The 213,758-nt window shown below is 45.2% G+C and overlaps 2 protein-coding genes across 5 annotated transcripts; one reads left to right on the forward strand and one right to left on the reverse strand.

Annotated features, from left to right (window-relative positions):
• The first annotated feature begins 67,288 nt into the window (after window positions 1-67,288).
• Window positions 67,289-181,276, forward strand: ABHD2 (abhydrolase domain containing 2, acylglycerol lipase). 3 transcript variants are annotated; one of them, XM_059879000.1, is made up of 13 exons: window positions 67,289-67,374; window positions 74,591-93,965; window positions 94,123-94,226; window positions 99,184-99,383; window positions 138,023-138,198; window positions 141,077-141,244; window positions 156,196-156,379; window positions 164,068-164,178; window positions 165,796-165,888; window positions 169,074-169,184; window positions 171,041-171,110; window positions 172,655-172,739; window positions 174,901-181,276. In XM_059879000.1, exons 4-13 carry the CDS (start codon window positions 99,190-99,192, stop codon window positions 175,095-175,097), a joined length of 1,389 nt encoding a protein of 462 aa, XP_059734983.1. In that variant the 5' UTR covers window positions 67,289-67,374; window positions 74,591-93,965; window positions 94,123-94,226; window positions 99,184-99,189; the 3' UTR covers window positions 175,098-181,276.
• A 4,869-nt stretch (window positions 181,277-186,145) lies between these two features.
• RLBP1 (retinaldehyde binding protein 1) lies at window positions 186,146-201,109 on the reverse strand. 2 transcript variants are annotated; one of them, NM_174451.3, is made up of 8 exons: window positions 201,010-201,109; window positions 198,135-198,228; window positions 197,737-197,865; window positions 195,567-195,771; window positions 193,437-193,615; window positions 188,865-189,023; window positions 187,031-187,141; window positions 186,146-186,712 (listed from the first exon to the last, which is right to left on the reverse strand). In NM_174451.3, exons 2-8 carry the CDS (start codon window positions 198,144-198,146, stop codon window positions 186,554-186,556), a joined length of 954 nt encoding a protein of 317 aa, NP_776876.2. In that variant the 5' UTR covers window positions 198,147-198,228; window positions 201,010-201,109; the 3' UTR covers window positions 186,146-186,553. The 2 variants fall into 2 exon arrangements, with proteins under 2 accessions (NP_776876.2, XP_059734929.1); XM_059878946.1 differs by lacking the exon at window positions 201,010-201,109 and adding an exon at window positions 198,606-198,763 and having other exon boundaries at window positions 186,352-186,712.
• Window positions 201,110-213,758: the final 12,649 nt, after the last annotated feature.

Consider the following 213,758-nt stretch of genomic DNA (forward strand, 5'->3'; position numbering starts at 1 on the left):
CTATTGGCCTTTCCCGCCTCAGTTCAGTTCAGTAGCTCAGTCGTGTTCTATTCTTTGCAACCCCAAGGACTGCAGCACACCAGGCTTCCCTGTCCATCACCAGCTCCTGGAGCTTACTTAAACTTATGTCCATTGAGTTGGTGATGCCATCCAACCATCTCATCCTCTGTCATCCCCTTCTCCTGCCTTCAATCTTTCCCAACATCAGGGTCTTTTCCAATGAGTCAGTTCTTCACATCAGGTGGCCAAAGTATTGGAGCTTCAGCCTCAGGCCTACTCAAGACTGATTTCCTTTAGGATGGACTGGTTGGATCTCCTTGCAGTCCAAGGGACTCTTAAGAGTCTTCTCCAACACCACAGTTCAAAAGCATCAATTCTTCAACGCCTAGCTTTCTTTATGGTCCAACTCTCACATCCATACATGACTACTGGAAAAACCATAGCTTTGAATACAAAGATCTTTGTTGGCAAAGTAATGTCTCTGCTTTTTAATATGCTGTCTAGGTTGGTCATAGCTTTTCTTCCAAGGAGCAAGCGTCTTTTAATTTCAAGGCTGCAGTCACCATCTGCAGTGATATTAGAGCCCCCAAAATAAAATCTCTCACTGTTTCCATTGTTTCTCAGTCTATTTGCCATGAAGTAATGGGACCAGATGCCATGATTTTAGTTTTCTGAATGTTGAGTTTTAAGCCAGCTTTTTCACTCTCCTCTTTCACTTTCATTAAGAGGCTGTTTAATTCTTCACTTTCTGCCATAAGGGTGGTGTCATCTGAGTATCTGAGGCTATTGATATTTCTCCCAGCAATCTTGATTCCAGCTTGTGCTTCACCCAGCCTGGCATTTTGCATGATGTACTCTGCATGTAAGTTAAACAAGCAGGGTGACAATATCCAGCCTTGACATACTCCTTTCCTAATTTAGAACCAAAATTCAAACACTGGAAATAATCTGAGTCTTCTTTCCATCATCAACCAACACCCAGTTGGAAAGCACTAGTCCTGGGAAAGCACCAGGACTTCTGCAAAAACAACTGAACGGCATTCAGATCAACAGGAGCTAAACCTTAGGAAACCACTTGACTTTCATTCAAAATGGTGAGTCATGTGAAAACACTGCTGTTTTCCACTCCACATGATTCTCTGCTGCCTTGCATTAGAAGCACAAAATCTGCTTATTCTGTTCCCAACTTTATCTACTATGATGGCTAATTTTATGTGTCTACTCAGCTAGGGTATAGGTGCTGTTGTTGTTGTTGAGTCACTAAGTTGTGTCTGTCATGGCGGATGCCATGATCTTAGTTTTATGAACGTTGAGTTTTAAGCCAACCCCACGTCCAAGGAGGGCGGCTGCGCAGGCGCAGGAGGGCTGAGAGGAGCTACTTCATGTTCAAGGTCAGGAGGGGCGGCTGTGAGGAGATACCCCTTGTCCAAGGTAAGAGAAACCCAAGTAAGATGGTAGGTGTTGAGAGAGGGCATCAGAGGGCAGACACACTGAAACCATAATCACAGAAAACTAGCCAGTCTGATCACACAGACCACAGCCTTGTCTAACTCAATGAAACTAAGCCATGCCTTGTGGGGCCACCCAAGACAGACGGGTCATGGTGGAGAGGTCTGACATAATGTGGTCCACTGGAGAAGGGAATGGCAAACCACTTCAGTATTCTTGCCTTGAGAACCCCATGAATTGTATGAAAAGGCAAAATGATAGGATACTGAAAGAGGAACTCCCCAGGTCAGTAGGTGCCCAATATGCTACTGGAGATCAGTGGAGAAATAACTCCAGAAAGAATGAAGGGATGGAGCCAAAGCAAAAACAATACCCAGTTGTGGATGTGACTGGTGATAGAAGCAAGGTCTGATGCTGTAAAGAGCAATATTGCATAGGAACCTGGAATGTCAGGTCCATGAATCAAGGCAAATTGGAAGTGGTCAGACAGGAGATGGCAAGAGTGAGCGTCGACATTCTAGGAATCAGCGAACTAAAATGGACTGGAATGGGTGAATTTAACTCAGATGACCATTATATCTTCTACTGTGGGCAGGAATCCCTTAGAAGAACCGGAGTAGCCATCATGGTCAACAAGAGTCCAAAATGCAGTATTTTGATGCAATCTCAAAAACGACAGAATGATCTTTGCTCATTTCCAAGGCAAACCATTCAGTATCATGGTAATCCAAGACTATGCCCCAGCCAGTAACGCTGAAGAAGCTGAAGTTGAACGGTTCTATGAAGACCTACAAGACCTTTTAGAACTAACACCGCAAAAAGATGACCTTTTCATTATAGGGGACTGGAATGTAAAAGTAGGAAGTCAAGAAACACCTGGAGTAACAGGCAAATTTGGGCTTGGAGTACGGAATGAAGCAGGGCAAAGGCTAATAGAGTTTTGCCAAGAAAATGCACTGGTCACAGCAAACACCCTCTTCCAACAACACAAGAGAAGACTCTACACATGGACATCACCAGATGGTCAACACCGAAATCAGATTGATTATATTCTTTGCAGCCAAAGATGGAGAAGCTCTATACAGTCAGCAAAAACAGGACCAGGAGCTGACTGTGGCTCAGATCATGAACTCCTTATTGCCAAATTCAGACTGAAATTGAACAAAGTAGGGAAAACCACTAGACCATTCAGGTATGGCCTAAATCAAATCCCTTATAATTATACAGTGGAAGTGAGAAATAGATTCAAGGGACTAGATCTGATAGACAGAGTGCCTGATGAACTATGGACAGAGGTTCGTGACATTGTACAGGAGACAGGGATCAAGACCATTCCCATGGAAAGGAAATGCAAAAAAGCAAAATGGCTGTCTGAAGAGACCTTACAAATAGCTGTGAAAAGAAGAGAAGTGAAAAGCAAAGGAGAAAAGGAAAGCTATACCCATTTGAATGTAGAGTTCCAAAGAATAGCAAGGAGAGATAAGAAAGCCTTCTTCAGCGATCAACGCAAAGAAACAGAAGAAAACAACAGAATGAGAAAGTCTAGAGATCTCTCCAAGAAAATTAGAGATACCAAGGGAACATTCCATGCAAAGATGGGCTCGATAAAGGACAGAAATGGTATGGACCTAACAGAAGCAGAAGATATTAAGAAGAGGTGACAAGAATACACAGAAGAACTGTACAAAAAGAGCTTCACAACCCAGATAATCACGATGGTGTGATCACTCACCTAGAGCCAGACATCCTGGAATGTGAAGTCAAATGGGCCTTAGAAAGCATCACTACGAACAAAGCTAGTGGAGATGATGGAATTCCAGTTGAGCTATTTCAAATCCTGAAAGATGATGCTGTGAAAGTGCTGCACTCAATATGCCAGCACATTTGGAACACTCAGCAGTGGCCACAGGACTGGAAAAGGTCAGTTTTCATTCCAATCCCAAAGAAAGGCAATGCCAAAGAATGCTCAAACTACCGCACAATTGCACTCATCTCACATGCTAGTAAAGTAATGCTCAAAATTCTCCAAGCCAGGCTTCAGCAATACGTGAACCGTGAACTTCCAGATGTTCAAGCTGATTTTAGAAAAGGCAGAGGAACCAGAGATCAAATTGCCAACATCCGCTGGATCATGGAAAAAGCAAAAGAGTTCCAGAAAAACATCTATTTCTGCTTTATTGACTATGCCAATGCCTTTGACTGTATGGATCACAATAAACTGTGGAAAATTCTGAAAGAGATAGGAATACCAGACCACCTGACCTGCCTCTTGAGAAACCTATATGCAGGTCAGGAAGCAACAGTTAGAACTGGCCATGGAACAACAGACTGGTTCCAAATAGGAAAAGGAGTACGTCAAGGCTGTATATTTTCACCCCTCTTATTTAACTTATATGCAGAGTACATCATGAGAAACACTGGGCTGGAAGAAGCACAAGCTGGAATCAAGAAAGTGAAGAGGAACTAAAAAGCCTCTTCATGAAAGTGAAAGAGGAGAGTGAAAAAGTTGGCTTAAAGCTCAACATTTAGAAAACGAAGATCATGGCATCTGGTCCCATCACTTCATGGGAAATAGATGGGGAAACAGTGGAAATAGTGTCAGACTTTATTTTTGGGGGCTCCAAAATCACTGTAGATGGTGATTGCAGCCATGAAATTAAAAGACGCTTACTCCTTGGAAGGAAAGTTATGACCAACCTAGACAGCATATTCAAAAGCAGAGACATTATTTTGCCAACAAAAGTCCGTCTAGTCAAGCCTACGGTTTTTCCTGTGGTCATGTATGGATGTGAGAGTTGGACTGTGAAGAAAGCTGAGCACCGAAGAATTGATGCTTTTGAACTGTGGTGTTGGAGAAGACTCTTGAGAGTCCCTTGGACTGCAAGGAGATCCAACCAGTCCATCCTAAAGGAGATCAGTCCTGAGTGTTCATTGGAAGGGCTGATGCTAAAGCTGAAACTCCAGTACTTTGGCCACCTCATGTGAAGAGTTGACTCATTGGAAAAGACCCTGATACTGGGAGGGATTGGGGGCAGGAGGAGAAGGGGACAGCAGAGGATGAAATGGCTGAATGGCATCACTGACTTGATGGACATGAGTTTGAGTAAACTCCAGGAGTTGGTGATGGACAGGGAGGCCTGGCATGCTGCGGTTCATGGGGTCGCAAAGAGTTGGACACGACTGAGCGACTGAACTGAACTGATAGGGTATGATGTCTGATATTTAATCAAACATGAATCTACGAGTTGCTGTGAAGCTTCGAGTTGGCAAGAAAGTTCATTTCCATAATATCTTATGGTAAAACCAAAAGAAACTTTTTGGCCAACCCAATATTGACAGATAGGATTAATTATAATCAATTGACTTTTAATAAAGAAGATGATCCTTCATAATGTTCATCAGCCCCATTCAATCAGTTCAATTTTGCTCATAAGAGCAAAATCTGTGGTTTCCTGGGGGAAGAAAAAGTTCTGCACCACAAGTTTCCAGCCTGCCTTAGAAATTTCAGACTTACCAGCCCTTTCATTAAAAGAAATCTCTGTCTCCCCATCCCGTTCTTCTCCAACCAGAGCCAGTTCAGATTTTCCTGTATTCCCAGGTCTGAGCGACCTCACTACCCTCAGGGCTGCTGAGAGGGAGGCCCCTGGTCTCAGGCAGTCCCTGTCACACTAGGGATGTGGGATGCGGGATGTGGGATGCGGCGGGGGTGGGGTGGGGGGGAGGACTGAGAAGAAGGAGAGGCTCCCCCTCCTTAACCTTCCTTATTGTAAAAAGCCCAGCAGGTGGTAAAGTGGGGAACCCTCTTCCCTTTTCTAGAACCTCCTCTCCCATACCTCTCTGTTCCCCTTCCACATTCACCACTCAGCATGTCTGTCACCCTTTGCTGACTTCTCTACCCAGTTAAGGCTATCTGTTAGCATGATTTTATCCTAATTCCAGCAGTATAAAAACAAGTGTATTGGCGCTTCCCTGGTGGCTCAGTGGTAAAGAATTCGCCGGCCAGTGCAAGAGACAAACGTGCTTCCATCCCTGACCTGGGAAGATCCCACATGCCACGGAACAGCTAAGCCTGTGCACCACAACTATTGAACCTGTGCTCCAGAGCTGGGGAACTGCAACTACTAAGCCCAGGTGCCGCCACTACTGAAGCCCGCATACCTGAGAGCCCATGCCCGTCTGCAGCAAGAGAAGCCACTGCAGTGAGAAGCTTATGCACTGCAATTAGAGAGTTGCCCTGCTTGCCATAACTGGAGGAAAGCCCAAGCAGCAATGCAGACCCAGCACAGCCAAAAATAAATAAATAAAATTTAAAAAACAAGTGTATGGATCAAAGGCACATCAGTAGCCTTCCCCTTTCAGGAGCGACGCAGCCTCCAGCCTCTAATCTTTCTTTCCCTCCTACTTCTTGCTCTTCTCACTCCTTCCTCCCCATCTTTTCTCTCATTTCCACAGAAGTGAGGACAGTGGAAACAGTGGGATGGAGAAAGGGAGCTCTGGCAGAGGTGATTGTAAAGAACTGGGGCAGGAACCGAGCCAGACCCCGAGGCATGGAAAGGCAGGTATGGGCGTGGACAGTGGACAGAGGACATAGAGAGAGTTGGCAAAGGACAGTGCAATGTTGTGATTTATGATAAGAATATGTATTCGGTCTTCCCCTTTTTCTCGCACAGGACTCTTAAAACTCCTAGGATTTCCTAAGTAGTAAGAGCCATAAAGATGTATTTTGTTATTCATAACAAGCCCCTTTCAATCACATCAGAGTTCATATTGACAAGGAGACTTTCGGAAAGCGCCCAGGATGGGCTGGTTGGCGAGAAACCAACCCTGCAATCAGAGACAGTGGTTGGAACTTTCAGCCCCACTCCCAACCCCGGCAGAGGGGGGAGGGACTACAGAATGTGTTCAGTCATCCATAGCTAGTGATATGAGCAATTGGTGTCTATGTAATAAAGCCTCCCAAAAAACCCAGAAGGAAAATCCCAGAAGGATGGACCGATGAACAAGAGTGCATCCACATGCCAGGATGGTGGCACACTCTGGACTCCACAGGGTCAGAAACTCCTGTGTTCAGGGCCCTCCTGCACCTCGCCTTGTGTGTCTCTTCATCTGGCTGCTCCTTTGTGTTTTTGTTTAGTCGCTCAGTCGTGTCTAACTCTTTTGTGACCCCATGGACTGTAGTCCACCAGCTCCCCAAGTTCATGAAATGTCCCAGGCAAGAATACTGGAGTGAGTTATCATTTCCTCCTCCAGGGGATCTTCGCAACCCAGAGATTGAACCCACGTCTCTTGGCATCTCCTGCGTTGGCAGGCAGATTCTTTACCACTGCACCACCAGGGAAGTTCCTTTTCCCTTTGTGATAAACCAATAACTAATAAGAAAACTGTTTTCCTGACTTCTTTGAGCTGCTCTAGCAAATGAATCAAACTCGAGGACAGGGTGGTGAGAACCCTCTTATTTATAGCTGGTGGGTCAGAGACACAGGTGACAACCTGAACTTGTGATTGGCAATGAGTGTGTCTGAAAATTCTTTAAGAGCTGGGAATACCAGACCACCTTACCTGCCTCCTGAGAAATCTGTATGCAGGTCAAGAAGCACCAGTTAGAACCAGACATGGAACAACAGACCGGTTCCAAACTGGGAAAGGAGTACATAAAGGCTGTATATTGTCACCCTGCTTGTTTATCTTATATGCAGAGTACGTCATGGAAAATGCCAGGCTGGATGAAGCACAAGCTGGAATCAAGATTGCTGGGAGAAATATCAATAAACTCAGATACTGCCCTTATGGCAGAAAGCAAAGAAGAATTAAAGAACCTCTTGATGAAAGTGAAAGAGGAGAGTGAAAAAGCTGGCTTAAAACTCAACATTCAGAAAACTAAGATTATGGCATCCAGTCCCATCACTTCATGGCAAATAGATGAAGAAACAATGAAAACAGTGAGAGACTTTATTTTGGGGGGCTCCAAAATCACTGCAGATGGTGACTGCAGCCTTGAAATTAAAAGATCCTTGTTGCTTGGAAGAAAAGCTATGACCAACCTAGACAGCATATTAAAAAGTGGAGACATTACTTTGCCAACAAAGCTCTGTGTATTCAAAGCAATGGTTTTTCCAGTAGTCATGTATAGATGTGAGAGTTGGACCATAAAGAAAGCTGAGCGTTGAAGAATTGATGCTTTTGAACTGTGGTGTTGGAGAAGATTCTTGAGAGTCCCTTGGACTGCAAGGAGATCCAACCAGTCCATCCTAAAGGAAATCAGTCCTGAGTATTCATTGGAAGGACTGAGGCTGAAGCTGAAGCTCCAATACTTTGGCCACCTGATGTGAAGAACTGACTCATTGGAAAAGACCCTGATGCTGGGAAAGATTGAAGGCAGGAGAAGGGGATGACAGGGGATGAAATGGTTGGATGGCATCACCAATTCAATGGACATAAGTTTGAGTAAACTCCAGGAGTTGGTGATGGACAGGGAAGCCTGGAGTGCTGCAGTTCATGGGGTCACAAAGAGTCAACTCGACTGAACGACTGAACTGAACTGTGTCTGAAAAGGAGGGGAGCTTAAGCTGTGGATCTGATGTTATCTTCAGGTAGATGGTGTCAGAATTGAGTTAACTGTGGGACATCTGGCTGGGTCACAGAATTGTTTCATGTAGGAACCCCTCCCAATACATAAACACACACAGGGTGACCACAAGGGTCAGGAGTGGAGAATTGAGTGTAGAGGAAACACACAGGAGTGTGTGTTTTTCTTTCCAGGTTGGAAGAAAGTGATTTTCATTAGGATTTTAAGTTATCTGTGAAATACTGTGTGGGCTGAGCAGGTAGAAGGAAATTTGGGTCTAAACACCTGAGACTTGTGGATTAATGAATTATGGTTTGGACAGGGCTCAAAATATAGGAGAGAGGTTAGGTTGTGGGAGTAGGTATGATCACTTGGAGAGGAAGAGGTGAGTGACAGAGACACTCTGGCTGGTCCCTGGGGGAAATTCCAGCACTTGAAGGACTAGCAGATAAAGAATTTCTTTAAAAAAGAAAAAAATAATAAGGGACAGGAGAGCCAACCATCTGAAAGTTCCAGAGAAACAGGAGAAAGAAAGGAAAGAAACGGGATGGAAATAATAGAAAAATATATCCACAAATTGAAGAAAGGCATAACTCTTTCAGATTGAAAAGACTCATGTGTCAAGCAAGATAAACAAAGGAACAACAGAAAATCCCAACAAAACTCCTAGATGATATTAGAGCATTCTAAGGATAATGAAAAAAAAAAAAATTTTAAGTTTCCAGAGAGGGAAAAACAGGTCACCTGCAAAAGAATGAATATCCAACTAGCCACAGACGTCTCAGCAATATTGGATTCTAGAAGATTGAAACAATGCCTTCCAAATCCTCAGGGAATGTGGTTTTGATTCTGTACTTGTATGCCCAGCCAAAAGATCAAATAACCATTTTCTTCAGATATGGGACTTAGAACACTGACTTTCAGTACTTCCCTGGCTGTCTGTGGTTAGGACTCTGAGCTTCCAATGCAGGGGGCGCAGGTTCAATCCCTGGTCAGGGAACTAAGATCTCATTTGTCCTGCAGCCCACCCCCCCACCCCCCAAAAAAAGAACATTGACTTCTGTGTGCCTTTTCCGGGAAAAAAAAAAAAAAAAAAAATTCAAGGACAAACTCTAGCAAAATGAATTCAGGAAAAAGAAATGAACAATGGGACAGGGGAAAAAATCCCAGAATGATAGTTGTCCACAGATCTGTGAATTAGTGCCTCAATTAGAGTTAGAAGTCAAAGAGTTACATGAAGAATGCTTTCAAGGAGAAAGTAGATTTCAACCAACAGGGAGTGTTTATGAAAGAGGATAATCTTTGCTCTTTGTCAATAAAAAAAAAAAAATAGGGGAAGCAATTTCAATTAAAAAGAAAAAGGCAGAGAAGCAATTTTAAAAAATTCTAGGGAAAGCAAAAAATGGTATAAAAAAGTCAGGATTTATATATAAAATGCTTGGGAGGAAGACATTTCCCGATACCTTTCTAGGTCCTTCTGGCTGGTCTAATAACTAAATTGACATGAGACAGATCAACAGAAGGAAATCAAATTTTAATCTTGGGTGTATGGGAGTTCATAGCAGTTTTTAAGTCTTTTAGATGAAGAAACTATAAATTTGTGAAGAACTGACAAGACAAAGAAACTTCAGCTTAGGTACTAATTAGTGAAGAAACTATGCAGAGTTTGTTTACACAGGCCCTCTGGGCTCCAAACTCCTTATCTCCGGCAGTAAGGATGTCTAGTGTGGGAGGGTACCTTTCCTGCGGGAGGTTTATTTCCTGCTTTCAGGGGGATAGAGAGGAGGGTCAGAGTGTCCTTGCACCTGCTGTTTCTCAAGGAACTTTAGTTCAATCAGTATGACAGAGTGGCATGTATTGGGGCAATCTGCTCTGAACCACATTATAAACTATTCGTTTCATTTAAAATTGAGGTATAGGGGCTTCACTGGTGGTCCAGTGGTTAAGAGTTCACCTTCCAAGGTAGGGGATGTGGGTTTGATCCCTGGTTGGGGAGCAAAGATCCCACATGCTTCACGGCCCAAAAGCCAAAAACATAAAACAGAAACAATATTGGAAAACATAGGCCACATTAAAAATAAATCTTAAAACATAAAATAAGATTGAGGTATAATACACATATGGAAAAGTGCATGCATGCCTGCTCAGTCTCATCCAACTCCTTTGACTCTATGGACCCAGGGGTTGAACCCGCATTTCCTGTGTTGCAGGCTGATTATCACAGAGCCAGCAGGGTTTCCCAGGTGGCTCAGTGGTAAAGAGCCTGCCTGTCAATTCAAGAGACATGGGTTTGATCCCTGGGTGGGGAAGATCCCCTGGAGGAGGAAATGGCAACCCACTGCAGTATTCTTGCCAGAAAAATGTCATGGACAGAGGAGCCCGGCAGGGCTACAGTCCAAAGGGTTGCAAAGAATCAGATGTGATTGAGCGACTGAGCACGCATAAACACAAGCCCATTTGACTTGGATTCTTAGAACGTCTCCTTCAAGCAGCACAAAGAACAAAGAATTACATTTATTTCTTCATGGATCCAATCACAATTTTTTTGTCCTAATACTGTAATTGATATTTATTGAGATATTGGCTTCCTAGCACTACAGTAACAAAATACCACAATCTTGATGGCTTAAGGGCTTCCCAGGAGGCACTAGTGGTAAAGAACCCGCCTGTCAATGCTGGAGATGTAAGCGATGCGGGTTTGGAGATGCAGGGTTGATCCCTGGGTCAGGAAGATCCCTTGGAGTAGGAAATAGCTTAGGAAAACAACAGAATTTGTTCTCTCACATATCTGGTATTTGGAAGTCTGAAGTCAAGGTGTCAGCAAGTCTGAGCTCCCTCCGAAGGCGCTAGAGGAGATCTTTCCTTGTGTTTTTCAGCTTCTGGTGCCTCCAGATACCCCTGGCTTGTAGCTGCATTGCTCCATTCTCTGTGTCCATGGGTCACATCGGTTCCCCTGAACCTCGGTGACTTCTCCTCTGAGCGTCTCTTCTAAGGACACCTGTCTTTGGAAATAGATATTCCAGATGACCTCCTCCTCTCAAGATCCTTAACTTAATTGCATCTGTGAAGTCCTTTTTTTCCTGGGTAATGTCACATTCACAGATTTGGGACATGGACCTATTTGGGGAGGGGAGGTTCAGGTGTCACTATTTAGCCCACTACAACTGGTTTTCAATTTTTAAAGCCAACACCTAGATGAGTGCTGCCATTAGAAATATAAATGTGAACAACATGTGTCATTTTAAATATTCTAGTAGCCATATCGGGCTTCCCTGGTGGCTCAGACAGTAAAGAATCTGCCTGCAATGCAGGAGACCTGGATTCAATCCCAGGGTTGGGAAGATCCCCTGGAAGAGGGCATGGCAACCCACTCCAGTATTCTTGCGGCATGGCAACCCACTCCAGTATTCTTGCCTGGAGAATCCCCATGGACAGAGGAGCCTGGTGGGCTACAGTCCATGGGGTCGCAAAGAGTCAGACATGACTGAGTGACTGAGCACTAGCACATTAGTATTCATATGTAAAAAGTAAAGTCATTTGTAAAAAAAAAAAGTAGAAAGAAATGAGTGATATTATGGACTGAATGTTTGTGTCTCCCAAACTCATATGTTAAAGCTCTACCCCTCAGTGTGGCTGTATTTAGAGACAGGGCTTCTAAGGAAGTAATTAAGGTTAAAAGAAATCATAAAGGTGGGGCCCTAGTTTGATAGGATTGGTGTCCTTAGAGGATGAGACACCAGTGCACTGTCACGAATATAAATTGGTGCAGTCACTATGGAAAATAATACGGAGGTTCCTCAAAAAACTTAAAGTAAAACTACCTTATAAACCATCAATCCCACTTCTAGGTATTTATCAAAGGAAATGAAATCACTATCTCAAAGAGACATCTGCACTTCCAAGTTCACTGGAGCACTATTCACAATAGCCAAGACATGGAGACAACCTAAGTGTCTATCAACAGATGAATGAAAAAGAAAAACATGGTTTATATATACACAATGGAAGATTATTAGACCATGAAGAAGAAGGAAATCTTGCGATTTGCAGCAACATGGAGGAAAGTTAAGGGCACGAAGCTAAGTGAAATAAGCCAGATAGAGAAAGACAAATTCTCTATGAGCTCACTTCCATGTGGACTCTAAAAAAAGCTGAACTCGGCAAGTAGATCAGTGGTTGCCAGCAGGTGGAGGCGGGGGAAATGAGTGACGGTGGTCAAAAGGTTCCAACTTCCAGGGACTTCCCTTGTGGTCCAGTAGTTAAGAATCTGCCTTCCAATTTGGAGAAGATGGGTTCAATCTCTGGTCGGGGAAGATCTCACCTGTCTCGGGGCAACTAAACCTGTGCACCACAGATACTGTGCCCTAGAGCCCATGCTCTGCAACGAGAGACGCACCACAGTGAGACGCCCGCCCACTGCAACAAGGGAGCAGCCTTCACCCACTGAAACTAGAGAAAGTTAGTGATGTAGCACAGCCAAAAATAAAATAAACAAATAAATCTTTTTTTTAATGGCAATACTTCCTAATTAATGTAGAGGTTCAATTCAATCCCTATCTAAATTCCAGCTGCCTTTTTGCAGAAGTTGACAAGCTGATCTTAAAATTCATAGGGAAATACAAGAGATCCAGAATAGCTAAAACAATCTTAAAAAAAAAACTTAGAGGACCCACCTCCCAATTTTAAAACTTACTACAAAGTTACATTCATTAAGACTTATTTGGTTCTGCAATAAGGATAGACATAAATCAAGGGACTAGAACTGAAAATCTAGATGTCACCCCACATATTTAAGGGCAATTGATTTTCAACAAGGGTGTTAAGACCTTTCAATTGGTGAGGACTTCTCCAGTGGTCCAGTGGCTAAAACTCCACAGTCCCAATGCTGAGGGTTTGAGTTCAATTCTTGGTCAAGGAACTAGATCCCACATGCTTCAACGAAGAGTTCACATGCTTCCCGTATGCCACAAGTAAAAAAGATGCCGAGTGTCGCAACGAAGACCCAGTGAAACCAAATAAATAGTTTTTAAAAGAGAAAAGAAAAATAAATGTATAGACATAGAAAGTAGATTAGTAGTTCCCAGGAGCTGAGGATAGAGAGACGCTAAGAGTGATTGCTCATGGTTACAGGGTTTCTTTTGGGGATGATGAAAAGATTCCAGAATCAGATAGTGGTGATTACTGCAAAACTCTGCGAGTACATTAAAAGCTATTCAATTGTACATTCTAAAGGGGTGAATTTTCTGGTATGTGGAAGAAGAGAAAGAGAGAAAAGAAGAGAGTAAGCTAGGAAGAAAAGGAGGAAGGAGGGAAGGGGAGGATGGAAGGAGGGAGGGAGGGAAGGAAGCTCAAGATTTAACTAGACCCTTTATTTTCTCAACGAAACAATCATTCATTCCATAGACCTTACCTATTTTTTAAATTCAAGTATACTTGATTTAATTGAAGAGTCTCTGGTGGCTCAGATGGTAAAGAATCTGCCTGCAATGCAGGAGCCCCGGGATTAGATTCCTGGGTCAGGAAGATCCCCTGGAGGAGGAAATGGCAAACCACTTCAGTATTCTTGCCTGGGAAATCCCATGGTCAGAGAAGCCTGATGGGCTACAGTTCATGGGGTCACAGAGTCAGACACAACTGAGTGACTAACACTTTAACACTTTCATACTTGATTTACAATATTGTGTTAGTTTCAGGTCAGCTAAGTGATTCAATTATATATATATATTCTTTTTCAGATGCTTTTCCATTATAGGTTATTACAAGATACTGAATATAGTTTCCTATGTCACACAGTAGGACTTTGTTGTTTATCTACTTTATAAATAGTCAGTTAATACCAAACTCCTCATTTATTCCTCCCTCCCCATTTTCCCCTTTGGTAACCATACGTTTGTTTTCTGTGTCGGAATTTACTTCTGCTTTGTAAATAAGTTCATTTGTATCCTTTTTTTAGATTCCACGTATAAGTGACAACTTATATGTTTTTGACAAATGTTTTACTTAGTATGATAATCTCTCAGTTCATCCATGTTGCTGAAAATGCCAATATATCATTCTTTTTTATGGCTGAGTAACATTCCACTGTATATACCACATCTTCTTTATGCATTTATCTCTGGATGGACATTTAGGTTGTTCCATATCTCAGCTATTTTCAATGGTGCTGCTATGAACATTACTGTGCATGCACCTTTTCAAATTAGAGTTTTCCTCTTTTCCAGATAAATGTCCAGGAGTGGGATTGCCTGGGTTATACGGTAAATCTATTTTCAGTTTTTTTTTTTTAAGGAAACTCCACAGTGGCTACATCAATTTACACTCCCACTGACAGTGTAGGAAGTTTCCCTTTTCTCCACACTCTCTCTAGAATTTGTTACTTGGAGACCTTTTTTTTTTTTTTTTTTAAATCGTTCCATGTGGCTTGTGCGATCTTAATTCCCCAACCAGGCATTGAACCTATGCCCTTGACAGTGAAAGTACAGGGTCCTAATCACTGGACCACCAGGGAGTTCCCATTTGGAAACTTTTTGACTGGTATGAGGTGATAACCTCATTGTAGTTCTGATTTGCCTTTCTCTGATAATCAGTGATGCTGAGCATCTTTCTCGTGTGCTTTTTGGCCGTCTATCTGTCTTCTTTGAAGAAATGTCTATTTAGATCTCTGTCCATTTTTTGATTGGGTTGTTTGAGTTTTTTTGATATTGAGCTATATGAGCTGTTTGTTTGGAAACTAAGCCCTTGTTGATCACACTGTTTGCCAATATTTTCTCCCAGTCCATAGGCTGTCTTTTTTGTTTTGTTTATGCTTTCCTTTACTGTACAAATGCTTATATGTTTAATTACTTTGTCTATTATATGCAGAGCACTTAATAGATGCTTCTTGACCCAGCAGAGGCTCTGTAGCTGCTCATTCAGGAAGTAGGCAATGGGTTCTGCTGACTTAGAAGGGGTGTGGGATTGAGGATTTTAAAAGGGAGAAAGTTTTCTTTGACCTTTCAAAACACAGAGGAATACCCTTGGTGTGTTAACTATCCTGGTTTATCTGTTGACCATTCTGGGCCATAGTCTGTTGCCCAAAAGGCTTTTTAAGGGTCAGGAATCCTATTTTTGGCTTCTGCAGCTGAGTTGCCTTGCCAGTGACAACATCAGGGCAGCAACACAAAAAGATATACTTCCGGTTCCTGGGTAAAATGTCTCTATAGTCTTGGCAAGTAAGTTCTTTTTTTTGCTAGTTTCCCAATAAATGACTCATTTTCCTGGAGGCACTCTATGGGCACTTCTTGGACACCCACTCCCCTGGAAAAACTGAGGTTGCTCTTGACCTGAAGCAGGTCTCCTAATGCTGCCTTCAGGCAAGACAACAAGGCTATTGTGGGTAAAAATAGCTGCCTTCTGGATCCTTCCCCACTTAGCTCATCCCCTCACTGCCTAGGGATTCCTTGGTAGCTCAGCTGGTAAAGAATCCACCTGCAATGCAGAAGACCCCAGTTTGATTTCTGGGCCAGGAAGATCCACTGGAGAAGGGATAGGCTACCCACTCCAGCATTCTTGGGCTTCCCTAGTGGCTCAGCTGGTAAAGAATCCACCTGCAATGTGGGAGATCTCCGTTCAATCCCTGGGTTGGGAAAATCCCCTGGAGGAGGGAATGGCTACCCACTCCAGTTATTTGACCTGGAGAATTCCATGGACTGTATGGGATCACAAAGAGTCAGACACGACTAAGTGATTTACACTTTCACTTTTCACTGCCTAAGAACTCACCTCCAGTGCCTTAGTGACCTGGAATGCACACAGATTTGGCTTAAGAATTGATGCTTTCGAACTTTGGTGCTGGAGAAGACTCTTGAGAGTCCCTTGAACAGCAAGAAAATCAAACAAGTCAATCTTAAAGGAAATCAACCCCGAATATTCATTGGAAGGACTGATGCTGAAGCTGAAACTCCAACACCTTGGCCACCTGATGTGGACAGCCGACTCACTGGAAAAGAAACCTGATGCTGGGAAAGATTGAAGGCAGAAGGAGAAGAGGATGACAGAGGATGAGGTGGCTGGATGGCATCACCAGTTCAATGGACATGAACTTGGGCAAACTCAGAGAGATGGTGAGGGACAAGGAAGCCTGGTGTGCTGCAGTCCATCAGGTTGCAAAGAGTGGGATACGACTTGGCTACTGAACAACAACAAGAACTGGAAAACTGGCTAGGACAAAGACGGCCAGTTTAAAATTGTAACGAAGCTGAGAGACATCCCTAAGGCTGCAGGACCGTAAGTACAGAGGCGGAACTTCCCTGGCCTTTCTTGGAAGCAGAAGCCGTGAAATGCCCAAAGCACAGTACTGGTTGGTGCAGTTCTTTTCCCACTCATTCACCGCTGGCCACGTGCCTTGATCTCTACCTGTTGAAGAGTCCCCACCTCTGGTCTTTGGGATGCAATAAAGAGAAGAGAAGAGAAGTTCATCCACTCAGTCTTGTCTGACTCTTTGTAACCCCATAGACTGCAGCATGCCAGGCTTCCCTGTCCTTCACTATCTCCCGGAGTTTGCTCAAACTTATGTCCATTGAGTCGGTGATGCCATCCAACCATCTCGTCCTCTGTTGTCCCCTTCTCCTCCTGTCTTCAATCTTTCCCAGCATCAGGGTCTTTTCCAATGAGTCAGTTCTTTACATCAGGTGGCCAACATATTGGAGTTTCAGCTTCAGCATCAGTGAAGGGAAGGTGATGCAAATTTGATATGTCCTGCTCCTCTGCGCCCTCTAGTGGCTAACTGGGCCCACTGCTTTCTCGCCCCACACCCCCAACCATGCCAGGGGAGACTTGGATTCCAGGGACTCTTTTGCAAGTCAGAACACTTGCCTGATGGTATCACACGCTCACATATCCACCCCTACCTCCTCACATGCTTATGACAGCAAATGTGCTTCTCAAATGTTTTTGAGAAGTTGCAGTTACATAAGTAGATTAAGTATGTTACTTGTCTGCTAACAGCATATTTGCTTGTGTACATGTGTGCTGCGTATGCACCCAGCCCCCTTGCTATAATTTCAGGAGCCTCTCAGGATGGAGCCACTAATCAAAGCCAGGCCTTTCTGGCCCTTGAGTTAAAAACAGATTGTGGCTGTAGCCACTGCTGTCCATATTTAGGCTCTTACTTCCCAGGGCTCTGTTCCAGAAGCTGCCTCCTCTTTAGCCAGGGCTGACTGAAATTCCCTGGGGAGGGGGAGGTCCTGGGAGGAGTCACGTGGACTCTCAGCTTTCAGGCAGAAGGGTCTCTCTTGCCGTGTGACCTTGTCATCTGTGTGACTTGCTGTGTGTCAGTGGTGCCGGAAGGCACAGTGAGTTTGAGAATGGCTCAGGGCACGAGATTAGTGGGCTCATCTCCTGATGCAGTTGTTACCACCATCACAATCCCCAGTGTTCTGTGAGTTCTTACTGTGTGCAGGGGCTCCTCAGGTGGCTCAGTGGTAAAGAATCCACCTGCCAATGCAGGAGACACAGGAGACTAGGGTTTGATCCCTGGGTTGAGAAGATTCCCCTGGAATAGCATGGCAATCCACTCCAGTATTCTTGCCTGGAAAATTCCATGGACAGAGGAGCCTGGTGGGCTACAGTCCATGGGGTCACAAAGAGTCGGATACAACTGAGCAACTGAGCATGCACACACGAGCTATGTGCAGAGCACCTTTCAGTAACTTATAAAAAGTAGAAAACAGGGACTTCCCTGGTGGTCCAGTGGTTAAGAATCTGCCTTCCAAAGCAAAGGGTGCGGGCTCCATCCTTGGTTGGGGAGTTAAGATCCCACGTGCTTCAGGGCCAAAAAAACAAAACAAAAAACAGAAGCAATGTTGTAACAAATTTCAATAAAGATTTAAAAAATTATCCACATTAAAAAAAAAAAAAACTTAGAAGAAAAAAGTAGAAAACAGTGTCTCCATCCTCCAAAAGCCATAGTACTATGGGAAAGGGAGGGGATGACATTAATCCATAGGAGAAAATAACTAAAAATTCTGTGTAATTCCATCAAAACCAGTTGAGTACTTGTATAAGGAGTTGAAGAAGGCATTTTAAAGGTGCCTAAAACAGCTTAGCTAGAATCTTGTGAGGACCACGTGGATAAGGAATGGGAGATACTAAAATGCAAGGGTCAATGATACAAGATAGGGTAAGGTCATGCCTATACTGACTAGGATCCATTCTGCTGGAAGTGTCAGTTATATAAACTCACGCAAGCCAAAAAAGGAAAAAGATTATTAGTCCATTGGAAAAGACCCTGATGCTGGGAAAGACTGAGGCCAAGAGCAGAAGGAGGTGACAGAGGATGGATGGTTGGATGGCATCATCGACTCAGTGGACATGAGTTTGAGCAAACTCTGGGAGATAGTGAAGAACAGGGAAGCCTGGCGTGCTGGCTTCCATCAGGCTCCTATGTCCCTGGAATTCTCCAGGCAACACTACTAACGTGGGTGGCCATTCCTTTCTCCAGGGGAATCTTCCTAACCCAGGGATTGAACCCAGGCTTCCTGCATAGCAGGAGATTCTTTACCATCTGAGCCACCAGGGAAGACCAATAGAATATATGCCAATAGAAGGGCAAACTGAGGTGGAAAAAGTATAGACAGGTTGCTCAAGATCACACAACTATAGTGGAATTCTATTGGTTTGCCCAAAAGGTTCATTCGGATTTTTCTGTAACATCTTCCGGGAAAACTCAAATGAACTTTTCGGCCAACCCTACATATTAGTTTGATGTAGGGGATGTGTAAGAAGAGTTAAAACCTGATATTAAGTTTAAAGTCAAGCAAACATTTTTCAAACGATGATAGAATGTCATAAGGAGAGAATACAGGGGAAAATAAAACACAGAATGAGGTGAGGCTTATTTTTAAAAAAAGAAAGTTTTGAAAATCCTCTAACATCAACAAGGGCTACTTTGGTTATGTTCCAAGGCCCCACCAATGTTTGTAATCTTTGAGGAATTTTTAAGAATGGGCGAGGCTCCACCCAATTGGAAATAGGCAAACGTTCTAATTTTCTAATTTTCCAAAAGAAGAACAGGCAGAGTCTAAGTACTGCAGGCTGATGAAGTGGACAAAGCTCCAGTGTGGGCTTGTGAGGACGGGGATATGCCAGACGGACCTTGTTTCCATTTTTGAGAAAGTTCTCCCTGAAAGGTTACTTAGGGAGAATACTCTAGACTCCAAGACGCCTGATATTTTAAATCTAAAAAGAATCTCTGTGTGTGCTAAGTCACTTCAGTTGTGTACAGCTCTTTGCAACCCCATGGACTGTAGCCCCTCAGGCTCATCTGTCCATGGGATTCTCCAGGCAAGAATACTGGAGTGGGTTGCCATTCCCTTCTCCAAGGGATCTTCCTAGCCCAGGGATTGAACCCACATCTCTTATGTCTCCTACATTGGCAGGCAGATTCTTTATCCACTGAGCCACCTGGGAAGCCCACTTAGTTGAATAACATACTCCATAACCAGCAATTCTTCTTCTAGGTAAATTTCCCAAAGAAATTCTCTTATTATTCTCTAAGTAAGGCTGTTCATGTTTGCATCATAATAGCAAAGAGCTAAAGTCAATCTAGGTGCACACCTCTGGGAGATGTGGCACAAGCATTCATCAGCAGGCATGAATTAGAGGCATATTTAACAATATGGATGCATAGTAAAAACAGAGTGCTGAGTGAAAAAAAGAGAAATAGAATAAAGCCTATAGCACAATAGCATCTATGTAAATTAAAAGCAGATGCCCATAAAACATGATATGTTTTGCAAGAACACACACAAATAAAAGAACACACATCACATTAGAATCTTATTAATGGGGTGGAAGGAAAGGGAAGTGGTGGGGGGAGTGAAGAGGGAAGATAAAAGCAAATGTCATAGATTCCTCTAAACCTCACTCATAGCCTGTGCTCCTCTACGCCCAAGCACAGGGGAGGATTGCACTTCTCTGCCCATCCCCTCCAGAGCTGGGCAACGTCGTGCGATTAGCTGTGTCCCAGGAGTTGTGAGTGGAAATGATATATGCCAATTCTAGGGTGGAGCATTTCATTTCTGGTGGGAGGCCATCCAGCACTCTGTTTTTCCACTGCAGATTCTCAGGAACACACACGTTAAGAAGAAACATCCATCAACTTGGACCCCAGAGTGGAGATAAGGACCTGACTCCCTCCCCTGCCCCTTCTCTACCAACCTGCTTGGGACAGTTACTTTTAGTGAGAATTTTTTAAAAATTATTTATTTACTATTATTTGGCTGTGCTAGGTCTTCACTGCTGTGTGTGGGCTTTCCCTATTTGTGGCGAGCGGGGGCTACTTTCTAGTCCCAGTGCCTGGGCTTCTCATTGCAGTGGCTTCTCTTGTTGTGGCTCCCGGGCTCTAGAGCACAGGCTTGGTAGTTGTGGGGCATGGGCTTCGTTGCCCTGTGGCATGTGGAGTCTTCCTGGACCAGAGATCAAATCCACATCCCCCTGCATTGGCAGGCAGGTTCTTAACCGCTGGACCACCAAGGAAGTCCCAGAAATAAACTTTTGCTGTTGTGATCCACACAGTTAAAGGCTTTCATGTAATCAGTGAAGCAGAAGTGTATATTTTTCTGGATTGGAAAAGACTCTGATGCTGGGAAAGATTGAAGGCAAAAGGAGAAGAGGGCAGCAGAGGATGAGATGGTTGGATGACACCACCGACTCAATGGACATGAATTTGAGCAAACTCTGGGAGATAGTGAAGGACAGGGAAGCTTGGCATGCTGTAGTCCATGGTGCCAGGAGCCACCACGGGAGATCCCACCCATGACAAAGGTCATGCAGAGAGAACCTGACAGGCAAAGGCGGATCAGGCCTCAAGGGACCCCCTGAATCTGCTCGAACATCTACCCCAAAACCAGAATCTGTCTGTCTTACTATTTTGTGCCTTTCACCAACTCTTCTGACATTAACAGGGGGCTATCCCCGACCACCTTTCTCTGGAAAAAGTCAACCTAGGGCTTTAGTTAACAAGTCTCCTGGGCATAAAAGGAATATTTCTATTTTAACCCCTCTATTGACATTCTAACTTGCCTGACAGGTTTATCCAAACTCTTACAATTAACACACATGATTGTTCACAACTCCCCAGCCTTAAAAGACATGGGAAGCCAAAACATTCTAAAAGTCCTAATGAACATAGAGTCCTTAAGGGATGAAAAATTATTAGAATAGACAGTACTGGTAAAGGGTTTCATTGTTGAGCAAAGTGCCCATATCCCTTATCCACTGTGCACCTGGGAGTGCATTAGTTAACATAATTAAAATGTAAGAAAAACCAACAGTAGCCTTGGAATTAACCACATCAGACCTTTGAGCTAATTGGTTCTTTTTTTTGTTGTAACTCACTACCCCTTTGCTCCATGAGAATGTAACTCTGTTTAACACTTTCTGAGGCTGACATAGATTAAAAATATAAAGAAGAAACACTTCAAGGGAAAATAAGTTTTCTGGTTGAGCAGCCCTTATCAAAAAAGGGTCATAAAATGTCCACAGGCCTCCAAGGCCAAAAGATATTATACCCAACATTGTTTATGGAAAAGGTATGCAAAAAAAATCCCGGTTTTGATAAAGACAAAACAGATGTAATGTTTGGACTGACTCTGTATGACTTTACATCTCTCATTTCCTTCTATGTACAAGTCAAGGTATAAAAGTTCCTTTTAAAAATAAAGTTAGGGGCCTCACTCACCGAAGCTTGGTCTCCCCGTGTCATTCTTTTTTTCCTTTTCCCTCCTTTTCTCTCTCTGTTCTTCTTTCAAGATGACTCCTTGGAACACCAGAGCTTTATTGGCTTTCTGTGTTAATCAAGGAAGATCAAGCCTCTTTCTCTTCTCTCTATTTTTTCTCCTTTATTCTCTTATCGTTCGACCCTGGACTATCAGGTTTCAATCCATTATAAGACCCGTGTTATCTCTCTCTCGCCGATGCCATCTTTCCTGAGGGTACCCTAGGATCCTGCTGGGGCTGGACCCCGACACTATGGGGTGGCAAAGAGTTGGACACAACTTAGCGACTGAACAACAACAACAAAACCTTTGTTGCTTTAAGCTTCTGGTATTGGAGGTGTTGTTACTACAGCACGGTCTTGGTCTGATTAGCACAGGGACTAATCCATTAAATAAAACAAAAGGGTCCTATTTGGGACCATCGGTCTGGAGAGGGGTCTCCCAGGGACCAGCGATAGCAAGCAGAATGACTAACTCAGACGTGCGCACCTGAGCTTTTCCTGCCTGCCCCACCCAAATGAGATGGAGGAAGAAGGCAAGGCCTAAGATCACACCGCCTTGAGTTAAGGCATAACAACAACCCTCAAAAGGAACAAGAGTGAACACTCTCCCTGCCTGGGTTTCAACAAGGCTTTCACAAGGTTCCCTGGGCTGTTTCCAGGGCAGGACGGAGAGTTACAGGCTGAGGAAGTATGGCCATTGGCTTTCCCACTGATAGAAATCCATCGTCTCCTACAAGGGCCGATGAGTGTGTCAGGCAAGTGTCTACTCCTCAGTTCTGTCTCGTCACAACAAAGATGTGGAGTGACGGACATTAAAGCCCTCGGCATGTCACAGCCCTCGGGTCTTGGACAGACCGTGTTATAGCTCTCTGGTCTTGAACCAACCGTGTTACAGCTCTTAGACAAATCAGTGTTACAGCTCCATGTTACAGCTCTATTTTATTTAGGTAATAGCAGGAAAATCCATCCTTGAGGCGTGAGGGCATGTCGACCCAAAGACGCGAAGAGAAGAGCGCCCCAGTGCGTGGGAGAGAGAGAGAGAGCTTTGGCTCCTCTTTTTACTTGTTTTTCTCTCCCTGGGCCTGTCCTATGTAAATTGGGCCAGCCAGAAGTGCTGTTTGTTCTACCTGAGGTCCTCACTCCGGTCCTCGGACCTTCCTTTGTTCTATCTTCGAGGGCTTTTCCCTTCCTTGTCTTTTAGCCATCCCCATTTTGGACTCCTTTTCCCTATTCTAACTTCCTAACAAGTGTATCCCCGTCATCCTGAAGCTTCTTGTTGCAAAGCCGGGACCTCAGTCCCACCCAGTTCAACCTTTTATCAACGACTTAGATGAAGATACAGAAAGCAGACTGGGAGAGACAGCTAATATGAAGAATGGCATCATGATTCAAAACAACAGGCTAGGGACTTCCCTGGTGGTCCAGTGGTGAAGACGTCATGCTCCCGACACAGGGTGCCTGGGTTCGAACCCTGGTCAGGGAACTAGATCCCACGTGCTGCAACTAAGAGTTCAAACACCACACTAAAGATTCTGAAAGCAGCAATGAAGACACCAAGCACCGCAACTAAGACCCGGCACAGCCAAATAGATTAATAAATATTTTTTTAAACAAACAAAAGAACAGGTTAGCTAGACCAAATGGTAGATATGAGGTCCTCAGACTAGCATCATCAGCATCACTTGGGAACTTGTTACAAACTCAGATTCTTGGTTGATCAGCTCTGTTGATGGAGCCCAGATATCTCTGTTTTAATAAGCCCTGCAGGCGGCTGTGATGTACATTAGCATTTGAAAACCAAAGTTTTAGGAAAATGGGCTGACACCAACAGTGTCCTAGTTAACAAAGATAAATGTAAACCTTCTCCCTCACTCCATGTATCCCCACACAATCAAACAGAAAAAAAAAAAAAAAAATGTGGATAAGGGACTTAGAAGTTTGAGAGGTTTTGTTCTCTCCTGTTTGTTTTTTACTATAACCTCAAAATGAACTATTGGTATGTGAGAGGGAGCCTTCCAAAAAACCAACTCGATCTTAGGTTACATTACAAACAATGTTGACCACTACTCAGGAGCCCAAAGGTGACTCTGAGACTTGGGTCTTGGGTCCTGGAATCACAAAGCAAATTTTGTTAAGACTGGAGCCAAGTTTGGACTTCCCTGGTTGCCCAGTGGTAAAGAATTCTGCCTGCCAGTGAAGGGGACACAGTTTCAACCCCTGATCCAGGAAGATTCCACATGCCATGGAGCAACTAAGCCTGTGGACCACAATTACTGAGCCCACTTGCTGCTGTGACTGATGCCTCCACACCCTACAGCCCAAGATCTGCAAAAGAGAAGCCACCACAATGAGAAGCCCACACATCGCAGCTAGAGAGTAGCTTCCACTTGCTGCAGCTAGAGAAAATCCTGTTCGCAGCAATGGAGACCCAGCACAGCCAATAAATAAATAAATAAAAATTTAAAAAAGGTTGGAGCCGGGGACTTCGCTGGTGGCCCAGTGGTTAAGACTCCCTTCTCCCAGTGCAAGGGACACAGGTTTGATACTTGGTCAGGGAACTAAGATCCCATAAGCTGCACATGACAGCCAAAAACTAAAAAAATAAATAAATAAATAAAGGTTGGAGTGAAGTTTATCAGTGAAAATATAAATAAGTATATATATATGTGTGTGTATATATGTATCTATATAATATGAAATGTTATAAATTTGCAAGACTCAAAATTCAAGAGATGCAAGTGGGTATACAATGCAAAGTATCCCTCCCTTTCATTCTCCATTCTTCCAGTTCCTTTACCAGAAGCAACCAATTTTATTATATTTCTTTGACTTTTAAAATACATATTTTCCCCATGTTTTAACATCTTTGAAATCAGGCTGTATCTTACAATACCTGTGAGCCAGGTGGCTCTCGTCACGTGGATGCCGACACATGTGCAAACTTAGCTATGGCTTTTGTAAGTTACCACTTCAACAGATTTGCGTATGTGTGCTGAGTTTAATTGATATTTAAAATGTCTTCAGAAGGATTATAGCTGCTCACTCGTGTCCGACTCTTTGCAACCACAGGGACTGTAGTCCACCAGGCTCCTCTGTCCATGGACTTCTTCAGGCAAGAACACTGGAGTGGGTTGCCATTCCTTTCTCCAGGGGATCTTCCCAACCCAGGGATCGAACCTGGGTAACTCTCATTGCAGGTAGATTCTTTACCAGCTTATCCACCAGAAAAGTATGATTCCACATTGAAATGAAAGGTCACTCTGGATGCAGAAAGTCACAGAAACAATGGTGAGGTGCAAAATTGCTATTAGTGAAGCCGATGTATGCTTTGTAGGAGAAATGATCACAAGTTCCTATATTGTTGCAGAGCAGCCCCAGAGCGCTTTTCTGTGGCACTGCTTCTCCCACTGCAAAGGGTACCTGAAGCCCCTGGGATCTGGATAAAGTGCAGATTCTGATTGACCAAGCCTGGCATGGGTCCAAGATGCAACCTTTCTAACAAGTCCCCTGGTGATGTTGATGCTCTGGTCCACACTTGGTCCACTTTGAAGACCTAAGAAAGGAAGATACCCAACATAGGTGACAAGCTGCGGCATATGGAGACTCACGCGAGAGCCTTGCCAGACAACACGGGTCAAGGCAGAGGAAGTTGCCAGGTCTCCCAACATAGAAAGAATTTCAAAGCAGTGAAGGGCTGATGTGACCAACCACGTGTCATGCAGGACTATTGCCATGGCATCATGCCAAATAGTTCACTGATACTGTATTTTTAAATAGGTCATTTTTGAAGCAGTTTTAGATTCACAACAAAATTGTGATAGAGTGCAGAGTTTCCCTTAATCCTTTGTCCCCACACAAGTAAGGCTTTCCCACTATCAACATTCAGTGTCCTACATGCGTTACAATCCATGAACCTACATTGACACAATATTATTATCCTAGGTCTGTTGCAGGAAGGGGGACCCCTTCCAGGGCCCCAAACTGGGCTCTTATCTAACACTTGGAAATGAATTGTGTGAGGAGACACATCTGCTGACAAAGCAAGAGATTTTATTGGGAAAGGGCACCCGGGTGGAGAGCAGGAGGGTAAGGGAACCCAGGAGAACTGCTCTGTCACATGGCTCGCAGTCTCAGGTTTTATGGTGATGGGATTAGTTTCCGGGTTGTCCTTAGCCAATCATTCTGACTCAGAGTCCTTCCTGGTGGTGCCTTGTTCAGCCAAGATGGATGCCAGAGAGAAGGATTCTGGGAGGTGGTCGGACAGGTGGTGTCTCCTTTTGACCTTTCCCGAACTCTTCTGGTTGGTGGAGGCTTATTAGTTCCGTGTTCCTTACCAGGCCCTCCTGTGGTAAAACAACTCAAGCAAACGGTTACTATGGTGCCTGGCCAGGGTGGGCGGTTTCAATCAGTGTGCTTCCCCTAACAGGTCTATAGTTTCTTTTGCATTCCAGTCCCCCATAATGAAAAGAACATCTTTGGGGGGTGTTAGTTCTAGAAGATCTTATGGGTCTTCGTAGACTCATTCAACTTCAGTTTCTTCGGCATTCGTGCTTGGGGCATAGACTTGGATTACTGTGATGTTGAATGGTTTGCCTTGGAAATGAACCAAGATCATATCACTGACTCAATGGACATGAATTTGAGCAAACTCGGGGAGATAATGAAAGACTGGGAAGCCTGGTGTGCTACAGTTCGTGGGGTCACAGAGAGTCAGCACGACTTGGCGACTGAACAACAAGTCTAGAGTTTACGTTAGGGTTCGCTCTTGGTGTTACACATCCCATTGGTTTTAACAAACATACGGTGACTTATATCCACCAGTAGAGTATCATACAGAATAGTGTCAGTCTTCTAAAAGCCCTCTGTGCTCCACTTATCGCTTAGTCCCCTGAGCCCCTGGAAAGTACTGATCTATTTACTGCCACTTCCAGGGTGTCATATAGTTGGAACCGCACAATATGTAGTCTTTAAGACTGGCTTCTTTCTCTTGCATTTAATATGCATTTAAGTTTGTAATATGCCTTTAAGCTTCCTCCACGTCTTTTCATGGCTTGATAGTGAGAGGGTAACAGGCAGGAAGGCTAGGGGTCCTCAAACAAACAGAGTGAAGAAGGAATTCATATGGCCTGGACTCCATCTTAGGCCTGTTCATGCTGATCCTGCTCGGCCACCTTTCCAATGGACTCTAAACTCTGTGTTTAGTGCCTATGAAAACAACAAAAGAAGGATAAGACCCCCTCCAGACTGGGGAACCTTGAAGATCGTATCTAGGTTACTCATTGCCTAAGAGAAAACATACACTAATCACCCCTTCCTCCAGACACATTTTTTCTGTGTCTATCGGAGTGTAACCTCGGGTTTATTGATTATTGGCTAATTGTTTGACTGTTTGAACACATGAGCACATAGCACATGAATGGTGGGGTTATTGGGATTGTATTTTCCTTGGTTTATGTAGGTCTCGAGGAATTTGGGGTGGTGGGTTCAGACACGTCCACATGGGGTATACAAGATTTTCACAAATGCTGGTCGGGGGTCCTTGGCTAAGAGGAGACTCTTCATTGGGCCTGCCGGTGTAATAAACTGCGCTCCACTATCTGCATCGTCCTTCTGAGTGAGTTTGTTTCCTGGAACGCGTGGCTACAACACGAGGAAATAGGCTGAAAGTGTCAGACATTTTTTTAAATCTCTCTCTTAAGCGGCTGCCGCTGCTGCTGCTGCTGCTGCTGCTGCTAAGTCGCTTCAGTCGTGTCCGACTCTGTGCGACCCGAGACGGCAGCCCACCAGGCTCCCCCATCCCTGGGATTCTCCAGGCAAGAACACTGGAGTGGGTTGCCATTTCCTTCTCCAATGCATGAAAGTGAAAAGTGAAAGTGAAGTCGCTCAGTCATGTCTGACTATTAGCGACCCCATGGACTGCAGCCCACCAGGCTCCTCCGCCCGCCCATGGGATTTTCCAGGCAAGAGTACTGGAGTGGGGTGCCATTGCCTTCTCTGCTCTTAAGCGGCAGGAGGAAACAAACTACAAGCATCAGGTTTTTCCCCTTCTCTATACAAAATTAAAAGGAGGTTTCTTTTTAAATTCTGTGTTGCCATGACGACACCTGTTTCCACCTGAACTTAACTTTTCTCAAACCTTGAGTCAACCAATGCGGTTTTTCTTATGGAAATGTTTTCCTTAAGCTATGTTAAAGAACTATGTATTTACCTTAGACTCTGTTTTTCTTCAAGTTGGTTCCCCTAAGACTCAGAACTTGGTTATTATCTCAGCTTGTTGAGATAATGGCTCAACAGGCCAGTGTGTTTTACTCGTGGAAATGTTCTCTTAAGCGATGTTAATGAGACTATGTATTTGCTTGGAAATCTGCCTTTCTTCAAGATTCATGTCAATCACTTTATGGCCTGGGATGACTCATCTTATGCCAATGTTATCTCAAAATGCATGTTGTGGGTGAGGGGCCTGGTGCCACTCTCTGAGTTTTGAGACATTTCCTTTCTCTAATTAGCAGCCTACTAATAGGTGTATAATTTCTTGCTGAAAACTAGCAAGGGGACACTCTTTCTGCCCTTTCTGTTGTCTATGTCAGAGGCTTTCTCTATCTCTTTTATAGTTTAACAGAACTTTATCACACAAAATCTCTGAGTGATCGAGCCTCGTCACTGGCTCGGGATCGAATTCCTCTCCTCCGGAGGCCAAGAATCCCAGTATCATTTCACGGCTCATAGCAACAACCTTTCAATAGCTCATTTCTTTCTTTTTTTTAACTTTTTATTTTATATTGGAGTATAGTTGACTACGGAGAAGGCAATGGCACCCCACTCCAGTACTCTTGCCTGGAAAATCCCATGGATGGAGGAGCCTGGTAGGCTGGAGTCCATGGGGTCGCTAAGAGTCAGACATGACTGAGCGACTTCGCTTTCACTTTTCACTTTGATGCATTGGAGAAGGAAATGGCAACCCACTGCAGTATTCTTGCCTGGAGAATCTCAGGGACGGGGGAGCCTGGTGGCTGCCATCTATGGGGTCACACAGAGTCGGACGCGACTGAAGCGACTTAGCATAGTATAGCATAGCATAGTTGACTAACAATGTTGTAATAGTTTAGGGTATATGGCAAAGTGATTCAGTTATACATATACATGTATCTATTCTTTTTCAAATTCTTTTCCCATTTAGGTTGTTACATAACAGTTAGCAGCATTCCTTGTGTTGTATGGTAGGTCCCTGTTGGTTATTCACTTTAAATATAGCAGTGTGCAATGTTATGTGACGGCCTCAATGCGAAGGGAGTTTTAAGGAGAATGGACAGCTGAGTCCCTTCGCTGTTCACCCAAAACTATCACAACATTGTTAATCAGCTATACCCCACTATAAAATTAAAAGTTTTAAATAAATAAACAAATATAGCAGTGTGTACATGTCAATCCCAAACTCCCTAACTATGGCATATAAGCAGAATCTAAAAAGAAATAGTACAAATGAACTTGCAGATCAGAAACAAACTCACAGAATTAGAGAACGAACTTATGGTTACCAACGGGGAAGGGATAGTCAGCTCATTTCTTTCTAGCACTGAATATTTTTCCACTATTTGGATGTATCACAATTTATTTATCCACTCGCCTACTGTAAAACATCTTAGTTGCTTCCAAGTTTGGGAAATTATGAATAAAACTACTATAAACATCTGTGTATAGGTTTTTGTGTGGATATAAATGTTCAGCTCATTTGAGTAAATACCAAGGAGCATTGCCATGTCACAGGGTAAGAGTGTGTTTGATTTTATGAGAAGCCCCCAAACAGTTTTCCCATTCCCACCGGCAGTGAACGAGAGTTCCTTTTGCCTCATATCTTCACAGCATTTGGTGTTGTCAGTGTTCCAGGTCTCAGCCATTCTCCTAGGCATGTAATGATTTTTCACTGTTGTTTAATTTGCATTTCACTAATGACATGTGAGTGGAGAAGGAAATGGCGGCCCCCTCCAGTATTCTTGCCTGGGGAATTCCGTGGACAGAGGAGCCTGGAGGGCTATGGTCCATGGGGTCGCAAGAGTCAGACGTGACTTGGTGACTAAACCACCACCAGTGACGTATAACGTGGAGCATCTTTTCATGTACTTATTTGCCTTACGTGTATGTTATTTAGGGAAGTAGCTTTTCAACTCTTTGGCCCATTTTAAATATCAGCTTATCCATGTTCTTATTGTTGAGATGTAACGGTTCTTTCAATATTGCAAATAACAGTCCTTTAGCAGAAATGTCTTTTGTAAAAATGTTCTCCTAGTTTGTGCCTCTTCTCATCTTGACAGTTCTTTCACAGAGCTTAAGGTTTTAAGTTTAATGATTTCTTTCATGAATTGTCGCTTTGATGTTATATCTAAAAGATCGCTGCCATATCCAAGATCATCTAGATTTTCTTCCATGGCATTTTCTAGGAGTTTTATAAGCTTGCATTTTGCATTTAGCTCTATGATCCACTTTGAGTTAATTTTTGTGAAAGATCTAAGATCTGTGTCCAGATTCTTCTTTTTTTTTTTTTTTTGCGCATGTGGTGTCCAGTTGTTCCAGAACCATTTGGAACAACTGGGAATCCATTTATGGGAATCTATTTCTGGGTTCTCTATTCTATTCTATTCCATTGATCTATTTTTCTCTCCTTTCACCTGTATCGCACTGTCTTGATTACCACAGCTTGCAAATAATTCGTGAAGTTCGGTAGTGTCAGCCCTCCAACTTTGTTCTTCTTCCAAATAAGGCATTAACTGTGCTGTTTCTTTTGCATCTCCAGTTAGCAGTCTTTTTCATTTCTTTCCTGAAGACGAAACAATGGAGCATCTTGAAACTGATGTTACTTTAGGTTTGATAGACTATGATAGCTTTTTTTGATAAAATTATTTATTTTTAATTGGAGGATAATTGCTTTATAATAATGTGTTAGTTCCTGCCGTACATCGAGATGATTCAGCCATTGGTATACATATGCTTGTATGTATACCCTCTTGAACCTCTCTCCCAACTTCAACCCCATCCCGCCCATCTAGGTTGTCACAGAGCACCAGGTTTGGGCTCCCTGGGTCATGCAGCAAATTCCCACTGGCTGTCTGTTTTACATATGTTTCCATGCTCCTCTTTCAATTCATCCCTCCTTCTCCTCCCCTACTGTGTCCACAAATTGGCTCTCTGTGTCTGCGTCTCCATTGCTCCCTGCAAATAGGTTCATCAGTACCATCCTTCCAGATTCCATATGTATGTGTTGGTACACAATGCTTGCTTTTCTCTTCCTGACTTACTTCACTCTGTGTAATAGGCTCTAGGTTTATCCACCTCACTAGAACTGACTCACATGCATTCCTTTTATCGATGAGTAATATTCTATTGTGAAATAGATGGGGAAACAGTGGAAACAGTGGAAACAGTGGAAACAGTGTCACACTTTATTTTTTGGGGCTCCAAAATCACTTCAGATGGTGACTGCAGCCATGAAATTAAAAGACGCTTACTCCTTGGAAGGAAAGTTATGACCAACCTAGATAGCATATTCAAAAGCAGAGACATTACTTTGCCAACAAAAGTCTGTCTAGTCAAGGCTGTGGTTTTTCCAGTGGTCATGTATGGATGTGAGGGTTGGACTGTGAAGAAGGCTGAGCACCGAAGAATTGATGCTTTTGAACTGTGGTGTTGGAGAAGACTCTTGAGAGTCCCTTGGACTGCAAGGAGATCCAACCAGTCCATTCTGAAGGAGATCAGTCCTGGGTGTTCTTTGGAAGGAATGATGCTAAAGCTGAAACTCCAGTACTTTGGCCACCTCATGTGAAGAGCTGACTCATTGGAAAAGACTCTGATGCTGGGAGGGATTCGGGGCAGGAGGAGAGGGGGACGACAGAGGATGAGATGGCTGGATGGCATCACTGACTCGATGGACGTGAGTCTGAGTGAACTCTGGGAGTTGGTGATGGACAGGGAGGCTTGGCGTGTTTCAATTCATGGGGTCGCAAAGAGTTGGACACAACTGAGCGACTGAACTGAACTGAATATTCTATTGTATATATGTCCAATAACTTCTTTATCCACTCGTCTATCAATGGGCATCTATGTTGCTTCCATGTCCTAGCTATTATAAACAGTGCTGCAATAAACACTTGGGTACATGTATCTTTTTTCATTATGAATATTTCCAAAAGTATCTTGTGCGTATAAAAGCAAATACACAAATGTTTTATTTTTCCCTCAAGTCCATTTTCAACGTCTATATTGCGGGACAAATTTTAAGTCTTTAAAAGAAAATGAGAGTATAAATGTGAATGTCTGCCCCATGATGGGCACCCATGGGAATTTTTTCAAGTCTTATTTGGCTTTTTTTTTTTTGCATTTATTTCACACTTACTGTGTGCAAGACTCTGAAAAAAGAATTCTTGGCCCCATTAAGCTTACAAAGTAACAGCAAAGACACAAAAGACTGTGGTTTGAAACATTCTCTCCTATAAGTTTATACCAAATGCAGCTAAGGTATAAAGAGCAGTGATTAATCCTCCCTAGGAATGAGACTCAGAGCAGACCTCACAGAGTGAGGGCTGTTTGACTGGGGTCTTAATACATGAGTGGAGTAAAGCAAGCAGGAAAGGACATTACCAACAAAGGGAGTGGAGGGAGCGGTGTGCTCAAAGTATCAGAAGGCAAATGCTAGAGAACATGCCTTGAGGGCTTCCCTGGTGGTGCAGTAGTTAAGAATCTGCCTGCCCCTGCTCCACAAGAGAAGCCACCACATCTAGAGAGGAGCCCCTGCTTGCTGCAACTAGAGAAAGCCTGCACAGCAATGCAACCCCATGGACAGTAGCCTGCACCAGGCTCCTCCGTCCATGGGATTTTCTAGGCAAGAGTACTGGAGTGGATTGCCATTTCCTTCTCCAAACAAAGACCCAGCGCAGCCATAAATAAATAAATCTTTAAAAATAGATAAATAAAGAACATTCCACAAGCTTAGAAAGGTGAGGCCAACTCTGGAGTTGGTAGAAGAAAAGAATACTAGGGAATGAGGTTGGAAAAACAAGGTAGGTGAGTCTATAAATCTTTTTTTTTTTTTTTTTAATTTTTGGCTTTGCCGGGTCTTAGCTGCAGCATGTGGGATCTTCAGTCTTTGTTGCAGCTTGCAGGATCTTTAGTTGTGGCATGTGGGATCTAGTTCCCTGACCAGGGATTGAACCCAGGCCCCCTGCATTGGGAATGTGGAGGCTTAGCCACTGGACCACCAGGGAAGTCCCCATAAACTGTTATTCTAAGTGTTCGGATTTATCCTGTGAACAGTGAGATGTGGTGAAGAGGTTTTTAAGTGGGAGAGTGAGGTGTTCAGGTCTAAACTTTAGAAAGATCCCTCTGGCTGCAGCATGAACAGGTGATTAGGAAGAGAAGGAGCAGAGGGCCTGGTGAGGAAGTTACTGGAAAACGCCAATTCAGACGGTTAAGGAAAGTGGCAGAGACTGGTGACTGTCTCCCCAAATCCATCTTCCTCTTCTTAAAGAAGAATATTTTTTATGGAATATCTCTTTGTTGAAAGCTAAGTGTCACAAAGTGGTTTAGGTTTCTTATGAATACATTCTTTTTTTTTTAACTTATAGTCCAGAGGAGTATATTTTGAATAGATTTATCGGGGTTGGCCAAAAAGTTCATTCAGATTTTTCTATAAGATCTTATGGAAAAGCCTAAATGAACTTTTTTGGCCAACCCAATATTTATACATTCAGAAGAAATGCATATTGGTATAGTTATTGAAAACAATAAAGACATTATTCTTTTAAATGGGCAAATTAAAAAATTCAATAAATTCAGCACATGGGCTTTTGGTGACCCTTTCTACTTCCAGCGTCAGCAGCTCTTTGAAGGATTTTGAAAGTGAAGGAAGGAGACAGGGCAGTATCCTAGGGAAAAGCAGGGCTGAGGAAGCTGTTTGGAAATAGCAGCTGTGATGCAAGTGGTGTGTTGGCTGAAAAGGGGTGATTAAATGAGGGGAGAGCAAAGGCTGAGCTGAGAGAGGCTACCGGCCAGAGCAATGTTTCAGCCTGGAAGAGACGGTGTCACAGGCACAAAGGGGGAAGATTTGGAAAAAAAGTGGAGGCTGACTGCCACTTTGGCGGCTCCCAATAAGCCATACTTTCTAGTATTTGCCTGTGTATAGCACCCCCTGGAGCTTCCCTAGTGGCTCAGCTGGTAAAAAATTTGCCTGCCAACGCAGGAGACTCATTGCAGGAGTTCAGTCTCTGGGTCAAGAACATCCCGTGGAGAAGGAAATGGCAACCCACGCCAGTACTCTTGCCTGGGAAATCCAGTGGACAGATGACCCTGGTGGACGACAGTCCCCAGGGTCGCAAAGAGTCAGACACGACTTAGCAACTAAACCACCACCATAGCACCTCCTACCCTGAAAATTTGTAACAAATTTGTGTGATGGGGCATTAGCAAAAAGATGCTAGCAGAGGCTGAAAAAGTACCTGAACACCTGGCCTGTCCTTTTGGAGGTTCTCCCACTCAGAACCCAGCTGGCATGCTGCGGGAAGCTCCACTTAGCTGTGTGGGGAGGCTATGAAGAGGTGGTCCCCTGGGCTGACAGCTCCAGGTGGGGCCCATCCAACAGCCGACATCAACTTCCAACCAAGTGAGTCCAGCCTCCTCCAGCCTCAGTCAAGCGGCCCCAGATGATGGCATGCAGACCAGAGAAGAGCTGTCCCTGCCAACACCTCCCCATGTTACAGAATCTTGAGCAAATGTGAGTTTTGTGGTTTTAAGCCAACAAAGTTTTGGGGTGTTTTGCAAGGGAATAGAAAAGATTGCTTTTCTTCTGAATTTTGGCTTAAATTCTGCTTTCTTATAGTTTGTTTATTACATACTTTATGATGGGACTTCCCTGTTGGCTCAGATTGTAAAGAATCCACCTGCAAAGAGGAGGTGGCCCGGGTTCCATCCCTGGGTCAGGAATATCCCCTGGAAAAGGGAATGGCTATCTACCCCAGTATTCTTGTTTGGGAAATCCCATGGCCAGAGGAACCTGAAGGGCTACAGTCCATGGAGTCTCAAAGGGTTGGACACGACTGAGCAACTAATACATATCCTTGTGATCATTCTATCTTGGCCCATCAGCATTTGCCGGCACAGAGCCACTAAAGGCATCAAGACTCCTAGAAACTTCTTTGATATCTGATCTATTGCAGTGGCTTTAGTGCATTAGTTAAAAGCCAGATGGACTGAGTTTGAATTCAACATCGGCCATTCATTGGCTGCAAGACCTGGGTAAGCCTGTGCCTCTGTCAGGGCTTACATGTAGATGTCTTAGGAGACGGCTAAGAAGAGAGCTGAACCAAGTGAGACGTGGAGCTGGGGGAATAACTCTTCCCTCAACCTGCTCTGCTGACCGAGGGGAAACTCTTCTCCATCAGCGGGGCCCACCTCCCCTAGGCCCCACACCTGAGCAGCAGAGAAGCCTAGATGGGACAGCAGTCAGATAGTCACAGAATTAGAAACCTTGAATCTCAAAGGGCACAGGTGTCTTCCCCTACTTGGAATCAGAGGCTCAGCTGGAGACTAACAGTGAGGGGGTGGGGCTGGAAGGGGACTAAGGCCTAAGGCCCCTTACGGTGTTTAGTTGGTAGGGGAGCCACCATCATACCATTATCTTCATCATCTCCATCATTACAAACAGGAACATGGCTGATGTCCAATGAGCCATTGCTATATGCTGAGTACTAGTCTAAACGCTTTCTTACTCGTATTAATTCATTAATACATATACAGGTAAATTCACAAGTATTAACTTCTTACACATCTAGTTCATCTGCACAGCCACTTGATGAGGATTTTTATCACCTACACATCGCAGCTAAGGAATCCATGGGCCAGAGGGGGCTTGTAATTTACTGAAGGAGGTGCAGCTGATGAGTAGCACAGCCAGGGTTGGAGCCCTGGCGGTCTGGCTCTTGGGTCTGCTCGAACAGCTCGGCAACAGGACCTAAGATTTCCACCACCTTCTCCATAACCCTGTGGTTTTGCTCTGACTCTATCCCCTCAAACGTCTTTTCACCGGGTCAGTGTTTTAGCTCAAAAATTGAAAAGCTGTTGCTTTTGGAGCAAATACTCAAGGTGCAATGCACTGTCCGTTTCCCCCCACCCTCGCCAGCTCCCCAACCAGGCCACTCCTTTCTCCCCTGCTTCCAGTCACATCTAAGTCACGCTGAATGCCACCTCCTCCACAAAGACTTCCTGCTTACTCCCCTCCTAGAAATCAACCCCTCCTTTCTTATTTTGCTTAGGCTGAAGGGTTTCTTCACTCTTATTCAGGGCTCCCACAATCTGATCCCAGCGTGCTGACCACTGGGATGAAGCCCTGGGTTCTTCTCCACGCCATCAGGGTGGCTGTGGACAAACAGCAGTAGGACTTGGAGTCCCTCTGAAGGTGGCAGTCCACCCTGCCTGAGCTCTTCCTGGTGCCCCAAATCAAGGCATGTTCACTCTTGACAGAAGAGCTGGGGTTAGGGGCAATCAATAAGATCGGGATAAGCGTTTTGATGTATTCATGTAGGATTTTTTTCTTCCTCCTTGTATTGATAATTTTTCCATTCCTTCAAAGAGTGTGGTCTCCCTATCTCTGGGCAGGGCTGCAGCAGTAAACAGAAGTCACCCACAAAATACAAACTCCCTTCCTGGAGTGCTGATTTAAGGCCCCAAGATAGAGAAGATTTCCTGGAGGAGACAAAAATATCTGGGAGGAAGGGGAAGGCAGATGGGCCTGGGAGGACCGGGAGGTCAGGGGTCCTAGGAGCAGCGCAGACAGGACCTGACTCTCTGGAAGACCTGGAAACCTCACATGTGACCCCTGATGGGTTGGCTGAAGAGTGTGTCTTGGTAGAGGGCTAGCTGAGATGGAATTTGCAACTTGAAAGACCAGGGGGCATGGTTGTGGACGTCTCAGCGGTAACCACATGGGCATATATCCAGTGAGAGACAGCTCAGCACAGCCTAAGATGTGAGGACTGAAATCAACCCTGGGGTGGGATAGGGGAGCAAGGAACTCATCTCTAAGAAGAGCTGGAGTTAAGCTCCCCCCAGTTTAGCAGGTTTGGCCACGTGATGCAAAGAGCCAACTTGTTGGAAAAAACCCTGATGTTTGGGAAGATTGAAGGCAGGAGAAGAAGGGGAAAGAGAATGAGATGGTTGGATGGCATCATCGACTCAATGGACGTGAGTTTCAGCAAACTCGGGGAGATAGTGAAGGACAGGGAAGCCTGGCGTGCTGCAGTCCACGGGGTCAGACACGACTTAGCCACTGAACAACAGCAGTTTGGCAAAGTGCTTGATTCATGAAAAACAAAGCTAAACCTTGTGTGCACCTGGGCTTTCAGACTGAGATTTCTCCTCAGCGCACCTGTTCTCACGTTGTGAGTCCCAGAGAGCCAACGTGTTCCTGTTCTCACCGGAGCAGGGGAGCCAGTGCATTCAGTGGGTCCCATCAGCTGGGGGGGTGGGGACAGGAGGGGGCTGGACTTCCCACAGATGCCAGATGACAGTTCCCTTAGGAGCAAATCCTGCCACCTGGCCAATTCCCTCAGCCCTGAGGGAGGCAGGGGCAGCTTGAATAACACCGATGAGTCCAGGAGCTTGGGACAGCAGGCTCCAGGGGCCAGGAAAAGACAGGGAAAGAAACCTGCAGGAAGGTTTTCATAGAAAGGGATTCAATCCATTTAAGAATTACACACTGAGTATCTAGAATGTGTCCAGTCTTGGGCTGGGGGCAGGGGAATAAGTAAAAGAAAGCCTACAAGAAGCATTGTTTCAGAGTCTGGCGAACGGTAGCTGCTTTGCGAATGCTGTCTGCCTCACACTCTTCCTGAAAGGATTGTTGTTATTGTTTAGCCACTAAGTGACCCCAGGGACTGTAGCCCACCAGGCTCCTCTGTCCATGGGGTTTCCCAGGCAAGAATACTGGAGTGGGTTGCCATTTCCTTCTCCAGGGGATCTTCCTGACCCAAGGATTGAACCCACATCTCCTGCATTAGCAGGCAGATTCTTTACCACTGAGCCACCAGACAAGTCATCCCGGAAGGATACAAAGATGAGAAACATACAATTTTGCCCTCAAGGATCTTAAGATCCTGTTAGAGGTCAGGAACCTTGCACACAGTTCCCTAGAGCCCAGGCAAAGCAAGGAAGGCACTGCAGCCCAGGCCCAAAGGTTCTGGGGTTCAAGGGAGAGAGAGAGAGGAAACTGGCTGAGACTTCACAGAAGAGGTACCATTTGAGGGTTGAGTGTGTATAGGGCAGACGGGAGGTGAGGAAGGGGCTGGGGGACAGGACTCATGGGAAGCTACTAGAAAACTAAGCTATGAGAAAACACATTCTGGCAGTCCCTAACCTCCAGAGTGAAAGTTCCTGTACAGATCCGTTGTTTGGAATTTGGAATGCATTTTCCCATGGGAACAAGACCATAAATGGAGGCTAGGTTCCTGGGCCAGAGGATGGAAACAGATTTCCCCCACAATGTTATTCAACTCGATTACTCAGAGCTGGTCCCTAGTTTAGTGTTGAGAGACACAGGAGTGCTGTGGCCTAACTTCCTTTCGGGGCCCCTGAGCCTGCCATAGGCCAGGGACTGTTTGGCAGGGGTTTGGTATGGTTTAGGAGGAGATTAAACCTGAGAAATCATGGGATATCCCTGGCGGTCTTGCAGGTGAGACTCTACGCTTCCAAAGCAGGGGGCCTGGGTTCGATCCCTGGTCTGGGAACTGGATCCCACATGCTGTGACTAAGACCTGGTGCGGCCAAGGTTGAAAAAAAAAAAAAAAAGAAAGAAAGAAAAATATTTAAAAACCTCAAAAATCATAAGGCTAGGTTTTATAATTTTTGTTTTTATTTATTTATTTTGGTTGCACTGGGTCTTCAGTCTTCATTGCTGCTTGGGCTTTTCTCTAGCTGTGGGGTGTGGGGGCTACTCTCACTGACGTATGCAGGCTTCTCATTGCTGTGGTCTCTCCTGTTGTGGAGCACAGGCTTCAGAAGTTGAAGCTTGCTGGCTCAGTCGTTGCAGCTCATGGGCTCATGTGGAATCTTCTGGGATTTGGGATGAAATCTGTGTCCCCTGCCTTGGCCAGATGGACTGTCATGCACTGTATCACCAGGCTAGTTTTAATTATATTTAATAACAAAGCTATCCAGTGACATACACTTATGATTATATATTAAAGGAATAGCCTGTTTGCAGGACATAGAGATGAAGTAAATTCTAAATTAGTATCAAACCAGCTGGCCAGCTAGGTCTTAGAATTTCACCGTGGCTAAAGCAGTTCTGTTTGATGTAAATGCCTCCTAATCCCTAATGCAATATGACTGATGTCATTATAAAAAGGAATTTGGACACAGACACACACAAGGAGAACACAGTGTAAAGATAGAGGCTATGATCGTGGTGATGCCGTAAGCCCAGGAGCTCTAAAGATTGCCAGCAAACCACCAGAAAGCGAGCATGGACAAGATTCTCCCTCACAGCCCTCATGAGAAACCAGTCCCGCTGACACTGATCTCAGATTGATCCCGCATCCAGAACTGTGAGACAATACCTTTCTGTTATTTAAGTTTGTGGCACTTTGACTCAGCAGCCTTAGAAAATGAACACGGCCATTCTGGTTGTCACAGAAAAGTGACATGCAGCCTAATCCCCCCACCGTTGTGACAGCTGACCTGGCCAGGGATCTCTGACAAAGGCTGACCAGTGCGACCTGACCTGGACAGGTGCTAGAGCTGTGCCCAACGGGTGCTCCCCATACTGGCCACCCAGTCAGATCGTTTGTTTGTTTGTTTGTTTTTTCTTTTTCAGCTGTGTTAGGTCTTTTTTTTTTTTTTTTTAAATGTTCTTATTTATCTATTTTTGGTTGTCCGCGTCTTCGTTGCTGTGCTTGGGCTTTTCTCTATGCTCGGGTTTTTCTCTAGTTGCCAGGAGCGGGGGCTACTCGTCAGCTGTGGTGCACAGGCCTCACTGCGGTGGCTTCTCTTGTTGCCAAGCACGGGCTCTAGAGCACAGGCTCAAGAGTTGTGGCGCCAGAGCTTAGTTGTTGCGTGGCATATGGGATCTTCCCAGATCAGTGACTGAACCCGTGTCTCCTGCAGTGGCAGATGGATTCTTTACCACTGAGCCACCAGGGAAGCCGCGTGCTGGGTCCTTGTTGCAGTGCGCATGCGTCTCTAGTTATGGTGCTTGGGCTTAGCTGACCCACAGCACGTGGGATCTTAGTTCCCGCACCAGGGATCAAACCTGCATCTCCTGCAATGGAAAGCAGAGTCCTAACCACTAGTCCACCAAGAAGTCCCAGATCATGTTTCTTAAAGGGTTTATAGAGAGTGCAAGACTCTCAGAGAAGGGGGACACGGAGTGGTAGAGGAGCTGAGACTAGGAGGTCCATAAGCAGAAGCCATGGAAGGAACAGAAGCAGATCCTTCAAGCACAGAGGAGCATGGAGCCAGGCATTGGAAGCAGCAACAGAGGCTGAGACTCCAGGGCAAAGCAGAAGCCAGGGCAAAATGCCTGGACAAAGATGCACTTGAGGGCATCCCTTGGAGCGAGGCCAGCACCTCCACTAGCCTTGAAGGCTGAGCAGAAGCTTACCCCACTTCTCCCACGGAGCCGCCAGAGCCACCACCATCCTGAATAATCTACCAGCCTCCTAGACACCTGGCATCCTCACCTTTCTGGTGAAACCTTAAAATAACCTCACCTTTGCCAGGTCAGACACCTGAGCTGGTCTCTTCTCTGCCTCCCTGCAACCTGAGGGAGCCTAACACATTACTACACATTTTCTTGGGGAAATTTTAGAAACTATAGACAAGGCAAGATAAGAAAATAAAGATCGCTTCTGACCCCACCACTCAGAAATGACCACTGATAATATTTCAGTATTCTTTCTCAAAGTCTTTTATTCTACGCACATATTTTTACAAAATAGGGTAACACAACATAACATGACTTTCTCTAAATAGCTTCAAGCACTTTTCAAAACCAATAGCAATTTGCTGTTATTTGTAAGGAATGTTTCCTCGTGTGGGATGTGTGCTAATCAACCTCCTATTGTTGGAAATTCAGTTTGTTCCCAGTTTTAATGTGCAAACACCTTGATCCTACATTCCTACTTTTAGGAATACATCCCACAAAAGTAAAGCACTGGTTTCTAGGAAGACATTTACAGAGACATTTATTGCCAGATTATTGACAATAACAATAATCACAAGAAACAACCTGGATGTCCACCAACCGGGGGGTGATTGAATAATTTATGGCGCATTTTGCACTATGAAATTTTGGACTGCTATTAGGAACAAGAAGGGTCAATATTATTTGTAAAAAATTGGTCATGGTATATTGTTAAGTGAAAAATACATTGTAGGCCAGTTGTACAAGGTGATTTTTGCTTTTGATTAAAGTGTTGTAAATGGAAGTGGGGAACTCCTATCTGCATTTTTACAAATTTGCATTTGTATTTCCTTAGGGAAAAAAATAGGAAAAAAACTCACCGAACTGTTAATATTGTTCACCTTAGGAGGTGGTGGTAGAGATATTTATTCAGTTACAATAGATAGATATTGATTCTGCAACTTGAATAATGTAGTAGAAAACAGTTTAAGAAGTAACAGTAAAAAGAACACCATGCCCTAGAGCAGAGATTGTGGCAAGGATTTGAATGCTTAATCCCTTTGGAGATGCTTGCAGAAGATAGAATGGGGGAAAGAAAAGAGATGAGAGATCCAGCAGTGTTCCTTATTCCTGCATGACCTTGAGCAAGTCATTCATCTCCCTGGGCCTCAAGTTCCCTGTCTATAAAATGAGGATGATAACAATCAGGGTTGATGTGCGGGCAATGCCAGGAGAGACAGCAAGCAGTCTTTAGTCTTTTTCACACTGTCAATCCGGTTTAACCTATAACTGATACAATTTAAAATAATGCTCAGTGAAAAGGGGAAAAGATCTATTTAACTCCCTCTGAAAGCATATGGGGGCTTCCCAGGTGGCTCAGTGGTAAAGAATTTGCCTACCATCACAGGAGGCACAGAGATACAGGTTCCATCCCTGGGTCAGGAAAATCCCCTAGAGGAGGAAATGGCAACCCAGTCCAGTATTCTTGCCTGGGAAATCGCATGGACAGATTAGAAACTATAGCCCGCATGGCGGGCTACAGTCCACGGGGTTGCAGAGTTGGACACGACTGAGGGACTGAGCAGGCACACAGGAAAGCACGTGAGCTCTGCTTGAGAGGCTGCCCCAGGATAACACTTCTCAGCTACTCAAGGGTTCCTCTCTAAGTGACAGGAGCACTTGGCGGCGTGGTGGGGGTTTCTGGGGGTGAGGAGAAGCAGGCGTTCCAAAGGGGCCATGGGGAGTTAGGGACTGCATTCCTTGGGAGCTTGGAGGACTGACTTCTCACCATTAGTAAACAGCTAAGAATTCTCTGGGGAGCTTCCATGAGGAAACTGATATTTTTGGTAAGAAAATAAAAAATAAAGCCTCTAAAGGAACTGTGGCTGTGGAATCGGGGAGGGCGGGGTGGATCTGGTGCATGACGCTCTCAGAGGCAGGTCCCCTTGGGATCACAGAATGATTCCTGCTGCAGTTCGCACCCTGGCCTCAGGGTGGCACTGTTTCCTCTTCAACAATTCTCATTTCTCCTTGCTCTATCCACTGGGACTTTCCAAGGCAGCCGTAAAAGATGAAGAATAACAAAAGGAAAATTGTCTCAGAGGGCACTGTGTTAGAACTCTAGCTTGCCAGGTCTAGCTAGGTTCCCTTCAGCTCACAGGCCTTGTGAACCAGTGACGCTAGACCTACAACTCCCTATTTTCTTTCCCACTTCCGTTTTCAGGTCTAATATTATACATTGGCACTAATATTGTATCCTTGGCAAGAGGACGAATGGAGGTCTTGGTACCAGTTGGGCAGGAATTCTGGGGTCTGGTTTCCAGAGTCTATTCTGAGAGAGTGTATCAGTTTCCCAGGGCTGCTGTAACAAAGCACCACATGCTGGGTGGCTTCAAATAATAGAAATATATTGTCTCAGTTCTGGAGGCTTGAAGTCCAAAATCAAGGTTATCAGCAGGGCCACACTCCATCCGAAACCTGTACAGGAGAATCCTTCCTGGTCTTTCTCTAGTTGCTGGGGGTTTTAGGAATCCTTGTCTTATATTGTATCACTCCAGGCTCTACTCCATCTTTTCATGGCCTTCTCCCGCCGTGTCTCTGTGTCTCATGTTAACTAATTCAACGGCAACAACTCTATTTCCAAATAAAGTCACAGTCTGAAGTACTGGGGGTTAGGATTTCAACATATCTTTGGGGGAAACTCAGTTCAGCCCATGGGTTTCCCGAGTGACTTAGTGGTAAATAATCCACGTGCCAGTGCAGGAGACAGAGGTTTGATCCCTGGGTTGGAAAGATCCCCTGGAGAAGGAAATGGCAACCCACTCCAGTATCCTTGCCTGGGAAATCCCATGAACAGAGGAGCCTGGTGGGCTTCTCTCTGCCCTCGATAGTATCTCAATAAAACAGTAGCCCCCCCCCCCAAAAAAAAACAGTAGCCCAGCCTTCTTCTGAAGGATGGAAACCTACAGTAATATGGGATAGGAGCTGTCCCTCCAGGAGCACAGAGTGCCCTTCCTCTCTCCAGAGACAGATAATTCTGCCTTAATGCAATTCTTCATCTGCTCTGTCTCCAGATGCTGGGAAAGCAGGCTCCCATAGCAGCCCCGGTGAGAGATAAGGGCTCTTTGCCTGAAATGAAAAATTCATGAAGGAAGACTAGGGATCAGGCACTAGGAGAGCCGCCAAGTTGCTGTGCTCTAGGGACGTGGCAAGAAGCTGGAAAAGCCAAATGGAAATTTTCTTTCCTCTCCAGCACCTCCCTCAGGCTCCCCTTCCGTGTTCAGCGGGGCTCCTTTCGCCCCTGTAGCCACCCACACCTCCGCAGTCTCATTTGAGACTCCAGGCCAGCACCGGCAATGCCCATGTGCCAGGGCATTCAGGAAGAGGGATACTGCTCTGTACCCAGACCGGGCATCCACCACCAGCCTCAGTAAAATGTGTACTATTGCTAGAGCAAGCTGGCACAGTCCTGACCACCTGCCAACCCCAAAACTGGAGAAGCCCCAAACTGGCTATTATTTGCCCCTAGAGGTACCCCTGTCTCCAGATGACTTCCAATTCCAATTCCCTGACCCACAAATCTAACCAAAATTCATAAGATTGATCAGATGATCGTACTTACAACTTGAAGAGGAAACCTTGAATCTGTTGTCACCACGCTGGGCAGGCAATGGTTTATAGAGCTATTAAAGTGGAGACTTCCTGGTGGTGCACTGGCTAAGACTACTCCCAATGCACTGGACCCGGGTTTGATCCCTGGTCAGTGACCTAGATCCCACATGCCACAACCAAGAGTTTGCAAGCTACAACTAAAGATGTGCTGTAACTAAAACCTGGTGAAGCCAAATAAATAGTAAATAAAATAAAAACATTTTAAAAATAGAATAACTGAGTTGACACATTTTTTAAAAAAAGATAGAGTTAAAGGGGAAAACACAGTTTTAAAAAAGAGTTATGGGGGAAAAAACCTTGAACCCTAAGAGTTGAAGAATTTGACTTTAATGAAATGATGGATTGAGAAGTATGACTGGCCAGCCTGTGAGATGCAAGATGGACAGGAGCCACAGACGCCAGTGCAGAGACAGTGAACACTGGGGTGGGGGGTGGGAGCGGGGAGTGGACAACTCCCCAGAAATCAGGTAGGGGGACAGGCTGCCATCACAGGAGGGAATCGGCCACCAGTCTCACTGAGAAACAGGGAGCTTGAGTCTCCTGCTGCAGAGCTGCCATCTTCCTCCTAGTCACTGGTGCTGCAGGAAAATCTCACTCCACCATCCCTGCCCATGCCAGCTGGGCTGTCAGGACCACGCCTTCCTCCACGAGCCTGGGGGGCCTCGCAAGCACCCAGGGCCTTGGCTCCTGATTCCCGGTTCTTTCAGGCCTTTCCCATTCACAGAGGGACCCGGGCTCAGACAGCTGCCTCTCCGTGAATAGCAACCCTTGTGCCTGCTTCCCTGAGTTCCTGAGAACCAGCCCAGGCCTGTCTGCCAACACCAGCTCCCCAGAACAAAGGATGTGTTCTACCCTGTCCTCCATATTCCATCTCCATCAGGCAGAGCACAGATCGGCTTATCTGCGCCCACCCAGCATAAACAGGAGCCCCTTACAAGACATCAGCAGAAAGACAAAGCCCAAGTTAGGTTCTCAGTGGACCACCCTCGTATAATGGGTTGGCCCAAAAGTTAGTTTGGATCTTTTATACGATGTTATGGAAAAGCCCGAACAAACTTTTTGGCCAGCTCAATACTCGGGAACCTAGCCATTCAGACTAGGACACCCAGTCCGAGCGTGATGTAGTTATTTCTTCTCCTGTGTGTGGAAAGTCTTTTGGAGTTTTTTCCTACAGATTATAAAAGTGATTTGTACTCCCATGGAACACATGAAAAGTCTAAGTACAAAGACAAACGGGGAAAAAATGTACCTAGAATCTTACCACCCAGAGGCAAACTATTAATATTTTGGCATATTTCTTTTCTATTTTGGTTCTATGACTTTTTTATTTCACTTGAAATCATACCAAATACATAATTTTGATCCGGTATTTTCCCCATAGCATTAATGATACTCCACAAATTTATTCATGGCTGCATAACTGTCCACAATACACACTGGCTATAATTTGCTTCATTTGATTAATCTTCTGCTCTTAGACATCTAGGCTGCATCTGCTATTTTGCTGACTTAAATTACATGATTCCTATTTCTGCATTAATTTGTGTCCTTTCATTTTGGAATATTTCCTTAAGATAGAGTCTCAGAAATGGAATTGTAAAGTCAAGAGTTTCAAAGGCTACAAAATATTTTCAGAATCTTCTTTCAAAGGGTCAAATGGCTTTTCTGGAAGCCTGTCCATCCCATTAGTTTATGAAAAGGCTGTCTCTGCAAGACTATACTAAGCTCCACCAGGTCCTAAGGCCAAAGCTACATGGGGTGAGGGGGACACGACTGAGCTTGAGGTGAAGGAAGAGTAGACCCAGCCAAGAGGAGCTGGAATAGGCAGAACTAGGAAGGCTGAGGCTCACAGAAAGCACCAAAATTTGAGGAGGCTTTTGAAAAAATACTTTCATTCATTTATTTGTTGTTCTGGGTCTTTGTTGCTGCGTGGGCTTTCTCTAGTTGCGGTCCATGGGCTTCTCATTGTGGTGGCTTCTCTTGTTGCACCGCACAGGCTCTAGGGCACAAGCTCAGTAGTTACGGCGCGTGGGCTTAGCAGTTCCATGGCACATGGAATCTTCCCAGATCAGGGATTGAACCCGTGTCTCCTGCATTGGCAGGTGGATCCTTTACCACTAAGCCACCAGGGAAGCCCCTTGAGGACACTTTTAAGACATGAATTCTGGAGGACACAGCCTCTCTCTTAGAAAGCGAGAAACCTCTGGACTCCATGACTGAAAGGAAAGACAACCAGAATCCTGTGGCCAGGCTAAGATCCGAGAAAAAGGCACAGTGTGTGATGAAGAAGGGGGTTTAGGGTCCCAGAGTTCTTGTTCATTCAAAAATACTAAGGTCAGTCTCTTGGGGATGATGTGCACTAGGGGTTTGTCTGGAGGAAGTTGAGGACTCGATCTTAAAGAAAAGAAATTTAGGAATGGATAAGGGGAGTTGGCTCTAAAGCTGGCAAAGAGAGGATAAGCGTAGTTTCAGATACTCTATTGTGAAATAGGCATGAATATGTCAGAGAGGAAATCTAAAGCTGGCTCATCTCACCTTATTGATTTCTACTGTTGCCTCAATGAGTCACTTTTATTGGAGAATAATTTCCTTTTAATTTTTTATCTTGCTTGTTTGACTCTGTCGTCTCTTTAATCAATCACAATTGCTGCTTCTTTTAAAAAATGTATTGAATTGCAGCTAGTTGATTTACAATGATGTATTAATTTCTGCAGTACAGCAAAGTGATTCAATTATATGCATGTATACATTCATTTTCATATTCTTTTCCATTATGGTTTATCACAAGATACTGTATATAGCTCCCTGTGCTATACAGGAGGACCTGGTTGTGTATCCATCCTATGTATACTAGCTTGTATCTGCTAATTCCAAACTCCCACTCCATCCCTCCCCCACCCCCACTCCCCCTCAGCAGCCAGTCTGTTCTCTGTATCTGTGAGCCTGTTTCTATTTTGTAGATAAGTTCATTTGTGAATGTACAAGTGATATCATACGGTGTTTGCCTTTCTCTTTCTAACTTACTTCTTTCAGTCTCTCCATTGGCATTGTTTCATTCTTTTTATGGCTGAGTCCTATTCCATTGTATATATGCACCACATCTTCTTTATCCCCTCATCTGTCCATGGACATTTAGGTTGCTTCCATGTCTTGGCTATTGTGATTAGTGCTGCATAAGAATGCATTATCTTTTTGAATTATAGTTTTGCCCAGATATATGCCCAGGACTGGGAGTGCTGGATCATACAACAACACTATTTTTAGTTTTTTTAAGAACCTCTATACTGTTTTCCATAGTGGCTGTGCCAATTTACACTCCCACCAACAGTGTAGGAGGATTCCCTTTTCTCCACACCCTTTCCAGTATTTAAATTACAGCCATTCTGATTGGTGTGAGGTGGTACCTCATTGTAGTTTTGATTTTCATTTCTAAAGTAAAAAGCAATATTGAGCATCTTTTCATGTGCCTGTTGGTCATCTGGATATCTTCTTTGGAGAAACTTCTATTTAGATATTCTGCCCATTTTTCAGTTGGGTTGTATGGGGGAGGTCTTTTGTTGTTATTGAGTTGTGTGAGCTCTTAGTATATTTTTGAAAATTAAGCTTTTCTTGTAAGAGCTTAATGATGCAAATACAATGATACAAATGATGCAAATGCAAATTCACATCATTTGCAAATACTTTCTCCCAGCCTGTAGGTTCTTTTTGTTTTGTTCTTGGTTTCCTTTGCCGTACAAAGGCTTGTAAGTTTGACTAGGTCCCTTTTGTCCATTTTTGCTTTTATTTCTATTGCCTTGGGAGACTGACCAAGAAATATTGGTATGATTTATGTCCGAGAATGTTTTACCTATGTTCATCTCTAAGAGTTTTATGGTGTCATGTCTTAAATATATTTAAGTCGTTTTGAGTTTATCTTTGTACATGGTGTGAGGATGTGTTCTAAATTCATCGGTTTACACGTGGCTGTCCAACTTTCCTACCACCACTTGCTGAAGAGATTGTCTTTTCTCTATTGTATATTCTTACCTCTTTTGTTGAAGATTAATTGACCATATTTTCTTTATTTCTGGGCTCTGTATTCTGTTCCAATGGTGCATGCATCTGTTTCTGTGCCAATACCATGCTCTTTTGATTACTATAGCTTTGTAGTATTGTCTGAAATCTGGGAGGGTTATGCCTTCTGCTTTGCCCTTTTCCTCAAGATTGTTTTGGCAACAATTGCCACTTCTTGATAGAACATGGAATTCCTTTCTTTTAAATCAGGTTTATTGTGTTCTGACTACACATACAAAATTTACTCAGAGTAAAAAAACTATAGTATATAGAAAAGCATGAAGTATAAGCAAGAAAATAAAAATCATCTGTAGCCTGAACACCAAAAGATAACCATTGTAGACATATTATATAATTCCTGTCAGATTTTCCCCTATACATTTTCCCTCTCTTTCCCTCTCTCTTTCTCTGTCTTACAAAAACACACACAGAGGTTATTGTATTATATATTAATATATAGCCATTTCTTTTCATGATAAAATAAACATAAAATTTACCATTTTAACCACTTTTAACCACACAGTTCTGTGGCATTAAGCACAGTCACATTGTTGTGCAACTATTACCACCGTTTATCTCTAGAAGTTTTTCATCTTCTCCAACTAAAATTCTGGACACATTAAACATTAACTCCCCAGTCCCCTCCACCACCAACCCCCAGCCTCTGGAACCACCATTCTGCTTTCAGTCTATGAATTTGCCTTCTCTAAATATCTCATGAGAATGGAGTCTTACAGTATTTGTTCTTCTGTGACTGGTTTATTTCACTGAGCAGAGTATCTTCAAAGTTTAGCGTGTGTCGGAATTTCCTTCTTTTTAAGGTTGAATAATGTTCTGTCATATACCAAATCTTGTTGATTCATTCATCTTTCAGTAGACACTTGGCATCTATAGTTTAAGCTTTTGGGTGGCATGTGGGATCTTGATTTCCTGACCAGGGATCAAACCCCTACCCCCTGCCCTGAAGTTCAGAATGTTATCCACTGGACTGCCAAGGAAGTCCTAAGTTAGCTTGCTCATTTAATATATCATGGATATGGATTCATTTCAATAAGGTAAGATTATATTATTATTTTAATGGCTTGTTCATATTTCATTAAGCAGATATTTTATGTTATTTAACTGGACTGCTGACAACGAAACTTGATTCTGTTTCCAAATATGTACTTCATAAACCTCTTAGTGATGAACACTCTTTACAAATTTTTACTGATAAATATATCACACATGAGAGGATATGAGATATATATACATATTTATATAAAGCTTAAAAGATATTAATAAAATGAACTCACTCAGTGCTTAAGAAATAGAGCATTACCAGAACCATAGAAGCCCCCTGGAGGCCCTGCCCAGGGGGGCTTACCAGTCTGTCATCCTCCTAGAGTTACTCCTATCCTGAATTTACATTAATCATTCCCATGCTTTTCTCTATAATTTTATTATGAGTATGCATCCTCCATGCCCAAAAACTAGAACCTAAATATAAGCCTACAGGATTAAAGAAAGAAAAAGAGCACTACAGGCATCTGGATTCCTGGCCTTCCTTTCCGGACCAGGGACCCTGACTTTACTGAGCTCTACGTTCAAGCCTGGAGCTTACTAAAAAGTGTTAGCTGCTCGTGTCCGACTCTTTACGACCTCATAGACAGTAGGCAAGAATACTAGAGTGGGTTGCCATTCCCTTCTCCAGGGGGTCTTCCCAACCCAGAGATTGGACCCGGGTCTCCTGCATTGCAGGCAAGTTCTTTACCAATTGAGCCATTAGGAACTGACCAGCAATTGTTTGATGAATAAATGAATGAACTTGTGAATGAATGATTGAGTGAAAGAACCAGGGTTCAGTGGAACTCTTGCCATAAATATGGAATAAACTTCTACTTCCTTTACCGAGGAATAAGGGAGAATTTCTTTTGCAAAGACTATGAGCCTAGACTTCTTCCCCTGCAGGACTGTTCCTGTCAGGACCCCTCCATGTCATTCTGTGGACCACCTACCATCTAACATGTGCAAACTCACTTAAAAGGGCCTGTGGAGAGATTTTTAAATAGTAGATCACTGAAATGTGTATTTACAATGTGTATTTTTTAAAAACTGTTCTAAGTTATCTGCTGTTACATAACAAACTCAATGCCCCCAAAACAAGCATTATTATGTTTTATGAACTCTGGGTTAGAAAATGAGACAGGATCTAACAGGGGTGGCTTATCTATGCTCCCTGATGTCTGGAGTCTTACCTGGGAAGACGCAAAGGCTGTGGATGTCCCAGTGGTTGGGGGCTGGGGTCATCTGGAGGCATCTTTACCCACGTCTGATTGTGTGATGCTGGTTGTTGTCTGGAACCTCAGCTGGGCTGTCAGCCCAAACACCTACATATGGTCTCTCCACATGGACTAGTGTGGGCTTTCTCAAACTAGCTTGTAGCTGGGATGCAAGAGAAAGTGTTCAAGAAGGCAAAGCACAGGGCATGCTGTTTTTACAATCCAGCCTTAGAAGTTACACAGCCTCAGGACTTCCCTGAGTTGTCCAGTGATTAGGACTCCATGCTTCCACTGCATGGGGCATAGGTTTGGTCACTGGTTGAGGAACTAAGATCCCACACGCCCCACAGGGTATGGCAATAAATAAATAAAAGAAGTTACATGGCCTATTTCTGCCATATCATATTGACTGAGGCAGTCATACAGTTGCCTGGGTTCAAGACAGGGAGAGTAGTGAGTTCTAACAGAGTATTTATTTAAACAGGAATTATCATGTCCATCTTTGGAAAACATAATCTGCCAAGCTTTCCCTTTCTTTTTCTTTAAATTGCCTAATCCACATACAGAAGAGTAAATATAACAAATGAAGAGTCTAGAACTCTCCAATAATGTCCATCTCCCTTACATCAACCCAAGGTCACCACTCATGAATTTGGTGTTAATTATGCTCTTGTTTTCTTTATAATTTTGCCACTCCAGGTTTATTCCTAAGTATTATACTGTTTAGTTTTGCCTGTTTGCAAACTTTATAAAAATGGAACAATACATAATCTTGTTCATTCCCTCTTGTATCAGGCAGGAATGGCCTGGTTATGCCGTGGTAACAAACATCACCTAGATCTCATTGACTTGATACTACAAACATACTACATATACGTCGAAAGTTGGCTGCAACTTTGCTATGGGATCCAGGCTGAAAGAGCAATTCCTACTGGAACATCACTAGCCTAGTGGCAGAAGGAAAAAAGAAAATGGTGGGCCATGAGCAGGCTCTTCAAACTCTTGCTCAGAAGCAACATCTGGCTGTTCTACTCACATTTTATTGGCCAAAGAAAGTCACGTGCCCAAGCCTAAGGTCAATGGGGTTGCAAATACAATCCTTAAGTAGATAGGGACCCCAAAGGGAGTAGCCATAGAGGAGCAACAGACATTTTGGATAATAATACAATCTACCCCAGTATTCCCCTTTGGTCACAAATATTTATTTCCCTGTTTTTTTGCAAAATAAATTCATTCCTCTCACAGGCAACAACCTAAATCCCCATCTAAACAAGGCACCAGACTTTAAGTCAAGGATTTCATGAGTGTTGCTGTTGTGGTTGGCCAAAAAGTTCAAACTCAAATGAACTTTTTGGCCAACCCAATACATCAGGTCTAGATGTAGCTCCAATTGATCAGGAGATCTAGACCATAAAAAAACAAGTTATCAGCCCTCTATACACCCAATGGACAAATGAAGAACAGAGATTGGACAATCCCAGTAACTATTCATTTAGAAAGGAAAGAATGGGCGACATGGTAGTCACTGGTCTATAGAAATCTTGAAATTCTGCTGGGCTGACATGGAACCCTAGGTAGAGGGAATGTTTCTTGATTAGGTCTTAGTCCTGCTCTCAGGGGAAGTGGGGATTCATCAGGCCATTGTCCTTCATAGTTCTTGCCTCTGCCATCTTGGAGGTTCTTCTTAGAGAGGGCATATGCCCTCCTGGAGGTTGTGAGGTTTTTTCGACTTGTTTTCTGTGGTAGACTATATTAATATTCAGAATGGTCATTCCCTCCTCTATGGGTCCCTGGCTACTGGAGGCTTTGTAAATCGTTCACCCCATTGATGACAAACTTGGTCATGTGACCTTTTTTGGCCAGTGGAATGTGAACACCAGTAAATGTGCCACTTTCAGATAGAAGCTTTACCAGGGTGACTGACTATTTTGATTTGCCCAGAACCATTGTGGTTTTGGCACAGGAAGCCCCCCATCTGGGCAAAGTGGGATATTTGATCACTGTAGCTTTACGAATAACTAAACTACCTGGCCAACCACTTCCTTTTTTTCCTTTTTCGTGAAACCACAAATATCCTCACGAGAAGGTTCCCATGAGACTTGATCACAGCATGAAAAGGAGATGCAGCTGACGTCTATGGACACGCAGCACGAACAAGAAAGAAATCTGTGTGGTTGTGAGCTGTGGCTGTGTGACAGCTGTTTCTCACTGCAGCCTCAGGCATATCTTAGCTTAAGCAAACTGAGATAACTAATGATGAGGTTTCTGACATCCAGCCATTCATTCATCCACTTCTTGTTGATGTCCTGGAGGACTCTGTCTCTTCCTCATCTCCCTAAAGTTATGCCAAATTTAGTCTTGAAACTCTGCTACTGTTGTGAGTAGGGTTGCCAAACAAAATACAGAATGCCCAAGTCAATCTGAACTTCAGGTAAACAATAATTTCTAAACAATTTTGACTGAATTTAAATTGATCAAATTTATTAAATTAAATTTTTTTCCTAGCAAATTCACTAAATTAAAATTGTTTACTATTGAAAATAATTTTAATTATATAATACATGCAATATTTGGGACACACTTATACTAAAAGTGTATTTATTCTTTATCTGAAATTCAAGTTGAACTGGGCATTCTATAATTTCATCTGCTAAATCTGGCAAGCTCATTGTGAGGAAAACATCTTCTGAGGTACCTGGGAACAAGGAGTATACTCAGAAAATTTTCTTTTCTGCAGGGAGGCAGCGTTGTAGAGGAGAGTGGTCCTCAAACTTAACTGATCATCACACTTACGGGGAGCTTTAAAAAAAGGAGCTAGGTATGACCTCAGACCTAATGAACTAGAAACTTGGGATACCTAGGGGATTTATACTTTAAAAAAAACAAAGAAACAAAACTCCCTAGTTAATTCTGATTGTCAACCAGGTTTGGGATCTACTGATCTCAAATTTTAAAGCACATACAGGGGCTTCCTTGGTAGTTCAGTAGTTAAGATGCTGACCTCCAGTGCAGGGGATACAGGGTTGATGTTCTATCCCTGATATGGGAAGATTCTACACTCCACAAGTCCGTGGGGCAACTAAGCCCAGGCGCCATAACTACTGAGCCCACATGCTGCAACTACTAAAGCTCGCGTGCCCTAGACCCCAACCAGAGAAGCTATCACACTGAGAAGCCTGAGCAAAGCAGCTAAAGAAAGCCCGTGAGCAGCAACGAAGATCCAAAAATAACTTTAAATAAATAAAAAAATAATAAAGTAAATAAATAAAAATAGAGCACATGCAAAAAAGACAGGAACATGCCAAAAACAGAGACTGGATCAGTGCATCTGGGGTAGGACCTGAGGTCCCACATTTCTAACACATTCCCAGAAAATGCTGATGCTGTGCACGTGTAGGTCACAACTTTGCTTTGAGTAGCAAGGCTTTGGGGGCTTCCCTGGTGGCTCAGTGTTAAAGAACCTGTCTGCCAATGTAGGAGATGTAAGAGATGCGGGTTCGATCCCTGGGTCGGGAAGATTTCGCAGGAGAAGGGCATGGCAACCCACTCCAGTGTTCTCACCTGGAGAATCCCCATGGACAGAGGAGCCCCGCAGGTTATAGTCCATGGGGTTGCAAAGAGTCAGACACAACTGAGCTACTTACCACTCAGGCACAGCAAGCCTTTAGAGCAGTGGTCTCACATTGCATTGTGCTCCAGAGCTATGAGGGGGCTGGCTTTACCAGATTGCTAAGCCCCACCCCGAGAGCTTCTGACTTAGTAGGTTAACAGGTAAGTAGGGCCCCCACTTTCTAGAAGAGTATCAGGGGCCTCACACTGAGAATCGCTGCCCTAGGGGAAACCATTCCTGGCTTTGGAACCAGGCTGACCAGAGTCGAATTCCATCCCAGCAAGTGAACCACCTCCAGCAAATTCCTTACATGGTATTCCACTCTGACTATACATTAGAGTCACTTGAGGAGCTTAAAAAATTTAGATGCCAGTGTCTTATCACAGATCAAATGAAATCAGAGAAGCTGGAATACCTAGAGTCACAGTTTAGGTGATTCTAATGTATAGCCAGAGTGGAGAGTCACTGAGATGCTTTGAGCCAGGCATCCCTAACCTCCAGGATCTAATACCTGGTGATCTGAAACGGAGCTAATGTAATAATAATAGAGTGAACAATAAAGGTGGTGTGCTTGAATCATCCTGAAACCATCCCTCCCACCCCCAGGCCATGGAAAAATTGTTTTCCATGAAACCAGTCGCTGGTGCCAAAAAGACTGGGGATCGCTGCTTTGAGCCATGCTCCTCATCTGAAAATGAAGACTGTGTGGGGATTAAGTGAGATTAAAATGTAAAGGATCTGGTTGAGGGGAGGTACTACAAGCAGTTGCTATTACTTGCTCTTTCTCTGTTGGTGATTTCTTTCTTCCCTTCCACCTTAGAGGAAGGGTTATCTCCAGGCCTGTGCAAGATCCATCTGGTCTGCTTTCCTTCCCCCCTGAAATAAACCTAGTCACCTTTGACTCTTTGCTTCTGTCATTCAGTTGTTCAGTTCAGTAGCTCAGTTGTGTCTGACTCTTTGTGACCCCACGAACCACAGCACGCCAGGCCTCCCTGTCTATCACCAACTCCCGGAGTCCACCCAAACCCATGTCCATTGAGTCGATGATGCCATCCAGCCATCTCATCCTCTGTCGTCCCCTTCTCCTCCTGCCCTCAATCTTTCCCAGTATCAGGGTCCTTTCCAATGAGTCATCTCTTTGCATGAGGTGGCCAAAGTATTGGAGTTTCAGCTTCAACATCAGTCCTTCCAATGAACACCCAGGACTGATCTCCTTTAGGATGGCTTCTGTCACTGACCCCACTCAAAAGCATTTTTTTTTTTTGAAAATTTTTGGCCTCACTGCGCAGCATGGGAGACCTTAGTTTCCCAACCAGGAATCAAACTTGCACCCCTGCATTAGGAGGTGGAGTCTTAAACTCTGGACCCCTAGGGAAGTCCCTCACCAGCATCTTAAGTCTATTTCCCATGGGCTCTTCCCTATGTCTTTTAAAGTCCTCTGAACACCCTCATCACTCAATCTTGCTGCCATCCTGTTTCCTACCCTTTCTCATGAATGTACTTCTCAAGCATGTGGCTACAGCTGGACCAATTCCTAGGTTCTCCTTAACCCCTGGGGAAAAGGAACTCATTCTCTCCGTCCCTGACCCTAAATTTTACCATGCAGACATCCAAAGATTATCAAAAGCATTTGAATGGTCAACCCCAAAGGCCTTTTCTCAGTAATCATTCTCCTTTAATTCAATTGAACAAACATATTTAGCACCTTCTATCATTGGGGTTCAAAGATGAATAAGTCATCATTCTTGCCCTCAAGGTATGACTATAGAAGTAGCTATTAATGTAAATAGGTCAATAGTATTGATGAGATAAGAACTATGATATGAAGTATGAACTGTGAGGATTCTTGACCTCAGCACTCAAACTTAGTTCAGGGCCTTGAACATAAATATTTTTTGAATCAATGAATTAATGATTGAATGAATGCATGAACTCCACAGGAAGGTGAGAGAAGGCTTTATGAATGAAGTGACCTCCGAGCAGTGTCTCAAAGGATGAATAAGGTTTTCCAGGTAGAGAGGGTATAGTTAGGTGTTCCAGCTGGGGTCAAAGGTGTGGGAGCAAGAAATAGCATGGCACATTCCAGATACAGCGATGATGTAACTGGGTGACATGGAGGTATGAAGGGGAATGGGAGGAGGAAAGGCTTGGGATGGAATGTGGTTAGGAGGTGGAGATGCAAAGAGATGCTGGAAAAAACCTCCTGTGCCTCCAGGAAGAGTTTGAATGTTATCAATCAGGTAATGGAAGCCATTCCTGGGTTTTTATTTAACAAGGGAATCAGTTGATTAGGAGTGCATTTTGAAAGACAGCCTGGCAGCCACTTAAGGTACTAGAAGAGGATGAAACACTTGGAAAGAGTATATGGGAGAGAAAAACAGAAGGCTGAGGACAGAACCAGGGCTGAAGAGTCAGACACGGGAAGAAGAGTCCACAATACACACCAAGAGGGAATGTAGGGAAAACAGGGCTGCCTACCACCAGAGTCCCAGGCTACCAAGAAGTCGAGAAAGGGTGTCTGAAAGCTGACTGCAAAACGTGGCAGTGAGTGGGGGTGATAGTGACCTTGTCAGAGCCCGTCCAGTGGAGCAGCAGGGGCAGAGCTAGGACTACAGCAGTGGGCACTGCGAGACCACCCCCTCCTCCCTTGACCTCTGTGACCACGCACCTGCTCTCTCCTCTCTCTCTCTCAATGGAAATACAAACTTAAAAATAAGAAGCCATGGGAATCAATTTCTTTGCCAGGACATTGAATGTTAGTTTTCTTCTTCTTCTTCTTTTTTTAAAGCTTCTTATCTAAAAAATGTTCAGGGACTTCCCTAGTGGTCCAGTGGCTAAGACTCCATGTTCCCAATGCAGGTCGCCTAGGTTCGATCCCCGGGATGCACATGTACCCACTGCTTGCTATATTTAAAATGGGTCACCAACAAGGACCTCCTGTACAGCACAGGGAACTCTGCTCAATGTTATGGCAGCCTGGATGGGAGGGGAGTTTGGGGGAGAATGGGTATATGTATATGTATGGCTGAGTCCCTTCACTGTTCACCTGGAACAATCACAGCATTGTTAACTGGAAATACACCAATACAAAATAATAAGTTTAAAAAAGACAGAGAGACAGGGTTAACATGATCAAGGCGACATGCATGTGCCTGGAGTTTAGGATACCTGGGGTGTGACTTGCGCTGAACTAGGATAACCAAATCCTCAGGCAGAGAAGATGAAGCCATCTACTTCGATGAAATAGTAACCAGCCTCTGTCGTGTCACTGGCCCATTCTATCTCTTCACCTTCTCTCCTATTGATTTTCCACTTGGACTCTGCTCTGGACAAGTCAAATTGCATTCTTCCACTTAGAGGCCTCTGTCCCCATGTCCTCCCCCCTCCCCGGGTGCCATGCCACCCTCACCCTGACCTCAGCCCATAGACCTTCAAGCACCAGTTCGTATCTCTAAGAATCAAAATCAGAAGAAATTGTTCCCTCTGTGGAATAATTGCTCATGATATTGATTACACTTTATCACTTACTACTCAGTCCTTTTTAGTGAGCTCTCCAAGTATTTCCCTTTGGCCTACACAGGACTTGGCTTTCTGGTTCTCTCTCTGTAATACTAAATGTCTTGCTCGGTAAAAATATTTGCTCTGTTATTAAATCCAATATATGGTGAAACAATATAGGGATCTCTGGCAGGATGTAAACAGCTTAAAAATAGCTCAAGAACATGAAATTATGCAGGAAAGGCTTGTAAAGCACTTACTTAATGCACAAGTTTTACTGACTCCTTTGGAGTTAGCAGCATGAACAACTCAATTTTTATTACTGTAATTAAGGATGACGTCAAGAAAAGGAATGCACGGTGACTAAGAAGTCATCTCTGGCCAATCACCTGTATTAATCACTCTGATTATGTATCTGATTATAATGCTGAAACAGCTTTTCATCTGTGTGTGTGTGTGTGTGTGTGTGTGTGTGTGTATTACATAAACATTTACAGCCCTGGGTCCTACGTATGTAAGTACAAGTGTCACCACACTATTTATCATTCAAATTGAGACCATTTGAGAGTGAACAGGGGCCACGGTTGCAGTGAAAAGGAAAAAAGGGGGAATGAGTTTTTCTTTCTTTTCTTTTCCTTTCTGAGAACAAAGAAGATAAAGAGAACAGTGAGCAGGCTTGATCATTCCTGGTTTTCACTTTAACTATTCCTAATCTGTGGTTTGTAACTAAGTTTGCTTTTCTCAAAACTAACCTGACACTATGTAATTTACATCCTGCATTTAACTCAGCATAACTTACATTCTGCATCTATCATCCTTTAACTCTGTGCTAATTGCATCCTGTACCTGGTGCTCACCTTTACCTGGGACCACCTCTTGTAGTTTTTTATCTTTTTGCACTTTTAGCCAGAAAGCCACAGTACAAAAATCCAGAGACAAACAGACCCAATTACCAGGCTACACTGGACTGCCAGACTCAATTCCTGGGCTACCTGATGCCAGATAGGAGTTTTGAAACAAAGCAAGAAAAAAAAAAAAGAATGCAAACCTTCATTACTTTGAGCCTTATCATTTATCTAAAGACCAGAGACCCAGACTATGGAAAGTCCCTCGGTTCCCTTGGGGCAGGGAGCACAGTTCTTGAGACCCTAGCCTGCTGCGTACTCCTCTCCACTGGCTGAGAATTAAGGCCACCTTTCTTTTTCCTCCAAACTCTGTCTCTGTAATTTTTAAATTTGGCTTCAGTGGGCAGAGAAAGCCAAGATTTGGGGGATAACAACACTGTTAAAATTCTACTGGGGCAGCAGGCGTAAAACCAAGACTGTCCTGGACATAAAAGCACCCTGTGATGTGACCACAGACAACTTCACAAGTAAGTTTAAGGAAGCAGCCCAAGTCACAGACAGGGATCTTGTTCAGCCAGCCAGCAGGAAGCTTTACTGATAACAGAAGAGGCTAAACCGTTGAATTTCACCATAGTTTGTCCTCATGGAACTATTGAGTATGGCAACTTAGATCTTCTAAACAAACTTCATCTGTGTTATCAATCAGAAGCTAGCCAGGAGGCCTGGCCCTGGGGCTTTCTAAACACATTGCCCAGACTTTACACAGAGGCAGCACTGGGTATGACAATAAAGTGACAGTGTTGGAGTCCTTAGAGCCTGAGCTATCTCAGGCCTTGAGGCGGAATCTCATGGACACCCAGGTTGCAGCCACAGCTTTCACCTTTCCCTCAGAGGGGTTATGCTGATGAGGTCTAGTCTCAAAAATCTTAACTCATGGTGGGGATGTAAACTGGTGCAACCACTATGGAAATCAGTATCGAAATTCCTCAAAAAACTAAAGATAGAACTACCGTATGATCCAGCAAGGGCTTCCCTGGTGGCTCAGCAGTAAAGAATCCGCCTGGCAATGCAGGAGACATGGGTTCCATCCCTGGGTCAGGAAGATCTCCTCGAGAAGAAAATGGCAACCCATTACAGTATTCTTCCCTGGAGAAACCCATGGACAGAGGAGCCTGGTGGGCTACAGTCCATGGGATCACAACAGTTGGACAAAACTTAGCGACTAAACAGCAGCAACAACAATGATCCAGCAATCACACTCCTGGGCATATATCCAAAGTGAAAGAAAGTGAAGTCACTCAGTCGTGTCTGACTCTTTTCGACCTCATGGACTGTAGCCTACCAGGCTTCTCCATGCATGGAATTTTCCAGGCAAGAGTACTGGAGTGGATTGCCATATCCTTCTCCAAGGGATTTTCCTGACCCAGGGATTGAACCGGGTCTCCTGCATCGCAGGCAGACGCTTTACCATCTAAGTCACCAGGGCATATATCCAAATGAAACTATAATTTGAAAAGATAGATGCACCTCTATGTTCATAGCAGCCCAATAGCCAAGACATAGTTCACAACAGCCCAGACATGGAAACAACCTAAATATCATCAACAGAGAAATGGATAAAGAAGGTGGGGCACATACATACGGAATATCACTCAGCCATGAAAAGAATGAAACAATGCCAGCAACATGGATGAACCTGGAGATTATCATACCAAGCGAAGTAGGTCAGAACGAGAGGGACAGATAGATATCACTTATATGTGCATTCTAAAATATGCCACAAATGAACTTATTTACAAAACAGAAGCAGACTCATAGACAAGAGAACAGACTTGTGGTTGCTAAGGGGGAGGAGGGGAGGAGAAGGTTGGGTTAGGAGTTTGGGATTAGCAGATATAAACTATTATATATAGAATGAATAAACAATAAGGTCCTATTGAGTAGCATGGGGAACTATTTTAGATATCCTGTGATAGGGCTTCCCTGGAGGTCCAGTGGTGAAGAATCTGTCTTGCAATGCAAGGGACACTGGTTCAATCCCTGGTCTTGGAAGATCCCAAATGCCGTGGAGCAGCTAAGCCCATCCAACACAGCTACTGAGCCAGCATTCTAGAGCCCTCGAGCCACAACTAGTGAGCCCACGAGCTGCAGCTACTGACGCCTGTGTGCCTAGAGCCTTCGCTCTGAAATAAGAGGAGCCACTGCAACGAGAAGCCTGCACGCCACAACCGAGAGTAGCTCCTGCTTGCCGTGACTAGCGAAGGACTTCATGCAGCAACAAAGACCCACCACAGCCAAAATAAGTAAATACATAAATCTTTAAAAAAATATCCTGTGATAAACCATAGTGGAAAGAAAGATGAAAACCCCCCTTAACTCAGTCCTCCGAACCTTCTCTGGTAAGGAGAGTCTGAAGGAAAACCTTCTCTTACCATGTGGCAGGTGGTAGATAAAATTAGCAAAAAAAAAAAACCACCCTGCATGTGTTAGGGTGATGGGTAAATGAGAATTTTCTGTACTTTCTGTCCAATTTTGCTGTGAATCCAAAACTATTTTTTATTTTAATTTTATTTATTTGGCTGCACCAGGTCTTAGTTGCAGCATGTGAGATCTTGTTCCCTGACCAGGGATTGAACTTGGGTCTCCTGCATTGGGAGCTCAGAGTCTTAGCCACTGGACCACGAGAGAAGTCCCCAAAACTATTTTTTAAAATAAAGTCTATTCAGGGACTTCCTTTGTGGTCCAGTGGCTAAGATTTGACCTTCCTACTCAGGGAGTGTGGGTTCAATTCCTGGTCAGTGAGCTGGGACCCCACATGCTTGATGGCCAAAAAATCCAACAAACATAAAACAGAAGCAATATTGTAGCAAGTTCAGTAAAGACTTAAAGAAAAATAAAGTCTCAGTTCAGTTCAGTTCAGTTCAAGTCACGTCTGACTCTTTGGGACCCCGTGAACCACAGCACGCCCAGCCTCCCTGTCCATCACCAACTGCCCGAGTCTACCCAAATCCATGTCCATTGAGTCCGGTGATGCCACCCAAACATCTCATCCTCTGTCGTTCCCTTCTCCTTCTGCCCTCAATCTTTCCCAGTATCAGGGTCTTTTACAATGAGTCAGCTCTTCGCATCAGGTGGCCAAAGTATTGGAGTTTCAGCTTCAGCATCAGTCCTTCCAATGAACACCCAGACTGATCTCCTTTAGGATGGACTGGTTGGATCTCCTGGCAGTCCAAGGGACTCTCAAGAGTCTTCTCCAACACCACAGTTCAAAAGCATCAATTCTTCGGCGCTCAGCTTTCTTTATAGTCCAACTCTCACATCCATACATGACTACTGGAAAAACCATAGCCTTGACTAGATGGACCTTTGTTGGCAAAGTAACGTCTTTGCTTTTTAATATGTTGTCTAGGTTAACCATAACTTTCCGTCCAAGGAGTAAGCGTCTTTTAATTTCATGGCTGCAATCACCATCTGCAGTGATTTTGGAACCCCCCAAAATAAAGTCAGCCACTGTTTCCCCATCACTTCATGGATCCTTAATTCTGTGACCACTACTTTTGAAGGACAGAACTTGAAAAATGAGTTAGCACCTAGAGAAATGTTCTTAAGTGAGTTCTTATAATAACTATGGCAGGAACTTCTGTAGCAGTTCAGTGGTTAAGACTCTGGGCTAATAAATAAATAAGGCACACACTTATTAAGAGCTAAATATGTGGCAGGCACTGTTTGATGCACTTTACATCTATTAACTTGTTTGCTCCTCACAGCACCCCATGAAGGAAGCACAAATACCATCATCTGAATTTTATGGAAAAAAAGTGGACACACAGAGGTGCAGAACTTGCCCAAGGTCACAAACTTGGGAAAGGAGGAGCCAGGATTCAAGTCCCAGGGGAATAGATGCCAAATCCCACTGCTCTTGATCATTCACTAAGGATACAGGATAATAAAAACGACAGACTGAGTGAATCACTGACTGCTATAAGAGAATAAATAGAGCTCACTACCTGCCCTGACCTCTGGTGCCTTATATTTCTCTGAAGACCTCAACGATTTGGTCACAAATCCTGCTGAGAGACCCCAGGTGAGTTTAGAGTCAGTTCGCCTTCAGTAAAGTGATGGAGCTTTAGTCATTCTGGAATGTGAGTGGGTGCACACCCTCTCCCTCCTTCCCTTTATGACAAGGCACTCTCATGCTTTCAGAAATGCATCTCATAGCCACGTGCTAACCAATGCAATGGTTACCGAAAACCAAGCCATCCCAAATTCTCAATCCCAGCAGGCTACTAAACTTAAAGGCAAAACTGAGTCCATTCTCTTCCCCTAACTGGCCTCCCACAGAAAAGCTTTATAGAGGGAAATCATTTGATTCAACAGAATATGGCAAGAGCCAAAGCTGGGGAGAGGAAACAGAAACCAGAGACCAATAAGAAAACAGTCCTGTGTGTTGCAAATGGCAATGGATCATTACTTAAACCAGCCAGAGCTGCAAAGGAAAAGATGGTCATGTCCTTTCCCTTGTTCTTCTCTGCCTGGGCTCATTCTGCACCTCCCTTGGAGCTTCGGTGACACAATTGTGCTTTAGAATTCCTGAACTGAATGGACATCCCTTTCTGGAACTCTTGGCTGAAGCTTTGTTCCTGACCTGTGTGGAAAAATCCATTTGCACAATAAGTCTATCTGCAATCTACTCCCAACAGCTGCTATCTGTGGCTCTGAATCAAGCTGGAAAAGTCTTCCCGGATCCTGGGAGCCACTTCATGCCTTTCAGAGCCTAACGAAACATCTCAATCTCCTTCAGCAAACACCAGCAGGGGCAAACCTGTTCCCCCAGCACACGTGCAGACATACGTATGGCCACCAAGCAGTACTATTTAAAGACACAACAACTGGAAAACTGTGGAACAGAACCAAATGCACACACACACATACACACACACGTGCACATACACATGAACACACACACATATCCAACTGGCCACAGGTCTAAAGCTCCTTTCCTGCAAGCACAAACTTTTAAAATTTTTTATTTTATTTTTAATTGGAGGATAATTGCTTTACAATATTGTGTTGGTTTCTGCCATACATTAACATGGGTCAGCCATAGATATACATATGTCCCCTCCCTCTTGAACCTCCCTCCCACCTCCCACCCCATCCCACCCCTCTAGATTTTCACAGAGAACTGGTTTGATCTCCCTGTGTCATATAGCAAATTCCCACTGGCTATCTATTTTACGTATGATGGTGTATATGTTTCCACGCTACTCTCTCCATTCATCCTGCCCTCTCCTCTCCTCCCCACAAGTCTGTCCTCTGTTCTCTACATCTGCGTCTCTATTGCTAACCTGCAAATAAGTTCATCAGTACCATCTTTCTGGATTCCACATATGTGTGTCAATATATGATATTTGTTTTTCTCTTTTGGACTTACTTCACTCTGTATAATAGTCTCTAGCCTATTATAGCCTCTAGTGAGATTCATCCACCTCATTAGAACTGACTCTAATGTGCCCCTTTTTATGGCTGAGTAATAGTCCATTGTAAATATGTACCATGCTATTTCAAATCCTGAAAGATGATGCTGTGAAAGTGCTGCACTCAATATGCCAGCAAATTTGGAAAACTCAGCAGTGGCCACAGGACTGGAAAAGGTCAGTTTTCTTTCCAATCCCAAAGGAAGGCAATGCCAAAGAATGCTCAAACTACCGCACAATTGAACTCATCTCACATGCTAGTAAAGTAATGCTCAAAATTCTCCAAGCCAGGCTTCAGCAATACGTGAACCATGAACTTCCTGATGTTCAAGCTGGTTTTAGAAAAGGCAGAGGAACCAGAGATCAAATTGCCAACATCCACTGGATCATAGAAAAAGCAAAAGAGTTCCAGAAAAACATCTATTTCTGCTTTATTGACTATGCCAAAGCCTTTGACTGTGTGGATCACAATAAACTGTGGAAAATTCTGATAGAGATGGGAATACCAGACCACCTGACCTGTCTCTTGAGAAATCTGTATGCAGGTCAGGAAGCAACAGTTAGAACTGATCATGGAACAACAAATTGGTTCCAAATAGGAAAAGGAGTACGTCAAGGCTGTATATTGTCACCCTGCTTATTTAACTTATATGCAGAGTACATCGTGAGAAACACTGGACTGGAAGAAACACAAGCTGGAATCAAGATTGCTGGGAGAAATATCAATAACCTCAGATGTGCAGATGACACCACCCTTATGGCAGAAAGTGAAGAGGAACTCAAAAGCCTCTTGATGAAGGTGAAAGTGGAGAGTGAAAAAGTTGGCTTAAAGCTCAACATTCAGAAAACCAAGATCATGCCATGTGGTCCCATCACTTCATGGGAAATAGATGGGGAAACAGTGGAAACAGTGTCAGACTTTCTTTTTCTGGGCTCCAAAATCACTGCAGATGGTGACTGCAGCCATGAAAGTAAAAGACGCTTACTCCTTGGAAGGAAAGTTATGACCAACCTAGATAGCCTATTCAGAAGCAGAGACATTACTTTGCCAACAAAGGTTCGTCTAGTCAAGGCTATGGTTTTTCCTGTGGTCATGTATGGATGTGAGAGTTGGACTGTGAAGAAAGCTGAGCACCGAAGAATTGATGCTTTTGAACTGTGGTGTTGGAGAAGACTCTTGAGAGTCCCTTGGACTGCAAGGAGATCCAACCAGTCCATTCTAAAGGAGATCAGCCCTGGGATTTCTTTGGAAGGAATGATGCTAAAGCTGAAACTCCAGTCCTTTGGCCACCTCATGCAAAGAGTTGACTCATTGGAAAAGACTCTGATGCTGGGAGGGATTGGGGCAGGAGGAGAAGGGGACGACAGAGGATGAGATGGCTGGATGGCATCACTGACTTGGACGTGAGTCTGAGTGAACTCCGGGAGTTGGTGATGGACAGGGAGGCCTGGAGTGCTGTGATTCACGGGGTCGCAAAGAGTCAGACACGACTGAGCGACTGAACTGACTGAATTGAAATACGTACCATAGCTTCTTTATCCATTCATCTGTTGATGGACATCCAGGTTGCTGAAGGCACAAACAGTTAACATAAAGAGTTAGAACTATGAGGGGGGGTCCCTCACTATAATCCTTTGAGTTTTTCTTTCCCAAAATGAAAAGAATATAGAGGAATAAATAAATGTTGAGGTTAAAAAATTTTTTTTAGGTAGCATGACAACAGAATGAAAAATAGAGCATCAGTGAAGGATTCTTTCTCTTCCTTCAACCTATATGTGAGTTCTCTCAAAGGCAGACCCAAAGATCTGGGGCTAACTTCAGGCTTGAAGGTTTATTTCTGTTCACATTTTAGGACTTCCACACCTTCAGAATAGGCAAGGGGCTTCAGGAGTTCCTGACAGATTTTATGCTGATTAGCCTTCAAAAGGATGAAACATGAGCCATTGCATGTTTGGATGGGTGAATAGGAAAAAGGAAGCTCCATTTTTCCTTGTCATAATCCTGAAATGTGTTGGAAAAAATTTAACATTGATACAAATACCACTGCCCATCTCTGGGTAAATCACCATTCCCATCTCACCCTGTGCTCTCTTTCTTCCAGCCCTATGGTGCCTTGGTAGGGTGGCCCTGTCTGCCCTAGAATAGTTGCCTTTCAAGTCAGTCAAGTGTTCTAGTCTTGGTAAAAGCACATGCCAATGCAAAAGTAGTTTCAGACTCATAGAATGTTAGAACTGGTCCTAATGCCATAGACCGATGTGTCAGTGAGTGGAGAACTAGTCTTGCCTGAACGCCTGCCTACTCAGTGCCAGGCACTGTTGGTGTTTTGTTGTTGACGTTTAGTCACTAACTCAAGTCCGAATCTCCTGCAACCCCTGGTCAGTAGCCCTCCAGGTTCCTTTGTCCATGGATTTCCCAGGCAAGAATACTGGAGTGGGCTGCCATTTCCTTCTCCAGGGGATCTTCCTGACTCAGGGATTGAATCCGCACCTCCTGTGTTGGCAAGCAAATTCTTTACCACTGAGCCAGCAGGGAAGCCCAGGGGGTTGGGGAGTGGAGAGTTATTAAATCTTCTCATCAACTACTGTTCATCTCAGTTGCCAAAGCAAAAAATCTGGACCTAAGCAGAAAGGTTAAATGACTTGCTCAAGACCATGTAACCTGTACATGCCAACAGAGTTCTAGTTATGATTCCAAAGGCCACATTCTTCCAGTCTGCCTTCAACTGGGCGAGGGTCATCTTAAGGACAGAAAGAACAGTGGGACAATAACTGAGATCCACACTGCCCCACATGTCCCAATCACATTTCCCTAGCTAGAAGAGGCCAGAGACGGCTGCCTCCTCATCCTTTCCTCCCCTTGCGGCTTGGTGACTAACCTGCCTCCTTTCTCGTGGGACACGACCCCAGATTTTGCCCTGGTGTCCTGGACTACAGGTGAGTCCATTGGTCGGCCTGAAGCCTTCAGACCCAGAAGCTGAACTACCTGCGTGCCTTCCTCCTCCCAAACCCAGACGACACTTGACTCTACCCCGCCCGGCAAGCCAGCTTGTGGTCACAATTGCCTCCCTATTTGCACCCTGCCTCAATCAGCATCACACAAGACCTATCTTTTAGCCCTCCTCTCTTTTCCCTGCCCCCTCCGCGCTGGCTTTATCCTATAGTTCCTTGGCCTATGGGCTAAAGACGTCAAAAATAACCAATTGTCTTGGAGTTCTTCGCTAAGGGCTCCGCCTCCGCTCTGAGGAGCAGGTCCGCTGACCAATGGGCTGCCCTCCGGGCGCAAAGAGAGCGCGGAGCTAGCAGAGCAGCCGCTGGGCTGCCCAATGAACAGGCTGGTTTCCGCGGTTAGGGGCGTGGCAGAAGCGGTGGTCAGGGGCGTGGCGGCAGTTGCTTGGGCGGGGCCGGTAGCGGCGGGAGCTGCACTGGCCAGGGGTTCCGGCTGTATTTCCATGACCGCCGGCGGCAGCCGTGGAGCTGCGGGAGCGCGACCGGGGGCGAGCTGGGCCGCTGTAGTCAACCAAGCGCAGGTAAAGCCACGGCCGAGCGAGCTCCGCTTTGCCGCGATCGAGCCCGCGATCAGTTGGGTCAAACCTCTGAGCCTCGAGATCCCTTGTCCTGGCTCGGCCCATCGCGCAGCTGCCTGAGAGCCCCGGATCCTCAGGGAGCCTGTTACCTGGCGCTGCGGGGGTCCCCAGGGCCGGCGGGGAGGGAGGCAGCCTGGATCACATAGGGTGGGATACGCCTTCCTGAAAGCCCTTTGTCCCTTGAAGCTTCAGATACCGAGGTTGGGGACATCCCCGACTGCGGCCTCCCTACCGGCCATTGGTCCATCAGTGCGCACTTGGGGGGTCTGGGGAGGGGGGGGTCTGCCAGGCTTGGTGAGGAGATCTGGCAAAAGCATCTGTAAGGAGAGGGCCGAGGAATCTGATTACAGCCCCGAATATCCGAAGGGTCTCTGCGTTTTGGGGCTCCAGGGGCATACTCAGGACTGATGGGTTCAAGTTGTAAGGAGGCAGCTTTGACCCACTTGGAGGCGCACTTACTGAGCTCGGCTCCTTGCCAGGCACTGTTCTAGGCGCTTCGTGGTCTTTCCCCACAGTGAGAGCTGTCCAGCAGCACAGGCCCTGCTAGTCGGGGCAGCTGGCATCTCGACCTTGGAAGTGACCAGGCAGAGGCCAAGTGACAGCCACCTGCCAGGGATGCTTAGCCAGGACTCGAAAGGGACGACTGTGCCACCGACCTGTAAAGGCCCTTCTTCATGCATAGATGCACTCTGACTTTGAAGGCCTACCTCCAGAAGAATACTGCTGGGGGCTCACTAGTTTGAAAGAGGGTGTTGAATTCATTCCTAATGAACTGGTGGTCTCACTTTCCAGAGTGGATGTTAGCAAAGAGAACAGACCATAGGCAGAAGATAAGGTTTATTTAGACATCACGAAACTCCTTCCTTTGAACTCTCTTAATCTTCCTGATTCCTGTCTGGTCGCTTCACCTCCAGTGTGTCAGTTTCACCTGCATTCCAGTAACCGGATCCAAAGGCAGGCTCCAAGATCGGAGTCCTGAGAGATGCCTGGAGGTGGGAGGGACTGTAGATTTAGTAGAGTTAATGTGATCTGGCCCAGAGCTTTTCGAGGGCCATTTCATTGCAACCACACAAAGCAGCGTCCAGAAGAGAAACCATACAGCCTCCCTTTCACTACCCTCTTTCACTTGCCTGAATGGAGAGGACATAATAATCTTCTGAAGGTCAGGAGATAGAGGAGGAACCTTAATAGCAAGTGTGCTGCCTGTTGTAGGGTGAATTCGCCTTTGACTAACCCAGTCAGAAAGCAGACCGGTCCATACACTGCTGATTGTCAGCATGGACTTGTGGAATTTTAGAGCTGAAGACACCTTAGGTAGAGCTCATCTAATCAGCCTTCCCAATGCACAGGTGAGGGAATGAAAGCCTGGGGAGGTCTCAGGACTGACTGGTCATCACAGAACCATGACTAAAGGTTAATCTGTTGACCTTGGGTCTAGCAAGTGCATGATTTGTATTTCACTCCTAGCTCCTTTTCTCACTCTTCTGAGTTGAAATTCTAGGGGTGGGGTGCAGAGACGTTAAGGGCACAGATTTTGAGGCCAGGGTGCCTGGATTTGAACCCTAGCTTTGCTTTGGACTGGCTATCACCTCGGGCAAGTCACTTAACCTCTCTGTGCCTCTGTTTGTTGCTGTTTACTCCACTCTCTGTGACCCCACGAACCATAGCATGCCAGGCACCTCTGTCCACGGAATTTTCCAGGCAAGAATACTGGAGTGGGTTGTTGCCATTTCCTTTTCCAGGGGATTTTCTCAACCTAGGGATTGAACCCACATCTCCTGCATTGGCAGGTGATCCACCAGGGAAGCCCGTGCCTCTGCTTGTTCACCTCTGAAACAAGAAAAATAATGGTACTTAGATTAGAGGTTGCTTTGAGGTTTTGATGTCAGAAGCAGTTAGAGCAGTGCCTGGCACACAACAAACATTATGGATTTGCTAAATATGGTCTTCTATTGCCTTTTTAATCCTTATTTTCTTTGTACTTACCCCCCAGTATTTTCTATCAGGCTCTGATTTTTTCCCCTGCCTCCACTCGCCCAGTTCATTAAACATATTCCAGATTTCATTGTAGCACAGATGTCTGTGGGGTTTTTCAAGTCACATCACATTTTATTTCTTATTTATTGCTTATTTTTCTGTCTTTTATTGAATCAGGTAATTCATTGTCTCTGTTAGTCCTCTCCTTGCAATTATACTCTTTTTCAGACTCCATATCTTGTTCTCGTTAAAAGAGGGCGAAAAACCCCCCAAAGTGATAAACACCCTGATAATATCAGTTTCCACGGCATTCTTCCAAATATCTATCCCCCCTGCTCGGCCCTTCGTCCCAGTTGTCAGTGTGATGCAGCGTGATTATAAATGGGTGAACATTTTTAGATTAAGATTTCATGAGCCACTGTATTAAGTGCTTTTCGGAAGTTCAGGGATCGTGTGTCAAATGCATTTAAGTAAGTTACTTAGTCATGGGAGGAGGGAGAGCACCAGCAGCGCCTGCCTTCCCTGGCAGAAGCACAAGTGTGTGACTGATTCTTGCTGGTAATCTAGCTCTTTCACTAATTTCACTGCGTTTTTCCTGTTCTTTTCTTGAGCTTGAAATAAACCAGATGGCACGTGCAGTGGAATGGTTCTTTCCCTCTTGTCTTATTTGGGGAAATCCCCTTTCTTTCTCTTTGCTTTCACCTTCACTTCCTTTATCAGCTTCACGGGGCTGATAAATATCTACTCTCAATCTGCCAGCCAATTCCCTTTTCATCGGAAGGTAACCTGTCGTCTTTATTTCTTGCAGGAATCTGGTCACTTTTGGTTTTTCCCTTCTCTGTTTTTACATGTTTTCTAGAATGAACCAAAGATGATCGCTGTTCATTGATTCGCACCTTCCTTACAACTGATTCTGAGTTTGGGTTTTTGTTTGTGTTATTTTGTTTAGGACATTCTAGACCTCAGCCATCTTAGAATAATTGTTGTAGTTTCTTTGTGTATTAATATAGGCCCTTTTCTCTCTTGCTTTCTTTTCTTGTAACTTCTGGGTGGAAGGGCTTCTCATTTGCTGTTGTTTCTTGTGTGTGTGTGTGTGTGTGTGTCTGAGTTTCTGGGTCATGTCCAACTCTGCGACCCCATGGGCTGTAGCCCGCCAGTCTCCTCTGCCCATGGATTCTCCAGCCAAAAATACTGGAGAGGGTTGCCATTCCCTTCTTCCATTTCCACTTTTTTCCTGGGAATCTCTGGCAGGGACCATGGAGAGTATAGTAGTTCCCCACCACCCTTGTCCCAAGCTCCTGTCCACACCTCAAAATAATTTCTTTGGTCCTAGGGAAGACCGTGGTGAAGTCTTATTCTTTTCATGAAACCTGGCTCTTTGAAAAACCCTAGGAGAGAGAGCCTTCTAATACAATGGAATTCATGTGGCAGAATTTCTGCTACAACCTTCTACTTACAACAGAATGATTTTCTTTTTTTTTTTTTGCAGTGTGGGTTTTGAGTACTTTTTGACCAATTTAGGCGTATAGATGACTGGGGCAAGGGGTGTTTCAGCCTTCCTGTATCATCTTAGGCTATACTGTCCCTAGGAACAGAGTGCAGGGAGTTCATGCCACCTCTTCTTGCGCTCTGGCATGAGGTTCATAGTGGCTCTGCATGTTCTAACCTTTTTGGCTGGTGCTTGATGTTTTTTAACCCACAAGCTGCTATTTCTGTACTGATACCCTGCAGGTGCTGACATCTCCCTTCAGGATCATTTTCCTATCTGCATGTTTGTTTTTGTGGTCTTGGTTCCAAGGCATCATGTTTTTGGATTATATGTTTTCTATTTATAAAAGGGGGGTGTGGACAGGCCACTAGACCTATTGTTACCCATGAGGCTGGCGCACTGGACCCAGCTGGGTGCAGAGCATGTGACCCAAGGAACTGTTTTATGATCTTTTGTGGTAGTTAAGTAACAGCCAGGTAAAGAGCTTATTAGAGAATTAGAACTGATACCCTTGGGTTTGCCTGGTTTCTGATTTTCTTTTGTTTTCTTTCAAGCGGAGGTTCATTAAGTTCAACAAACTGAGCATCTGGTGTGTGCCAGGAAGACAGCTGTCCAGATTAACAAGGGTGTTTGGTTTTGCTGCAGAAAGACTATGCTGGGTTTATTATTATTATTTTAGATTTTTCAGTGTTTGTATTGCAAAAAAAAAAAATTTAGTAGGTAACGCATCTACATGATGAAAGAAAATATTCAAAAGTCACAAAAGTGAGGCAGGAACTACATCTCTGCCCGTCCCTGACCGCCGCCACCTGGTTTTATTCCTTAGAGGCACCACTCTTACTGGTTTTTCATCTTCCAGAGGTGTTCCGGGCACAGCCAAGATACTTTATAACATCTATTAGCAAATGCATTATGATTATCTTTCCCTTTTACACAAATGGTAGCAGACGATACATGCCCTTTTCCACTCAGTATTTCTTTGCAGTACAGGAAGAGCTTCAGTATCCTTTTTCACAAAGGTGATCTATTTTAAATATTCGATTCTGTTTCCAAGGCTGCTAAGAACCAGTCTTATTTAGGCAATAGCTTCACATGGAGATCCTAAGGCATTTCTGTGGATGTTGGAGGGCAAATATTTTTCTCCTCTATGTCCTATAGCTCTGAGCCTTGGAGGAGGCTAGGTGAGGGGGAGGGCCTCTCCTGAAGGTCCTCCTATGAAGGGAGAGTGGGACATTGAAAAATGAACGTTGGACCTTAGGCCCTTGGCCTGCGCTCTGGGCAGAAGGTGCTGGAATCACCTGGGAAAGCTTGCTGTGCTTTCTCTGGTCTCCAGGGAAAGCTCTGGGCCTTCCTGATTGGCCTTTCGGCATCTCTACCACGTCTAATCCGTCTCCTACACCCCAGCCCCGGCTCTGTGTTCGCCTTAGGCATAAGAAGGGGAACCCTCCCTTCTTGACACAACGTCCTGTCTGGTCGGCTTTGTTAAGCCCCGGCCCTTCCTTTCCCTCACCCCAGGAAAAACCAGCTCTCACACCTGTGCCTCTGTGAAGCATCCTTCCCAAACAATATTTGGGAATATAATTTTTTTCTCTCCTCAGAAGTCTTTCCCATTCTCCATATCACTTTGTCATCTCCAAGGCCTCTGAGACTCACGTGGCCTTGCTAGGCTCTTGATGATTACTCTAAAGAGAGTTTAGGGGGTCTTTGTGTTTGAATTTTCTCTGGCTGCAATTGTGTTTTTCTAACCACACTGATTTAAACATGGTCTTATGGTCCTCAGTGGCTTCCATCTTGCCTGCTGCTTTATTTTTCCCTTTTCTTTAAAATCTGCCTTAATCTTCATCTTGTTTTTATTTCCCTCCGAATCTAATTTAGAGTCACCTTGACCTTGCTTTGAATCTTCATAATGTCAGTCAGCCAGTCTAACGGAGAATCGTTGCATTCTGATCTTTGCTCCTCCCTAGGCGTCTACATTCTCAATCAGTTGTGCCATAGCTGCTGTGTGATGTAATATGAGAGGGGATGATGTTATCAGTCAGCTTCTGGAGGTAGAATAGTTACAAGCTTTGAAAAACCACCCCATATCTGCATAGTCACGCTAGGCATGTATTTGTGTACTGTTACTTAGTCATATCAGTGACAACAGTTAAAAAAAATCAGGAAGTCCAACACAGGATTGCCGAATTTTGTTTTTCAAATAGGGAAATAAAAAAGCTCTGTTCTCTTCCATCATCACCGTCATTTCTTAAGAAAAGACATTTTAACACCAAAAATGAGGGAGGGTCCACCTCCCAGAATAAAGAGCAGCCTTCTAAACAGAACGTATTTAGATTGATTAAAAAGGTGGAGGGCTTCCCTGGTGGGCTAGTGGATAAGAATCCGCCTGCCAGTGCAGGGATGTGTGTTAGTCACTCAGTCACGTCCAACTCTTTGCGACCCCATGGGCTGTAGCCCACCAGGCTCTTCTGTCCATGGGGTTCTCCCGGCAAGAATACTGAAGTGGATTGCCATTTCCTCTCCAGGGGATCTTCCCGACCCAGGGATAGAACCTGGGTCTCCTGCACTGCAGGCAGATTCTTTACCATCTGAGCCACCAGGAAAGCCAGTACAGGAGACATGGGTTCAATCGCTGGTCCTGGAAAATCCCAGATGTCATGGGGCAGCCAAGCCCATGAGCTACAGTGAGAGAAGCCACCACAGTGAGAAGCCCAAGCACCCCTACAGAGTAGCCTGTGCACAGCAACAAAGACCCAGTGGAGCCAAAAGTTTAAGTACATAAATAATTGTTTGAAACAGTTTTGCTAATGGAAATTGAATCATGGCATTTGAGAGGGTCTGAAGTAGAGGATTCTATTCAAGGAAGGTTCCACTTTTTCAGTTTCCTTAAACAGTGCCAGCTTTTCTTCTGCTGGGAAACAAGGCCATTCACTTAAGCTAACCTAGCTGTGGCATCATTTGGTGCAGTTTTTGCCCAGTTTCTTTTAGGGGATACAGACCACATAATGTCAATATGTGATGGTGCCGTCAGAGTGATGCGAGCTGACTCATGGGAGTCAGGGTACGTTCATGTCTTACATGTGTTCTCTGGTAGTTCACTGGTTAGGGCTCTGCGCTCCCACTGCCAAGGGCCTGAGTTCAATCCCTGGTTGGAGAACTAAGATCCTGCAAGCTGTGGCAAAAAAAAAACTAAACCACAGTAATAAAGTGCCGTGTTGTAGTTCTTAAGGAAGAGGCGTGGGGGAAGCCAGGGTGGGACCTCCACAGCTTGGAATGAGGCCCTTTGATGTGATGTCTTTTGAAGTGTATGTTTACACGTATTAAATTCTTGATGTAATATGTCAGGGGGTGGCTCATATTGTTTCTGAGATGCAATGTGACTTTTCATTTGAGTCCCCATGGCACCCTCTGCTCTCCTCCAGCAGTCAGTACCACGACATTCCTTCTGGGTTACAGATATGTCCCAATCCAAGACCAAGGGTATGTCCTTGATTTTCTTTGAGTTCTCCTTAAATTAAGAACACTCAGACTTTTAGAGTTCATATTAATGATAATTGGCAATATTTTAAAGGTATGCCTGGATCACTGGGATGACCATATTATATTAGGGTCCAGCCAGGCCACCTCAGTGCCTCTTATTATTTTTTTTAAAAATTTTTAAATTTCTATTTTTATTTATTTCTTTGGCTGCACCAGGTCTTAACTGGACTCTTAACCACTGGACCTGGAGAAGGAAATGGCAACCCACCCTAGTAATCTTGCCTGGAGAATCCCATGGGCAGAGGAGCCTGGCAGGCTACAGTCCACGGGGCCACAAGAGTCGGACACGACTTAGCAACTAAACAACCAAACAACCAAAATCAACCACTGGACCACCGGGGAGGTCCCTCAGTGCCATTTGTGTATAAATTTCTGGTAACTTAGAGCCAGGTTAACCTGCTATGAGAAAAACACAGAGACAGACTTAGTGTGGAGAAAAGATGGTGTCAGATGAAGCCAAGTGTGCAAATGAAGGCTGAAACAGGGGTTCCAGCAGAGGAAAGTGGTGTAGTCGAGTGTAGTCAATCTGAATTATACTCTTTAGGTAATTTTATTTGTTTTTCTTTGTACATTCATTTTAGTCTCCATAATTGGAAAAGTGCTAAGGTAAATTTATGCCTGGTTTTATGTTTATATGTTTTAAGAAATAGTATAGGAAATAATAATTGAATAAAAGTAATTCAATGTAAAGACTTCTCTGGCGGTCCAGTGATTAAAACTCTGGGCTCCCAAGACAGAGGGTTCGAGTTCTATCCTTGGTTGAGGAACTAAGATCCCACATGCTACTCAGTGTGTCCAATAAATACATAAATTAGAGCTCCTTTCTTCTGGGGTCCCTGCATTTAAAAAAGAAAACAAAGCAATTTGATGTAAGAATCGAATAAAAGGCAGGACTATTTTTTTTCCCATAGAGGGGGCCACCTGGCCCCTGAGTTTGAAATACCCCAGTGGAAATCTAACCTCAAGACAGAGGTTTCCAGTCACATTTGTGTCATGCATGGCTCCTTTCCACATGTTTTTGTTGAACACTTTAGAAATACCCTTTGAGTCTGTTCCTTGCTTTGTTCACTTAACGAGGGGCAATGCGTTTTAGCAAATCTCCGCATGTATTGTTTGGCATCCTGTTCACTTTTCTCCAATACCCAGCTATGACATTACTGCTCTCAAGAAATTCAGGAAAGCACAGTATTCCCAGGATGACGTGATAGCACTGAAGTGGTTTTTTTTTTTTTGGCCACACCACAGAGCATGTGGGATCTTAGTTCCCCAACCAGGGATCAAACCCTCACCCTTGCCTTCGAAGCTCAGAGTCTTAACCACTGGATCTTCAGGGGAGTCCCTGCTCTGGCGTCTTTCAATAAACATTTACTGAGCCCTCTCTTTGGGGGGCCTCTACCATCCAGGCTCCTCTCTGGGGACTGGACACCCTCTGTCCCACTGTTGGCCCCTTGTTTGGCCCAGAGGTGGATTTCCATGAATGCTTGCTGAGCTTCCAGCCCCTCCCAGCTATAGCTTCCTGTGTGGCCTGGACTGTAGGCTTCAGCTTCTCAGATTCCGAATACCCCAGCTGCAATTCCCGTTTCTATTCTGATCATGTAAATAAAGTGCTCGCTCACTCTTGTCAATGACATTAAAAAATGTGCCCTTCTAAATAGTAAGATGATGGAAAGTGCCAAGGAGATGATAGTCAAGCATACTTTTTTCCCAATTTAGAAAACTCAGTCCCTTTCACTTGGTCTGTCATTAATGTCACCCATCACTCTATTTATTGCCTCTACATAGCTGGATGTTACCCTAAAATTGCGAGAGAAATCTTGACTTTGCCACCAAAGAGCCTGTGAGGGGAATGCATATTTCCGGAAGGCCCTCTTTGATGGGAGAGGATGTGCAGAGCTGCTGTCAGTGGAGCCAAAGGGATCAGGATCCATCCAGCTCTGTGAAAGCTCTCTAAGACAGACAGGTGGCTTGTTTCTCTGTATTCCTAGAGCCCTTCCCAGGCCTGGCCCAGGGGGGGTCTCCAGGCCTCAGCCTCCTCCTCCCTGGCATTAGTAATAACTCACAGAACTGTCATGAGTACCGAGTGAGGTAATGTCTGAGGACGCACTCTGTAAACAATAAATTCCATATAGGTCTCTACTGTCAACACCGGTGCACTTTGTGACTTGTTTGAGGATTAAGCAATGTAATGTATTAATATTTAGCTCACAAGCATTTGATTAACTGTAGAGCTACACAAATAGGAATTTTGTTTTCATCTGGTTCTACTCCTTCCTTTTGAAGAGACAGTGACTTGTTAGTTAGAATTAGCCAGAGAGCACTTACTGGATTTCAGAGTGAGCGTCTTTGACCCCTAATGTGTGAATCATAAACTTTATAAATTCTCTGGGGGAGCTAATAGACAAGCTACAGGTCAGGAATGGGTACGGGAATGTGTAGAATGTCTGTGATCTGCTCATCACCTGCATGAGATGGTTAAATTGGGGTTGCTGGTGATCGCTCACAAGCAAGTTCAGGACCTGGACTAATCAGGCTTGAAGAGACCTACACTTTGGGCTCTGCCCTGGGACCCTCTAGTCCAGTTGGATAAATCAATTTCCTCTTTTGCCACATCTGGTGGACACACCATTGCCAAGTCATCGTGTTTGCATCTAGCGTTTTTGTGGTAACAGCAGGACACTCTATCATCCCCATTTTAATGGGTAAGGAAACTGAGGTGCAAAGAGGTTAAGAAACTTGCCCCAAGTCATACAACCAGTCAGTGGTAGGATTGTGATTCTGGACAAATCGCTCTGCCCCCAAAGCCTGCCACCCTACTGTGAGCAGCCTCACTACCCCACCACCCCTGCACACCTATGGGAGCATCTCCATGAAGCAGAAATCTTTGTAACAAGACTTGTTCTGACCTATTTACACAAACCTGTTCCGAATGTCACAGATGTTTAAGGAAGCATTTTTCCATTTTTCTTAGATATTAAAAATGATCTTGGGGACTTCCCTCGTGGTCCAGTGGTTAAGACCATGCGCTCCTAATGCAGGGGGAGTGGTCAGAGATCCCTGGTCAGAGAACTAAGATCCCACATGCCATAGGGAACAGCCTAAAAAAAGAGATCCCTATTTTTAAAATCCCATTAACTTCTCAGTCTAGGTTAACCTTCGGATTAGTTGTATTCAGATTTAAATTTTCTAGCTCAAATAAGCTTATGCCGACAGTTTTGTTGCATTGGGTGTTTTGGAGTAGGAAGCAGGTGCCGGGAGTCTTCTAATGGTGTTTCAGTATTTATCTGAATGCCAACAATTAATGGGTAGTTTTCTGCTACCTTCTCTTTGGGTATCTTTCCTTTCTTCTGCTACATAGAACAGCCTGTTTATTAATGGCTCAATCCATTAATAAATATTTACAGAGTGCTGCCCCCTCCCTTGCTCCCGTGCTCCACACTCTGAATTGAAACTTGTATAGAATTGTACACTGAGGATTGAATTAGCAGGGCGTGGACCAGAATCCCCAGCAGAGATCAAAGGGACATGAATCATCACTTTTATGTGGCAGTGAGGCTTGCTGATTTTCTAGTCATGAAGAAGTATCTGGAAAACACAAAGGTAGGAAACGGGACGTTTTTGAGGGCCTGGAGGGGATAGTCCTCAACTGAAGACTCCTGAATACTTCAGCAGATTGTCTAAAAACTACTGCAATGTCATGGCAACTTGGGGCGATGTTCACGAGGTGAATGACAATGCTTGTCCAACATCCTACAGGTCGGGTTACACCCAGCCAAACAAGGGCTTCTCATACCTACCGAGGCACATCTGTCCCCCAGTGGGCCAGCCCACTGGGCTCCACCAGGGCACCATCTTCCAAGCTGTTGTCTAGAATTCCCCCTGGAAGTAAAGCCCTGAAGCTTCTTCCACAGTGACCCACTCCCACTGCTCCCAGACCCATTCCTCCTGTCCTACCTGCCAGTTTCCTGGTTGTCCAGGATCTTCAGGCCTTGGCTCCACTCCTGAGCCCAGCTTGAGGTCTGCACCCACCCCTTCTTTCCCTCTTTTCTGTTCCCTCCCTTCCCTAGATGGCTCTCTAGCCATCTGAGTCCCCCTCCTCCTTCTTCTTGCCTCCTTTGAGTTCCTCCAGTATTCATAGTTGGAACTTAGGATTTCATTCTTCATTATATATGGGTTTGCACTGTTTGCTCATTATTTCCTGGACGCCATGTATTGTACTTCTTTCATAGTCCCCATAGGGCTTAGAATGAAGCTGATGCCTTTGGTACCTGTGGGGAGCAGAGTGGAATGTCAGAAGTGGGATGTAGTTTTGCAAATAGCTCCCCCAGTGATATTGACACACTTTGGGTGGTGGGGGTGGGGTGTCTGTCCCCTACTTTTAAAAAGTGAAAATTGGAATTGTTAGTCACTCAGTCGTGTCCAGCTCTTTGCAACCCCACGGACTGTAGCCTGGCAGTCTCCTCTATCCATGGGATTTCTCAGACAAGAATACTGGAGTGGGTTGTCATTCCATTCTCCAGGAGGATCTTCCTGACCCAGGGATTGAAGCCTGGTCTCCTGCGTTGCAGGCAGATTCTTTACCATCTGAGCCACCCAGGAAGCCCCTACTTTTACAAACCACTGCTTTATCCTTGAGGGTGCATCCAACTTACACAAGTAAATCAATTTGGGGAAAATGGGATCATTTTCGCAATAATGGAGAAACATTTCCCTCATTTCCAGTGAAATCTAACTTACCTTCCAGGAAACTAATGTTTGGCATCACATAGGCGCAGGGAAAGCCCAGCAGAGGAAGACCACCTGTAAACTGAGCTCGTGGCTGAGTCTCTGCTCCCTGGGAGGCTCACCTGCCTTCGGTGGAGGTGGAGATGGACTCAGATCAAATGCCTGCCTGAACAGGCAAAATTTAAACAAAAACCGAAGGAGGAAGGCTGCTGGGCGACTAGGAATAACAATGGAGACTTGCCTTCAGGCTTTAAAGAAGGCAGAGAACTCTCATTTGCTTAGTGGGAGGACTGGGAGGAAAGTGCAGAACAACAGTGTGACGTTTGTGTTGGATGGACGAGGAGACAGGAACTTTTGAGAACGTGAACCTCCTTCTGTTTAGCTAAGACCTCAAAATATATCAACCCAGAGAGCTGCCCTTTTCATGTCAGAGCCTCTGAATTTTTATTCTTCTAGATTTTCAGCGTCCTTGGTAGAAAGATCTGACGAAGTCAAGCTCAAGACTGCCTAGGGACCAACTCCCCTGTTCTTCATATGTTGAGAACTCCCTAGCTCTTTCTTTCTTTAAACAATTTTATTTGTTTATTTTTGACTGTGCTGGCCCTTCCTTGCATGGGCTTCTCTTTGTGGTGGCTTCTCTTGTTGCAGAGCACAGGCTCTAGTTGTGGCCCGCAGGTTTAGTTGCTGCTCGGCATATGAGATCTTCCCAGACCAGGGACTGAACCTGTATCCCCTACATTGGCAGGCGGATTCTTATCCACTGTGCCACCACGAAAGTCCTCGAGCTGTTTCTTTACATTTTTATAATCTTGAAATATATAATAAGGCAGATTTCCTGTAAAAAGCTCTAAGCATTTTGCGAACCGTGTCTTGAGTGTATTGGTATTTTATAATTACAAAGCATTTTCTTAACCAACATAATTTCACCAACTTCTTTCCCTCCATAGTGTGTAATGTAATCTCCCCTCCCCTACTTGATAGAAGAAAAAGTGAACTTTCATGAAATGTAAGTAGTTCACTCAAAGTCACTTGGAACAACCTAAACTCAAACCCAAGGCCTATGACTCTAAAATCTATGTTATTTGAACTGAATTTTTAAAAATGGACAGAGGTTCTGAATAGATGTTTTTTCCAAAGAAGATATGCAGATGGCCAACAAACACATGAAAAGACGCTCAACATTGCTAATCATCAGATATACGCAAATCAGAATCCCAATGAGACATCACCTCACACCTGTCAAAATGGCTGTTATCAAAAAGAGAACACATAAATGTTGGTGAGGATGTGGAGAAAGGAGGGTCCTCGCGCACTGTTGGTGGGAGTGTAAACTGGTGCAGCCACTGTGGAAAACAGTTGGAGTTTCCTCAAAAAATTATAAATAGTCCTACCATATGATCCAGCATTTCCATTTCTGGGTATATATCAGAAGAAAACAAAAACACTAATTAGAAAAGATATATGCACACTGATGTTCCTTGCAGCATTATTTACAATCGGATTTCCCTGCTGGCTCAGTGGTAAAGAATCCAGCTGCCAATGCAGGAGACTCAAGTTCAATCTCTGGGTCAAGAAGATCCCGTGGAGAAGGAAATGGCAATCCATTCCAGTATTATTGCCTGGGAAATCCCATGGACAGAGGAGCCTGGCAGGCTACAGTCCATGGGGTCACAAGAGTCAGACACGACTTAGTGACTAAACAACAAAAATATGGATGTAATCTAAGTGCCCACCAATAGATGAATGGATTAAGAAGATATAGTACATATGCACAGTGGAATATTACTCAGCTATAATAAAGAATGAAATCTTGCCGTTTGCAACAACATGGATGGACCCCGAGGGTACTATGCTAAGGAAATAAGTCAGACAAAAACAAAACACTGTATGATTTCACTTATATGTGGAATCTGAAAAACAAAACAGATGAAGAAACAAAACAGAAACAGAGATAAAGAGAACAAACAGGTGGTTGCTTGAAGGGAGGCGGGTGGGGGGAAGAAGGAAATAGGTGAGGGAGATTTAAGAGTACCAACTTCCAGTTGCAAAATAAATGAATCACTGGTGTGAAATGTACAATGTGGGGAACATAGTGAATGACTGTTTAATATCTCATGTGGTGATATATCGTAACTAGATTTAAGGTGATCATTTTTTAAAAGTATGGACAGATTGAATCACTTGGTTGTATAACAGGAAGTGATATAGTGTTACAGGTCAGTTTTACTTCAAGAACATATGGGCAAACTCATGGAAAAAGAGATCAGTTGTGTGCTTACCAGAGGCAGGTGGCAGGAGGAGGGGAAATTGACTGAAGAAGGGCAAAAGATACAAACAAAGGTCCTAAGATTAAAATGCACTAGGGGTGTAATATACAACATGAAATATGAAAGTTGTTCAGAAAGTAAATTCTAAAAGTTCTCATCACAAAGAAAAAGTTTTTTTTTTTTTATATTTCTTAATTTTTGTTTCTGTATGAGGTGATGGAGCTTCACTGAACTTATTGCAATCGTCATTTCACGATGTAAATCAAGTCCTTATGCTGTTCACCTTAAACACATGCAGTGCTGTACGTCCAATACATCTCAATGAAAGAAAGAATAAATGGAAGGGAAAAAAAAATCTTTTGTCATTTGATTATACCACAGGGGCTCTTAGGGTAAACTTCAAAATCCCCAGAGAGGGCAAGTGATCTACTCAGAGCTGCACAGCACAGCCCATGCTCAGATTAGGGACTAGCATCTCATACCACCAGAAGTACATCGTATGGAGACGCTAATGGGATGGGATCCCCTTCCTCTTCTGAGAGCCAGAATCCAGCACATCTGGGTCCTTCCACTTGAGCTGTGACCTGGACGCTGGGGACAAAGCTCTATTTAGCTCTCAGAAACGGCAGAACTGATGGCAGAGGCTGGGTAGGGGCTCCCTGGAGGCCTGTGAAGCCCCAGAAGGGTGAATGTCTCGAGATACCCTGCCCTTCATTTTTAGCCTAAAGGCCTGAGTATGAGTCAGTGCGTCCTATGGGTCTGCATTTAGCTGGTGGATTTGTCTTCCGGGACGTGGGTACTTGTCTCTGGAATCCACATGACCTTTAAGCTTACTGCTCCAAGCCTGCAGGAGATCCTGTGTCTAGTCCCAGAGCCCGAGGTATATGTTAATAAAACAGAAGTAAGTAAAGCATGCCTTACACTGCATACCCTTGCCCCTAGAACCTTCTCTCCCTCTTGGAAGGACAGGGAGTCCAGAACCTTTCCTGCTTTCTAGGCCAAGCCCTGAGGGGAGCTACTGTTCTCACTACTGGCAGAAGGCTGAGCACTAAAGAATTGATGCTTTCGAACTGTGGTGTTGGAGAAGACTCTTGCGAGTCCCTTGGACAGCAAGGAGAGCCAACCAGTCAATCCTAAAGGGAATCAATCCTGAATATTCATTGGAAGGACTGATGCTGAAGCTGAAGCTCCAGTACTTTGGCCAACTAATGCGAAGAAGTGACTCATTGGAAAAGGCCCTGATGCTGGGAAAGATTGAGGGCAGGAGGAGAAGGAGCGACCGAGGGTGAGATGGTTGGATGGCATCACCGACTCAATGGACATGAGTTTGAGCAAACTCCGGGAGATGGTGAAGGACAGTGAAGCCTGGCGTGCTGCAGTCCTGGGAGTCGCAAAGACTGAGTAACTAAACAGCAATGGGCAGAATTCATCATCAGAGGCCAGAGCTGGGAGAGGCCAGGAGCGGATGAGCCCAGCCTGGCCCTGTGGCCATGCGAGTGGGCAGAAGTGTCTCTTCCTAGGGCAGGGGCAAGGGGCTTGACCTGTGGGTTGGTTCTCCTCACAGACCTACTTCCTGCTGCCTGCGTGGTGACAGGCAAGCATCGGGATTATAAAGGGCCACGCATCATGATCATGCTCCTATTACAGCTTCAAAGTGTGTGTCTTAGCCAAGTACTGTGCACCAATCTGGCTCTGGGGCCTTTGGGACAGAATGCTCAGGAATGGGGACTCCCGATTATTTTTATTCTCTCATTAACTGAAGGTGGCTGTAAGTGCTTTGTATTGCAGGTCTGTGTGAAACTTTCTGTTTTAGTGAGTTCCATGGGGTCAATGATTCTTCTTCTTCTTTTTTTTTTTTTTAATAAGTTAGAACCTAGAGTTTCGTTTTTAATAAATATTTATTTATTTGGCTGCATTGGGTCTTAGTTGCAGCATGTGGGATCTCCAGTTGCGGCATATAGGTTTACCTGTTCCATAGCGTGTGGGGTCTTAGCCCCGTGACCAGGGAACGAACCCACATTCCCTGCATTGCAGGGGCATATTCTTAACCACTGGACCAGGGAAGCCCCAGGGTCAGTCACTGTTCAGCCAAGGGCTGTGCCAGGCACTAGGGCTTGCCCTCCCACCCCATCCCTGGTTTCCTCCATCTAGAAGCTTGTTTGCTGGGTGGGACCTTTGCCGTTCCCATCGCACGCCCTGGAAGTTTCTTCTGTTTAAGAAGTCTGGAGATGCCCTTCTCTTCAGTTGTACCTATCTCTTAAAAATTCCAGGGACTTCCCTGGTGGTCCAGTGGTTAAGACTTCACCCTCCAAAGCAGGGGTCGATCCCAGGTCAGGGAGCTAAGATCCTACATGCTTTCTGGCCAAAACATAAAATAAAAACAGTGTTAAAACAAATTCAATAAAGACTTTAAAAATGGTTCACTTCAAAAAAATCTTTAAAAAAATTCCTGTGTACTAGGCAATTGGGTTTGTTGGTTTCTGATAAACTGAGATTTTCTTTTGATATTACAGAGTTTAATTACAGTATGTATTTTTAAAGTGTTTTTTAAATTATTTATTTAGGATGCACTGGCTCTACGTTGCTGTGCATGGGTTTTCTTGAGTTGCAATGTGAGGCTTCTCATTGCAGTGACTTCTCTTGTCACGGTCTCTAGGACTCTTGGGCTCTAGTAGTCACAGCACTCGGGCTTTAGTCGTTATGGCATATGGGCTTAGTTGCCCCATGGCATGAGGGATCTTCCTGGACCAGGGATCGAACCTGTGTCCCTTGCATTGGCAGGCAGATTCTTAACCACTGGACCACCAAAGATGTCCCACAGTGTATGTTTTTAAATACAGTGTTGGAGTTACCAAATCTCTCCATTAAAATGCCAGTCATATTAGAAAACTATTGGATCTCCGTAGAGGAAACCCCTGGCTTAGAACTTTGGGTTTGTCCTCAGGTTTGCATTGAATGGTTTCTTGACTGTACAGAAAACAATTTTCCTGTAATTTTATTAAGTGCTTTACCCATTGTCTTCCAATAGAAAGTACTACTCTTTGAGGAAGACTATTTGCTAATGAGAGAGGCCAGCTCCCTTTCGGTAATTTAGTAAATGCATGTAAAAGGGCTCAAATCAATGTGCCTGCTTAACTGGTGACACAGTCTCCAGCTATTTTTAGTTTAGTGACTTCTTTTGTGAAACCTATGGGTTAGTAGTCACTCCTGATACTTAAGTACAAGGTTCACACTTCCTCTCATAAGATGACTTTGCTCTTACTAGACACTTGTAGGACACCTTCTGAAATTGCAGCAGGATGAATGCATGAGCTTATGACTGTGGAAGAATATGGTTAAACGAAACTGTTATCACTTGGGTGAGTTTTCACAAAAAGGCAATTTCAAGCTCTTCATTTTGAACACAACTGAGAGTGAGGTTAACCTAAATGTATTTAATCATTTGGAAATCCCCTTCTCTTTACCAAATTGAGTGTGACTCAGAGCATTCCCTTCCCCTCATAGGACCTGATTTGTAAGGAACTAGCAATTGGATCTTCCTGCCACCACCCACAGCCCAGCACCATAGCCTGGTCCCAGGACGCCAGAGCTGGTCCCTGGTTTGATCTGCTGAAGGAAAGGGCCTGGGTACTCGATGCTTAGTGTTCAGAAGTCAATCAGTTAATTAATCAATGTGTCTTGGCATATCTGGAAAATACAATTACCCCTGTCATTGCCAGGGTTCTCCATCAATTTGGGGCGTGAGGTGATGGCAGTGGTGAGAGGCAGAATTTCAAAACCAGGTTACCCTGAAGGCTCAGTCCATGGGAGTCTACTTGGGAGGAGGACACACAGGATTGAAACAGCCTGGCTGTGCTGAGAGGTGGTTCTCTGTGCTGCTGGCCAAGGCACTGACCTAGAGAATTGAAATCTCACTGTGAGATCAGAATGGGGCCAAAATCAGCTCAGGTTATCAAGCGTGCACACGTCTGGGTTGACTAGGACATACTTCAGAACCTTCCGTCTCAGCCCCGAGTCACTGAGCACTTAGCAAGTGCAGAGAAACAGCTCCTGAGGGGTGTCCAGGCTTTGTTCCAGCAAATCTGCTCTGGGCTTGTTCCTCCCCTTCTGTGTGACTGTGTGTGGTGTGTACAACAGCCCCAATTTCCTTAGTTAAGTGGCAGATAAAGTAGGGAGAAACTGGCCCTTTTCCTCCTGCTTTCTCCCCAAATATGTCATGTTGCCTCCATTTAGAGTTGACTACTTTTATCTAAGGGCTTCCCAGGTGGCCCAGTGGTAAAGAATCTGCCTGCCAGTGCAGGAGACGAGGTTTGATCCCTGATCCAGGAAGATCCCCTGGAGAAGGAAATGGCAATGCACTCCAGTATTCTTGCCTGGGAAATCCCATGGACAGAGGAGCCTGGCGGGCTCCAGTCCACGGGGTCACAAAGAGTTGGACATGACTTAGCGACTGAACAACTTTTCTCTAAGTTGTCACCAAAAGGTGGACAGATTAGAATGACCTGACCACCATGTGATATGGCCCTTGCCTTCTCCTATACTACTCACAGGGCCTTCTGGAGGAAGCAAGCCTGCCCCAGGCTTACTGTGCTGGCGTGGGGTTTTATTTCAAGGCGTTGAACAGGTTTGCTATGAAAACCGAGCAAGAGTAGATTTACAGGCAGGAAGGAGGTGCAGTTGGAGGAATGGTCTCCGTGGGAAAGGAGGGGTCCCTTGGCAGGAGAGAGGGTGTATGTGTCAGAAGCAGAGGTCCAGGCTGTGGACTGCCAGACCCTTTCAGCATAAACGAAAATGTACCTTGGAACTGTTCATGAACCTTGGTGATGAACATTTACTATCCAGTGATTTATTAAGTGTGTAACATGATTCTGCATTAGAAGAATCGAAAGTGTGTCCTGGGAGTAATCTGAAACTTGTTGGAAGAGCCCAGGCAGTGGATCCACTAGTTATTTCATTGTTGATGAGGCCTCTGTGTCAGTTGGGAAAAGGGCATCTTTTGTGGTACTTGCTACCTGTCAGATTAGTGTTTACTAAGGCAAGATGGAGGAGAGTTTAATGGTGGTGATGGGGTAGCTAATATTTGGGGTTCACTTACTGTATACTGACTTTCCTGGTGGCTCAGTTGGTAAAGAATCCACCTGCCCATGCAGGAGACCCAAATTCAATCCCTGGGTCTGCAAAATCCCCCGGAGAAGGAAATGGCAACTCACTCCGGTATTCTTGCCTGGGAAATGCCATGGACAGAGGAGCCTGGTGGGCTACAGTCCACGGGGTTGCAAAGAGATGGACACTACTGACACTTAACTTACTGTATGTCAGGGACTGATTTAAAATTAACACCTTCGGTTTGCAGACAAGGCCCACAGGAGGTAAGAAATGTGGCCCAAAGACAAACACCAGACCTGGGTGGGGTCAGGGTTTGACACTGGGTCACCTTACTCCAGGGAATGAACCGAAGCATTATCTACTTCAACTAGATTGGATTTGAAAGAGAGAAATCCTTTAAGAGTTTGGTTTCGTTCTCCTTGAGGTGTATTTGACGCAGGACTAATGTCTGTGTTGAAGTTTGCTTGTCAGGTCCTTTGGATGGCAAGGAAAAGGGGGCCCTCTGTTCCCAGCCTGTGATATTTCGTCTCTGGGCTCTCTCACTTCACTTCCCTAGAACAGGAGAGGAAAGGATGGTCCTAACAGCTGAATGTCAGAGGCAATGAGGCCAAGCCAGTGAACACTTGGGCCCAGAGTGCAATTTGTCGTGTGCTATGCAAGTAGCCTGGGAGTATCGTGTTGTTAGCTGATTATGGTTAGTATCAGTTGGAACTTGTCTGGGTGACTTTGGAAAGAGTGTGGCAATGGTTCTCGTCAACCTCTTGAGGACAGGGGTATGGAACAGTTGAGTCATGAGAGGTGCTTTGGATCTGTTCTGTCATAGTTCTGGAGGTTAGATGTCTTAAATCAGGTGTCAGCAAGGTTCTTTTTTAAATGAGTTTTTATTTTTTTAGACCCATGCAGCAAGTGGGATCTTAGTTCCCTGACCAGGAATCGAACCTGTGGCCACTGCATTAGAAGTGTGGAGTCCTAACCACTGGACAACCACTTCCTTGTTGCAAGGTTCTGAGAGCCGGCCGGGTTTTTCTTGAGAGCTCTGAGGGAAATCTGTTCCTTCTGCCCCTCTCCTAGCTTCTGGGGATTGCTAACAATCCTTGGCGTTCTTGGTTCAGAGAGGCATGACCCTCGTCTCTACATCCATCTTCATTCACATGGCCTGTCCTCTGTGTCCAGATGTCTCTCTTCTTTCATGGAAACCAATTGTGGGGTTAAGAGTCACTTGAACCAGTGTGACTGCACTTTAACTTGATCATATCTTCAAAGACCCTATATTCAAATAAGGTCGCATTCATAGTTCCCTGGTGGACGTGGATTTGGGGAAACAGTGTTCACCCGATTATTACCAGCCATTGAGTCTTCTACGTGTGCAGTCTCTGCTTGGTGTTTTTCTCCTTTTCTTCAGTGTAAGTTTTAGGTTTTTAGTAAACATTAGTATTCCAAGGCTGAAACCCCAGTCATGGAGTTGGAATGAATAGGATGGAATTATTGGTGTAAATGGCACAGCTGAAAATATATTACTGTTTGACTTATTTGCAGGAAGAACAGAGGCCCTGAGGGTTGTTAGTTCTTATGAGTTTTATTGTTTAATGGTCCACAAAGTAGACTGGAAAGCAGGGCTATCTCCTGTTACCGAGCACAGAGAGAGTGTTTCCTGTGCTCTGAAGCCAAGGACTGCAACTCTATCCCTCAGAATCTCAGAAATTTTGAGCTGAGAGAGACCGTTGGCATCATCAACTTCTAATCTAGTCCTCTCCTTTTACAAATGAGTTCTTTAGGGCCCAGCAAGGTTAAGTGACCTCTTCAAGGTCACCAGCTAAGAAGGGGCAGAGCAAGCACAAGGACCAGGTCCCAGACATCTCTCCTGGAATCTGTGCCTCCATCTGAAAATAATGCCCTTCGTCACGGGGGAGCAGTGAGAAGCCCAGGCCCTCGCACCGGTGGAGATGGAGGTGCCCAAGCGTGTCTTAGAGACCAAGGACGATACTGAAAGTTCTTTTCCTGTTGAGCCTTTGGCAACACCTCGGATTACTTTTTAAATGTTAAGATGACAGATGGAATTTTAACTATCAGTTACAGCACCAAAATCCCACTCATAAAAAGACCGTGTTACGGGACCTCCCTAACAGTCCAGTGGTTAGGACACCAAGCTTCCACTGCAGGGGGCATGGGTTCCATCCCTGGTCAGGAAACTAAGATCCTAGATGATGTGTGGCCCAGCCAAAAAAAAATAGGAAAAAAAAAAAAGACTGTGGTGGGAGCAGAGAAATGTGGGGGTTGGAATGGAAGAAGCACTGATCAGGTACACCGTAGGTGGGGTGGGGAAGGGAAAATGTCTGCTTTCCACCTAATGCATACTCAGCCCTAGGCTGCCAGAGGTCCATTTTAACTGAATTTCACTTGCCCAGGAAGGGAGAGGAAACACACAAAGGGTACGTCTGTGCTTAGTCGTATCCTACTCTTTGTGAGCCCATGGACTTTAGCCCACCAGGCTCCTCTGTCCATGGGATTTCCCAGGCAAGAATACTGGAGTAGGTTGTCATGTCCTCCTCCAGGGGATCTTCCCAACCCAGAGACTGAACCCGTGTCTCCTGTGTCTCCTGCATTGCGGGCCAGTTCTTTACCCACTGAGCCATCGGGGAAGCTAAGTTTGTTATGGCTGTAACAAGTGCAGAATATTAATTTTTAGTGGCAGGTCGAACTTAGAAAGAAGACCATAAAATAAAATGCAGTAAGAGAAATGCACATGAATATCAAAGAGTCAGTCCACACCTGCCAGTTAATTCCTGGTTTAACGTATATAGTGCGCATGTACGCATGCACACGTGAAGAATCTCCCTCACACAGACTCACACACACACTTCTTCTGAATCCACACTTCACTCATGCCCAGTTCTAATTCTAGCTGCGCCATAAGTCCTTTCCCCACGTTTTTTTTCCCTGGACTACTTATTCTTGTCCCCAAGTTTCTAAAGTCAGTGTAGCGCTAACACAAACTTCTTTTCCCCCCAGCTAAAATGAGAATTCTATTTGATTGTGGTTCTACACAATGCTTAGCACAGTTCCAGGCACACTGTACGTAGGTCATCAGGTCTTTAAGCCCCCTGAAGTTCAAGGAAGGTGGCCCTAGCCATCTACAGTAGAACCACCCTGCTTCTCGGGGCTTCAGCTCAAGGCTCCGCATTTGGACCATAATAATTAGAAACCTCTCATAGGATTGCCTTCAGGAATTAAATCCAATTTTAAACCCTTAGTGTTTTTCAAGGGTTGAGGAAATTAATTCTCTACTGCATTTGCTATTAAAAAATCTTGTAGGAGGACATTGCCTGTCACATTACTCAAGGTCCCCTTATGTAAAGTCTCGAAGAATTTTTTTTTTTTTTTAATAAATTTGTGCCAAAAAAATCCCTCTTTTCTCTGAGTGTCTTCCTGGGAGGTAAGAAGAGTGTAACACATGTTATCTCTGCGTTTTGGAGACTCTCAAGTCTGGCTAGGTTTCCCTTTTCCCCCTGGCAGTCAGAAAGCTCAGATATAGTTTAGACTTAGTCACATGCTTAGTTTTATATATCTTGACGTAGGTATTTTCCTTGTTCAGAGTTTCTTTTCTTTTTAGATTTTGTTCATTGCCATTTTGAAGATATTTTTGGTAATAAAAAAATTGTAGTCATTATGAATTTTGGAAAAGAAAGAAAAGTTTGCCTGTGCTCTAATAATAACCCAGCCAGGGTAACATCCATGAAGATTTAGGGAGATAGTAATTCCTCCTGTGTAATTAGAAATTACAGACTCAGAGAGTCTAGAAATAACAGCGGTTGAAATGTGCAAGGGTTTATTCTCTTGCAGAAAAGAAATCCTGAGATAGGCAGTCTAGGTCTGACACGGTGGCTCCATGGGATCATCATGGACCCCGAGCCTCTGTCTTTCTCCTCTCCTGTCCTCTCAGTGTGGCTCCTAGAGTGACCTCATGGTCCCTTCATGGCCCAAGATGGCTGTTGGAGTTGCAGCCCTCTTGCCTGCATTCCAGGGAGGCAGGGAGGGAAAAGGGCAGAACAGTTAATGCCTTTTTAGGTGTCTCCCCAGAAAGCAGGCCAGCCCCTTCAGAACAGGCCCACATTTAGTCACGTGGACTCTCCTATCTGCAACAGAGGCTGGGATCTGTAGTTGGTTTTTTCTAGCTAGCCATGTTTTCTAGGTTTCTGTTCCGAAGAAAGCAGAGACTTCTTTTGTTCTTTTTTCTTCCGGGCACTCCACAGGGCATATGGGATCTTAGTTCCCTGACCAGGGATCGAACCTGTGTCCCCTGCTTTAGAAGCGTAGAGTCTTAACCACTGGACTGACAGGGAACTCCTGGGACTTCTTACTGGGAAGCACTCAGCAGTTAACTGCATTTCTGAATCTTTCTCTGTGGACGTCTATCCAGTATTCGCTTGAAGCTATCTCAAATAGTTTGTGGAAAGAGTAAAACTGCAGGAGGTTTCCCTGGTGGTCAAATGACTAAGACTCTGTGCTCCTGATGCAGGAGGCTTGGGTTCAATCCCTGATAAGGGAACTAGATCCCACATACTACAACTAAGAGTTCACATGTCCCAACTAAGGGTTCTTTTGCCTTAACTAAAGATCCTACATTAAAAAAAAAAAAATCCCACATGCCACAACTAAAACCCAGCACAGCCAAATAAATCAATAAAAATAAAATACTAAAAAATAAGTAAGAAGTCGATAGATGACTTCTAAAATTAAAAAAAAAGAGTAAAGGTATAAATAAACATCAGTGTAAATATCAATAAATAAGATGTATTGCATCTTGTTATTTGCTACTTTGCCTTTCCATAATTCTTTTGTATTAACCTATCATTTATACATATACTGATTGGAGAAGGAAATGGCAACCCACTCCAGTATTCTTGCCTGGAGAATCCCATGGACGGAGGAGCCTGGTGGGCTACAGTTCATGGGGTCGCAAAGAGTCGGACACGACTGAGCGACTTCACTTTCACTTTCATACATATACTGATAGTGTATATTTTGAATATTCAATCAGCATAGACTTATTCAAGGCTAGTAGGGACCTTGGTCTTCCCTGGTGGCTCAGTGGTAAAGACTCTGCCTGCCAGTGCAAGAAATGAGAGTTCAGTCCCTGGATGAGGAAGATCCCCTGGAGAAGGAAATGGCAACCTACTCCAGTATTCTTGCCTGGAGAATCCCATGGACAAAGGAGCCTGGTGAGGGCTACAGTCCTTAGCATCGCAAAGAACTGGACATGACTCAGCGACTAAACAACAACAACCCTTTCCCCAAGGGTTGCACATTCGGATGCCTATAGCGACCATTCAGGTACCATCAGTGATTAAGGAGGTCAGAGATCATTGCTGAGGACCATATGGGGACGGTGGCCACCTGGAGAGAGCACAATCTGTCTAGAGGGTCAGCCCTGCTCAGCTCCATTCATTGCTGCCATGTGAGAATGCTGGATCAGTTTCCCAAACCTTCGGATTTTTTTTTTCTTCTCAAGAGAAACCAGAGATTCCGATTTTTATCTGCAATCTCCTGGTGTTTATAACTTGGCAGCTAATAAATACAATTAAAAAAAATGCCAACCAAATGCAATGCCATCCCATGGGTTGCCAGTTTAAGATCTCTGATCTGGCACATCCCTTGTTTTTTAGTGGACAGCCAAGCCCTGGAAAGGTCAGGTGGCTTGTGATGTGGCTGGAGACATGCTCCTTAGTACCCTGCCCCTACCCCCCAACAAAGCCTGGTCCTCTGTGTCTAATTTGTCTCAGAATAGGAAAAAATAAAAAAAATTTGAATTTGAGCAAGGCTACTCTGAAGGTTAATTGAATCTCCCCTCCAACTGGCTTTCATTTTCTTTTTAAATCATTTGGGTGTGATGGAATCAGAAAAAAACTGGGCTTGAATCCCAGCTCTACTATGTTACAGCTTCATGATTTTTGCAGGCTCTTGGTGTCTCATTTGTGTTTTCCTCTACCATCCACTTTCTTTCTTGTTTCTCTTTTTCTTACTTTTCCTCTTTTCAAGTAGCACAGCGTGGTGGTTAAAAGCACGTTCTTTGGAGCCTGATATGTATCTTGGTTTCTTTACCTACTACCTGTGTGACCTTGGGCAAGTCACTCAAGTTTTCTATGGCTCAGTTTCCTCATCTGTTGTCGTTGTTCAGTCACTCAGTCGTGTCTGACTCTTTGCAACCTCATGGACTGTAGCATGCCAGGCTTCCCTGTCTTTTACTATCTCCCAGAGTTGGCTCGAACTCATGTCCATTGTGGAGAAGGCAATGGCACCCCACTCCAGTACTCTTGCCTGGAAAACCCCATGGACGAAGGAGCCTGGTAGGCTGCAGTCCACGGGGTCGCTAAGAGTCGGACACGACTGAGCGACTTCACTTTCACTTTTCACTTTCATGCATTGGAGAAGGAAATGGCAACCCACTCCAGTGCTCTTGCCTGGAGAATCCCAGGGACGGGGGAGCTTGGTGGGCTGTCATCTCTGGGGTCGCACAGAGTTGGACATGACTGAAGCGACTTAGCAGCAGCAGCAGCATGTCCACTGAGTTGATGATGCCATCCAACCATCTCCTCTGTTGCCCGCTTCTCCTGCCTTCAATCTTTCCCAGCATCAGGGTCTTTTCCAGTGAGTCAGCTCTTCCCATCAGGTGGCCAAAGTGTTGGAGCTTCAGCTTCAGCATCAGTCCTTCCAATGAATATTCAGGGTTGATTTCCTTTAGGATTGACTGGTTTGATCTCCTTGCAGTCCAAGGGACTCTGAAGAGTCTTCTCATCTGTAAAATGGAATAATAATAGTACCTACCTCAGAGGTACTCTTAAAAGCATTAGGACGCATTTTACATGAAATATAAGGGGAGCTCGGCACCTAGATGGTGCTCTGTAAACACTGCTGTCTCTCCCTCTCCCTGTTTCTCTTTTTGTTTCCTCTGCTGCTTTGGAAGCCATGGGTCTTTAACCCAGAAGGCCCGGCTCTGGTTCCCCATCTCACGGTGAGCGTTTCAGCCCTGGATGGCCCAGCACAGCCAGCCTCCAGCCCGCAGTGTGGCCCAGATCTGGCAGGTGTTATGGCTCCCCACTCGTTACTTTCAGTTCTGTTCCATTTCTGGAACTGCGTTTTTGAGCCCATCTGTGCCCTTTTACTTGTCTCAGCTCCTATTTTTTCTGTCGTTTCCGTATATTTGGAAGAGATGAAACAAGTCAGCTGCCTGCTATCTCGACCTAAACCCAGCTAAATTATTTCATCAGTCACACAGAGATGATCCTTGTCATCGTCGGGTATCTCTGAAAATGATGTTATGAGATAAAGGACAAAAGCAGCTTGAGTTTACATAAGCCAGAGTTGTGAATGCAGCAGATAACTTGTCCTGGAAACCACAGAGCCCGCCAGTCTGGATTCACCAAGATCTCCCCCAGCAGGTCTGGCCAAGAGTGTGTCACATATGTTAATTAAAGAAATAGTTTTTGGGTTTTTTTTCCTAACGATTTTAAACGCAGAAAAACTTAGACTATGCTTATATTTCAATTAAATTGCTTCTTTCTCAACCTGTAAAATGCCACTATCCAATCTTTTCAGCTTTTAGGTTAAATCGAATAAGAGATCTGACCTGACCAGCCCAGCTGTTCAACTCTTCTTCAAGATCTGTTTGTATTTGCAGCAGAGAGGAACTGGTGACGTAGGTATGTATTGGCGAAACTCTTATTTTTGCCTCTTCTCCCTACCTTCCCAACATTCGTAAGTGGTGAGTGAAAGTGGGGGTGGAGGGACTTATTTTATGTTTTTAATTCAATGTGTCTACTCTAGATCAGCCAGAAAACTGGTCAAGCGACCCAGTGCCACCTTCTCCTCTCTTTGCGATTAAGAGGACAAGGAGGATGTCTATTTCAGTTTCATATCACCAGCATCGTGCCAGAAAAACTGGAAATCCTCCTAGATTTTGGTTTCGGCCCCCCACTCACTACACTTAAAAGTCTCTATGAAAATTAAGACAACACTATTTCAATCAACTATACTTCAGTAAATAGCAAGCCATGTCATCTTGGATATTTGTTTCGAGTTGGTTTGACTGGCAGGTGGCAGGGTTCTGGAGATGTGAGGGACAAGGACACAGGTGGGACCACCAGAGCAACTCTGAGTGTGGTGCTGTGTGCTTGTTTAGGTCACAGGCCCCCTGGAGAATCTGATCTTATCTGCAAGCCCTCTTCCCAGAAAACTGTACAAACACGCACACTTTCACACATAATTCCAGGAAGTTCCCAGAAACCCATAGGGGACCTACGGACCCCAAGTTAAAAGAATCCTTGTTTTAAAGGTTTGGGGAACAGCTTTTGAGAGACATGACCCCAGAAGTTAAGTTTTAAGGAAACCGTCAGCTCATAAAAGGTCAAAGGTTGATGTAGCTAAGAAGTATATTCTGAGGTCTAGCCTTGATTCTAAACCAGATAAATTTAAAAAAAGTATTTTCTTGCCCTGATGGTGAGTTAAGGAACCGGGTTCTTTTTTCTTCAGTTGGACTATAGTTGATTTACAGCGTCGTGTTAGTTTCCCGTGTACAGCAAAGTGATTCTGTTATACGTATACATACATTCTTTTTGAGATTGTGTTCTCATATAGGTTGTCACAGAATGTTGAGTCGTGTTCCCTGTGCTATACAGTATGTCCTTGTTGGTTATCTTATATATAATGTGTGTGTGTGTGTGTGTTTATCCCAAGTTCCTCATTTATCCCTCCCCCACTCACATTTCCCGTTTGGTAACCATCAGTTTGTTTGCAATATCTTTAAGTCTGCTTCTGTTTTGTAAATAAGTTTATCTGTTTATTTTTTAAAATTAGATCCCACATATGAGTGATATCATATTTGTGGGATCTTTTGATTGCCTTTCCTCACTCAGTTGGAGCCCCTGCCAGACATGGTCTGCCCTGTATTTGCCACAGATGCCTCGATTTTAGCAAAGGACTTCCAAGACCTCTCTGGCCTGACCGTCGGTCTCAGATGAGTTCGTTTGGTTCTGCCCCAAACACATTTTTGAGAGATCGTTTCGTCCTGCCTCTTTTCTCTGTACCGCTGGCCACTGGGGTTGTCCTGCTGTTTTCAGCAGAGACTACTTAAAACCATTCCAGGGGAAGCTGTTGCCATAGCGACCTTGGCTGCCAGGAGTTACCATTTTCTTCTTTTTGTTAGCTTGTGGTTTCCCTGATTTTGAAGGTAACAGCTGATGTTCTGATTTCCTGCAGTGCAGCGAGGAAAAGACTGGATTTTTGTTATTGTTGTTGATGTCTGTTTTTTTTAAAGTTTAGAGGGATGTATGTGAGTGTGTGTGTGTGTTTTGTGTACAAGATAAAGCTACCTGAAAAGATGAAAAACTAGATATGCGTGTATATTTTCCATACTCCAGTTTTAAATTTTGGTCTAGCAGTTGAATGGTAGTCCACTTTTAGCCCAATTTTGGAGACTAATGACTGTAAGCAGTTGCCTTCAGTGGGGGGAAAAAGTGACCAAGTTCCATTTCACATTGCCCGTGACTCCCAGGTGTAAAGACCTCTGCGAGCTGGGCTTAGTCTGAACTTGACTCCAGCGCCAGGACTGCCTCCAAGGGAGCAGGTGGCTGAATCAGGCTCTTCCTGCTCTGGAAACAAAGGTGGGGCCCACAGGCATGACAGCCACACCTGGTGGCCACAGCAGTCCCATCTCACATCTGTCCAAGGCTGTAAACACGACACCTGATGCCCGGCCAGGGTACCAGGTGCAGGTGAAGTCAGGAAGTCAAGGCTGCCTGGTAACAGAAATCAAAGCTAGTCTCCTGGTCCCCATGTGCCTTTCCAGCTGGACTTCTTTCTCCTGCTCTCATGAGGTTTTATTTATTTCTTTTTTACACTTTTGGTCCTGCCACACTGCATGTGGGATCTTAGTTCCTAGATCAGGGAGGTTGGACCTGCACTGCCTATGTGCAGATCAGATCAGATCAGATCAGTTGCTCAGTCGTGTCCGACTCTTTGCAACCCCATGAATCGCAGCACGCCAGGCCTCCCTGTCCATCACCAACTCCCGGAGTTCACTCAGACTCACGTCCATCGAGTCAGTGATGCCATCCAGCCATCTCATCCTCTGTCGTCCCCTTCTCCTCCTGCCCCCAATCCCTCCCAGCATCAGGGTCTTTTCCAATGAGTCAACTCTGTGCATGAGGTGGCCAAAGGACTGGAGTTTCAGCTTTAGCATCATTCCTTCCAAAGAAATCCCAGGGCTGATCTCCTTTAGGATGGACTGGTTGGACCTCCTTGCAGTCCAAGGGACTCTCAAGAGTCTTCTCCAACACCACAGTTCAAAAGCATCAATTCTTCGGCGCTCAGCCTTCTTCACAGTCCAACTCTCACATCCAGACATGACCATAGGAAAAACCATAGCCTTGACTAGACGAACCTTTGTTGGCAAAGTAATGTCTCTGCTTTTGAATATGCTATCTACATAACTTTCCTTCCAAGGAGTAAGCGTCTTTTACTTTCATGGCTGCAGTCACCATCTGCAGTGATTTTGGAGCCCAGAAAAATAAAGTCTGACACTGTTTCCACTGTTTCCCCATCCATTTCCCATGAAGTGGTGGGACCAGATGCCATGATCTTGGTTTTCTGAATGTTGAGCTTTAAGCCAACTTTTTCACTCTCCACTTTCACTTTCATCAAGAGGCTTTTGAGTTCCTCTTCGCTTTCTGCCATAAGGGTGGTGTCATCTGCATATCTGAGATTATTGATATTTCTCCCGGCAATCTTGATTCCAGCTTGTGTTTCTTCCAGTCCAGCATTTCTCATGATGTACTCTGCATATAAATTAAATAAACAGGGTGACAATATACAGCCTTGACGAACTCCTTTTCCTATTTGGAACCAGTCTGTTGTTCCATGTCCAGTTCTAACTGTTGCTTCCTGACCTGCATACAAATTTCTCAAGAGGCAGATCAGGTGGTCTGGTATTCCCATCTCTTGAAGAATTTTCCACAGTTTATTGTGATCCACACAGCCAAAGGCTTTGGCATAGTCAATAAAGCAGAAATAGATGTCTTTCTGGAACTCTCTTGCTTTTTCCATGATCCAGCGGATATTGGCAATTTGATCTCTGGTTCCTCTGCCTTTTCTAAAACCAGCTTGAACATCAGGAAGTTCACAGTATACATATTGCTGAAGCCTGGCTTGGAGAATTTTGAGCATTACTTTACTAGCATGTGAGATGAGTGCAATTGTGCAGTAGTTTGAGCATTCTTCGGCATTGCCTTTCTTTGGGATTGGAATGAAAACTGACCTTTTCCAGTCCTGTGGCCACTGCTGTTTTCCAAATTTGCTGGCATATTGAGTGCAGCACTTTCACAGCATCATCTTTCAGGATTTGGAATAGCTCAACTGGAATTCTATCACCTCCACTAGCTTTGTTCATAGTGATGCTTTCTAAAGCCCACTTGACTTCACATTCCAGGATGTCTGGCTCTAGGTCAGTGATCACACCATCGTGATTATCTGGGTCATGAAGATCTTTTTTATACACTTCTTCTGTGTATTCTTGCCATCTCTTCTTAATATCTTCTGCTTCTGTTAGGTCCATACCATTTCTGTCCTTTATGGAGCTCATCTTTGCATGAAATGTTCCTTTGGTATCTCTGATTTTCTTGAAGAGATCCCTAGTCTTTCCCATTCTGTTGTTTTCCTCTATTTCTTTGCATTGATCGCTGAAGAAGGCTTTCTTATCTCTTCTTGCTATTCTTTGGAACTCTGCATTCAGATGTTTATATCTTTCCTTTCCTCCTTTGCTTTTCTCTTCTCTTCTTTTCACAGCTATTTGTAAGGCCTCCCCAGACAGCCATTTTGGTTTTTTGCATTTCTTTTCTATGGGAATGGTCTTGATCCCTGTCTCCTGTACAATGTCACAAACCTCATTCCATAGTCCATCAGGCACTCTATCTATCAGATCTAGGCCTATGTTGGAAGGTAGATTCTTAACCATTGGGCCACCAGGAAGTCCTCTCCTGCTCTCAGCAGGACGCTATTCTCCGCATTTTCCAGTTTGCTCATCTTAGAAATAAATGCTCATTTGTTGTTGTTCAGTTGCTAAGTTGTGCCTGACTCTTTGTGACCCCATGGACTGCAGAACCCAGGCTTCCCTATCCTTCACTATCTCCCAGAGTTTGCTCAAACTCATGTCCATTGAGTCTGTGACACCATCCAACCATTTCATCCTCTGTCACCCCCTTCTCCTCCTGCCCTCAATCTTTCCCAGCATCAGGGTCTTTTTCAATGAGTCGGCCAAAGGATTGGAGCTTCAGCTTTAGCATCAGTCCTTCCAGTGAACATTCAGGATTGATTTCCTTTAGGATTGACTGGTTTGATTTCCTTATAGTCCATGGGACTCTCAAGAATCTTCTTCAGCACCACAGTTTGAAAGCCAACACCCAGCCCAATTTATCAGTGCTCAGGATTTTTGTGACCTGGGTTGTTGCCAGTTCATTGGCGGCTGTAAGGGCACCGATAGGAATTAGTCAAGGTGGGTTCTGTGGGCCCTTCTGGATCGTCACCATTCCCACTGGCTTTGTCTCTGTGCGGTGGGCTCTTCCCTCTACATGTGCTTCTAAACCCACCTGTACCCCTGCTCCCCAGATCAAGATGAATGCCATGATGGAGACCTCCGAGCTCCCGGCCGTATTTGACGGGGTGAAGCTGGCCGCGGTGGCTGCCGTGCTGTACGTGATCGTCCGGTGTTTGAACCTGAAGAGCCCCACAGCTCCGCCCGACCTCTACTTCCAGGACTCGGGGCTCTCACGCTTCCTACTCAAGTCTTGTCCTCTCCTGACCAAAGAGTGAGTAGACGTCAAACCCACCTGTACACCTGATTGCTGATCTGTCTGTCATTACACTGTTCAAAGAAGAACCTTTTCACCATGGGTCCTCAAGGCATCTATGTAAAATAGTGTCACTGATGTTAAAATAGCCACCATCTCTGTAGGAGTCTGGCACTTGAATCCTGGCGGGTAGGGGACGGACTCAGATCTTTGTTGCCCAAAGTCATCCCTTCTTCCACAGTGTGGTGTCATCAACCATGTCAAGGACTTTGCAGAAAACTGTTGTTGTTTTTAGGTAGATGCAGAAAACTTGGACAGTATTTTGCATGTGTGTGGACTCAGTTGTTTCCAATTCTGTGCAACCCCATTGGCTGTAGCCCACTAGGGTCCTCTGTGGGATTTTCCAGGCAAGAATGCTGCAGTGTGCTGCCTCTTCTTTCCTCAGGGGATCTTCCCAACCCAGAGATCGAACCCGGGTCTCCTGCATTACAGGCAGATTCTTTACCACCTGAGGCCAGTTCTAAGGTGGAAGTTTTCCTGACCCCAAATAATTAATGAGCAAAAAAAAGCATAGGTTTCTTGGGTACCTGGAAAAATATACATTAGCTAAGAGAATCCACTCTAAGAGAAGGTTTTCATTCTAGTTCAGTTCAGTTCAGTCACTCAGTCGTGTACGACTCTTTGAGACCCCATGAATTGCAGCCCTCCAGGCCTCCCTGTCCATCACCAACTCCCAGAGTCCACCCAAACCCATGTCCATTGAGTCAGTGATGTCATCCAACCATCTCATCCTCTGTCATCCCCTTCTCCTCCTGCTCTCAATCTTTCCCAACATCAGGGTCTTTTCAAATGAGTCAGCTCTTCGCATCAGGTGGCCAAAGTATTGGAGTTTCAGCTTTAGCGTCAGTCCTTCCAGTGAACACCCAGGACTGATCTCCTTTAGGATGGACTGGTTGGATCTCCTTGCAGTCCAAGGGACTCTCAAGAGTCTTCTCCAACACCACAGATCAAAAGCATCAATTCTTCAGCACTCAGCTTTCTTTATAGTCCAACTCTCACATCCATACATGACCACTGGAAAAACCTTAGCCTTGACTGGATGGACCTTTATTGACAAAATAATGTCTGTGCTTTTTATTATGCTGTCTAGGTTGGTCATAACTTTCCTTCCAAGGAGTAAGCGTCTTTTCATTCCAGGTGAACCAGATTTCCCTGCAGAAGCCCCAGCTCTGTGTTCTGGAGGTGACAGGGGTGAGCACAGCTTCTGACAGAAGTAAAACAGTAGTTGTGAAAGAGACAGAATCTGTGTTCCACACCACACATGCTGTTTCCAGGAGACATATTTGACAGGATCTTCATTGAGGCATGTGGAATCTAGTTCCCTGACCAGGAATCAAACCTGGGCCCTCTGTATTGGGAGCACGGAGTCTTAGCCACTGGACCACCAGGGAAGTCCCTGAATGATTCTCTTCGAAGAACAGATGGGCAGCAGAGACACCTGAGAGTCTGGGCTCTTGCTTTGTCCTCTTTGGTTGTCTAGCTCATTTCCACAGCCACGGGTAAAGAGCTGTGGGCTATGGGTATTTTGGGTGTCTGTGTACAGTTTGCTTGTTAGTTATAATGTCGTGACCCTAAAAAGTTGTAATCAAGCTGAAAGAGACTTATAGCTCAGTTATATTGCCTAATACCTGTGAACTGCCATATACAATATAAATCGAGGTGAACTTGGACCCGCCCCTGCTGAGGGGATTCTACGTCATAGTGGCCTCCACAGCTATGATCAAGGGCATGGTGTTTTAGTAAGCAGTGTTTGCCGTGGAAACTCTGCTTTCTGAGGAGTGTGCACAGCGTTGGTGTGTTTTCAAAATCATCCGGCATTTTTCTTCCATGTTTAATTTAGATAATTCACTCATCTGAACTGGCAAGGAACATTTGCATCCCCTACTTTCAGATGGGGTGGGATGCAGCTGGATCCAGTTCCTGGGTCTCTGTTTGTAGAGAGCTTTTGAAAAACCAAGGTTTTAAAAGCCCTACGAGATCATAGGCAGATGAGTACAAAGTTCCAGCCAGCATCAGTTCCTGAGTAATTAGAGGAAGCCCTGGGAAAGCTTCTCCCCTCTAGGCTGTTTGGAAAACATCATGTAAGGTTTCAGTTAGTCAGTCGCTCAGTCTTGTCTGACGCTTTTGCAACCCCATGGACTCTAGCCCACCAGGCTTCTCTGTCCATGAGGCAAGAACACTGGAGTGGGTAGCCATTTTCTACTCCAGGGGATCTTCTCAAGCCAGGGATCAAACCCGAGTCTCTTGAGTCTCCTAGGTTTGATTTCACACTAATTGTTCAAAGCATTTTTTTTTTTTTAAACTGATTTTTGGCAGGGTTTTTCCTAACCTGGTTTCTCAGTTTCCTTTGAAAAACAGCCTGGAGACATACATCCAACAATTTCTCTTTGCTTTTTCTTCTTCCTGTACACTTTCTCGATGAACCTATGTAACTTCAAGGTTGGATTTGTTTTCCTCGCATTTTAAGGATGGGGAGATGAGGAGTAGTAGAGGGGGAGCCTGGACCCAAGTCTGTGACCCCACAGCTGGCTCCTTTCTTGTCCACAGGGAGGGGGAACAGTGACCTTTCTCAGGGTGCAGGCGAGGGACGGGAGGCAGAGAGCAGTAAGGGGCCAGTCCGAGACAAAAGTCTCTAGCTGGGCTAGCCCTGGAGTGGCCTTCTGATTCCTGCATGACCCTCTCGCTATTTTAATCACTGTCGGAAGCCAGTGGCCTTGATGTTTTTTCTCTGTGTGGCCTTTCTGGCAACAGCCTTCCGTGTGTTTGAAGCCAAGCTCAGGAAGCTTATCTGTTAGGGGTAAAAGTGCTTCTCCCGGGACTTTGAAGATTTTTTTTCCCTACAGGAAGCCTGTCTACAGCCTTTACAAACAACTGTCTCGGCTAAAAATTTCACTTAACTGATTTAAAACAAGCTGATGGGGTTATTCAGTAACCCTGACGGAAAGCAGCCAGTTAATTATGACTTACGTGCAAAATCACGGACATAGCCTTTTGATGTTCTGGTGTAGGAAAAAAAAAAAAGTCGGTGAAAGGTGAACAGTGAAAACATGTTAGGAGAACAGGGATTTTTTTCCCCCTCTTTTCAGCATTAAAGTCAGTTTTTAAGTCTGTCTTGAGATCACCTAGCCAAAGATACATCAGAAATGAATTTTTCAATGTCTCGAGAGAAACTTTTCTAAGGTCAGGTGATACGTCTCTTGTTCACTTAGCAACAGGTCAATATTTACCTAGTGATTCAATTTTTTTTCTCAAAACATGTTCGATTTCAGTGAAACAGGCAGACTAAAAAGCTCAAATCAGGATTATGAGAAAATTTAGATGGTGATACAGATCTCCATTTTTTCCTCAAATAAAAAATTTAATGCATGTTCATTGTTTTTTTTTTAAACGGAGAATAAGGTGAAACACAGAAATCATCTGTGAGTCTCCTCCTTGGGGATACACATCACTATGTTGGTCATCACTCCTGCAGGGTTTTTGCTGCTGCAGATCATTTCCTCCAACAAAATCAGGGGCATATGTAGCATTTGGTAACCTGCTTTAACACTTAGCATACCATGGGGACTTCCCTGGCAGTCCACTGGTTAAGAATCTACCCTTCTAACACAGGAGCTGAGGGTTCGATCCCCGGCAGGAGAACTTAGATTCCATAGGCCGCATGGTGTGGCCAAAAAATTTAAAAACAAACAAAAAACAAAACAGTATGCCATGGACATTCATCCACACTGCTACATATCTTCTAACATTTGATTTTTAGCAGCTTCAGAATTCTGTCAACTATTCAAATTTCCTAATGGCTGTTGGCAGCAGTGGTGCAGAGAAAAAGCCTTGATCTGAAATGTGGATTAGGATGCAAACTGAGGTCTTCTTCTAAACAAGGTGGACCCCTGGACCACGTGACAGGCCCTCTGGCCCTTGGTTTCCTCGTGTGTGAAATGAAGCAGTCTTACAAAGCTCCTTCTCATCATGAAGCTATGACCAGAAAGTACTATCCAAGAAAGCATCAATTTTTTTTTTTTTTAATTTATACATGTGGCACACACTACATAGACTTCTAAGGCCGCAGCTTTTTGTTGGGGTGAATGACTCAATGACTAGAAGTCACAGAGGGTGTGAAGAGATGAATATTATAGAGTTCTGCTTTAAATATATCTCTAGTTTTAAGCTGTGAAGAAAAGGCTGAATGTTTCTGATGGTAGTTCTTTAATTGTAATGCATGAGAAAAAACAGGGCCGATTGAGCCCATCATTCTAGCTGTGTTTCCTACCCCTTCTCCCATCCTAACTCAGATTGAAGCATCCCAGTGTGGTTTGGAAAATGAGTTGTGCTATGGACTGAATTGTGTCCCCCCAAAATTCATGTATTGAGGACCTAACTCCTTATATGATGATATTTGGAGGTGGGGTCTCTAGGAGATTATATGGTCTAGATAAGGTCATACGGGTGGGACCTTTATGATAGGATTAGTGCCCTTATAAGAAAAGGAAGAGCATCAGTGCTGTCTGTACCATATACAGACACAGCAAGAATGTGGCCTTCCACAAGCCAGGAAAGGCGCGCTCACCAGGAAGCAGATTGGCTGACACCTTGATCCTGGTCTTTCATCATCTAAAATTGTGAGAAACAATTTCTGTTAGTTAAGCCACGAAGATAAATTAAGTAAAAATAAATGAATAAAATGAAACTGGCCGTTCTCCCGCGGTGCCCTTTCAGCACTATCATCCTCTGAGTCTAGGACCACTGCATCGTCACAAGCACTGAAAGACTTTCTTAGAAGGACCCTGGGTTGGGAGCCCTAGTGACCAGGTAAGGACCAGAACCCAAAGAGAAGGGTTTTCTTGTGTGTCTGCCCACTCCTAACCATTCTCACTCCCTTTGCTCTAGGACAAGGGGACACTGGACCCCTTGGACTTTTGTTTTTTTAAGGACTTTGTTGAGCTGTCATTTACATATAGTAAAATACACAAACCCTAAGTATACAGCTCAGGGCCTTTTGCATATATATTCACCTGTGTAACTGCCACTCCCCTGTGCTTTACAGGAATGTCCCAAGTCACCTCTTGCCTCTGACCCACTTTGCCACTATGCCACTTGAGTTGGGTTCTTTAAGCAGGCCAGCACCCAGAGTGCAACACTGTGACCCTAGCCTATCCCAGCCTCACCACCCATGGCATTTTGCATTGCCCATTAAGTGCCTGCCCCTTAGGCACTCGTCCCTGGCTCCCCCAAATCTCTTCTCTCTCTCCACCAAGAAGCCTCCTCACCCTGCAAGAAAAACTTAACTAGCATAACTTCGCTGGTGGTCCAGTGGCTAAGACTCTGAGCTCCAAATTCAGGGGGCCAAATTCCCTGTTTGGGGAACTAGATCCCACACGCTACAACTAAGAACTAGTGCAACCAAATAAATAGGTTTTTCTTTTTTGAGTATGTCATAAAAAAAGAAAAAACTTAAATAGCTTCTATTCTGAGAAACTTTGCCTGACTACCCTCAGCTCCTCTTCAGTCAGAATGAGCCCCCTCTTCCTTCTTCCTGTCCGAGTTTCCCCAGCATGTAGCTTCTGTGTCCATTTAACATATTTCATCGTTTTCTGCAGGGCTTCCCTGGTGGCTCAGTGGGAAAGAATCTGCCTGCCAATGCAGGAGATGTGAGTTTGATCCCTGGGTAGGGGAAAATCCCCTGGAGAAGGGAATGGCAACCCACTCCAGTATTCTTGCCTGGAGAATCCCACGGACAGAGGAGCCTGGCAGGCTACAGTCCATGGGGTCAAAAAAGAAATGGGCAATGGGTTGGACATGACTTAGTGATAAACAACAACAGTCTTATTCTATGGAGGTTTGTACCTGTCTCTTTTCTTCACCAGTGGAGTATATGTACCCCAAATCAGGATCCATAGTCTTGACCAGACAGAACAGGATTCCAAGCCATTCTAAGTCTTAAGTGTAATGCTCTTCTGCCACTTGTTTTCCATAGACAGGTGTAGTTGAGGGATGTTCCCATTTTGGTTTGGTTTGGTTTCCCACTCCAGCTTAAGCAATCAGTGCTGCTCAGGGGCACTTCAGGGAATCAGGTGTACCTTCAGCTCTGAGCTTAGGGCTTCCCTCGTAGTTCAGTCAGTAAAGAATCTGCCTGCAGTGCAGGAGACCCAGGTTCAATCCCTGGGTTGGGAAGATCCCCAGGAGAAGGAAATGGCAACCCACTCTAGTATCCTAGCCTGGAAAATCCCCTGGACAGAGGAACCTGGTGGGCTGCAGTTCATGGGGTTGCAAAGAGTTGGGCACGACTAAGTGACTAACACTTTCTCAGCTCTGACCAAGTTTTGCTTATTAGGAAGTCACTGTGCTGTCTCTGAAAGAGGATGGATTGGTTGTTTGGTCTTGCTGCTGCTGCTAAGTCGCTTCAGTCACATCCGACTCTGTGCGACCCATAGACGGCAGCCCACCAGGCTCTGCCGTCCCTGGGATTCTCCAGGCAAGAACACTGGAGTGGGTTACCAATTTCCTTCTCCAATGCATGAAAGTGAAAAGTGAAAGTGAAGTCGCTCAGTAAGTGTCCAACTCTTCGTGACCCCATGGACTGCAGCCTACCAGGCTCCTCCGTCCATAGGATTTTCCAGGCAAGAGTACTGGAGTGGGTTGCCATTGCCTTCTCCGTGTTTGGTCTTAAGTCAGGGCAAACCCAGGTATATCCAGAAAGGCAGTTTGCAGCCTCCACCCTCCCCTTGTAGTTCCCATCACCAGCCCTGGTTTAGAAAGTGAAGACAGGAAGCAGGTGCCCTGTCTCTGGAAGCTGTTATTAAAATGCATACATTCCCTGTGAGAAGCCAGGCGTCTACTTTTTCACTCATTAGTGGGCTCGTCAGTGTGGATCGTGGTAGAGCTGAAGATGAAGGCTTTTAAGAGGAATGTGATGGAGCGCTTAGCTAAAAGGCAAGCCTAAAAACAGATGACCGAGGTGTTTTTATTAGATGCAAGAGACATCTGTGAAGCCCTACACAGTCTAGTGAAGGGACACAGTGAGATCAAATCATCAACCATATGCTTGTGGGTCCTTTCTTCCCCAGAGGCAAAAAAGGTAATAGCTTCCTTCTGTAACCCACTGCTGCCTGTATTAATAAGCTCTGGATTTTATTATTCTCCATGGGTTTGAGAGACACCTGAAACTTGGAGTAGAGGATCACACCCATTTCAGCACCAAGCCAAAAATAGTAGCTGACTCATCTCTGCCAATGGTGCCCTTTTTGAGCACTTCCTCTTTGAAGCTGCTTCAGACACTCATCAAACAACAGCAGAAACCCTGTGACCTTTCCATGGATCGTAGTGGGTTCGTCTTCTGTGTTTTGTTTTGTTTTTTTTTTTCTATTTATCTCCTCATTCACGAGAGTAGACTCCAAACAAGAATCCCATGGAAATGTTGTTCTCATCGTAATTAGTCCCTATCTTTAGTTTCCTGCCAGTGGTCATTCATTAGCCTGGGTTAATGAACATCGAAAGATTTACTTCTCTGAGACTCTGTTGTTGGAGGTATTTTCAAAAGATCATTTATTTTAAAACCATTTCATTGTGAAAAAAAAATTTTGAGGGACTTTCCTGGCAGTCCAATAGTTAGGACTCTGTTCTTCCTGCAGGGCATGGGTTGCATCCCTGGTCTAGGAACTGAGATCCCATATGACACGTGGTATGGCCAGAAAACAGAAACAAAAAATGTTATTGGTTTCTACACACCTGTGCTTAATTATTTCTTCTCAGACACAATATCAGTTCCCTTTCTATACAGGCATTCATACTCCCTTTCTATCAGTAATATTCACTTTTCTTTTATTTATCCCAAATAAAAGCCTTTTTCTATATATAAAAATACCATGTTGTTGCTGTTGTTTAGTCGCTAACTCATGTCCAACTCTTTTTCGACCATGTGGACTGTAGCCATCCATGGGATTCTCCAGGCAAGAATTGGAGTGGGTTCCCAACCTAGGGATTGAACCTGCATCTCCTGCATCATCAGATGGATTCTTTACCACTGAACCACGAAGGAAGCCATTCACACATGTATATATATCTGTGTGTGTGTGTGTGTGTATCCTAGTATACCCAGGACATATTAAAAAATTAGAAGTACTCAACAGAAAAGCACTAATTCAGATTGGTCTCATGTTGCAATATATGAAATTATTTTCCAGATCTAAAGAGCAAAGGGCTCAATATGTAAATTCCTACTCCCCTTTCCATTTCCTGCCTTGCCTCCTTTTTATTTTACTGTGTCTTCTTAGTGGCGGTGTCACAGGGGAAGCTAGGACAAGAATCTTGTTTGTGAACAATTGGTGTTTTCTCAGTCTTAAAGGAAACCGTGCAAAAGCAGCCCCACGCGTTCCCTTCCGGTCACACTGCCACCCCTGGGCCCCTCCTGGGTAGAAATTCCGGAGCCAGCACGGCTTATTTATAGTGAGTTAAAGTTGAAAAGAATTTCATTATCTTGGGCTTAAATTCTTAATTCCTTCTTGTTCACAGAGACATTCCAAATCAGATTTAGATCCTTTCCTTCTTGGCTGCACACTCAAGCTTTGTCCTTTTTATAGGATAATCTCCTAATTGCCAGGAGCCTTAATTCTATTGACCTGATTTTACCCATTTAAGAACTGTGCAAATATTTCCTTAGATGCTTGTGGTAAACCATTAACAATTGATAAGTGGATCTGGAGCACTCTAATGGGTTTATTATGTACGCACCAGACCTTCAGAACACATTTGTTGAGAAACTTACATTGCAAGAGAGTCCTTGAAAGATGAAAGACTCAGAAAGCATGAGACTGATGATTGGTGGTTAGCTCCCATGAGGTCACCTTTTCAGGGGCCTTCATCTTAAAATGGCTTGTGTTTTTGATGACAGTGGCCCAAACCCAAACTGTCAAGGTGAGAAAGTTGAATTGCTAAAGCTGGGTTACTGTCCTGTCACTAGGCTGACCAAACATCCCGATTTTCCTGGGGCTTAATAGGGTTCCCAGAGTATGGAACTTTCCCACTAAAACCTGGGAAAGTACCAGATAAACAGGGATGCATCGGTCACTATCTGTTTCTCACTGTCTTCTGGGATCAGATGGTGAGGTTTTTGTAAGTGGGTGCCATTAGGAGTAAGTGTTTAGTTCGCCAGTGGTCAGCTGTAATTTAACCCTTGGATGTTGCCCATCTGTACTGTCTCTGCCCTAGCAGCTCAGTTATCCAAGAGACCAGGAGGAAAGTGCTGCTGCCTCTGAGGCCTCTTGTATTGACTTAAGACGAGAAAACTGTGAGACCGTGGAGAGATTCGTCCGCCTTCCTCTAGCCTTGGGACAGGTTGTAGCCTCTTGTTAGAGATTCTGCTTTCGTGGAGGAATTGCTGAAAGCTCTAAAAGGTTCAGAATCTAGAATATGTGAAACTCTCTTGATTTGGTTCAGATGGGAGGAACATCTATGTGCCATGCACTCCGTAAAGCAGAAGTTTTCAGTTTCTAAGAATGTATTACCAGCCTATTCCCCTGTTGATCATGCTTGAGTTTACCCTTCGGGCCTCTACCATGCCTTCAAAAAGGGAAAAGAAGCATGTGCTACAGCTGATTCTATCCCACGGTGTCAGAGCCAGCACATCTGGATGGGCCGGTGGGCCTCCGCTTTGTGCAGGGCTGGCTGCATTGCCAAGTCACCGTCTCTTTCAACTTTTCCCAGGGCTCCAGGGTCAATCTTTGTCCATCAGTCAGCCTTAATTTTATTTAAACTACTTTAAACCTAATTTCCTTTATAGGATTTGCCTGGGATTAGATCCACTTTTGTGGTTCTTCTCAATATGTAGTTGACTGAAAACAGGTCCAACATCTAGGAGCATGACCAGGCTTCATTTTCTAGAAACTGTAAAATTTCCAAGTGTAGCCAACTTTTGTCAGTTTTTCTTGTTCTGTTGATCCTGTAAATTTACTGCTTACGAATTTTGATCTCAAACTATTTCTTTTCTCTGCCAGCTCCCTGGCATAGCTCCCCTCACTGTGACAGTGCACTCGATACTATGTACGCTTTATTAATAAAGTATAATTAAGACAGCAACTTGATTTTGAACGTGTGTCCTAGGGACTTCCCTGGTGGTCCAGTGGTTAAGACTTCACCTTCCAATGCAAGGGGTGCGGATTTGATCCCTGGTTGGGGAGCTAAGATGCCACATGCCTCGTGGCCCAAAAACCAAAACATAAAACAGAAGCAATATTGTAACAAATTCAATAAAGACTTTTAAAAATCTTAAAAACGTGTTCTAGAGGGTTCAAGTCAGGGATCGAACCAGGGTCGTCTCCTGAATTGCAGGCAGTTTCTTTACTATCTGAGCCACCTCCAGGGACGCCTCCTCTGGAGGGTTAATAAATATGGTTTCTAAACTCTCAACTGCCCTCATCAACATTCAGTGGCATGGAGGGTAAAAAGCTGACTGCCGTTTTACTTCATCTTCGTCCAAAGCGGCATCAAGCGAAGCAACCAATTTTGGAAGCCCAGTCCTCTTCAGCCACCTCGAGGATGCCTTCTGTGCAAATGGAGTCTGTTGGGGGGATGGGGTTTTAGGATCAGAATCTGCTAAATGGTATAATATTAATTCAAGGTAAGCGTCTTCTGAGGTTTTTAAGGAAACTTATTCCTCTGTGAAATTCTGGGAAGTGAAGCTTTTACTCCTACAGAAAACTGTAGTCCTTGACTAATCGATGTTTCAAACGGTTGGATAAGATGCCAACCCTGTCACCACTCCCAGGTCACGGTCTGCCAGACTGAGCGGCGCCATCCCCCAAGGGCCATGTCCTTCTGGGAGCGTGGCCTCTGCCCAAGGTGACTCCCAGTGGTACAGCAGCCCCGTGAGCCTCAGAAATGAGTCAGCCCTCCTGGCAGCTTGTGAACCAGCCTAAATCTCCACCCTGTGCCGTCTCTAATCATAGAGTGAGGACCCAGCCTGTGTGGGTGCAAGTTGGACGGCTTAACTTGTGACGTGGCCAATAAGAGTCTGCAAGCCGGAGCATTTGGGAAACCTCCTCGCCCAGAGGTCAGCAGTTGATCCCTCCCAGGAAGGGAGAGGTCCATGAGAGGTGGCAGGTTGTGTGTTTTCCATCTTTTCCGCTGGGTACTAAAGCCATTGCCAACCAACCCCACTTTCTTGTTGAACTGTGGTACCAAATTCTCCAACACTGGCATTTTCAGCCAGATAGCAAAAGCTTGAACAGTAATTCCTTTTTTTTTTTTTTTTAAGATTTTAAAAACCATTTTATTGATTTATTTATTTTTGGCTGCACTGGGTCTTCATTGCTATGTAGGCTTTCTCTAGTTGTGGAGAGCGGGGGCTACTTTCCAGTTGCGGCGCTCCAGCTTCTCGTTGCAGGGGCTTCTCTTGTTGTGGAGCACGGGCTCTAGGGTGCGTGGGCTTAAGTAGTTGCAGCTCCTGGACTTAGTTGCTCCAAGGCAAGTGAGATCTTAGTTCCCTGACCAGGGATGGACCTTAGCACCCAGCAGTGAAAGAGTCGAGTCTTAATGACTGGACCACCAGGGAATTTTTTAAACTTGAAATCTGCCAAGCCATAACAATGCAGACTTTTCCTTCCTTAGTATTTCCATAAAGGACAATTCTTCTTCTCAGTGGATAAATATATATATATATATATATGTATATATATTTTAAGTTAGTCAATTAATATAGAACAACATGCTCTTCCAGTCTGTTCTCTGTGTGTGCAGCCCATACTCACCCCTTCCCTTACACGCAGAATCCTTCTTCTCGTATTTCTGTCTCCTCTGTATATCAAAATCCTCTTCATCTCTCAAGGCCTCCTCACATTCTAGCTCTTCCAGCATTCTCTAACCTTTACTCTTCTTCTGTCTCTTTGGCTCCTACTTATCAGCAGAACTATAAATGATATCTTTCTCTGTGTGTATCTCTCTTCACCCTCAGCTGTGTTCTGAGAGGCTTAAGGGCAGAAGCTGTCTTAACGTTTTCTGTATTCTCTATGGCCGCTGCTTTGCACAGAGTCAGTGCACTCTGACACTTGTAGGTCGTTTTGGTAGGAACCCAGGTGATTAAGGGTCAGAATGAGTAATTCAGATCAGTGATTAAGGAGTGTAGAGGAAGAGGGAGATGGTGCTGTGTTGGCTTGGATGAAGTCTTGTGGGATCCTGAAAGATGAGTTGGTTTGGAAAAAAGACAGAGCAGTTGGCATGATCATGAGCTAGCGAAATCCATCATTTAAGCAAGTACTTCCGGTAGAAGACTGCCTTTGATCCCCAGGCCATCGCTTTTCACCGACCCACGTTTGTTCCTTGGTCCTGTTGGCCATCCAGCCAGCCTGCCTGCGTAAGGAGATGATGGATGTGCCACCGATTTGGCCTGTTTTCTCACTGTCACTCTTCGCCCTGCCCCCACAGCCTCTCTTCTCCTGTTGCCCATGTTCCAGGATCTTTATTTGGCTAGACTTGGACCATCTGTCTTGCAATTCCCAAACATTTCTTTGATGCTCTTTGTGTAGCATTTGGACCTGCTGCTGTCTCTGCCCTTTGTTCTCTGTGCCCTGGGTTTTGTTTGCTAATGTGCTTTGGCCCCATCACTGGCCTCATCTCCATGGCTGCTTCCTGGCAAGCTCCTTGCTGGATCCCTATGCCGTGATCCAGTGTGAGGAGAGCTGTCTGATTACAGCAGACAGCCCCAGGTCACCAGGGGAGAAAGAGGAGTCTCAGATTCCCAGAAAGGAAGAGTCTGGTCTGGATCCCATGAGCGCTAGTGGAGAGAGCAAAGGGAAGGGTGGGAGGCCTTTCAAGGTAGAATCAATAGGTGCTGGTAGATAGTGGAATAGCCTTGAGTGGTTGAAGGGAAGGGCTGAGTAACAGAAAATGCCATGATTACCGAGCAATTGAGAGAGGAATAGAGCCATTGACAGAAATAAAGGAGTCCAATGGGGAAGCTGCTTTCTCGGGGAAAGTTGTTTAGTTTGGGACAGTCTATGGGACATGCCTGGGCAACGAAATTTAGGTGTGAGCTTAAGGCCAAGTGGTTCAGATGGTTAAGAGTCCACCGCAGTGCTGGAGACGTGGATCCGATCTCTGGGTTGGAAAGATCCCCTGGAGAAGGGAATGGCAACCCACTCCAGTATTCTTGCCTGGAGAATCCCATGGACAGAGAAGCTTGGCGGGCTACACTCCACGGGGTCGTAAAGACTCGGACACTACTAAGCAACTAACACTTTAAGGCCAGGCATGCAAAGTCCAGAGCAGCTATCAACAGGGGAGAGAAAGGCAGATGGGGAGAGAGCTGAGGACTGATGGCCGTGGCAGGTGAGGGTGGGAGGAAGAGCCAGTGAACGAACCAGAGATGGGCAGTTCTTGAGGAGAACCAGGAGCCCTAGGTGTCATAGAAGCCAGAAAAGGAAGACTTTGAAGCAGACCATGTCAGAAGCCACAAAAAGTCAGGAAAAGTGAGGGCTGACCAAAGACCTTGGAGCTTAACCAGAAAGAAGCAGGGATTTTTGAGGATGAATTTTCTTTTTTGGGGTTGGTTTTTTTGTTTGTTTGTTTGTTTTTAATTGGAGTATAGTTGCTTTTGGGTTTCCCTGGTGGCTCAGCAGTAAAGAATCTGCGTGCCAATGCAGGAGATTCAGGTTCAGTTCCTGGGTCAGGAATTGACCTGGAGGAGGAAATGGCCACCCACTCCAGTATGCTTGCCTGGGAAATCCCATGGGTAGAGGAGCCTGGCAGGCTATAGTCCATGGGGTCCCAAAGGAGTCGTACAGGATTTAGCGACTGAACAACATAGGTGCTTTACAATGTTGTGTTAGTTTCTGGTGTACAGCAAAGTGAATCAGCTATACTATACATGTATCTCCTCTGTTTTGGGTTTCCTTCCCATTTAGAACAGACCGCATAGCGCAAGGCTGTTTTCAGTAGGGTCAGAAGTGAAGTCAGTTCATAGAAACTGCAGGAGAAACAACAACAACAAAAATAAGTGTGGCAACCAAAGCTGAGAAAGAAAGGAGGGAAAATAGGAAGCTAAAAAGTGAAAGTCACTCTTTCACTTTTAAGCTTTCACTTTTAGCTTTCAAGTGAAAGCTAAAAAGTGAAAAGAAGTGTCTCCAACTCTTTTCGACCCCATGGACTGCAACCCACCAGGCTCCTCTGTCCATGGGATTCTCCAAACATGAATACTGGAGTGGGTTGGCCATTTCCTGTGCCAGGGGATCTTCCCCATCCAGGTATTGGACCCGGGTCTCCCACATTGCAGGCACATTCTTTACCGTCTGAGCCACTAGATTTATCCTAGGAAGCCAGAGGAGAAAGCCAAATTGAATGAAGGTCTTCCCCAAGATCAGGAAGGTGGGTGCTGTGGTGCCAGGCAGAGGGAGAAGTTAACAGCTATTGCTCATGGAGCTCTGGAGCCCAGCTCTGTGGCAAGACCACCTGGGTTCTCATACCAGCTCTTTCCCCTCCTGGCTGGGCCACTTCCCCTTGCTGAGTCTCTGTTTCCTCATTTGTTAACTAGCACTTGTTTCATAGGTTCAGTATGAGAAATAGCATGTGAAACAGTTTATAGTCTGTTTAGCATGTGTAAGAAGTCAATAAGCATATATTGCTATGGGTGTTATTATTCTCTACCTCTATCCTCCAATTTTTAACTCATAAGTAAGTGCAACTCAACAAGGTAATTGACTTGAGCAAAGTTGCAGAGCTATCAGGAATGAGATTGGACCCTGGTCTCTCTGACAACCTAGTTCTCATTGTTTTCTCTCTGCCATGTGTCATGACTGCCCAGTATTGTGTCCAACACATAGTAGGTGCTCCATAAATATTTACTGAGTGAAAATAAGAATACACAGATCACAAATAAAGGAACAAAATTGTTAATTCCACTGCTATGAATCTAACACAAAGAAATCATTTAAACCCTGGTGGTCCAGTGATTAAGAATCTACCTTTCAATGGATGGGACGTGGGTTCCATCCCTGGCCAGGGAACTAAGATCCCCCGTGCCTCAGGGCAACTGAGCCTACCTGTCCCACCTGCCACAACTAAGACCCCACACAGCCAAATAAATACTTAAAAATAAAATAAAGAGAAATGCTGAGACTTGATTAAAAGTGGCAGATTGAACACATGTTTACCTTCACCTCTTCTCGAATCCCCACTAAAATGACAGTAAAGGAAAAAAAGGCATGAATTTTCAAGAACATAGAGACTAGGAGGGGGAGATAGGGGCAGATGAGTGGAAAGCAGACAGACAAGTGGTGGACACTAACTTAGAGAAGCAGAGAAAGCTGAAGCACAGGCCTGCAGACTGGGAACTCTACAGGAGTCAGGCTGGTTTGAACGCTCAGGAACTAGAGGCACCTCTGAGGTTGGGGTGTGAAATATGTCTAAAACCACAAAGACTGAGGGAGAGTCCCCCAATCTCCTCCTATCCCACACAACCAAGTGAGCACCCTGCCTCTGCCTGTTGGGAGACTGGCCGACTGAGAGCAGGAGTGAGGTGCCAGGTCATAGAGTCTGCCCACAGAAAGTCCCAGCCGTGCCTAGGTTCCCCAAGGAGTTGGGAGGACTGCCCTCTGGGGAAACTGACCTGCCCAAGAGATAAGTCCGAAAGACCTTTATCTGGGGGTCCTCTAACAAAGGAGCTGGAACCCACAGATTGACAGGCCCTGCTTAAGGAAACAGCTGGGCATCAATTTTCCTGCCACAGGAGCAGACACAACCAAGAGTCCCTGGACATTCAAAGAAAACCTTGAACATGAAAGCCAAAGATATAAAGCAAGCAGATGAAAGGCTAGGGAGGAAACACAATGGGAAGGAACCAAAGTAAACTTGAGAAAACCTGTAATGAGCATACTCAGAGGGAAGAGAAAATGTACATCCTTGTGGCAGGAAGAATTGCAACATCAGGGAACAGGAAGAGCTTTGGGAACACAAATGGAGAAGATTGATAAAGGAATTAGAAGATTAAAGGACGATCTCTTCCAGAAGGTAGAATAAGAAGACAAAAGATGGAAAGTGGAAGAGATTAAAGGATCAGTCCAAGAAATCTAATATCCAAATAATAGTAGTTCCAGAAAGAGGCGAGAGAGAGTGGAGGGGAAGAAATTATCAAAGAAGTATCCCAATATCCTATAAGTATGAAGTGAAGTGAAGTGAATTCGCTCAGTTGTGTCTGACTCTTTGCGACCCCATGGATTGTAGCCCACCAGGCTCCCAAAATCCATGGGATTTTCCAGGCATGAATACTGGAGTGGGTTGCCTTTTCCTTCTCCAAGGAATCTTCCTGACCCAGGGATCGAACCCACGTCTCCCACATTGTAGGCAGATGCTTTACCATCTGAACTACCAGGGAAGGACCTAAAAACTCTTATTAATTGAAAGAGCCTCTGAAATTCTAGCTCAGAGAAAAAGACCTAATCAAGGTTCTTTGTAAAATTTTGAAACACTAAAGCAAGATCCCCAAAATTTGCAGAGTAAAGAATTAGATACTTTGGCCACCTGATTCAAAGAGCCGACTCATTGGAAAAGACCCTGATGCTGGGAAAGATTGAGGACAGGAGGAGAAGGGGGCGACAGAGGATGAGATGATTGGCAGGGCAACCTGCCAGGACAGGGCAGCCTGGCATGCTGCAGTCCATGGGGTCACAAAGAGTCAGACATGACTGAGCGACTGAACAACGACAAAAGAAACAGAGTGCACGTAAGGACCAGGCATCAGCATGACACCAGATCTCAGTGGCGGATCAGAAGCTGGAGGACAGGATTGAGGCTTCCAAATCCTGAGGTGTTAATAAAATGGCTTTTAACTTAGACTTCTGTACCTGCCAAACTAAACCTACTGTGAAGGTAAAATTAAGACATTTTCAGGGACTTCCCTGGTGATCCTGTGGCTAAGACCCTGTGCTGCCAAAGCAAAGGGCCCAGGTTCAATCCCTGGTCAGGAAACTAGATCCCACACGCTGCAACTAAGACCCAGCACCGTCAAATAATTTTTTTTTTAAGTCATTTTCAGATATTGTGAGTTGCTCTCAAAAGTTTTTTTTCTTCCCCCCAACTTACTTTTTTGCAAGAAACTAGTAGAAGCTATTGTTGTTCAGTCTCTAAATTGCATCCAACTCTTTTCGACTCCATGGACTACAGATGCCAGCTATCCTGTCCTCCACTGTCTCCTGGAGTTTGCTTAAACTCACGTCCATTGAGTCGGTGATGCCATCCAACCATCTCATCCTCTGTCGCTCCCTTCTCTTCCCAGCATCAGGGTCTTTTCCAATGAGTTGACTCTTCGCATCAGGTGGCCAAAGTATTGGAGCTTCAGCATCAGTCCTTCCAATGAATATTTAGGGTTGATTTCCTTTAGGATTGACTAGTTTAATAGAGGAGAAGGCAATGGCACCCCTCTCCAGTACTCTTGCCTGGAAAATCCCATGGGAGGAGGAGCCTGGTGGGCTGCAGTCCATGGGGTTGCTAAGAGTCAGACATGACTGAGTGACTTCACTTTCACTTTTCACTTTCATGCATTGGAGAAGGAAATGGCAACCCACTCCAGTGTTCTTGCCTGGAGAATCCCAGGGACGGGGGAGCCTGGTGGGCTGCCGTCTATGGGGTCGCACAGAGTCATACACGACTGAAGCGACTTAGCTGCAGCAGCAGCAGGTTAATAGAAGCTGTTAGTAGAAGCTGACCTCCAGCAAAAGAAGGAAGTAAATGAAGGCAGGGTAGCCATGGCATCCATACTGCAGGAAAGAGGCCAAGAGGCCTCACAGGATGGAAGGAAGCGAGGCCCTTTCATAGGGGTGTGGGGGCAGAGAGGTCCTTGAACAGTGTCTCCAGGAGAAAGCAACACTGGTGATGTCTGATATCTTTGTCCGGTGGTCAGAGAACTAGACCCCACATGCTACAGCTAAAGATCCCACATGCCACAATGAAGATCAAAGACCCCCCACCATACTGGAACCAAAACCCAATGCAGCCAAATAAATAAATAGTTTTTTAAAAGGCATCCCCAGTGGAAGCAGAAGCACTACAATGCAGGGTTAAGAACGTGGGGTATCAGGTTAAGAGACATGGAGTTCAAATGCAAGGTCTGCTGCCTACTATGTTTTTGGAACCTGTTTCCTGGACTACAAGGAGAGATCCTGATAATAAATGTTGCTGTGAAGGATAAATTATATTATGTAAATGTGCCCATACAAGGTGCAAGATAAATATTTGCTCCCTAAACTACAGCTAATAAACAGGTTAAAATTGTATGCAGCCATTCAGAACTTAGTATTATAGCTATATGTACAAACAGGGATTAAGTGAAGAAAGCAGAAGATATTAATAAAATTATATAGCTATATATCAAGAGACCAATATTATAATTATATAAATACTCTTCAAACAGATACAGGTAGAAAGGAAATGAAAAAATAGAAATAGTTCTTGTTCTATAAGGGTTGTGAGGATATGGATTTGTTTTTAAACTTTTGGTTTCTTCTAGCTGTTGCAAATTGATATGAAATAAAATGAAGGGACTGTGAGTATACATTTCATTATACATTTCATCCTCCACAGTTTTGAAAGTCGTTTGTAGTTCATTTGCTAATAATAAGGATAAGCAGTGATGCCAGCCACTGTCTTTTGAATCTATCCTTCATGTGTAAAGAGACATGTGCTTTGCTTTAGCAGAACTTTCTAGAATATGCTTATCTGTACAGTTTTGTGATGCTCTCTTGTCATGTGGGCAAGAATGAAGTTTCAGTGCCTAAGTTGCCGTGAGTTTTCACAAGGGTGGAGTTGTTGACTAGCTGAGGAAATATTTTTCTGTTCTCATGTCATAGGAAAGAGCTGCCATTTCATCTGGGCTAAACCACAGCCCTCAACAGTGGCCTCTTTCAGCTTTTTGGAACCGCGTTCCTCTTACAGAAAGCTCCAGGGCAGCTGCATCATTTCCTTCCTTTTACATTTCTGCTCAAGAAGCAGTGTCTGCATTTCCCAGTCGTTCTCTCATCACCCAGGAGCGTCCATGACCTTGTTCTGTCCTTCAGTGTTTCCCTGGCCATCAGTAGGCTCTGAGGTTCATCAGGGTAAATTTATAACAGTCATGCATATCATAAACATCCTTAACTCCTGGGTAGCTTATATTTGTTTTTAAAAGACAGGTTACATGAAGAGACTCCCACAGACATCATCCAGTTACCTTCAACCGATGTTTCCAGTTTCTTGACTGTTTTTCCAGATATATTTTTAAAATTTATTTTTTAATTGGAGCATAGTTGCTTTACAATGTTGTATTATTAATAGTTTCTGCTGTACAACAATGTGGATCAGCTATAAGTATTCATGTATCCCCTCCCTCTTGTGCCTCCTTCCCAACCCCTGATGCCCATGCCTCTCAGTCATCACAGAAAACACCGAGCTGGGTTCCCTGTGCTAGACGGCAGCTTCCCTCTAGCTCTCTGTTTACACATGTGCTGTATACATGTCAGTACTACTTGCTCAATTCATCCAGACATATTTTATGCAAAAACAGTTACACACACACACACTTCTTTTCCTCTTATTGCACAACTAGTAGTATGCTATATACGCTTCTACACTTGGTTTTTCTTCATGAAATACCACCGAGAGCTTCCGTATGAATATAGGAAGAACTTCCTCCATGTATGTCTCAGCTGCTTAGTATTCCATTAGTATTGCCAATCCGATGAGTAAAAAAGTGTTTTCTCACTGTGTGTTTTAATTTGTGTTCCTCCTGTCAAAGAGGCTGTGCATTCTTTTTACATCTAAGAACTATTTTTATTTCCTTTCCTGTTGACCTTCTATTGGTAGCCACTGCCCAATCGTCCAGTGGTCATTGGTTTCTTCAGAATCATCTGAAAAGATGATTTTTATTTTGTTTTTACTTGGGCAAGATTTTTATTTTCAAATTATTGGTGATGCGAATAATGGTTATACCAGTGGTACTTATAACATTAAAAAAATCCTCAAATAGAATACAAAACAGTGGAAACAAGTTCTTAACGCGTGATTGTAGTTACCTTTGGTATAAATTGCTCAATCTAGAAGACAGTTGATTATCATACCTTTTTCAATTATCAAATCTCCTAGACAGCCTCCTGTTTTGAAAAAAAATTTTTTTTCTTCCTTCTCTTTTAGAATGTAGAGTTAAATATTTTCCTTCTGTAGTCTAACCATGCATCCTTTTATTTTTTGGGGGAAGGGACACCTCTGTCTCCTATAATATCACTTAAAATGTATTTTTGAACTTCCTATTAATTTTCTCTGTATTACTTTAGCCCAGAGACCTTTGGGTTGGGTAATGGAACCTAGTTCTGTAATGGATCCTTTATGTATGCTGGAGATTAGCCCTTTGTGGTATGTGTTGCAAATATTTGTTCTCAGTCTGTCATTTGTTTTTGTGACTTTGCCCATGCTGGTATTTGCCTTGCAGATTTTTTTTTTTCTTAATATTTGCATAGTCAAATCTTTGGATCGTTTCTTTTGGCTTCTGGGATTTCTGTTTTCCTTTGAAAGATCTTCTCCATTGTGATGATTTTAAAACCGCCAAACTTTCTTTGGGGTTTCCTGGTGGCTCAGACAATAAGGAATCTGCCTACAATGCAGGGGACCTGAGTTTGATCCCTGGGTCAGGAAGATCCCTTGGAGGAAGGCATGGCAACCCACTCCAGTATTCTTGCCTGGGAAATGCCATGAACAGAGGAACCTGGTGGGCTACAGTCCGTGGGGTTGCAAAGAGTCGGACATGACTGAGCAACTAACCGTTCCTTTTCTTTCACTAATCTTTTTATGGACACCTGTATTCTTTCATTTCCTATTTTAAAATGTCGGATCTCTCTGGAATTTGTCGTGGTATGAAGGGTGACTCCAACTTAATTTTTTTCTACATGGTTACCCTTTGTCCATAGCCACTTATTGAACGGCCATCTTTACCCCATTTATTGAAATGCCACCTTCCTCTCCTACTAAATTTCCTGGATGCATTTAGGCATATTTCCAGTCTGTTCCACTCTGTTGATAATCCTGAATATACATCATTAGCAGATTTGTAGCTTTTAAATACGTTTTGCTGTGGGCAGAGGGGTGGGTACTAGTGCCCTGCCATTATTCCTTTGTTTCATGATTCCCTAGACTATTACAGCTGGTTCTTTTTTTCCATATGAACTTTAGAATGCTTGTTTAATTCCAAATATAAAAACCCTGCTATTTTTACTGTGTGTCTATGACATTTATAGATAATTTAGGGAGAATTGGCATATCTGTGATGCTGAGGTTTGCCATGCAAGCTCATTTGTTCTTGTTTCCTGAGCCCTAAAGAGCTTCATACACTTTCCTTATTATCTCCTTCTCATGTCTGTGAACTTCCTGGGAACAAGAACGGAGCCATATTTTGAGTGTTGTAGGGTAGTAACAATGATATATATATATTGCTGACAAAAAAAAAGCATATTTTTAATTAACTAGTTTAAGAACCTGTCTTCTTCTAATGGCAGTTTGCCATTTTGTGAATTATTTTCTGCATGTCGAGGAAAGGCAAAATACATGCTGTTGTTGAATGCTGACACTTTTAATTCTTACAGTAATCTCTTGATTGAAGTGCTCTTAAAAGGGCACTCCATGTAGATAACCTAGGAATCTCACATTTCGGTATTCCAGTTCCCCCCACACTAGGAATAGTAGCAGATACGATGTGACATTTCAGCTCTTATCGTCCCTCCTGTCTAGCCCTGGCAGATTTTGAGGTGACCTTGGCCTGAGACGTGAACAAAGAGGTTGGACGAAGAACAGACTATTGCTATCTCTGTGCCTGTCCTTCATACAGATGACGGGTGACCGGGGAAGACAGGGACAAAATGAAGGTGTTCCGTGTGCTGCGTGTTACTGTAGGTCCAGTGTGGTCAGCAGAGGCAGCTTTTCCAGAGCTATTTATTCATTTTTCCCTTTTGGCCACGTCGCATGGGTTATGTGATCTTAGTTCCCCCACCAGGGATTGAACCTGGGCCCTCAGTAGTGAAAGTGTGGAGTCCTAACCACTGGATCACCAGGGAATTCCCAGAGGCAGTTTTTTTCAAATCCACGCTTTAGTAATAAGAAAGGTGAGGTGGGGGAACAGTTTAGCATCTTGGGTGCCAGACTCCAGGAGCTGTGATGTAGTCTCCCAGCAGAAATGTGGAAGTGTTAGTTGCTCAGTTGTGTCCAATTCTTTGCGGCCCCATGGACTGTAGCCCGCCAGGCTTCTCTGTCCGTGGGATTCTCCAGGAAAGAATACTGGAATAGGTTGCCATGCCCTCCTCTAGGGGATCTTCCCAACCTAGGGATTGAGCCCAGGTCTCCTGCGTTGCAGGCAGATTCTTTTCCACCAGAGCCACCAGCAAAGTAACTAATATTTGACTGGCTCTTTGCAGGACTAGTTATTTAATAGGTGATATTTGTCGGTGGAACCCCCAAACCTCCTGATAAACTATGAGCCCACTTAGAGCATAGTGTCCAAACCAGGTCGAGATATACATGAGGAGAGAGGGCTGAGCTTCCTCCCTTCTATGTACAGGGAGAGGCTGGTGACCAGAGCTAAATGTGCAGGAAGATAATGGGATCAGAGACATTTAACATGTGAGTACAATTCAGAGGGATTTTAATTGGTTTTCTTTGAACTTTAAAATTGAGTTTATTTTTCCTCAGAGTAAAAAAATGTGTGGTTTCTTTCTAAGTGGTTTCTTGTCACTCATGGGCGTCCCCAGTGGCCCAGTGGTAAAGAATCCATCTGCAACGCAGGAGACTCGGGTTCGATCCCTGGGCTGGGAAGAGTCCCTGGAGAAGGAAATGGCAACCCACTCCACTATTCTCGCCTAGAAAATCCCATGAACAGAGGAACCTGGTGGGCTACGGTCCACGGGGTCACGGAGAGTTGGACACGACGGAGACACTGAGCACACATGCACACCCATTGTCACTGGTGTGCTTCTTCCTGCTAACGTTCCTTCTTCATGGCTTGCACAAGAGACATAATGGTTCAGAGATGTGCCAATGTCCTGTATATATTTAGAAACCAGGCACAGGAACAGAAGTCGACTTCTCTCTTGTTTCCTTCAGCCACTTTTGGTCACTTCAGGCAGAAACAGCCCTCTCTGCACTGGAATTTTTCTGTGCACCATCCTGTAATTCAGGAACAGAGCAACAACCGTTTTAAAAATGTAGCGTGTGACAGCTGTGAAGAGGAATTTGCTTCCAGTGGGGGAAAATGCTGTGTTCCAAGCATACTGCTGATGAGCCTATTAATGGGGCTTGGGGAAGCTGAATGTGCCATTTTGAGATAAAACGCCCAAGATGTTGGTTTCCAAAGCCAGTGATGAGGTCCCTTCCCAGCCTCAGCCTCGCCTCCCCAGCAGGACTGGTGTCACGTGGTGCAGGGTCTCCTCCGCGTCTCGGCCTCCTGCAAAGAAGGGCCCTCCAGGGGGCTGTGTCCTAGCGGAAAAGGATGAGGTCCAGTGTGGGGAGACCACAGAAGACCTGCTGGCTTCGGGCCAGCCAGGCTGGATGCAGAAAGACGGGGGACCCAAGGGCTCTGCGGTAGGAGCAGCTGCAGTTCTGTGTTGAGGGTCTGTGAAAGAGAGGCTCTGGTAGTTCAGGATCCAGGACAAGTGTCTATAGGATGTTCCCCTAAACTCTAAAGGGCTCTGCCCCTTCCCCTCTCTTCTGTGTGGACACAGGCTTGTGCACACACACAGGCGCATACACACAAAGGCCTGACATCAATTTTCTGACATCTGGAGCTGCCACAAATCTTCGCTCCCAGTGTCCTCCCCCACCCCACACACGCCTGCCCCAGTGATCCTTGTCTTGATTAATTTATCCTCACTCAATTAAAGCAGGTAAAAATGATTCCCCAAACCAGACACCTCTCACCTTTCCAGAAGTATCTCCAGCCTTTTGCTCTACCATCCCTCTCCTGGGTCTCACTATCTTTGGGGAGATATTTGGTATGAGTTTATTAACACTCTGGCCCCATCTTGAAATAATCCATGTGAGTATTCAAATTAATTACCCTCCAGATGAATCTCCTGCAGAAAAAAAAAAAAACTTCACTAACGTGACGGAGTTGGTTACAGTTGTGAAAAACATGTAAAATCAAAGAAGTTTCTTATGTTTGTTTAATGTGTACTTAGAACACCAAAGAGAAGTTCCAACAAATTCAATTATCAGATTGGAAAAACGTGATTTAACCTAACATTCTGCCAGTTGATCAGACAGAAAAGAGCGGGCACAAAACTGTTTGTTGTTTTAACTCGTAGTTGAGGGAGTTGAGAAAGCTCAACATTCAGAAAATGAAGATCATGGCATCTGGTCCCATCACTTCATGGGAAATAGATGGGGAAACAGTGGAAACAGTGTCAGACGTTATTTTCGGGGGCTCCAAAATCACTGCAGATGGTGATTGCAGCCATGAAATTAAAAGACGCTTACTCCTTGGAAGGAAAGTTATGACCAACCTAGATAGCATATTAAAAAGCAGAGATATTACTTTGCCAACAAATGTCCGTCTAGTCAAGGCTATGGTTTTTACAGTGGTCATGTATGGATGTGAGAGTTGGACTGTGAAGAAAGCTGAGCACTGAAGAATTGATGCTTTTGAACTGTGGTGTTGGAGAAGACTCTTGAGAGTCCCTTGGACTGCAAGGAGGTCCAACCAGTCCATCCTAAAGGAGATCAGTCCTGGGTGTTCATTGGAGGGACTGATGCTGAGGCTGAAACTCCAATACTTTGGCCACCTCATGTGAAGAGTTGATTCATTGGAAAAGACCCTGATGCTGGGAAGGATTAGGGGCAGGAGGAGAAGGGGACGACAGAGGATGAGATGGCTGGATGGCATCACCAACTCGATGCACATGAGTTTAGGTGAACTCCAGGAGTTGGTGATGGACAGGGAGGCCTGGTGTTCTGTGATTCATGGGGTCTCAAAGAATCGGACACGACTGAGCAACTGAACTGAACTGAACTGAGGGAGTTGATGCGTCTGGAGTATGGCATGGTAAGAACAGCTCTGAAAAGAAAGCGGAGGTCTGTGCTCTAATCCTGACTTCCTGATACCAAGCAGGTCAAGACTCTATTTTTCTCATGTGTAAAGTGGGGGTGATACCATCACTCAGAGATGTTGTAAACACTGCAAGACATGACCAGCCCAGTCCTTGACCAGAGGTTGGATGCTCAGAAACTTGCCCACTCTCTGGGAACCTTAGACTCCCTGTCTTAGCTCAGGCTGCTATAACGTAATACTGTAGACTGGGATGCTTAAACAACAGATAGTTACTTTCCAAAGTTCCAGAGGCTGGAAGGTCTGTGATCAAGGTGCCAGCAGGTTTGTTTCCTGGTTTGTTTCCAGGGCTCTCTTCCTGGCTTGCAGGTGGTCACCTTCTCACTGTGTCCTTGCATGGCAGAGAGAAAGAGGGAGAGACTAGTCTCTCATCCTCTGCTTATAAGGACACCAATCCCATCATAGGGGCTCCACCCTCAGGACTTTATCTAAGCCTAGTTACATCCCAAATATTCCATTTCCAAATACCATCACAGGTGGTAGGAGAGCCAGGTAGGGCTTCAGTATGTGAATGTTGGGGGAGGGGACACAAATATTCAGTCCTTAACACTCCCCATCAGATACTGAGTTAAAGTGGTACTTCTCAGTCATGTGACTCAGTCTCCCCAAACATCCCCCCATCCTGCCTTTCTGACCCCATGGCCCACGCCTCCTCTCTGTGAGTAGTTGTCTGTGTTTCCCTCATGTGCTTCCACCCCCAGGATGTGAGCCTTCTAAGGTCGGGCACTGTGTCTCCCTAATCTCTGAACTGTATTGACTCAACATGTAAGAGCCAAAAAAAAAAAAAGTAGGGCGTGGCCGGCTCAGTTTCGATGACGTCTCTGGTTGGGTCCCAAGTACCAGCCACGTGCTCCTAGAGCCATTTCTGGTCCATGTGCTCACTCTCCAAACAAATCTCCTGATCAGAATAAAGGTCATCTCTCTTCTCAGTGGTCAAATATTTTTGCTGAAATGGAAAATTTGTTTTTCTTTACCTGAGGCTGTGCTCTGAGAGCCTGTTGAGAAGAGTACTCTCTGCAGAGGCTGAGCGAAGGGCCCCAGCACCTGCCCCGACCCCCGGCCGGCATCTCGGCTCAAGGCCAAGGAAGGACATTATCACCACTCAAATGAGAGATTCCCAAGAGAGAAACAGGAGCAGCTGTGAGGCAGTGCTCTGTGGGCCTGATGTGAGGGGAGCTCGTCCCTTGGGAGGCTCTCCCAAGACACCATGACCCCTCCCTTTCTGCCCCTGTCACTGAGGCGTTCCCCAGGATTGGGCTTTGCGGAAGGAGAGCGAAGCTAGGGCAGACTAGAGTCTGTGGAGTGAGCCACTGGGTTGGGAACACAGTCAGGGCTGTGCACTGGATGGGCCTCCAGCCAAGTGCTGTGTTCACAGATGCTGACATTCAGAAGTCACCAACCCTTGAGAAGGTGTCGTTCATTTTACCAAATGACTTTTTTTTTTTTTTTAATTGGAATATAATTGCTTTAAAATGCTGTGCTAGTTTCTGCTGTACAATAAAGTGAATCAGCTTTATGTATACATATAACCCCTTCCCTCCTGAGCTACCTCCCACCTACCCCCATCCCATCCCACCCCTCTAGGTCATCACAGATGACCCTTTAAACCTAAAAAGCAAGTTCTAGGTGAATCCCTGAGGTGACCGTGGATGCCTGGGAGAATCCTGCAGACAGATCTGCTCAGTGTCTGGAACTTAGGCAGGGAGTAAACGAAATTACTGCTTCCCAGGTGGCTCAGTGGTAAAGAATCTGCCTGCAATACAGAGATACAGGTTCTATTGCCAGATCGGGAAGATGCCCTGGAGGAGGAAATGGAAACCCACTTCAGTATTCTTGCCTGGAGAACCCCATGGACAGTGTAGCCCCCTGGCGGGCTGCAGTCCATGGGTTGACAAAGAGTCAGACATGACCTAGCGACTGAGTGTGCTCGAATGGAATTACTACTTTAAAAAAAAAATGTTTTTTGCAATATGTAAATTATTACTCCAATATGCTTTCTAGTCTTCAGTTGGAGCTGTATCATATATATTGGGTTGGCCAAAAAATTCATTCAGGTAGTGAATGTGTTGTGCAGTACAGTTCTTGGTGTATATGAAAAAGTACGTATTTTATTTTTACTTAAAACTGAACGAACTTTTTGGCCAGTCCAATAACTCAACTTGTGTAGATTCAGCTCTTTATGTCAAGAACGACAGACACTTACGAGCGCACACGCGCGCGCGCACACACACACACACACACACACTCTTCCTTTGTGCTGGTCCCGCAGCCGGATTCTTTACTCAGACACACTCAGCCCCCTTGTGTAGGTTGGGAGCCTCATATCCCCACCAGCAGTACCAGGGCCTGTGTGCTTCTGCTGCAAGGGAGAAGCATCGTGCTATGTCCTTGCGTTTAAACATTTGGGATTTCCTGGTTTCACAACATGACCCTAACCACAGGTCATCAGGGCCATCTGTGTTAATGCTGTCCCAGCCATCCGCCCAGCACTGGATGAGAGCTGCTTGGACTTCATGGACAAGCAGTGTGTTCCTGCCTGTAGGGTATTCAGAAGGTGATTTGACTTTAGCTGGTGGTTTGAACTTTTAATTTGAAAATCAGACTATGGGTGAGACATGACCCCACTACACTAACAGAATGACCCTGCGGAGGAGAGAGCAAAGTTAAAACAGAAGGGATCACTTCTGAATGACCCCTTTGCCATGACTGTTGCACTCACCGAAGACCCAGGATGTGATCTGAGGCTTTGTCCTTTCTCCGGGGTGTCAGGGGTGTCAGACAGGGGTGTCAGACAGGGGTGTCCTGTCTCCGGGTGTCTGACTCAATAAGTGGATTTATATCAGGAGTAGCTACCAGGGCTCCCTGTGTTGCTAAGAAGCCCCTGATTGGCCATAGCCTTAAAAACGGACAACTCTGAAATACGCATATGCTAATTTGATGTATTTTTAAAGCTAGAGGCTGCCTGTTGACTAAGATATGTTAAGTTTCATTTGCACTAGTTCTCCATAACTGTAATATTTTTAAAGGATGACTAATAGAATCATAGGAGTATCTGGAATGAAAATATCTCTTTTTCATCATCATGCCTGTTTTGTCATCCAGATAAGCACTGGACACAGTGGTCATCAAGGTCTCAGTTGAAGTCCTGACTCTGCCCTTGATTAGCAGAGTGACCGTGGCTAAACTCTGGGCCTCAGGGTCCCCATGGTTGACAACAGCTGCCCATTGCAAAAACTTGGTATCAAAGGCAAATGAAAACAAGATCGGACTGTGTAGCACAGGGAACTCTATTCAATATCCTATAATAAAGCATAATGGAAAAGAATATGAAAAATAATACATATATATGTGTGTAACTGAATCACTTTGCTATACAGCAGAAACTAACAACATTGTAAATCAACTATACTTTAATTTTTAAAAATTACTTAATTTGGGACTTCCCTGGCAGTCTTATGGTGCTTTCAATGCAAGGGGCATGAGTTTGGTCCCTGGTCAGGGAAGAAAAATCCCACATACCACATGACCAAAAAAAACCCAACTTTTTTTTTTTAATAACAAACATTCCTGTGATAACATAAATAAAAAACAATTAAAATTATTCTTAAGAATAAAATTTTAAAAGGCAAGTGAAATCCTGTACAGAAAAGATTTTGACAAATTGTGAAGTGCTCTAAGTAAATGAAATGTTCTACGTTGAAAGTAGGAAATAAATGTGGTGATGGAACCATAACTAGCACCTCAGATATTCCTGACTACTTTGGAAAAGCCTTGGGGGAGGATCCTTAATGTGCCTGAAGTCATGAAGGGTTTCAGTCCTGGTGATGTTTCTTTGCTCTAGTAAGCTTCCAGACCTTTGTCTTCACAGGTATCTCATTCTCGCAGATAATTAGAGTCTGGTGACTCTTCCCTCCCGCTTCCTTTTTCTCTGTGAAATCACTGGCCCTCCTACTTCCTTAAGATGGTGGAGAAGCAAGACTTCTCCCACGACTCCCACGGATCTCAGTGGCCCCCAAGTGGACCCTGCATTTGGGATCTTGTCTTCACTGCCTCCTTACTTTTCATATCATCTACTTTGTTGGTACTGGTCTTGTCTGGATCGAGCTGGGAAGAAGGACCTCTAGTTGGGTTCTAACTATCTGCGTTCCCGCAGGGAGAAGGCTCAGTAGAGGTTGAACCCAAGGACATTTTAAATGCAAGTATTTTCATCAGATTTACGTTACCATGAAAGAATTTTAGAGAAACTATCTTTGGGAACAAATTCTACTGAACCAATTTGGTTTCATGTTGATTTTTTAGAATATAATACAATTGAATTTTATCTCCATCAGGTTTATTTTCCATTTAACTTTTACTGCAAAGCTTGGATTCAGTTTTTTGTTCATATTGTGTGTTACTGACCATGGCTTCCTCTATAGAAAGCTCTCTTGTGGCTTTTCTTTTCATCAAGACCAATTCTCTAGGTTAAATTTTGCAAGTCTAAATGCTTTTATGAAAATGGATTCTTTTGTCAAAATTTAGACAATGCTAAATTATTGTTGTTGTTTAGTCACTAAGTCATGTCCCACTCTGCGACTCCATGGACTACAGCACATCAGGCTTCTCTGTCCTCCACTGTCTCCCAGAGTTTGCTCAAATTAATGTCCATTGAGTAGGTGATGCTATCTAACCATCTCATCCTCTTTCGCCCCCTCCTACCCTCAGTCTTTCCTAGCATCAGAATCTTTTCCAGTGAGTCAGCTCTTCACATCAGGTGGCCAAAGTATTAGAGTTTCAGCTTCAGCATAATTTAGTATCCAACATAATACTAAATTATACCACATACCATTTTAACTGTTACCAATTTTACTCTGATTTGATTCTTTCTACTGGTAGTAGCCAAATTATGATTAATATTAGAGATAGAGATAGAAGCAGAGATAGAGTGGAAGGAAATAGCCTGGAGTCAAAATGGTAGGGCTTTTCAGTGCCATTAATCATTAGGGAAATGCAAATCAGACCACAGGAGATGCCACTTCATACCCACTAGGGCGGCTGTAATAATTTTTCTCATGGAAAATAACAGGTGTTGGCAAGGATGTGGAGAAATTGGAACCCTTGTGTGCTGTTGATGGAAATGTAAAAGTGTTTCAGCTGCCGTGGAAAACAGTTTGGAGGTTCCTCAGAAAGTTAAGCATGCAATTACCAGATGACCCAGAAATACCACTCCTTGGTATTTCCCCAAAGAATTAGAAACAGGTATTCAGTCAAAAACTGGTACACAAATATTCATATCAGCACTGTTCATGATAGACACAGGTGGAAATAATCCAAGTATACATCAACAGATGAATGGACAAGCGAAGTGTGATATATCCATGCAATGAAATATTATTCAGCCATAAAAAGGAGTGAAGTACTGACACGTTACTACAACATGAATTAGCCTCGAAAACATAATGTAGGTGAAAATTCACAAGACAAAAAATCACATATTGTATGGTTCCATTTATGTGAAATATCCAGACTATACAAATCCATAGAGACAGAAAGCAGATAGATAAGTGGTTGCCAGGGGCAGGGGGAGGGGAGGAAGTGATTATGTAATGGGTGTAGTGTTTCCTTATGGAATGGTGAAATGTTCTGAAACTAGGTAAGGTGATGATCCACAATGTTGTGAATATACTAAATGCCACTGAATTATAGACTTTGAGATGGTTAATCCCATGTTGTATGAATTTTACATCAAAAAGATGAAAGTGAAAGTCGCTCAGTTGTGTCCAACTCTTTGGGACCCCATGGACTATACAGTCCATGGAATTCTCTAGGCCAGAATACTAGAGTGGGTAGCCGTTCCCTTCTCCAGAGGATCTTCCCAACCCAGGGATCGAACCCAGGTCTACTGCACTGCAGGCAGATTCTTTACCAGCTGAATCACAAGGGAAGCCCAAGAATACTGGAGTGGATAGCCTATCCCTTCTCCAACATATCTTCCTGACCCAGGTATTGAACTGGGGTCTCCTGCATTGCAGATGGATTCTTTACCAGCTGAGCTACTAGGGAATCCTGGTAAAAGATAGTGGGGGCAAAATGACGGGTTATGTAACATGTGTTAATTTAAGGTCAGTAAAAATCACTGACCAGGAGTCATAAAAACTCTACTTGATGTCTCCTTTAAAGAAAACAACACAAACTTTATATATATATAATATTTGCTTTTATAAAGACAGGTGTGTGGGGGGAAAAAACACTTGAGCAAGTAGGTTGTCTTTTTCTGAGCTATGCTATGTCATAAGTGAAGCAAATACTTCAAAGTAGATACATTTGAAAATAATGGGAAAATACTGAGTTGGGACCAGGTTTGGGGAATAGGAACAAAAAGAAAGAGGAGACTTTGGGAGCACTAGAAGAAGCATTGTGGTTTGATGGGGGCTGTGGGGTGTCAGGGCACTGAAAAAGCCTCCTTTTTAATGTTATTTATTTGTCTGTGTCTCTAGTTACGGTGTGTGGGCTCCAGAGCAGGCAGGCTCAGTAGTTGTGGCACATGGGCTTATTAGTTGCCCCATGGCATGTGGGATCTTACTTCCCCAACCAGGGATGGAACCTGTGTCCCCTGCATTGGAAAGCAAAATCTTAACCACTCGACCACCAGGGAAGTCCCTGAAAAAAGGCTCTTGAAGCAAAGACAAGTCCAGCTAAAAGCCTTGAAAATGATGTTTGTTACTTTTCTGCCGCCCAGCGTCCATTCCTCCTCTCCAAGGGCACACACATTTCCTTTGGGGGACGTTCTTCTCTCACAATGCACATAAGTAGTAATTCAAGGTGCCCTGCCCACCCACTCTGAAATTCCGTGCTTCTAGACATCTCCCTCCTGGGACATTGACTCTTTGCAGGGAGTGATCCTGCTGACTGTGTAAAGAGCGCATTGCTAGAGCAGCCCCCTGGTTTCTTTCCTGGATCCTGCGCTCTTCAAGCCTGCTCCAGCCTCTCGTCCATTTGGGGAACATCCCAGCATCCCTCTAATATAAGAGGAGTTAAGTTAGTCGGGGCTGGGTTGTTGCTTTAACCAAAGTATCCTGTTTGATACAAACATAAAACGCCAAGAGGTAGCTGCTAATGGGCATTTGTTTCACTGGGAAAGACTTTCTGGGAGTCATGGTGGGGGAATTAATCTCAGACAACATATCCTGAACACCTATTGTGTGCCAAGCCTGGAGCCAACTTGGTAGAGAGGTGCTGGAGAGAATCAAAGGGAATAATAACTAAGTCTAGGTCCTATAGCTATAAAGTGGTTTGATCTATTAATACATCCAAGGGACCCAAGTCCCATAGGGAAGAATCGGTCACCCACAGATTTAGGGCAAAGATGAGCATTAGTCACCTTTTTTTCCAACTGTCTTATAAACAGCCCAGCAACCATCTGTCCTTGCTCATGTGAACTCCATCTGCCCAAAGGTGGTGTGTGTGTGTGTGTGTGTGTGTGTGTGCCTGTCAGGAGGGATGTGGGTGGGAGGGAGGTCTGAATTTTCCCTTGAGGTCTTTTCCTTTGGGCAATTCTGTTAGTATAGCCCGATGTTGATTATAAGCATGTTCAGAAGATAAAGACATCCTGGCCTCTAGATTTTATTGTGGTCTTCCAACTTCTTTCTTAGTAACAGGATTCATTAACCACTGACCACAGCACGACATTGGACAAAATACCATCTAGATAAGTAAAGAAGTAGAAGACATCACTTCTGCTTCCTGGGAGTCAGGAGTAAAACATGCCCAGATGCTAACTCTTGAGAGTAACTTTTAAAAATGTAGACATGAATGCAAATTAGGGTAGTGAAAATTCAGTATTGAAACATGAAGCAAGCTATAAAGTTTTACTATAAGACATAAATACTTGAATAGTGGAGAGCTACACCATGTTTTTCAGTGCGACAAGTCAAATTGTAAAGATGTCAATTCTTCCCAAAGTAGTATGTGTTTGGTGTGTTTGCAATTTAAAAATCCTAAATTTTTCATAGAACAAGCTAATACTATAGTTCATCTGGAAACTAAAATGCCAAAAGTCTGCCAAGAAAATGTTGAGTGAGGTAGGCCTGTACTATCAATTCTCAAAATACTCCATAAAGCTATGTTAATTAAAGGGATACCATATTGGCACAAGAATAGACAAAGAAATCGATGAACCAGAATAGAAAATGCAGAAAGAATTCCAAATATTTCATTGAGAACTTGATGTATATTTAAAATGACAGTCAAAACAGTAGGGAAAGGATGGGCCATTTATAGTGTAAGGACAATTAGCTAACTGTCAGGAAAAAAAATGAGTGAAATCTTCACATCATTTTCAAAAATAAGTAGATTTAAAAGAGTAATACATTTTTAAAAACTATAGGAATAACAGAAAGAAGTGTTGGGAATATACTTATAATTGGGTGTTAGAATAGTTTCCTTCTAAACAAAATGCAAAGCACAAAGGTTTTAACAGAGAAAATTAACAGATTTAACCACAACACATAAAATTTATATAAAGTGAAAGACAAAATTAAAGTATGCAATACAGTACATGGTAGTTAAAAGAAAAAAGGAGATGTTTTCAGGTGTTAAGATCCCAGACTAGGCCTTTCCCACTTCCACACTAGCTCTCCTCCCCCAGCCCCTCCATAAAGGGCGGGGCGGTGGGTGGGGATGGTGGGTCTCAGGCCTTGCCGCTCTCCTTTCTGCCTGTGCTCGTCCCAAACCACGGCTGTGAGAGTCATCTCGTGATGACTGCACTAGGTGCTCAGCACATGCTTGTGAAGTTAATTCACACACACACACACACACATAAATGGGATAGACTGGGAGAAAACCTTTGCAAAATATAATATATATAATGACTTAATGTAGGGATGATAAAAAGGAAAAAAGAAAAGTATAATAGAAAATGGATGAAGGATATAAATAGACAGTTCACAGAAAAGAAATACAAATTGCTAATAAGCATATGAATCAAGGAAATGCAAATTCAAATAAGAAACTTTTGGCCATACCTTTAGGAAACACAAATTGAAGTGAAATATCCATTTTTTGCCTATCAAAGTAGCCAAAATGGGAAAGATTGATAACACCAATTCTTGATGAGAGTGAAGAAGACAGGTACTTTCATACATAATTGGTGGGAATGTAAATTTGTCCCTCTTTTGGGGGAGGCAGTTTGGTGATACAATAACATTTAAAATGCACATAGCTCTTGTGTGTGTGTTTTTTTAATATTTATTTATTTATGGCTTCCATGGATCCTAGTTGTGGCTCTCCGGCTTAGTTGCCCTGTGGCTCGTGGTATCTCTGTTGCCCAACCGAGGATCGAACCCAAGGCCACTGCATTGGAATGTTGATTCTTAGCCACTGGACCACCAGGGAAGTCCCAAGCTCTAGGTTTTACTTCTCATCCTCTCGGCCCCCTCCGTATTTCCCCACATCACTGTGTAGTCAAGGCCCGGCTTCTATATTGGCGTATGCTGTGCTTAGTCGCTTAGTTACATCTGACTCTTTGTGACCCCGTGGACTGTAGCCTGCCAGGCTCCTCTGTCCATGAAATTCTCTAAGCAAGAATGCTGGAGTGGGTTGCCATTCCCTTCTCCCAGGGATCCTCCTGACCCAGGGATAGAACCTGTGTCTCCTGCATTGCAGGTGAATTCTTTACTGTCTGAGCCACCAGGGAAGCCCCTCTTTACTGCATAGCACCAGGCTTCCAAGGAGGTACAAGAAGCTGCCAGATTCCTGAAGGGCCAGGCCCAGATCTGGGCAGCTTCCCATCACATCCTACCAGTCCAAACAAATCACAGGCCTGCCTGGACTCACAGGGTGTGCAGATGTTTCTAGCTCCTAATGGGAAGAGTGGCTTTCGGGGACAGGAATAGGTAAAATTATTGGCACCCGTATTTTCAGATAAACTATTCCATAGGTAGTTAGAGTAAAACATATTCCTCCATGTATTATTTCAGCAGCATTTCTTAAATGTTTCCATATTCATACACATTTCAAATGTTCCGTTGTTTCGGTCCAGATTTCTTCGCTGAGCTAAACCATGTAACTAGGCACCTATTCTAGTTTTTCATTTCTTAATGTTTTTCTTATGATCTGTGGATTGGTTATATAAACAAACAGAAACACACAGTAAAGCTCCACTACAGTAAATGCTATGCAGAAACTCAATTTTGTAAGCTCTCGTGTTGTGTTACCGTGAAGTTAATTAAAGACAGTGTTTTATCAGTAGGTGGTAGTGTCATAAAATGATAGATTATGAAACCTCCTCTGTGCACAATTGACTTTAACTGAAGGTTCCAGATGACCCTGAGGCAGTTGTTTATTCTCATACACACACACGCATGCACATACGCACACACGGCTTGAGAATTTCATCCCAACCCAGTCTGAGAACAGTGCTAAGTAGCCTCGAAAGAGATCAGCAGCCAAACCAGTCATGCCACAGCCAAGTTCGCGTTATTATGATGCTTATGATATTTTAATCATATCTTTGTCTTTTCAGAGGGCTTCCCTTGTGGCTCAGCTGGTAAAGAATCCACCTGCAGTGCAGGAGACCCCGGTTTGATTCCTGGGTTGGGAAGATTCCCCTGGAGAAGGGAAAGGCTACTCACTGCAGTATTCTGGCCTAGAGAATTCCATGGACTGTATAGTCCATGGGGTTGCAAAGAGTCGGACACGACTGAGTGACTTTCACTTTTCACACCAGTGGGTCTGTACTCTTCATCCTCAAGTCCTCCCTACATGTTTAGTGTGTGTGTAGTGCCATGAGGACAGACACAAGAGAGAAGGAGCCTGGCTCCTGCAGGTGGCAGGGAGGAGTGTTCTTGAAAAGAGTGTATTTTAATGAAGCCTCAGGAGTGCCGGAATGGAGTTATGTCGTGGGGTGCTTTGCCAGGGGCCACAGAGAAGAGGCAGCTCCCCAAACAATCTGATTGGAAGTGACTTTTGAGAGACAGGTAGTAGCCGGGCAGGAGAAAAAATTGGATGTAAAAAGAGAGAAGGAGGGACTTCCAGTGCAGGAGACGTGGGTTCAATCCCTGGCCAGGGAACTAAGATGCCACACGCCAAAGGGCTGCTAAGCCCGCGTGCCACAACTACTACAAAAACGGCAACTAAAGAGAAGCCCAAACGCCACGACAAAGAGCCTGCTTGGGGCAACTGAGACCCAGCGCAGCCAAAAATAAATGCATATAATTATTTAAATGAATAATTATTTAAAAGAGAGAAGGAGAGTGTATTCCAGGTAGAAGAAACAGGCTGAGCAAAGATATTTGGGATAAAAATAGCTCCTGGGTGGAGCTGGGCTGGTGGTTCAGGTTTTTTGGAGCTTAGGGAGAAAAGGCAGGCACCAGAGTGTGGTGGGCCTCCCAAGCCAAGCTACAGGGACTCAAACAATGGAGGACTGTGGCCAGGGTTATGTGTTAGTTATCCCTCCACTGGTCGGGGGATGCCAGAGTCGGCGGGAACAAGACTAGAGGCTAAGAGGCCACTGGAGGGAGGCAGATGCCAAGATTCAGAGGTGCTGACAGGACCTTGAATCTGGAGCATGGCCTCAGGGTCATCACATGTGTCATGATTATACAGGAAATCTGTGACTAGCCAAATGGAAATTTTATTCTTTTGTCATCTTCTCTAAGATTATATTGTATTCCAAACAAAATCAGAAGATTTTGTATTCCAAACAAGATCAGAAAATAAGTAGATGAAATTTAACCCATCCTTCTGACATTTTTAACCTCAGAACATTTCCATTTTTAATTTACATTATAAACAAAATTTTCTCTCAACTTTTCCTCCAGGAGCGATTGAAAGTTTAGTTTCTTGGACCACTCCCCTACCCCGATGCACAATTTATCGTCCAATTTAGTAGTCTGACGGTCATCCTCATCATTTTTCAACAGGGTTTTTATTGTTTAGTTGCTTAGTCATGTCTGACTATTTAGCAACCCCCATGAACTGTAGCCTGCCAGTCTCCTCTGTCCACGGGATCTCCCAGGCAAGAATACTGGATTGGGTTGCCATTTCCTACTTCAGGGGATCTTCCCAACCCAGGGATTGACCCCAGGTCTCCTGCATTGCAGGTGGATGCTTTACCACCAAGTCACCTGGGAAGCCCCTAAGTAGTCTGAAACCCTTCATAAATTCTCTTATCTAAATCTTGTATAGTATTCACCTGTCCAATTGACATTATTTTTATAGGCTTGCTTTCTGTTGCTATCATAATCCACTCATCTCTTATAAATGCTTCTGCCTGCTTTCCAAAGGCCATGCCCTCTGCACTGAGATTTGCACCTGTGGTGTGACATTGGCAAGTGATTTCTTGTCCTTAGGTCTTAAAATACTCTTCCTTGTCCTCCCTGTACCCACAGAAGAAGCATGTCTGGGAACTGGCTTGCTTAAGGTGATAACTTCCCTTCTCTTAAACCTTGTGATGAATTAATTAACAGTTAATGAATTACCAGGGAAAAAAAAAAGAGTAAATCTGGTTTAAGGAGAGGATCTAGATCATCTGGTCTGATAAAAAAGATGGTTTCGAATTGGCAAACAAACATTAAGGTAAATTCTTAACAAAATGCTCACCACTGTGATACGCTACGGAGATGGATTGACGTCAGTACCAAATCCTGCTTGACCATCAAGCTGGGGCTCAAAGCTGAAGAAGAGAAACAGATAGCAATTTCAGGAGATGGGATCGTCTTGCGAACTGTGATTGTGAACAGTAATCATTTCTTAATTGTCACTTGGAGGACCTTGTTTTTCCCAGTAATTAACTAGTTTGTGGTTTTTGCACTTCCCTCTGACGACCAGAGTCACTCTGTGTTTTCACGAAGGACAGTTGTTAGGGTGGTGTCGTGCCTTGCTTGTGCTAACAAGACTTTATCCTTCATTAATCCAACAAATATTTACATTGCTCTGCCCTTCCGGCACATTCTCCGGAGCATACAATGCTGCCCCCGCAACACACAAAGACACGCACAAGGCACTCGACAGACTCTCAGGGGCTTTGCAGCCCTTGCCAGTTTAACAAAGGCAGCAGGTTTGTGTTCATGGGGTCACCCCTGCAGCTGTGGCTGCCTTATTAGGGGAAGGCAAAGAAGTGAGCATTTAGTGTGCGTAGGCGCCTGCCAGCTATTTTATATACATTAGCTCAGTTGATAATGAGGCTAACCCTGTCAAGTAACATGTGTTCAAAATGTACTAGTTGCTTTCTTTCTGTTCTACATTATGGAAATAACCCATGTTGAATTAATTAACACCTTCAATTTGAAATCCTGTCTATATAAGCATGTCCTGGTTGATTTCTAAAGCTAATCTGATGCATCAGTGGGAAAAGAAGTAAATCATGGTCTGGATGTAAGGTTGAAAAAAATATCCTATTTGTGCTTAGTGGACAGAATTTACCAGGGGGGGGGAAAAAAAGGTTGAAAAGCTTTTGTTCCAAGAGTTTTTCAGAGTGTTATTCCAAGAGTGTGGGAAAATTGACCTCTCCTCTCCTCCTTTCTAGATACATCCCACCCTTGATCTGGGGGAAAAGTGGACACATCCAAACGGCCTTGTATGGGAAGATGGGAAGGGTGAGGTCGCCACACCCGTATGGGCACCGGAAGTTCATCACCATGTCTGATGGAGCCACTTCGACCTTTGACCTCTTCGAGCCCTTGGCTGAGCACTGTGTGGGAGGTGAGCTAGTTCAGGTTGTGGGATTGGGCCAGCCCTCAGGGAGGGAGCATTAATCCCTGAGGGAGCTCGGTGTAAATGCTCAAGCCACTGACTGTCACCATCGCATCCAGGGGGCCCAGAGGACATCAGCCGAGGTTCGTCACTTAGCTACCACCTGCAAGGACTGGGTCCAGCATGAGCGGGCCGAGTGACTTGTAGGGCTCTGCAGAGAGCATTGTCGAATACAGTTGATAAGTCCTCTTGTGAAATAGAAAGGTTTGTATAAGAACTTGGAGCCCAGGATCAGATCTCTGGTGATAATGGCAACAGAAGCTGGCCTAGTCTAAGTGTTTCACATATACTCTCATCTCATTTAATCTTCACAACCACCCTGAAGAGTCGGTGCCTTATTCTCCCTGCTTTACTGGTGAGGGAGCCGAAGCTTATAGATGCAGTGTGGCTAGTCTTCTTTGTTGGACAACAGCAGCTCACAAAGGCTCTCAGGTACCCTCTGCTTAGATTTTCAGGGGTCTGGGACACCTATTTCTCAGAAACAACCACAGTTTCTATTGCTGATAAAACTCTCATTGTTCCGTCCAGGCTGCACAATAAGCAGGCATTAAAAAGCTTCACAATGAGGACTTTTGAGGAAGTGGAGTTACACGGCAGCATCCTCTGAATGTTGTTTCTACCAGAAGAGAACAATATTTTGATTCCATAGTATTCAAATGCACCTCGTTTGTTTTTTTTTTTTTAATAGGAGCTCAGTAAATATTTAGGGGTAAATTCCAGTAAGTATATTATTATAGCTCTCAGTTATTTGAAGCACTTAGAACTGCCGAGTAGCTAGTGACAGCGTAGCTTATGTTCCCTCTGTCAGGAACGCTTGTCCCAGACTTTCACGTGACTGCTCCCTTGTCACTTAGCTCTGCGCTCCAATGTCACCTCCTCATAGGGATGCTCTCTGATCCTTCCCAGCAAATCCATCACCTTCTTGCTCAGGTTCTTCATGGTACCTGCCAATCTCTAAACTTACTTGTGTAGCTGTTTATTATCTGTCTGCTAGAATGTTGGAATCCTTCAGAGTCCAATAAATAGTCACAGAAAGAATGAATAAATGAATAAGTTGGCCGTTCACAGTGTGTTTATGGTCTTGTAGCCGATCTTTCAAATATTTACTTCTCTACCAAACCCAGTTAAATATTTTTTTCCCTTGTATCTAATGCTCTGACTTCTTCTACTGTTGAAGCACAAAATTTAATTTAACCAGTCTGCTCTTTAGGACGGAGGTAGAAAGTTGAAAAAGACAAAACTTTTATTCTTTTTTTCCAACTTGTCTCTGTATTTCTGTCACCCCTGTGGCCAGAAAGAATTGATGAAGGTAGTTGTGGAAAGCAGTATTTGCATCCAAGAAATGCTCTAAGGAAAGCAGCCCTTTTTTCCCCCCTTTTTTGATTTTTTTCTGACAACAAAAGGAATACTCACTTTAAAAAATGTAGATAACATAGAAACTTTTTTTAAAAAGAGAAAATAATCATCAATAATCGTACACCCTGCATACCGTTGTTAACATTTTGTTCCATTTGTACCATTACAGTAAAATAGAACTGAAAATTTTCAGTTACTACACATTATAAGTATATTCCCATATCATTAAAAGTCTAAAATGTCTTTAATAACAAAAGTTTAATGATTGCTTAATAGTCTACCATGTGGTCATGACATAATTTAATCAATCTATTTTTGAACATTTAGCTTGCTTATAATTTTGTTATTCTTAAGTAATCCTTTGATAAGCATACTTATTCATAAAATTTAAGGCAGGATTCCAAAAATTGGAATTTCAAGATTTATTAAAAATTTTAATGTTCTTTATACATTATTGCATAAGAATTTAAAAATTATTTGTCTCAACTTTTAGAAGGAAAATTTATGATTGAATTTAATGACCTAAATACCACTTTTCTTTTAAAGAAAAATGCATATTCATATTTTCAAGTAGGTAGTTCATACTCATGGTAGAAAATTCAAAAGTTACTAAAGGACATACAGTAAAAGTGTAAATTTCTCTCCCACCCTTACTCCCCAGTGGTACCAACTGTTAGGACTCATGTGTATGGTTCCAGAGCTAGTGGATGCATTTATAAATATAGATGTCCTCCCCCGCCCCCAAATGATAGCATAGCATAGCCTTTTTTTGCATCTTGCTCTTTTCCACTTAATACTTATTGGAGAGCTTGCCTTTAGCCGTGTATAAAAAAATGTCTCATTATTTTTAAGGACTACATAATATTTCTTCATTTGGATATGCAAAAACTTATTTAACCAGACCCCTGTTTCTGGACATATATATTATATTCAGATTTTTGCCATTACTGCAGATGTATTGCTTTGTGTATGTACCATATATTTTTAGAATTCATATCTGAAAATAAAATTGTTGGATCAAAGAAGTCTGTGCAAACATAGTTTTTTATTTTTCTGTTCATTGATTCATTCATACAGAATTTCATATAGAAATTAAGAGTGATGCTCAGAAATTTGTATGGTGGTTTGACAGAGGAATTTTATATCTGTTGAATCTAGTACTAAAAAATTGAGATTGTATTTCTTCATTTTATTTTTCTAGTAATTAATTTTTATTGTATTTTATTTTTCAAAAGCATCTGCCCTTATGGATTGGAACTTTTTAAAAACTGACCCCTCACCATAAATAATTTGAGAAGCACTGACGTAGACAGTTCCAGCTAGAAGGGAAAGTTACTCTGGCTGAAAGTAGAGTGAAAAGATGAATGTTAAATTCTGTCCTACTGTTTTCTAAGCCAGTGAAGTGTAATTGTGTCCATTTACCACGTCAGTATTTATTGGCTATCTCAGAATCTCCTTCTCCACCCTACAGATGACATTACCATGGTCATCTGCCCCGGAATTGCCAATCACAGCGAGAAGCAGTACATCCGCACCTTTGTCGACTATGCCCAGAAAAATGGCTATCGGTGCGCTGTGCTGAACCACCTGGGCGCCTTACCCAACATTGAACTGACCTCGCCACGCATGTTCACCTACGGTAAGCTGGGGCCACGGCCAAGCGGAGTGCCCCTCGACCTTTTTTTTTTTTTTCAGTTCCCACTGCAAGTGTGCTGCTCCATCTGCGTCTGCCTTACTTTTCTGAGTTTAGAGTTTGTGCCCATGTGCAAGAGCTGGTGAGGCACACAATTGTAACAGCAGGGCATTTAAGAAGCTATGCCTCCCAACAGCAGCTCAGTGGGGCCCTGGAACCACCAGGTGCTGGAACCACCTTCCTCTCATCCCATCTCAGGGGCAGGAGCTAAAACTCACAGGGGACGGTCTTGCACAGCGCCCCCTGCTGGTAAGTTAGTGCCCTTCACTCATTCCTCCAGACTCCTGTGACTGGCGGGCAAGCATTGTGATGAGGCCGGTGGATGCCCGTGGGAAGGGAATCTGGTACCTTAACAACCTAGTGGCTTTCAGGCTGCTTGAGGACAGGAATTAAATCTCATATTTAAATACATGCTTCTTGCCTTTAACTGAAGTCCTATGTTAGGTAAGGCTCTGTGTTCTGGACTGCTCATTCTTGAATCTTACTTAACTCTCCCTTCAGATTAACTGTGAACACTCATAAATAATAAACACTTAAAATACGTGTCTTTATATATGTACCATCCTATGGGGTGTTCATAAGTAAATCAATTATAATGTGTTTTCATGGGAAACAAATGAAAATTATATCTATAATCTCACCATAACTAACTCTATTTCTTCATCCTCCCATTCTTCGATCTATGTGTACAGTTTTTGAGTGCAGTCATAGGGTGTATATCTATGGTGACTTAATTTAAACAATTTTATATTCACTAACATAAAGATGCATAGTCATTTAATCTTTTTAAAGAGCCACCTTGCTGTGATTACCCTGTTATAGTTTATTTAACCATTCCTCTTTGTAATCATTTAGGTTGTTTAAAGTTTTTCAGCGTTTTAAATAACGAAGCTATGAATATTTTTACATAGAATCTTTTTCTTCTCTTTAATGACTTCTTGGGAGTAAATTTCCAGGAGTAGAATTTTGGAGTCAGCATTTCTTATGCATGTTTATACATATTGTCAGATTGTCCTCCAGCAAGGTGGTTCTGGTTTATTCTGCCCTTGGTGGCATGTAAGGGCAGGTAGGGAAGCGTGAGCGGGTTTGCCTGCTCTGTGCCTGGCTGGGGGCTCCCCATCTGCCCCTCCTCGGTATGCACTCCCACCTAAAGACACTCACTTTACAGACTCTCTTCTGTACAGCAGGTTGTTTAGTGGCTTGAAGATATAGGTGAAACCCCAGATTTATACATAAGACAGGAACATGGGACCCTGATGCTGGGAAAGATTGAGGGCAGGAGCAGAAGAGGGGGTGACAGAGGATGAGAGGGCTGCATCACTGACTCAAGGAACGTGAGCAAACTCCGGGAGATAGTGAAGGACAGGGAAGCCTGGCGTGCGGTAGTTCATGGGGTCACAGCGTTGGACACGACTTTGCGACTGAACAACAGGCACGTGGGCAATAGTGAGTAAGCAGGAGACAGGTATGGGGCCAAAAGACAGAAACAGAATCTAATAAAAATGAAAACAGTGGGGAATGATGATAGGTCTGGGACTTCCCTAGTGGTCCAGCGGTTAATACTTCACCCTCCAATGCAGGGGGTGCAGTTTCAGTCCCTGGTCACGGAACCAAGATCCTACATGCCTTGCAGCCAAAAAGCCAAAACATAAAACAGAAACAATATTATAACAAATTCAATAAAGACTTTAAAACTGGACCACATAAAAAAAAAATCTTAAAAAAAAATAAGGTCCTGTACTTGGATATACAAATTCATCTTCACAAGTAGAGAATGGGGAGGTGTGGCTTGCTTGGCCACAGGATCTGGGATGGGAGCATGAAGTGCTAAAAGCATAAAGTGCCAAGAATTCAAGAAATACTAGCGAAAACACTGATCACGTGCCCGACACAGGGAAACATCCATTTCCCATGGACAGAATCCCTCCCACCTCAGCAGTAGCCCTCGAGGAGGTTAGTAAAACTGTGATGGAAAGACTGAAGCACAGAGAGGCTAGGTAATTCAGGCAGAGAGATAGAGCCAGTAAGTAAGACAGGCAAGATGAGAGCCTGGATCTGGCCGCCCCAGCCTCCAGAATCCTCGAAGAGCTGGGTGTGTGTGGTCCAGGCCCCTGCCCCACAGCGTGCTGAGCCATAGGGACAGGGGATTGGATTAGGGGGCATTCACACCCATATCCGGAAGTCTAGTGGCTAAAGGAGAAGAGAAGAGTTGCTCACTGTGGATGTGGTCACAGAGCAGCCACCCCGGCCCTGCCACTGGCTGGCTGTGTGTCCTTGAGTTTGCTTAAACTCAGTTCCAGGTTCTTCATTGGCAAAGTGAAGACTACAATTTTACAATTAAATGTGGGTTACTAAGGACTTAGCCGGCAATTGAGTGCCTAACGTATAGTAACAGCTTATTAAATGTTCGACTTACTCAGATACTTGAAGATCCATTAATGCTAGTGAGAGATTAGCAGTGTTCTGTGTGGCCAAGATAAATAAGTTCTCCAGGGGCAGATGGGAGTATCAGTAATAATTACAGTACAGTATGATGAGTGAACCAGTAGAGAGGTCTGGTGGGCACACCACCGCAGTGCAGGGAAACCAGCCTCTTTCTCTGTAGTCAAGGAGTCATTCGTGGAAGGAAGTGTTCTCCCAGAAAAAGCATTTGAAGTGGCTCCTCAAGGTGAGGATGGGGGATTTCCTTGGTGGGTCACTGGTTCAGACTCCATGCTTCCAATGCAGGGGGCCAAGGTTCAATCCCTGGTCAGGGAACTGGATCCCACGTTCCGTGACTAAAGACCTGGCACAGCCAAATAAATAAATTTTTTTAAAAAATGGTGAGGATGGTTGGAGCTCATAAATAGAGGGAAGAGCTGTAGGGGAAACAGTAGTACAGCTGCTTTTACGAGCATTTCACACCTAGGCTGGCCATCAGAAAGGAAGAGCCTGGGATTAGATAAGCCCATGTAGGGCCAACTCAGCCCCCACATTTTTCATAGACATTTAACTGTTTCCTCCTTTGTTGTTGTCACCGTTTGCTTCCTCAGAATTTTAGAAGTAAATTCCTATAGTGTATTATATTTTAGTAGTATTTCAGAAAGACAGGTGACCTAGAAGATATGGATGATTTTTCTAGCTGTGCTGTTTATCAGTACATCTTTGTTTATCTTGTTTATCAGTACATCTTTGTTTATCTTGTTTATCAGTACATCTTTGGCCTATTCAGATGCATTGGTTTAACCATCAGTTAATAAGGTCAAACAAATGTGACCTTAGGTCAAAAATCCCGAACTCCAGTGCTTTGTTGAAATCCAAACAAAAACATCTCTGGTAGCCTTGAGAAAGTATTAGTGCTTCCATAAGCACTGTTCATTCCAGGAGATGGTGGAGGACAGGAGGCCTGGTGTGCTACACTCCATGGGGTGGCAAAGTATCAGACACAACTTAGCGACTGAATGACAAAGTGCTATTGATGTGACTTTAGCTTTTCTCTGGTGGCTCAGATGGTAAAGAATCTGCCTGCGGTGGAGGAGATCCAGGTTTGATCCCTGGGTCGGGAAGATCCCTTAGAGAGGGGAATGGCAAAACCCTTCTCCAGTATTCTTGCCTAAAGAATTCCATGAACAGAGCCTGGCGGACTACAGTCCATGCGGTCACATAGAGCTGGACACGAATAAGCAGGGAGTCTTAACCACTGGACCACCAGGAAAATCCCTCTACACCTAATATTATTCATTTTTAATTACTGTTGCTCTGTGATATCACTTAATTTCTGATAAGATTCACCCTGACTCATCACTTCTTCAGTGTGTACTTTAGACTTTCCTGCTTGTTTATTTTTTTCCATTGAACTTTAGAATTATTTTGTCAAGTTCTGTGTTGAATTTCTGTACCAGTCAAGATGAACTAGATTATGCTGTGGAAACAATCCCCAAATCTCAGTGGTTTAAAAACAAAGATTTATTTCTTCCTCAGACAACAAATCCATCCTGGGTTGGCTGAGGGGTTCTGTGTCCCATCCCCATCCTCACTCAATGACCCAGGTTCACCAAGCAGCTTCCAGCTAGAGTGGTACCCATAGAAGTCACAACTGATTGGCCAAAGAATATCACATGGTCATGCCTAACTTCACTTGGGTTGGGGAGGTGCATTGCTCCCAGAGAGGGAAAGTAGATTTTGGTGAATTCTAGAAGGAAATGGCAACCCACTCCAGTGTTCTTGCCTGGAGAATCCCATGGACGGAGAAGCCTGGTAGGCTGCAGTCCATGGGGTCACACAGAGTCGGACACGACTGAAACAACTTAGCAGCAGCAGCAGCAGCACTGTATTACAATTTTTTTTTAAAGGCTTTTTGATATGGACCACTTTTTTAAGTCTTTCTTGAATTTGTTACAATATCGCTTCTGTTTTCTGTTTTGTTTTTTTGGCCATGAGGCTCATGGGTTCCCAGCTCCCCAACCAGGGATCAAACCCACACCCTCTGCACTGGAAGCGTGGAGTCTTAACCACTGGACCACCAGGGAAGCCCCTGTATCACAGTTTTGGAATAGGAATTTTATTGTATAAATTAACTTGGAGAAGTTTGTTGTCATAGTACTTTCTCATCCAGGCATATGGGACTTCCCTTGAAGTCTTTCTTTATTTTTCCCATAAAGAACTTCTGGCTCTTAGTGTATGTAGGTCCATGGTTATCAAGATTAGAATTCCCCTGGGGACCTTCTAAAAGATACCAGCGCCAGGGGCCAGGCCCTAAGAATGCCCGGCGCCCCCAGGGTGGAGAGCCATAGACGTAGCTCTTTCACAGTTTGTTTCCTCTTCAGCTTTTCCTTTCAACTTTTCATTATACGATTGTTCAAACTATAGAAAAGCAGAGAGCATAGTAAAATGAACTCAGGATAAACCCATCACTCAGTCTCAACAATTTGTCAGCTTTGGGCCGATCTTATTCCATCTATAAACCATCCCTTCCTGTGTCCCCCTTCACTGATTATTTTGGAGCAAATCCCAGGCAGCCTATCGTGTCATCTGTGACTGTTTCAGGGTGTGATGCTAAGGTACACGTACTCTTTGTTTTAGTCTGCTAGGGCTACCAAAACAAAATACCACAGTCTGGTGGCTTAAACCACAGAAATGTATTTCCTCGTAGTTCTGAAGGCTAGAAGTCCAAGTTCAAGATGCTGGCAGGTTTGCCAAGGCTTCTCTCCTTGGTTTAGAGATGGTTCTCTCTCTGTCCACATCTCTGTCTGTATCCTAATCTCTTCTTATCAGGATACCAGTCAGATTGAATTGGGCTCCCCAAGTGGCGCTAGGGGTAAAGAATCCACCTGCCAGTGCAGGAGATGCAAGAGACTCTGGTTTGATCCCTGCATCAGGAAGATCCGCTGGAGGAGGAAATAGCAACCCACCCCAGTATTCTTGCCTGGAAAATTCTATGGACAGAGGAGCCTGGCGGGCTACAGTCCATGGGGTCACAAAGAGCTGGACACGACTGAGCAACTGAACCACTGCTACCACCGTGTTGGGTTGGGGCTCACCCAAAAGACCCCATTTTTACTTGACTACCTCTCTCCAGAAGCTCTGTCTCCAAACAGACATTCTGAGGTCCTGGGGCCTAGGACTTCTATATAGGAATTTGAGGGGAACACAACTCAGTCCCTACCATAAACATAAACCATCATCACACCTGAAATGTAGTCCTTCACAGCCGTTCAGTTTCCCCAGCTGACTTCTTTGTTTTTGTTTTTCCTTTTTAATTATAATTTGCTCAATTCAGGATCAGAATCGGGTCCCATATAGTGCAGCTGGCTGAAAGCTTCCTTAAACCTCTTTGAAATCTCCTTCCCTCCACTGGTATTTGGCTTCCACTCACGTCAGCCTCCTCCATGTGGGGTGACTGGATGTGACGTGAAGGAGGCGCCTGATCTGAGACGTGCCACAGCCCACCCAGAACATACGTGGGCACCAGGCACTGGCCCGAGGGCCCCACTGACCTCAGGCTGCCCACGTCCTGTGTGGAAGGCCCTTCCCTAGCCCTCACCGGGTTGCTCCTTGTCATTCAGGCCTCCACCAAGATGGCACCTTCCTGGAGAGCCCTTCCGAGACTGCCCTCGACCCCATTCTCATCTAATCCCCCTCTTTACGTCCGCCAAGGCACTTGTGATTTGGTGAGACCGTGTACTTGTCTACTGTTTGTTTCCTGTCTCTCCTCCCCAGTCCCCCTCCACAAGCACCAGAGGTCTTTGTTCTCCTGCTGTGGCTCCCCGGAGTCTCTGCTTGGCCCCTAGAAAGTGCTCACTAGGTCCGTATTGCCTGAGTGAGGGCTGAGGGGAGGAATGTGAAATGATGGTTTTTCTGGACGGAAGGTGGCGTGCAGACGGGCACGTCTCAAACAGGTGTGTCTTGTGGTTGTGTGACCTGCCCTTGTGCAAACCGTGTCACTCTGGAGCAGATAGCAGGCCTTCCTGTCACGGAGATCCCCTTCTGGCCTTTCGAAATTGAGTTCAACCAGAGGCAAACTAAAGAGGGCATTAACAAGAAGCCCTTCTTCTTTGTTTCCTGTGTCCCACCCACCTCAGATCTCTCTGAGAAAACTGCAAAAAGCCTTTTCCTGCTTACCTACCAGCTTTGTTCTAAACCACATAAGCACTAGTCCCTTGTTATTGGGCATCCTTGCTGATGTGATTAGAAACTGTTGGCCCTAGATCTCTCTTGAACAGAATTTCCTAAATGGATATCCGTATGTTCTTGTGACTTAGAATCACAGGAATCCTTCCTGCTGCCTTTGAAACATAAATTCATTAAAGGAAAATCCCGCATGAAGCAGTTACCATTTATCTCGCATTGACAGTGCCAGGCACGCGCTGAGCATCCACGGGTGTTACTTCCCTTCATCCTCCTGATGCCTCGGAGGTTGGCATTAGTTTCCCCACTTGCCAGGCTAAAGGAAGTAAAGTACCTTGCCTGGGGTCACACAAGCAGAACGTGGCAGGACCCGCCTTCAAACTGTGTGGTTCTTAACCCCAGCTCAGTGCCGCCTCTGTCACAGTGTTCATTTCCTATTTGAGATACTGCTTATTAGATACAGTAAGGGGCTTCCCAGGTGGCTCAGACGGTAAAGAATCTGCCTGCAATTCAGGAGACAAGGAACTCTACTCAGTAGTCTGTAATGACCTATATGGGAACAGAATCTAAAAAGGAGTGGATATATGTGTATATGTATAACTCATTCACCTTGCTGTATAGCAGAAACTAACACAACATGGTAAATCAGTAATACTCCAATAAAAATTAAAAAAAAAAAGTTGAGTAACTTGCTCCAGATCACAAAACTGATGAATGGGCGACCCAAGTTTCCCACTCAAGCAGTCTAGTCCTGGAGTCCATGCCTTTTTTTTTTTTTTTTTTAAGCTTTATGCTTCATTATGTATTTGGGTTTTGTTTTTTTTTTAATATTTTTTGTTTGTTTGTTACAACATTGCTTCTGTTTTATGTTTTGATTTTTTCGCCACAAGGCACGTGGGATCTTAGCTCCTCAACCAGGAAACTGCACCCCCTGCACTGAACATTGAAAGACAAAGTCTTAACTACAGGATGGCCAGGGAAGTCCCTTGGAGTTCATGATTTTGAACAACAAGCTAAACAGCCTTTTTAAAAAAAAAATTTTTTTTTTTGTTCATTTATTTCATTTTTGGCTGCATCAGGTCTTAGTTGTAGCATGTGGGCTCTTCCTTGCAGCCTACGGGCTTCTCTCTAGTTGTGGCGCTCAGATTCCTGAGCGAGAGGGCTCAGTTGCTCCATGGCGTGTGGGATCTAAGTTCCCCGACCAGGGATCGAACCTGCGTTCCCTGCATTGGAAGGCGGATTCTTAATCACTGGACCACTGGACCATCAGGGAAGTCCCCACACAGCCTTTCTGTGTAAGGAACTACATCCTGTCGATACTTCTAAGGAGGAAGGAAATAGTTCCCAGTCGGATATATATCAGATATAAAGCAAAAGAACAGCGACAGCTTCTCAGAGTCACAGAAATAGGCCCGGTGGGTTTGGGCTCCATTTTTTTTTTTTTTAATCTCACATCCTACAGACATTCATGAGGCCAGACCCCAAGACGAGAATACAGGTGGTAGCCAAAGCCCCCTGCTTTCCTGAAGCACCCCGTCTAGTGAGGAACAGCTCAGCGTCGGGGGAAGAGGTCGGGAGACAGTCCCAGTCAGGCTGCACTTGTTGGCTGGGCTTTTCCAAAAAGAACATTTACCAAACCGCATCTTTTTTCAAGACAGGAGCCAGATTTCCGTGTTTAATTTTCATAGTATGTTCATCTCCTGCACCTAGTGGATCACTCAGAGAGAGATGCTCAGGAGAGGCCTGCGGAAGAAGGCAGTGTTTCAGAGTCCAGCAGATGGGAGTCTGCATTCCCCAGCTGGGGAGGTCAGCAGTAATGTGAAGGCACACAGCGTGGGGTCCAGCAAATACCACTGCATGGCCATGTTACTGCCTTTTTCCATCTTCACTCTATGTGTGTTCTGTGAGCCCACGTAGACGAGCAAAGGTGGAAGTTCACTGGAATCGTTAAAAGGCCTCACTTCTAGGTCAGCTGACTGCCTGTGAACAAGGGCCAATTTGTGAAGCTGTGCTTACGGAGCATAAATTTCTGTTTTGAATTTGGTCTGAATTCTGACTCTTTACATGTGGGGATGGCAAGACCCCGGTGGTTATTTTGAAGGATGCAGTGCTTGCTCTCCAGTGGCGTGCACTTCAGAATTGGCTCCTTGCCAGATCTGGTGGGCCAGGGCTGAGGATGGGGCGGAGTGGGGGTGGTGGTGCATGTGGGGGTCACACACCTCCATGTTACTGGCTTGTTTTATATTTTATAGTACATGCAGTGCGCACTTGGTAAGCCGCTTCAGTCATTTCCAGCTCTTTGTGACCCTATGGACTATAGCCTGCCAGGCTCCTCTGTCCATGGGATTCTTAGGCAAGAATACTGGAGTGGGTTGCCATTTCCTTTCCCAGGGGATCTTCCCGCCTCAGGGATTGAGCCCGAGTCTCCTGTGTCTCCTGCATTGGCAGGTGGGTTCTTTATTGCTAACTCCACCTGGGAAGCCCCAATTGTAGTATATGTTTATTTAGCTATATTTTAACTTTCTAACGGAGAAGGCAATGGCACCCCACTCCAGCACTCTTGCCTGGAAAATCCCATGGACGGAGGAGCCTGGTAGGCTGCAGTACATGGGGTCGCTAGGAGTCGGACATGACTGAGCGACTTCACTTTCACTTTTCACTTTCATGCACTGGAGAAGGAAATGGCACCCCACTCCAGTATTCTTGCCTGGAGAATCCCAGGGATGGGGGAGCCTACTGGGCTGCCGTCTGTGGGGTCGCACAGAGTCGGACACGGCTGAAGTGACTTAGCATAACTTTCTAAAATTTATTTTCATTCTTTAAAAATAATTCACCATCCCTTGCCTCAGAATAGTTCATAGATTTTTTTTTAACCAGCAGAATTTCCCTTTAGAAGAATTAAATTCAATGACATTATCTGATCTGACCAAAGACAAAATGTGAGGCCATTAGGATGAGTAGTAGAATCCACAGGGGTAAAATTTATCCATCTTTTTAATTTCTTATTTAAATAGGATTCTTTCCTGGATCAGACTGGGTCCACAACCCTGTCATCTGAATAAGATCAATGAATAACACGTGAAAATCAAGGAACACCTAGAAGTCGTGAATATTTTTTGAAGTGTATTTATCATACAGAGCCTAGTCTTTAATTGGAACACAGCAGTCGTGGACATGTGGGCTTGCTCTTTATTGACTCAACTAATTTTCTAACCTGGACAGTGTTTGGAATATAAGTAATTTTGTCAGCGACACTGCAAGGGACCAGTAAATTCAGAAAGTATTCTGCTCCATCTTTCTGTCTTGGGCAGAAGGCCGTATCCCAACAGTCCAGTGTTCATATTCAGAGCAGAGTACAGCTGGGTCAAGTCTACCAGCCAAGGAAACTGAAAACCAAAATAATCCAGTTGTGGTTATTCTGACCTCCATTTCTAAGACTGACCCTCGAAATGTTATGACCAGAAACAGCCAAGCAACAAAGGATCCATGAGTTTGATCTTGATTAGAGAAAAAAAAATTGGGATTTTTTTTTTAAAACAGCCTTTTCTATATCATATGAAAAGAATCAAAATAATAACCTGGCATTAGCCCCTATAAGTGACCAAATCTTTTAGAATCATGAACCTCCTAAGAACTTATGACCGAACACCAACCTAGGATATTTTGGCGTTGAAAATGGTCTCAAACTATTTACATTGCCTTTTCCTGTGAGTTTTAACAGTGAAGTGGGCTCTTCCCTTATTTCTAAACACTTGGCTTTCTTGCATTAGCATCAAGGTGAGCAGAGGTGCCTAAAATCACAGCATCTTTTTTATTGCTTGGAGGGGGAGCTCATTAATGTCCATTTGGGTTTAATACTGGAATTGTTTGTGTATTTAAAACTATCTTTTGTAATCTCAATGTAAGATCAAAAAGCTGTGCCTTACTTAGAGTACAGTATTTCCATCTTAGAAGGGAGGGAGGCCCTGTACCTAGGGTGACTGTATAATTTAGCATCCCAACCAGGTCACTTTTGAGAGTGAAAGAGAACTTTCCTCATCACTGCATCAGAATAACAGACAAACTCTGAGGTCTCTCTCAGGCAAACCCTGCTATACGGCAAGCTGTAGAGATCACCCATGATCCAATACATCTTGCCACAAAGACTTGCAGATCTGTGATTTCCTGTTACACTTTAAAATTTTTATTGATTTGTCTATTCATTTTTGACTGTGCTAGGTCTTTGTTAGTGCACTCAGTCTTTCTCTAGTTGCAGTGAGCAGGGGCTACTCTTCACTGTGGTACAGGGGCTTAGTTGTCCTGGGGCATGTGGGATTTTCCAGAACCAGGGATTGAACCCATGTTCCCTGCATTGGCAGGCGAACTCTTAACCACTGGACCACCAGAGAAGCCTGCAGATAGTTTTAAAAAACTTCTACTTTTCCATAAGTTTCTCCTACCTACCATTTTAATTGCTGCAGACTGTTCTCAATCGTATTCATGATTCCAGATGATAACCAGAGCTGTTTTGCCTGTGCAACAATTGTGTATAATAATTGCAGGAGGATGCCATGGGGTGGGAGGGGGGTGAAGAGAGACGGAGGATGAGGAAGTGAAGGCAGTGAATTTGCAGAAAGTCAAGCATCTCAGTAAAACATCTGACAAGACCATCTGCTGAGAGGACTCGAGCATCAAGAGAGTTCCCAGGGAGGGGCCAGAGTTTGGGATGTGTTCGGGGGCATCCCATTTGCACTTTCAGGATGAGATCTAAATATTTAACCTTCAGCTGGAAGAGGGCCGTATTCAGCACCCTGCACCCAAGGAAACAAAGCCAAGAGTACTCATGCGTGAAAATCTTTGTTTCAGAGATAAAGACAAGGCCAATTAACATGGTGGGCCAAAAGGGCTCTCGCTTTACTTCTACAGCTGTTTTCTTCCCCGGGTGACTCAGCTTGGCAGTAGCTTGCCCACAGCTCGAAGAAATGACTCACACACCTTCACTAGGAAAATGCTGGGGACTGCGAGGCTCCTAGCTGCCTGCCAGCCGAGCCATGTTGTTGGCTAACCAGATCATACTCGGGGTTAAATTTAGGGGGAAGGCTATTTAGGTTCTTTCCCCCAATCCCCTGTACAGTCACACTGGGTGTTACTGTGTGGTCTCATTCCAAATGATTCAGACTTCCTCCCTGCCCAGTTCATTGTGGCACACCCACTATGTGCCTAGCACGGAGCTCACAGATGACTCAGCGTCTCCATCCACAAAGAACACCAAGTCTCTGGTTCTTGTATTCCAGCCCACTGAGTCATGTCGGTGCCATTTTGGGGGCATGTGGCTTTGAAATAGTAGCATTCAGACTGTCTTAGCCTTGTCTCTGGTTAGGGGTGGGAGGTATAAGAAAAGGGTCTCCCCTGTCCTCCACAGTTGGCCTTTCAAAGATGGGCCTGTGGTACTCAGTCTCTTTAAGGCCAGGGTGGGAGTGGTAGTGGTAGTCGCTCAGTTGTGTCTGACTCTGTGACCCCACAGACTGTAGCCTGCCAGGATCCTCTGTCCATGGGATTCTCCAGGCAAAAATTCTGAAGTGGGTGGCCATGCCCTCCTCCAGGGGATCTTCCTAACCCAGAGATCAAACCTGGGTTTCCTGCATTGCAGGCAGATTCTTTACAATTGAGCTACAGGGAAGTCCTAAGGCCAGAGTACTGTCTCATATTTCATTGTGTCTTAAAATTGCGGCAAGATTAGAGACCTCAATCTTGTTTCTGGTGCTAATCCCTTAAGGATTAAATATGTAGAACCGCATTAAATTAATTCCTAGTATTAAAAAACAGATTGCGTAGCTCTTAATATCAGGTTAGCCGAAAAGTTCGATCAAGTTTTTCTATAAGCTGTTACGGAAAAACCCAAACGAACTTTCCGGCCAGCCCAGTAAACGCACCCAGGAGGGGGTTCCCAGACACTGAGGAACTGAGGGTGTTTGGTAACTGACATCGGGTGGAGATCTTGGGAGGACCCAGCATCTACCCAAACGCTGATCCTGGAGGCAGGCAGACACCATGTCTTCGCCTTTCCCTTGCCTGGGAGAGACAGCAGCCCCACACAAGCACCCAGCAGCTTGTCCAGGGTTACACAGGCCTGGCCTTTTATCCACATCAGAAGTGCTTGGATTGAATTAACTTGCAGCTCCTAAAGCACCCACACAATTAGCTGTAACTGCTCCTCAGAATCCGCCTGCTGATGCAGGAGACTTAGGTTTGATCCCTGGGCCAGGAAGATCCCCTGGAGAAGGAAATGGCAACCCACTCCAGTATTCTTGCCTGGGAAATGCCATGGACAGAGAAGCCTGCCAGGCTACAATCTATAGGGTCATAAAACAGTCGGACACAACTGAGCGACTAAACAACAGTATTTCATTTAGCATAATGTCCTCAAGGTTTGTCTTTGTCACAACATGTGTCATGATTTCCTTACTTTTTAAGACTGAATAATATTCCACCAAATACATGTCAACATCTGGTTTATTCATTCATCTGTTGATGGACACTTTTGTTGCTTCCACCTTTTGGCTGTTGTGAATAAAGCTGTCATGAACATGGGTGTCCTTAAATGATATTTTAAAAAGAAAAAAGAACTAACACAATACCCTGTCTAAGCCCTTTACCTATATCATCTTACTTAGTCCTGACTTCACCAGCTTCTCAAGGGGCCACCAGCTGATATCATCCCTCCCGGGCACACTGGGCCCAAGTGCCCTCTCCATTCAGAAGTCTCCTCTGTGTTTCTGAATGGGTCTGCCTCCCTTGACACCTGTCTCTACGTCACCAAGAACATTTTACCTTAATCCCACAGAACATGTTGGCCATCCCTCTGGACTGAAGTTTGTCTTTCCTTCTCCCCGCTGGCAAGGCGATCCTGTAAACAACATCCACTTGGTACTTTTCTTAACACCATGAATCACTGTACACGTGGGTATAGCATCTTGTTTTGTAGCCTAAGATGCTGATCCCTAAGAGTATTGCTCTTGTTTTTGTTTTCCTCTGTGTGCGAACCGAGGCGCTCAGGCACACCTTGAATATATGTTTTGATTTCAGTGAGTATGGGAGGGGCTTCTCAGCTCCCGCCTCTGAAGGAGGAAGGCACATGCGTTTGGTAAATGGCCCCTTCCCTCATGGGCGCTACTTATGCTGTGTTTCCTCACACTGAGGGGCCTCTGGGAGCTTCTCTTGCTGGTCAGTTACTAAGTCATGTTCGACTCTTTGCGGCCCCATGAACTGCAGCACACCAGGCTTCCCTGTCCTTTACTATCTTCCTGGAGCTTGCTCAAACTCGTGTCCATTGAGTCTATGATGCCATCCAACCATCTCATCCTCTGTCGCCCCCTTCTCCTCTTGCTCTCCATCTTTCCCAGCATCAGGGTCTTTTCCAATGAGTCAGCTCTTTGCATCAGGTATGCAAAGTGTTAGAGCTTCAGCTTCAGCATCAGTCCTTCCAATGAATATTCAGGGCTGATTTCCTCTAGGATTGACTGGTTTGATCTCCTTGTTGTCCAAGGGACTCTCAAGAGTCTCCTCCAGCACCACAGTTCAGAAACATCAATTTTTGGCACTCAGCCTTCTCTGCAGGTAGCCAAAGAGAAGTCTGGCTTCTCTCTCTACACACACACCGAAATACCTGCCATCCCTCAGCATCCTCAGGGAACTGGTTCCGGGACCCTCTTGGACACCAAAATCCACGGATGCTCAAGCTCCTTATATAAAATGGCATAGTATTTCCATAAAACCTAGGCACATCCTCCTGTGTACTTTAAAATAGTGGTTCCCAACCTTTTTGTCACCAGGGACCGGTTTCGTGGAAGACAGTTTTTCCATGGACCAAGGTGGGGGATGGTTTGGGGATGATTCAAGCGCTTTACATTTATTATGCACTTTATTTCTGTTATTATTATATCAGCTCCACCTCAGATCATCAGGCATTCGGTCCCAGAGGTTGGGGACCCCTGCTTTAAAACATTTCTAGGTTACTTATAATACCTGATAATACCACGTAAATGCTATGTAAATAGTTGCTTATGTACGGCCAGTTTAAGTTTTGATTTTTAGAACTCTGGAATTTTTTTCCCAAATATTTTCGATCTGTGTTTGGTTGAATCTGCAGGTGTAGAACCCACAAATACAGAGGATGGGCTGTATACTTACATTTCTGTCTGTCTCTCTCTCTTAATGCCTTGGCACCCACTTAAGTAACCCTCCCAGCTCACATTTTCTCCAAACTTTGTTGCATCTGAAATGACCAAGTTCTCTTACCTCTCTGTCCACAGGCTGCACCTGGGAATTTGGAGCCATGGTAAACTACATCAAGAAGACATATCCCCTGACCCAGCTGGTGGTCGTGGGCTTCAGCTTGGGCGGTAACATCGTGTGTAAATACTTGGGGGAGACCCAGGCCAACCAAGAAAAGGTTCTGTGCTGCGTCAGCGTGTGCCAGGGCTACAGCGCACTGAGGTGAGTGATCCTGGCCACGTGCTCCCACTTCCTGCTGCCACTGGTCCTCCAGTTAGCTTTCATTTATTGAGATGTCCCCAGCACACCAGACACTGGCCCGTGAAGACCTGGGGAAATGCTAGGGCAGACTAAGCAGAAGTGTCTGGGTCTTGATTTTACCTTGCTTTGCTTCCACATCATATACTGGAGTGGTCCTGTCAGACCCCTTCAACCTGGGATATGCAGCTGTATTTTGGGGGTCAGATCTGTAATGGAGTAAGCCAAAGCCCCGCCCCTTTAATAGCTGCTGTTTCCCTTTGGAGTCTCTGAGATTACTTAAATTCTTCATGCTCCAGGAGTTTTGTAGAACTGTGGGTTTATGAAAACACAGGAGACTTGGCAAAGCAGGGTCTGAGAGCTGGACCACCGTATGACCCCAACCCCTCCTACCTGCCAAAGAGTTGAGTCTCGGATGGCATCTGAAGGGATCTGTAGAAACTGTTTAATCTGTGCCCTCACCGTCAAATAGTCATCTCTCTCAGCATCCCAAGATCACACATAAGAGACGACCTTCTGGGTAGAGGTTTACCTCCCGGCTAGCCCCCCGACAACAGAAACCTGCAGGATGAGTCCTAGGGGGACACTTGTCTGCTCTGACCTCCCTGCCCAGATCAGTGTTGTCCTCGACCACTCCAGAGTCACCACGCACACACATTCACACATATACACACACACCCATACACACCCATACACATACACACTCACAAACATGCACGTTCATATATATACACCTATACACGTACACACATACACACACACACATACACCCATACACATACACACTCACACACACACACACCCCCATACACATACACACATACACATTCATGTACACACACCCATACACATACACACTCACAAACATGCACATTCATATATACATACCCATACACGTACACATATACGCACTCATACACACTCACACACAAACACACTCATATACACACACATCTCTTCAGATTCTTTAAATGCATTCATATTTTTTCCTGTACTCACTCCTTGTGATAATGTCTTTTTGTGTTATAAATGGTTAATGAAGAAATCTAAAATCACACACACAAAAAATAAAAAACAAACTCCCTGCCCTGATTGATCCAGTCTAATACCACAGTCCTTGTAGACAATCCTTACTTTCTGCCTCACCTGTATGTCTTGGTGTCGTTTAAACCTATTTTGTCATTTCTAATGGATAAGGGGCTATGTTATTTCTAAAAATATCTATTACTGGAATTTGAAATCAACAAATCCAAAGGGCAAATGCAGGCTCAGAATTCAGCCTCTGCCCAAGCCTTAAAGCTTGGCCAAAATGGGGAGTTTAAATGTACCCCAAAATAGACAGGAAATACTTCCCTGCTGGAGCCTTTCCTGAGTTCCAGGGCTGAAGCCTGGGTCCCAGTTGTTCTCACCTGCAGTACGGGGGTGACAATAATTGGAAACTACCCTGTGACGCCATGGTGAGGGTCAAATGAGTTCATGAGAATGAACTACTTGGAACAGTGCCAGGCACGTAGAAAGTTGTCAGTAACTACCAATTATCATCATTATGCATTGTCAAATGAGAAGTGGGCTACATCAGTGGATCGTAGCATCACAAAGACCAATCTAGAGAACTAGTGACTGCCACACTTAGTTAAGAATCACTTGGAGGATCATGATAAAAATAAATTCATTTTCTCGGGCCCCAGCCCCGGAGATCCTGATTTGTGAGTCTGGGGCATGGGGCCAGGAATCTGCTTTTGGACGCATTTCACAGGTGACTCCTGAGGTGTTAGCCGTGTTTAGCAGTCACTGGGCCCAGGGACCTCAAGGGTCTCTCCAGCTCTAGTGTTGCAGGCTAGGTTATTCTCCTCATTCTCCTGTTGGGAATCCTCCCCTTCAATTCCCCTCTACACTCTGGTTTGAATCAGAACACGTTCCTTTGTGTTGACTTGGCTAGAAATACTCAACTCCTGATTCTCAGCCATGATGTAACCAGAGTTACCCAAAGCCCCATCCTTGCCAGTACCTGGGATCTTAGAGCAAAGAGCAGAGGGCACGCCCCAGGATCCCGGGTAAATCAACTCTTGTCTGATTAGCGGTCCAGTTTTTTGGCCAGGCTTCTAGTGTCTGTAAAAATCAGAGTCCCTTCCTAAACCAAGCGCTGTCAAGTGACTAGAACACTGACTTCGTGTTCAGAGAGCACTGGGTTTGACAGGAACGAGAATGTAGGACAAGTTTGTTTTCCCTGTTTTTTAACGCGGAGAATCGTCAATTAACAGCCTTGTTTAATTTTGCTGCAACAGCGCCATCTGCTGTTGGCCAAGCCCATGACTTGCACAATTGAGGATCCCAGGTATGGGTTTAAGCTAGGAAGCTAACCAACATCTGTGAGGTGCTCTATGCACTTTGCAGACGTGGTCCACACCACTTCTCTTTGAGGCCTCAGAGATCTTTATATTCATAATCATTGTCACATCAGTTGTCTGCAAATAGAAGAGAAACAGGCAACTTTATCCTCTGGAGCAAAGAGATCCAGGCTAAGATCCTACACCCTACGCACAGGAAAACTGGAGGCAGATCAGAGACACGGTCGTCTTATGTGTGCTGGGGCCGCTCACGGCTCAGGTCCCCTCAACGTTTCAATGAGATCTACTCGCCAGGAGACAGTGCCTTACTTTCAACCAGTGTAACCTTTTTTTTCCTGCCGAGGCTTGAGGGCAGTGAGCCTTTTCCGCACTGGAATGATGGCAGCCATGCTTCCTTTACACGGAGGTGAAGCGGGGAGGGCCCATCTGCCGCTGCAGGGGCCACACAGGAGTTCATGCTTCTGGTAAATCCCTCCCCTAGTTGAGTCTCCAGAACCGCTGGTCAGTGATCCGTCCTCTCCCTCTGGCTTCTCATCCCGTAACGCACCTCCCCACTAGCCACAGCCAGTTCTAGGCTCAGAAGCCAGCCCCCGCTTGCTGTAGTTAGCAGAGTCTAGCTGCTGCTAAACTAGCTCACGCTTGATGAGGTGCTGAACCAGCAAAGGAGGGTGACAGATGTCCCCAGACTACACTGTATCCAGCAGACTTAACTCGTTCCCTCAGCACAAACAGCTGCCAACTAGCCCTGGAAATGTGTGTGTTCAGACTCAGCCTAAATCTCTAGTTTAATTAATCATTTAATGGTGTTAAGAAGACATGCTGCGTGCTCTGTCATTCAGTCATGTCCGACTCTTTGCGACTCCATGGACTGTAGCCCGCCAAGTTCCTCTGTCCATGGGATTTTCCAGGCAAGGATACTGGATTAGGTTGCCATTTCCTTCTCCAGGGGATATTCCTGACCCTGGGATCGAACCCACGTCTCTTATGTCTCCTGCATTGGCAGGCAGATTCTTTACCACTGAGCCACCTGGGAAACCCCTGATTAGAAATTGGGGCATCTTGAAAGAACTTTATTGGTTGAGATAGGTAGATATATGGATGGGTAAAGCACTTCTTACCTGAGCCATCTGCTTCCCAGGCTGACATTCTATTTATCCTCATGAGATGTATGCCCTGGAGCCTGCCCATCCCCCAGACCTCTTCAGCTGAGGCCAGAATTCAGACCCATTCTTAACATCACCGGTTGGCCAGCTCTCCACTCACTACATGCACCCCTGTCTGCCGAATTTCACCTGCTAGCAGAAGCAATGAAAACACCACCAAGGCTCCCAGGGCGACCTCTGTCAGGCCTGAGATGGAACATACCTCACCCATAGAACAGTCTTGGTGTGAACATTGCTTCTCTAATTCAACCTCCTAATTTGACAGATAAGGACACTGAGGCTTGGAGAGGTGAAGTGGCTTCCACAGAGTTTGGTGAACCACCCAGTGGGGTCAGATGGGCCATAGTTCCAAGTCTCTGTGCTAACTCATGCCCCCCGGGAGGCCTGGACATCTTGTTAGACCATCCCATCACCAGCCCCATTCCCTGGAGCCTGGTTCTGCCTCCTCCCTTCTCTCACTGCAGAAACATGGCATATAAATTGGAGCTTGGCTTCAGTGGGAGCTGCAGTTCCCAGTGAGGTTCTTGTTGGGCTGTGTGTACAGTGGTTCCAGACCACTGCTGATCTTTCCTCAACCCTAAGATATAGTTGATGAGTTTCATGGTTAATGGTTAAAACTGACTTTAATCTTCAGCTCTCCTCCTCAGGGTAGATAATTTTCAGGAGGTCACAATCCAGAAGATTTTCTATTTTCTGTCTTCTTCTCTTTCTCCTTCTTCATTATTATGGAAAATTTTAGATACATACAAAATAAAAGCAATGGGGTATTGGACCCCTGTATATCCACTACCAGCTTCAAACGTGCTTAACTTTTGGCTACTCTTATTTCCTCTGCACCTCATTCACACATCACTCCCCTATAAGATGGATTATTTTGAAGCAAATCCCAGACGTTATGTCATATCATTTGTAAATATTTCATTTGGTAGCACTAAAAAGACTCTAAGAACTTTTTATTTTTAATTAGAGTGTAATTGCTTTACAAGGTTGCCGGGGTCCAGCCCCAGCAGGATCCAGGGGTACCCTCAGGATGATGGCATAGGCGAAAGGATAGCAAAGCAAAGAGAACAAAGGCTTGACCTTCCTTGATTAACACAGAAAGCCAATAAAGCTCCTGTGTTCCAAGGAGTCATCCTGAAAGAAGAACAGAGAGAGAAAAGGAGGGAAAAGGAAAAAAATAACAACACAGGGAGACCAAGCTTCGGTGAGTGAGGCCCGTAACTTTATTTTCAAAAGGAACTTTTATAGCTTGACTTGTACATAGAAGGAAATGAAAGATGCAAAGTCATTCAGAGTCAGCCCAAACATTACATCTGTTTTGTCTTTATCAAAACCAGGATTTTTCTGCATACCTTTCCCATAAACAATGTTGTGTACATTATCTTCTGGCCTTGGAGGCCTGTGGACATTTTATGACCCTTTTTTGATAAAGGCTGCTCAACCAGAAAACTTATTTTCCCTTAAAGTGTTTCTTCTTTATTTCTCCCAGCCTCAGAAAGTACTAAACAGAGTTACATTCTCACGGAGCAAAGGTACAGTGGGTCACAACAAAGAAAGAACCAATTAGCTCAAAGGTCTGATGTGGCTAATTCCAAGGCTGCTACTTGTTTTTCTTACATTCCAACTATGTTAACTAATGCACTCCCAAGTGCACAATGGATAAGGGATATGGGCACTTGGCAGCAAGCATTGGCCCAATAATGAAGCCCTTTACCAGTACTATCTATTCTAGTAATTTTTCATCCCTTAAAGGACTCTATGCTCATTAGGACTTTCAGAATGTTTTGGCTTCCCGTGCCTTTCAAGGTTGGGGAGTTATGAACAATCATGTGTGTTAATTGCAAGAGTATGGATAAACCTGTCAGGCAAGCTAGAAAGCCATCAGAGGGGTTTGAATTGAAACACTCCTATCATGCCCATTAACTAAAGCCCTAGGTTGATTTTTTCCAGAGAAAGGTGGTCGGGGATAGCCCCCTGTTAATGTCAGAAGAGTTGGTGAAAGGCACAAAATAGTAAGACAGACAGATTCTGGTTTTGGGGTGGATGCTCGAGCAGATTCAGGGGGTCCCTTGAGGCCTGACCCGCCTTTGCCTGTCAGGCTCTCTCCGCATGGCCTTTGTCATGGGTGGGATCTCCCGTGGTGGCTCCCGGCACAAGATTGTGTTGGTTTCTGCCATACAACTAAACCTGAGTCAGTCACAAGTGTACCAACGTCCCTTCCCTCTTGAACCTCCCTCCTACCGCCCCTCTAGGTTGTCACAGAGCACCGGATTGAGCTCCCTGGCAGCTTCCCACTAGCTATCCGTTTTACACATGATAATGTATGTTTCAGTGCTACTCTCTCAATCCGTCCCACCCCTCTTCTTCCCTGCTGGGTCCACAAATCTGGTTCCTATGTCTGCGTCTCTTGTTTCTGTCTTGCAAATAGGTTCATCAGCACCATTTTTCTAGATTCCATATATATGCATTAGTGTACAATATTTGTTTTTCTCTTTAAGAATGTTTTCTTAAACATAATCACAATATCATCATCACACCAAAAGATTATTAACTCTGAATATTAATATCATCCTGTCTGTAGTCAGTGTTCAGATTTCCTTGATTGTCTCACAGAAGTTTTTTAACAGTTTCTTTCAATCAGAATTCCCATTATGTCCACGCACGGCATCTATTGATTTGTCTCTTCAATTTCTTTTAGTCTATAGGTTCCCCTCTCTTTTATTTCTTCTCAGTTTGTTGTTGGTGCTGGTATTGAAGAAGGTCTTTTTTTAAAGAGATGAAATGAATGGGTTTTTTTTTAGTAATACATTGATCTCGATTATGCTTTATTAAACTAATATAAAATTAAGTTCAGTCCCTTAATTTTATACTCAAAGGTGATAAAAGACATCCCTTAAATATATTGAATGATAAACCAAAGATACAAGAATCACTGTTGGCCAGTGTTGACTGAGTGAAGCATTGGTCCCAGCGTCCTTATCCCCGTCCCTCCTTGAGCCCCAGGCCCCCGTGAGTCCCCAGAGCCTTTCAGTGAATGGTTTCTTGGGTTGGGATGAGATGGTTGGGTGGCATCACCAACTCGATGGACATGAGTTTGAGCAAGCACCAGGAGTTAGTTACGGACAGGGAAGCCTGGCGTGCTGTAGTACAGGGAGTTGCAAAGAGTTGGACACAACTGAGTGACTGAACTGAACTGAACTGAACTGAACCTCTGGGGTTATTCAACTAAGAAACCCACAGAACTGAAGCGTCTTCTCATAGCCCAGGTTTATGATCAGAGCCCCCTCCCTTCCCTACGTCTGTTGTCCCTCTAATATGAAGGTAATACTAACAAAAGCAGTTGGAAGGTCAGCAAAGGGAGAAATGGATGAGGGCAAAACTACTTCTTCATTTCTAGACTATTGACTTTCTGAGGAAGGGGCTGTTTGGGTCCAACATCAGAGAAGAAGGACCCACCCTGGCAGCAGGGTGCAATTCACAGACTGGGTGACACCCTTCTGTGACACCCTCACAGACCAAGAAGCAGGTGCCCACAGCCCTGCCTTAGCTGGGGTCCTGCCTAAGGTGATCTGGCCCATCCTTTCTACTCATGAAGTGTTTGAGGAGCCGCCTCCAGCCCCCCATGGATTTATGGAATGACCTTTTGACTTTTGAAAGCAATGTTAGTCTTCACCGTACACTTTAGCCTGTGTTTTATGAGCATGTCACAGGCTGTTAAACCCACCAACTCTTTCCCTTTTAACTTCCCACTAGCTCTTATTTTTTAACTGTGATGTTATGGGAAATGTTTGCTATGCCAGAACTGAAGTGTGACAGCTTTTGGGAAATAACTTTTATAACTCCCTGGGTTTATATATATATACATATATATATATGTGTGTGTGTGTGTGTGTGTGTGTGTATATATTTGAAAATGTTTTATTTGTATTTCTTTGATTATATTTTTCATTTTCATCAAAGCTTTTGTAAATTGTTTTGATCATGCCACTGCCAATATTTTTGCTTTCATTATTTAAATTTATTCATTTTTAATTGGAGGACAATTGCTTTACGACATTGTGTTGGCTTCTGCCATACATCTACCTGATCCTTGTTTTTTGTTTTTGTTTTTTTAATACCTATGAACCACCCTTTCTCTCAGGAGTCCTCTCTCTGGCCATCTGAGAAATGAGACCATTGTGGGCATAGTGATACCCAGATTCATTCCCAGGGTGGAATCAGGCCTTGAGACTCAGAAATCTGCAGAATGGAGGTCAGCAAGGACGCCATGGCAGCTGTGTTTGGGTTCACACCCAAGGGAAGAAAGCAAAGAGTGGAGAGGGCTGAATGGCAGCCTGGGAGTCACCACCCTGGTATTTGTTCACCTGACATGTGGGCAGGGAAATCTGGCCGCAGAGGTGAGCAGAGGAGGCTGGCCCTGCGGTCTCCTCCCGCCGCACAGGGTGGTGATCCGAGCAGGGACGCTTGAGCCACGCCAGCCTGGGTCACACTCAGCCATACCTGACCTCTGTGGTGGGACCTCTCTGAGTCCCTGGTCTCCTGATCTGGAAGTGGGGATATTACATGTCTAGCGACCCCCCTGGTGAAGGAAATGGAAACCCACTCCAGTATTCTTGCCTGGAGAATGCTGTGGACTGAGGAGCCTGGTGGGCTACAGTCCATAGGGTCACACAGAGTCGGACACAACTGAAGTGACTTAGCATGCATGCATGCATTGGAGAAGGAAATGACAACCCACTCCAGTATTCTTGCCCGGAGAATCCCAGGGATGGAGGAGCCTGGTGGGCTGCCGTCTATGGGGTCCCACAGAGTCGGACACAACTGAAGTGACAGCAGCAGCAGCAGCAGTGCTTTATAATTTAAAAAGTTTCAAGTGCCATTTGCAGAGATGTGGATGGACCTAGAGACTGTCATACAGACTGAAGTAAGTCAGAAAGAGAAAAACAAATATCGTAGAATATCACCTATTCGTAGAAATAGAGATACAGATGTAGAGAACCAAACTTATAGACACCAAAAGAGGAAGGGGCAATGGGAGGAATTGGGAGATTGGAATTGACACATATACACTACTATGCATAAAACAGGTAACTAATGAGACCCTACTCTAACAGCACAGGAAACTCTACTCGATGCTCTTGTGGTGACCTAAATGTGAAGGAAATCTAAAAAAGTGTGTGTATATATGTACATACAGCTGATTCACCTTGTTGTACTGCATAAACTAACACAGCATTGTAAAGCAACTATACTCAGTAAAGATTTTAAAAGTTTCACACACATGATTTCGTATAATCCCATAATAACCCTTCCACCCATATTGCCCATTCCCCTTCCCTCTCCCCACTGATAACCACTAGTTTATTCTGAGTCTGCTTCTTTTTAGTTTTATCTAGTTTGTTGTATTTCTTACATATTCCGCACAAAAGTGATAAAATGAAGCGTTTTTAGGTTTTGCCACACACTTATCTTCTCCACACACCCCGTCCCTATGCACGGTCCTGTTATTAAGCCAGAAAAACTTGCTTGCAGGGTAGAAAGCCAAGGAGAGAAACCCTTCAAATGACAATCGAAGCAGGTCCTGTGACAAAGACCTAAGAGTCAGAAGAGGGGGTCAGGAGTGTCGCCGGCAAAGCCCGTGGCCCCAGAGACCTTTCGGGCAGGGGCCTCTCATTGAGCATTGTTCACTCACTTAGTGCTCGGGTGGCTCTCTGCCCTTAGTCTGAGGACCACGTGTTCAAGCCCAGGTTCCCACCGAGGGAGCCAGCCCCCTCCAGTGGCAGGAGCTCTGCCTCCTGCCCCCGCAGCCTCAGCCTCTCCACTCCAGGACGGACCCCCGCTTCTCACCCTTCCCTTGTGGCTCTTCCAGGGCCCAGGAGACCTTCATGCAGTGGGACCAGTGCCGGCGCTTCTACAACTTCCTCATGGCCGACAACATGAAGAAGATCATTCTCTCGCACCGGTGAGGCACCTTCCCCTCCCTCAGGAGACAGACAGTACCTTTGTTTTTTTTTTTTGGCTGCAGCAGGTCTTCGTTGCAGCCTGCAGGATCTTTAGTTGCAGCATTTGGGATCTAGTTCCCTAACCAGGGAATCGAACCCCAGAGCCCCTGCTTTGGGAACATGGAGTCTTAGCTACTGGACCACCAGGGAAGTCAGTGCCTTTCTGAGCTTATTTCACTAAATGCCAAAATTCCTCTTTCTCTAGGATAAAAAAGAAGAAGAAGAAGAAGAAGGCAGGGTTGGTGCAGATTCTCTGCTGACTGCTTTGTGATTTGGTTAGAAACAAATTTGTCCCAAGCTCCCAAATTAACCATGGAAGCTATACTGCTTCCATATTTTTCAAAAAATTCAAGAAGGAAGAGAAACCATTTCCACACCATTCTTTCCCAAATGAGGGCCATCCTGGGGCTTCTCTGATGGTCCAGTGGTTAAGCCATCAAGCTTCCAACGCTGGGGACACAAGTTCAATCCCTGGTCGGGGAACTAAGATTCCACATGCAGCCCCCCAAATTTTTTTAATTTTTAATTTTAAAAAAGCAAAGTTAATTATTAAACAAAAAAATGAGGGCCATCCTGAGGGTGGCTTGTCACTGTAGAGGAATGTTTCTCTTTAGGAGGCTTTTGTGCTTGGGGGAACCCAGAATCGTTCTCTGCTAGCTCTTGGGGTTCTGATCAAGCAGCAGTGGGACGGGGATCCCACCACTGGCGCCAAGCATGGTGTCCACACTCTCCACACCCTGCCTGCCCATCTCATGCTCAGAGTGCTTTGGTGCGTTAGCCCCTAACAAGTGCTGAGAGCAGCCCCTGGCTGGCAGTAGCACTCAAGGAATATTAGTGATGATTTCATCACTGTGACTGTCCTTGGCCGAATGGGTTCTCCCCCTTCCCCCACATGCCTCCCTCCCCCTCCAGCTGGAGCGGGCCACTCAGAGACCCCCGTGCCCCCTGGCCTCTCCCGACCCTCTTCCCATCACCTCTGCTTGTCCAAACCCAGCGCACGCCTTTTAGGTCCATCTCTGATCTCCACCTCCGTGAAGCCGGCTCCTTCCCACTAGTTGTTTTTCTGTTGTTTCTCCCCGAGTGTGAATCCTGCATCCATGAACCAAACAGGAAAGCACGGGAGGGCTCGGGCATGTTTTGATTCACTCAGAGCCTGGTACACAAATGGGCACTCAAAGAGGTACCCAAAGCGGGGTTCTGAGGCCATCCTAGGAAAAGCAATCTGGTCTGAATGATCAGTTTCTTATTCTCTTTTTCTCAGCAGTTAAAAGAAAATGTTGTACTGTCCAGCCAGCCAGGCACCCCACTGGGCTTCCTGTGGGTGGGGTTCCTATGGCGTCTGGGCTGGCGTGGTGCTCACAGGCCCCTGGGCAGCCAGGCAGCCGGGTGCGTCCCCAGGCTGTGGTGCTGGGCGGGTGGAGACCTTTGGAGACGAACGTGCCCCAGGCTGGCCTTCCGCTCAGCTCGTGGTGTGTGAGCATCAGTTGTGTGCCGGGCTCCGAGTCGGGTGTGGCTCAGCTGAGGTTTGGATGGATCCAGGGGTTTGCTGAAGATACGCAAGGGGTGAAAGCAGCCCATCAGACCCCAAGTCCAGGCCTCCGTCTGGCTTTCCACACCTCTGGGGTGGACAGTGAGCTCCTCCCAGGGAACGTTTGTTTTGCTGCTGGGCTCAGTCTTGCCATTAATTAATGAGTCCAGAAAGGCCATCATGTAATTCTTAACAAATTGGGAGAGTCCTTTGAATGTGCTCTCAGTGTATTTAAATGTTTTTTTTTAAACTTACCACAGAAAGTCAAACATCTCGAAATTTTCAGGACTCTTCATTAGAATTTTTTGTTTTCCCCACCAGCATCATCTTTCCTTTCTTAAAATTTTTTTCTAGTTTTATCGGGACACACTTTAAATTGGGAATTCTATCCTTTAAGTATATGATCTTCCTAATTCTCTTTTGAAAAAAAAAAAAAATTTTTTTTTTTTTTTTTTAAGAAGTTGGTTCCTTTCCTTTGGAAGAGGTGGTGACTGGCTACCAGAACATTTAGTTTCTATAATGAATTTTTCCCACTGTGGGGCCAAACCTCAAAACAAACTTCGTCAGTCTTCCTTGAGCTGTGTGAGGGACAGCTTTCGCTGGCAATGGACATCTAAATGTATTCACTATGACCTCTGGCTTTACGCTCACCCTCTCTAGATGGATCATTTTCTTAACTAGAAATGATTAGTCTTCCGATATGTTGTTGTTGTTCAGTCGCTAAGTCATGTCATACTCTCTGCACCTCATGGACTGCAGCACGCCAGGCTCCCCTGTCCTCCACTTTGGAGTATACGTTAGCTTTTTATATAAAAAATAAACTGTGAGATGAATGTTTGATGGGGAAAATTTTTTAATGTTTATTTTTGTTTACTTATTTGGCTGCACTGGGTTTTAGTTGTGGCATGCAGGATCTTCTCATTTTGGCCTGTGGGATCTAATTCCCTGACCTGGGATCGAATCTGGGCCCCTGCCACTGGGAGCATGGAGTCTTAGCCACTTAGCTAACATATTGGAAAGTGGTTGATTTGCCCAAGTGCTGAATGGGTTAATCATTATCTTCCTTGTGAAGTGGCACGAAGAGCTCACAAAGGGAAAAAGGTTCTGCCGAAGAGAGCAGTGGCAATACCAGTGTAAAGTTGGGGGCCCCCCAACTTTAGAGTAAGCGCCCCCACCCCTGCCTTTGGTTGGCTGACAGCCTACCCCAGGCCACACAGCCCATCCTGAGATCTCTCTGCAGGGCCAATTTTGAAATAGTCATCTAGGCTGAAGCGTAGTCCTTAGTTTGTCTAGCTGCCCCTCACAAGGAAAATAAGGTCTTGATATCCATCGCTCTCCGGGTCTTCAAAAGTCAACAAGCTCATGCTCTGGGACATTCCAACGGCTGAAGGGATTTATTTCTAAGTTATCCACATCTGCTTTGTCACAGACTCTCTCCTGGCGTACCTCTGGGCCAGGAAGCAGGCTCAGCCGTGGTTGTTTATCATGTGCTTTAAAAAACTTTTTTTTTTTTCAGCTTTACAGATGTATAAGTGACAAAACGGTAAGCTATTTCATTGTACAGTGTGCTGATTTAACATCTACTTCTCATTCCTTTTGCTTTCCATCCCCTTCTAGGCAAGCTCTTTTTGGAGACCATGTGAAGAAACCCCAGAGCCTGGAGGACACAGACTTGAGCCGCCTCTACACAGCCACATCTCTGATGCAGATTGACGACAACGTGATGAGGTGTGCCCACGGCCCGGGGTGGGGTGCCAGGCGGGAGGTGGCGGGCCAGCACTGCCCGGCACCAGGGCTTTCCTCTGCACACTTTGGTATTAAGGGTTTGTTCGTTTGTTTTTAATGCCCACCATTTAAAAACTGAAGATTTCAGGACTTCACTGATGGTCCAGTGGTTAATATTCTGGTTTCCACTGCAGGGGCCACCTCAGGTTCAATTCCTGTTCAGGGAACTAAGATCCCACATGCCGTGCAGCATGGCCAAAAAGTTTTTTTAAAACCCTGAAGATTTCACAGAGAAATCCAAATTTCTAATGTCTCTTAAAAAACAGGAAGGTGCTCTGAGCACTCATTCTGCATTCCTGCCTTGCCCGGCTGAGCGTGAACAGGGGAGCTGGGGTGTGTGCGCCCTAGTTGTCCATAGTCCTCAACTCTGGCATGGAGATCAGATGTCACACAAACTGCATGTGGCAATGGAGTAAAGGAGAAGGAAATATTTCCTGTACTTGTACCTGCCCACGTCTCTATCCAAAGTAGAAAAACCAAAAGTAAACCAAGAGAGCTGGGTGTTGCAAGAAAAATGGACAGAGCCTCTTCCTTTAGGGGCACGAAGACACTTCTCTCTGAGTGTAAAACCAAACCTCGCCCACTTCGCTCAGGGACCCTTTCCTGCCCCACCCTCTCCAGGCACCTGAGGTCACCCCTTTGACAGTGTCCTCTTTTCTGGCACCAGTGGTTTCTGATTGAGGTTAACCTCACCTGGAAAGGTAAAGCTGATCTCTGACCTCATCAATCTCTTCTAAAAGCATCATCCTTTTTGTTTAATGATTATTTGATACCTTCAGATGTGGCCTAAAGTTCATCCAAATAGACAGATATTAACCTGAGGGCATGGGATCTGTACTTACCTTCCTTATGAGGTTTTAGTAGCCTTCTTATACCAAGTAACTTTGAAATATGCCCGTGAATATGCCCAGTTACTCAGAGGAAATGGAAATTGCTGGTTATGTTCAACAGGCAAGAATGAATTATACCCACGCTCACCTACCACAACGCTCACCTACCACAGGGCATGCAGCTTTACTGTGGTGCAGACACTGTCCTGGGGCTTCCGTTGTGGCCCAGACAGTAAAGAGTATGCCTGCAATGCAGGAGACCAGGGTTTAATTCCTCAATTGGTAAGATCTCTTGGAGAAGAGAATGGCTACCCACTTCAGTATTCTTGCCTAGAGAATCCCATGGACAGAGGAGCCTAGCAGGCTATAGTCCTTGGGGTCGCAAAGAAGTTGGACATGTCTAAGGAACTAACACTTTCACTTTTCAGACACCATACTAATGAGGGAAAAAAATATTACATAAATTTCATTCATCTTCTAAGTCCAAAAGAGAGTGTTTAGGAAGAAGCTGCTCTCTTTAGCTCCATTTTACAGAGGAGAGGGCTTCTCTTGTGGCTCAGCTGGTAAAGAATCCACCTACAATGCAGGAGACCTGGGTTCGATCCCTGGGTTGGGAAGAGCCCCTGGAGAAGGGAAAGGCTACCCACTTCAGTATTCTGGCCTAGAGAATTCCATGGGCTATACAGTCCATGAGGTCAAAGAGAGTCAGACATGACTAAGCAACTTTCACTTACAGAAGAGAAGCTCAGAGAGGTTAAGCCCTTTGTGTAAGCTTACCTAGTAAGTGACAGAACCAGAATTTGAACCCAGATGCCATAGCCGGGTGTTCTTAACCCCTAACTCTGGTACCTGTGTATATTCTCTGATATGATGTGTTAGTGTGGGAACCTGCACAGTAATATATCAACTCAGCATTCCAGTCTTATTCCAAGTGTTGTTTTTTCTTTTTCTTGTGTGTGTGTGTTCCAGGAAGTTTCACGGCTACAACTCCCTGAAGGAATATTACGAGGAAGAAAGCTGCATGAGATACCTGCACAGGGTGAGTGGCCACAACTCAGAGAGCGACATCTCAGAATTAGCATCACCCCACCCAGCTCCACCCACTGTATAACAAGTCTCCCTCCTCAGCTTCCCTGGTGGAAGTTCAGCTGGCATCTGGCTCCATCCACTGTAGTTGTTGACTTGAGTTTATTATCGAATAAAGCCCTGCCCCTCTGTGACCTCTGAGTAGTAACCCCAGAGCTGTCCCTTAGTCCAGTCTGCTCCCCAGTCTGTGTGAAAGCCCTTAAAGTCACTGCCACATCCGTTTTTTTCATAAGTCCTCCTTTGATAGTTTCATCCAGCCTGGTTCCTACTGTGGTTCCTCATAGGAAGCCCATGTAGATTTCTTATAATCCTAGACTCTTTTGGGTCATTGTGTCTTTCATCGGTGTGGTGCCCAGGACTGAATTCAAAATTCCTGCCTTGATCTGGCAAGCACAGAGCAAAGCAGATGTCTTTCTGTATCCAAATGGTAGAGAAGCATGTCTTTGGTCGAAGTGGATTGGTTTATATTAATGGAGTTGTCAGCAGCGATGATGAACTTTGTGTGTGATAAATCAAGCTTGTGGCCGATCATAACCACTATGCTTTTTTTTAACCTGAATCCCCACCAAACCAGTGTCTCCCTTTCTGTCTTTGATCAACTGCTCTTTTTACTCAAACACAGGACTTCCCATTTATCCCTGTCAATGTCCACCTGTTAGTCTGGCCCACCACTCCCCCCGCTAAAGCAGATCATTGTGAATGGCAGCTCTGCCATCATGTCATGTCAGCCACCCTGCATACTTTAGCATCATCATCTAGGCTTTTCATGTCTTCATTTAAGCCATTACAGAAATGTGGAACTGTCCAGAGCCAATGTCAGGGCCTCCAGCTTAGGCAGCCAGTTGTCACACTTCCTGAGCATGGCTGTTCAGTAATATCTGAGCACCCCCATCAACACCATCTCCGCTAAGAAGAAAAAGGACACTACTGGCTGTTTTGCTAAAGTGGATGTTGAACGCACAGCTGCCAAGAGCCTCCCAAGATCTACCAGCTTGCTCCTGTTTTCCTTCCTCAGATTCTTCTAGAAAGGCTCCTTTGTCTGCAGTGAAGCAGACTCCTTTCTTTCTCCCCACAACATAAATTGGATGACCATGTACATAACTCTGTAAAGTCGTTTTTCTGAAAGATACGGCTAATCTGAGACACTGTGAAGAGGATCAGAAATACGTTGCCGGCGAGTATTGTAGTCCTGAGCCTTGCTCCATCAGAGCACGTGGGTCACCTAGGACACCAAGCACGGCTCCTGTGCGTGCCTGTATGTGCCTGTGCGTGCCTGTGCGCACCTGTATGTGCCTGTGCGTGCCTGCCAGGGCTGCAATCCCAGCGGCCACTGCCAGGGAGCACAGGCATCCTCAGTCCATTAGTTCGGCAGACTAAGCACCGACCCTCTTCCCTTTGCTTCGGAAACATGTCCAGTAGTGTATTTCAGCCTTGGATCAACGGGATCTAAAAAAAGAGAATTGATCATTTAATCCTGCTTTTATTTCCTTGTTTCAGATTTACGTACCTCTCATGCTGGTGAATGCAGCCGATGACCCCTTAGTGCACGAAAGTCTTCTAGCCATTCCAAAATCTCTTTCAGGTAAGTGTTTCTTCCCGCCGCTCTCTCAACCGCTCAGCAAACTACCACAGTACATCGCCTTCACCACGCTGACATCTCCTGGACACCAGAGCGTCTTATGGCAGTATTCTTACTTAGTCTAGTCTGATAGGCCTGGGGCTGTGGTAGAGCCTGTGTTGAGCCTTTCATGTTCTGTCCTGGTGCAAGAGACAGGATCCTCATTTATAACCACAACCCAGAGTTTGGGGGAGTCCCCTGGTATTCTATGAAATTATTGCCTCAGGGATGTGACTCCATTAGGTCTGAGAGCTTGAATTAAAGAGAGATTTAGACTTGAAACGTTGACCTGAAAAGGAAAAAAAAAGTCAGTTCTGCTGCCTCTTGTGACAGACAGCCTCCCTGTCCACTTTGAGGATAAAAATATAAGCCATTGAAAAAGTAGAGAAGGTCACTCATGGGAATACCATCATATTTCAGGCTGGCATGACCTCATGTCTTGCTAGGTAGGAGCTACAGAAAGAACTAGAAAGAGGGAAGCAGAGGAAATACTTGGGTCACAAACCACAGTTACTGTGCATTGTCATTCAGATCCCTCGGACCAGACCTCCCTGCCCCATCCTCTGTGATTGTTTCCTCTTATAAACATCACGTGTTAACCAGAGGGAAAGGGGTACATCTGATTCTCTCCTGACCCCAAGTTAAAGAGTAGATAATGCAGCAAACAGACACAGGACCAATGTCCAGACAGAGCTCTGTTCTCCACTCAGAGCGAATGCATGAGTCGCAGGTGTGTTATGTGATAAAAGCTGTCGCCTGTCAACCGCCTGTCAAACCACAGGCTCCCTGCACAGAAACAGCCACATTGGCAGCGGCAGGAGGACACAGGCTTCCTTCTGCACATCTAAAGTAACACCCACAGCGCTCATGCTGTCATACAGAAACTGATGAAATAGCAGCCAAAAGGGAAGAATAAAGGGGATCAGACAAGAGCCCTGCAGAGCCAGAAATGCAGGTGCCAGGAAGCGCCTCAAAGGCCTGGAGCAGCCAGCAAGGGGCCCCTTGTCGCTCGTCCCCCTGGGAAGACAGATGCTCTTTGTGGTACCTGAATGCACCTGGCTCCACATTTTTGCATGTCTTCAGTAATGGCTTTACTAGCCCATGTGGGACTAGCTTAAACATGGACTCATAAAGTCAAGCTCCAGGTTTGTAATTCTCAGATGACCATTTATCACGTGAGGTTGAGAGCTCGGGCAGCTTTTAACACAACTTGCAGCTTTATGTTTTAGTCTTGCAAGATAAAGTTCTGCAGTGGAAAATCATTGGCTCCATTGAATTCATCTGGTTCTTTGGTCAATAAGAGTGTGTTAGGAATCCGTCCTCAAAGTCTGGGCCCCACCAGTAGCATCAGCATCACCTGGGAGCTTGTGAGAACCACAGAGTCTCAGCTCCTTAAATCCAGGCCTGTTAAAGCCAAACCTATATTTTAAGTCAATTGCCTGGGTGATTTGGATTGGCCAGAAAGTTTGTTCAGATTTGTAAGACGGTGCAGAAAAATCCGAATGAAATTTTTTGGCCACCCCAATACTTGGCTGTACAGTTGAGTCACCTGGGAGTTTTAACACCACCAATGCCTGGGTCCTCCCTCTTTCACCTGCCAACTCCCAGTTCCACCCCACCCCAGCCCTCACATCAGAATCTCACTGGTCTGGGTGCAACATAGGGACCTTTATTAAAAAGAAAAAAAAAATTCAGGTGATTCTAATAGGCAGCCAAGTTTGAGAACCACTTAGAGTTCTAAGGATGTCCTAAAAGGCAACCCACTCGAGTATTCTTGCCTGGAGAATCCCATGGACAGAGGAGCCTGCTGGGCTACGGTACATGAGGTCACAAGAGTTGGACAAAACTGAGCAACTAAACCTAAGCCAGTACCCATTCTGCTCCAAAGCTAAGCTGCTATTCCCAAACCTGCTTGATCTCACCGTCTTGCCTGCCCCCACCAAGTTAGCACCCGCCCCCACTGCTGGTGAACGAGGCGGAGGGGGTGGAGATCAGATGCCCACTTAGAGGGGGACACCTGCACCCTTGGGGCAAGCCTGGGCCACCCTGGCCAGCTCGCCCTCCCACCTCCAGCCCCGGAGCCGGTCAGAGGACAGTGACTCACTCAGCCGCCTTTCTCCTGCAGAGAAACGGGAGAATGTCATGTTTGTGCTGCCCCTGCACGGGGGCCACTTGGGCTTCTTTGAGGGCTCCGTGCTGTTCCCCGAGCCCCTGACGTGGATGGATAAGCTGGTGGTGGAGTACGCCAACGCCATCTGCCAGTGGGAACGCAACAAGTCGCAATGCTCTGACACGGAGCTGGTGGAGGCTGACCTGGAGTGAGGCGCTCCCCGGACTCTGGCGTGCTCCAGCCGCCCTCCTCTGGAACTCTCATCCCTCACTGGCTGTTTTCAGGTCTCCCATCTCCCTCAGCGACCTGGATCTGACCTCACACCATCAACGGGGACCACCCACCAGACACACATGCGACCTGAAGTGGGTGGTGGTCCCTGGGAGCTCCAGGCTATTTTTGTGCTTAGTTACTGGTTTTGTCCATTGCATTTGTTAGCCATGGTGACAAGCGACAGGGTTCTCACCCTGCTGTCCGGTGTCAGCATCGGATTGCTTTCAAGCCAATTACATCTAGTTTCCCTATTAAAAAGCGTGTCTGAATAGCAGTTTTGCTTTGCCAATCAAATTTTCCCCAAGAGCAGGGAAGGATGGATGTTACGCTGTGGCAGTTGTATGTGTCCTGGATGTAGACCCTAAATAGAGCCAGTGCTGTAGCTACAGTTCTTGGGGGCCTGGGGCCCTGGGCCCCCCCTGCTGAGAGTGTGGTCTCTTACATGACAAAATTCCCTTGAGTCAGAAGCCAACTTTTTTCCTTACGCATTCCTGACGATGAGAGTTACCTGGGGCGCTTATTACAAATTCAGCCTCCCACGTCCTTCCCCTTGGAGGTGTTTCTGTGGGGCTGGGAAGGGGCCTGGGATTTTAATTTTTGACAAGTGCCCCAGGTGATCCTTATCACCAGGCAAATTCGAGAAACCCAATGGTGCGGAGCCTGTGAATTAGAAACGTCTTGGTAGCTCATGGTATCTCGTAGCTCCCAGGAGCCTCTGAAGCAGCAGTGCCTGTCATGTGCACCTGCCTTGATGTGATAGCCATGAGCAGTTTCAGCACGGGCCTGGGCTGGTGATGGAGACTTCAGGCCTGCCTCTGCCTCTCATTGGCTATATGACCCTGGACAAGTCCCTTTGAACTTTTCTTTCTTCACCTGTAAAATGCAGGAGCGGCTGGACCAGGCAGATTGCCGAGATCACTACCAGTTCTAAAGTTCAATGACAAACTCAGTTTACTGAGGTTTGAGAGAACTCCTCTCCAGGGGAGCCCGGGAGCTATTCTAAGCATGTCGATATCATCATTTGCCTTTCTTTTTTTTCTTTTTCCTGTCCCTCATTTCATATAAAGTGGTTTGGTTTTGTTTTTTAAAGTACTCATTTTATTTTTTTAGCCCACACACAGAAGTCGCTCAGTCGTGTCCGACTCTTTGCGACCCCATGGATTGTAGCCCACCAGGCTCCTCGGTCCATGGGATTTTCCAGGCATGAATACTGGAGTGGGTTGCCGTTTTTTTTAACCCAGTTCTCTCTAACTCTGGCTTTTGATACCAAACAGTTCAAAGGTTGGATCTGAGTTTGGAGAAATCGCTTTTCAACTGAAGAGGGTGTGATTTTGGAAACCGGATTTTTAGTTGAATAACTTATGTCCGTAGGCTATTGGATAGGTCTTTCAAGAGTGTGTCTTCTCAAATGAAAAGCCCACGCTGTGTTTCAAGTACTCCTTTCCTCCAATCCTGTGGTACTTGAATATCTAAAAACCCTGCACTTTGAAATAATCAGCAGTTGCTATCTGGAACTGAACAGAATTATGAGTGAAATGACCTAGATACTTAAAATTATTATTTCCCCTGCTTCTTCTACTTTGCTCTAGGACAGACAGGAGTATTGATAATGGATCCGTGTGCAGATATTTAAGGGGTAAAGGGAGCCATGTGAGGGCCTGGGCGCGGACCCTCTTGGTCACAGGTGGTTATAGTTTGAGCCTCGGTCCTAGTCACGTGAGTCATGTGTTGTTTTCTGACAATCACCAGCTTATCCTAAATGGTAACATCAAAGACCACTGTTATCTGAAGAGACTGAGGTTTCTCTGGTCTCAACTTGGCTTTGGTTTCTCTCTCTCTCACACACACACACACACACAAATTCATCATCATGACTTTCCCCCCAGGTTGTTATTTTTCAAGTGCATATCTCATTCACGTGCTTTTAGCACAGATCGGCACTTTATCTTCTGCCCCTCGATTTGGAAGCTCGTCTTTTCCCCCTCTGTTACTTTTTCCTCCAACCTGCAACCACAGCTGTAATCGAGAAAATTCACAGTCATATTTCCTGCTCCTACCTTCCTGTCTCAAGACTTTTTGTGAAATCAGATAAACGAAGCAATAACCTAACGGGGCTGAATCACCATCCCAGGAAGCAAGAGGCTCCTTTTCATTTGCCTTAGGACACGTCCCTTGATCTGTTCCAACTATATAGCAGCCAGGTACCAGCTCCATTCAGGAGGAGAAAACAGTCCGGTTGTCATACACTTGGCGGAGACAGGGACAGGAGTCTGGAGCCTGGTGTGCCCGGCAGTTCTGTTGACCCACGGAGGAGAGGCAGGGCTCAGAGCATTCCCTTTGTTGCTGGACAACCGGATTTTACCCCACAGGACCGTGGGGCGCCATGCACAGCTGAAGTCTTTTTAGCGTGTGACTCTGAATGGCACTTTTTAGCTCACATGAAATCAACTGAGGCCCTTTGTTCAAGCTTCAGGCTCTCATGCATGGAAATGAGAGTGTAACTGTGGCCGTCTTACAGGAAAATTGTTGTTTGTTTCTGAATGGGAGCACAGAGGCATTCAAGCCTAATAAACAAGGGAGCAGCACTTTATATGTCGGTCAGCTTTTTCCTCCCTCCCGCTTGCCTGGCTTTTCTGTTCATTTCTGATGATAATGTGGCGGCTCTTCTTGCTCCTGAGGTCCTCTTGGGGTTAACACAAGGCTGAATTTTCAGAGTGTTTGCATATTATATTTTAAAATCAGGTTAAGGACATAAATTGTAATGGCCTAGATAATTCTGTTGCTGGAAGAACATGTTAAAAAACCAAACAGGCTTCTAGCAACATTTTTCCAAGTTTTTCTCCCTGCCTCTGTAAACAGTTTTGAAGACAACAGTGAGTAACTGATCCCAGTCAAGTTAGGATTGTGCATGTTCAGTCACTCAGTCCTATCTGACTCTTTGCGACCCAATGGACTATAGCCCGCCAGGCTCCTTTGTCCATGGGATTTCCCGGGCAAGAATACTGGAGTGGGTTGCCATTTCCTCCTCAACAGGATCTTTCTGACCCAGGATCAAGACCTCGTCTCCTGTGTCTCTTGCATTGGCAGGTGAAGTCTCTACGACTGAGCCACCTGGGAAGCCCAAGTTAGGATTATCTGACTTGAAAAATGGTCTCAAGTCTTCTTGATGCACTTATATCAGTAGCAAGTTTAACAGTCTTAAAGAAAACCTCTTACCTTCTCTGATGTGAGTCTGTACCAATGATTCCAGGGCAGAATGAAGACAGAAAGTTATTTGTTGTCACTGTATTCCTTGAACCTCCTGCAAGCATTTCCCACATACCTTAGAATGGGAATATACCTGCCAGGGGAGCACCCTCTCCTGACTTGGTGTTAATGTCCCAGGGTCCTGGACACTTGGATTCTTCTCCTGTCTAAATCACACTGGTCTGTGGGCAATCTCTTCCCCTCTCTAAGCCTCGGTTACCTCACCTTAGACCATCTCCAAGTCCATTTCACCTGTTTACACATCCTTTGCCAGAACATTCCCAACTGGCCTTCTACAGCCCTTGTAAGTGGACACAGATAAGTCAAGGCTTCGGGCTTGTCTTGAGGGGACTTGGAGAGAGAGAGTGAGCTACTGCATTCAGCCTTTGCTGGTGAAGAACCTTGATTTTGCCCCAAGCCCCGTGTCCCTAACTAGCTTCTCTTCAGAGCCTCCATTGTCCTCCCAGTAGCCTTTCTGTGCCGAGGGCGGTCTCATGACGGGGACAGGTGCTGACCGTTGGAACAAAGCGAATATCCCCTTCATTCTGTGAGACTTGGGCAAGCATTGACCGTTCCCAGGGCAGGAATCCTTCCTGCTCAGACTTCCATTCTCAAACTGCAGCCTTCATTAGAGCTGAGATTTCTGGATAGTCGAGTTTGTCTGTCTGGCATCTGAATGAGAGCTCTCTTTGTCACTGTGTGGCTCATGATCCATTTTGCCAGCGCCTGGGAAGCAATACACGTGTTCTTGTTTGTGTTTGCCAGGCTAGCAGATGTCTGAGCTCTGAAGGGCTTTTCTTTTTCCCATGGCACTGATTCTGACTTAGCGCTGAAGATCACTGAAACATCACCTTGAGTTCAAAGAACTCTGGTCTTTGTCCTCTGAGGTAGGACAGGAGAGTTATCATATTAAGCATTTTGCTGCAGCGTCCGCTCACAATATCAGCTGGAATCATTTTTCTTTGCCCAGAAAGCCTTAACTTGCCTCTAGAATATCCCCTGGTAGGACAAAGCTATTTGGCTGCAGAATTGAAATTCTCCTGCTGTATTAGTCTGCAACAAAGCCACAGCAAAACCAGAGAATGTTACATTAGGCACCTCCCACCCCTTGACAATTAAGAGCAGTCTGGAACTGGCCAAACACCTGATGTCTCTGATGTCTTTCTTCCTTCTTGGCCTCACTCTGTAGTTCAAAGACTACTTGGATACTTCCAAAAGCCATGAAAAGTGGCAAAAGCCTGCGTGTGGCATTTAGTGGCCAAGCAATTGAGGGAAAGGTGTTCTTCTCCACATGTTATCAAAGCAGAGGAAAATGTCCCCCACCCCGCCCCGCCCCCGCGAATTCCCTGGTGGTCCACATTAAGACTCCGCACTCCCAGTACAAGGGGCAAGGTTCAGTCCCTGGTTGGGGAGCTAACATCCTGCATACTGCAAGCATGGCCAAAAAAATACAGAAGAAAATAGCCACCACCAACCCCCTTCACATACTAAGATAGCTTTTGCCAAATTGTATTTGAAGGGGAGCAGGCAGTGAGAACTGGAATGCTGTCCAAAACTGAAGCTGCTTCCTCTTTGTTCTCTGCTCCTGCTGCCTCGGCCGCTGTAGCCCAAACACCCCCAGCCCCTCAAGTGGCCCTTAGAGGCAGGCTGCAGAGCCTGGCTCAGCAGCAGTTCTCAGACCCCAGGACAGTGGACAGCTGCCCCTTTTGAAGGAGCCAGCCCCTCCTTCCCAACACATCATGTTTTCTGAACCATGTTTTCCCCAGCATGTATGTGGATAAAACATTCATCTATCTCAAATGAGTAAGCTGAAGTTAATTTCGAACCGCTGGATTGTCTTTTTAACTCAACTCCTGTCAATTAGTAACAAAGCCTATAACCTGCCTTCCCTCCCTCCTGGTGTCCCCATTAGCCAAGAAACCCATTGCCGCAAGTTAGGGACTGACCACCTATATAGCACCTGCAGAAGTACCCTTCATTGCCGTGGGGCATTCTCCTTCCAGGCCACCCACGTGCCGTGGCCAACAGTCCCCTAGCACGATGGCTGTGCCCGCAGTCCCGGCGCCAGTCACCTCCTTCCCGGGCTGTTTGTGGGGGGCGGGCCGAGTTCCCGGGCAGGCGTGGGAGCTAGGTTTCCTTTGGTTTTTGCTTTGGGCCTCTTTAGTCTTCCTAAAGCACAAGTCCTTGTAGACTCCTGTCCCCTCTTCTCCACACCAGTCTCAGACGATCTGGGTCTTGCCCACCGCCTCAGGAAGACCTTCACTGTACCTGAGCTTCTGATTTCTGCCACTGCAGCTGCCTTAGTGACACCAGGGGCTGGGGGGTGGGGGGTGGGGGGCCAGTTTGCATCTCCCCCCTTTCCTGGTTAGACTCCCATGAACCACTTTCTTTCTGTTGGCAAGGTGTGCTTCCAGGTTGATTTTTGAGAACCATCACTTACACATTCCTAAATTCCTGTTTTGTTTGAGTTTGGTTTCTTTGTTTGTTTTGTTGTTGTTGTTAATTTTCTGAAACTTCAAATGCTGCCCTGAAAATAATGTATTTTTGAGTTTGTGTTCTGAAGGCCTCTGTGCTGCTGGATTTGGGGGCGGGGGTGGGGGCAAGATATAGGATCCTCCAGCACTGAGGTGTTTAAGATTTGCAACTAGCAATGCAATTTTTTCTAAATATGAGGATATTTACCTTTATTAAGAAATTATACTAAACAGTGGTGTCCTTGATCATTTTATGTTCTCATAAATTACTTTTGGTTCTGTTTTGATTCTGTGTGGTGGTAAACAAAGATCATTACAAACAAAAGCTGTAATTTTGTTATCTTTGATTCAATGGAATTTCTTTACTTAAAAAAAAATAAAAAAGACTAAAAATGTGACCTGGCTGTGCAGTCATTTGTAATGGAGATTTTCTGTCTGTGAATAAAAGAATTCTTCTTGGGCTTGCCTGGTGGTTCAGTGGGCTAAGACTCAACCCTACCAATGCAGGGGGCCCAGGTTCAGTCCCTGGTCAGGGAACTAGCCCCCACACACTGCAACTAGAAGACCCTGCATGCTGCAACTAAGACCTGGCACAGCCTAATTAATTAATTAAAATAAGTTTTTAAAAAATAAATAAAAGGATTCTTCCCATGTCTTCACCAAAGCACGAGCTTGAAAGAAGTGGGCAAAATACCAAATTCTCATCACAATTGACTTTAACCCAGCCTTGCAAATACCGAAGAAATGACCAGCCCACAGGTGTCTTTACAAGCCCATCCTCTCTGGGAAGACAGCCAAGGCCTGGGAAGAGTGAGATAATCAGCATTTTAAACACTTGCTCTATAAAGTGAACCACGTAGACAGAATGTAAGAGATGTCAAAGTGGTAGTTGTCACACATGATTCACAAGCTTTTCTGATAGTGTTCTTTGGAAAGACCAGGTGAACATGACCTAAATTAAGATTATATTGGGTTGGCTGAGTAATAGTGGTGTTTTCTTCTTTATATCTGTCTGAATCCAAGCGAAGGGTCTCCCAGGGCCAAGTACTGGCCCAGCCAGAAGGGTTGTGGTGGTCCATGCTCCCCCACCCCAAGGACCTTGCACTTAATCTTCTTCCTTCCTTGGTCTTGCAAAGCCTTTGACAAACTAAGTGGGGAGAGGTGAGTTGGTTTTGGGGGACATACATCAGCAAGATCTAAGAATGCTCACAGACAGAGGATCCCCGTGGGCTATAGCCCATGCAACCCATGGGGTTGCAAAGAGTTGGACACAACTGAGCAAGTCATCAAGCTTCCCAGGAGAATCAATCAGCAAGGAGGTTGCAAACCCCTGCCTTGGAAGCTCTGATTGGTTATGTGCATTCCCCTAAGGATCTTGTTAAAATGCAGACCATGATCCAACAGATCTGGGGTAGGGGGAACTAAGATTCTGCATCACTAGCAAGCTCCCAAGTGGAGCAGACATCCCCTCCTGGGGCCACACTTTGAGCAGGAAGGCTCCCGGGTATCCTGTGAGCTTCCCCTCCCCGCACTGCTGCTGCTGCTGCTGCTGCTAAGTTGCTTCAGTCGTGTCCGACTCTGCAACCCCATAGACGGCAGCCCACCAGGCTCCACCGTCCCTGGGATTCTCCAGGCAAGAACACTGGAGTGGGTTGCCATTTCCTTCTCCAATACATGAAAGTGGAAAGTGAAAGTGAAGTCGCTCAGTCGTGTCCGACTCTTAGCGACCCCATGGATTGCAGCCTACCAGGCTCCTCCATCCATGGGATTTTCGAGGCAAGAGTACTGGAGTGGGGTGCCATTGCCTTCTCCACCCTGTACTGCTAAAAGCTTCCTCAACACCAGAGCCACACCCACAATGAAAAGTATTATAAAAGGTGGTCCAATTCACCCTGAAGGTGACTCCTCAGCTTTCTCAGATTAACTTAAGACCCAGGCATCCCTCTTCCAGGAAGACTCTGCCAGGACACCCGGCAGCATTAGCCTCCTGCAGCATCCCTTAGGTAAACTCGAGAATCTAAGAAGTGGCTAGTCTTGCTCAGAGATTCTTTGAAGCTGATGGCCCATTTCATTACTGAGACCTCCACCCACACCTTAACAAATGCTTCCATCTGCAAACAGTATTTCCCCAAAGGGCCATGTGATGCGTCACTGTGACCTCCCAACTTTGCTGTTGTGCTGTGTTCAGCCATATCCAACTCTGCAACCCTGTGGACTGTAGCCCGCCAGGCTCCTTTGTCCACGGGATTCTCCAGGCAAGAATACTGGAGTGGGTTGCCATTTCCTCCTCCATGGGATCTTCCTGACCCAGGGATGGAACCCGTAGTTTCCTGCGACTCCTGCATTGGCAGGCGGATTCTTTACCCACTGAGCCACCTGGGAAGCCCTCCCAACTTTTGCTTGGCTCAAATTACTTTCGTGTGCAGAATCCCTGCCTCATCCCAGATGTCTCCGGAAGGAAGGTGTTCTGAGCAGCAAATGGTTGTAATGAAAGTCATGTTTTGTTATCCCCTTTCCCATATTTGGTGGCTTTCAAGAGTATTTTATTGTCCCTCTAATTTTCTCATGAATGAGGGGGGTGGTAGTCACTTGCAGGAATCCAGCATATCCAGGCAGCTCAGAATTTGGGAAACTGAGCACATCAGATTTTAACATTAACATTCATGATCTTCAGGCACCTACTCCCAAAGGCAGCACCACCTTCCTGGCAAGGTCTGGCTCAGACTGCCCCTGCCCAGGACTGCCACGGACATCCATGGACATGGAGGAGCAGTATCAGGGCATGGCCAGCAGGGGGCGGTGGCAGCCCACAGTCAGAACCGACTTCCTCAGAAAACCCTTGGGGCTTTTTTGTCAAACCATTCTTAAGCTAAGTCTCCAGCCATGCTGACTTTAGCGGGGACCCCAGCATCCCATTTGAATTTGAGTAAGAACCAAATGTATGGATGTGAGAACCAAATGTCATGTATGGAGAGTTGCATCATAAAGAAAGCTGAGCACCGAAGAATTGATGCTTTTGAACTGTGGTGCTGGAGAAGACTCTTGAGAGTCCCTTGGACTGCAAGGAGATCTCACCAGTCAATCCTAAAGGAAATCAGTCCTGGGTGCTCATTGGAAAGACTGATGCTGAAGCTGAAACTGCAATACTTTGGCCACCTGATGTGAAGAACTGACTCATTTGAAAAGACCCTGATGCTGGGAAAGACTGAAAGCAGGAGGAGAAGGGGATGACAAAGGATGAGGTGGTTGGATGGCATCACCGACTTGATGGACATGAGTTTGAACAAGCTCCAGGAGTTGGTGATGGACAGGGAAGGCTGGCGTGCTGCAGTCCATGGGATCACAGTCGGACACAACTGAGCGACTGAACTGAACTAAACTGAAGAACCAAAGCTGCCCCCAAGAACTTCTGCCTGCAGTGTTTTCCATATCCTGATTTCCTTTGTAAATTAGAGCGCCCACAAATCAGAGGGTGGGGCGAGGAGGGCTCTGGCAATAAGGGACCCGGGGGAAGAAGGGAGTCATCCAAGAGGAATCAGCCAGGGTTTTCCTCAAATCTGGGAGACAACTCCTCTGCAAAACAATTGTAAGTGTAGCTTGAAAGCTTTAACAAAGCTCATTCCTTTCACCTTTTCAGCTCAGCCTCATCCTCTCCCGGCTTCTACCAACACCTGTACTGTTGACTCACCAGTGCCCTCTATCTCGGCAAATACAAGCCCCATTCTCCTATCACTTGCCCCCAGCAGCATGCTTCTGTCCTCACCCTGGACATAGCCTTCTTAGCTCCAGATATTCTAGATCTCTTGGGGATGAGGCTGCAGAGCCCTCTTCAATCAGAGCAGCTCCACTCTTTTCAGGCTTGATAATAGAGTTCCATGTAAGGTTTGATATGGAAAGGCTTCAGGTTTTAAAGAATTTGAAGACGGGTTTGTGAGAAATCCTCACTGGTCGTGTATGCTCAGTCACTTGAGTCATATCTGACTCTTTGCAGTCCTATGGACTGTGTCCTGCCAGGATCCTCTGTCCATGGGATTCTCCAGGCAAGAAAACTAGAGTGGGTTGCCATGCCCTCCTCCCAGGGATCCTCCCAGCCCAGGGATCAAATCTAGGTCTCCTGCATTGCAGGTAGATTCTTTACCGCTGAGCCACCAGGGAACCCTCTTCACTGGTCAGCCACCCATAATAACTTGCTGTGATTCTTCCTCCAGCTCTGAGGTTGTATGTATATCATTTAAGAAAATAGAGATTGTTGACTGTGAAAGTGATAAAGGAGAAAGTTACTCGGGTGATGAGTATACACTACAAACCCCAGAAATGAAAGAAAAGATACAAGGAATGAATGCATATATATGCACAGTCACATATAGATGTACATGTACATAGCCACACTGGAAAACAAGAAAGAGAATTCAGTGGCTTCAGAGAAATTTCCAAAGGCGTGAAAGCAGAGGGCACTGGATTGAACCCACAGCCCAGGAAACAGCTGAGGGTCCTGCACCAAACGGTGTGCCCAGCACCAAGGGTGCTTTCGTGCTCAGAAGGAGGCAAGAGCAGGGAAGTCTTGGGATGAGTACTGAGGTGCCTCAGTGAGAAGAGCCAGGCCAGTTGACCCTCACTCATCACCACAAGCTGGATAACAGGAACAAGTGTCTGTCTGAGTGGGAAAGTCAGTGCAGGACCTTGGGAGAAGAATCAGTCAGTGCCTCTGAGCCCCATGCCCAGAAGAAGCCAGGCTTTCCCCAAGAGGGAGCAACGTGCCCAGCACATACTCAAAAATCACCAGATGCTTTGAGGAAAGCCAGCTCCACAGAAAGAAAAGCATTTATGTTTGTCTAAATATGCAGAGCTTGAAAGTAGAAGCTCACTGCTGTAGGGTGAGACTGCAGACAAAGAAGAGTTTTCACCATATAACTTGAGGTCTGGGAGAGTGCTCAGAGAAGATACCGTCTGTAAATCTAAGTAAAACCATCCGTGGAGGCAAGGGGTCTGGAGGAGACAGCTTTGATGGAGAGACTCCACAGACAGAAGGAGGGGGACACAACAGTCACCCTTGAAGGAGGTCAAAGCTCCTGACCATCACTGCATACATCAGAGGAGGAGGACCCGACCACCCCAAAATGCAGCCACGTCAAGAGTGCTTCCACCCCATAATTCAGCATGGAAAACCTTTCACCTGCCTCCCAGCCACTAAGGTCACCGTACTTGCCAGATCCTTTGGACTCACATCCCTCCTCGTTTGGGCGGAGCAACTAACGCTTTTACTTTACTCCTCTTTGATCTTTTATTTTTTGTATTTTTAAGGAGGAAGAGACCTTTAAAACCAGACTCCTTGCCTATTTTCACAGATCCTAAACAGTAAAACTCTATTACAAAGGAAATCATTCAGAAGCTTGATTAGAGTCTTTGAAACTCAACCCCATACCAAGTCTGTGTCCTAAAGCTTCAGAGGCAGTAGAAATATAACTATCCTCACTTTTTCATGTTCAGGAAATTCCCCTGCTTTTTTATTGGCCCCCAGCTTGGGAGGAGAATGACATCTGAGTTTGCCCAAACTTAGAATGGTTCAGAGGAACCACAGTCACCCCAGGAAGCCCTTTTTCACAGCATTCTGGGTCCAGGGCAGTTGAGGAGAGGCCTAGGGATGCTAACTACAGGTCAGATGGCAGGAGATGTTCTCAGAAGGCTGTGTTCTCAGTTTGGTCCCGAGGACCAAAGAGCTGCTCAGCAACGGCCTTGCCATCATACTTGGGCAGTGTACCCCCAAAGTCGGAGGGCAGGATGTCCTCGTCAAACTCCTGGTAGAAGCTGGAGAGGTCTTCTCCATGGACAAATACCTGCAAGGAAGCAGAGGAGATGGGTCTGAGCAAGGAGGTACCCTAGGATGAGGTTGGGGGAGAAGAGGAACAGGAAGACAAAGGCACACATGCCATCTCTGCCTGGCGATGTCCTTCTCAAAAGTCCTCCTTGCTGTGCTGTCCATGGGATCCACTTAGTTCCAAGTCTTCATACAGAGCCCGAGGAGGTGGGGTTCCCTCCTCCTCCACCCTCATCCCTCTTGTCTCCTGAACCCTTTCCTGCTACAAGCCCATTCACTCACTCACCCACACACCAGACGATCAGCGGGCACCTTCCCTGTGCAGCTATGCACTCACCCTCTGGAGCAATTTGCTCTTCAAGAAGGGCTTGACCACGTTGTAGGTGGTGGTGAAGTACCAGGGCTGGTAGATGAAGTGGATGGCTTTGAACCGAGCTGGGAAGGAATCCTGCAGGGACAGACAGCACCCCCACCACATGGCCCCGTGACCTCAAAGGTTCCCACTCACTTTCCCACTACACTGCCCCTCCCCACGACACAAGGACAGAGTTGTCATCACACAGTTGCTCCAGAGGATAGCCCACTGCAGGTTCCATCCCCAGGCCAATATCTGGGGAGCCCTGGTTATGCTGTAGGTCCAAACTGAAGGAAGGATGCCCCAGAAGCAGCCCAACCCTCTTCCTGCTGATGCACAAGACTCTGTCATTACATGGAGTGGAAATGGAAAGATAGCCTTGCTTGGCTTTTAGGTGACCGAGTTTTTTCAAATCCACTTGCCTGCTGAGTAGACTACAAGCTGTGATAGACCAGAGGGACACTATTGTCATGCCTTATTGTCCTGATGCGCAGAACCGACTCATTGGAAAGATTGAAGGCAGGAGGAGAAGGGGACGACAGAGGATGAGATAGCTGGATGGCATCGCTGACTCGATGGACGTGAGTTTGGGCAATCTTGGGGAGTTGGTGAGGGACAGGGAGGCCTGGTGAGCTGCAGTCCATGGGGTCACAAAGAGCTGGACAGGACTGAGTGACTGAACAACAACAATTGTCCTCCATCCCCTCCCGTGACCCTTACCTCCCATCTCTCCTTTCCAAAGCAAAGCGGATTTAAGATTAGATTCAGTTGAGTTCAGTTCAGTCGCTCAATCATGTCCAACTCTTTGCATCTCCATGGACTCCAGCATGCCAGGCCTCCCTGTCTGTCCATCACCAACTCCTGGAGCTTGCTCAATCTAACTCATGTCCATCGAGTCGGTGATGCCATCCAAACATCTCATCCTCTTTCATCCCCTTCCCTTCTTGCCCTTAATCTTTCCCAGTATCAGGGTCTTTTCCAATAAGTCAGTTCTTCACATCAGGTGGCCAAAGTACTAGAGCTTCAGCTTTAGCATCAGTCCTTCCAATGAATACTCAGGACTGATTTCCTTTAGGATGGACTGGTTGGATCTCCTTGCAGTCCAAGGGACTCTCAAGAGTCTTCTCCACAGTTCAAAAGCATCAATTCTTTAACGCTCAGCTTTCTTTATGGTCCAACTCTCACATCCACACATGATTATTGGAAAAACCATAGCTTTGACTAGATGCACCTTTGTTGGCAAAGTAATGTCTCTGCTTTTTAATATGCTGTCTAGGTTGGTCATAGCTTTTCTTCCAAGAAGCAAGCGTCTTTTAATTTCATGGCTGCAGTAACCATCTGCAGCGATTTTGGAGCCCAAGAAAATAAATTCTGTCACTGTATCCATTCTAAGAAAGGACTTCAGATACATGAGTATATAGGAGTGAGTTGTCTTGGGGCATTAGTGCTATCTCTTTCTCAGGATAAATTCACAAGCAGAGGGAGACAGCATGACAAAAGGGGACAGAGAATGGGATTCCAGGTCAGAAGGTGCAGTTCAAGTCCCACCTCTGCCCCTTGATAGCTGTGTGACCTTGAGAAGTCACTCAAATCTCTGAGCCTAGGTTTCCAGGTTTGTAAAATGAAGCAGGGAGAGAATGTTTTTAAAGAGTAAATGAACTGATGAATGTGAATACATGGCAAACTGTGGATCACCGTGAAGTGTTTGTGGTTGGGGTTGTGATTATCCAGCATCATTAAACCAGAAACCTGGGCCCTGCCTCTCAGTCTCCCCACCCATGACAGGCTCCTGCAGGACAGAGTTCTGAGGCCTCACCTGGAGCATGTCCACCATCTTTCTGAGATCGGAAGGCCGAAGTCCGGCAGCCTGCTGCATGGTGAAGCCCTTGAAGTTCTCAATGATGCAAAAGCCATTAATTTGAGTCTCCTCATTCTCCAGTAGCTTCTCCAGGATGACGCAGTATGCCTGCAAGATCTTGGGCACAAGTGAATGGGCTGTAAGATCCAAGCCATAAGGACAGCTAAGACTCAAGGTCCTAAGAGGAGGGCTTCCCTAGTGGTTCAGTGGTAAAGAATCCACCTGCCAACGCAGGAGACTCGGGTTTGACCCCTGGTCTGGGAAGATCCCACTTGCCACAAAGCAACTAAGCTCTTGCATCATGACTACTAAGTCTGAGCCCTAGAGGCCAAGAGCCACAGCTACTGAAGCCCGTGCGCCTAGAGCCTGTGCTCCACAAGAGAAGCCACTGCAATGAGAAGCTGCACACTGCAGCTGGAAAGTAGCCCCCACTCATCACAACTAGAGAAAAGCCTGCACAGCAACAAAGACCAACACAGCCAAAAGAAAGAACATTTTTAAGAACGGTCTTAAGGGAAGAGCTATACCAGTGAGCAAATTAGAGGTAATCTGTCACAGGCTTGGAGCTGGGACAGTCCACCTCTCTGAATGTATCCCAAGAAAATAATCAAATCATCTTCAGTGTCATATCCATGGTTAGATGCCAGAGTGTCTATCCTTATACCATTGTAACAGTGGAACAACCTAAATGTCCAGCAAAGGGACTGGTGAAATTATGGTATATTCACACCATGGGGTATTCTGGAACAGTGATATATAAGACTAATGATACAGAAAGATATCCATTCATGGTATATTATTGTAGAATACGATCCATATTTGTAAGAAAAAATGTGTACGTCTGTATGCATTTGTATGCACGTATGTTTCTAGGTTTCTTGCAAAAATAGACTTGGAAGAATGTCAGTGGTAGAAATCTCTGGATGGTAGAATTCTGGATGATTTTAAATTTGTGATTTTTTTTTTTTTTTGGTATTTTCTAAAATGAGTGGTATCACTTATGTAATCAGAAAAAAAAATTTGTAAGTCTCTTCCTTAGCAGATATATGTATGCTTCAGTCCTAAAACCAATATCTTATTCAGTAGCAGACACTACAGTAGGATCAGGAACAAGATAAGCATGCTCACTTCCCCCTGCTACTGCTGCTAAGTCGCATCAGTCGTGTCCGACTCTGTGCGACCCCATAGACAGCAGCCCAGCAGGCTCCCCCGTCCCTGGGATTCTCCAGGCAAGCACTTTGGAATGGGCTGCCATTTCCTTCTCCAACGTATGAAAGTAAAAAGTGAAAGTGAAGTCGCTCAGTCGTGTCCGACTCTTCACGACCCCATGGACTGCAGCCTACCAGGCTCCTCCGCCCCTGGGATTTTCCAGGCAAGAGTACCGGAGTGGGGTGCCATTGCCTTCTCCATCACTTCCCCCCACCACAGAAGTATTGACCAATGCACTCAAGTTTTTTTGTTGTTGGTTTGTTTTGTTTTTGTTTTAATCAGGGACATAAGAGCTAGAAAAGGAAAAGAAAAAATTTCCTCTAATTACAGATATTATGATAGCATTCTTAGGAAATCTGTATATGACTAACAAATAACAGGAAAATTCAGTAAAAATACTAGGATATGAAACTAAGAGACAAAAACAATAATCTTCATAGACGCAAAAAATAACCAATTAGGAGATATAATGGAAGAGAAAGTTCAACTAATAGCAAAAACAATAAAATAAATACTTTAACGACAAATGTGCATAAGGATTGAAAACTCTGAAAAACTTCTGGACGCTCAAAATGTAGTCATAAAAGGGAAGGCATCCCTTTTTTGTGGATGGTACCACTGGCCATGGATGTTGCATTCATACTGATGCTGATTCTCCTCGTTTGTTATTTATATTAATGTTACTCTAATAAAAATCTTCTGACATTTCTCCTAAAGCTAAACAAGTTAATTCTAATTGTTTTAGGGAGGGTAAACATGCAAGAATAGCTAGAAAAGCCCTGAAAAAGAGGAGCATTAAGGACTGAACGAATCCCAACAGATATTAAACATTCTATACTGGACATGGAATAACAGACTGGTTCCAAATAGGGAAAGGAGTACATCAAGGCTGTATATTGTCACCCTGCTTATTTAACTTCTATGCAGAGTACATCATGAGAAACACTGGGCTGCATAAAGCACAAGCTGGAATCAAGATTGCCGGGAGAAATATCAATAACCTCAGATATGCAGATGATACCACCCTTATGGCAGAAAGCGAAGAACTACAGAACCTCTTGACGAACATGAAAGAGGAGAGTGAAAAAGCTGGCTTAAAGCTCAACATTCAGAAAGCTAAGATCGTGGCATCTGGTCCCATCAATTCAGTTCAGTTCAGTCGCTTAGTTGTGTCCAACTCTTTGTGACCCCATGGACAGCATGCCAGGCCTCCCTGTCCATCACCAACTCCCGGAGTTTATCCAAACTCACGTCCATTGAGTCGGTGATGCCATCCAACCATCTTATCCTCTGTTGTCCCCTTCTCCTTCTGCCTTCAATCCCTCCTAGCATCAGGGTCTTTTCAAATAAGTCAGTTCTTTGCATCAGGTGGCCAAAGTATTGGAGTTTCAGCTTCAGCATCAGTCCTTCCAGTGAACATTCAGGACTGATCTCCTTTAGGATGGACTGGTTGGATCTCCTTGAAGTCCAAGGGACTCTCAAAAGTCTTCTCCAACACCACAGTTCAAATGCATCAGTTCTTTGATGCTCAGCTTTCTTCACAGTCCAACTCTCACATCCATACATGACTACTGGAAAAACCATAGCCTTGACTAGATGGATCTTTGCTGGCAAAGTAATGTCTCTGCTTTTTAATATGCTGTCTAGGTTGGTCATAAATTTCCTTCCAAGGAATAAGTGTCTTTTAATTTCATGGCTGCAGTCACCATCTGCAGTGATTTTGGAGCCCAAAAAAATAAAGTCTGCCACTGTTTCCACTGTTTCTCCATCTATTTGCCATGAAGGGATGGGACCAGATGCCATGATCTTAGTTTTCTGAATGTTGAACTTTAAGCCAACTTTTTCACTCTTCTCTTTCACTTTTATCAAGAGGCTCTTTCATCTGTATATCTGAGGTTATTGATATTTCTCCTGGAATTCTGGTTCCAGCTTGTGCTTCATCCACTGGTCCCATCACTTCATGGCAAATAGATGGGGAAACAGTGGAAACAGTGACAGACTTTATTTTGGGGGGCTCCAAAATCACTGCAGATGATGGCTGCAGCCATGAAATTAAAAGATGCTTGCTCCTTGGAAGAAAAGTTATGACCAACCTAGACAGCATATTATAAAGCAGAGACATTACCTTGCCAACAAAGGTCCATCTAGTCAAAGCTATGGTTTTTCCAGTAATCATGTATGGGTGTGAAAGTTGGACTATAAAGAAAGCTGAGCACCAAAGAATTGATGCTTTTGAACTGTGGTGTTGAAGACCCTTGAGAGTTTCTTGGACTGCAAGGAGATCCAACCAGTCCATCCTAAAGGAAATCAGTTGGAAATATTCTTTGAAAGGACTGATGCTGAAGCTGAAACTCCAATACTTGGGCCACCTGATATGAAGAACTGACTCATTTGAAAAGACCCTGATGCTGGGAAAAATTGAAGGCAGGAAGAGAAGGGGACGACAGAGGATAAGATGGTTGGATGGCATCACTGACTCAATGGACATGAGTTTGAGCAAACTCCTGGAGTTGGTGATGGACAGGAAGGCTTAGCGTGCTGCAGTCCATGGGGTTGCAAAGAGTTGAACATGACTGAGCGACTGAACTGAACTGAACTGATCCTGTCTCTATAATTAAAACAATGTGGAGCATGAAAAGACAGACCGATGGCACAGAGTAGAAAGTCCAGAAATAGATCCAAGCACCTATGAAGATGCAGAATATGATAAAGATGGTGTCTCAAGTCACTGGGGGGAAAGATAAACTTTTAAATACATGTTGCGACAACTAGATGGCATTTTCTAAAATAAGTTTGTACATTTTTTTAAGGCTTGGTGTCACATGCCAACGTCCTCCCCAGATGAACCCTATATCCCCAATTATGACAGCTCTCTTAAGGGCTTGGCAAGTGAAATCACACACATACACAAATGCAAAGAACTCAGGCGCTTAACAGATTGGAACCCATGCTTTCCAGAATCTCTCCCAGTCCACAGTCCACTAAGCCCTGTTCTCTGTGTTGCTCTCCACTTTCAGCATTTGGCAGGGTTGATCCCAGCTCATGGCCCCAACTGTCAGTCCTATTCAGTAGGGATACAGGGGGCAGCCATGTACTGGCCAGTGGGCCCTGCCTGCAAAGCTGCTGGGTTTTCCAGCTGCCACAGCACATCCAAGGAGTTCTCTTCCTGCCCGGAAAGGGCTTGGTGCCATGAGTTTACCAGATATTCCCTCACAAACCTTGCCTCCCGGGGAGCCAGGAATGAGGTTCCAGTGGAGACCAGATCTAGAGAAGGCAACCCAGCCCAGAGGATGGCAGGGAACCAGGAGAGCCCCCACTGACCTCATCAAAGGTGATTTCTTCAGAGTCCCAGTTCTCAATATTGAAGAGCATGACCACTCGGCCATACTTGTCCCGCGTGGAGAGGACACCAGGGTAGCCAGCCTCAACGGTGCAGCGGACAGCCTCTGGGGACAGGCTGTCGAAGAGCTCTGGGTACTGCAGCCGGAAGTTCACGTAGCCTGGCAGAGGCGGAGCAGAGGAGGCCCCTCAGGGAGCCGGCCCCTCAGGGAGCCAGCCCCTCCCGGAGTGGCACATGGTGGGCATGCAGAGACCCGGGCTCCTGCCTGGCTCCTCATCTACATGCTGTGTATAACCCGGCAGGGTACTCAACCTCTCTGTGCCCCAAGTTTCCCCTCCAAAAGATAGGAGGATAATGCTATCTCGCCAAGTTGCTGTGGTTAACAAACAAGATTCCAGGTACGCTACGGTCTAGCACGGGGAACTGTGCTCAAAGTTGTGTGGCAGCCTGGATGGGAGAGGAGTTCGGGGGGAAGGATGGCTGAGTTGCTCTGCTGTCCACCAGAAACTATCACAACGCTATTAATTGGTTATATCCTAATACACAATAAAAAGTGAGAAAAAAAGTGCATGAATTTTTCCAGGTATGAATGCCATCAGTAAACTGTATAGGTGTAATCAGTAAACATCAGTAAACATAAGGTGTAATCGTAAATCTGAGGACAGCTACTACTGGTTATTTTTCTCTTTCCCACGAGTAGAAACACAGGTGTTTCAGTTGGGCACAGGGTTAGCTGAGCAGGGGTGGGGAAATGACCCCCAGATAAAATCCAAACCCCAGGTAGGACACAGAGATCCCTTCTAATTTCAGCGGAACTTCCACCAACCCCATCCTGAGCCATCCTGAATGGGTCCCTTCTTCTCTGCGGTTGTCTCCTCCACCAGACCCTGGAGGTGCCAGGCCCAGAGGAGGAGTTTGGGAGGCATTTGCCAAGGGAAAGGCACTGACCTCCTTGCTGTCCCCCCAACACCCCAGGCAGCCACCATGCAGTGTTTGCCCTTGCTGTGCCCTCTGCCTTATTGCTCTCTCCTAGGGCATCTCACTTCTTTCTAGTTTTTCTTTGAAAGTTTCCTTTGCACTAGAGCTTTCCTAATCATTTTACCTAAAACCCCTCAATCCTTTATATCCACCTCTTTTGTTTTTCTCTGTATATTTTTAATTGTCTGGATTGTTATTTCTACCATTAGACTATCAGGCCCACGAGGGCAGACAGTTCTTGTCTACTTTGTTCTCAGCTGCATCCTTTGGCCTGAAACAGCCGTTGGCACAGAGCAACAGTGAATTAACATTTGTAGAAGGAAGGAAGAAGTTAGGAGAAGAACTTCCCTGGCAGTCCAGTGGTTAAGATTCTAGGCTCCTACTGCAGGGGAGCACTGGTGGATATCTGGTGGGGCAACTAAGATCCCACAGCCAAAAAAAAAACAAAAAGAATAATGAAAAAAATTTTTTTAAGAAGAAGGAGAATCATTAGGCTGCTGAGCGCCTGCTCAGACACCGTTCCCTCCGACAGCACCAAAGACTTGATTCCCTTGGGACACTGGTCTCCATCCAGTGGGCGTGGCCAGGGAGGTTCTGTTCTCCAGGCTCACTCCCAGGGCAGGCACCATCTTCGATTCCACTCTTTGTGAGGTTTGAGTACCTGCGAGGAATCAGGCTCATACCTACCTTCCATGCAGCGCTCCAGAGCCAAAGCATAGGAGGGGCCGGTGGGGGGCGAGGAGGGAGCAGGGCTTGGAGAGGAAGCTCTCGCATCTTGGGCTCCCAGTTTGGGTGGCTAAGTTCTGCTCATTGAAAGTGGAAAGAGGGGCCTCTTGGGCTCCCAGTTTGGGTGGCTAAGTTCTGCTCATTGAGAGTGGAAAGAGGGGCCGGATCTCCAGGAATCTGGTCCTGCCAGACTCACTCCTTTGTCTGAACAGAAAAGGATCTCGAGACTATTCAGCTCACACACCCATTTTACATATGAGGAGAAGGAGGCTCAGATACAGTCACTTGATAGAGCATGGGAAGGAGGTGGAGTGGCCAGTCTCCTCAGTGCCTGGATGAGGGTCCACACCACCCTCATGACCTTCCCCTCCCACTCCCCAACCCCCGCAACCTTCCTGGGGCCTCACCTCTGAGCAGCTCGTAGGCGCGCCCCACGTGGAACTTGCGCGCGCGGATGAAGCGCAGGAAGAAGGCACTGTCTTTTCCCTGCACCCTCTCCGCCACGGCCACGGCCAGCTCCTGCCCCGAGGCGGCCTCCGCCTGCACCAGCTCCTGTAGCTCCCGCACTGCCTCTTCCCGGGTCTCTTCCTTTTCATTCAGCTCGTCCTTGGCCTGGAGCAGGGGCAGGGTGCAGGCACAAAGTCAGGTAGGCGCGGTGCAGGAGGCTCCTCCCGGTGCCAGACCGGCGGACGGGCAGAGGGCACGGCAGGTAGTGCCATCGCTCCTCTGCCCACAAGAGCAGCATCAGCATTGGCAGCAGCTCAGACTGCCCGTTATATTTGGAGAAAATTAGGTCAAACTGCTCATCCTGGGTTTGTTTGCAGGAGACGGCCAAAGGACTAAATGTTTCTAACCACAACAGCCTATGCTTACTGGAGCCCTGAATTAGCACGCTGCTAAGTCCTGGGTGTTCTTTGGAAGGAATGATGCTAAAGCTGAAACTCCAGTACTTTGGCCACCTCATGCGAGGAGCTGACTTATTGGAAAAGACTCTGATGCTGGGAGGGATTGGGGGCAGGAGGAGAAGGGGACGACAGAGAATGAGATGGCTGAATGGCATCACTGACTCGATGGACATGAGTTTGAGTGAACTCCGGGAGTTGGTGATGGACAGGGAGGCCTGGCGTTTTGCAATTCATGGGGTCACAAACAGTCGGACACGACTGAGCGACTGAACTGAACTGAAGTCCTGTAGATACTTTTTTTTTTTTTAATGTATTGATTTGTCTGCTCTGGGTCTTAGCTGCAGCCCGCAGAGGCCATGGGGTTACAAAGAGTCAGACATGATTGAGAGACTGACACACACACATTCAAACTCCTAGTTGGGGCATCTGAAATCCTAGTTCCCTTGACCAGGAATAGAACTCAGTTCCTCTGCACTGGGAGGGCAGAGTCTTAGCCCCTGGACCACCAGGGAAGTCCAGTACATGATGTTTCTAAATCTTGGCCACAGTCCATCACAAGAAGGTTGTATTCTTATCCCCCATTTCTCAGGGTGAGCAGATTGAGGCTCATAGAGGTCAAGATATTCTTGCTCAAGATCACCCAGGTAAAAAGAGTTGAAGTTGAAACTCCTAATCAGGTTGAACTGTTAATTGCTTCAGTCTGCTGCATCCCAGGTTAATTTCTGATCTTCTCAAAATTAAAGATACCATTAATTAACAAAAAAATTAAAGATACCAGTCAGATGGCAGCCTGCCCTCTCCCTCACATTCCTCCCCTTGGATAAGCCTGGAGAAATCCTGAGCATGCCAGGGGCTGTTCTTTCCTTGGATGGCATGAGGGACGAAGGTAGGTCTGGGGGAACTCGAAGCAGCTTTCCCTTGAGATGCCCAGGGAGCAGAGATGGAAGCCAGGAGCCCAGGGCCAGCTCAACCCCAGGCCAGCTCTGCCACAGTCTGATCATCTCTGAACTGGTCCAACAACCTTCTTTCATAGATACCGAAGACAAGACCCAAAGAGGGAAAGCAGTTTGCTCAAGATGACACAACAAGTTGGAAGTCGTTGTGATATTAGGACTTGGGCCCTTTCCTATTCAGTTGGGGGCAGCAGTTGTATCTGTGCTCTCTAAGGCCATTGCAAATCAGGGTTCCTCATGTCTGAGTCCAGGATGATCCCTGACCCAGAAGCCCTAGGTCCCAGCCTTGGTTTCAGGGAACCCTGTTGATGCCATAATCTTAGAATCGGGTAGCCTGGACATCTGGTTGACCCAATTGCTACCATGGCCCTGACTTCAGAATAGCCCCTAGAACAAGTCAGTCTTTTAGGTCCAGAATAACCCGGAGGGCTGGTACTGGACCTCTTCTACAGGAGAGAGGATGTTATCAGTATTCCCTTATGTTGGGACTACCATGACGGCCCAGTGGCTGAGACTCGGTACTCCCAATAAGGGGAACTCAGGTTCAATCCCTGGTCAGGGCAGTGGATCTCACATACCGTGACTAACAGCTCCTGCATACCACAACTAAAGATCCCACACGCTGCAACTAAGACCTGACACAGCCAAATAAAAAAATAAATATATTCCCCCTTGTTACCTCCCTACCTGTCCCTTCACACACCCCCAGGCTACCTCACCTTCTGCAAGGTGTGGCGGGGCAGCTGGCTGCACGGGCCAAAGACAGGTCCATGGTCTTTGGTCGTAAGCCTCTCCAGTTGGGCACGGAGCTCCTGTTCCTCTTCAGGGACCATGCGGAACGTGCCCGCCTGAGGAGGGAGAAGCCAGGAAAAGGGAGGAAAAGGCCCCCATCAGCCTGAGCAAGCCAGCCAAATGGGTCTGCTCAGACCCCAAGCTAGTGCTTTTGCCCAAGGTCACTGTTGAACTTCCTCCCTGTGGGTGGGGTCAGGGACTACCGAGAGGTCTAAAGGGTGGATGCCCATAACCCTGAGGAGAGCAGATAATAGAGAAACAGGGAGGAAGAAAAGGAAGGAGGGAAGGTGGACAGAAGGGAGCCCCAGGGCACGGAGGTACTCACCCCCTCTGACATGCTGTCTGTGGAAGACTGGAAGTGCTGCAAACAAAGAAGGAGCCCACTTCGTCCGTCCTGGCCTCTCAAGGCAGCCTCCTTTCTAGGGGAGACATGGAGAGGTTCTTCTGTTATTGTCTCAGAACAATGAATCTCAGACTTTTGAGTGCATCAGAGTAACATGAGGCATTTGCTAAGAATACAGATGCCTCGGCCCTGTGCCTGACTCTGAATTGGAGACCAGACATCTGTATTTTAAAGCAGCACCCCAGGGACTTCCCTCATGATCCAGTGGTTAAGACGCCGTGCTTCCAGTGCAGGGGACCCGGGTTCAGTCTTTGGTTGGGAAACTAAGATCCCACCTGCTATATGGCGCAGTCAAAAAAAAACAAAGCAGCACCCCCAGTGGCCCTGAATAAGGTGGTTCTTGGGCTGTGCTTTGGGAAACACCCCTCTAAGAAGGAGCACACACAAATATACCTCGAACTTCAGTTCTTAAAATGAGATGGCCCAGCCAGGGAGAAACTAGAACAGGCTTCCACTCTTGGTTACATGGTCACTGAGGGATAAGGCAATCCCTCGCATTTGTGTCCCCCTTTTTCCAGTCCCAAGGGGCATCTGAGAAACTCCCCAGCCTAGTGAATGGCACCATTCCAGTGAATCCACTCCCTGGAGGGATGATGGCTAGTTACATAACCATAACTGAATGTGTGTTCAGTGCCTTGTGATGCACTTTTCAAATCCATTGTCTGGGAGCCAGCATTATGATATCCACTTTACATAAGAGGAAACAGGCCCAGGAGAGTAGGTGATTTGTCCAAGGTTACACAGCCAGATATAGCCAGGGATCAGGACTCAAGACCAAGCTGTTACTTTCCATCAGCACCAAGAGGCAGCCTGTTGTGGCAGAAGTCAGATCTGGGTTCAAATTCTGTCTCTTCCCCTTGCAAGTGATGTGATCTAACCTGAATTGGGGTTGTCCCCTATAAAAGGGAGGTGGAAGGTTATGAAGATTTTATTAAATAATATACACAGAAGCAGTGGGAGGCCAGCAGAAAAAATTTCATCCTTTGCCCACATGACACCCCGCTGAGTACTTTTGGAGACAATTCTATTTTCACATTTTCTCCTCTCCTACCTAAACATCCCCAGGCCCGTCACCACTCCACTCCTGCCTCTGACCAGGTTCCTGTCGGTCAGTTCTGTCACCTGGTCACTGTTGATTAGTGGCAGAGGTGGGACTTGAACCTATGTCTGCCTGACACCAAGACTTTTTTTTTGACACCTAGAGCCAAGACATCTCCAGGCAAACTCTTAGGACAGCAGGTGTCACAGAAAACCACACTTGAGAGTCAGAGAGACCCAGGTTTGAATCAGCCTTTGTTATCTATCACCCATGTGACTTTAGGCCAATAAAACCTTTCAGAGCCTCAGTTTTCTCATCTGCAAATTGGGGATAATAGCCACACCTACCAAACAGAGTAGTAACAAAGATCATAGAAGTTCTGTAGGGTACCTAGCACAGTGTTTTGCTCTGAAACATAGTTCCCCTTCTCTTTCTTAGCACCATCCGGATCATTACCCCAGCTTGCAGAGAGAGTCTTAGAAGATTCCAGGGAGTATCTGAGGATCTTCCATCTCCTGCCTGTCCCACTCCGCAGCCCCAGCAGGACAGGGAAGTTCTGGGGGGCTGTAATCCACCAACAGGAATAAAATCGAAGTCAACTTTCTGAGACAGAGACTTCCAAATATGCAGGAAGATATATAAGATAGACTGAAATGTGACTGTGTTCTCACTTCGGTTTTGCTGGAACAGGAATGGCAAGGCTAATAGAACTCCCTGAGCGAGAGGCTCAGACGGGAGAGACAGCTAGACGCCCCCAGAGAGTTAAGCGGATCATCACAAGATCAAGGGTCTTAGAAATGAAGGGTTAAAGTCAGTACAGCAACTCTTTTTAACATATGCCCAGGGATGGGAGGGGAATTGGGGGGAGAATGGATACAAGTATATGTATAGCTGAGTTCCCTATTCAACTGAAACTATCACAACATTGTTAGTTGGCTATGCCCCAATACAAAATAAAAAGGGTTTTAAAAAATAAAATAAAATATCCCCAGGCGACTTCTCTGATGGTCCAGTGATTAAGCTTCTGCACTGCCAATGCAGGGGATGTGGGTTTGATCTCTGGTTGGGGAACTAAGATCTGACATGCTGTGCATGGCCAAAAAATTAAAAATAAAATATGTCCAAACTACTAACTGTGATTTGAAACTATTGATTTATAAGTTGTATACATGGAAAAAAAACCCACGCCTCACTTCATGTCAAAGCTATTCCCTGCCATCTAGGCTTGCCAGATAAAATATAGAATGTCCAATTACACATGAATTTCAGATGAACAAAAAAGTTTTGACGTGTTTAAGTATGTGCCATACAATATTTGGGACATACTTATACTAAAAAGGGCTTCCCAGGTGGCACAGTGGTAAAGAATCCACCTGCTAATGCATGAGATGCAAGAGACTCTGGTTCAATCCCTGGGTTGGAAAGGTCCCCTGGAGTAGGAAATAGCAACACACTTCAGTATTCTTGTCTGAAAAATTCCATGGATAAAGGAGCCTGGCAGACTACAGTCCATGGGGTTATAAAGACTGAGAACACAAACACTTACACTAAAAAAGTATTTGTGGTTCATCTGAAATTCACATTTAACTGGGTATCTTGTATTTTTATTTGCTAAATCTGCCATCAGGTTGGTCGAACTCACCCTGAAGAATGGCCAGTTGGTTTCAGTTTTGGGGGCAGCCTGGAATCTCCCCACCACAAACTCCTTACCCTAATCCTAAGCTTCCTGGCCCAGCCAGGCCCCTGCTACTGACTTACCTGACAAGTTAGCAGCTCCTCCTTGGGACACCTGGTGCCTGTGTCCTCCGGGAGCCTGGAGGTTGCCTCTGCTGGGGGTGTGGTCCAGTCAGCAGGCTGGGATTACTGGGTCACAAGGAACTTCTCAGGGCCCACAGTTTCCGTTTAAATCAGGCTCACAGGGAGGCCCAGATTGGGGCAAGTGACGCACCAAGGGGGAGAGGGGCTCAGCTTGGGCCTGGCTAGAGCTCGCTCAAAGCCCTCCTTTGTGTGCGGCTGCTCCAGAGTTCCTGCTCAGCCATGTGGAAGCCAGGGCCGTGGGGGTGGGATCTGGGTCAGTCCCCTTCTCTCCTCCCCTTCCTCTCTCTCATTGCAGAGGGGGTCTGAGAAAGCACTCCTTAGGGTAAGACATGCTGGAGACGGAGGGAAAATTGAAATGTGATCATTGATGAAATGGCAGTGGCAGAGAATCTGGGCCGGTCACCCTCTCCCTGAGCCCAGCCGGGCCTGGCATGGTAGGGCAGGGAGCAGGGCCCACCGGGGAAGGTAACTGGTTAAGGCTTCGTGGGGAAAGGACAAGCCCAGGCTGACCCACGTCTAGGCAGTGGTGTGCAGTGATAAGAGCCGGCTTAGGAGCCATTCTGCCCCCTCCAGCACCTTCTAGCTTCAAAAAGTGACTTCACCGCTGAGTGACTCAGTTTCCTCCTCAGAGAAGTGGGGATCATTAGAGGAAGTCCTATTCCCCAGGATCTCAGAATGGGACTCTATTTGGAGATACAAGAGGATATTAAGGAAAAATGAGGTCATCACGGTGGCCCCTAATCCAAATCACTGGTGTCCTTATAAGAAGAGGGAATGTGGACGCCAACACACAGAGGGAAAACTGCGTGAAGACCCAGGAAGAAGGTGCCATCTACGAGTCAAGGAGAGAAGTCTCAGAAGAAACTAGCCCTGGGGACTCCCTGGCAGTCCAGTGGTTAGGACTCTGCACTTTCACTGTGAGGTCCCCGGTTCCATTTCTGGTCAAGGAACTAAGATCCCACAAGCCGTGTGTGGCATAACCAAAAAGAAGGGGAAAAAAAGAAACCAGCCCTGCTGACACCTTGACCTTAAACTTCTAGCCTTCAGAATTGTGAGAAATGAATTTCTGTTGTTTAAGCCACTCCATCTATAGTATTTTGTTACGGCAGCTTTAGCAAACTGATAGAGATGCGTCCTTGGATTTTTTTTTTCCGCAGGTACTTCACAAAGTGTGAGGGCACTAATGAAAGGAGGCGGTGGTGAGAGCTCAAGCAGCCCTGTGGGAAGGAAACGTAGAGACCCCAGAAGCGTGCATGCGTGCTCAGTTCATGTCTGACTCCGCGACCCCATGGACTGTAGCCCACCAGGCTCCTCTGTCCATGGAATTTTTCAGGCAAGAATCCTGGAGCGGATTGCCATTTCCTTTTCCAGGGGCTCTTCCCTACCCAGGGACCGAACCTGAGTCTCTTGCATTGGCAGGCAGATTCTTTACCACTGAGCTCCCTGGGAAGCCCAGAGACCACAGAAGAGACTCTGTCAGAACTGGATGAGGGGAACTTCCCTGGCAGTCCAGTGGTTCAGACTCTACACTTCCATTGTAGGGGGCCCGGGTTCGGGCCCTGGTTGGGGAAACTAAGATCCTGCACGCCACATGGTACAGCCAAAAATAATAATACAAATTACTTAAAAAACAAACAAACAAACTGGGTGATGAACTCCATCATGAGGAATATTCTTTTCTACCAAGATCGCTTTCGAGTTGATGGCACAGCCCTGACGGGAGTGGGGATTTTCAGGATGCTGCCAGGCCACAAGGCCCTGTATAAGGAGCAGAGCTTTCTGTGGCATTCTGCTCACAGCCCTTCTGTGCCTCTGCCCTGTCCCTCCCCGCTCCCAAGAGTCACGTTCACGTCCAGCCTCTCTGGCTGGAACAATGGTGCTGCTGTGTGAGTGGGGACACTGCCCTGCACAGGCTGCACCGGCAGACCCTCTGGGCTCCTTGGCTCTCTCTGCCAGGCTAGAGACACAGAGGGAGGGGCCTCCCTCCTGGGCCAAGGAGGACCCCAGCGGGTGGCCGGGCCTCAACTCCCCAACTTTCAGAAGTGGGAAAACCCAGGTTGAGGGACATTCTCAGTTCAGTTCAGTTCAGTCGCTCAGTCGTGTCCGACTCTTTGCAACCCCATGAATCGCAGCACTGCCAGGCCCCGCTGTCCATCACCAACTCCCAGACTTCACTCAGACTCACGTCCATCCAGTCAGTTGTTAAGGGAAGCACACTGATTAAAACCACCCACCCTGGCCAGGTATCATAGTAACCATTTGCATGAGTTGTTTTATGACAGGAGCTCCTGATAAGGAATACGGAACTAATAAGCCACCCCCAACCGGAAGAGTTCAGGAAAGGTCAAAAGGAGACACCGTGTCCGTCCACTTCCCAGAATCCCTTTCGCTAGCATCCATCTTGACTGAGCCATGTGTGCAGCCACCAGGAAAGACTCTGAATTAAAACAATTGGCCAAAGACCACCCAGAAACTAATCCCATCACCATAAAACCCGAGACTGCGAGCCACGTGGCAGAGCAGTACTCCTGGGTTCCCTTACCCTACTGCTCTCCACCCGGGTGCCCTTTCCCAATAAAGTCTCTTGCTTTGTTACCACATGTGTCTCCTCGGACAATTCATTTCCGAGTGTTAGACAAGAGCCCAGTTTCGGGCCCTGGAAGGGGTCCACCTTCCTGCAACAAGTGATGCCATCCAGCCATCTCATCCTCTGTCGTCCCCTTCTCCTCCTGCCCCCAATCCCTCCCAGCATCTGAGTCTTTTCCAATGAGTCACTCTTCGCATGAGGTGGCCAAAGTACTGGAGTTTCAGCTTTAGCATCATTCCTTCCAAAGAAATCCCAGGGCTGATCTCCTTCAGAATGGACTGGTTGGATCTCCTTGCAGTCCAAGGGACTCTCAAGAGTCTTCTCCAACACCACAGTTCAAAAGCATCAATTCTTCGGCGCTCAGCCTTCTTCATAGTCCAAGTCTCACATCCATACTTGACCACTGGAAAAACCATAGTCTTGACTAGACATTCTACATCTTCCTTAAAATTACACAGTAGTAATGAGAGTCCCTCAACTAGTGTGGGCTGACCCACAAAGATTGGCAGTCACCTTGTGCTCTAAAAACTCCACAGAATTCCCTGGCCGTCCAGTGGTTAAGACTCCATGCTTCCACTGTCGTGGGCCCTGGCTCAATCCCTGGTCAGGGAACTAAAGATCCTGCAAGCTGCACAGTGTAGCCAAAAAAAAAAAAAATTAAAAATAAATAATAAAAAGCTCCTGTTCTTAGACATAGACATAAAGAACAGATTTATGGACACAGGGGAGAAGAGAGGGTGGGATGTATAGAGACAGTAACTTGGAAACAAACATTACCATATGTAAAACAGATAGCCAATGGGTATTTGCAGTTTGACTCAGGGAACTCAAACCAGGCTCTCTAAAGACCTAGAGGGGTGGGATGGGAAGGGAGGTGGGAGGGAGGTTCATGAGGGAGGGGACATATGTATACCTATGGCTGATTCATGGTGATGTTTGGCAGAAACCAGCACAATTCTGTAAAGCATTTATCCTTCAATTAAAAAAAAAGCTCCAGTTTTTCCAAGAGGCATGCTCATTTATCCCATGAAAAAAGGCCTGCCCTGTGGCAGTGGGGGAGAAGGAGGTGCCAGAGATGAAAGTAATGAGTAGAAGAGTAAAATCAACCAATATATTGTTCAAAGAGTATTTTCAAATTAGTAGGTTTAACAATATGTGGCGGCTCAGCGGTAAAGAATCCACCTGGAATGCAGGAGTTGCCCGCAACTTGCGTTTGATACTTGGGTCAGGAAGATCCCCTGGAGTAGGAAATGGCAACCCACTCCAGTATTCTTACCAGGAAAATTCCATGGACAGAGGAGCCTGGTACAGTCCATGGGGTCGCAAAGAGTCGGACATGACTGAACACGCATGCAACACAACAATACAGGGAAAAACCAGTTGGTGCTTTCAGAGGGCAGGTTGGTTTTAACTCCCACCACTAAAGAAAAAGACACAAGTATTTGCTATGGACTGGATGTTTATGTCTCCCACCAGGTTCTTATGTTGAAGTCCCAACCCTCAATGTGTTGGTATTAAGGGGCAGGTCTTCTGACAGGGGATTAGATTTAGATGAGATCTTGCCAGTGGGGTCCTCGTCATGGGATTAATGCCTTTATTTAGAAGAGGAAGAGGCCCAGACCAAGCTCTCTCTCTCTCTTTCCATGTGAATACATGGAGAAAGGCCTTAAGCACACAATGAGAAATTGACCATCTGCAAGCCAGGAGGAGGGTCCTCACCAGAGTTGGACCATGCTAGCCCCTTGATCTCAAGTTTTCCGCCTCCAGAACTGTTAGAAAAAAAAATGTCTCTTGTTTACGCCACCCAGTCTGTGGTATCTTGTCATGGCAGTGTTTATAGGAAGGAAGCCGTAGAAAGGGAGAGGTTAAAGATGAGTTTGAGCAAACTCTGGGAGATAGTGAAGGACAGGGAAGGCTGGTGTGCTGCAGTCCATGGGGTGGGAAAGAGACAGACACGACTGAGCAACTTAACAACAACAGTGACCAAGCTCAGAGAGGGGGAAGTGACAGTAAGTGAGTTTCTTGCTGAGAAGATGGAAGAGAATAGGATTCGGTGCTCCAGCAGAAGTACTAGACATAGCCAGTTTGGTTGAACACTCTCCCATCACAACAAGAAGCCAAAGAGAAGAATTTGTGCTGATGACAGTGAGTTTAAAGATTTGGTATAAAGTTCAGGTCATCTGCTGAGAGTAAAGGAGGAGATAGGAAACTTTGAAATAATCTTCATGAAGAAAAAATGGTTAAACTTATTAGGGAAGATTGGCTGTGTTGAAGCCTTGAGATTGGTGACAATGGCTTTTTCTTCTTTTTCAAATTGAAGAATAGTTGATTTATAATGTATTAGTTTCAGGTGTAAAACAAAGTGATTCATATATATATATTGCTGTTGTTTAGTCACGAAGTCACGTCCAACTCTTTTGTGACCCCATGGACTGTAGCCCATCAGGCTCCTCTGTCCATGGGATTTCCCAGGCAAGAACACTGGAGTGGGTTGCCGTTTCCTTCTTCAACGGATCTTCCCAACCCAAGGATTGAACTTGTGTCTCTTGTGTTGGCAGGTGGATTCTTTACCAATGAGCCACCAGGGAAGCCTATATATATATTCTTTTCCAAATTCTTTTCCTTTATAAGTTATTACAGAATGTTGAGTATATTCCCTGTGCTATACAGTGGGTCCTTGGTGATTATTTATTTTGTTATAGTAGTGTGTATATGTTAATCCCAAACTCCTCATTCACCTTCCCTCCCTCTTTTTCCTTTGGTAACTGTAAGTTTGTTTTCTATGTCTGTGGGTCTACTTCTGTTTGTAAATAAGTTCATTTGAACCTTTTTTTTAAGATTCCACATATAAGTGATATCATATGTATTTGGTTTTGCTGGCTTATTTAACTTGGTATGATCTCTCAATTCATGTTGCTGCAAATGGCATTATTTCATTCTATTTATGGCTAATATTCCATTGTATTAATATGTATGTACCATATCTTCTTTATCATTCATCTATTGATGGACATTTATTTTGCTGCCATGTCTTGGCTATCATAAATAGTGCTGAAATGAACATTTGGGTTCATGTATCATTTTGAATTATAGTTTTGTCTGGATGTATGCCCAGGAATGGGATTGCTGGATCTTATGGTAACTCTATTTTATTTTTTTGCCACACTGCAAGGCTTGTAGGATCTTTGTTCCCCGATCAGAGATTGAACCTGTGCCCGTTGTATTGCAAGCTAAGTTCTTAACCACTAGACCACCAGAGGTGCTTCCCTGGTGGCTCAGTGGTAAAGAATCTGCCTGCAATTCAGGAGACAAGGTTTCAATCCCTGGGTCAGGAAGATATCCTGGAGGAGAGCATGGCAACCTACACAAGTATTCTTGCTGAGAAAATCCCATGGACAGAGGAGCCTGGCTGGCTGTGGTCCCTGGGGTTGCACAGTTGGACACAGCTGAAGCGACTACATATGCATGAGATCACCAGGGAAGTCCCTAAGTCAAAATCTTCATTTTGAAATTTATTTCATTGAAATAATTTAAAAACCTATTTTTCTAAGGATGTGTTCATAGCTTTGCACCCATTAAACAAATATATGAAGCACCCACTATGTACCACTTCTCCAGACACTGGGAATACAAACAGTGAGCTGTTAAAAACTTAACAGCTTAAGTTAAGGCTTAACTTAAAACTTCAAATCAGATCAGATCAGATCAGTCGCTCAGTCGTGTCCGACTCTTTGCGACCCCATGAATCACAGCACACCAGGCCTCCCTGTCCATCACCAACTCCTGGAGTTCACTCAGACTCACGTCCATCAAGTCAGTGATGCCATCCAGCCATCTCATCCTCTGTCATCCCCTTCTCCTCTTGCCCTCAATCCCTCCCAGCATCAGAGTCTTTTCCAATGAGTCAACTCTTCGCATGAGGTGGCCAAAGTACTGGAGTTTCAGCTTTAGCATCATTCCTTCCAAAGAAATCCCAGGGCTGATCTCCTTCAGAATGGACTGGTTGGATCTCCTTGAAGTCCAAGGGACTCTCAAGAGTCTTCTCCAACACCACAGTTCAAAAGCATCAATTCTTCGGCGTTCAGCCTTCTTCACAGTCCAACTCTCACATCCATACATGACCACAGGAAAAACCATAGCCTTGACTAGACGAACCTTTGTTGGCAAAGTAATGTCTCTGCTTTTGAATATGCTATCTAGGTTGGTCATAACTTTCCTTCCAAAGAGCAAGCGTCTTTTAATTTCATGGCTGCAGTCACCATCTGTAGTGATTTTGGAGCCCAGAAAAATAAAGTCTGACACTGTTTCCACTGTTTCCCCATCTATTTCCCATGAAGTAATGGGACCGGATGCCATGATCTTAGTTTTCTGAATCAATCAAGCTTTAAGCCAACTTTTTCACTCTCCACTTTCACTTTCATGAAGAGGCTTTTTAGTTCCTCTTCACTTTCTGCCATAAGGGTGGTGTCATCTGCATATCTGAGGTTATTGATATTTCTCCCGGCAATCTTGATTCCAGCTTGTGTTTCTTCCAGTCCTGTGTTTCTCATGATGTACTCTGCATATAAGTTAAATAAACAGGGTGACAATATACAGCCTTGACAAACTCCTTTTCCTATTTGGAACCAGTCTGTTGCTCCATGTCCAGTTCTAACTGTTGCTTCCTGACCTGCATACAAATTTCTCAAGAGGCAGATCAGGTGATCTGGTATTCCCATCTCTTTCAGAATTTTCCACAGTTTATTGTGATCCACACAGCCAAAGGCTTTGGCATAGTCAATAAAGCAGAAATAGATGCTTTTTTGGAACTCTCTTGCTTTTTCCATGATCCAGCAGATGTTGGCAATTTGATCTCTGGTTCCTCTGCCTTTTCTAAAACCAGCTTGAACATCAGGAAGTTCATGGTTCACATATTGCTGAAGCCTGGCTTGGAGAATTTTGAGCATTACTTTACCAGTGTGTGAGATGAGTGCAATTGTGCAGTAGTTCGAGCATTCTTTGGCATTGCCTTTCTTTGGGATTGGAATGAAAACTGACCTTTTCCAGTCCTGTGGCCACTGCTGTTTTCCAAATTTGCTGGCATATTGAGTGCAGCACTTTCACAGCATCATCTTTCAGGATTTGGAATAGCTCAACTGGAATTCCATCACCTCCACTAGCTTTGTTCATAGTGATGCTTTCTAAGGCCCACTTGACTTCACATTCCAGGATGTCTGGCTCTAGGTCAGTGATCACACCATCGTGATTATCTGGGTCATGAAGATCTTTTTTATACACTTCTTCTGTGTATTCTTGCCATCTCTTCTTAATATCTTCTGCTTCTGTTAGGTCCATACTATTTCTGTTCTTTATCGAGCCCATCTTTGCATGAAATGTTCCTTTGATATCTCTGATTTTCTTGAAGAGATCCCTAGTCTTTCCCATTCTGTTGCTTTCCTCTATTTCTTTGCATTGGTCGCTGAAGAAGGCTTTCTTATCTCTTCTTGCTATTCTTTGGAGCTCTGCATTCAGATGTTTATATCCTTCCTTTCCTCTTTTGCTTTTCGCTCCTCTTCTTTTCACAGCTATTTGTAAGGCCTCCCCAGACAGCCATTTTGCTTTTTTGCATTTCTTTTTCATGGGGATGGTCTTGATCCCTGTCTCCTGTACAATGTCACGAACCTCATTCCATAGTTCATCAGGCACTCTATCTATCAGATCTAGGCCCTTAAATCTATTTCTCACTTCCATTGTATAATCATAAGGGATTTGATTTAGGTCATACCTGAATGTTCTAGTGGTTTTCCCTACTTTCTTCAATTTAAGTCTGAATTTGGCAATAAGGAGTTCATGGTCTGAGCCACAGTCAGCTCCTGGTCTTGTTTTTGCTGACTGTATAGAGCTTCTCCATCTTTGGTTGGAAAGAATATAATCAATCTGATTTCGGTGTTGACCATCTGGTAATGTCCATGTGTAGAGTCTTCTCTTGTGTTGTTGGAAGAGGGTGTTTGTTATGACCAGTGCATTTTCTTGGCAAAACTCTATTAGTCTTTGCCCTGCTTCATTCCGTATTCCAAGGCCAAATTTGCCTGTTACTCCAGGTGTTTCTTGACTTCCTACTTTTGCATTCCAGTCCCCTATAATGAAAAGGACATCTTTTTTGGGGTGTTAGTTCTAAAAGGTCTTGTAGGTCTTCATAGAACCGTTCAACTTCAGCTTCTTCAGCATAACTTAAGCCCTTCTAAATCAGAATTTCTTCAGAATGAAGTCAGCTGGTTCTTCTTAATAATTCTTTGGACTTCCCAGATAGTAATATCTTTTTCAAACCTTGGCCATTTTTAAGTATACACTTCAGTAGTGTTAAGTATATTCACATTGTTGAGAAACAGATCTTCAGAACTTTTTCATCATGAAACTGAAACTCTACACCCATTAAACAACAGCTCCCAAATCCCCCCTCTCCCCAGCCCCTGGCAACCACCATCTACTTTATTTTTGTGTGTGTGTGCTGCACAACATGTGGTATCTTAGGTCCCCAACCAGGAATTGAACCCACATTCCCTGCAGTGGAAGCTCAGAGTCCTAACCACCAGACTGCCAGAGAAGCCCCTTCCATTCTAATTTCTCTTTCTTGGAGTTTGTCTCCTTTAGATACCTCATATGAGTGGAATCAAACAGTGTTTGTCTTTTTCTGACTGGCTCATTTCACTTAACATGTCCTGTGGGTTCATTCATGTTGTAGCATGTGATAGGATTTCATTCCCTTTTTAGGGCTGAATAGTATCCCGCCTTATGGATATACCACATTCTGTTTATTCATTCATCTGTTGGTGGACATTTGGGTGTCCAAATGTTTTGATGCACTGTCTTAGTTGCTCCGTGGCATGTGGGATCTTCCAGGATCAGGGATCGAACCCATGTCTCCTGCATTCTCAGGTGGATTCTTTACCACTGAGCTACCAAGGAAGCTCCCTCTTTTTAAAAAAAGAAAAATTTTTACATGCTATTTTGATTATTCCCTCAAGCAATGTCATCCTTAAATCCAGGCAACTGGAGTGCTTGGGCTTAGTGGTGCCTCAATGGCCCCCTTCTTTGATGATGATGAGTCCAAGGAACTTAAAGGGTATATCTTCTGAAGCCCACATACTCTTCTTTAGACCATACTCGGAGTACCTTCCCAAACGTCTCCAAGCTCAGTTCCTCAGTCTATACTGACTTCTTCCTAAGTTCACCCTTCCTGGAGTGGACCTGTTAGTGTGTATAGCCCTGGGCCCAAAGGTAGTCAAGGGTAGCCAAGGGCAGCTTTCAGGGAGACACGTGGTGTGGATTTTCAGACTGAGTGTCCACGTGCAGGCATATGAAGGCCCTTACACTGCAGGAGTGAGTGGGAAATGATGGGGGGCCTCCATGTGTAGTTTTTCTCTGCTAAGTCACTTCAGTCGTGTCCGACTCTGTGCGACCCCATAGACGGCAGCCCACCAGGCTCCCCCGTCCCTGGGACTCTCCAGGCAAGAACACTGGAGTGGGTTGCCATTTCCTTCTCCAAGTTTTTCTCTGGAGCCCTGCAAATATCAGCAGCTATAATATTATTACCCAAACATGAACCAGGTCTGAGAAACATGTGGTTCCAACATTGCAAACCTGTTTTTAACTGGCTGTATTTTCTAGAATCAGTGTATGCCTAGCTGCCCAGTGTATGGAGTCTAGGTGGTTGAAGCAGATGGGCAAGGTTTGTTGCTTAGTAAGGAAGTTTGCACCAGGATGGAAAACACTGTCATGAGTCTAAGTCTGTTCTCATCCTTTACATACATAACACCCATGAGCACTAACAGGAATTACAGATGATACATTCATGCAAATAGAGGAGGCAAGCCCCTCTAGTTGTCAATGCCAGTAGGTAAATACTTACACGGGCAATGCAGCAAGTGCACCTGGGAATGCAAAAATGGAAGCCGAAAACGAGCCTGTCTGAGCTACACAGACACACAAATTCATGACTGCTGGCCCTTCCCCAGAAGCATCCTGGAAGGGTGGTTTTGTGGGGAGAACATGAGGTAAATTCTCTTCCTTGGAAAGCTAAAGGAGTCCCCTCAGGAATAATCTTCCAACTCAGCTGCTGTGCTTTAGCCACATGTGTTTGTGTGTTTAGTCGCTCAGTTGTGTTTCTTTGCAATTCCACAGACTGTAGCCTGCCAGGTTCCTCTTTTCATGGGATTCTCCAGGCAAGAATACTGGCATGGGTTGCCATTCCCTTCTCCAGGGGATCTTCCTGACCCAGGAATCAAACCCAGGTCCCCTGCATTGTAGGTGAGTTCTTAACTGTTTGAGCCACCAGGGAAGCCCACTTTAGCCACACATCACAGCTCAACACTGGGCCAGGGATATGGTAGAAATAATAAAGTGCTTATGAAGGGCCGTGAACAAGTAGTAGACAGCTGAGAGGCATCGTTCTCTTCCAGGAGCTATGTTTCTTCCAGAACTGGCCAAGTAGATGGATTCCACCCCTGGGGACTGGGATTCAGTCTCCAGATTGAATACTCCCCGATCTTAGCATTCCTTCCAATGCCATCCCATGGTCTCACACTTGGCAAGTCCAAGTCTAAAAGCCACACTATCACCCTCAAACTTGCATCCTTCCCTGTGTGTCAGTTCATTGGCAGTATCACCCACTTCCACCCCTGTCACTCAAGCCTGAATATTCCTCAACCCCTCCCACCTTTTCCCAAGCCTGGGCCACCACCACCTTTGTTCAGGACAATTTAGAGCCTCCTAAGGGGATCCTCAGAGAAGGCAATGGCACCCCACTCCAATACTCTTGCCTGGAGAATCCCATGGACGGAGGAGCCTGGTAGGGTACAGTCCATGGGGCCGCTGGGAGTTGGGCATGACTAAGCAACTTCACTTTCACTTTTCACTTTCATCCATTGGAGAAGGAAATGGCAACCCGCTCCAGTGTTCTTGCCTGGAGAATCCCAGGGACGGGGGGAGCCTGATGGGGTGCCGTCTATGGGGTCGCACAGAGTCAGACATGACTCAAGCGACTTAGCAGCAGCAGCAGGGGATCCTGACTTCAGTCTTGAGCTGTTCCTCACTTGCTCCTAATGTGAAAAAGACTGCTTTTCCACCTCCATCCAAAGCACCTGCATCTCCTGAGCCAGCCGGGGGCTTGATTGCTTGTTGCCATCAGACCCTTTGCACAAGCTGCCCCTTCAACCTAACACAGGCTCTCAAACCTCCCCTCCATTGCTCTTTGTTCTACTGTCAGTTGTTTGTTTTACAAATATTTACTGCTTTGCCAGCAGTGGTGGCTTAGTTGCAAGTCTTGTCTGACTCTTGCGACTTCATAGACTGTAGCTCAGGCTTTGTGCTAAATGCTGAGGTTTTGCATGCAATAACCCCTCTAGCCACATGGACTTACATCTTAGGGCTGTCAACTGAGAGAAAAATACACAACCTAAAAGTGAGTTAAGTTTTATCCAGGGACCTTACACAGAATGATAACCCAGGAAACAGCTTAGCCCTTAAGGGAGGATATATATGAGATTTTTTTGCAGTGGGTGGATGGGTGGGAAATCCATCCATCAAATTGAACATCAAAAGATAACTGATCATACACAAAAACCCAGCCATTTCAAGATAATGATTTAAATGCTCTTCTATGTGTAGGAAGATGCAAGAATCTTGTTCGGTCGCTAAATAGTGACCAACTCTTTGCAACCCCATGAACTGCAGTACATCAGGCTTCCCTGTCTTTCAATATCTTTTGGAGTTTGCTCAAACTCATGTCCATTGAGTCAGAGATGCCATCCAACCATCTCATCCTCTGTTACCCACTTCTTCTCTTGCCCTCAATCTTTCCCAGCATCAGGGTCTTTTCCAATGAATCGGTTCTTTGCAACAGGTGGCCAAAGTATTGGAGCTTCAGTATCAGTCCTTCCAATGAATGCAGGAATCTAGGTTCATTTAAATTATTCCTTAGATTTGCATTTTCACTATCTAAGGATCAGTACATTCAAAACACAGAACGTTTCCTGTTTTCCCTTCAGGCACACTGAGACCGGAGACTGCAGGGCTACGGACTTGATTCCTGAAGAACAGGAATTGCACGCAACATTTATTTTTC

Source organism: Bos taurus, chromosome 21 (assembly GCF_002263795.3).
Source record: "Bos taurus isolate L1 Dominette 01449 registration number 42190680 breed Hereford chromosome 21, ARS-UCD2.0, whole genome shotgun sequence".
Taxonomy (NCBI): domain Eukaryota; kingdom Metazoa; phylum Chordata; class Mammalia; order Artiodactyla; family Bovidae; genus Bos; species Bos taurus.

Coding starts and splice junctions, on each gene's coding strand:
- ABHD2 (XM_059879000.1), top strand. CDS start 99,190: ATGAATGCCATGATGGAGACCTCCGAGCTCCCGGCCGTATTTGACGGG. Junction 156,380..164,067: donor CAGGGCTACAGCGCACTGAG/GTGAGTGATCCT, acceptor CCTTTCTCTCAG/GAGTCCTCTCTCTGGCCATC. Junction 169,185..171,040: donor ATTGACGACAACGTGATGAG/GTGTGCCCACGG, acceptor TGTGTGTTCCAG/GAAGTTTCACGGCTACAACT.
- RLBP1 (NM_174451.3), bottom strand. Junction 195,772..197,736: donor CCCGCCACACCTTGCAGAAG/GTGAGGTAGCCT, acceptor CCCCTGCTCCAG/GCCAAGGACGAGCTGAATGA. Junction 187,142..188,864: donor AGATGGTGGACATGCTCCAG/GTGAGGCCTCAG, acceptor CTGTCCCTGCAG/GATTCCTTCCCAGCTCGGTT.